The following is a 288,358-nucleotide window of genomic DNA, read 5'->3' as shown; positions in this document are numbered from 1 at the left end:
GAGAGAGTCATCATTGGGCTTCAGTATGGAGTGGTCCTGTGCAGCCACGTTGGGAATAGTCGATATGAAAAATTTGCTAGAAGGTATAATTAAGAGTTGGAAGTGTTGCCTTATTTTTGAGGAGACAAGTGAGTAATTCAGTTATTTTGGGGAAAGGCATGCAGTGTTAGTCATGAGATTTATGATTGAAATAGTAGCATGTTTGTGAACCAGTAACATTCCTGGAGAGACATATTGATAGTAGGAAGTAAATGAAAAGGCTTGCATGATAAGTGATTACCTGTTTAATTAATGTGAAAACACAGTATATCAGTGGTTACATCAGTATGAATGTGGAACAAGCTTAACTGTTAACACAAGGTGATGGAATGGCTACTACGTGAAGCTTCTGGTCATCTAACTGGCACAATAATTATAATGGTAGAGCAGGCATGATGAAGATTCCCACAAAGTGCAACAACAAAGAAGAAAGGGGAGTCAAGAGGAAATGCAAGTGAAAGAAACAAGAGAAGATGCAATTATAATCACGAAGATGCACAAGATAATTATAGCCACAAACTTACGGACAGAAACTTAGAAGGAAGTAGGATGAGAGAGGTGCAAACAACCCAGGTCAACCATACGTGTGCAAACTTGAATGAAGCAGACGAAGCAGAGCTGAAGAAGTGTATCACCATTTGAACATTTACCAGGATATAAATATTAAACTGTGGAAGAGGAGACAAAATAAGAAGGAGAAGAGATAAGCAACGATGACATTGAGCTGTATTTGTAAATTACAGAAGTGTCAAATTATTCTGAACAGTGATTTATTTAGTATTTCCTATTGTGTGTGTTAATAGAATGTATATATGTTATGCTAGCAACAATGTAGACTATAACATTGTGTAACTTCCCTTCTTGTGGCATTTCATAATTGCAACATTTGAAAATGTAGGACTGTTGTGCACTGCACATGTTTTGATTTCTTGTTGGGACTATGGGTGCTGAGCCACTTTTTTATGTATCTGTGGAGTTTCTTAGATGGCAGTGGGAGGGAATCATGACATAATGCAGTTCGCCCTTCTAACCTAACCCCCTGCAGCCTGATGGTAGTGACACACAGAGCTATGGCTGTGCTCCAGTGCACCATCCCATTCTGCTGTCATAGCAATACTTGCACAAAAGGCCTGCATACATGTTGCCAATCTTTGCCACGCTGCTGGCTACTATGCAACATTCAGTACCTGCTGTGCTCACCTAGCATCCTCAGCAGAAATAGAAATGTCAAAATCAGCTGCTACGACCATGTGTTAGTGAGTGTGTGTGTTGCCTATAGTCTGTTTGTAAACTCATGAGCAAGTGAGTCTCTGCTCTGCCTACCATTTAAGTCGCAATTTGCTTCTACAGGCTGCTTCAGAAAGTTGTACTGGCCCTGCTGTGGTGAGCATTTTAAATCTGTGGAGATGCAGTGTGCAGATATGTGTAGGTAGCGTTTGTTTTTAGATAAATCTGTTAACACCGTACAGAATAGAAAAGACGATTGCCTTCTTCTGAAATACAACATTTCTTGATAAATTACGTTAATGTAGGAATGGAAGTCAAGATCCATAAATCTGCTACAAATATAGGACCGTTCATCTGAATTCATGTTCATCTAATATCGACTCCTAAAATGAAGGACTTTTTTGGATAGAACTTTGAACACCATATAGTGCAGTCATTCTGTAGATTTTAAGGCTCATTCTTACTTTGCATTTCTACTAAGAGGTAGAAGTTTTCTTTGAACAGCTCCATTGAAATGCAGAAATTCTTGCTACTTGAGGAGTATTTTAAAAATAATAAGGAATTTATAGTTTCACATTGTGAGGGTAAGGTACCATCAAATAGTAAGATATTTGACATCAGTTATTATTTCAAATGGCAAAGTTGATCCGTGACACCATAGGGTGTGTTACAGCTACCTCTGGTTTAGCCGAGGTCAGAGGTACAAAATAATATGTGATCGCAGACAAAGCTTTTCGGAGGACAGTAACTGTTGTTGCTTGACACAAGCACAAATGTTGTAATTGCAGCAGAGCAGTCTGGGAGTTGAGCTGAACCAATGCATTAGCTGGCACTGTTAGACTGTTTTGCTAATGAGTTCTTAAAATGGTTGTTTGTGCCATGGTCATTTACCATATAAGTTTCAGTGTAAATGTGAACTGTAACATATGATGGCATGTAGAATGTAGCTTAGCTGTGTGTAATTAAAAATGTTCATAAATAAAACATACAGATCATAATCTCTTAACAGCCATTGTTCTTGATAGATTCTGTCATCATCCACTTCCCTAAATGATCAGCACATACAGTCAGTTAATTATCAAATTCATGGAGAAAGGTGAACCAGAAATCATCATAATATATCAGCCCAGTTATGTTATATGTGGAGACCAGTGACAAGGACATCGAATCTTGCAACAATCTTTTAATCTGGAGACCGATGGCCAGCACCAGCATGTGGCAAGTGAAGTTGGTATTTTCAGTGGAGCCTCAATTTTTCAAGCAATGTTGGACAGAAAAAGAAATATAAACAGTGAACAGTTAAGTTGATAATAATTTGTGTGCAGTATAGATATAAATAACAACAGCTAGTCAGCCTGAGAATAGTGATGTAATTAACAGAGAGGACAGTGTTCATCATGATATGGTTGCCTTGAATCTCATTAATGAAATGGAAACAAGTTACAGAAATCAAAGTACAAGTGTAGTAGCAAAAAGTGAAAATTCAAATTTGGGTGTGAATGTTGAATCAGGTGAGGTGGTGCTGCAGGAAGGGAGGATGCATTAATGCAGTTATTACAAAAGACATTCACAGATTTAAATAAAAGATTTGATGACCAGGAGCAAAATTTAAATAAAAAGCTTGATGATCAGGAGAAAAAAATTAAAGAAAAAGCCTGATGAAACAACAAAAAGCTAGATGATACTAAGTATGGTTTAAGTGCAAAGAGTTAAAAATCGAGAGAGAATTCAGAAGGTAGTGGACGTTCATAACGATCTGCAATGCAAGTTTACTTATTTCATGAATGAATGTAGCAGGTCTTTGAATGGACAACTGTCTGATTTCACACATGAAGTCATGACGCATTGTCAGCAGATAGGAACAGAAGTAACTAAAATACAGAATCAGGTAAACTCACATCAGGACATTGTGAAACAAGCCCTTTTAAACTGAGCAGTAACAAATAACAAAGTTGTTCGATCCAAAGACGAGTGCAAGAAAAATAAAAATTCAGTTATGAAAGTTGGTTGTGCAAGAACAATGCACCAATTTGAGATAAAAAGTGCTGGACTTGGAAGAAAATCTAAAAAATGTAAAGATAGGTAAGATGTCAATTGATACGAATATAATCTGACATGAAATAGAAACACTAATGGAAGAGAATGATAGTGCAGGTTGTTGTCTAAATATTGTTGTTGACAAAGTGCTTGGTCAAGGTCAGCTTAAGGAATATTATCCACAGAAACAATTATATCTGCTGGCATTCATGAAGCAATTTAAACTAGTGTTTGAATGAACTCAAAATGAGTCAGAAAATATTAATTTTTATATATTGTACGACACTTAAGAGCAGGTGCAAGAACATGGGGAAATCATTGTCAGCCACTGTGATGTTTATGTGTGACCCTAGTCACATCGTTCTGACAGGAAACAAGGCCGCTGATACTGCTTCCAACGCTGTAGTCCTCGTACCTCAGCCCACTAGTTCTTACATTCCCTCCGATGATGTCTGTGTTGCCACACATGTTGGCAGGTGGTGTCACTTTGGCATCACCACTGGTCCTCCCTTCATGGGAACAAGCTCTTGGTTATTAAGCCTCTCCCAGCAGCTTGGACGACCTCCTCTCGGCCCTGTTGCTGCTCCCCCTCCACTTTGTGCCCATTGTGCTCAACTTTTGACTGTCCACCATTTCCTGATGGAATGCCCTTTTTTGTAACCTCTTATGTTCCCATTTGTATTTACCATCTGAGTTATTGGCCATTTTAGCGGATGACATGTGGGCTGTTGACCGTGTTTTACTTTTTATCCGCCTTAGCAATATGGCAAAAGCCATATAATTTTTACTTCTGGACCTCCATTTCTCAATGGCATATTTTATAGACCTTTATCCATGTCCCTGTTTTTAACTATTTTCTCTTTTGTCAGTTGGGATTGAAATGTAGTCATTTTTAACTCCTCTCTTTGTCTTTATGTTGTACTGTTTTGATGTGGGCACTTATAACCCTAGTTGTTTTTTTGCCCTAAAACAAAACCAACAAACAAACAGTCAGTGTCAGATGAGTACATGACTTATGCAGACTTTGCAGATGCATTAGTATTGATCAAGAGGAAAACAGGAAGGTATTAAAGAAAAATTATTTGCAATCCATAATTATGATCTCAAGGAAGAATCAATGCATAACTTTCTTCAAAAACACTGGGAGTGGAATAACTATTTGGAAGACCCCTTTAGTATGATGATTTGATTATAATATTGATAAAGCATTTACCATGGGTAGTGAAAAAGCAATTAGTGTGATGCTGATTTAATGATTTTGATAAGTTATCATGAGTTGTTGATCATTTAGAAGAAACTGCTAATGAAGGAACACCTGGTCTGTTGGAACATACCACAATCATGATTCTCAGTGACACGATGCACCATGGCAAAATAATTTTGGTTACTTGCCGTGGAATCAGTAAAGTGATGATCAATTGTGACACAACAACACAAGAAGAGATATATCCTCAGGAAATTGTGCATGTAATGATAATGGACTTTGATGTGATGACAGGAGGGAAAATATTTTGAGAGCATTCACTGCTCCAAAATATGAATGACATACACTGATATAATGAGCAATCTCTGGTTAACTAATATTAGTTTCAAAAGAGACCCATTTCCAGAATAGGCAAACAGTTTAATGGATCAGAAGTGAGAACACAAATGTGATAATCAAGCCCTAAGGCTGAACTACTGAGAGAAAATGTGCAAACTATACTTGATGTTTTAAGTCTATTGATTGGGGGGTTCGTATAAATGGTAAGAAAATTACTGTTCTAGATTCAGGAAGTGATGCTACAGCTATCTCCAAGAAGTTATATGAGCAGCTATGCAGGATATAACAGGTACCTTTTTTACCTTTTTTCCCTGTCAGTAGTGTACATGTATTTACTGCAAATGTGCACAGAAGTCATGCTGTTACTGGTCTGGCACTTATTAGGTACAAGGTTCTGGAAAGATATTTTCCTAATTATTGATTCTCTGGTGGTGTATTGGATTTTTGGTAATGACTGGCTCACTGAAAGGTGTAGAATTGATTTGTGATAAGAATGAAAAACTCGAAATTAATTTTGACTTTTGTAGAAAAAGGAGAAGTGCCTGCTGGGCCCATAGCTAGAATTATCCAAAAGAAGATGAATGATGGGATTGAAGCACCAAATATCTGAAAGATAATGCATCCACAGATGGAGAGGAAGAAAAGCAGGAAGTCATGTTGAACATAGAGAAAAAATAGAAGATTTCGGTTATTTTCTCCCATGCTTTAGGGAAGAACTGCAAGAAGTTTGACGTATGCATGCAGAGGCCTTTTCGAGTACACCTGGACTAATGAAGGGATGTAAATGTCAAATTAGTGCATCCACACAAACCGTTCAAAAAGAATTCATATTCAGTACCACTGGCTACAAGAGAAAATGTAGTTAAGAAATCAAGTGAATGATAGAAAATGACACAATTGAGAGCTCAGATAGTGAATAATGCAACCCAATACACCCAGGAATTAAGAGGGACAGGTTAGTTAGTCTTGTTTTGGATGCTCGAGTCATCACTTGCATCATTTTGCCTCAGCAGGAGCAGTCCAAAAGTATAAAAGAGATTATGCAGAAGTCGGTGGGCACTTATTACTTTAGTAGTTTGGATATAACAAGCAGCTATTGGCAGTTAGAGTTGGAGAATGGAAGTTGAAAATTCGCTGCATTTTTATGCAATGGACATTACTATGTTTCAAGAGGATGCCATTTGCTTTAAATATTTTGTCAGCAGCATTTGGGAGCGTTGGATGAAATTCTTGGGGATGAGCTTTTTCAGAGTATAATTGTGTGTAACAGTGATGTTTTGATTGTGTCTGTGTTATTGGAAGAGTAAATGGATATGATGAATCATGTTTTGGGTACATTCAAATCTATGGGAGTCACACCCACTATGAAAAAATTGGAATTTGCAGGGAAGATGAAACAATTCTTAGGACATCTTCAGCCAGGATTGAGTCAGATCTGAAAAAATTAGAGGCAATTCGAAATTTTCCAATACCAACGTGTAAAAAAGAACTTCAGTCATTCTTGGGATTCTGCAGATACTATTGCCAGTTTCTTAAAGGATACTGTTTGTCATCATCTGCATTGCTAACATTATTCAAGAAGAATTCAGCTATTGCATCCCCCATATTTTAATGAACTCTTTTATCTAGGAATGGATGCCAGTGAATTTTGGCTTGTTGTTCATTTGTACCAAATATTTAATGAAAATCGTCAAAAACAACGTCACTCAATTGTGTTCGCAGGTAACAGTTTGTCGGCTTGGGGAAAGAAGTACACCGTGACCGAGTGTCAGGCACTTGCAATTATTTGGGGGTTTGAACAGTTTCTCTATTTTCTGCTTGGAAGACACACTATTGTATGGATTGATCATAGAGCATTATCTTTCCTTCTCCACTGTAAATTATGGCATAACTGTCTTCCCAGATGTGCACTCACACTTCAAGAATTTACTTTTGAGATACTATACATTCCAGACAAAACGAAGGGGTACCTGATGCCTTGTCTCGTCTTCCGCAAGAGTTGAAAGACATTTGCACTGATACACCACGTGTAAAGGATATCAAAGTTAGCTTCATGAAGGCAGTGGAGGGAGAATCAAAAATTTGTATGTTATTACATAATATCAAAGCAGAGCAGGAGGCAGACGAAATATTAAAAATGAGACAATGTATCAAAATGAAGTAGAGGTGAAAATTTGACAGTATTACTTAATTCATAATGGTGTCCTGTACCACAGAACAGACTTAAATTCAGAAGCATGGAGGCTTTGCATACCCAAGCACATAGCAGGTGATCTTATTAAGTATATCCATAACAGCTTTGCTAATTTTTGCTATAAGAAATGTTTACAACAACTTCAGAAACAACGGATCTATGGCACCATGTCTTGGAGAGTACGATGGGTTCGTAAAGAATGTGACTTACCAACATACGTAAGTGTCTACAACAGAACATAAAGGATTAATACATAATATTGATGTGCACTCCATGTGCATACCGGGGGGAGTCATTCCAGATGTGGAAAGGGTCCTTCCGGATGCCATGAAGGGTACAAGGTGCACCCATCTGCAGGTGGTCACTCATGTCGGCACCAATGATGTGTGTCGCTATGGATCGGAGGAAATCCTCTCTGGCTTCCGGCGGCTATCTGATTTGGTGAAGACTGTCAGTCTCACTAGTGGGATGAAAGCAGAGCTCACCATTTGCAGCATCGTTGACAGGACTGACTGCGGACCTTTGGTACAGAGCCGAGTGGAGGGTCTGAATCAGAGGCTGAGACGGTTCTGCGACCATGTGGGCTGCAGATTCCTCGACTTGCACCATAGGGTGGTGGGGTTTCGGGTTCTGCTGGATGTGTCAGGAGTCCACCACACACAGCAGGTGGCTACACGGGTAGCAGGGGTTGTGTGGCGTGTACTGGACGTTTTTTTAGGTTAGATGGCCTCGGGCAAGTACAGAAAGGGCAACAGCCTCAAAAGGTGCGAGGCAAAGCCAGGACATGCGGGGACCAAGCAGCAATCGGTATTGTAATTGTAAACTGTCGAAGCTGAGTTGGTAAAGTACCGGAACTTCAAGCGCTGATAGAAAGCACCGGAGCTGAAATCATTATTGGTACAGAAAGCTGGCTGAAGCCAGATATAAATTCTGCCAAAATTTTTACAAAGGCACAGATGGTGTTTGGAAAGGATAGATTGCATGCAACCGGTGGTGGCGTGTTTGTCGCTGTTAGTAGTAGTTTATCCTGTAGTGAAGTAGAAATGGATAGTTCCTGTGAATTATTATGCATGGAAGTTATACTCAACAACCAAGCTAGGTTAATAATTGGCTCCTTTTACTGACCGACTCAGCAGCATTAGTGGCAGAACGACTGAGAGAAAATCTGGAATACATTTCACATAAATTTCCTCAGCATGTTATAATCTTAGGTGGAGATTTCAATTTACCAGATATAGACTGGGACGCTCAGATGTTTAGGACGGATGGTAGGGACGGAGCATCGACTCTGTAAGCACAGAATAGGGAATCAGTGATCATAGGCCATTGCAGCATCCCTGAATATGGAAGTAAATAGGAATATAGAAAAAGGGAGGAAGGTTTGTCTGTTTAGCAGGAGTAATAGGAGGCAGATCAAAATGAAAATTTCTGTTCCGACACTGACAATGTTGAGTGTTTATGGAAAAACTTCAAGGCAATCGTAAAATGCATTTTAGACAGGTACGTGCCGAGTAAAACTGTGAGGGACGGGAAAAACCCACCATGGTTCAACAACAAAGTTAGGAAACTACTGTGAAAGCAAAGAGAGCTTCACTGCAAATTTAAACGCAGCAAAAACCTCTCATACAAACAGAAGCTAAACAATGTCAAAGTTAGTGTAAAGAGGACTATGCGTGAAGCGTTCAGTGAATTCAAAAGTAAAATTCTATGTACTGACTTGACAGAAAATCCTAGGAAGTTCTGGTCTTACGTTAAATCAGTAACTGGATCGAAACAGTATATTCAGACACTCTTGGAGGATAATGGCATTGAAACAGAGGATGACATGCGTAAAGCTGAAATACTAAACACCTTTTTCCAAAGCTGCTTCACAGAGGAGGACCGCACTGCAGTTCCTTCTCTAAATCCTTGCACAAACGAAAAAATGGCTGACATCGAAATAAGTGCCCAAGGAATAGAAAAGCAACTGAAATAACTCAACAGAGGAAAGTCCTCTGGATCTGATGGGATACCAATTCGATTCTACACAGAGTAAGTGAAAGAACGTGCCCCCCTTCTAACAGCCGTGTACCTCAAGTCTCTAGAGGAACGGAAGGTTCCAAATGATTGGAAAAGAGCACAGGTAGTTCCAGTTTTCAAGAAGGGTCGTTGAGCAGATATACAAAACTATAGGCCTATATCTCTGACATCGATCTGTTGTAGAATTTTAGAACATGTCTTTTGCTCATGTATCATGTCATTTCTGGAAACCCAGTATCTACTCTGTAGGAATCAACATGGATTCCGGAAACAGAGATCGTGTGAGACCCAACTCGCTTTATTTATTCATGAGACCCAGAAAATATTAGATACAGGCTCTCAGGTATATACCATTTTCCTTGACTTCTGGAAGGCGTTTGATACAGTTCCACACTGTCACCTGATAAACGAAGTAAGAGCCTACAGAATATCAGACCAGCTGTGTGGCTGGATTGAAGAGTTTTTAGCAAGCAGAACACAGCATGTTGTTCTCAATGGAGAGACGTCTACAGATGTTAAAGTAACCTCTGGCATGCCACAGGGGAGTGTTATGGGACCATTGCTTTTCACAATATATATAAATGGCCTAGTAGAATGTGTCAGAAGTTCCATGCGGCTTTTCACGGATGATGCTGTAGTATACAGAGAAGTTGCAGCATTAGAAAATTGCAGTGAAATGCAGGAAGATATGCAGCGGATAGGCACTTGGTGCAGGAAGTGGCAACTGACCCTTAACATAGACAAATGTAATGTATTGCGAATACATAGAAAAAAAAAGGATCCTTTATTGTATGATAGCAGAACAAACACTGGTAGCAGTTACTTCTGTAAAATATCTGGGAGTATGCATACGAAATGATTTGAAGTGGAATGATCATATAAAATTAATTGTTGGTAAGGTGGGTGCCAGGCTGAGATTCATTGGGAGAGTCCTTAGAAAATGTAGTCCATCAACAAAGGAGGTGGCTTACAAAACCCTCGTTCGACCTATATTTGAGTATTGCTCATCAGTGTGGGATCTGTACCAGGTCAGGTTGACAAAGGAGATAGAGAAGATCCAAAGAAGAGTGACGTGTTTCGTCACAGGGTTATCTGGTAAGCGTGATAGCGTTATGGAGATGTTTAGCAAACTGAAGTGGCAGACTCTGCAAGAGAGGCACTCTGCATCGCATTGTAGCTTGCTGTCCAGGTTTCGAGAGGGTGCGTTTCTGGATGAGGTTATCGAATATATTGCTTCCCCCTACTTATACCTCCCGAGGAGATCACGAATGTAAAATTAGAGAGATTCGAGCATGCACGGAGGCTTTTCAGCTGTCGTTCTTCCTGCGAACCATACGCGACTGGAACAGGAAAGGGAGGTAATGACAGTGGCACGTAAAGTGCCCCCCCGCCACAAACCGTTGGGTGGCTTGCAGAGTATAAATGTAGATGTAGAAATATTCTCCCTCAAACTGTAGGTGAAATCATTGGTTTGGATGTTTTTGGCCTCTTCCTGAAATCTTGTGGGTATTTCACTCAAATTTTGGTAGTGTGGAACTATTTTCAAAGTTTGTTCACTTCTTTACACTGAGAAAAGCTAACAGTAAGATCATCATTAAAAATTAGAGGAAGACTGCATTCAGAATACCATTCTGCCATCTAGTATTCTGTCAGATAGTGGACCGCGGTTTCACTGTAAAATTTGGAATGCATTCATTGAAGAGGAGAAGATACTTCATATTGCTACAGCTTCAAATCTCACTGAATGTATGATACATGAATTGGGACGATTGTTCAGAGCATATTGTGGGGAGAAGCATAAGAAATGGAATCATAAGTTGTCTGACTTTGATGATGTGATAAATAGTTTGACTCATAATAGCACTGGTCTGCCACCCTGCACAATCTTATTTGCCAAAGAATCTAACAACATTTGCTATGAAATGATTAATTTTCTGTCATAAGTTGAATTAACTGTAAAAGAGAGACAGCAATTAGCATTGAAACAGATGGAGAAGATGCCAATGGCAAGGAAAGTGAGACAAGTCTGTTTAGTGAAACTTGTCATGTATAAAATTGGAGAACTTGTTCTAATTCTGTCACATTTCAAGTCTTCAATGGATAAGGATGAAATCAAGAAACTTATATATTATTACCTGCAACTATTTCAAATTTTGAAGATAGTGCATCCTAATTCTGCTGAACTAGAAAAACTTAATGATGAAAAATACTTTGGACTTCATGATGTGGAAAATATTAAATTGTACCATCAGCATGTGGAAAACAATGAAAGTGAAAGGTAAATCAATAATATTGTGCTAATGGTACGATTGTTTAGACTGCATGAGTATCTATCCTGGTGATTTAGGTTAAGGAACTGTTTGAGTGTTCTGCCTGTGATTTGTTACTGAATAATCAGTAACAGTGTTCTAGTGAAGAGGTGTCTTTAGTGTGTGAATAATGGCAATAGGTTATTGACTGAATTATGGTGCATTTCAAACTGTGTAGTGATATAGGGCTCAACTGACATTTGATTGTGACTGTTAATTTTGTGATGCAGTGGCACAATTTGTTTTGGAAAGATTCTGCCATGTGTTTTCTCTCTATGTTCAGAGGTAGCGGCCCGCAGTGTTACATCATCGTAACATCAGACAATGCAACCATGTGACTCATGGGAGGTGATCAATGTCACAGCATTTGATGTCAGCAGTTCACGAGAATTCTGAGGAGCGGCGCATTGAGACACACAGCCTATGGTGATGATCACTGCTGCATGCAGATAGCTGCACAGTCATTTCCCCTTGTCCCTGCAAGCAGCCTGGTGGGTCTTTCCTTGTCAATACTGCAATGTGTTGGAGCTGCAACATGAATCTTAGAGTCCATGTGACATGTTTACAGTGCTGGTGAGGTTTATATTCCAACACACACAAACCCATTTTGTCACAGCAATGCACCCTTAATGCCAAATGGAGTGCTCATTTCAAACTCAGTGAGTCTCTGTTTACATGGTGCTTATTTCCCATAATTCCTTCTGATTGCACACTGCACTTTTGTAACAGATAAACATCTCATATATTCCAACACACACAAACCCTTTTCTTGCTTTGTTGCTATTTTGTCACAGCAGTGCACTCTTCATGCCAAATTGCCAAATGGAGTGCACATTTCAAACTCAGTGGATTTCTGTTTCTGTCCATGCATCAGTCATATTTGTACATGTAATACTTTGGAAAATATAGAACTCTGAAAATGAGTGAATCATTTATAGGAGCCCTATATAGTGGAAATTTTTTGACCCTGTATAGTGGAAACTTTTGTATGAAGTACAAAAATTAATCATAACCTTTCACAGATGGTCCTTCATTGCTCCTTATGGTCTTCTGTTATGTGGCAAGGAACTCTGCAGGCACACACTTTTGAGTACCCCAACTGGTCGATGAGTGTGTCAGCACTACCAACAGAGATGTCCAGTTGAGCAGTGAGGTATTTGTTTGTGATCCATTGATCACCTCAAATGAGAGTGTCTGCATGTTCCAACATTGCAGGAGTCAGAGCAGCATGTGGCTGATTGGTACGTGGGTGATCTAAGAGGTTTGCACATTGCAGTGATGACCGACACCTCACCCTACAACTCACCATGCATTTGTTCACGTCCTGATCTCCAGAGACATTCTGCAAACCACTATGAATATATTCAGTTCTCTGGTTTTCTACCAAAAGAATCTTGGTGACAGCTCTGTGCTTCAAACACACCCTTTTTGGAAGTGTATGTACAGTGCCGCCATGTGTTGGAACTTTATGAAACTGTAGGGGCTGAAATGGAAATATTCCATTATGTCCCACAAAAAATTTCACATGTTTTCAACTGAAGTTGGCAGAGAAAAAAAAAAGTGTTGTGTTAATAATTGAATTCCCTTGCATATTACTAGGTTCCCCACTTAACACTGGTTTCTGAAATTTGTAGGTAGTTTTTTGTGGAACAACTGATGTCTGTCTTCAAATCTGCCAGTTCAAGTATCCCCGATTTCCATAAAACTCTCTGTTCTGTCAAATAAACCTGTGGCCACTGATTCTAACCTCCTTTTATACATTCACCATGTTAGATATATTTGGCATCAGTCCCACACACTTGAGCTGTATTCTAGGATGAGTTACATGAGTGTTTTGTAAGGGAATTACATTTGTATACTAATTTAATTTTCCTAGTATTCTATCAGTGACTGAAATCTGCCATCCTTTAGTAGAGCCTATGTGATTACTGCACTTCATATTCTCACAAATTGTTACACCCAGGCATTTCTGTATGCTTACTAATTCCAGTTGTGACTCGTTGATATTGTAGTAATAAGATTGTATGTTTTCACATTTTGTAAAGTACACAATTTTACATTTCTGAAAACTTAAACCAATTTGCCAGTCTTTGTACCACTTTGAAATCTTATAAAGATCTGACAGAATATTTGTGCAGATATTTTCAGATAGTACTTTTTATAGGTAACTGTATTATTTGGAATGAGTCTGAGGCTACTTTTAATGAGGGTGGCTTGTTTTGAGGAGTGGTGGACCTCAGTCTTTGTGCTACCTTTGTCCTGCTCAGTGTTCTGCCTCTGCTGTGTTTGGAGCAGCTTCAGTGTCAGATTTCATCTTGGCTATCTTATTTGATCAGGTTCTTTTGCAGCTGGATGTCAATGTCCCAGTATTCATAGTCCTAAAAGAAGGATGTGTTACTAAAACCAAGCAGGGTAGTGCAATGGTTGGCACACTAGACTCACATTCAGCAGGAGGATCCTGATTTAGGTTTTCTGTGTTTTCTAAGGCAAATGCCAGGATGGTTCCTTTGAAAGAATATAACCACTTGCCTTCACCTTCCTTCCGTCCTTCCTTTATCTGAGCTTTTGCACCGTCTCTAATGACCTCATTGTCAATGGGACCACCGATGACCTCGCTGTCTGGTCTCCTTCCCGGAAACAACCAACCAACCAATGGGACCTTAAACACTAATCTTCTCCTCATCCTCCATGTTTTTCAACTGTGTTTTCATAGCACAATTTGTAGTTTGTGTGTAGGGAGTGTTCAGCAGCTGCTGATTTTGTTGGCTGCCAAAGGTCAGTCTGCCATTCATGTTCAGTGCACCTTTCTTCAATCATGCATATAGATTGTCTGATGTATGCTTTTACACATTTGCATGGTATGTGGTAAATGCCAGGTTTATTTGAATCCCAGATTATCTTTTACCGATCCTAATAGGGATTCAGTCCTGGTTGGTGAGTGGTATGAGCATTTGATCTTGTGTCAGTATCCTACTATATTGCCAGCATGTAGGCTGTGGCTGTGGGCTTATCCTCCTTGTGTATTGGTTTGTGGTGTGGCCTTTGGCCTGAAAGTTTTTCGAATTTGGCAGTGATTATTGCCAACTTTCTGGAACATGACATTGGTGTTGGTTAGTCCTGATATTGAACTTTGTTTGTCAGATATCACACAAGCTCAGTTGGGTAGAGTGTTTAGCAGTCCTTACCTTTGTGAAGGGTGATGACAACTGGATGCATTAAAATATTGGTATGTTGAGTTTCCTTCTGGTAGACACTCTGTAGCAGCCATCCATCTGGTCTTCTCTGTAGCAGAACATACAAGAATCGTAGCTGGCTGATTTACCCGACCTCCATTGTGAACTGTATTTGTTTGTGACTGTAGTGTAGTTGTTCCAAGAAAACTTGTAGCTCTTCTCTCCCATGTGACCTTATGATATCATCAACATATCTCTAGAGATCTGCCGGTTTTAATGGTGCCAATTCTAGCACCTTAATCTTGAAATCTTCAGCATACCCATTAGCTACCACAGGTGACTGGAACCTAGCACTGAATCTGCTCCAGATTCACAGAGGCAGAACACCAAGTAGGATTAGTGTGGAGCACAGGCTAAGGGCCACCACTTGCCTCCTGAGTGTGAATCGTCCACACCAATGTACCTAGCATGTTTCCTGATCGATGTATGGGCCAGATGTGAAGGAAGAGAGTTGGCAGGTATGTATCACACTACCTGGGTCAGGACACCAGTCAGCAGGAGTAACTGATGATGATGATGCCAAATTAGGCCATAGAAAATTCATTCTACAGAGATCAATCAACGTGGGCACATGCTTGAGAAACTTTCAAACAACATATTTGTTGGGGAAACATACAAACACACCATATTAACATTGTCACTTTACATAGAATGTATAGCATGGAGGGTTGATGCCATCATTAACTACTATATTAGGTACATATCTATACAGAGCATGGTCAACCATTTTTCTTAACCCTTGAGCCTCTGTCCAGTATATGCTCAGGCCCAAAGCTGGAGGTTTAGAGTTTGTAGCAGCCTGATGTTTCCATGTAAACAGAGTTGCAGGGCAGATGCAACATTACTATTGATCAGTGGGGTGTCACAGCTTGGACGGTGGTGCTCCTCATGTGCACATTCTGATGGTATCATGCCAGACTCTGGCTTTTAAGCTTGCCTAGGGCCAGCCTAAGCTAGGGCTTATGCAAACAGTGGAATGGACATCCTGAGTGTTATCATGTTGTCAGTGGTATTATGCTAGTGGACTGCATTTATAATAGAAGGAGCTCTGATAATGCTTGCATTGTACTTTTCTTGGAAAAAACTAGTCAAGATAGCTTATACTGTTCTTAGTTGCATGTTATATATGCATCTCTTATTGTGAATAAACTGTGTTACAGTGAAACCTCTTTATAACATTCCTCCATATAATGTTTTCCTCTATGTTATGTCCGTTTTTTTTTGTCCCGACTAAAAGCCCATTTAAACAATGTTAAATTTTCCTTTTTACTGCGTTTCCTCTATATTACAGTTTCCTCCATGTAATGCTCATATTTTTGGAACCCTGGTCAATTATTTACCTCTTTATAACATTTAAGTGACTGGATGTAGATGCATCGTTTTCCATTCTGTGGATTCACCGTTTGCACCGGCTCAGAAAGCCCATGCTCATCGTGTTTCGTATGTCAGCGGCAGAACCTGGTCACGTAACATGTGACACACACTGCTTGCGATCTTTTTGGCGCCATTTTGGTTGATGCTTTGTATTCGTAGCGTGTTATGTGAGCTGAGCAGCAAACAGTTTGTGTGCCTAATAAGTGTGTGTCTTCGATATAACGTTTTTTTAAAGCTTTCATCAGTGGACATGAGTGAAAAGTGGAAGAACACTTCACTGGAAGAGAAGGTTTCTATTATTAAAAAAGTGGAGGCATCTCCTGGTGTGAGTCGCGTGGAGCTAGCGAAGCAATTGGAATTGCCCCCTTCAACACTCAACACTATTATGAAAAACAGACAGTTGATAATGGAAGGGTTTGAGAATTGTGTAAATTCTAAATGTATGCGTTTGAAACCATCGACTTACGATGAAATGAAGAAAGTTTTATTAACTTGGTTTCAGCAAGCACGTGCTGTGACCATTCCTATAAATGGAACTATTTTGGAGGAGATGGCACTTCAAATATCACTGCAGTTAGGAATGGAAAATTTTAAGGTGTCCAATGGATGAATTGATAAATTTCGACAGCGTCATGGTGTTGTATACAAATTGGAATGTGGAGAAAGTAAAAGTGGGGATGACCCAACTGTAGCTCAGTGGATGCAGACTCTCCCTAATCTGATACATGGCTACAAACTGTGTGACAGTTATAACGCTGATGAAACCGCCATGTTTTTCGATTTAATGCCGGAAAAGGCATTTACTTTTCGTGGGGAAAATTGCCATGGCGGCAAGAAGAGCAAGGAACGTCTTACCATTTTGTCGTGTACAAACGCCGATGGCAGTGGAAAAACTGAAACCTTTGGTTATTGGGAAGCCAAGAAATCCGAGGTGCTTGAAAAACATTTCCACGTTTCTGTGCAAATATACAAACAATGCCAAGGCATGGATGACGAGTGATACGTTTTTATGTTTTCTCAGAGAATTTGACGCCAAAATGGGGAGTGCTGCAAGAAAAGTGCTGCTGTTTGTGGATAGATGTGTGGCACATCCACCAGATGTACCCTTTCTGAGAAATGTGAAAGTAATTTTCCTGCCACCCAACTGCACCAGCCATCTGCAACCTTTGGACTTGGGCATAATACATGCCTTTAAGGTTAAATATAGGACAGCCCTTGTAAAAAAGGCCTTGAATTTGATGGACTAAAGAAAACCGGGAAGCCAGCAAAGCTCACAACTGAAGCTGAATGTTTTACAGGCAATGAATTTAATTATGTACTCGTGGAGGGAAGTAAGTGCTGAAACTATTAAAAACTGTTTCACAAAAGCGGGATTCTGTGAGAATGAGGTGGCAGCTCCAGTAGAAGAAGTTGCAAGTGATTTGCAAGAGTTTCATGAATTAATACACAGTGATCCTGTCACTTTTTAGGACTTTGTGGCTGAGGATGACAACATGGCAACCACAGGAGTACAAAGTATTGAGGAGCTGACTGCAGAGAGAAGCTTGGAGAATAATAGTGGTAGTGAAAGTGACAGTGACAAGGAAGATGACTCTGTGCCCTCATATACTAAGGCAGCTGAAGCCTTTGAAACATTCAGGAGATATATGATGGCCCATAGCCTTGAGGACAGAACATTAGTTCAACTTGCTCATTTGGAGCAAGAAATTATTGCCATAGAGTCTAGGAGAAACAGAAAACAAGCATGCTTGCTTGAATATTTAAAAAAATCATAGGTATGTTATTTTCAGATTGCATAGGTTCCTAGAGTTTTGTGCAAATTTAAGTTCCGTTACATAATGTAATTATTAGTGTAATTTTTTTTGTAACAACTGATTCTTTTTTAATCTGTACCATTTACTGTGTTTTTATGTAATATGTTCAGTGTATCATAAACAAAATTTGGTTCATATTCTATAATTGGGTCAACTGAAGAACGGGATACCACCTGTCAGCTTTGGACAATGATTTCAATCTTAATAATCTGTTATAAATTTTTACAGTACAAACTGATCCATTTACTTTCACCCATCCACCTACCAAGCCCCATGTTTTGATTAAAAAAACTAATTGGTTGATATATTGATCATTTGCAATGAATATCATATGTTGTGAAAATTTAAAATGTCATCTATGGCACCATTTGTCAAAGCTGATTAGCGGTATCCCGATCTTCAGTAATGCCCTATAATTATTATTTGGAAGCCTTCCTCTTTATAGTGTTTTCCTCTATACAGTGTTCAGAATTCGTGGTCCCTTGAAAAACGTTATATAGAGGTTTCACTGTAATAAGATGCGTAGGTCACCTTTTACAAAAGTCACAACAACTCTGGAGCTGCGACATGTGCAAAATGGAGTTTGGACAATTTTGTAATTAAGCAAGAATACAGATTTTCAAACATGGGACATTTACAACAACTTGAGATGCAAACCATGCATCGTTGTCAAGAGGCAACAACAGCTATATTACAGGTGGTGAAAGGTAGCAGGAACACCTGTCACATCAATTGTGTGGCCTCTCAACCATTTAACAAACAGCATGAAGAGTGGACTACTTACACAGATGATTGTAGTTCTATTTTTTGGCTTGTCAAATTTCCAATGTGGAAAGACAAAATGCCATGTTCTCATCAGGAAATCCCAAACTGTATCAGCTGATACAAAACCAAGAGCCAGTAATGAATCTGGCAGAGTTTGAGTTGCCTACAACATTTTCTTTATTGCAATGAAGAAACATATTATTGCAGCCACATTAGAATTTTGGCTGCAAAATGCAAACTCAGCTGACAGCCTACAGGGATTAAGTAGGAATTACAGTTTTAAATGTTCATGTAAGTAGGACTATGAGGACTCTGACTCATCAGTTCACACCCAACTTAGAAGTGAGGAACCATGTTATTGGTGAAAGTTTGAGTTCAAGCCCATCAAAGTGCCCACATAGCCCTAGCTTTGTTTCTAAAGGGAAAAGATATGGTAGCTGTCAGCTCTCTGGCACTTGTTATGCAGGACACCAATCCACCTTTGGTGGGGCCCCCATGTGTTTCACGACCGGGAGGACTTCGCAAATGACAACACCAATGGTGGTGGACTATGTCAGCAGTAGTGCTGTTGCAACTCCAGGTAGGAATATCAATGAAGCAAGAAAAGACAGATTGGTTCTTACAATAAAGAAGACACATTAAGTTGCAGACAGGCACAATTAAAGGACACTTACATAAAGCATTCAGCCACAGACTTCATCAGTAAAAGGGAGACATGCATCATTCGTACCCACAAGCAAGCACATCTCATATACACATGACTGGCAACTCCAGCATCTCAGGCCAAAATGCCAAGTACTTCTGTGCTGTGTTCTAAGAAGCTTACATGTCTGTAGATTTCTCACTCACTGGGATCACTTCCATAGGCATTTGGCCCAAGATGCCGGAGTTAGCAGTCATGTGTGCATGAGATATGCATTCTTGAGCATATGACTGGTGTGTGTGTGTGTGTGTGGGATGTGAACCAGGCAAGTGAGCAATCTCCAAGTGTCAACTTCTCAGAACATAGTGCAGAAAGTATACTTGGCCATGTTGATTTACAAATGCTCTGTGAGTTTACTTTTGGACACTGGTGCTTGTATAACTCGTAAACCAATGTATTTACTGAAGTTTAGGGTCATTGCCATTGCAAGTAGCTGAGACAAATCATTGGACCTCTGAACATCATCATATGCCTTTGCTAGGAAAGTTTCCAGTTTTCTTTAGTTATAATCATGCCATTTTTCCAGTAAATTTCCAGTGGTAGCTGACACCAAAGTGGACAGTGTTTTCCACACTTCTGATTTTACATTTCATAGAACAGTACACACATGCAGTCTGAAGGTATATGTGTTATGACTTAAAGTCAGCACTGGCACACCAGTCAAGAATGAAAGAGCAGAGACGCTGTGAGAAGAGGTCAGCGGATTGCACGCTGACTGACCTCCTTCCAGGATTACAATGCAACAGCAGTGGGCCCTAGGAGAAAAGGACGTAAGTGCCGTGCCTGATTGGTTGCACCCATTTTGATAGCAGCCTCAATGTTAGCCACTTCATTAGCGACACATTGTAGCCTCTGTCATTAGTACTCTCTACGTAGTACAGACGTGTGTTTGTGTATTCTGAAGAAGATTGATCATTTTGTATGTTGCCCTTTGCTTGCAACACATCTATCAGAGTTAAGTATTGTAATTGTCTTGCTTTAATAAAACTCATTAATATGAGTTATTTGTCTAGTGAAACGCATATGCAGGATTCCTAGATGCAACAATATGCATCACTCTAAAGACTCGCAGTGATAAATATGCCCAAATTTTCTCACCTGGAGTAGGGAAGTGAACTCATTTCAAAGCTGATATCCCTCGTAAAGTAATGGTAGCCCCACATTTTTCAAAGCCTTTCTGGTGCCCTCAGTTTTTAAGGATGCCCACAAAATGGAACTGGATAGGCTCATTCAGGAAGATGTGTTAAGCCTATTCCCCATAGTCAATGGCTGCTCCCTTGAACAATACACAAAACCAATGGCACCTTGAATTTTGTGACAATATCAAAGTAGGCTAACAGTCAATGTGCAAACTGAAATGTACAGTTATCCTCTCCTACCCTGGATGAACACATTATTCAGTAAAATTGACCTTGCAGACTCATATTTTCAAATGCCCTTAGATGCAGCATCGCAAACTTACCTAGTACTAAAGATATCATACGGCCTATACTGTTATAAATAGTTACCATTTGGAATCTCTTCAGCCCCTGTCATATTTCAGTGTCTTATGGAACAGCTATTACGTGGCATCCCCAACTGTACTGCACACCTTGACAATATTTTGGTCACAGGTGCAACTCCACAATGTCGAGCTTGTGTTCCAGAGAGTGGTAACAAGAGGACTTAAATGCAAAATGAGCAAGTGTTCTTTTATGCAACCGTTCTTGACATATTTAGGGTTTAAACTCTTAGCAAATGAATTGGAACCAACAAATGATTATGTTTTGGTGATCAATAAAATGTAGTCCCCCATGAATGTCAAACTTAAAAAAAAGTATTTCTGGGTAAGGCCAACTATTCTGGTCAATTCATTGCCAAATTAGCAAAACTCTCTTACCATTGAACCAACATCATGAAGGCACACATTTTGAATCATCATCTTGCTGTCAACAAGCTTTCCAGGCTATAAAAGATTGTCTTAAGTGGGCACTGCGTTTAGTGACATACACCGTACACTCCTAATCAGCATCTGGTAGCTGTGAGAGAGACTTCCCCTCGCAATATCAGCACAGTCCTAGTCCATTCATAGCCTGAAGGCACTAAGTGTGCTATTGCATATGCTTCTAAGATCTTATCTACTTCTCAGCTATGTTATTTTCAAATAGAATTGGAGGCCTTCATCATTACACGTGAAGTCCAGAAATTTAAATAATTACTTTATGGTCAAAAATTTCATTTTGGCCTGTTGCTTACCATCTTTGGCCCCAAGCATCACTTACCAAACTGGACTGCTCATCACCTCCAACACTGGGTACCATACTTGTCTAATTTTCATTATTCTATCCACTATCGAGCAGCAGTGTTACACACAATTGTTAACATACTGTCCCAATTTTCCATGGGCCTTGACGCAGCCATCAACCAACATGAATTGGTGTGTTTCCAGCTCCATTCAGATCCAGATTCAGCTGTTTCCACCTTTACCTTAATTTTGCATGATGATGTGGTCTCTACACATGACAAATCAACATTACACCACCTTATTCACTTTGTGCAACACAGCTGGCTGGCCGCATCTCCCCGACCCGAATTTCATCCCTAATGGACACAGTGGTATTGACTGCACCTCTGCCAATGATTTCTGTTGCAAGCCTCAAATGATGACCTCTGCTTCATTCTGACCTCTCCTTCTATTCTGCCCCAAGTGCTGCACACTGCATGTCTTGGATGAAAAGTTTGGTACGACAACATGTACTCTGGTCAAGTATTCACCCCAGCATCATGGACCTAGTCCGCCACGATTTCAACTGCTAGGCCTGTCAAGTTGTACTTTCCTAGAGGGTCTCAGCCTTGTCAGCCTTGCCCTATGCTGCAGAATTGTGTAATTTAGAATTTGCTGGTATCGCTTTGGGCTTCATGTGTTTGCTCATGATAAGATTCCTTCTCTCACTTTCCTTTTGTGTTCTGTATTTCTCAGGTCACTACTGCAGCTAATATCACATCCTTGGAAAATGCCTTTGCCCTTGAAGGCATCCCACAAACCATGATTTCTGATAATGGAATGGAGTTTACCCACAGTCACTTAACAGTTTTGCATCTGTGAAGGGATTCAACACTTTCACACTGCACCTTTTGCCTCGCCTCCAATAATAATGCAGTATGCTTTATCTACACACCTTTAAAACACAGGTCCACAAGGAAATGATGTCTACACTATACCTAATGCTCTCTGTAGCTTTTACATGGCCACCCCTATTGGGGGCCCCGATCGAGTGGCTTCACGGTCACTCTCACCACGCTATTTTGGATATGCAGGTCATCGCCGAGGCCTCTCCCTTCTAGGTGTGCAGGGGTGTGAGGGCCCAGCAGTTTGGATGCCACACAGTATGGATCCACGGGACAATTTCCACTCGCCATGGACTCGAGTTCTATACTGTGGCCTCTGCCCACAGGATTCTGCTGTGCCATCTTCCTCTTTGCCATTCTAGTCAGCAGCCACTTGCTTCTCCAACCTTGGCAGACCCTCTCATCCTGTGGTGACTCCAATATCTAAGATCAAGCCTCATTCAACATCAATCTTCTGCAGTGATGACCATGGACATGGACCCATTGCCTCCCCCAGTGGCGATTCATCCAGACCACGCACCACTTACATATTCTGCCTGGTGGTTACTGCTTGTGGAGCAAAGTACCGTATTTACTCGAATCTAAGCCGCACTTTTTTTCCAGTTTTCGTAATCCAAAAAACCGCCTGCGGCTTAGAATCGAGTGCAAAGCAAGCGGAAGTTATGAAAAATGTTGGTACGTGCCGGCACAACTAACTTGTGCCGTCGAATATATGTAGCGCTATGTAGGCATGCTTTGTAGGCACAAAGATAAATACTGGCGCCAAAACCTCTGCGTCAGTAAATAAATTAAAAAAAAAAGTGCAAGACGAGCTTTTTTTCTCCGCCGCGAGTTTCGACCACTGCATTTTCATACATTATCCAACGAAGTAAATACAAATTCCGTATTGTTCATTTTCGAATGTAGCACAATTTCAGTGTATTACGAAAATCTGACTGGCAAGACTGTTTGGGATGTTTGTCAATATGGCCAACTCTACGTTCTGAATTTTTTTCTATCTGTGAGAAGAGATGGTTGCTAATAGGAACCTGATGAATCACATACAGTATTCTCTTCACCATAAGAATAATACGAATATAAACATTTTGCCATGTATTCTTTCGTGTTTGCTGCTATCTCATTTAAATCCTGTCTGCCTAATAAACTACGAAACTAGAGTGAGACAACAGCAAACGCGGAAGAATATACGTATCGTGTCATGTTTATATTCGTATTATTCTTACAGTCAGAAATGAAGCACGGCAAGTGACTAGATTTTTAAATCTAAGATGACTCTAATTTCTGTGCAGAATTTGATGTAATAAAGAAGCGGCCGCAAAGATTTTCAAACGGAGAAAAATTTTCGCCTAACTCTCGTTCAGAACATGTTCTATCATACGCAGTCTATTATTTGATTCTTGTTGATCATTATCAAAGAAAGCAGCAGTGTAAGTAACAACAAATAGCAGTCTCTTGCCATTGTTTCGCTAATGAGACGATTCCTCTCTCTTTTTTTTAATTGTACGCGGCGGTAGCGTGCACAAAAGCAAGCCATGCCGCGAGCCGCGACAGGCCGTAAACACGCACTATCAGAATGCGACAAACAATGGATGACACAGTGCAGTAATGCATTTTCAGCTTAAGAGTGACGCAAACACCTATAACAAAGAAAACGGCATTTATCAGATCAAAGCAAAATAAGCAATCGATTCAAACCAGACGAAGCACGTGAAAAAGGAAGAGTACCCGTATAAATACGGACGGAGCACCTAACACATAGCAATGGCTACGTGGTAAAGCTTAACTGCTAAGCTTATGATGCGAACCAAACTACTGTAGCTCTATCGTCATTCATTCGACCTAAATTGTGTCTCATATTACAATGGACCAACTTCGTTTCGATTTGGAGGTGCGGCCTAAAACTTTTCTCTCCCCTTGAATTTCGAGTCTCAAATTTCATGTGCGGCTTAGATTCGGGAATTTTTTTTTTCCTTTATTTCGAGTCTCATTTTTCAGGTGCGGCTTAGATTCGAGTAAATACGGTAATATAGTGGCACCACCGACATTACCGTTACCATTATTACTGACTCCTATGGCATCACTACTCAGATTGCGCTGATCCTCAGACATGCCTTCTGGCAGAATCATGCCAGACTGTGACGCTTAAGCCAGCCTACAGTTGGTCTCAGCCAGTGTCGATGCGAGCAGTGGGTTGCATGTCACAGGTGTCACCATAGTGCCTACAGTGTTATTCTCATGAGGTCTAATTGAGCCAGAACTGTCTCTCTCTCTCTCTCTCTCTCTCTCTCTCTCTCTCTCTCTCTCTCTGTGTGTGTGTGTGTGTGTGTGTGTGTGTGTGTGTGTAACCTTTTTTTTTTCTGTGAATAAAGTATGTTAGTAGCGTGCATAGTTGGCTTTCACTCTTTTGGTAGTCATTGTTGCTACAACTGCTTCGTGTTTACTGACATCACGTTTGGATGTAGAAATCCTCAAAGAGAGATCTAATATATTGCCATCGCACTTGGTCTTGTGATGTAACTGCTCTAAGCAGTTTTGAGAGAAAGCATGTTCCCTGCTCACACACCATGTTTTATAATTACTGAAACACATGCAGTTCATTTCTGTACAATAATTTCACAAGAGTATAGTTGATATAAGAATCGTGTATAGTAGTTTAACTGTATATTTTTTCTTCTTAAACATCAGTAAACTGCTGAATGAAAAATGTACATACCTACAGATATGACGAAGGAATACAATATTTGAAATGGTAAAGGGCAGTAAAGACAAGGAAACAAAATGCCATGCTGGACAGAGCAAGAACCACATTCTGAGTATGAAAACACAGAAAACAGAGCAAGTTCGTACGACTTGCTGAAAAACTGGCCCATTGTTTCAATAATTGTTCTGTACTGGTAACTTCAGTAGGCAAATAAGGATAGCAATGAGGCTCAATTCATGTAATTACCTGAATTTCAGTAAGGCCAACACAATGGACATTTGATAGATCTGGACTGTTGTTGGTGCTAGCGGTCAGAAGAAAGTGCATGTGCTTATCATTCTAGTTCCAGATAACATAAATTTCAAAACATACGGATTATGTGCACCACCAGACACCAATGCACATTCAGCAAGAAGAGAACTGTAAGCTGGAACGATAGTCGAGCTTCTTAGTAATCTACAATATACCAATTGTTTTGGATGGGGATTTCATATGTTTACTACATTGAGATAATAAGGAGCCAATTAAGAATGTTAGCAAATAAATACCAACCATAAAAACTGAACATTGGCTCCAAGATATTTGGAAACTTCGCCAATATTACATTATAGCATTTCCATACAACCTGGTGTCCAAAAGCAAGACTGACAGAATATCAGCCCACTGTTCCCTATTAGCCTAGAATAATAGCAAATTACCATTTCGATAACTCTGCTTTCTACTTAGTGCTGAAACATACCTCAAGAAGTGCACGTGGGGGCGAGAAATTGTAGAAATCCAAGTGTAATATATTATAAGAGCAATCTTTGGAGTGGGAGATTACTGGTTCGCTGCAACAGGTGATAATTTCATAAAGTTGGTACAACAAGCAAATGAAATAATGAACGTTTAGGGCGAAACTACGTACAGTCAGATACATGAAGGCCTATGCGAAGAGACAGGTGCAATGGTGGCATCATACACCAGAATTCTACTTCGGGGCTTTAAGACAATTATACTACGCGACTGCACAGTTAAGTGCAAAAATCATGACCATTAAACGAATCATACCCAAAATGATTTTTAACAGATCTCGAGCAGAAGGCCTCAAAATTATGTCCCAATATTGCACATGTTAATGACCGCAGCCCATCATTGTCTGTTACATAGTGTAGGAGTTACGTACCCTCTCCATACCTCATAGACTACTTACAGGACAGCAGTGGCATCATAAATACAACACAGACTCGAACTGGGAAGGCTCTCAAGAGCTATGTCAGTACTTTTTAAGCCGGTAGATACGAAGCAGTCGTAACCCACAAAGAATGGCACACACAGTCAGCCACATCTAGTTTCATCACTGAACAACAAAACACAGAATGTTAGCCCCGGTCACTGCTGAGAAGTTGTACACTATTATTAAATGCCTGCTGTGCAACAAGTCTGTGGGGCCAGATGGCCTATCAATAGAGTTTTGTGATAAACATTGGCATCATATTGGAGAGTAGCCCACTAATATCTATAACAAACTGTACAAGGCATTACATTGATAGAATGAATAAGAGTCTTAGTCCCTAAGAGGAATAGAACCATACCAGTCTGAAACCTAAGACAACCAACTTTACTCAAAGTGGACATCACGATTTTAACTCTCTCCATCAACACATGCTTCAAATCAGTTTTGTCAAGTATACCTGGTCCTTGTCAAAGACCGGAAGTAGAGGTCTCAGTATGACATATTAGTTTACTATCGAGAGTTCATATATCTCGCTTGGAGTGTTCTAAGATTCCTTAGTCATAGCTGTAGCCACACTTCAAATTAGCAGCAATTACTGATTTGATGGCACTGTTGCACCAAGAGTTTGTACTGCAAGCATCAGAAATCATGTACTACAAACTGTGATACCAAACAGGTTTGTACTCTTCTGATGTTGTATCAGAGAGTACAATGTTAGCGCTGAATGGCACAAATTTGTGTTCAGTGATGAGAGCTGATTTTGCCTTGTCGTTATGGATGGTATTTTGCAAGTGCTGCATCAGTAACAAGAGGAGTGACTACCAGATTGTTTCCTAGAGAGCACCATGTTAGACCTACTCCTCATATTGTAGTGTGGGGACTTACAGCCTACAATGGCTGCATACATCTTGTGTTTGTTGAGGGAACACTGAAAATTACAGAATATCATTCAGTTTAGTCTGACATCATCTCTGCAACTTTCATATGTGATCATCTAGCAAGACATTGTCCATACACCCATTTATCACATTACTCAGTGCACTCTCCAGCGTGTTGGTGAACTCTCCCCACTAACATGATTAACAGATATTTTACCCATTGAAGATGTGGGGCTATGATAATATGCCGTCTGCTCCAGCATACTATGTAGTAAGCATCCCTTGATTAAATGGAACAATAATTTAAAGAACCATGGGATGTCAATTGTCAAAATTATACCTAACATATATATCTAAAAACAAAGATAATGTAACTTACCAAACGAAAGCGTTGGTATGTTGATGGCTTAACATACATTAAAAAAACGCACTTGAAAATGGGAATTATTTCTCGAAACGCATTGTGCGAATAGTAAAATAAAGAAAAATCGTGACTGGTAGGCAGAAGATTTATTTATTTATAAACAAACCACATCCTTTCGTCTTTCCCTCTCCTTCCCTCTTTCCTGATGAAGCAACCGTGGGTTGCAAAAGCTTGAATTTTGTGTGTGTGTTTGTGTTTGTTAGTGTCTCTATCAACATACCAACACTTTCGTTTGGTAAGTTACATCATCTTTGTTTTTAGATATATTTTTCCCACATGGAATGTTTCCCTCTATTATATTATATCTAACATGGCTACACTAATCCCTACATTCAAGTGCAGGGCTGTACCGTAGAAGAGGAGGATATATAAACTACTGAAATTCTCGTCCAAAACAGTCAATCCATATGTCTGCTTATAAGTATATGCAATGTAAAATGTGTCCGTCAACAATGGAGAGTCATTCATCTGCAGAGACACAGGAAAATACGATGATCAGACTGCAGTAAAATCTTATAGTTATGACTAGCCTCTCCTACAGCTCCAGTATTTTGTTGAGAAATGGAACAAGAACTTCACCTGGGTGTGATTCTGGGCAGTTTAATGAAGGTAATATGTCAAGAAACATGGTTTGAGTGAGGTTTAGCTTTCTTATTAGTACAGCATTAGTGTATTAGCAGATTAATGTAAAGGAAAAAAAGGTATCATGATACTTAAGAAGTAGCTTTACTGCAAAGCCTGAGTACAGGAAATCAAAATATTAAATAACTTGTGTGAAATTAGTTTGTATGGAAAAAGGCAATGAATGTGGAAAACAGAACATTAAGTCATTCAAAGATCTCCAATATAATTTAAATTCTAACATAAGAAGATGTTTTAATTGGTACTTTTCTGTCCTAATAATTATATACCAAAGTAAAAAATACAATGCAATAATTAAAAAATGTTTTTTTCAGTTTCACACTTTTTGCTGCTATCAATTACTAAGCACAGTTTTGATACAAAAATACAGCATTTTGTTCACAATTAGTTTGATAATCATACACAGTAGCTTGTCACATGACATCACTTAATTCACAGAAATATATCTCAAAGTGGCATAAAAAGTTGACACAAATACAGTTGAAGACAACTATTAGGATGTTTAATGTTTTCATGGGTATGCTGCCAGATTGTTGTGTCTTATTGACAATATTTCAACAGTGTACATTGTTGTTGTCATCATGAGAGCTTATGACTATTACGAGTCTGCAGTCATCAGTTATACATGCAAAGACACTTGAAAGATTCAAATTATATTAAATATGCAGGGGCTTCAGAAAGTAAGTTACACATGTTGTCCCACACTAATACCAATTCGCAACAAGAGTGATGCGTTGTTAGAAGAGAGCACACATTTCAGGATTGCTCCAGACACAGTTTTTAAGAAATTCTGACAGTATATGAATGAAATGCTGTGTTGTGTACAGCCATAGTGAAATGGTGCCAACAATTTGACCAAGGCTGCATAGAAGTTGGAGACGGTGGTCGGCAGGTACAGGTCTTGCACCATGCAGTTACCATCTTTCTGGCAAGCTGAAAGATTATCTGGGGAAACAGCACTTCTCAAATGGATCCATGACCAAGAAGTGGATTTCTATAATTGAGGAAATGAATGATTGATAAAACATTCTGACCATTGTTTACAGAAACTTGGTGACTATGTTGAAAAATGGTGTCACAAATCTCTGTCCCTTTGAAGTTTAGTGAGGCATTCAATAAATGTTACATTGCATTCCTTAATAATATTTAACTTACTTTCTTAAGTCCCCATGCACATAAGAAAAATGTATGTCAATAAATTAACTGACTTAAATAACAAACAAAAACTTGCTGCTATAACATTCTTGAGGTGGCAAAATGTAGAAGCTGCTAACTATATGTTTTTATACTTTAAATTACGCCAAATTTCCTCCATCAGCTTTCTTCACATCTTTAATTTTGCAGTAAACTGTTGTGTTTTATGCTAATAGATAATGATCAACAAGTGCTGCAGAGCGAAGTTCCACCATGTGTCAAGTCATAGATAAAGAGAATTAAAGATGATGGAAGAGGACAGATGTCAGAAATCAGTCGGAGACTCTAAATGGCATTCACCAAATTGTTTCAAGCCCATATCAGAGAGCAACTGTATAGAATGTTTATAGACAGTAGTCTATTCAAACAGTAAGTATACCAGAAAGAGCATAAGTTTCATTTTTCCCAAATTAATTTTTTGATTCAAATGTGTGTGTATAATAACTGGATTCAGCTACAACAGCATCACATTATTTCAAACATAATTTTTAGAATGAGAAAGTGACACTGAAAACACAATCTCCTTATCTTAAAAAACATTAACATGAGTGAAATTTATTGTCAATCTGGAGCCCCAGTTGTTTGTGGATTATGGGCAAAAATAAGAATAAACAGTGTGAAGAAGGATGGAAAACATTGTAAGTGGGAGAAATTTACTCAAAAGGTCAGGTCTTGAGAGACATAGCAACACTTTTTCCCTCTTTTTGCATCTTATAATGGTTATCCATGATGACAAAACTTTCTTATGAAAAATCAAGTTTTCGTATTAACAAACACAATCTGTGAATTTTGTATCAGCTACTATTTTATGCATTTTCATGATAGTCTTTTTTGTTTGTCAAACAGAACATTGTTTATGGAGCACCAAATGAAAATATGGCTTATGAGTGCCGATTTGAAATAACATTCTTGTATAATTGGAGAATGTCGTCTTTGCAACTTATCACTTCTTATGTTTATAATGCAAAAGTCACCTAAGTTCAAATATAAAATTGTCACATATAAGCTCAATCCTGATCATAAATACAGAACATTAGTAAAATGACTTATTGACTGGAAAATTAAATAGTTTTCTGGATAATTGTTTCCTGGTGTTCCTGGGTATACCACTATAAAATACATTTTTGTCATCTGCACAATTCAACAAAATTTTTTTAACTCAAAAATTTCAATAACAGTATTTCATTTTAATTTTAAAATTATAGCAACTATTTGTGTTTAATTAAGAAAATTTATATACATACATTGTTTTTGGATTCTGTTGTTCACCATATTACACAAGTTCTATATTTCTGATGTAGCAATATAATTTTGTCAAAGCTGAAGGTAAAGCACTTATCATTTTGCGACAGTTTGTGGCCATTTGTAAATTCATAAAAATATATCTGAATTTTAGAGTTTGAGTAGTGAGATAAAATATTATATCTTCATCTTGTTACTGTATTTAAAGGGCAAAAAAATTAATTATTGATAAGAAATAAATATCTTTCATATTTAAAATTCGACAGCTAAATTTCTAATTTCTCTGAATGAAGCAATGTCTGCTTTAAATGGGCCCATTGCAACACCATTGCCGTTGTTATTGTTATTGTTATTGTTATTGTTATAGGTAACTGGAGGGTGGTCCTCTTCACTGACTTCATCTTCTGTTGCAATCCTGCTGTTGATACCTGCTATGGTACATGCCTGAATAACTCTCCACAAAACAGTACTGAAGTAATTTCATGACATTCCTATTTTTGCATTAATAATTTAAATTGTTATCTCTCCAGAAAGAAATGTTGTTTCTGTTATCAATACCGAAAATCTAAACTTTCTGCTTTTGAGATGGATTTGAGTAACGTAATTAAAACTTTATTAAACATTAGGTCTGTTTGTTATGTAAAAAATAAAAGCAGTATAACAATAATGCACTGTTGTTACTGAGTCTGTTGATATGATGCTCATCTTCATGTGTTTCACCCATTATGAGACATAAAATTAGTTGAATCATGAATGTAGTAAAAACTCTCAATCAATAATTATTTGTAAACTATACAGTAACCCCAGTAAACTGTATGTGTAAGGTGCCCATATAAATGAAGTTTTACATTTGGGCAAGAAAGAATTTGCAGTTATTTCAGCAATACAGTGAGTTCAAATCACTTCATAAGTGTACTGATAAATAATATACTGAAACAAACTGCTAACAATAATGGCTTTAACTTCCATTCACAATTACATTAAAGAAGGTTCATTTAATAAGATGATAAAAATGCCACATTCTGTATAAAAGTGAGTTTGATATATTCAACATTACATACAAAAGAGTTGTAGAATAAATGAATTATTAATAATACATGAAAGAGATTTGTTTTTGTTGAACTGTTTGTAAATGATACACTATAACTGCTTTGGCTATTGTCTCACAGTGACATGTAATTTCTAGCTTTTCACTACAGCAGGAAGGCACTAAATGATTTCTGTAGCATGTTTCACAAATATTTTACAAAGTGTAACTTTAAACTAATTGAGCAGAATCTTTCTTAAACAACAGGAATGTACTGATATCATAGAAAAAGCAACCCGTAATTGCTCTGTATGTTCTATCATCCACCAGATCACACACTATGTGAACTGTTTTTACATGATATCTTCTTTTGAAAATATAGTAAGATAAAATTAATGCAAATAATTTTAGGCACTGGGCAATGTAATAAAGTAGATCCTACATCAGTTATAAACATTTTAGCAAGGTATCTCAACATTTTAAAATAATACATAAAGCTTATAAAATGTTAACAGTAGCACTGTTAATGTTCATTGTTATTCCAAAATAAGTACTGTTAAGTTGTCAAAAGCAGATCAAGATGTACTCTGATGGATCCAATTATGCAGTAATAAGAGATTTGCAGTATGTGGCAAGTCTAGGACAATCCTGCTCCATTAATAACCAGCTAAGTCTGCAAATGTCTGATCCATTTCATCGGCTATAGCTTTATACTTATCTCTTTCATTTCTTAACTCATCTGTAAGAAAAATGATAGTTTTTTTGTTAATGCAAGATCATGCTGTTAGAATAAAACAGCTCATGTTAGTGTTAGAGTTAAATCTCAATATTATGTAATAAACACAAGCAGAACTAACAAACACCTCATAGCATGGGACTTTTCTGCATCTGAAGAAAAGGTAGAAATATTAGTGGTTATTTAATATTTTAAAGAATGTTTGAAATAAAATTGCTGCAAATTATAATGTTATCTTAGTGTAACATTTTAAAAAATTCTCATACACTGAATCCCTAGAGACTTGAGGAATTCACATGCATTCAGAATATGGTATTAAAGTATGGTTAGCATGCTTTACATGAAACTGAGGTAATTCATAACTACATTCTCTTGCTTACAATACTTGCTATCGTGCTAATGGTACTGCCAAAGCAATCAATTAAATTACACTAAAGGTGGTTGTAATAGGTCTAACACACTTTTGCTCACAATAATTTCAAGTTGCTTCTTATTTAACAATGCATATGACTTTTACTAGCAAATAAAATATCATACACTCGAGTCAAAAGATTCGGCATTATTGAGGGGAAAAAAAAAAGAAAGATAAAAGGTGAATAATCACTGAAAATGACTGTAAATATTTCTGCATAAATTGGCATCTCAAATCTTTGGCAGCAGTTAAAAATAAGAAATGTTTGTCATATACAAGGGCATGGTCAGCTAACGGTATTCATTTCATCACAGGAATGATATCCAAAGGTAACTGGTCAGTATGCTAGGGTCCCAAGCAGTGGGTACTCACAGTGATGGAGAGAGGTCTGTTTGTTGTGGAGTCAGAAATGCCAAGATTGGAAAGATATCAGTGGAGTCATCTTATTTATTCTGTATTAGTTTGTAGAATGATTCTCGTCAGACATGTGAAAGCTGTAGCTTATATAACACAGGGATATCACATAAACAGCACTGGTAGTGATCAGGTCTGGTGAGAGGATACATTATGATGGCGTACATAGGTGGTCCAGGGAATATGCCCAGAGATACATTCCCTTAGATGAGGTACTGCCACGATATCCATGACTTTTCAGAAACATATGGTCTAGACTTACCCTTCACAGATAATAATGCTGATCTTCATTGAGTTGGTTCTATGGATGGATTTCTTGTGGGTGAAGACATCCACTACATTGATTCACCAGTGGGGTTTTAAAATCTAAATAGTAAAGAGAATGCCTGGAATACATTGGGGAGCAAATACATCTCCATCAGCTGTGACCACGAAGGACTCTTCCAGACTTCTGCACAGCTGTTTTTCAGGAAGGGGGTTGCTCACCAATAGAGCCCTTTTTTGATTCAGTTCATAAATGCTTGTCACATCCTGGCAAAGTACATGTGCCAGGTAGGAGTAACCATCCGCATATTAATTATGTTATTGTGGGAGATATGTCCAGCCTTGTTACTTTTTAGTGTTTACCTTCAGTTTCAGAATTTTTTGATTATGTGGCCTTATTATTAAACCCTAACTTGTTTTGTGATCCTCTCAGTGTCCATTTAGGAAATATATCACCCCCCCCCCCCCCCCGCCCCCCTCCCCCTTTGCTACCCTGATGCTCAGTCACATCATCTATTGTAGTAACTGTCACATTAAATAATGGACTACAGTTGTGATTGCTGGAAATCATTTCCACTTGAGAAGAACAAATGTACAGATAGTTTAGTTGTAGCCTTTATGTATCTTAAGTTTCACCTTCAGATGTTCTGAAGAAACACAAAAAACCTATGGCCAGACCATATGTAATGTGAGCTAGAAACAGCAATGGCACATTTTGTACCTACCGAAGAGCCTCATTCTTATTCTTTTGTGTGCCTTTTCTCAGGAGGAGGATATGCACATTGGAAGTTTATTCACAGTGATTCTTGTAATTCTGCCAAATGTATCAATGGATTGTACTGAGCATATTATTTGCCCTTGAAGACAGAAAGTGCTTGAGATCTGAGTACAATGACACCCACGTACTGATACTGATTGGTATTAAGTTCTGCTTTGTTGATGTGTGTTACCATTCAGCCAAGTAACTGATTACAGCCTCTCCTACTACTGGTTTCCACCATAATAATTCGAAAGATAAGCAATGCTTAGAAACTCAACCTGCACACTGCGCTAACAGTAAACTATCACCATACTGCTTAATATTTTAAACTGACAAGGTTCGTTGACCTAATAGCAAGTAACAATCTTCTTTTTGTTAAAGCTATCTTTTTCTTCCTCCTTTCCCTCTCTTCTGATATAGAGATTTAAAAAAATGTGTAATTATAGATTTTTTATTTCATTCTCCACTATTACTTCCATGTTTTCTTATGACAATAGCTTTGCACATAACCTTACTACTTCGCAAATCCACTATTTTCATAGTACCCAAAGAAGTATTTAACCTGATGTTTGTTCTTTAATTCTGTCATGCAACCTTAATCCCAGTTATTGTTCTAGCAACCAATGCTACGAGGTGCATTCAAGTTCTAAGGCCTCCGATTTTTTTCTAATTAACTACTCACCCGAAATCGATGAAACTGGCGTTACTTCTCGACGTAATCGCCCTGCAGACGTACACATTTTTCACAACGCTGACGCCATGATTCCATGGCAGCGGCGAAGGCTTCTTTAGGAGTCTGTTTTGACCACTGGAAAATTGCTGAGGCAATAGCAGCACGGCTGGTGAATGTGCGGCCACGGAGAGTGTCTTTCATTGTTGGAAAAGGCCAAAAGTCACTAGGAGCCAGGTCAGGTGAGTAGGGAGCATGAGGAATCACTTCAAAGTTGTTATCACGAAGAAACTGTTGCGTAACGTTAGCTCGATGTGCGGGTGCGTTGTCTTGGTGAAACAGCACACGTGCAGCCCTTCCCGGACGTTTTTGTTGCAGTGCAGGAAGGAATTTGTTCTTCAAAACATTTTCGTAGGATGCACCTGTTACCGGTTGGAACGTAATGGGTAAGGATTACGCCCTCGCTGTCCCAGAACATGGACACCATCATTTTTTCAGCACTGGCGGTTACTCGAAATTTTTTTGGTGGCGGTGAATCTGTGTGCTTCCATTGAGCTGACTGGCACTTTGTTTCTGGATTGTAAAATGGCATCCACGTCTCATCCATTGTCACAACCGACGAAAAGAAAGTCCCATTCATGCTGTCATTGCGCGTCAACATTGCTTGGCAACATGCCACACGGGCAGCCATGTGGTTGTCCGTCAGCATTCGTGGCACCCACCTGGATTACACTTTTCGCATTTTCAGGTCGTCATGCAGGATTGTGTGCACAGAACCCACAGAAATGCCAACTCTGGAGGCAATCTGTTCAACAGTCATTCGGCGATCCCCCAAAACAATTCTCTCCACTTTCTCGATCATGTCGTCAGACCGGCTTGTGCGAGCCCGAGGTTGTTTTGGTTTGTTGTCACACGATGTTCTGCCTCCATTAAACTGTAGCACCCACGAACGCACTTTCGACACATCCATAACTCCATCACCACATGTCTCCTTCAACTGTCGATGAATTTCAATTGGTTTCACACCACGCAAATTCAGAAAACGAATGATTGCACGCTGTTCAAGTAAGGAAAACGTCGCAATTTTAAGTATTTAAAACAGTTCTCATTCTCGCCGCTGGCGGTAAAATTCCATCTGCCGTACGGTGCTGCCATCTCTGGGACGTATTGACAATGAACGCGGCCTCATTTTAAAACAATGTGCATGTTTCTATCTCTTTACAGTCCAGAGAAAAAAAAAAACAGAGGCCTTAGAACTTGAATGCACCTCGTAGACTTGCAAGTACTCAGAACCTGCCTCGTTCAAATAGTTGTAGCTTGTCACAAATTTCTAGTTTTCTTATACTCGTGGTAGTTCTTAATCATCACATACTTTATTGTCTACATTACACTGGTAGGTGCTACTCTCACAGACATCCTCTGGAGTGCAATCTGCTGTTATAGAATTATTCCTCAGCATCTATAATGATTTCACACCTATATTCTGAAATGACTGTGACATGTACGACGCAGTGTATTTGTCATAGTATCATATACATATATTTAAATAATCTTTCAAATGTGGGAAACATATGTGGATTGTGATTGTATAAATCATATTTTTATGATTCTCATAGAGGAATTATGCAAGTAACTGTCATGTATTTAGAGACACATCTCTGAATACCATTTCATAAAACTTTGCAATTATATTCCGATGAGTTGGTTGATATCATTCTTTCTCTGACACTATAGTTTTTTCATCATTTCTGCAAGTTGCACAAACTTCTGACAGTCTCTGTACGTATCCATTCAAGTTATTATAGCCTCATATCAATCCAAATTTTGAGTAATGTTCCAAGATAGATCACAAAAGTATCTTGTGGACATAAACAAACTCCGGTATTGTACCAATGGAATTGTTTGCCACTTCAAAATAAAATCAAGTCATATGGCATGACTGGCTGGGAGGCCTTGAAGGGCAGGTTCAGCAGCCAAATTGGAAAGGTTCTTCCTATCCTCCATGCACTTTCCCTTTGCGAAGTTTGAGAGCTGAGTATGTAAGGCATTTGATAAATGTGGATGACTGTAATGATGTGAGTATAGTGTCACGTCTGTGCTAGAGATGATCAGAGAAGGGTGAGGGTGAAACCCAGAGCTGTCACATAGTCTGCTTTTCTCGAAGAGGCTGCTGAGCTTAATGTCCCCATCTGACAGATGGATCACCATCAACAATGTTGCATGTCAGGGATTTTACGCCATCACCCCATCTGTCCCCTCTGCCGACAACAAAAGGAAAATTGTAAACAACATGCAGCATACCCTGATGGTCACCCATCCAAGTACTGACCAGTGATCTGACGGGAACTGGTGTATCCATCTTGGCACCACCACTGACTGTCTAGTACTGTACTTGTGTGATTATTCCATTTAATATGAATTTTCATTTTAACATCCAGATATTTTATGGCTTAAATGACTACTGATGTTGTGAAAGGTTACTGCATTCTTGTGTAAAGCAAAGTGTGATAATTCACATTTCTCTGTATTCAGAACCAGGTGCTAGTGCTACGCACAGCTGAAATTTTGTTGAAGTCTAAATGGACCTACATAAAGAGAATGATTTCTCTTAATCTCTGCAGAGTATATGCTGCAAGAGTTATATTTTACAAGTTAAAACTGTGAGCTGGACCAGGAGTCACATCTGGATCCCTGCATTTCTTGGTCACTGCATTGTCTATTACATCATTCAAACATGCCTCACAGAGGACAAAAATTTTTTTTTTTTTTTTTTTTTTTTTATTTATGAAGAGACCTCTGCTCTTGAAAGCCAGTATTTTTGTACCCTGTTCATTGGATGTTTGCTCCATACTGGTAATATAAGATTTCTTCTAGCTCAATTTCCACCTGTAATACAAATTAACAAGGCAACTCCCTTGGCCTTCCATATCATCCAACTTTTCTTGATGTGGAGAGAAAAGTCTGTACATGAAACTTCCTGGCAGATTAAAACTGTGTGCCGGACCGAGACTTGAACTTGGGACCTTTGCCTTTCACGGGCAAGTGCTTTACCATCTGAGCTACCCAAGCACGACTCACGACCCGACGGCTTCAGTTCTGCCAGTACCTCGTCTCCTAACTTCCAAGACAAAGTCTCAGTCCGGCACTCAGTTTTAATCTGTCAGGAAGTTTCATATCGGCGCACACTCCTCTGCAGAGTGAAAATCTTATACTGGAATTCTGTACATATTGGGTCAACCCAACACCTTGTGCCATACAGGTCAGCTATCCACATGCCACCACACAAGCTGCAGCAATGGTTAGCAAACAGGACTCACAGCTTTGGGAAAGAGTGATATACAAGTCCACACCCAGCCATACAAATTAAGGTTTTCAGTGGTTTCCCTAAATCACTTGAGGCAGATGCCAAGATGATTCTGTTGAAAATTCCACGGCCAATTTCTGTATCCAGCCATATCATACACTGTGTGTCTAACCATATTATCTACTGTGTGTCTACTCTCATCATCACCAACAGGACAAGTAACTGTAATCTTCCTTAAACATTTGACATTATAAGATACCAGTAAAAACCTAAATCCAAAATGGTGTGTGTTACATAAACTGAACACATGCAAACAATGACGAAATGTCAAATGGGGGACAAATAAAATCTCAGAGCAGTTCAATTACCTTCCTTCACTCTGTTCTGTGACTTCTTGAAATAATTCCTAGTAAATAGTGAGGTAATACCTTCAGAAACATTCTATCAACTGAAAGTTAATATCATTGTAAAATATATTACGGATGCTATTACATTCTGCTTTGTGATTTAATTGTTATGGCATAATGAGGAAAGTAATGTACATGAAACATCATATAAAACCAATCATGCAGTTGTTAACGCACCTTCTGATTTTAAGTAGATGAAGTCTTACACAGCCTAAACTCATGTCCTTATGTGTGTTCTCTTTTGTGCATAAATTGATACACCCTAGCCATATGAAGAGTCATTTATTCTTTTATGTGCAATATTCCCTAAAGCAAATAGTAGATTTTTACAGTAATTGAGAAAGAGAGCTCCTTGAATACACCAACATTTGTGAAAATTGTGATATCTGGGCAGGATGGCCCACATTAATTTAAACTTGGAGGCTCTTAGCATGGTGTACTAGTAATCATTGAATGAGTAAGACTGTACAGAGATGAAGTATATACAAACCAGTGGTGTCCTATTACATTGTTAAAATGAATAGTGTTACAAGATCTTTTACAGCATGTCAAATGCACTGCAGGCATGAGTGGATAATGGACTGCATAATGTACTAATAGCAGAAGAAGGCCACTGTCTTACCTGTATTGTCATAAAAGACCATATAGCTTTGTCAACAGTAGACCACTGTACCTGTCTGTGATGACGGTCTGGTGTTGTCTGCTGTGGCTTGGATTTGTAGCAAATTACCATTATTTTGATTTATATGGTGCAGAAATCACAAATCCTTCAGCGTGTAAAGGGGCCACATGCGTAACATCACTTGCATGCTGAGGCATTCTTTTTTCTGATGAGACATGCTTCAGTGTCTCCAATAGCAACAATGGCCAATGGCACACATTTTACACTGTCCAGTCAAGTTAATATGCCCACCTGCATGTAGGAATGGAAATAATGCCTAAGGATACATGCGTACTTGTGCTGATCCACTTTGCCTTCCAGAATGACAAAAAAATTCCTCAGATTAATGCTCATCCTCCAGCCTGGACCCTTCCAGCGATTGTTGCAGGGTGTTTGCTTTCAGACCTTCCATGTAGCACACACACCAAGGGCTATCTCTGATGGATCATAAAACGTGTTTCGTGTCACCACTAAATAGACATCCAACTGTGGTATTTGTGTGCAAATTCCAGCCTTCATCATTGATGAACAGCAGTCAGCATGGCTGCATGAACAAGGCACCTGCTACAGAGACCCATATGCACCAATGCTTGCTGTATGGTCATCAACGAAATGCTGTTGGTGGCCTTTTGGTTTATCTGTGTGGTTAATTGCTGAACAGTTGAATGTCAGTTCACCTGTTTAAATAACTGCAGCCATTGTTCACCCCTTTTACCTATAGCCCGTGGTTGACCACCGCACCAGTTTCGGATAGTACCATTTTGTCATGTTCGGTATACTTTAACCACAATGGCACATGAACTGTTTACAAACTCAGCCATTTTAGAAATGCTTCCACCCTTGGCCCGAAAGCCAATCATCATGCCTTTCTGGATGTCAGATAAATTGCTCCATTTCTGTATTAAAGTGATGATTACATTGTTTCCTGCATCCCCTCAACACTTTATACAGCCTCCATTGCTAGTGCTGCCATCTGACATCTGTGGGTGATTATTGCTCATTGAAGTCGAACGTAAGCAGTGGGCACATAAATGTGACTGAATCATATAGATGTCACTGTAGTGACTCTAGTCTGATAGCTTGTACTCCTGAGTGGCTTAGCAGACAAATTTTGCGATAGACTGGGGCACCATTGGATACAGCATGTAATATCAATTCCTACATATTGACAGCAACATTGTACAGCCCCTTCTTCAGACAATTACACACAGTATACAACAGCAGGACACTGTCTGGCAGCATGTGAAAAAAATGTTAAAACCTTTATTGAATAATAATGGGAACCATGATTACCTGGTAAATATTTTTGTCTGATATCTTACCCATCAAACACGAATGAAATGTGGTCAGTTCCCAACTTGATCCTAATGGTTGTCCATCAACTACTGTTGATGCTTTGTTGGCAACCATACAAACATCGTATCTTGGTACCCTCTGCTTTCATGCCATAGCCCTTAGAAGCTCTGATTGCCATCGTATGAGTCAGCTCATAAGTACTCATTTTTTAAGTCTGCAGAATATGGTTGAAGTGTGCATGCAGTTTTATAGCAGGTACTTTAAAATTTTGATACAAATTACCTTTTATCCCAGTGTACTAAATCCTGAAAGTAAAGCTCAAAGATACCCATATTCGAGGGTAAATCAATTATTATCCACAAAGTAGTTATAAAGTTGTATTGTAATCAAATAGGAAACTTAAGAGAACACCATTTTTCGACAGTCTCCTCGTGTGTCAACGCGCTTGGTCCATCATTGTACAAGCTTCGTGATGCCCTCATAAGAGAAGGTTCTCAGTGAAGCTGTGAGCCAGGAATGCACCGCTTCTTTCACTACTTCATCCGAGGCAAATCAATGGCCCCTTAATGACTGTCTGAGCAGACCAAACAAGTGATAGTCGGAAGGGGGCAAGATCAGGAGGATGATTCAGTACCTCAAATTTGAGTTTCTGGAGCGTTTCAGCAGTGTGGGAAGCAGTGCGTGGACGGGCATTGTCGTGCAACAACACAACACCTTTTGACAGCAATCCTCGGCGTTTGCTTCGAATTGCAGGCTTTAGCCTGGCACCAAGCATCTCACTGTACGTACATTGTTTATTGTTGTGCCCCTTTCCCCATAATGTACCAGTACTGGACCTTGTGCATGTCTCAAAAAACTGTAAGCATGTTTTCTTGCTGACGGTGGGGTCTTGAACTTCTTTTTGCATGGCGAATTCAGATGTTTCCATTCCATTCCCTGCCACTTACTCTCCAGCTTGTAATGATGGGTCCACATATCGTCACCAGTAATAATCCTGTCTAAGAAGTTGTCCCCTTCGTTACCATAGTGATCCAAATGTTTTTTGCAGAAGTCCAAGCATGTTTATTTATCCAACTGTGTGAGTTGTTTTGGGATCCCTCTTGCACAAATTTTATGAAACCCAAGTCTGTTGTGGATGGTTTTGTAGGCAGAACCATGACTAATTTACAGACGATATGCCACTTTGTCAGTAGTTAATCATCTGTCTAAGAGAATCATTTCACGTGAACGCTCAATGGTTTCTTCATTGTGGGGGTAAACGGTCGTTCGGCTCCTACATTGTGCGTAACAGTTGTGTGACCATTTCGGAATTTTTCAATCCATTCGTAGATGCTCTGTTGTGGCAAAACACTGTTCCCATACTGTACGAAAACTTAGCCATTTTGATAAATTTCGGCCCCTAATACACCTTCCAGCCACAAAAACGGATCACTGAGCGTTGCTCTTCTTTGGCGCAAATAGACAGCAGAGCAGCCATGATTAACAGTACGGCAGCAATAATGAAACTAACCCAGCAGCTTGAAAATTGCAAAGATATAACCACAAATAAACAAAGCATGTGTCATCAATGTAAAATGACAGTACTATCAAAATAAACAAAAATATAACTAAATTTCAATTTGATATAATATTACCTAAATAATTAGGTGTGTATATTCATTCTTACAATAAATATTGTTGAGAATCTTACGAAAAGGATAGACTGCTACTCACCATAAAGATGACACCCTGAGTTGCAGACAGGTGCCATGAAAAGACTATTGCAGATTATGCTTTCTTCCAAAGTCTTCTTCTAAAAACATACACACAAGCAAGCACACCTCATGCAAACACAAATAAACTTTGTTGCAAACTTTTGATCAAGAATGAACACTCGACTTCAGCAAAGTCTTTATGTGTAATTGCTTTTTGAAGAATTCTGTAGAAGTTCTCGGCCAAACACAAAGATAGCAAGAATGTGTCCAAAATAAGATGATCTTTGAAAAGTATGACTCTGTAGATCATGCACTTTTCTGACATACACATTTAGATATATGATGTGGCACTTGCGTAAATAACTAATGTTAAAATTTTTGTGAAAAATGAATGAAATGGAATTATGATATATGCAAAAGTAGTTCATTTTAAAAGGTTTAACATCAAGGATGTACTGCAAGTACCTTTACTTGGGAAAAGCAGCTGTTGAGAGAATCAAGTGCCGTGAGCATTCCTCTGACTGTCTCAGTTTGTACCAGTAGATAGACAAAGCACAGTGCAGCATATCACTCACTGATGGACAAAAACAACAACAACAACAATAACAGCAACTGATCATGGGCTGATACAGGGTGGTACGCATATGTCTACCAACTTAAGTAATTACAGGAATGTGGTGAATGCTAGTAGTAATTTAATAGAGTTATGAAAAACAAGGACATACTGTAAATCGGCAGCTACTACGAGGGACATTCGATAATTAATGCCCCACATTTTGTTTAAAAGCCTTTAACATACGTAGACAAACGTCATTGGTGCTTCACATTAGATGTTTGTTCTGTGCACTGGTGAAGTTTCGAACTGTTCTGGCAGATGGCAGAGCCATAGTACTGCGTCCAAATGGCGTCTACATATGACTCACATTACAAGCAGAGTGCTGTTACTGAATTCTTGTGTGCAGAGAAAGAAACCATGGTGAACATACATAAACGTTTTTGTGCAGTTGATAGGGGCACAGTTGGGCAATGGATAAAGAAAGTTACAGCCTCAGCAAGTGCAGAAACAGAGCTCCATGATCAGCCATCCTCGGGACATCATGTCGCAGCCACTGCTCCAGACATGCTGAATTGTGCAGATACAATTATTCATGCCGAGCAGCGCATCACAACTCAACAATTGGCTCTACAGTTGTCGGTCAGCATTGAAAATGCTTCTGCAATGATTGAGACTCTCAGATGTTCAAAGAGGTGCTCACAGTGGCCCATAAGATTAAAAGAAAGGTCATTTCATCTGAATTGTTGCAGCATTTTGAGAGCAACAGAGAGGCGTTTCTGTCAGAGATCATTGTAGGGAATGAAAGCTGGGTGCACCACTTTGTGCCGGAAACAAAAAAGCAGTCCATGGGGTGGCATCACCCTCATTCGGCACAAAAGAAGAAATTCAAGACAACCCCCTCCTCTGGAAAAGTCACGGTGACAGTCTTCTGGGATTGCGATGGTGTTGTTCTCGTGGATGTGATGCCAAGAGGATCAACCATCGATTCAGAGGCATACGTGAAGAATCTGAATAAACTCAAGAACCATTTATGATGTGTTCAATCATACAGATTCCAGTAGAAATCTTGCTCCAACATGATAATGCATGCCCACACAGTAGTCTGAGAACATGGGAACACACAGCTAAATTGGGTTGGACACCATTGCCTTATCCAACCTACAGACCAGACCCGGCACCCTCGGACTTCCGCCTCTTTGGGCCACTTAAAGATTCTCTTGGGGAACGCACTCTGAAGATGACGAGTGTGTCAGTCATGCTGTGACAAGAGCTTTTACCAGCAAGGAATAGTGCTCTTTCGCAACATTGGCATATGGCCATAGAACGTGATGGAGGCTACATAGAAAAATAGGATATGGAAAAGACATGTTGATGTACATTGTCACCAAATTCTGACTCTTAACAATAAATATGTCATGAGAGAAAAAAAAAAAAAATGTGGAGCATTACTTATTGAATGACACTCGTACAATATGCAACATTTATCAGCAGACCTCATTACACCACACCTTCAAAATAGCTTCCTCCACATATCTCATTTGCCTTGATGCACTGATGACGGCATCACTGGAAGGATTTTATATCACAACATAATAAATCCTGTAGACATGTGCTTATTTCACAGCAAATGGAGTCTGAAGTTAAGGAACTATCTGCAAACAATTGGCAAAAGTATTTTCCTCCACATAATCCCAGAGTAAGAAGTCCAGTGGAGTAAGAAATCCAGTGCTGTTAAATCTGGGGAACGGAATAGTCACGTTACTACACCAAAGTGGGATACAACATGCTCTAAATATGTTTGACGATTACATACTTCGTTTAACGTAAAATCCAGGATGGAATGTGACAATATTGCGAAAAGGAAAGTTGCTACTCAGCATGTAGAGGAAATGCTGAGTCACAAATAGGCACAACAAAAAGGCTGTCATAAATATAGCCTTTGGCCAGTAAGGCCTTCTTCAAAATTAGGTGACAACCACACAAAAACATACACACTCACGCAAATGCAACTCACACACATGACTGCAGTCTCAGGCAACTGCGTCCACAGAAAATGGTATAAAGGGACGTACCCTTTGCCATGCATCTCACAATGGTTTATGTGGGAAACTCCTCAATAGCATTTATGTGGTTTTCATGATTCTGTTCTGGCTCTAATTCTTTCTTAATCTGCAAAATGAATCAGAACCCTTCATGGGCACCAGCAGAAATTGGTCCAGAGGAAAGGGGGCAGAGTTGTTGTTGTTGCGGTCTTCAGTCCTGAGACCGGTTTGATGCAGCTCTCCATGCTACCCTATCCTGTGCAAGTTTCTTCATCTCCCAATACTTACTGCAACCTACATCCTTCTGGGGGGGGGGGGGGTAAGACTCTAAAATTGTCATTTTTGGTATATACGAGTTTGTCAGTTTTGAGACATATTGTCACCAGAACTAAATTTTATAGGTGACATAAAAAACATATTGCTTCCCAAAGAATAGATTGTTATCCACTTGTTTCTGGAAGTGTATCAGAATTTTGTAATTATACTGAATGAAAACTCTGTATTCCAGATTTGTGGAGAGCGGGGTGGGTGTTAAGGGGGACTGACTGACTGAAGAAATTGACCTGTTGCAGATGCCTATGGAACCATTGCAGCAGATTAAGATAAATGAACGAAGGAGCCTACCAAGTTTACCTTCATCAAAACACCAGCACGTCCTAACTAGTTGTTTTGTAGCAATGCACCATTTTGTGAGATGTGTCACGGAGGGCAGGTGTATTAATCATCTCCACACACCTACGCAACTTCAGTTTGTTTGCTTATATTTATTTTCCAATGTCTGACCAAGGCTCTTGTATTACATAACATTTGTGTGGTGGGGGGAGGGGGGGTGCAATCATTTAATAATCTGTATACAAGCACTGGGTAAAAAAGTAAATAAAAAAACATAAATTCTTCATAACTATAACAGTGAATGTCACACCCTTTTGACCACTAGAGAATAATTTTGAATTTGTGCAAGCAGCAAATTCTCTTATGTCTATTATGGTTTCACATACAATTTTCACACGTTCCACAGAGATAACAGTAACATAAATGCTCACGAATAAATGCCTAGGACTTATGATCAGGTTATACAGCTCTCACGACACCTACCAAAAGTACATTAAAAAATTATGACTACATATCAGAAGTAGTGCATTACTTTAACAAAACATGTCAGTTTACTAATTGACACATGCATCCTATTTCAGAGCATTCATCTCATTTTATATATATTCTCTGTGGCACAGTAAGCCATTGTCCACTACTACTCAATTCCCAGTGGTGCTGTTTCCACTTAATCCACAAGTGAACCTCATGGTGATGGTCGGAAATCATGGAGGTGTGCTCCGATGGGTTAGGCAATTGCATGCAGTGTGCAGAAGACATGAATTTCAGTTCGAGTTGGCATAAATTCTCAACTGTCACTATATATTCATTACACGCACATCAAAAAGAGTTTTGCATCACCCCGGTTCCCAGAATTCCTCAAGATAGACACTGACTGTGGATATCCTATCACAGACATAGTCCCTTTGGCTGTTCAGAGACGTAAACAATCATGCATGAGCAGCACGTATTAGATGGAGGGGGTCCAACAGCAGATCAGTTCCAGTCATTCCACCAGGAAGGACATACACAGTTTGCATTGTCTGTAGTTCCACCATGCCTAGATGGTCAATTCTATGATTCGATCACGTCCGCATTGTTACTTTGTGCCAGGAAGGACTCTCAACAAGGGAAGCGTCCAGGTGTCTTGGAATGAACCAAAGTGGTGATGTTTGGACATGGAGGAGATACAGAGAGACAGGAACTGTTGATATGCCTCGCTCAGGCTGCAGGGGATGAGCGCTACCTACGGATTATGTCTCCAAGGAACCCTGACAGCAACCGCACCATGTTGAATAATGCTTTTCATGCAGCCACAGAACGTTGTGTTATGACTCAAACTGTGCGCAAAAAGCTGCATGATGCGCAACTACTTTCCAGATGTCCATCTTTGCAACCATAACACCATGCAGTGTGGTACAGATCGGCACAACAACATGCCGAATGGACTGCTCAGGATTCGCATCACATTCTCTTCACCGATGAGTGTCGCATGTGCTTTCAAACAGACAATCGTTGGAGACGTGTTTGAATGCAACTCAGCCAGCCTTAGAGAGACTGTCCAGCGAGTGCAGCAAGGTAAAATTTCCCTGCTGTTTTGGGGTGGCATTACGTGGGAACATCGTACGCCACTGGTGGTCATGGAAGGCGCCGTAACAGCTATACAATACGTGGATGCCATCCTCCAACTGATAGTGCAACCACATCGGCAGCATATTGGAGAGGCATTCGTCTTCATGTGCGACAATTCGCGCCCTCATCGTGCAAATCTTTTGACCGACATCCTTCACGGTAACGACATCACTTGACTAGAGTGGCCAGCATGTTCTCCAGGCATGCACCCTATCAAACATGCATGGGATAGATTGAAAAGGGCTGTTTATGGACGACATGACCCACCAACCAGTCTGAGGGATCTATGCCGAATCGCTGTTGAGTAGTGCACCAATTTGGACCAACAGTGCCTTGATGAATTTGTGGATAGTATGCCAAGAGGAATATAGGCATGCATCAATGCAAGGGGACGTCGTACTGGGTATTAGAGGTTCCTGTATGTACAGCAATCTGGACCACCATCTGTGACGGTCTCATTGTATGGCGGTACAACATGCAATGTGTGGTTTTCGTGAGCAATAAAAAGGGTGGAAATGATGTTTATGTTTATCTCTACCAATTTTCTGTACAGGTTCCCGAACTCTCGGAACCGAGGTGGTGCAAAACTTTTTTTGATGTGTTTATTTCCTTTTTCTTTAAAAATAAATGAATAAAAAACAATAAAAATGCACGCACGCACGCACACTACTACAAAGTACAACTCTATGTACGCAAATATGCTGATGTAAGTAAAGTGCTGGAATTTCCTGAGAAGCAAAGGAAGAAAGTAAAGTCTCGATTATAGCATAATTAGAGGCAGACCTTAAGTCTGTATTGAACAAAGATCAGTCAGGCAATCAGCCTTTTCCCGTTCAGAGAAAGCACCACTAGCAAAGACTCACAAGTTTAAAGTATTTTCGCCTAACACAAAATACGAAAACTGTGTCACTTGTAAAAATCGTTATAGGTCCTTAAACAAGATTTTCAGTGTTTGTGATGCCAACAGTCATTCCAAATTCATGGTAATTTATGGAATAATTCAATATTTATATTCAACTTTTTTAATGAAACTGAATGTAGCAAACATAATAATTGTACTTTATCCTTATAAGGCTAAGACAGAATGCTTTTTCCGGCTTGTTGACATTACAGGTGTGTGACAACTATCATTTTCATGAGGATTCCCCTTCTCATTCTTCCTGGAAGGATTGTATGTAGCACTTGCTTGGAGTATTTCATGGGCCTCCAGTCTGTCAGTGTGATGTCTTTTGCTGCATCTATACTTCGAGACCTCATTTATGAAAAATAAATGACCACTAAATGTCTGTTGTTGTGCCTCGAGAATTTCGGTGTAAATTCCAGAGACACTCAGCCTTATCTCCAACACCCGATACTTTAAGTACGAGTGTGGACGAGGGGAAGCGTATCTACTGCGCCACACGTTTCTGTGTGCAGGTCGGAAGTCTGTTATGAGAAGACAGTAAGCATGGCTGTTCAATGACGCCGACAACTGTTTGCCACCAGTGATACAGATGATGTGATGAAAAGCACAAAGCATAATTGATTAGTATTCTTTGATGTGTTAATGAAAGTGATTACTGTAGAAAATGAGAAATGAACAACTGACTATAGACTTATCTTTCTTCATGTCTTAGCTCTGAACACGCAAGACGCATGTGACATCTATAAATTATTTGGTTGTTAAAACCAGGCAATTGTGATTATATTTAGTTGTATCTAATGGTTATCGGCATAGTTGACTTGCAATAGTTTGTATGCTTATGTGAAACTTGTGGAAATGAAAATATACCCGATCTGAAAAAGTATGAGGGTACAGAGTTATTTCTAGTGATAGAGTATTTTTTTAGTTCCTCTAACCAGCATCATTTCTTCGGAGAAGAAGTTGTGGAGATAGATGCAGCCGCATATCCAGAGAAGAGGATCGGCTGAACGTTTCAAGTCAGTCAACTGAAATGAGAGAGGTGCGAAGTTCACAATCTAGTTTTGAACAGCTTCTCTCATCACCAAAACCGTTAGACTGTTTCTAACATGATCCTAATCTGGACACCCAACAGGTACTTCTAAAGATATCTCATACCTGAATACTTTATTGGTCTTTCGCAGTATTCAGTTGCCACTTCTATACACCAGGGCAAGATCTGCCAATGCCCTGTTAAGTATATACACAGTTTATAATTTTTTGAGACATCCCATTTTACTACAGACAACTCAGCCATTTTTTGGATTAAAGGATCTGGGAACATGGCTACAATTAAATTATTCTCTCACCTATATGACAAAATTCTCTTGTGAAGTAATGCTACCTGAAATTTTGTTTAGTGATGGAATGTCGTTAAAAATGATCATTAGAACAGATTTAAAAACAAGTGGGGTTGGGGTTTGGCTGTGCCCTTGCTGAGGTAACAGTTGTATTGAAATGAAATGAATCAAGGAAATGCACAAGTAATCAAACACTTGGCAACCTTAACATTACTGCATGACAACACTTGTTATTTCCTGCGCTGTGCTGTGTCAACGAGGCACACATCAATCATCTGCAGATGACTGGTTACTTTTCCAAATGTATCTCCCGTCTTCCTCCTGAAACTTCCACATTGTATTGTAACATTATTAAAACACAACTTCGCTCAAAAACTGACGACTCTTCTTAACACACCGTCAATTTACTCAAGTATTTAACATATACTTTATCTCTGAACACACAGTTACTAACTGCTTTTTCTACACACAATATAACACAGATGGGAAGTACATTATCACAATAATTAGCTCACTATATCAGAGAGGTGTAATAGAGGTGTAATTATGACTGTATAACGGAAGCCGTGTAAACTAAAAATTACTAATAAGTTGAAAACTAGCACTAGTTGTACTATGACTTTGAAGGCAAAGATATACTCAGAAATGTGAAAATAAGTAGAAGGAAATTCAGGCAGAAAACAGTAATGTATACAAGGCAGGTATGTGCATCCCAACAGTCCATGCCAGTGACTTTCCCAACAGCAACAGGATAGCTACTAAAAGTATAATATAGCATTAACTGCTTTGAAATATCAGTCTGACAAAGCAAGAAGAAAACGTGCAACCAAGCAATATTTACATTCATGATATCTGTACTTAAATGCTGTACCTACATTTTTCATATTCTATCATTAATAATGTGCTGATTTTCTCCACTCTATCGTCCTTTCATTGCATGGCTACACAGTACTTTGCCTATCTGATGTGAGTGGTTTTCATAAACATTTCTTCTTTCATTATATAAAAAATTCTAGTCTCTGATAATATTAAGGTACAGTAAGTGATGAGAATATCATGCAGTGTAGTGTGTTAACTAGTAGGAATAATAATACTAATAATAATCTTCTCGATGTTTATTCAAAATTTCCTGTAAAGGCATTCATTAAAACACTTTTTAACAACTCTTCAGACTCTCGTCTAACAGTGCAAAAATAAAAAGGCAGCAGCATAATATGATCCACACACAGTGAGAATGCTTTGTGGCATTTCCCACACTCCATGTTCCAGTCATTCCCACCCTGGTTATTGCCAACACTGGAGTGAACACTACACTGGGCCACTGTTTTTCTTCTATCTACTAGAATTTCTATCTGAGAAAACAATCATTCTCTTCTTAACATAAATGTTATGTTTGATTCATGCCACTCATAATTAACACTATAGTAACTACATTACCTCATCATCCATAAACCGACATGAAAATCAACATTTAATCTTCTATGTGCATGCTGCAGGTAGACACAGCAGATATGCTACTGGCTGGAGTGACACACACACACACACACACACACACACACACACACACACACAGAGTTTCTTCCTAGTGTATGTCACATCACCACCAGCCTTCATGTGCACACCAGTCAAGTGTCAGAGCAACACCAAAATGTTAAGTACAATATCTAGCATTTTTCAGAGGGGAATCCCACAAGCCGAAGATGCATATAAATTGGCAATTCTTTGTAAAGATGTCTCCCACAGAAATCTCTCTGTTGTGTGGATTACTTCCTCTATTAGTAATGTAGCACTTGTTCTGTTTTACAGTTTAAAATGGCACCTGCATTTCACCTCATTTTTCACATGTAAGGCCATGGTACAGTTTTATATTTCATTACTTGGGAAAGAAAGTTATAACTCAAAAACTTTTTTTCCCAAACCAAAATTTGTACAAGAAACAGCCTATCAAACTATTTTTCTACATAGTTTTCACCATTCCATTGCACAGACATTTCTCATAGCAAGAAAACAACTTTTCTATGCCCTCTTCACAGAATGATGCCACTAGTAGAGACAGTCACTGCTGAACACCGCGTTTTGTGTCATTACCACCGTCAAAGCACCTTCCTTTAAAATCAAGCTTCATGGTCAACAACAAGTGGTAGTCACAAGGCGCAAGATCGGGACTGTACAGTTGATCATCATACTGTTCCCAACCAAATCGTTGAATAATGTTTTGAGAGACACCAACAGAATGAGGACAACATAATACCATGACTGAGCATCCACACTGTACAAGTCTGATATCACACTTTCTGACAACCACCTCTTCTTGAACTTTTAAGTATGATTTTGGAGGAATGTGCTTTGACAGTGATGATGATGGCACAAAAACCGTTCAGCAGTGGCTGTCTTCACTGGCGGCATCTTTCTACGAAGAGAGCACAGAAGAGTTGGTTTCTTGCCATGAAGAATGTCTGAACCATGGTGGCAACTATGTAGAAAAAAGATTAAGACAAGCTGGTTCTTGTAATAAATTTTGGTTTGAAAAATTTCTTCCGAAATGTACTAACTTTCTGGGAATGTCCCATACTTTGATTTTACTGGTCACTGCACATATAGGTTAAACCAAAATTAGCACAGATGCTAAAGTGTTATTCCTTGCACACTAACAGAACAAAAATATCTCACGAAATTTCATCCCATGTATATTTCCAGTAGAAAACTGAACTCAAACAAAGGCAATTTGGCAATACTGTGACCACAGGTTCAAGTACCTTTAATCAATGTTCTGTAATGTGCACTGCCAACTTTGTGCAGTGGGTAGTTTTGTGTCACAAAGACCAAATTTTCTTCTGGTTCTAGGCATTTTATTTTCATCATTTTCTCTGCATGATATATTGGGCTTCTTAACTGTTATATTAACAATTACAGCAGGTCTTTTAGTATACATGTACAACTGTCCAGCATTAACATAATTTGGTGTACAATCATTTATATTATTCCACATTCGACTGTGGATTTTGCCTTTAAACTTTTACTCTGTTCCCCTCCATGCAATCTGTTTCCATTATATCCCCGCTGTCAGTGCACTCAATTAGTACCAACCATCAGGCTTACCACTGTCATGCTTGAAACATTTCTCTAAGACATTACATTACCAGTAGGTTTAGCAACCCCTTCACAGGTTACATTACAGTACTCCAGCAACATATGTCCAAGAACTGGCAGTGCACTTGTATGCTCCTTGTGACTGTTGATGCAGCTAGTAACTAAATGTTTGTTAATGCAGGGAGGTCGCGTCAAGCATCTGCTCTGAAGAGTATACAGGGTAGCCAGAACCAGTCTGAAAAGCTTTCAGGGTAGTTTGGGCTCAGAAATAATTGTTAAGAAAAAGAAATTCAATACATTGCACATCTCCGTGTTCATCAATACTGAAGTTGGCCAAATTGTTTGGTTTCCTAAAACCAAACAAGAGAGTGATACAAAAATTGGACATAGGATTGTAAGGATGGAACCTGAGCTAAAGGCCGAGCAGCCTCGTACACCATTATCTACACTATGACAACAAATGACACTAATTAGACGTCAGGCTACTTTAATTGGTGCATGCAATGGCTCGATTAACTTCACCGCTAATTAACTCAGAAATTGTGCACTGCATTGAATTTTTATCTCTCAGCACAACCTACCCAGCAACATCCTTACAAGCTTTTCACACTGTGACTACACATTATGTGACAGACATTCATCGAGTATTCAAAATATCGGTATTACAACATACCGATGCTATGGAACATAGTATGTTTAACATATTCACATTGGCATATTTTGTAGTCATTCCTGACTCAGCAAATTTATTTTTAAGCCGATTATTACTCTTCATGATTATTTTAGACTAATGACTTATGTTCAATTCAAACAAAAGTCTAATTTTATATTTAAAAAGAAAGATGATGAGACTTACCCAACAAAAGCGCTGGCAGGTCGATAGACACACAAATAAACACAAACATACACACAAAACTCTAGCTTTCGCAACCAACGGTTGCCTCGTCAGGAAAGAGGGAAGGAGAAGGAAAGACAAAAGGATATGGGTTTTAAGGGAGAGGGTAAGGAGTCATTCCAATCCCGGGAGCGGAAAGACTTACCCTAGGGGGAAAAAAGGACAGGTATACACTCGCACACACACACATATAATGTCTGCTTGTGTCTTGTATGTATGGATGGATATGTGTGTGTGTGTGTGTGTGTGCGAGTGTATACCTGTCCTTTTTTCCCCCCTAGGGTAAGTCTTTCCGCTCCCGGGATTGGAATGACTCCTTACCCTCTCCCTTAAAACCCATATCCTTTTGTCTTTCCTTCTCCTTCCCTCTTTCCTGACGAGGCAACCGTTGGTTGCGAAAGCTAGAGTTTTGTGTGTATGTTTGTGTTTATTTGTGTGTCTATCGACCTGCCAGCGCTTTTGTTGGGTAAGTCTCATCATCTTTCTTTTTAAATATATTTTTCCCACGTGGAATGTTTCCCTCTATTATATTCATATCATTAATAAAAGTCTAATTTTACAATACATATACTTTAAGCAAGCGTGTGTGTGACAACACTATTGGCAAGATTTGAGTATTCTACTGGGAAACACTACCCAGTGCACTAACTGAGCACACAGGTATGCATTATTGACTTAAGGAACCCTTTTTTATTACAATATTTCCAAATTGCCTTTCTATCAAGTCCATTTTTTACGAAAGATATGCATTTTGTTATAAAGTTTTATACTGTTAATATGCAAGGAATCTAACAGTGACTCCCAAGTGCTCTCTTTGTTCATCCTCAATTGTTGTTGTTGTCGTCTTCAGTCCTGAGACTGGTTTGATGCAGCTCTCTCAATATGCAAAACTATATCATTTTTTACTGAATTTGTTTCCTGTTGATGTCTGTCTGATACACAACAGTGATAACTGATGAAGTAGTCATGGAAGCAAAAGAGATCTTTCAGCAGTTATCAAATTATTATCCTTGTTTTGAAAACTTTTCCCTTTTTCTTAAATAAGTCCCAGTGGATTTTTCACATTGCAGCAAGTACCATGTGACTAGCTATGTTAATATATTGTGATCATTTTCACAACATTTGGCTTGATAAGACTGTGAATTGAAAGTCGTTCCACAAAGTCTAAAGCTGGATAGTAAATTTCTATCTTATTAACATATGCAACATTTGGAAATACAGAAAAGAAAAGTTACGGTGCAGAACACAAAAGTGTGATGGATGAGTAGAACTAAGCTAATCAGGCACATATTTAAAACTCACAAATACTGCATCTACATAGTTACATGATAATTGTGAAAGTGTGCTCACATGGAATTAACATATATTGTTGCATCAATTTACAGTGAACTGTATCCCTGGAACTGAATGAATTAACAAATTTGGTATAAATTAAACAAAAAGAAAAAACTACCCTGATATTAATTTGCTCCAGAAAAGGTGAAGGGAAATTTAACAACTTGCATAAGTTTATTCTACATATGTGGTACAGAAATAAAACAAGCAAATAAACTTTAAATAGTAATATTTTTATTTCATCCTTGTACAGACTGCAACTTGACCTGAAGGATGGGTCCACACATTGTTTAAAAGATTAAAAACAGCCATTAGTATAGAAATCTGGATAAATGTGACATCCCTGTGGCAGTAAAGAAGTAAGCAGTAATATCAGAGACTGGTTTCCCCATACTAATGACTGACAGGCTGCCTTCCAGCTCAATAAAGAAAGATTTTAATGATGAGTAAAAATTACAACACAATTTGGTTTTGCTGACAATGGCCTGACGTGAAAAGTTCTTCACCTACAAAGATGTTTTCTGGCACACTTTAAGACCTTTGTTTCCTGGCACACTTAAAACTTTACACAACCTAGTTCTGTAGTCAAGTTCTGGACAGGAAAATTTACTGAAAGCTGTGAACCCATCTCAGCCAACATATCTTGAAAAACAGTATTTAAACAGTTTCCTAGTGGCCAATAAGTTCGGTGAATGTCATGTCAAGGTCATCACATATGTACTTGTACTTCTCCTTCTCGTGTACCAACTCATCTGCAAAGAAATTGACAACAGAATAGATATCAAAGAAATAAGAGAAAATATTCCTTTAGCAATGAACATTGCATTTGCCAATGGATTCTAATATGGCACAGCAAAATTTGTCATTTTTCCTTTATCAGTACTGACTACAAAGCAGTGCTTCATTACAAAACAAAGCTTGCAAAAGCACTACATAGGAAAAGCAATTGGAACTACTAGCAGGCTGATACTGGTAACCAGTTAACCAAGAAGCCATTTCATTTTACATGTCCTCTACCAAACTAGTCCTAATTTCAAAACAGGACAAAAATGGGGAAAAAATGCTAGTTCAATGATTGACTAACAGATGATGCAAGCATTGAAATTTACAAATGTACATTATACAGGCATTCAATATACAGTTCTCCAATTTGTGACAATAGTCCATGTTGTCCCTACCTTTTTAAACTCTCGAGACACACAAAGTTATGAAACAATAATGCATAAAAAATGTTACAACTGAAGTTACAATACAAGAATAGTTTCAAAAATAAAAAGTTTAAAAGGAATCCAAAAACTTCTAGATTACAAAAATAATAAGCATCTTGTTTGATAGAGGCTTTACTTCTAATTCTGTTCGTAGGAACACTAGTACATAAAACTGTGTCGTTCACTGTTCTAGGATAATGGGTTAGAATGATTCTTAAATACAAAGCAATTTCTGGATGCAGGCAGCCATAGAATGTGTGATGTAAATGGTGATTTTGTGAAGTAGCAGTAGCAGTACAGTATTGATGGCACACACCGAAACCGCCCAACACTGCCTGTCATTAATTGTTCATAAGATTAATTCTACGAAGGCAGAATCCAAATCGTCACCAATTATCTTGTATTTCTCCTTCTCTATCACCAGCTCATCTGCAAAGTGGAACAAATATAAATTAAGATATACAATGATGCAATGTAATAAAAAATGGAGACCACCTGAAGTACTTTATACACTTTAATAATTCTTATTACCCCCAAGTTTGATAGTAACTGTGGGAATTTAGGAAGGACAAATGGATAATTGATTTAGGAGAAGGTGAATAAACATACACAAAAGAGAAAAATTAAAAACATGCTGTTTTAATGCACTGACACTCTACAACAACTCAAATTAATTGCACAAACAGAAGCTGCTTTTGTGCAGCTGTTTGCTTCTATTGAGAAATTAGGACGTGACTGGAATAAGCTAAAATCAACAGTGCAAAATTTATAAAATAACCATGCTAATATTAAACATTTTTATTACCCAACACTGTTAGATATACAACATAACTATGATAAAATTTACAAATTAATACTAATTTAACACAATAAATAAGCATATGAAGATGAGGCAGTATAACAGTTTCATTTCACATATCATCCAGTTTTCTTTATTTAAAAAATGCAAATAATGATACATTCAGCAACAAAAATATAAAACTCTTCATACTGTGTTATAGTTTTAGTGTCATCTACAAAAATTAAATATTACTTAAAAGTACTAGGGAGCAAAATAATAATAATAAAAACATCCATGCAATTTAGGCATTCATGCAAAACAGGAATTTTGCTCTGGATATGAAGTGTAACACCATAGAAGTACCAGTATTGTACTTTGTCTTTTGAAGAATAGGAAGGCACTACAGATTCATTGTTTCTTTAACAATACTGTGCTTTCAATTACAAAAATGTTGGCAGTGAACTGTTTTTATCACTGTCAACACATTGCAGGAAAAAATGAAAGCTTGTTTTTTAGTAAGGTACTGTACTATTATTTGCACAACTATTACATAGAAAACTGTAATAAATATTTATCTTCCCCAGCAGTTGCTTATGCTTATTTACAGTTTCATACTCCTACAGTAATCAATCAATATGGCTACTGCAGAAGCACACTTAACACACCAAACTAGATTTATTGATTATTAACTATCATTTCATTTCAATGATGTCACACTGTGCTGTTTGAAACACTCATCAATAAATTTATTTAAGCAAACCATTTGGGCAACACTATATCTGACTAACCACAAAGAACGATAGAAAAATCTGTAGCACCAATAATGTTGACTTGAACACAATATAAATGCTTACATAAAGTACTTTGAGAATTGTGTCCAATTCCAGTTCACAATGCGCTAGTAGCATCTCACTACATCTCTCAATACCTCAATTTTCATATTAATACCAACAAACCACTACTGCATTCTGGAATGTAATGGAGAATGAATATTTGTGCCACAGGCCCTACTTCAAACTAGCTGAACAGAACAAAAAAGAAATAAAAAGTAACACACTGGAAGTAGTTCAGTTTTGAAGTGATGAATGTTTCAATTTGTGGGCTTGGGGAAAGTAGGGACTTTTTCATCAAACCTGGGGATTTCTGAGCACGCAACACGATTAAGTCATCTTAATGCCACAGTAGGGCGCAGGATTACATATTCTGAATATCATGCAAGGTTGCCTCCATCTCTTCCTGCAGCAGTTTATTCTTCTCTTTCTCAGCCAATAGGTCATCTGTAAACAGTGGGTTTGATGTTCACTCACACACATGTACACAAACACAAATTATTAATAAGTCAGTGTCAAACACAGTTAGAACATATTTAGTTTCATGAATTAAATTACATTTAACAGGATGATAAGGTAGTGAAGGACGTCAGTTACTCATATGTTAACATTTTCCTTGTCTTAATAAAAATGTTGTCTAGTTTCTTACTTGCAAGAAATTTTCCAATTAAGAGAAAGCAAATTGTCTAGAATCTCATTTTTTTCTTAAGACTTTATAGACTGTAGCACTGGCTGAGGACCTGGAACTCTGTTTTAGCCCTTTTGAAACCATTAGCAAAGTATCACACTGCAAAAAACAGTCTAAAGCTTTTATTTCACAAACTGCATTGATCTATTTAGCAATTGCAGAATCTATGAATATAAATTCAACACTGCTATTAGTTATTTTGTCCCTCACAATGACAAATAGTTAATCATGAACAATTTCTGGCATTTGTTAAATTTGTTCTCTACTGAAATTAACACACGAACTGAAATGAAAATATGAAGCAATGAAGAAACAACTTTATTCGGTTGCCTATCGATATTATTAAAAACACAGTTGTGTGTGATGTGGGAATTTTACATTCGACAATGTACTTGATGGGGCTGTAAAAATTACACACAGGAAAAGGAATTAAAGTTGTATGGAGATATGAACATGGAAACTTACGATGAACAAAGTTTAGACATGCCAAAAATAGTACCACACATTAGAACACAGATCTGAAAATAAACAACAAATTTCAGTGGTGACAGTTGGATTCCAACTTCCTTCATTCTCCTGTTTTAACCATCTTCAGCTAACTTAAATAAAAATTTTAAATTTACAAAGTTAATTTTGAACTTCAACACAGAAAATGATTCTAAGCTTCAAACACACACACACACACACACACACACACACACACACACACACACACACACACACACAGCAAGAACAAAATTATGTTCCGATAACAGTTGATAAGATACAAATTTCAATAATTTAACATTTTACCTTTGTATGGAAGAACTTTCTTTTAGTAACTTGTTTCACAAGTAATTCATAAGTAATTTTTGTTAATAGCAGATTCATCTTTCGCATGGCCTAGGTGTTGCCGAAGCTTCTAAAACCCTATTTTTTCCTATGGTACTGAGAGCTAGCAATAAAATATTGATTACAGCAAGGTATTAAATTTCTGCCTTACGCAAGCACATCTATGTATAATGAGCACCATCAATAAATAGCATTGTCTTGTACCAATCCAGCTTTGTTTTACAATTGTGAGCCTGTACCTATTCATTCATTATTGCTTCAGCTAGCACAGTGTAAAGTTGTGCTGTCATACATCAAGTGAGCAGGAGTGATATACGATAAACAGTGGGCCAAATTTACGATCTGTGCAAGAAAATTACCCAGATTGTAAGCAAGCGGCACTATCCCACAATGAGGCAGTTGTCTACGAAATAATTAACAATCTAATAAGGGGTTGGCTGGAATCTGATGCAACTACACCGTTTAATGCTTTGAGTGGGTCATTACTGTGTGATAACACTTACATGCGGCAACACACTGATATGAGAGTATGTTATTATTGTTAAATTAAACAGTAATTTAACTCTTAATACATGTGTTTTATCATTGTTTAATTAAACTAGTATTAAACTGACTTCGTTCATATATGTATGCCTTGGCAACATAAAGACAGGTATTCTTCACACGTGAAGAAAATACAGCATACACCACCTAGCGTTATAAAAAAATGGCAGGCCCACTCGAGGGTTAACACTAATAATAATTCTGTATATCTCAATGGCTGGGCATAAGTCTTAATTGGATACCATTTTGGTGGCTCTCAGGTCGACAGCACCCAGTGCACAGAGGCACTCACCTATCCAAATACGAACTGGGTCCAATGATGCTAACTTTGGTGAATGGTCAAGAATCTGTGAATCCAACACGATATGGCCACTGGCTTTAAATGTATTTAATAAATGTTGTTTTCTCACAATAGTGTATTACCCAAAACTGAGCTAACACATTGGGGTAATCGTGTTCCTATAAGGAGAAGTGCTGAAACAGCAATAATGCAATCTCATAAAACCAACTTGTACACTACTCTTACGGGAAGGCTTTTGTTCTTGCACCTCCTTTCTCATATATTTGTGCTTCTCTATCATCTGCCAGAAACAGTATAACAGTAGAAACCCAACCAACGCCACACTGCAGCAAGACACCCAAGATTCTCTCACAGATTACTTCTAAAGAGTATTTGTGGTCTGTCGGATATACGGTATTTCCTCTTGCCGCCCCCCCCCCCCCCCCCCCCCCGATGAAAATGGATGCACGTACAAATTCTATCTTTAGTCAGATAATAACTCTTAATTACCCACTATGGCACTTCAGATGTCTATCATGTTTAAGGTGTTACTTCCTTACAAAATCTTCATTGGTGTGTTCAATAGAATTGCTTGTACAGACATATAAATGCAAATGTTGTAATGTAACCTCACAACATTTAACAACACTTTATACATGTTTCAGTGTTTTCAGAACTAATTTACATTGCTCACTGATTTAAATAACTGTATACAAACTGTATCATTTGAAATCCTAGTCTAATTTGTATCTTTTAATCAACTGCACCAGGAATTAATGTCACCATTAATTGCACATCAGCATGCTTGTTAGAAACCATGATGCAGAATATTATAAGACTGTGGAATTCTAGAACAAATACATTTCAGGAAACTACTGCCTATGCATTATGTGCTCAGAATTCTAAACAAAAATACTTTGCAATTGCTCAAAAAATATAGAAAAATTTACTATTGCAATTCAACAGAAGCGAAATAATTACTTACAATAGTGCAGCAAAATTTCTGTGCCTTAATAAAACTCAAAACAACATTATATTTAAATCAAATACAGAAATTTTTGAAAAGTGAACTAAACTACTTTTGAGTATCTCTGAAATGGACTATCACCTGAAATTCCTGACATTTACAGTAACACTATTCCAAATATCCTATTTTTCTGCCAGAATTGTCAAGGAAAACTTTTAGACGCAAACTTTTCATTACTGAACTTTTGCTGAAGAATTGTTCTCTTTCTGAAATATATATATAGCAGAACATCTAAAACCACATCAAGAAAGCTCTAACATATAAGTAATCCTTTTAACATTCGAAAGAAAACCAGAAAGGAAGAAAGAAAATGGAAATTGTGTTTATGTTTCTTTAGAATGTTATTTTTTCTGAGCTACAATGTTATGTGAAAATAACACACTGTTGACTTTCAACAAAGGAAGGAAGAATATCAGATTTTCTGTGACAGTATTTTAGGAGATTTTCTTTCTGCAAGGAAATTAAAACTATTAAGGGCTATTTACTTCATAATTAACCAGAAACTGTTTAGCAGTAGAAGTCGAGCTGAAACTACTAAACGAGTAAAATCCTTTTAAGTGGCACTGTTTTTCCAACATACATGGTGGTCCATATGGGGACACCTACTTTTAAAGGTATTTTCTTTCTTTCTCTCCTTGTCTTGAGAAAACTCTGGCAGACATGAAGATTATATCTGTATTTAAAAATAAATTCCAAACATGTGAACGAGTACTTACCCTCAAGCCTGTCGACCTCCTTCTGCAACTTCTGCACTGACCTTTCAGCAAACTCAGCTCTGGCTTCAGCCTGAGAATTTAAACAATGGAAATTTCACACAATTAGAAATAAATTTTAAGAGCAAGAATGAACAAGTAACATTCAATGAAACATTCCCAAATTTATTTAGAATTAAACTTCCAGAACTGTTGAGTATATAAGAGATAAAAAGTCTGAATGGGAAAGGTTCCGCATGTTTGTAGATAAACATATACCAAATAGCAGTTCAGTTTGTAGTGAAGTTTTCCTACATATGATGCCATTTTTCATTGATTCAGCCATTAAGAATCAAATAAGGAGAATTTACAATTTCAAAGAATCTTAACTACTACAGTGAGAAACTGCTAACCACAAATGCAATTGTGTTCTTTCCATTATTGTGCTTGACCTTTATTTAAATTACTTTACAAACGTTAAATTTAATTTTAACAGAACTGTTATTAAGTATGACGAGAATTCCCAAATAAATGTGTTTTACCTGCGACTTTTTTTTTTAACACTAAAACTGATGTTTTTTGTTTGGTACTAATCACAGATTTAATTCTTGTATGTTAATTCATTGAAATCCATTTTTTCAGTAGACATCACATACTAATAATAATGCCAGAAAAACAAGGTGTTTATGCTATGTTGTTGATCTTGCTGCACTCCATTTTTTAATTTTACTTTAAACTATACTCAGTGACATCCAATTTTCTGAACTTAATAAGCTATGCTGTTTAATTTCCAGTATGCAATGAAATTTCTTACATATTTTAGTGCTGTTTGATTATATTTAACATCCCTCTCAATAAGACCAGTGCTTCTGCAATTTACTGTAACAGCACCGATTTGCACTACAGAACTATCTTTCTCTGAAACTAAGTCTCCTCTCCCTACAAAATATTTTTGATTCTCCCCACTAAATATTTTTTACTATTTGTTGTTACATCAACAACAAAATCTACTTCATACAGGCTACTTTAAGCCCTGTTCAAAGCCTTATTTTTACAATTTCTCCACAAACAGCTTGTTGTACAACCAGTATCACAGTTAGTACAACTTAATATTTTCAAGGCTGCCACAATGTGTAAAGAAAATTAAGGTGACAAAACTTGTATGACATATCCTTTTAACTGATTTCAATTTGCAATTAGCACATACAATTTTAACACACAAAACATTTACTACGGACTGCTTATTTGGAAATTCCAAATATGGGAAACACTACACAAACTGGAGTGATGTTCATATTTCATGCACTTAAGTACAGAACAGCTAGGGAATTTTGCAAACTAATTTTTTTTCAAACATGTTTGCCGATACACAATCAGCACTTGGCTCTTACAGTAATAAAATGACAGTGTCTCTTAAATGAGTAGTTTGCATACATATTTTGAATATGGTCTGACTGAAAACATGAAGCTTAATTAAACCACACCTGAAAAAAAGAAAAATTAATAATGGAGTAGATTTGCAACATGTGTTGTTTGGAAAGGGCCACTCAAAAGTACTGATCATACTTAAACACCATTGTTTTTGCTCAATACAAAGATTGTTCTAAGCTCCACAGCCATTTAGTCTAACTAATGAGGTATTCAATTTCCTTCCACTGACTTACCCAGTTAGTTACAGAGGTAAGAGGAGGGTACACAGTTTAATTTATATTCAGATCACATTGTACACTAGGTTACAATGTTACATGAGGGAAAGGTGGGCGAGGAATCCTACGATCAAATGAACTCTGCCTTTAGACCACACATTTCATTCTAAGAATATTAAGTCACAGCAGCCAGAGACTGCAGTCGTGTGTACATTGCGTTTCCACGGTTGTGTGTAATCTATTTCTGATGAAGGCCTTGCTAGTTGATAGCTCACTTTCTGACAGACTTTATGTTGTGCCTCTCCGCATGTTAGCAGCTCCGCTATATGGTCAGTATCAACTATCCTTTTCATAATATTGTTACATTCCAAGTCTTTAATACAGTTTACCTTTTAAAATTATATAGCTGTAAATAGCTGGCTGCAACGTATGTACACACATTTACAAAGAACTACATTATGTTGAAGTAGTGTAAATATATATATATATATAACTGTATCTTCAATAATGCATCTAATTAAAAGTAGTATGAGATATCAATGTGTGTTTCCATGTCTTGTCAGCAAAAAACGTACAAGTCCCCCCCCCCCCCCCCCCCCACACACACACAAAACACACAGTAAGTTATTAATTGTTGCACTTACAGACTACAATAATTAGTCCAACAATAAAAATATTTTCAGTGATATTAGGGCAGAACTTATCTGATCATGCATAATTTTATGTGAACAAGTAAAGGAAGTAAAGTGTCTGCATGCTAAGATTAGTTAAAAGTAGTCACCCACACAATTTAGACACCTTTGAGGACACACACACACACACACACACACACACACACACACACACACACACACACACACACACACAGAGAGAGAGAGAGAGAGAGAGAGAGAGAGAGAGAGAGAGAGAGAGAGAGAGAGGTCACCAACCTTACCAGATGAAGCTGTGAAGCTGTAGCAAGGAGAAATGCTCCCAAATTAGGTGCTACCAAGAAAAAGACAATTTTTAAATTTGATATTTCTAAGCAATATCTGCAAGTACACTATGCACGATTCATCCTCAGTGCATGGCTATTTATTCAATCTAGAGTGCTGATAAATTTAATGTCAACTGGGTTACACAGTACTGTATTGATTCGAAGGGGATGGGTCAACTGTGCTAACAGCAACACAAATTTAAGCAAATACTAAGGGGCCCTTTACAACTCACCACTACTCAAATTGGAGTGAAAACAATTTGTTCTGTTTGTATGAGGATCACAATTCAGTCAGTCCCTCCTCTTAACAATACTAATATCACAGCAAAAATTAATTTTTTTTGTTTTTAAGGTCAGACTTACTACATACTTTTAATCAATTTGTTTAAATGGTACTTGCAGATAAACCTAGAGAAACTAAAAACCCAAATAAAAATATTTACAGTGCCTCCCTGAGTTAATTCTAAAATGAGCCTATTATTCCCAGTCGCAATTATTAACTCCAACACTGATGTTTTAAAAAAGGCTAGAAAATAGCGAAGTGAGTTAAGTTGCCCACCACCAACTGTAATTGAAAATATTCCGTAGAAGCTTGTCTCCAGTTTGACAGGATAAAAATGTACTGTTTCCATAAAGTTACCTCTTTCAAAGATCCAGAAAGGGCTTTCACCTGCTCCTCAAACGTCTCTTCACGCTGTGTCGCCTAAGAAATGTGACAGAGGAAGCAAAGGCATCAGGCAAAAGCTAAACACTCTGCATTAAAAAGACGTTCACATGTTAAAATAAATACACACAAAAAACAAAAGATCACAGGCACACTGCAAACTACAGTTATGACAACCATGCTTGGATCTAGCTCGACACAAATAACCGTCGTGCTATACCTCCTTTAGCCTGGTGGTCAGGTTCTTAATCTGTTGCTTATACTCCTCCTCACGCTGGTTTGCCTATTGTTATCAATGGAAACAAAAGTCATATCATTCATAAGTCTCAAAATTAAATTGTTTACTATCATTTATTGGACAAAGAAAATCAACAAGAACACACTTTTAAGCTTTCTCCGAGGCTCCATACTATCCAGATGCTGTTTTACTACACATTACATCTATAATGAAAATTATTCTTATGTAGCAGGTACGAATGCTTGGACTGGTGTGCAGATAATTTTTCATGGCAAGTTCTTCAAATAAAAGAAACACTGATGGAACTGGATATTTATGAAAGGTTCTGTTTCAGTATGAACTTACAATCAGTCCTAAAAATTTTCTCCTCTAAGAACATCTGAATCTAAGCGTATGAAGCCTCTAACTGCACTCACTAAATTATATAAATATTTACAAACTTGATTCATGTAACAGTCTTAAAATACTTTTAAAAATCAGCCACATCACATCTTACAATCTGGTCTGTTCTATAGAAAATGTATGAGACATTTTTTATCTGTTGATGGAAGACAAACTCCGAGAATCCATATGTATTTGAATTTTCACAAGTGGAGGCAAGTTACATATTTTACTCTCAACAAACTCATTATTTAACAGATTGCAATTATTTAAACCATACCACAAAATTTCTTTAGCCCCTTGACTAAAAACATTACATGATGGTTCCTGTATGCACAATGGAATCTACAAGCCAACCTTACCCCCCATGCATTTGTTTTCCTTAGTAAAGCGATCCATGACAGGATGCATATAAAATCTACATTGCTTTTCATTGTTACCGTGAAAGCCTATACATTATTATGGAGATTGTCCACATAAAATGGTTCTGGAGATGGAAAGGTAAACCAACGATTGAAGATCATCTAGAAATTTAAGTCCTGTGAATTATAACAAAAGTTTTCAGCTTATGACTTACTATGAATAGTGAAAGGAAATGGCAAGCTATAGAAAATTTTTCCTGCAGCGAAATAAAGAGACGTGGCTGCAAAACGACTAACATGGTGATCGAAGTTTTTCACAGAGGCTGAGGGAAATGTTGAGAAACTACCTAAAATCAGAATACAACGAAGCTATAACACTTAACCATTATTTAATATCTTACAGACAACTACGTGGAAATCAAAACCCCACTTAACACAAATCTGCTACTTGCCAACAATGGCTGCAGTATATTAACACTATACTACCATTTAATATTAACCCCATTTTTTAACTCCCTTATGTGGAAAGGTGAATAAAATTTAAGTGTACAAGGAAACATGCATGTTGCTGCCCCCCCCCCCCCCCCCTCCCAAAGCAAGGAAAAAACTGAAGGAAAATTTTTATTTCTGGTCCAAAATACTAATGAATGATATCACTAGAAGAAATAAATTACCTGAAGCTGACCAGTCACATCATTAACAGCCTAGGGTCCACAGCTATTACACTGCACAAACTTACTAGTATCACCACCACCACCACAAAAACTTTCATTTAAGGGAATTCAAGAACTTTTATTCTGCACCGCATATTTTGTTCAAAGCAAAATTTTTGTTCCTATCATAAAATTTCAATTTACATATTTCCTCACAGTTTGCAGATGTTTGTCAAAAATCTTGCCATACCACTGTCAGCTGATACGAAAAATCTTCGTATTTGCTACCTGTTCCTATTGTCACTCATCATCAGGCACAAGGAGTTTGACAGCAGTATCATACATATCCATACATGACATCCATTACACACTATAGAATGTACACACTAACTGGATAACCAAACTCAATGCATAGAACTGGAGCATTGTTTGGACGATACAGTGCATCAATAATAATACTGTAATAATAATGATAATGATAATAATAATAATAATAATAATACAATTTCAATTATACATATTGTGTTGTATTGTCCAAATCGAAAATGTGATATGTACAGTCAGATGGAACACTGACTGTGTATCTACAGTGTCAGTGTAATCTAAAAACCTCTTGAGTCACATTATTATTGCCAAGAGAAGCTTAGCATCAACAAAGATTTTTATAGCAGCTGACTGGGTAACACGAGTTTTGACTAATTTTAAAATAATATATTTTTTTCATTTGTGTGAAGACCACATGTAACTAGAACAATTATTGAAAATGAAGACTATTGTTAAGTACTGTTTCCTAAAATTATTTTTTGAACAATACTCAATTGTCTGACATTATAACTAAATCACACTCACTCATACTGTTTTGCTTACCTTCTCTTCTGAAACCTCAAGGGATTTCAGGTTATTGCCAACAACACGGAGCTCCTCTTCCAGTTCCACAATTTTGCTGCAAATTTTTAAAAACCATTATTATCTGCACAACAATTTTTTTTACATCTTATGAGGAAATCATCCAAAGTAATTTTTTTATTACAGCTGATTTTTTTTCACAATAAGTTTCTTTTAACTGCATGGACTGCTCTGAGTAACTTTATCTCTGAATTAGCTGTTGCCAATTATCATTAAGTTTAAGATAAATATAAATGTAAATGCCTATAATTTAATAACAGTAACTAGGTTAGTACACAAAACCAAAAATAAAGTTAACTGGGTGGATAAGCATTTTCATATTACAAAGTTTTTGTGTTTTCTACTTACTGTGTTACGGTGACACTTGCAATACCCAATCCGAGCAATGAAAATCACTGTGGATAACAAAGGATGATTAAACTCATTGTACTACTGCTTGACGCGAGTTCTCTCCTGAATTTTAAGAATTGTTTATTGAAAGAGGACATCAACTAAAATGCTCTCTTACTAATATAATTTTTAAATATGGTGGGAAAATTAGCAATCTCCAAGAAATTCAAGTTTTGGGGCATTAAATATCTTTAGTAAATTATTTGGAATATTGTTTTCTACTGAGCGGTTCTTCTCTTCTTTGACATCAGCCTATTTAGCCGCCCCCCCCCCCCCCCCCCCCGGCCCAAATAACCATAGGACCAGCAAGTGTGGTCATTTCAGTTTTTAGAATTCAGTGATTTAAGACTAACCTGTCACTCTGCTCAGCACGTTCTTCTGCTCGCTCCAAATCCTGTTCCATCATCACGAGTTTTCGGGCAACCTACACCACAACACGGTGCGAAAGAAATATGCACATGCAGTGAGTTTGAGAATAAAACACCTACAACATACTTTATATCACATGTTGCACTTAAAGAGAATGTTTCACTACACCATAAAAGTAATTTGTGACCTTTCAGGAATTTTACTCAAAATTTACTCAAAAAATTAGACTCATCTGAGGAATATTATTAGCTGAAAGCATCTTACAAGTGGTAACATGTGATAAAAAGTTCATAGCATTTATGTAGTGCAGTGAATATCAACAAACAGTTAGCAATAGCCATGCAATAAAAGGAACAATGTTTAATTAATGCCGTCAATCCCAATGTGAGCATCACTGGTGCAAAGAAGTAGTGAGAGAATAATTCATGGATCATGCTTTAGCATAACATTGTTCCTCTTGTGCTTTTGCAGATCAGAACAACTCAAGATAAAGCATTTCTCCAGATGACATGGCTGCTCCTGAAAGCTGAGATGTTCTACAGCAAAAGCAAAAATAAAAACATGGGCCATACATCACAAACAATTAAAAATGAATCAACACATGAAGATAAGTACTACAGACCAGGACATGTTAAGCTGATAACTACAAACACCTGAAAGTTCAAAAGGATTGTATGTTTTGAGACACAGCAAACTGATGAAAGCATGCCAAATTTTTATGTTAACATATGACACATACGATTCCCCAGCTTCTGCACGCTCTTCTGCTCTTTCCAAGTCAGCTTCCACCATGGCCAACTTACGAGCAACCTGAAAGATAACCCACAACCTTCACCCAACAGATATTTTGCACAACTTACTGAGCCAGCTGATGCAATGCACACCACAATGAATAAATGTTCAAATGATTGGATGTATTTAGCGTCTAATGTTTCTTTATTCTTTATTAAAGTGCAAAATGTTCAAAGCTGGTAACTTTCTTTAATTTTATGAAGGAATAATATTGTTCCACTCAATGGCAATCTTTAAAGTAGGCAGTCTCCCCACAATACAGACAGTAAAAAAATTGAGTTTATAGAGTCAACTCTCCCCCCCCCCTCCCAAAAAAAGTACAAACACACACAAAAGAAAAACAGCTAAAGTGCACCAGCATTCAATAGGCACATTTCATGGCATGCACAAATTAAATTAAATTATACATTCTATACACACAGATGACTATCACAGCTTTAACATATAAAAGGATCTTATTTGCCTCTATCAGGTACACATGCATAATCAGTTAAGTACTAGGGGGAACTGCTCTATCATCAAAGATCAAATAAAAAATTTCAGTAGAGACAGAATGCTTATTCTCATCACATTGTCTTTAGGTGAAATTCAATGAGGTTACAGTCAAAACTGAATGCTATGTGTTAATTTTTTTTCTACTGGTGCTTATTATTGGAACTATCTACAAGCCAACATTATCAAAAGTGGCAGCTAGAAGTCTTATTAGATGGTATTTGAAAACTAACAAATTTATCATTGGGGGTCAGCAATGTAACTAAAATAATTAATTTACACACAGTTCATGCAAAACTCCAGTGCTCTGTGTGAAATGAGATTTTCCGCCTACGAAGGCACAGCTCAGTTGCCGTAACTTCAAAACCAATAAGTGAAGTTATTGCATCCTATAGTGGCATAATGAACAAGGGGAAAACTACGCTGTCATGGAATAAGTCCACCTCTATTATCAAAAGTGTATTTTAAGTGCCACTCTTTGTGAAAAAGTTATCTTGGGATGCATACTGTAATGACCAAGTATAAAAGATTTTCTGTGGGTGTGAGGGGATGTAGGCAATACAAAAACCTTTTTTAATCAGAGGCACAATATGCACCTCAGCTAACACACTATGAGAAGTGATACAAACAACACTAAGATGTCTGAATCCTTTAACATGAACAAATTACTGCATTACATAACACTTACTAAACACTGTTTATCTAAAATTTCCGGTGGCACTATCAAAATTTTTATATGGTAGACCTAGCCATTCAGTAATAAAAACTTCAATATTAATAGGCCTCTGAAGAAAGGACAACTAGTTACAGTGGAAAAATAGGTTGAGTACTACCTTTCAGTCTCCTTTTGTATAAATTATTTTAAATCACCTCACTTGATTCATGTGGAATCAAGTAGCATTATTCTTTGGCACTTATGAATACTGAAGTCTCAAAATAATTGACTGAAATTGATAACCAATTATTTATTGCACTCACTGACTAAAGAATACAGACTATTGTATAAACAGAACTTGAAATTTCCATATCCAGAAATGTTAAGGGAACACTAGTGCCTGATTGTAAATCAAATCACAGGGTAAAAAACCTATGCAGAGGTTCCAGGACAATGCTTGTGCCTTTTAAAACCCTTCTAATTAATGTTGCAATATATATAGCTTAGTCTCAACCTTAGAAAAGTGAATGCTATAATAGGTGCAAGGTTTTATCATTGCTAAAACTGTGTAAAAACACAGATAAAGTCATGAAAGAGTGTGTTACATTTATCATAGATTGAATGCTTTCACCAGCAGCTGTCTTAAATTACGTTTGACAGTTAGATGATTAAGCTTGACTGTGGGAGCCTCATGTAACTGATGTGGCTTCATAAATACGGTCAACCTGCCATCACCAAATTAACACTCCATAAGCTACCTGGGTGCAAATAATTTTAAAACATGAATAAATTAAAAATATTCCATTCATGTGAGCCAACTGTGACTATAAAGTTGTCTTTTCCAGGACAATATTTTAATCACTGTTCAGTAAAAATTTTGTATTAAAGCACTTGTGTAACTAACCATAATTACAAAAGAACCTGACACTGCTAATTTTTCTATTTTTACAAAATAATGGATAAACAAAGGAAAAAAAAACGAACATTTCACATGTGACTCAAACAACGTTCAGCAAACAGTAATTGTATGTATCCGTGAGATGTATAACAGAATTGTCATGACAATGACAAACAGGGTGCATAAAGATACAGAACAAAAGGTCAAGCACACAATTTTCTGATACTTAAGTCTGAACTGGTAGAAAGAAATCTAACATTCTTGTGGAATTGCAATCAAACTCTTCCCTAACACTGGAGATACTTCACATGAATTGTCAAAATAATTTGCATCAACACATAGGCCCTGACAATCTTAACCTGTCCAAAGGGTGCAATGGACATTAAACTATATGCACAATATCACTAACTACAGTTTAAAGTACTTTATCAGTTACTAAACATTTACAGTAATGTAGTACCAAGTAATTGGTCACATGCTGCATATTTTAAATGGTTTATAACAAGATGACAGACTGGCTGACCAGTATTTTTCTTAAGGTGGTGTAATTTTATTACTGCCAATAAACACATTAACAGTAGATGAAATTTTATTTTATCTTTCAGAACTAAATTCAAAAGAATTTTATTTCTTTAAGTAACTAGTTGTCCACCACTCTGTCTAATGTAATTTTAGTTTGTATGACAGTTTCTCTTATTTGGTGAGAATATCACAATTAACAACTGTATGATGAACATACAAGATGTGGATTCTGAAGGGAAATCAGAAAGTATTTAGGTTCTCAATGTATCTCCCTGTATCAAATATATATCCTCTACTCTGACAATAACTGTGCAGTCATTTTCTATCACCAACTGTGACAGTTTCATGCAGCATACTGATATTCTAAAATCTGTTCTACTGCAATGTGTTTCTCTCTCTCTCTCTCTCTCTCTCTCTCTCTCTCTCTCTCTCTCTGTGTCTGTGTGTGTGTGTGTGTGTGTGTGTGTGTGTGTGTGTGTGTGTGTGTGTGTGTGTAAACTGAATACAAAAAGGTACTTCAACTATGAATTTTTTAAAATGTCAGGTCTTATTCACTACCTTGTCTCTGTAAATATACTAAGGACACACATGGAAGGAGGGGGTGGGGAGGGGGTTGGGGAAACTGTCCCTTAGGGTGGGCTATCTGCCATTTACTCCTACACTATCACCTCAAATTATTCTGTTCTGTTGAGGTTTGGTTTGATTTGATTTGTTACACACTCATTTGAACCAAATCCATGATTTTTTGGTGTAAACAACCTATGCCAAAAACTGCTTGCTCTCTCTTCTGTACACAGCATTTAATTAGCTGAGAAATATTTCTGGCCCCTAGGCAAACAAACACCCCCTGCCCCCATTTGTCAAAAAAGTTTTATTTTAACTCTGTATACAAAGTCTCTTTAGATAGTTTCTTCTTATATTGTTCAATGTCCAACAGTTATAAAAATTCATTTTAGTACATTTTGTTTATTAATAGTACAAGTCACATCTCAACCACATACCAAGCAGGATCCAAGTTGCATGTACTGTTATACAATAACTGAACTTATCTGCAAAAGCTACACTATTACTATACCTTTAGCTCTTCCAGGGACAGGAGGGGGTAAAATGATTATATAATGAAGGACAGAGTTCCTGTAATACCAGTCACCACTGTATTTTAAACTAAGGGTACTAAGTTCAGGAAAATGGTCTCAGTTCCTTTTTTTCTTCTTGTTTCGACAGCTTTTGCTGTCTATAAACACAGTGTGTGCAACATTTTTCATGATTTTCCTTCCACTAAATTTGCACTCTAGAACCCACCTTACAGTGTATGATAAATGGTACACCATCCTAAATCCCCTTCTCTCACACACCAAACCCTATTCTACTTCATTTGGCAATACTGCGTATGTAGAAAAACAGCTCATAAGTAGAGGTATAAGGTCTACTTACTTATTTTACAGTTATGACCACTTCACAAGATGTATGTGGGAGGAAGTATGTGCTCAACTATACAGGATGATTCAAAAAGAATACCACAACTTTAGGAATTTAAAACTCTGCAACGACAAAAGGCAGAGCTAAGCACTATCTGTCGGCGAGTTAAGGGAGCTATAAAGTTTCATTTAGTTGTACATTTGTTCGCTTGAGGCGCTGTTGACTAGGCGTCAGCGTCAGTTGATGCTAAGATGGCGACCGCTCAAACAGAAAGCTTTTTGTGTTATTGAGTACGGCAGAAGTGAATCGACAACAGTTGTTCAGTGTGCATTTCGAACAAAGTATGGTGTTAAACCTCCTGATAGGTGGTGTATTAAACGTTGGTATAAACAGTTTACACAGAATGGGTGTTTGTGCAAAGGGAAAAGTTCTGGACGGCCCAGAACGAGTGATGAAAATGTAGCACGCATCCAGCAAGCATTTGTTCGCAGCCCAGGAAAATCGACTCGCAGAGCTAGCAGAGAGCTGCAAATTCCACAATCAACTGTATGGAGAGTCCTACGAAAAAGGTTAGTTATGAAACCTGAACATCAACTACCCGAGGGATGGATCGGCCGCCAGGCAGCCCCTGACAGAGCACTTCATCACTGGCCTCCAAGAAGCCCTGATCTTACCCCCTGCGATTTTTTCTTATGGGGGTATGTTAAGGATATGGTGTTTCGGCCACCTCTCCCAGCCACCATTGATGATTTGAAACGAGAAATAACAGCAGCTATCCAAACTGTTAAGCCTGATATGCTACAGAGAGTGTGGAACGAGTTGGAGTATCGGGTTGATATTGCTCAAGTGTCTGGAGGGGGCCATATTGAACATCTCTGAACTTGTTTTTGAGTGAAAAAAAAAAAACCTTTTTAAATACTCTTTGTAATGATGTATAACAGAAGGTTATATTATGTTTCTTTCATTAAATACATATTTTTAAAGTAGTGGTATTCTTTTTGAATCACCCTGTATTTTGAAAGTGCCCTTTGAATCTGAATAGTAAGCCTCTTTCATATTCCCAATTCTTTTTTAGTATGTAGTAATGGATTTGCAAGAGTGTGTGACAAATTCATAAATCTAAGTCCCTGGATGCAGCAGTTCATAAAACAAGTGAAATGCAACCACTCACCCACAGTGGATCAACACATGGAGCACAAGAACACACAAACAGCAGCATCCACACTAGTGTTCTTCCTAGAAAAGTACACATTCTCTCACACAACCACATAGACACTCAAAACACACACCCTGTGACCACAGGTGTAGGGTGTGTGTGTGTGTGTGTGTGTGTGTGTGTGTGTGTGTGTGTGTTAGTGGCATGAGGTTGTGTATGAATATACACTTTTCTAAAAAGAAACATAGTGCTCAAAAGTTAGTGTGAATACTGTTTTCTGTGCTTCATGCTTCAATTCACTCTCCTGAGTAAGTGGCTGCCTTTCTGGTATTTCACATATAAATTCATAAATCTTGTCCGAGTCCCCCCCCCCCCCCCCTATTAATCTCACCTGGTCCAGTTCCCCTACTGAACAGTAATATTCAAGAGTCAGTTTGCAAGTTTTCTTTTTTTTGTGTTTGCCTATCATCAATTCAACATTTCTAATCTTCAGTGAGGGATCTTTAATTCGAAAGAATTTACATGCTATGTTACCTTTCCTACAACATTTAAATTCACTCTTGGTTGTTCCAGACACGTAACCTGTTTATTTTTTGGCTATTGTTGTTTCCAGTGATTTAATGCCAGGGGTGCAATTAACAATAATGGGTCATTGCACTTATTTGTTCACAAAACCATATATTCATTTACATTTAGTTTTTACTGACAGCCTCTGTATCAAATATCAATCAATTCTTCATCATCTTACATTTTGTTAGCATCTCTACACCTTCTTCACTATTTACTGAGAACTTGTTACCATAGCACACCATGTGACCAGCAATGGCAGTGTAACGGTGCTATAACCACCTCTTCTACATTCAATCACGCAAAACTCACGTTATCCAGTAAATTCTATACGTAACAGTCTTTTAGCACTTCTGTGGAGCATGCTGTTAACTAATTTCACATCTTATAATTTCTCCCTGCTGATGACAGAAACTGAGTTTTGTTTGCTCTAATTGCCACAAACCACAAAAAGTTGGATTTTAACCACAAAAAGAAATAAGCTGACTTTAGAAGCAGAAATAGCACAATCTGGTACTCAGATTTCATGTATCAAATTACAAAATGAAGCAGTGTGTGTAAAATATTACTGACTGGGAATCAGATTCTGAGAAAGCTTTTGACAGCTACACAAATATCCTGAGTAACAACCTTGAGAAGCAAATAGTTGAGTCAACCTGCGTTAATATACAAAAGAATATAAATGCCAATGCTCCTGCTTCCACTAGACTTCTTCAGAATTATTGTAAAATCTGAACTGAAATGATCATACTAGGAGACTGCTTCTTGCCAAAGGTTCTGAGCAGCTCCTCCAGAAGTTATATATTTTAACTGAAAAAATGAAATGTATGTTAAAAGAACATCTGATCTATCTGTATTTTGATGATATTGTACTGTTTGTTTCTAGTGCATGTAGGCTTCAATATGGAAACAACAATCTGAACAGAGCAAGTTTCAAAGTATACTTGAAAATCAAATGCTCCCACAATGAAGTTCAGATTAACAGTGGAGTTACAGAATGAGTTTAATGGGAAGTTTTTATTCAGTTCACTTTATGACTACATGGACATAAAGGAAATAACACTAAAAATAGCCTAGACTGATTATGGTGACTCAAAAGGGAACAAATGCAACAAAAAAACATGGCAGTGGAAGGCAAATTTCACTAATTAAAAAGAGGTGAGCAAGACATGAAATGAAGTAAATGCATGTTAAATAACAAAAAGTGGACATTCCAATGGATTAGAGAGAGAGAGAGAGAGAGAGAGAGAGAGAGAGAGAGAGAGAGAGAGAGAGAGAGAGATTAACAGATTACAACCTAAGGGAAGGTGGGTAGATGACAAAATATATAGGCACTACGTGGATGCTTATACTGGAGATTATACTACACAGAGAAGTCTCAAGGGATCCTTTATGCAGCAATGAATGTCACAAGGCTGCTGGTTTGCTATAAGTCTTGAGTCAAGCTACACAGCTAGTCCAGTGTTCCATGAAAACTCAACTTCTCCAGTAGGTAATATTGGCGAATTCTAGTGAATGCCAGGCAGAAGTCAAGAATCATTGACTTGCCTTGTGTACTACTATATAATGCCATATGAATTTTATGAGCAGAGTGAGCCCAGTGTTACATGTTTACTGCTTGTAGAATCAAAGTCTATTCCTGCACAGAAAATTTCAGTGTCAAAAAAGATCCAAATAATCCACCATAAAATGTATTTTATTATTCTACGATATACTGATGCCAGTGATACAGCCCTAGTTATGTATGAGGATCATCGCAAAAGTGAAGAACGTTTTTATACCACACCCAGTGCCAATATCCACCACCACCACAAATATGCCAGTTAGCTCCTTCCCCCACTCCATGTGAACCAAGTTTTGTTGCCAAGCAGTCTCTCCTCTATTGTGTAACCTTTTGAAATAGTTGTGTCCATTGAAAATACTGCCAAATGTGAAGTGCATAGTGTTATTCATTTAATGGATACAAAAAATTTTGCCAATCAAATAATGTTTATGGTGATAGTGCAGTGACCAAGTCTTCAATGACGTGGAATGTTGTTGGGAAAGGTGTTTTTGATTCGTGAAAATGCTTGGCTTCATGCAACAGCTTTAACCCAGCAATAATTTCAGCAGCGTTACGTGGGAGTTTTTTTTTAAATCCTCCTTACAGCCCTGACTCAGCACCAAGTGATCTTCACTCACTCAAAACTAAAGGAATTTCTTGGGTGAAAATAGTCCACAAACTAAGACCTCAAACAAGCAATGCCATCCTGCCTCAGATTTTTGTCAGTAGATGGGGTACCACATGGGAATTTTAAAACTTATCCAATGTTGCAACATACGCCTTGACAGTTATGCTGACTACATTGGAAAATACAGTAAGATACTACAACTTTGTGAAAGTTGTGTGTTTATTTTTTAGTTTTATTTATTTACATTAAAACATTCCTTACTTTATGGATGCCCTCCTTACATCTGTCCAAAAATCATGTCGTGAAAACAACAATGATGTCAGAAACTGTTGCAAGAAAAAAGCCAATTCTTTGTACCAGAGAATCAAGTACATATATCACTAGTACAGTGGCCTTTCCTCTGGTTAGCTATGTCATTTGGTTTTCAAGTCCACTTCCACTAATTACACTGACATTTCAGCATTTTGTGCTTTATTCAAAAGCAGCGAACTTTTTGACCGAAATATCTGATGACAATTCATATTTTGGATTTTACTTTGTTATTACTGGTTGTGAGAGTGACCCCCATCCATTTACTTACATTACATAAGCCCTAAATTACTTTGTAGTTTGTCAGTTTGGTAACTGAGATAAAAAATAAGTGATACACCATTTTCTTCAAATTTGCTGAACACTTTACACTTGGTTAAACTTACTTTCGTTTTTGTTTTCAAGGCGGCTTGGTTTTCGTTTAAATCTGAGATGGGGCACCATCTGTCCTTTCTTCGGACAACTTACTCCCAGAACATCGCATCCCATGGGGGAACCAGTAATAACAAGAATTATTTCATGCAGGTGGAGGATGATAGTTACATGAGCTCCTACAAAGTTCCTTTATAATACACAGCTTTAAATCAGTTGACCAACAGTCACTCATGAAGACCTGTGTCAATTAAGAGCACATTTTGTCAAGGTGTTGCATGTGCTGCAGTTGTGGACCCAGTAGAATGTGGCAACAACAAGTATTTTTGAAGAATCATTTTAAGTAAATCAGACTTTATGTAATGACAAGAAAGTCAAACAGCTTAGAACAAATACAGCAACAATTTTCTTGTTATGTAAGTGTTACTCCAAGGGATTGTTACCAGACAAAACAGTTAACCAACATTATTACTTTCAAGTGTAAAAATGATTGCTCAAGGTAGTGCAAAGAAGGGGGCTCTTATTGTCTTACAGCTATCAATTTTTGGCTGCTAAACTTTGCAGCCCTGTGATTTTTTTGTTCAAGAATGTGTGAATGTATGAGGAAAATTTAGGTTCAGTGTCCTGTTTAGAAGAGTATAATTCAAGAACGAGCCCAGGTTTCAGTTTTACAAGGATGAGAAATAAGTGTGTCTTTTGATTGAATATTCTGGAATTTGCCTTAATTTAATGAAACTGTGAGATATATAAATCTCAAACATCCAACAGGGATTTGAATATCACTTTTCCAAATGTGAGTTCACTGTCTTAATCATACCCCTTCTCTGATCACTGAATGACAACTGACCTAATAAGAAACATTTTCACGTAAAATGAGAAAATCATTGAAGGCACTAAACGGTACAACTTCCACAAGTTTTAAAAAACTTGTTCCAATGAATAGGTTTAACAATGGAACAAGTACATCATATCTTATAGATTTTCTGCAAAATACAGAGCTGTAATCCAATTATTCTCTCTACATTTTAGCCACCCTCATTGTTCCCCCAGTTACGTATGAACGTTTGACAAAGTTTCGAACTTCTCCACACTATCTCTCTTCAATTTTTTTTTTTTTTTGGTAGCATAAGTACAATAGAAGAATGTCTGTTATTGACCACAATCCAACTACAACATTCCGTCACTAAAATGACAGCACAGTAAAACTATTTCCAAATCAGATGACCAAATCTACGTAAACTGCTTTATGCACGTCAAGGAAATCAACTTTTGACGAGTTGGTACTAAGCAAGCACTGGCCGAAACAGGTTCTTTTCCTGATGTACCTCAAATGTATTTAAAGTTTCAACTTTCAAACACAGCATTAAAAGGTGCAACAATTCACGTGCTACTTAACTAGGTCCTCAAGACATTTTAGTCTCAATTTTACAGCAACAAACTCTACACTTATTGTGAAAAGTGACCTTAATATTAGATAAAAGCATATATATAAGTAACCGAAAAAACCAATAAACAATTATCTAAACAAATTAGAAAGCCTGAATACCCTTCTTGCCACTTCTCTAACAGCCAGCATTTTACATTATACTTAAAGGGTTTATACTGTCCAATATTAAAAATGAAGCCAAATGATGATGTTGAAGACAGAACATGTTAATAATTCACATCTAAGATCTCTTGTAATATCTTACTTTAAGATTATCTGAATTCTTAAAAGCAGTAAAAGTTTTTGTAAGTTGCAGTTTCAAAGGAACTTAGCAATAGTATTATGTCATGTGTACAGACTTCCCAATACAGTGTCTACATAATATGTTGAATCACAAGCATATTTCATGAGAAAAAATAGGTCGTTCAATATTTCTGAATCTATTAGAATTTATGGTAACAACCGACAACAATCATTAACTAGTTCAAGATAACCCTATAACAATTACTTCTGTTCAGACGCTGTTAAAAAGGAGTAACAGCAATTAAAATGGAAATGAAGCAACTAAGAGTTTTCACTTTCACCGGAGTCTTGTCACATTATATCAAAATCATGGCTTTAATGTATTTGACAGGTTTGTCATTATTCAATGTTGTGATACTGCAACTGTTGTTGACTGTATGTCATCTCTTTAAGGTAAGTCACAGTAATTGATTCTACTGAATTTTATAAAAACTGTGCACACAGTCACTAAATTTTAAGTAGATTACATTAAAATTTTATTTATAAAATACTTTTTGTAGTTTTTATAAGTCAACACAAATGAGTAACACAGGTATTCTTCAAATGTGCCATCATCATGGTTACTCTCAGAAGAAAATCTAATTTCTATCAGTCACCTTAAGCAACCAAATCCCTATTCAAATTAAGCTGGCATTAAATATTTAAATATGTAGTGTTTTTAACAGTTAAAACACTAATGTAAATTCTTTTGTGCTCACAGCACTTATCACAACTAAATGCTACAAACCCTCCCCGGATATTACAACACAAAAACAAAGATGTATACCACTTGCAATCAAAAACTTTTCATGTGTACAATGATGTCAGTCACAAACTGTGCAAAATACTGCTCCAATGGTCATAAGAAATTTGGCAGGACTAGAAATGAACAATAGAGCATATGAGAACACTTTCTGCTTTTCTTGTTATCCTATTGCTTCTATGAACCTTCTCTCAAAGTATTTACTGAACTTTATACCATGACACAACAGCCCTCTTCTTAAAAGAGGAATTAAAAAGGTATTGACGGAATTCCATCCTCACATTCTCACCACTCTTAGTATTTTGTTATTTGGGCAGCTTGGGCCGTGTCAGATTCCAATTAGCTAATCCAAATAGAAGTGAGATCTGAAAATATTGCCAATATATTTTTAGGTAGTTATTTCTTGCACAGTCAAAAGGCTGCTCTAATTTTGGCTCAGTCTCAAGCTTTTATGTTTTGCTCTCAATATTTTTCCTTGCAAACACTATTAGTTTTTAATCGTTGGTTCACTTTTATGGCGACAACTGACATTTTACTTCGCATTTTGACCCTTGCTCACTTTTCATCCTATAGCTTTACGCACTATTTTTCTTCTTCTATATAGTAGCATTTCCATCATAGCACGAACAATGATAGTAGCTTGTCACTTGCTGAAGACAGATGTGAAGACTACAAGATAGGCAAAATAGGAAAGTTACTTGATACAGAGTTTTACCTTTTAAATGACTACAACATTTTTTTTAATTTCTAAAATTCTGGAAAGTGCCCCAATTTTTGCAAAATTTAGTGATCTTTACCGTTCTCTCTACAATATCATTTATATAAAACACCCAACACTATTTCTTGAACATATCGAGTCCCAATGTCACATGCCTGTCGAGTAAACAACTACACCCTTTGTTTTGCAACCTATATGATTTGAGAGAGGCAATTTTTGAAGTTGATATTACACCGCATATCAGACACACACTCATCACTGCATTTTGTTCATAGCCTGCATGTATCTTGCAGCTGGCTGTGTCTTACAAATTTTGTTGTTTTTCTTATTGTCTGCCTCATTTTTCATTTCTTTGTTTATGTAGATGTAAAATGTGCGATTTGTTTCTGGTGGCACTTGAAAATTATGTATTCTCTCTATATGAGCATTACAGTCAACAGTTTTCATTATTTTCAGTGACCTTTCCCTTTGCTGTATTAATAGGTACCCTTCAATATAAAATGTAAAACAGGTCATGTACATTATTTACAGCATTAAGAATAAACTAAACACTTACAAATCAACAACATCCACAAGAACAGAACAAAATGAGGTGAACACATTACCATAATGATTAATCAACTAGTGCCTCTCAAAAAATCCTCACTCACAAAAGGCTCATTTGGCATTATCCAATTCCTCAGCTAGCTTATTTCTAGTTTTCTATGGAATTTTCTTTACAATCCCAGGAAGATTATTTTTCATTCTATGGGTCAGAAGCTTTTCCCTCGATGTATCTGAAAGTACTTAGGTTGTTCAGTATCTATACTTAATATATTTTCTGTAGCAGCTGAGTATTTGCAACATTATCTGCAGCTGGTTCACTTCAACTGGTCCTCCATGATATATATTCACATCTTAACTACTTCATAATTTAATAAAACCTGGCAGGTATTAAAAATGATGTTCAAAATTAAGGACTGTTACAAACAGATGTGCCTTATTCACATATGTTACAGACGACACAGTCCTGATAAAATAAGCATCTAAGAAGCCTCCACAATGAGATATTAATCAATACCGGAACTTTGAAGGGAAGGACAGTTCTCTCATAATTATAATTTATCTTATATTTCTATTATGGTACATTTACAGCAACACAGCATTCTAACATTTATGAGAATAAGCATTCTGTTTTGATAAAAAGCTAGATCCACTGATGTCACAATTTTTTTAATTGTTAACTGAGATTCAACTATAAACAGCACCACAAAAGTAATGAGACTTTACATTCCACAACTTCACTCAGTGCAAGAAAAAAGAAAATATTTGAATGGAAGGTACAACACATGATCAAACAGCATGTTTCAGTTTGTCAATATGAGCAATAAAAATTTAGGAAACACAATTGGTTATCCACAAAACAGAAAAAAATATTGTAGAAAAACTTAAAATTGAGTTCAGTGTTTTCACTTGTTTCTCTCAGGTTCAATTTTCAAGACAGATGAAAATTTGAATGACTGGTTCAATAGTTTTTTCAACATTTTTCTTACACAACTTTATCAACGTACAAGAAGAAAATTTATGCAATGTATTTTCAAATGCTAGTAAATACACTTGAACCAGTCCTGCTAAGTCTTAACATTTATTCTGTTACAAGCAGATGGTGACTTTCCACATCTACATCACATTTTATGGGAAATTAGTGCACCATCTGCTCAATTTACCTTGTGAGCCATCTCTCGTCCCATAAAACATGACTGATGGCACTGTAAATCTGTCATGTTAAGCAAACATTATTAATCTATGTCCTCAGATGGAGCTATAATGATTTTTTCTTGTTTAATAAAAGTTTTACTATTTGGAAAACTTTACTTTTGTGATGCTGTGGTGAATGATAAATCTACTGCACACTTATGTGTCTAAAGGAATTTATATTTCTGACAAAATCCATGAATACATAACAAGCAAAATATTAAAAAATTAAATCTAATCCAAGTCATGCCATGATAAGAAAAACACACAAATGTGAAACTGCTCTTGCTATGAGGTTACTGGAACCTGTTACAGGAATTGAACAATGCTACTGTTACAAAGCACAATTTGAGACATTCCAGGGATGAGATATTATGAGTTAGTGAAATCTAAAAAATCTAGCAGACATATACCTGTAAAAAACAAACATTTTAGTACATATTATGGAAAACACTTCATGCCAGATGTTTGGGCACCATGGAACTTACAACCGTCGAATGAATGCAAACTCAGTACAAAGTATTTTACGTACGGAGGATTGCTGACCGGCACACACCAGGCTTGCTTGAGCAACACTACCGAAAACACTGTGTCCATGTCATTTCAATGAAAAGTCACACCAGGCATTTTCACTTTCAAGAAAGAAAAGAAAAATTGTCAACTGTTCACATGTACAAGGAAAGAACACTCCAGAGAATAATGCAGTCTGACAGCTATTTCTCAAATGAATCCTATTCCACTAGCACTCCGGATTAGTAAGGCACCAAAATAAGCAAAACTAACAAGCCACTAAAGACGTAAAATATAATTTCTTATCTTCCCCAACTGTTTTAGTTTTTCCAGCATTGCAATGTTCCATGGTGTTTATGTAAGAACCACAGAATATAAAAACAAAACTAAACGCGACACACAACTTCTTTCTTTTGTTAAACGAAACCAAAACAGCTTTTATCTGTTTTGTTCTAAGTTCCATCATGCGAGGAGGGCGCCTTCACCTCATCATACTTCTTGTCGGCTTCTTCTGCCAGGAACCTGGCCTCCTTCAGTTGGTTTTCTAGAGCGTCCATGCGCTCCTCATCAGCCAAGCTGCGATTCTCAAGAATCTTACGAGCTCTGCACCAAACCAAAAAAGAAAACAAATGTGTGTTATTAAAACTGGACTCCCACATTCCCAGCCAGGAGAGGGTATATGTGATGCTGTGTCTTGTCAGAGTACACTGTAGCAAAACGTCTGGTTCTAAATAGGAAACTTTAAAGTTTCTTCTCAATTGTATATATCATTGTTTTAAAGAAAGTTTCTGTCTTCCAAACTGAAATTTGACAGGACTATTTTGCTGTGTAAGCTTTTGAAGACCCTATTTCTAAATAGGAAACATATCAATGCTAACTGGACTCTGAAAAGACACAGCCACTGTAGATCAGCAGCAGCTCTGGTGACTCGTTCATTCGCAGGTATCTGAAAAACAAAGCCATTACGCCAATTATTAGATCCCTGACTCTTACCTCTTCATATTTTTTATCTGCTTCTTCTGCTATGAGCTTAGCTTGTGCCAACTGTGCTTCTAGTATAGCCACACGATCATCTTCCATATTTGTACGATTCTCCAAAGCCTTGCGTATCCTACAAAAACAACACATAATGGAGAGAGTTAGGGCAGAACGTTAGGGTTCACTCACAGGAGTATAGGAAATACTGGTTTAGTTAGCCTGTGATTAGAAAAGCAACTAATATGCTTCCGAGGTGGTTGCAGAAATAGCTGTGTTGGGAGCTAATGGAAGTATGCAGGCAGATGAGTAACTATAAATGGAAACTGGGAAATTCAAAGTATTTTTACAAATGAAATTATAAATGAACACAGTTTTAATTAAAAGGTGTGACTATTATCTGCTGTAACATTAATAGAGTGGATGGGAGGTGGTGGTTAATATTCTCAAGAATAAAATTTCACCTCAAAACTGATACAAAGTGCACAGTACATTGTAAAACTGACTTATGATGCATGAAAATTGAATTTTCAGGTCGCTCTGAATTTCTCATGAACACCAGGATCATCAAGTAGAATGTTCTACGAGTCTCAATCTACAGGGTGATTGAAACATCAGTATAAATTTGAAAACTTAATAAACCACGGAATAATGTAGATGAGAAGGAAAAATTGACACACATGCTTGGAATGACATGGGGTTTTATTAGAAAACAAACACACACACACACACACACACACACACACACACACACACACACACACACACACACACACACAAGAACACCAAAGTTCACAAATGTCCGACAGATGGCGCGAGCAAGATATCTTGCGCGCGTCATTTGGTGATGATCGTGTGCTCAGCTGCCACTTTCGTCATGCTTGGCCTCCCAGGTCCCCAGACCTCAGTGCGTGGGCTTATTGGCTTTGGGGTTACCTGAGGTCACAAGTGTATCGTGATCGGCTGACATCTCTAGGGATGCTGAAAGATAACATCCAATGCCAATGCCTCACCATAACTCCGGACATGCTTTACAGTCCTGTTCACAACATTATTACTCGACTACAGCTACTGTTGAGTAATGATGGTGGACATATTGAGCATTTCCTGTAAAGATCATCATCTTTGCTTTGTCTTTGTTAATTATTGCTATTCTGATCAGATGAAGCGCCATCTGTCAGACATTTTTTGAACTTTTGTTTTTTTGGTTCTCATAAAACCCCATGTCAATCCAAGCATGTGTGTCAATTTGTACCTCTCTATCTACATTATTATGTGATTTATTCAGTTTCCTAATTTATACGGACTTTTGGATCACCCAGTACATATCTCAATGGCAGCATGTACAGCCCCCCCCCTCCCCCCACTCATCTAAATTACAAGCCTCCTATGCCAATGTACATGTTAAGTTATGTACTAATTGCATAGTCTTTCAGTTCTTAGTACCTTACAACCCTTTTGAGAACTAGCCGAACTAAGCAAAAACTTTCTGATCTAACCTTTATCAAATAGACTGTTAAACCATGGAGATATCTTTCGGCCCATTACATATTTTGTAACACACAAAATGTGGATCCTTGGTAGCAAATTACATGCCCAAATCAATTTAAACAGTGTTCTAACATAACGACTACTTTCATTTGGTAGAGCTATCAGTGCTTCTTAGCCATCTGTAGTGTATTGAAATTATCAGACTTAAATGACAAGTTCAGTTGCAGACCTAGTGCTCTATTTTTCAGATTATTAAACATAATAGAAGCCACAGGACTGGTTATGAGAAAGTTAGAAAAATATGACTAAGTGCACACAAGCAGTACTACTGAGGTAATTCAAAGCCCAACAAACTGACTTAACTCCAACACGTCCAGTTTTTACCCCTTGTCCTCAGCTTGTACCTATTGCACAGAATTTAACATTGGCCTTAATCGTGGGGAAAACTGTACAAAGAGCAACAAAATTACATGTAGATAAAATGGACTCCATTTGTCAGATGCATGAAGACAAATTGCTGTATTATATTCTACAGGTAAGGGCTTTATTAGTGTCAGACATTGCACTGTTATGTAGTTGCAAATTCAGCATCTTACATTACCTGTATTACAGCGGAGAGGGTTCTGAAAATTTAGGTACAAAAATTTTGTCACAGAAATTTTGCAATAAAACATGGTTATACTGCCATTTACAAACTAAATAACTTTTCAAAGTAAGATCTACTTCAGCAACTTAACCATTTATTGCTGCAACTGTAACTGTTGCCACAAACAGAAGTGATTGGTTTCCCCTCACATCAAAATAAAATTCTCCCTTTTTTTAATTTCTGGTAGTGAGTGAGCTAAAAATTTACTCATCAATGACTATTCTTTACATCACATGGCTGAACTTCATATACATTTGAATGATTAGTATTTACAACAGCTAAAACATTTCAGATTTCATAAGGTTGTGTATTACATGGTACACTATTTTTCACTGTTAGCTAAAAATTGTATAGAAATATATGTATTGGCCTGTAAGCCCAATAATTTTTTCTGTGAAAATACTAATTCCTACTTCAAAATATGTATGAGAGACTAGTACTAGCCCTAACATTACGAAATATGACACTAAGTGGTCATCAGAATGAAGCACTTACTGTCAGTTTAGTAAGGATTAATCAGATTAATTATGCTCTTGTGGATTAATTTTTCTGCTGATTTCTTCATTTTTCTTTTTCAAACAATCATTAAAATCCATACCCTAGCTCCCAAAATTAAAATATTTTTTGGTTTCATTTGACACTTGATAAGTGAACTACAGGTTCAGTTTAAATAATGATTCCAATCATCAGACTTATCACTCAGTTAACAGTTTGCAACCCACCGTTCAGATTCATCAGCAGCTTGCGAGGCTTCTGCTAGTTTCGCTGTAGCAGTGGCCAGGCGCTCTTCTGAGCGCTCCAGGTCCTCCTCCAGCAGTTGGATTCGGCGGTTTAGGGCAGCAACCTCACTTTCTGCCTGCAATGAACAAATAGATTCAAGAATTAATTTCACGACAGATGACCCAATAAACTGTCTGCAAGTTGTATTTAGATATTTGGGAATTTAATAACAATAAATATGATGACGTGTAAGAGAGCTTGCACTTCCAACTCTGCAAGATCACAGTCAACAGTATGTAAGTAATATTGTATTTCTACTAACACATTCTTTGACAAATAAAACTTCTTTCCCCACAATTGGTGAGTTATTTGACTAATTCCATGTGGCCCTTTTTTCAATGCTGAAACTACAAGTGCAATGATAGTTATTATAATGAAGATATTGGCCAATGATGTAATTGAATTGAAAGAGCGTGTAGAAGAAAATACGTAAGGAAGGAAGCAATTGTTGACAGTATAGCACTATAGTTCGCAATTTTGAAAAAAATGAAAACAGGTAGGTGGTGTACTGAAAAAAAAAAAAAAAAAAAAAAGGCAAATTAGAAACAGTGAATGAGCCAAGAACAAGAAATTCAATAAAGAGCAGCCTGAAATAGCAATGGCATCGTGGGTGAGTGGTCATGGTGTTGGACTGCCAAGTGGCCGAGCCATGTTCAAACGTTATGAACTGTCCATCTTGTCATTGAAATGGGCACTTTTTCTGTAGTCTCAGAAGTTGTCATAATATATATTAGTTATAGAATATGAGTCATGTGTAAGAATATGTTACCATCACAAGTAAATGTGATGAGTAGTGAGAGCATGCGAGATATACAGATATCACTATGAAATGTTAACAACAAACAGGTGTGAACTATCCAGAATGAAATTTTCACTCTGCAGCAGAGTGTGCGCTGAATTTAAACTTCCTGGAAGATTAAAACTGGGTGTCAGACTGAGACTCAAACTTGTGACTTTTGCTGCAGAGTGAAAATTTCATTCTACAAACATCCCCCAGGCTGTGGCTAAGCCATGTCTCCACAATATCCTTTCTTCCAGGAGTGCTAGTTCTGCAAGGTATGCAGGAGAGCTTCTGCGAAGTTTGGAAGGTAGGAGACGAGTACTGGCGGAATTAAGGCTTTGAAGACAGGTCACGAGTTGTGCTTGGGTAGCTCAGTTGGTGGAGCACTTGCCCACGAAGGCAAAGGTCCCGAGTTATGAGTCTTGGTCCGGCACACAGTTTTAATCTGCCAGGAAGTTTCAGGTGTGAACTATGTTGCAACAAAGGAATTCTAGAGTCAAAACTTTCAAAACGGAATGCAATTTCAAAAGTATTAAAAGTGTATGTTTTGACCGAGCACAAAGAAACTGTGTGATTGTGAAACTTGCATTCATTTGCTGCAGCTTATGTAACAAACTATTGTGTTATTTCCTTGGGAGTGATCACATCCACACGAACACCCATGTTGGGCAAGGAGGCTTACTCACTCAGTCACCCACCAGTTGTCCAAATTAGTTATTTCAATAGGAGATTCCTATAACATGACATGTACTATCACTAATGCCGCGTATGACACACCACGCATGTATTCCATTCGAGGATTCGGTTGACCTGTCATCAAGCATTTGCTGTTCCCATTCAAAAGCCACTTCCTTTCGGCTGCTAACAGTAGTTTTGCAGAATCAACTGTCATTATAGATCCCAATCTTACACTTCGCTGTTGCTAACTGACATCACACCACGACAGAGACAAATTTGAATAAAACGAACAGCAAAGGGGGGCAGATCAATTTGGCATGAGGGAGGATCTGAATCATCAACAGATCATGATTAAAAGTGAAAGAAGCAGTGACAGAAAAAATTCTGACCTTTGCAGTTACACACTGAACAAAATTAGAAATCTTTTAGAAAGAAGTTCAGGGATACCACAGTAGTATTATGGTGCTGACCTGTAACTTGCAAGCATAGGGGAAAAATACAGTTTTTATATACAATAGATGGCACGATGAATTTAAGAAAGCGAATAAAGAGCAGGGTAGTGTGGTGAAGTAGAGAAGCTACATATCTTTATAGACATTACTCAAAATATACGTAACAGTGGAGAAACAAACACATACAATCAACAACTGACTGTTTTATCAAAAATACAATACCCGATAAACAATTTTACGCCCATCAAAGAAATTTCGTATTTATGCTAAACCCGCCGGATGTAGTCTAGTTTTATTTCATCATTTTCTTCTGTGGTGGTTGACAATACTCTAATGATACGATTCGTTAGAGCCGTTTGGATATAGGATAAGAAATGGGCAACAAGCGTGCGGCACTGCACGGCAGACGCGATGCGACCCGACACGACAATCCTGTTTGTGGTACCGGTCCCCCTTCCCCCTCCCCCGGCGCGCAGGGCGCCAGACAGTCGCCTATCGACATGGGAACAGCTCACGCAGCCCCGGTGCGAGCCTTGTCGATAGACGCCGGCGAGCAGGAAACGCTCGGAGACACTACTGAAACTAGTTGCCACTTGACAGCGAGCTGGTGGTCTGCTCCCGTCAGGAATGGTTGCTGGCATTATCGGCTCCCGCAGTGTGGTCACTTTTGCTTTGCAGAACCGTGCACCTGCCAGTTCCCAAATAGGAAAATAACAGGACACACGAAAATTTCGCCACTTTCAAGAAAAAGGCAACTCCGGACCAATTAAAACTAAGAAGCGATTTTTGTCAAACTTACTAACGCTACAGGCATTATACCATAGGTTAATTTTAGAAGTTTCATGTGATTTTTTGTACATTGAGACTTCATAGTTTTTACACGTAGGAAATTGTCAAAATTTAATGTTTTTCGAAGCTTATTCACACTAAATCCAATGCGATAAAAAACTTCTGAAATCTCCGTTTCCGAGCAAGGTACTTTCAGTCCTATTTCAAGGAGTTCAGTACTTGACATACGACTTGATAAAGTAAGTCACATAAAAAATAACGTACTAAATGTCCTGTTTTACACCTTACTCGCACCACCAGATTGGCGAGTCGCTAACAGGTACCAGCTGCAATCATAAATTTTACGAGGGTTTAGTAATATAGGCTTAAAGCATCGCTGTGATGGTTGCCTGCAGACAGCTCTTGGTGCACCAAGGTAGCAATTCCAAAACAAACGTCAAAATGCCAATGAATTTAAATTAGACTACAGCCGCTAGTAGCTTCCGCGTGGTCCACATCAGCCGTACACGATTCGTTCCGTATCGTCTTCAAGGAAAATGTGATCTCACGTTAAATGTTTATCACAAAGTTGGATACATATTCCGAAGAAAATGTAATACGTATGTCCGTCCGTCCAAACTGATTGAAGTCTATGTGATTTTCCAAAATTGTTTCAGATCTGTCCAAAATGCACACGCACTTCCACTTCACATTGACTGTCAATACTCGAGTTCAGGTGCCGTACCCACGATCCCTTTTATGGTTTTCCTTCTGTGGAATTATCCGGTTCTCTCCATTTCATCCAAGTTAAATATGATCCATTTAGGCGCAGCATCACTGCCTTAAATACTGTCTCATTCAGCGGATCACCGATGGCTCAAATGAAGTAACTGACTGACAGATTGCAACGGCACGAGACAATGTTGCCGACGTGCAACAAGCAACACTTGACAAGGCTGTATGTATATACCTACAAAACAGCTAACATAGCGAGCACGTGGCGTTTGCGAGATGATGAATGGCTGACGGCTAGCCTGTATCACCGAACTTCACGGAACATCACAAAATTTTAATCTAAGCATAGGCACCTTACAGTTTAAAGATGCATTATTGCAAACACAAAGTTTGTTGATGGGTTAATTACTCAACATTTCAAACGACTCCGACAAATCGATGTTTTAACATCCCTATTTGACCAACTTAACTGAGCCACCAATAACACTAATAGAAACTGTATCCGGATAGCAGACTAACGTTCCATGTCATTAAGACAGGCCGCAGCTGAATTTGAAGTCATTCTAGCGGAAATCAGTCGCGAAACCTGTCGTTCACAGGGTGAAACGATTATTCCGTCTTTCACTTAACTATTCAGCAAGAACAGGTTTATTTCAAAACACTCGCTGTAACATCCTATGAGTAAAATTGAAGTCGTTTCGCCTTCATCTGATACGCTACAGATACTACAAACACGACGTCAAAAGAGCTTTAAGTGTCCATTGCCGCAGATAGTACTGAAATCCTAGCATTTTATTTACAGCTGGCAAAGATCGCGTAAGCAGATGCTGTGGATCGCTCTGCCCAAACAAAATTCCATATCGAGCGCGCGTGCACACATCTCAACTCGCTCCAATGACCGATCCCGGCAGGCCGCAAAGGCGAATTAAGGGCAAGCGGCAGTTGGGAGCATGGTCGTGCAATAAAGGAAGAGCAGTAAGTTTGCGTGGGCCGCGGTACAAGCTCTACACTTTTGGTGTCTGACACTACTCGCTCTGCCAGAAGGAGGTAGGATCAGTCATCCCAATGATGAGATTATAGTCAGTAATTTCACCCAACATTTATTCACAAAAGAGAAGGAAAACTACATCAAGGAAACACTATGGTTTTGTGGGAGCAACTTTCAAAATTTAGCCTACAAAATTATTCAAACTAACTTTGTCGGAGCACAGTTTACACTGCGATGGACATAAGGATTCCAACTCCCACAAGAAGATGGTTGCTGGTTGGGGACATGGAGCTGTACTTTTCTTCTGTGCCACCACTTTCGTATGCAGATTTGCTGTTAAATTAATGCGACAGGCGTTTTGAAATAATGTGACAGCTTGTATATTGCTTCAGAGTATCGGGCAGTGGTCACATCTTAAGTGGTGTTCTGTAACGGTGATAGTCCGCGGCCCAATTGCCATTCATCACTGCAACTATTTGTGCTACAACCTTCAAATTTTTCACGGTAACTAGAAATAATGTACGGGAGGAACGGAGGAAGAAAGCTTAGTCCTATCGACGAGCTAACACAATCTATGACTAATATGGAGAAGGAAACCGACTGTGCCTTTTCAAAGGTAAATATCCTTGCAACCACTTTAGACGAGACGGACAGACGGAAAACCGATGTCTGGAACTGGATTTGAGCCGCTCTGCTCAGGAATAAGAGTGCCACACCACCTGGTAAAAATTTAAGGAGAACAAAAGCCAACGATCCTCTGACTGCATGTAAGAATGACAAAACACCCGTTGAAAGTAAGGCGTGCTAGGTCAACGATACAGACCGAAGAAGGTAACAGGTAGAAGAAAGAATAACAATCTGCCTATCAAGATTGGGAACGATACCTTGGAGGAGGGGGAGGGAGATACAGGGTGTTTCAAAAATGACCGGTATATTTGAAACGGCAATAAAAACTAAACGAGCAGCGATAGAAATACACCGTTTGTTGCAATATGCTTGGGACAACAGTACATTTTCAGGCGGACAAACTTTCGAAATTACAGTAGTTACAATTTTGTACAACAGATGGCGCTGCAAGTGATGTGAAAGATGTAGAAGACAACGCAGCCTGTGGGTGCGCCATTCTGTACGTCGTCTTTCTGCTGTAAGCGTGTGCTGTTCACAACGTACAAGTGTGCTGTAGACAACATGGTTTATTCCTTAGAACAGAGGAGTTTTCTGGTGTTGGAATTCCACCGCCTAGAACACAGTGTTGTTGCAACAAGACGAAGTTTTCAACGGAGGTTTAATGTAACCAAAGGACCGAAAAGCGATACAATAAAGGATCTGTTTGAAAAATTTTAACGGACTGGGAACGTGACGGATGAACGTGCTGGAAAGGTAGGGCGACCGCGTACAGCAACCACAGAGGGCAACGCGCAGCTAGTGCAGCAGGTGATCCAACAGCGACCTCGGGTTTCCGTTCGCCGTGTTGCAGCTGCGGTCCAAATGACGCCAACGTCCACGTATCGTCTCATGCGCCAGAGTTTACACCTCTATCCGTACAAAATTCAAACGCGGCAACCCCTCAGCGCCGCTACCATTGCTGCACGAGACACATTCACTAACGATATAGTGCACAGGATTGATGACGGCGATATGCATGTGGGCAGCATTTGGTTTACTGACGAAGCTTATTTTTACCTGGACGGCTTCGTCAATAAACAGAACTGGCGCATATGGGGAACCGAAAAGCCCCATGTTGCAGTCCCATCGTCCCTGCATCCTCAAAAAGTACTGGTCTGGGCCGCCATTTCTTCCAAAGGAATCATTGGCCCATTTTTCAGATCCGAAACGATTACTGCATCACGCTATCTGGACATTCTTCGTGAATTTGTGGCGGTACAAACTGCCTTAGACGACACTGCGAACACCTCGTGGTTTATGCAAGATGGTGCCCGCCCACATAGACATAAACCCCTGTGACTTCTTTCTGTGGGGACACTTGAAAGACCAGGTGTACCGCCAGAATCCAGAAACAATTGAACAACTGAAGCAGTACATCTCATCTGCATGTGAAGCCATTCCGCCAGACACGTTGTCAAAGGTTTCGGGTAATTTCATTCAGAGACTACGCCATATTATTGCTACGCATGGTGGATATGTGGAAAATATCGTACTATAGAGTTTCCCAGACCGCAGCGCTATCTGTTGTTGAAAATTGTAACTACTGTAATTTCGAAAGTTTGTCTGCCTGAAAATGTACTGTTGTCCCAAGCATATTGCAACAAACGGTGTATTTCTATCGCTGCTCGTTTAGTTTTTATTGCCGTTTCAAAAATACCGGTCATTTTTGGAACACCCTGTATCAAGAACTAGATTAAAGCTCTCTTCAATAGACAAGCTCAACATATATCAGATATTGTTATGGAAACGAGGAAGAAGTTTCTAAAAGTGGAAATCTAGAACACAAAAAGCTGTGAACAGATACGTTCAATACTCATCAAGATTAAAAGCTATTTCACAGCAGTAAAGAAAGGCATTCCGTAGCGCAGCAGTTCCTAGCCGGGAGTAATTACCCCCTCAGGGGTAAAATTAAATTTTGTGGGAAATAAAAACAGAGGGGTTCGATTGTGATTATCACGGAACTACATTTATTTTCCAAAGATCTTTACTAGTATCACTATTTCATAATACTGCAATACTGATTACGAATAATTACATTTTTCTCAAATACCAGCATTAATGCGCGACACAATGTGGTGTTTCAAGCTTCTGAAATGAATGTATGAACACCCACTACACATATACTTCGTACTTTCTACCATGCATATGTGGCAGTAAAACTTAAACATGTATGTCTCATATGCGTAAGTATTACACGAAATGCCTTCTCTGAGCTGTAGGTAGTTCCTGAAATTAAACAGAAATTGCTTCATTACTCATTTCGTATCAGACACGCGAACTAATTGACAGGACAACACAGCGCTAACTATGCTACGACTACTACACTGCTGTAGAGCATACACACTATTACTGTAATTATTAGCGGCAGGGATCACACACACAGCATTAGCAGCCTGAAGTCTTCCACTTGAGTAAGAAGTCGCACGTTTAACAAATGTTTTCCCTCAGTGTGGATAGTCACCTTTGTTTTCTGAGTAGTTTGTGTAGTTCTTGGTTTATCTTTCGCCATTAATTGGCCGCTGTGGTTGTGGTCGGATAGGAGAGCCGGGGCGGGGATTTACTAGCTGCCTGCTACTTGCACTCAGTGGTAATGGCTTCATAAAGGTCGGGAACCACTGCAGTAGAGTAATCTCAGACGTCTGGAATGTAAGCGTATCACTAAGTCGATGGAGGTGAAACACCTCCCTGTTCGAGTTCCTGAAACTTCAATGAAGCAGTCGCAATGATTAGAACGAGACACTGTCTTGGGGAGAGCTTAAAATCATTGTCCGACCATTCGGGTTTATGGTCGCTTTACGTGTTGTCCGCTGCCAGATACGCAGCCAACGACGGAGAAAAGTCACACACGGAGAAAAGAGTCACACACGGAGAAAAGAGTCACACACGGAGAAAAGAGTCACATAAAAGAAGGTTGTATACATGGAAGAAGCCTGGAGATACTGACAGGTTTCAGATAGATTATATAATGGTAAGACAGAGATTTAGGAACCAGGTTTTAAATTGTAAGACATTTCCAGGGGCAGATGTGGACTCTGACCACATTCTATTGGTTATGACCTGTAGATTAAAACTGAAGAAACTGCAAAAAGGTGGGAATTTAAGGAGATGGGACCTGGATAAACTGACTAAACCAGAGGTTGTACAGAGTTTCAAGGAGAGCATAAGGGAACGATTGAGAGGAATGGGGGAAAGAAATACAGTAGAAGAAGAATGGGTAGGTTTGAGGGATGAAGAAGTGAAGGCAGCAGAGGATCAAATAGGTAAAAATACGAGGGCTAGTAGAAATCCTCGGGTAACAGAAGAAATATTGAATTTAAATGTAAGGGTGTAAAGGCTTATCTCACAAGGGGTAAGATAGATACTGCCTACAGGAAAATTAAACAGACCTTTGGAGAAAAGAGAACCACTTGTACGAATATCAAGAGCTCAGATGGAAACCCAGTTCTAAGATACAAGGGCGATGTACATGAGGACAATATTATGGAAATGGAAGAGGATGTAGATGAAGATGAAATGGGAGACACGATACTGCGTGAAGAGTTTGACAGAGCACTGAAAGACCTGAGTTTAAACAAGGACCCGGGAGTAGATAACATTCCACTGGAACTACTGACGGCCTTGGGAGAGCCAGTCCTGACAAAACTCTACCACCTGGCGAGCAAGATGTATGAGACAGGCGAAATACCATCAGACTTCAAGAAGAATATAATTCCAATCCCAAAGAAAGCAGGTGTTGACAGATGTGAAAATTACCGAACTATCAGTTTAATTAGTCACAGCTGCAAAATACTAACACGAATTCTTTACAGACGAATGGAAAAACTAGTAGAAGCCGACCTTGGGGAAGATCAGTTTGGACTCCGTAGAAATATTGGAACACTTGAGGCAATACTGACCCTACGGCTTATCTTAGAAGCTAGATTAAAGAAAGGCAAACCTACGTTTGTTTCTAGCATTTGTAGACTTAGAGAAAGTTTTTGACAATGTTGACTGGAATACTCTCTTTCAAATTCTGAAGGTGTCAGGGGTAAAATATTGGGAGCGAAAGGCTATTTACAATTTGTATAGAAACCAAATGGCAGTTATAAGTGTTGAGGGGCATGAAAGGGAAGCAGTGGTTGGGAAGGGAGTGAGACAGGGTTGTAGCCTCTCCCCGATGTTATTCAATCTGTATATTGAGCAAGCAGTAAAGGAAACAAAAGAAAAATTCGGGGTAGGTATTAAAATCCACGGAGGAGAAATAAAAACTTTGAGATTCGCCGATGACATTGTAATTCTGTCAGAGACAGCAAAGGACTTGGAAGAGCAGTTGAACGGAATGGATAGTGTCTTGAAGGCAGGATATAAGGTGAACAACAAAAGCAAAACGAGGATAATGGAATGTAGTCGAATTAAGTTGGGTGATGCTGAGGGAATTCGATTAGGAAATGAGACAAAGTAGTAAAGGAGTTTTGCTATTTGGGGAGCAAAATAACTGATGGTCCAAGTAGAGAGGATATAAAATTTAGACTGGCAATGGGAAGGAAAGCGTTTCTGAAGAAGAGAAATTTGTTAACATCGAGTATAGATTTAAGTGCTAGGAAGTCGTTTCTGAAAGTATTTGTATGGAGTGTAGCCATGTATGGAAGTGAAACATGGACGATAACTTGTTTGGACAAGAAGAGAATAGAAGCTTTCGAAATGTGGTGCTACAGAAGAATGCTGAGATTAGGTGGGTAGATCACATAACTAATGAGGTGTGGAATAGGATTGGGGAGAAGAGAAGTTTGTGGCACAACTTGACTAGAAGAAGGGATCGGTTGGTAGGACATGTTCTGAGGCATCAAGGGATCACCAATTTAGTATTGGGAGGGCAGCGTGGAGGGTAAAAATCGTAGAGGGAGACCAAGAGATGAATACACCAAGCAGATTCAGGAGGATGTAGGTTGCAGCAGGTACTGGGAGATGATGAAGCTTGCGGAGGACAGAGTAGCATGGAGAGCTGCATCAAACCAGTCTCAGGACTGAAGACCACAACAACAACACGGAGGAAAGAGTGTCGTCGCAAATTTTTGTACAGTAGCAGGAAGAGTGCCAAAACATACTAAATAAATATCCCAACCAGTGGAGTCTGAGCGCGTTGCGTGAGCACGGGATCGTTCAAAGGTCATTTTTTAAAATGTTTTTCTTGAATAACTGAGATCGGGGCTTCTGACGAAAGTTTTTCCCAATACAAAATTTAATTACATTAAATTTTCTGTTAAAAAATTCCTATTTTTGCTCTCTAATAGTTTCCACGTTGTGGGGATGGAAAATCGCAATTATTAAAAATGTTTCAATGGTCTAGAATTGTTTGTTGTTAAATGGACACTCTTTAGAACAAATATTAAATGTTTCACGTGTAAGTGTACTAGAGCCGTATTAAGAGAGAAATTGTGTCCTCGAGGTGTAAAAGCATGCTGTGGGAGCGGGTGGAGGATAGAAGAGCGAGAGCACTGTATGTCGCCGGATTGTGGTCATTCGCTCGCCTCTCCATAGGTCTGCAAACTCAGGAGCGAGCAAGTGATTCCCCACTGTCTATCGCATTATGTCACGAGAAACAACTACCGGGTATGTTACAAAGTTATACGGACCCTCCATGACATGCCTTATTTATCACTTGTGACGCAGTGTGCAGACATGCCAGGGGACTATTTTCCACAAAGTGCAGGAACACTACCCGGGATACAGATATGAGTTACTAATAATATAGCGCAAGAAAGGAATATGGAGAGGACTAAGTAAATCTCTGAACACTGCCCTACGCCCCTAGAGGGAAAGTATATTCCCTTATATAGTGGAGTTACTTTCAGTTTAGTAAGTGAGTACTTACTTGCAGTTGTTAAGCGAGCTATTATGCGAAAAGCTGAACAGTGGGAGGTGTCAACTGGCTACCTCACAGAAGAGCTTCTCCCTAGAGCAACAAGCTGTCAATATGTATTCGACAATGTGCTGTCAAAGACAAGACAGTAACATGTACCAATCCTTTTCCTTTCCCACTTGACACCACCATCCGAACACTTCTGAGTCATTGTTTACAGGAACGTATTTCAATGAAAGGTCACTTAACTGCAAATTCGTATTGATTTAATTAACCGAAAATAACTAATATAAGAGAGCGTGTAGAGAAGTTATTTTGTCGTAACAACTGGATAGGAAATACTACAGAGGTATAGTCAGTCCGTAAACCAAAAAGCTGGCAGATGACATTGTGGAGAAGATGCCTTTCAACAGCATTACAGCTGTCGTGGATGATGACATCCAATTTACATTCTAGCAATGTAGAATAGTGTGCTGAAATTAACGTAGATTCTACCGCCCATATGCGTGTCTTGCGTTAGTATTATTAGTAAACTCATATCTGTATCTCATCCAGTGTAAACGTAATTCGTGGCGAACAGAACCCCTCTCCCAAGAACGTCTGCACACGGTGTCGCCACTGATTCGTAAAGCGTGCTGGGGAGGTTCGGTGTAAATTTGTGCAAAACCCTGTCATTGCTTCTTCTGACTTAGTAGCGTAGATAGTGGGGAATGACCTGCTCGATCTTCAGTTCGCAGACCTATGAAGTGCGGCGACCTATCTTCCCTTGCACTTCTACTCTCCACCCTATTACACCTCCGGAGCAAAATGTATCCCTTAATATAGCTCTACAGCACTTTAATGAGGTACACACAATATTAGTACTTAACCACTTCAATTAACGGTAAACATTATTAAATAAATATGTAAACATGAATTTTATGCAATTAAAACAATTGCAATTTTTCCATCTCCTCCAACATGGAACCTATTAGTCCTACAAAACGAAACAAAAAATGATTATGACCTTTTTGGAGGAAATTTAATGTGATTTAATTTTGTACTGCGAAGGATTTTTGTTTGAACCGCGATTTTCGAAACTTTCATGAAAAACAAATAACGACCTGGAAGTGCCCCCTGACCCCCAGGCTCACACCTCTGGAGTCGGGATTTTTAATACTTTTTTTTAATTATTAAGTCACCATTCTTCTCATTGGCTTGATGCTGCCCACCATGAATTCCTCTCCTCCGCTAACCTTTTCAACTCAGATTAGCACTTGCAACCTAAGTTCTCAATTATTTGTTTGATCTGTTCCAATCTCTGCCTTCCCCTGCAGTTTTTACCCGCTTCAGCTCCTCATAGTATAATTGAAATTATTCCCCGAGGACTTAATCCATTCCTATTATCATGTCCCTTCTTGTCAATGCTTTCGGTATGTTCTTCGTCGATTCTGCGGAGAAGCGCCTCATTCCTTATCAGTCCTCCCATTTCCAACGTTCTTCCGCAGCACCCCGTCTCAAATGCTTCATCTTTTCTGTTCCGACTTTACCACAGCCCGTGAGTAAATACAATACAATGCTCGCTCAAAACTCACATTCTCAAACTTCTTCCTCATATTAAGGCCATGTTTTATACTAATTTCTTCTTTTGGCCAGAAACGTCCTCCCTCCTAACAATGTACAAAAATTTGCGACTACACAATTTTTCCCCTAACTTTTCCTTCGTTGACAGGACTATAAGGGGCGTATCAAGAGGAAAGTGCACTGTGCGCTTTCAAAACAGCAGCTAAGTCCTAGCGAAAAATATCAGCCGTCTAACTGTACGCGTTGCAAGTGGGCAATTCTTGGCGGTTCATGCTACAGCAGCGAAGTCAGCTGACAACATACACCGACAAGCTTTTGAGTCTTCTGGCGCGCCAAAAAATTACTGTCTTGATAAATCACCTAAGCGAGAACGGGAGGGACAACTTAACTTGTATGTGCGTACTACCTCTCATTATCTACCATTTTCTATGTGAAAACAGTTCACGCAAAAAGTAACAAGTTTTCGCTGGAACTGCGCCTATTGTTCAACAACCACAGCGCAATATGTTACGAATCCTTACATAAAAATCTTTCTGTACTACTTGGACCACGACTGCATACTGAAAGCCTGACAGTTAACTGGACTCCTGTTAACATATGAATCAAATGCAAAATGCGAAGATAAGGGATTTGTCTGACGTGTCTGCAGGAAACTGTTCAACCGCAGGCGGATGTTCGTTCTTCCTGTCCGGCATCGAGCGAGGAGAATGGAGAGCGTATATAAGGAGGTCCCGCTTAAAATCGAATATAACGGGAACAGGCAACATACACTACAGCACAAACGTGTTATTGCCATATTTCACTAAAATGTTGGAAGGTTTAGCTCGCCTTTCTGTTAGGTGGTGGTCTGTCAGAAAAAGCACTGTTTAGTTTCAAAAAGACTGCGGTAGAGTTTTCTGGACAAGGAGATTTAAAGTTTTCACTTATATTCGGATTTTTCGGCAAAATGAGAGAAAATGTCTGGTAAGAATTTGTATCTCCGGCCGCAGTCTAACAAATAGAAGACAAGAGGGGTCGTTTAAGCCTACATTTTAAAATCAGCAAGGGAAACTTTCATAATTCCGAAACCTAGCAGAGAATTATCGAGGCGTTATGACGATACTCTCCCAAACCAGGAGGAATACAATTTGGCTGTAGCGAAACTCTTTCACGCACTTGAGAAATAGGGTGATGAATCATGGAATTAGTTCACTCACGTTAAGCTCAAAGTAACTTGCTCATTTAAGTCTCTTAATGACATTTGTTATAGACACCTGAAGACAAATGGATATACTAACTGAATTCTGCATGCTGTGAACCGGAATATTAATATGCGTAAGTACTTTTCTCGGCGTCATAAAAGCCACTACGTGACTACGAAACGAAGCACCTATGTATGAAACTGATCGATTATGAAGTTCCACCTGACCATGGAAATTAAGATTCCCTGTTTCTTCAGTGAGGAAAATTCGCAGCGGTACATATGACATTTGTTGCTATAGTCCGTTTAAAACTATTTTATAGTTGACGCTTGTCACTTGCCGCAATATTGTTGCCACATCGCCCGCTGGCTACCGCTCGCTTATAGGTATAGACCGATCCACGAACGATGACGGATCGCGCAGCTCGGGATACGAACGGGATACTTTGTTGCCGGTTCCCATGGACGGTTGCGGTAAGCGCGTACACGTGCTCTGTGCTTGAAGAAAGCATGTATGCTGCAAATTACGTCTCATTTGCTTGTGCAGACTTTGTTGGTAACCACCACCATCTGCCGTGACAACGCACGTTGGCTACAACATTCACAGCAGAACTCTGAGAACATTAATGAACACTCACGCGCTGTCGGAGAATGCGTGACGTAGATGCGCACAATAGGCGTAAATTTGACCGCCATCGTTCATGACCAAGTATAACACACGAATACGGGGAGTCACATCACATACTGGTAATATCTAACGCAGAGCAGTATCGGAAGTGGCCACCGCGAGCTGTCAAATGCGAGATGCTCTATCGGCAGCTGATTTTACATGACCAGTGACCGAACTGCGGCACGAGATGCGTTTTGTATCCCTGAATTTAGAGTTATGTCCTAAACTAGCCACAACCTCGTAATGTGCTATGTACCCGAGAAATCAGTCTTCGAAAACCTGCGGGAGAACTAAAATCAAGATAGCTCTGATCATGGCTATTAAAGCTAACCTCTACGAGGAAACTAAAGATAGAAAAAGTTTCAGCGCTAGAAGCGTACTAATTTCTCGCTGTCACTGGTTATCAGAAACTTACTCTCACTGGCTACCATCCGACGAGCAGTCCTCGTTGGTACTTTGTTGCAGATTATAGGCGACAAGCAGATTCCAAACGAAAAAAGAATGGCAGTAAGAATAAGACCAATAAAAAAGAATACGATGATGAAAATGACGCAGTGAAGTACTAGAAATAAATTACATTTAAACCTATTAACTGAATAAAAATAACGAAATTCTTGCTTACATTCAAAAATTCTGCTGTATTTGACGAGATGCGATCCTACGACCCTCTACACCGCAAGTTATTACGCAAACCATTCGGCTACGCCACTATGTTAGACGATTATATTTATAATTCTGGTGACCCACTCTCAACGAATTAGAGCCTTCAGAAATTCGGATTCACGCAATGTCGTGAGAAGCTTATTTAAGCCGATCTAAATAAAAAGGCAAAACCAGTTTTTCGGGATACGAACAGATCAAGAAAGCCGCACATGGAACTGGAAGTGACCTAATCAACTGTTGCAGTCCAGTTCGGCAACGGCGAACGGTTATGGATGACGTTGAGCGCTGTGATTGGAGGAAACCAGATCCGAAGCATGAAGAGTCGACTATCTAGTAATTTTAATGGGACAATAGAAACCTCGTTGTAGAACGGTCAATCCAGGCAATTTTATGGAATGAGATGCGATATGTTTCGCCACCCTCGCATTGTAGCTTATTGAACGTGTTTTATCTCGTCCATAGCAATGGGTACTATAGACCACCACCAGTTTAAAAAAGTGGCTGCTTTCTGTTATCACTTGCTAAGCGATGATTGTGAAATGCGTGTGAGGTGCGCCAAAATCAAGTACTGAGCCGAAAAGTAGTAGTGAATTTGGAACTACTTTTTTTTTGTAATTGTCTTCAACTGGGTCACGTTTAACAGTTGTACGTCAGCAAATTATTCACAAACTGATCTGTATGTGATATTCGTGAAGACTCGTAACCAGTGTTGTTAAAAAAATGTATGTTGCAACTCGTGCGCTATCTTTCGAAGAAGTACGTAAGCAAAGCCCTTCGTGAACTATCGTCTTCAGCAGCAGAATGGCTACCGAGGGTAGAGCGGCGAGGCTGCCCCTAAACGGCAATGGTGCGGTAAATTACAGCAGCCGGAAGCCCCCGGAAATAATTAAGGGAGCCGAGGCGTCGCTCGCATCCGCCGGTGTCGCGATCGAATGGACTGGACACAATGCGCATTCGCCGGCTGCGACGCTCCGCTCTGCACACAACGCTGGAGATGCAGCAGTAGACAGGTTTCGCGGCTCAATTCTCTTGAGCAGTCTGAATATCGACCACGTTTAGGAAGCGCAGCAGCCGGTCGCAATTTGTCTCTAAATATTTATTTTTCAATGATTTAAAATGTAAGTCATCCTTGTAGGGCGATTTCCAGATGATGGTATTCACAGTTTTTTAATAACTTAGTAAAGATCTGGGAGAGACTGAAGTGGTTTGAAATTAACTTATGAGAAGAAAAATCATCAGGGACGGAGCATAATCTCAGTTGACGAAGGAACTCACCCACGTCCTTTTCCAAATGAACCATCTCGGCAAATTGCCGTTAGCTATTTATGGAAACTGGAGGATCTAAATCTCGATAGCCGAACGGGAATTTGAATCGCCCCTTTCTCGAATGCCAGTCCAGTGCCTTACCATTGCGCCAACTCTCTCAGTGACCGCTATATGTGCAGCATCCACCCAAACATTCCTCAGGATATAAAAGACAAACCCACATTACAAGAGATGACAAATTTCGCTTATGTTAAAAGAGCAGAAAAACTACACTAAGAATCCGTGAAGAAGCTGCCAGTAAACCCTCTCCTATTATTCAAAATTCCACAGGACTTGGCATTATTGTGGCCCTCGGACTGCCTAGACTTTGATGACCTAGCACAACTTTAATAAAGCTTCGATTCGGCAACAGCCTTTAAGTAGGTTCCAAACTCCACAAAGCTTCTCTCGCAGTAACTTCTCTCCGCTGACTCTAAACCATCAAATTACAGCCAAGCATTTATTTCTGTGTGTGCATTTACCATGAGAGCTACTGGCAGATTACAGCTGCAATTCTGCTGGAGAGCCACGCAGAGATGCCTACTTACGGTAATTTCTCTAATATAAATTTGGAACATGTTCTTTGAAAAAACTAAGTGCTCATTTGTATTTGAAAGTTGTCCGTTTTACTGTACCACAACGGTTGTACAGTCCACAGACCATTTTTGATATACTTATCAATGTAGGGCGCAAATATTCTGTGCTTATGTACATAAAACCAGTCTGAGAAGTTCACAGCAGTGGTGGTTTCATGTACAATGTCTAATGTGTTCCAATACTTTTCAGTATGAGGATGTTACTTGTACGAGATGTCGCATAACTAATGTGAGACCCGCACTCACTCTCGACCTTAAGTTTTGTTCCACAAAGGTTTTTTATGTTCTTGCCTCTTTAGTAGGCATGTTTACGATGGGCGGTAAGCTCCAAGCACGAAATTTCAATCCTTCTGCATTAAAGCATACTACCTACATTCTCAGGACGAATTCTCTTTTACGTCAAGAATTTTCTAAAAGTTCAGGGATAATACCCTTAACAGTTATGGCATCTAATGAAGGGGGTACCCTATATGAAACAGGAAATGATCACATTGCTACTATCCCTTCCTACTGTTAACAGAATTAATAGTAATGAAATGGCTCTGAGCACTATGGGACTTAACTTCTAAGGTCATCAGTCCCCTAGAACTTAGAACTACTTAAACCTAACTAACCTAAGGACATCACACACATCCAATCCTGAGGCAGGATTCGAACCTGCGACCGTAGCGGCCACGCGGTTCCAGACTGTAGCGCCTTTAACCGCTTGGCCACAGAATTAATAGTGTTGCGCCTTTAAAAACTGCTCGTATGGAATTGATGGCTTATAACCTCAGACTGAGATGCTGCACCCTACCTAGACATTTGCATGAAGACATTCTGCGAAATTCATAACTGAGAAAAAATGAGTCTTACCCGGTAAGATTGAATAGCATCTACCGCGTCACGGTAACGGGTCGCCTGTTAGAGTAGTACAAATACTCTATAGGAAGGTACACCAAAGTTTTCCTGTAAATTTTGTGTAAGATAGGAAGCCGCGAGTGTTTGACAATATTGCGTACTAGAGCTACTTATGTAACAGAAAGAAAGTCCTAGGCGACTACGTGCGCAAACGCTTTCACTTGTCAAACGTGGGTTATCTTCATTCGTCCGTGTCTGGAATCTGACACCACAGGTTCCGCGAACCTACGGAAATAAGCCGTCACTTGTTATCAGAAGATAAGACCTCGCTTATAGCTGAACACCCCTCCCTATTTCCAGATCATAACGGAAGGAGTACCGAAATCCACTTCGTCACTTTTTCCGCGTACCCCACATGAAGCACATGTTACATGCTTGATAACAACTGACCAATGCTTCAGTATCCTGCTACAGCTAACGCATAAGATCTACCGAGCAACCGGTCCAAAAATGTTGTCAGTAAAAAACACAGCGGTTTAATGCATAGCAAATGATCTCTACACCTGTCACTATATCTCACCTTCCCTCCAAAACTAGTCATTCTAATACCACAAGAATAATAGTGATGATATAGCGGAGAAATTCCTTTGTCACTGCATTTTTAGTGTAGATTTATGTGCAATTCTAAGTCTTGTCCTAACCAGGTCTCTAATTTGGACGCCTGCCTTACGCTATCTCTTCGTGATCTGAATAGCAATCATTTCGAGACGTGTCGAAATACTCAAAGTTTCGCAACGAATTACACTGTCTAATGGAGAATTTAATCACCATCAACGTTCTGAGAATACGTTTGCAATACAGCGAGACACGTATGGTATTATCTGCCGTTGGATTCAGTATTTTATGACATACCTTCTCTAACAATTGATTTGGTCAACTGTTTTTCCGAACTGAACTTTCTGTACTTCAGTTCTGTGAGGACAGCGAAAGACTGCTCCTAACACCACCTACGCTACAAAGTTAATGACTTCAGGCACAACATAGGAAGTACAATTGGAATTCTGTCTCTTACGAGTTACAACATATATCACAACGAACTCCTTAATCAAGGGGGCAGTCTCAATTCCTCGTGAAACTGATATGTTATCTGTTTACCAATAGAAGGCGACACTTGATAAGAGACTGGTGCTCATTTTTTTAACCTGTCATAAATTACAGTACTAAAGCAACAAGGCTCATCGACCGCCCCGTCAACGCTTAGAGCCTACATTTCAACACTTTGCTGAAAGCGATTTATCACGAATCTCACGGCCACACGCTACTTCAGTACAAGAGGATATGTAAGTGAAGTGTGACGTAAGTAGAATGCGGTACCTCCTTTTATCCTTGCAAAACGGGGGACTCTGTAGATGTGCAGAACACATGGACACCGTGTTTGGAAACTTGTCTTCCCACAAACAATCCCTGGTCTTAAGCATTTTTCTGCGGTATTAAGCCCCTCTTACATTGCCGAATCTCTATCAGGAGACAGAGGAAGCATTCTCTGAACGAGGGGTAAAACCAGCCATGCCTTAAAAGAGTCAGAGATATCGGTGTCTAACTTCAACATTTCAGCAACATACCAGGAAAATTCGCAGTAAATTTTTCTAGGAAATTAGTGTTACGCTTCTAATACGACGACGGTATTCCTGGATATCGAGATCGCTGATTTTTTCCGGCCAGTTAATTGTATTTAGACGCGAAGGAAGTTCATTAGTCATTAGTCGCTTGAAAATTAACTTATAAAATCATTACGATGAAAGTGTGCAGACACTAAGAAGTACCTGTTTGAAGGGGACGGCGAAAGTAAAAATTTTACGTCAAGGATGGATTTTTTTTTTGGGGGGGGGGGGGGGAGCGGGGGGGGGGGGAGGGGAGAGTGGTAATGAGGGGAGATTCAACGTCACAACGCATACGTGATTAATAAATTCGTACGAAATTCATTTGGACAAGAGTAGCTAAAAGCATCTTTTTCATTCAACATTCGGCTAATTTTACTATATGATAATACACGCGACAACTCGTTTGGACAAATTTTAGAAGCAATGGAGGCACCTTAGTACTCGCAAAAGGCGAGTTAGTAAGACGTGGGGGCACAAGTATTTAGTGTGAGAGGCTCTTGTTATACTATACAAGACCCTGAGCAGCTCGATTCTACTAACAGCATGTACGGTAATTATCTCCGCGCCTCCCGTACTTTCACTATGGAGAACACAAAGTACGTCAAATTTTATTATTTACATCCTGAAGCTGTTTTGAACACGTAACACCCCAATCTTATGTAACCAAGATAGCCTTGTCGAATGAATTCATCCAATACTTGGCTCCACAAGTAAGCTTCCAACCTCGGCCTCACGGTACTCTGGCCTCTTAGGAGCTCTCAAGTGCAGCCAATGACCGCCTCGCTTCCTCTTCGAGCACCACTTGACAGCACCCGCAGCTGCCTACTATAGGGGCGTACAGTGTTTCCTGCTTAATGAGAACGCAATCCCACTTCAAAAAGCAATCATTTCTTTTTGTAATACGCAAAGTTACACATTCTACGGAAAATGCAAAAATCAACCTTTTCTTCTCCACCCCCCTCCCCCGCTATTTCGAAGGCCGAACTTACGTATTTTTGTTGGTCGTATATGCTTCCCCGCCAAAAACAGAGGGCCCTGGATATGCTGACTGCTGGTGCAGGATACAAACTTTCGTTACAGTTACACAATTCCCACCGCCCACCTTCAGATATGGCGTGCACCTATTAAACCAGCATCTTTTCATTTGAATTTTACATTATTGTGACGGACGATAAACCATTTTCGTAAGAATGATTACGGACATCTCCAAGACAATTGTTTCAAATAACCGTCAGATACGTACAGGCGTTCTCAAAGTAGCAAGCAGTATTTTTACGACTGCGTTGTCTTCTGCTTGTCCGTCACCTGCATATTTTTAAAAGTTACACTCAGATGCTTCTGAGAATAGTGACAGTAATACGAGTGTTGGGCATAGTTTGACATAATGCAGATTTTGTTGAGAAACCAAATATGTTCTGACTTGCGTTGCCGTGATAACAAACTCGGCCTTTAACGGCCTCGCTGCAGACTGGTCATCAAACTCTGGTCTGCATGAAGCAAGCCGAGTGAATGCAGCGGCAACGTAGTACGAACACACCCGGACGACCACACGGAAGCCAAGCAAGAGGGGTAGCGGCTGGCGTGGTGGGGGGGGAGAGAATCCGGGAGCCGGCTCAGACGGCGAGGAGGGGGAGAAAGCGAGCAGCCCCGACAAATGCGCTTATTTACTGCCGGAGTCGCATTACTGCCACATGCGGCTAACGAAGCGCTCTGTGACTCATCTGCCCTCTTTCGCGCCCGGTTCCGCCCCCAGTCCGCTCTCATTCGCCCCCAAGATTTGATGAGCACTAACGTACTTAACACAATCAGCCGTGACGGCGGACAAATTTTATGTAGTCGCTTCGCAGTCTGCCACAGCTTCACTGCTGTGTCTGGAAATTGTTTCGCTATTACTCCGCAGAGGATGGGCAGACAAATACAATTGCTGTGTCTTGCGAATCGCTAATGGGACCGTAGGATACGAGCTACCCATTACAGATTCCAACTGGAAAATACAAAAAATACATAGCGAAATAAACAATTTCGAAATAATTAAAAGTTACAGTATTACAGTACAAATTTTGAACGGTGTTGACAAGTAATTATATTCAGACCCTTCGCGCTATGCTCAAAGTTAATAATTCAGCTGCCTGAAGGCGTATTTATAAGTATCGACTGCTTTGGCTTTTGAAATTTAGTTTGTCGTCCCACCGTGGAAACACGATACAAAATTAGCGCCTGAAGAATCTCACTGGATTTCGTAAAAACGCGGGACTCAGTTTTACTGTAACATTAATTTCGCGTATACTCTTACCACTAAAAGAGTATTCAGTCTTTCGTGGATTATTTGTGTCAATCCTTGTATGCCTGTTACAGTCCCTGCAACACTGGGATTACTCCTGCAATTGTACCGCTCGACGGATGCTTCCACAGGCCAATTAAGTTCCAGGCGATTTAACACAAAGTATCTCATCTGACAGACAAAACTTTCATTGTGACGACTGATTGTTATCACCTTCACCCCTGTGTGTTTGAAACTTTATTTAGCGTGACTGTTTCGGTGCTACATTGCACCGTCATCAGACGCTCAACTGGCAATAACTGGTTCAAAATCAACTATCCAGTCGGCCATTACAAGGTAAAAAAATTAGACCGGCGTGCGCAGACCATGCATGAAGGGCTTGCAACGCACATCTAACGACTGGTCTGAATCACGTTCCCAAGTCATGACTTAGCGAAAGGTCTCAGGGAACGCGTTTTCTTCACAACGCGATTACCGTTTACCATTCGCCTGCATCCCCCTCGCGCGCAATTCTGATTTATTCCCAGCGCTGCTTCTGAACTCCAGCACGCACGAAGCCTTAGTCACTAACGCAAGCAAGCACATCCGACGGTGATGAATCATACGGTTGACGTGGCAAAGATCCACAGAAAACAGAGTTCCTCCAACATTTCTTCCAGTAATAATGTTGTTCTCTTAAGGTCACATCTTAACCCCAAGCCACTCAAGATGTTTTCAGAACCCTAAATAGCAGCAACCACATAGAACGAAACTACTCAAAACCTGAACCGAAATGACAGTCTACAATGGAGATAAATTAGAATCTCAAGGACTTGGTTATACAGAGATACAAATCTTGAATTCTCAAAGCCCACCTTTGCCGTAGCTCTTCTGCAAGCAAACATCCTTCCGAAAAAGTGAAACCTGTTGTGTGGAAAAAAAAGCAAGCTTGTGGTTGTTGCATATACAATGACCGTCCTCATACTTCTCAGAAAATGGGTGGCATGGTCGAAAATTTAGGTTGGGAGGCGTTGGCACACCCAACGTCCCGACTATGTGCCGATCGATTTTCAACTGTTTGGTATTCTAAACGAGTGTTTACGCGTTCCAAGGTCGAAAGACAACTTAGCCAAACAAGCTGTACACGAGTGACTCAGACATTAAGGTCCAGAATTCTTCACTTCTAGCATGAGACATTCAGTCATTGGAGGAGTTACGAAATACTGGTGGGGACTACACTGAATAGTGACACTTCATTGTCCGTCAATGGTTTTTCCACTGTAATTTGACTTACTTTGTATTTTAAAACATTCTGTAAATTAAGGTTGAACGTCTTATCACTTTAGATCTTCGATTTAAAAACAGGTTATAATCGTTAGAGAAACTATAACACCACACGAAAGATTGACCGGCAACATAGTTGTTTCTCGGGACCTGTTAGGGCTTTGAAGACCTAAAACATATTCACGAGCCTGCAATAGGCGAGTGCTGACGCACTACCTGTCTCCCAAACTCGTATTAATAAATACCGTAAATTTTCATCTTTCCTCCAGTAACTGATTGTGGAACAGTTTATATTTTGATACAGGCATGCTTCTCGTGATTGTGTCAATAATTCATTTCTATTGTTTGGATGTATACGACAGCCCTCTTCGTCTTACAGAGATTCTTTTGATTAATACGCCTGAAACAAGACTGGCTGCCGTCTTGGCCAATAAAGCTTTCCAACAACTTTGTCTGCTTCATATCGCCAGACAGTGTCGTTACGAAAATTTCCACGCAACTGACATTCGCTTGTACAATCTGGTACATTGTCGGCACCCACAATCATGTCCACAAGCTTGTATGATTGAAAATGGATGACGCTTTGGTGCAATTTAAACACTGCCTCAAGCACTCTAAATCGAACCGTGAGGAACCCCATGTGGTTCGACACGCCGCAAAGCGGCAGTATTTCATGCACACAGAACAAGCTATCATAGCAGTGAGTGCTGAAAGGCCGGCCGATGTGGCCGAGCGGTTCTAAGCTCTACAGTCTGGAAAGGCGCGACCGCTACGGTCACAGGTTCGAATCCTGCCTCGGGCATGGATTTGTGTGATGTCCTTAGGTTAGTTAGGTTTAAGCAGTTCTAAGTTCTAGGGGACTGATGACCTCGAAAGTTGAGTCCCATAGTACTCAGAGCCATTTGAACCATTTTTGAGTTCTGAAAGGGTAGCAGCAGTTCGTACTTCGTCTGCGACCACCGTCTTTAAATGCTATGACATTCTGCACACGAGTATTGCTTTATCTAGCAACCATATGTCCACAATACCTTACTTTTGGTACCTAAGTATTCTCATTGCCAACACCTCTTTGGAAGGATCTTTCTGGACACTACTGTACACACAAAGTTTTCATTTCTCCAACTTTCTTACGGAGTACACTCTTTACAGCATATTTCCGTTAATGCGGTATTATATATACTCCTGTTGTGATAATCTTTACGTCCGATGTCAGAAAGGCATTTTAGTTCATATCGGCCAATTGGAGCGCGTTGCAATATTCACCACCTCTTCGAAATCATTTTGTTCTCGCGGCGAGGAAGCTGTAAACTGGACAGGTCTGGACTGTCTTCCCTGTTTGAAGGAACTAGCGTGAATGAGCGCCTTCGATTCTATCGGCAGCAGTCGTATCATTAGATGCCCTGTCACGCATGGACGAGACTTGCCTTTGCCTATGTTCACCCTGCAGAAGCAGGGAGCAATGGGTTGCAATTTGCGGCAGTATGTGTTAACGTGTAATCCATCGTCAGGTATCAGAACGGTTTTCTGCCGTGTAACGAGGCGTCGAAGCAGCCTCAATAGTCCACATGCTCGCGCAAAGTTACGTTGTCAATGCTGAGGTTTGAGAGACATGCTTGTCAAGTCTGCAATTAAAGTGTGTAGGCAACTTTTTACCCAGGCGCCACTAGGTTTGGGAGCTACCAGCTGGGCAACATCTATGACCGATTAGTGTAGCCGAACGCCGAAAGCAACAGATGTGCGGGGGCCGCCTCCGAGTTCTCGCGCCGGCGGCAGACAGACGGGCGCAGAGAAAGTGTGTCATATCGATTCGGCGCGCCGGGCAGCCTTCACTGTCTGCGCCGCAGTGGCCATCCGGCGCCGCTTGGCGGTCTGGAGTCTGGAGCTCCGGCCACTGACACAGTCCACCAGCCAGTACAAACTCCCTCGACTAGTGCTTCAGACGTGGAGAAGAGACCAGTTTACGTACTCGTGCAGCCTGTGCTCGGCTAATACAGTCTACGATACAAGCGTAGACCAAGTCTACCGATGCTACGTGGATGCGCGGTATCTCCTCCCTGCACGCATCCGTGCGTTCTGCTTTTTACGACAGAACATTGGGGCAGATCGTATCAAACGAAACAGTCGAGTTTAGCAATCACATTACGTCACCAAAGGGTTGGCACCATTAACAACAATTCTGATGTATGTCATATACAACACTGACTTGCACAGTTTCATAGCAAGATAAACCAATGAAATATAGCATTCTGTTTTGAAGACATGGGCACTAGATTTGTAACTTTCTACATCCGTCAGGGCGGCACAATACCATCACAATACCGCCTGTTACTTGCGGGTAATAATTACGTTGCCGCCCATCTCGCTCATGCCACTATTCTGTATCCTGAGATTCTTCCAGGCGCCACAAAGATTTTAAACCATACCCGTTTAGATAGTAATAACATGGCGGAAGGCACATACGTCAAGGAAAATTCTTACAGGCTCAAATACATATGGCAATCTGCACCCTGAAGGCTTTTGCCTTCTGTGACACACCCAAAATATACATGGTCATTCAAACTGTCAAGGTTGGTAGATAAGGGTAAATGTATATTTGAGGTAAAGGAACTTGGCTCTTAAACGACGAAGTTGAAAGTTTTACGCGAAAATCATTCTGATACCCGACAATGTAATATATATTACCAGTACCGTTGTTGCTACGACTGTAGAGTAGGTAACTTTCTGAGATGGTAGTATGGATCGAAACAAAAGTATAGTAAACGAGGGCTCCAAAATGCATACCGTAAGAGCTATTAGCACTTGTCCTCTTCGATACTTTGAAACATTACTAATGATGAAGCACCGATCGCTCTTAGGTTTGCATTTTAGAGCCAGTATGTATTGGACATTTATTTCTTTTGGTATATACCACTTCCTCCAAAAAATATGGAAACCAAAGAGCCTGCAGTAGAAGAGGTGTTTCACAGTGTCTAAGACCAACAAGGGCTTTTGGCTGTTAAATCATGTATTTAAGAGCCAATGGTTACCAACTAGGCATTTTTTTCTTTTTTGTTCCATACCTCTGAAGGTTACCTACCCCACAACCTTAGCAACAACAGTATCAGTAGATTCATTCCACTAACAGAGGTATCAACGATTTTCGCTTATAACTTTCGACTCTGTCGTTCCCGCATCAGGTTCCCTTACCTCAAATTGTATACTTTTACCCTTCCTCATCACACCAGAAGTTGATAACCATCAAGGAGTAACACTGTATACTATGTTCTCCGTAGTCTTGAAAAAATTTTATGCTTCACGCATGTATGCTTGACAAACTGAATCTACTACGAAATATTATGGAAAATTAGAACACTGTGCAGGAGAGGCAGTGGTCTACCGACTGAGGTATTCAGGCACAGCTCGTGACCAGTCCTCACAGCTAATTGTCGCACCTGGCTATCTCAGTAGGTAGAGCATGTCAGCTAATGGCAACATCCCGGGTTCGAGCCCGGTTCCGGCAACCAGTTTTAATCTTGCAGAAAGTTTCATAACAGTGCATACTGTGCTGCAGAGTGTAAATTTATTCCGGTATACCCCACGTTCAACATAAGTTTTATCCATGAAACCCTGGTAAAAAAATTCACCCACTGTGTCCTCTGGGGAGCAATCAAACGACATACCGTCGAATACCGTCTCACCACAGAAGTAACTATTTGTGTGTATCCACCAAGGAAGAGGTGCGAGCATTATAACACAATGGCAATTCCAACCCGCGGTAAGAGCAATTGTAAATGGATTAGATTTGAGTGACAGATTTCTTGAGAAGAACCTTCTAAAGCCACGAGAAACAAATGCTCGTAAGCTGGCTCTGTCTTTGCCACCGCGAAACGTACGGAGGTAACGGCGACGACCACTACTGCCCGAACAGCCAGCGAAGAGTTAATTGCCGCTGTAATCAGCCGGTGGAGATAAGGTTCTCCACCGCTGCCATGCAAGACGGCGTGACGTCATCTTATAGATATCACACACAACTTGCCGCAGACTCGATAAATGAACGAAAAGAGTGTCCTTACACCGTAGCCTCGGCGCCAGACGCAGTTTGTGTTTACACAATGCGCATTTGCGTACGTAATATGTATGCTGTCTTTCCTCGTAGATCCCGCAGTCTTGACTATCATCATTACAGGCCAGCGTTCAGAATTAAACACGTGGAAAGTCTACGAAAGCTCTAGCTCTTACATAAAACCAGAAACTGGATGACAGGAAGGACAAATAACTTTCCGAATCCTATAAAACCTAAATATCCAACTTGACACGTCCGAAAGTTATCTACTAAAATTATAGTGCACTGGCTTGCACATCCCAGTACTCAAACTAGGGTATTCAAAGCATCAGATTTACACAGACGATTCTCCATTGATTGTTGAATAAATACAGTGATAATTTAAAAGTTGCGGAGCGCCAAAAGCTTTGGTTAGTTAATGCTGGATTCCGAACTCGACATGAAAAGGGAAATACCTATCTACTCCATCATAGCGATTTTTGGGAATAAGGAAACAAAAATTAGCTGTAAATTCGAAAACTGGACAATTAAGTGCTATTAGAATCATCTCATTTCTAAGCTATCACGAGATAATTCCAACATCTGTCCTGGATACAGTAGAAAGATTATGTTAATTTCCGAAACGCCGTCGTTATAGAAAAGCCAATTAACCAATCTGTCAAGTTAACGCAATCAGCCTGGATAATTCACTTCAGTCCCGTAAAAAAAAACTGTAAATAGAATTTTGGACTTGTCTTTGAAGAAAACGAGCCTTCGTTGAAATTATTCAATCGGTATTTGTGGTTCGGAGGAGGCTGTTTCATATTCCTTTCTTTTCTAGCTCACGTTTGAAAAATCTTATTTCTTTTAGCTAGTATACCAGTAAGAAACGCAATCTGAATGCACTTCGTCATTTTTCTATGAACAGATGTATCGCGTATGAGTCCTCGCTAGATAATCAATAACCTGCAAATAAAACTGTCTTTACGTGAAAACCATCCTAGGAACGAGTAATTCCTTAGTGCACGGTAACTGCCATTCCAAAGTAAAATACTGGCATGTACGGCGAGCAACAAAAACAATCACCCGCAACAACATTGGCTGCAAATAGCGGCTCAGTTTAGAGATATTGCTAGCATGTGGATGAACCAGTCAATCTTTTCTCTGTAACTAAGGAAAGCAGATCACCAGATGACTGATAAAATACTGAATCATCCATTTCATGTTACACGCCTTAGTCACGCCGCTGCACACCCCCCTTTTCGAACAGCAAATGCGTCAGATTACATATTATTCCGCTTTTCTTAGTTAAAGTTTTCCTACAACTCTTGTAATACCTATGACTATTTCGAGTCACTGTAACTGTTCCACGAGATGAGTGTTTTAATATATAGTATCCTTTCTAATTATTGAAAAAACAACGTTCAATTCCTTTAGTGACTAGAGATTTCTTGATTAAAATCTACACCGTACAGTTTACACGGTCCCCTTGTGCCATTTATGACTCAACAGAGGTCTGCAGCAAATTACGGTAGTATGTCAATTTTTCACAGGCTCCCTTTACGGCAAGGGTCAGAATAAACGGCGCTGCGTGACAGCCAGACTATGTACGACGACAATTAGCATTTTAGTCGCGCTCCTTTCCTTGTAGGGCGCATCTGTGACCGGTAAGTCAGGAGTCAGTAGCGAGCAACCATCTTTACATACTCGTTTAACATTCAACTTGCTTGGCTTGCCAGCCACCTACGCAAGACGATAACGCAAACATCCCATGACTAACATCGACCAGCGCAGGAAGGCAAGCTGTTATCAATTATCTGCCTTCGTGGAAAGGGCAGCGTCATCGTCTGTCTCCGAGGCTAAGTATATTTTTCCTTAAATAGCCGTATCAGAAGCGACTAAGAAGTTGCTTCCATCCCCCATACACGCTTTTAATTCTCGCTCATGTGGAGAAGTGACTACTGCGTATCTAGGACACATCCTCAATACTAAAATCTCAATTTTCCCCCTCCCTCCCTAAATAATAATAATAATAATAATAATAATAATAATAATAATAACCCGCATTACGAAGTACACAGACCGAGAGAATTCCTAACAGTACAAAACTGGTTCCAGTGATTACCATCAATGAACGACACTATTAATTCCTACCGGGGTTTCATTCGTACGACTCTCCCGTTTAACATCGCTCTAAAAGTGTATTGCTGGTCATTTGTTCGTCGGACAAGTGCCAGTGCAATATTGTTACCTACACAAATCCGTCTATCCCTCCCAGTGTACCATTGACGGTCACCATAGACCCAAGTTAGTATCCGAAGAATATCGAAGTTTAAGGACAAACAACAGAAATAAAGCAGGAAACACGAAGAGCCTCCAAATTAAGGTTTTGAATGACTTAGCAACAAAGAAATCTGGGTACATTCATCAAAAAATGGACGCACTGGGGAGAAACTTCAGCTTCAAGGTTGTAACAGGGATGATTTACGTATTACTGTGGAGTGCAGACTGTGTTTTTCACTTGGAAAAATGCAGAACAACCAGTGCAAGACTTAGGACTGAGTCGGCCCATGAGACCTAGACTAGATCAGAGTATTTTTCTCTAGGCTGTGTTTACAGTGCGGTACGCTCGAGACGCGACAACTGCCCATTACTGTCACGTAAGCGGTGAGAGATACCAAAAATTTCATTGGCTTTCCACTCGTCCAGCGAATACCATTGGGTTAGTTTCAGGATAGTGCTAGTTATCCGCCTCGCCTTTTTCTTTCTGCATTCGCCTGAATTTAGGGAAAAGAACTAGTCCAATGGTGATCCAATGATAAATCTGGGCAGATTAAGTTTCTAATTTCGAGCACTTATACGTTCCTAGAAGAAACGTGCAACGCATTACTTTCTCCCACATACCTCTTGTGAAATAATTATGGCTAGAAAATTTATGTTTGATGTCGCGTGACGCTTTACCGACAATCATTTCTCCCAGGTGCCATTCGTGAATGGAACAAGAAAGGGGGAAAATATAGTCTCAGAAATGCCCTCCGCTACATACCGCAATATGCAGACTTCTAAGAAGAAGCAACACACTCGACGTGGAAGTCCTTAGAGATCGCAGACAATTTTCTCTAAAGAATACTGCAGACATTCTAGTTGGGCGAATTAGACATGGTACACGCTCTTCCAACTACAGTGTCAAGTAGTCTCAAAGTTGTGAGGAACATTTCCTCCCTAAGCAAATACCCCTCGTCGAGTTCATGGATAATCTGAAAGGACATTCTCTCTCTCTCTCTTCCCGCCCCCTCCTCCCCCCCCCCCCCCGTGCGCACTCGCACGCACGCAAAATCTAAAACGCACACATTTTTCCCTTGTTCACGTCCATAATAAGCGAGCAACTTATTCATAGACAATCTGGAACCATTCGTAATGCTGTTTTCTGCATAAATTTAGTATGCCCCGTTAGTCTTATCTCGTGCGACCCGCCCTAGAATATTCCTCGAGTGATTTATAAAAAATCTTTGTAGATCGTCTGCATTTCCCTAGTATTCTATCAATAAACCAAAATCTATCACCTGATTCACCTATGACTGATCCTCCGTTATCGTTTCATTTGGCTACGAAGTGTTACATCCTAGTATTTGATTTTACCTATGCCAATTCTTGACTCTCTGGTACTGTAGTATTAAGATACTGCTTTTTCGTTTTGTGAAGTGTACCAAACGGAAAAACTTAATATCCTATGACTAAACTTTTCACATAAAATCGGCACATGTGTAAGTAATGAGTGGCAAAGACCTTGGAACTAACGGGAAATCTAACCAGAGAAGTTAGATTCGCTAGTCTGGTAATCGCGATCATGTGGCAGCAAACAGCTGGGCATTTATTAGATGTTTATCCACTGCAAAATATTCATGTGAGATGACTGTGCTAGCCAGCTGGCGGGGATGTTCAACTTTGTGTGATCACACGACACAGCAACGGCGAGAGCTGCGTGCGTTAGAGACGCATGTTGGTTTGGCAGTGCGCGGTTTATCTCTGGAGACAAAGACTGGTCGCTTCCGGCAGTTGACGAAAGCGCGTCGGCAGGACCGGACCGTTGTAAGAGGCTGGGCATATGTGCGTGGGCGCTTCCGGCCTGCGTTTGTGCGTGCGCGCCCCGCTGTGGCCGGCCGAGCATTGTGCGAGCACAAAGCGCGGGGGCGGAGGTCGCTGACGGTTTTGTGCCGCAGGGCGGGGTCGCCCGTGGGAACCGAACGGAACGGACCGACTGAAGCGGCCGCTGCCACCTGCCCAGTGACTCCCAGCGCCGGCGCTTCCGCAGGCCGCTAGCCGAGGGCCGGCACGAACAGGTGCCACGAAGCGCGGGAACGACGCGAACCGCAAGGCGCGCGCATACGAACAGGAAACCGCGTTCGTCTGGGAGCACACGTCTCCTCACAATCGGCGGAACTCCATAGAAATATTTAACCTTGCACAGGTGTCTGTAGAGCACCAACACACTGCAGTACCGACTGAGAACGAACCCCTAATAGAACAAATTTATCCATGCTAATGGTAGTCTAGCTCTGTAGCTGCTATATTCTGATGTTGAAAATTAGGTGGACTGATAAGGTAAGGAATTAGGTGGTTCTCCGCAGATTCGGCGAGGAGACAAGAAGGGACATCTATTAATACACCCGGGAATAATTTCTGTGGTACTAGAGGGAGCTGTAGAGGGTAAAAACAGTACAGGAAGACGGAGGTTGGAATATATATCCAACGAATAATTGAGGGCGTAGGTTGCAATTGCTACCCAGAGATGAAAATGGTGGCACAGGAGAGGAATTCGTGGAGGACGCATCAAACTAATCAGAAGACTGATGGAAGGGGGAGGGGGGAGGGAGAGTGCCGCTATGTGGGTGGGTAATAAATTACCTTCAGAACTACAGCAACTAGCCACTTTGGATACAGCTTTATTTACACCAAAGCACGTTTCGCGATTTCAGCCATCTTCAATTTGCGTAATACATTTTTCTCTTCAATATAACCTTTTGTCGTCTGCATTTGTAGCCCCCCCCCCCCCCCCACCTGCCCCGCGGTGCAGAGAGTGCTTTACTTCTCCCCAGGTGCTTTTCCAGATTTTAAGTTACGTTTGTACTACTGTTGGTTAAGGTTATTTTCTGTAACTTGCACTTCTTTCTTTGGCATTTACATACATAACCTCCCATGAACCATGGACCTTGCCATCGGTGTGGAGGCTTGCGTGCCTCAGCGCTACAGATAGCCGTATCGTAGGTGTAACCACAATGGAAGACTATCTGTTCGGAGGCCAGACAAATATGTGGTTCCTGAAGAGGGGCAGCAGCCTTTTCAGTAGTTTTAGAGGATAACATTCTGGATGACTCACTGATCTGGCCTTGGAACACCAACCAAAACGGCCTTCTTGTGCTGGCACTGCGAACGGATGAAAGCAAATGGAAACTACAGCCGTAATTTTTCCCAAGGGCATGCAGCTTTAATGTATCCCTCAATGATTATGGCATCCTCTTGCGTAAAATATTCCGGAGGTAAAACTCTCGCCAATCGGACCTCCGAGCGAGGACTACTCAGGAGGATGTCGTCGTCACGAGAAACAAGACTGGTATTCTATGGATCAGAGCGTTGAATGTCAGATCGCTTAAACGGGCAGGTACGTCAGAAAATTTGAAAAACGAAATATCTAGGTTAAAGTTAGATATAGTGGGAATTAGTGAAGCTCAGTGGCATGAGGAACAAGACTTTTCGTCAGGGGACACAGGGTTATAAATACAAAATCAAATAGTGGCAATGCAGGAGTACGTTTAATAATGAATAAAAAAATAGAGGAGTGCAGGTAAGCTACTACGAACAGCATAGTGAACTCATTATTGTAGCCAAGATAGACACGAAGCCCACACCTACCACAGTGGTACAAGGTTATATCCCAACTAGCTCTGCAGATGAGGAGATTGAAGAAATGTATGATGAAATAAAAGATATTATTCAGATAGTGAAGGGAGACGAAAATTTAATAGTCGTGGGGTCTGGAATTCGATAGTAGGAAAACCAAGAGATGGAAAAGTAGTAGGTGAATATGGAATGGGGTAAGGAATGAAAGAGGAAGCCACCTAGTAGAATTTTGCACAGAGCATTACTTAACCATAGCTAACACTTTGTTTAAGAATCATGACAGAAGATTATATACGTGGAAGAGGCCTGGAGACACTGGAAGCCTTCACATAATATGTAATGTTAAACAGATTTAGGAACCAGGTTTTAAATTTTAAGGCATTTCCTGGGGCAGATGTGGACTAACCATAATCTCCTGGTTATGAACAGTAAATTAAAACTGAAGAAACTGCAAAAAGGTGGGAATTTAAGAAAGTTTCAAAGAGCATTAGGGAAAGATTGACAAGAACAGGGGAAAAAATACAGTAGTAGTAGTAGTAGTAGTAGTAGTAGTAGTAGTAGAAGAAGAAGAAGAATGGGTAGTGTTGAGACATGAGATAGTGAGGGCAGCAGAGGAACAAGTAGATAAAAAGATGAGGGCTAGTAGAAATCCTTGGGTAACAGAAGGCATAATAAATTGATGCAGTAAATGAAGCAGGCAAAAAGGAATACAAATGTCTCAAAAATGAGATCGCAGGAAGTGCAAAATGACTTAGCAGGGATGGCTAGAGGCATATATCACTAGGGGTATAGAAAGATACTGCTGCAGAGGAATTAAAGGGACTTTTGGAGAAAAAAGAACCACCTGTATGAATATCAAGAGCTCTGATGGAAAACCAGTTCTAAGCAAAGAAGGGAAAGCAGAGAGGTGGAAGGAATACACAAAAGGTCTATACAAGGGTGATGTACTTGAGGGCAATATTATGGAAATGGGAGAGGACGTAGATGATGAAATAGGAGATATGACAATGCGTGAAGAATCTGATTCCATTGCAACTATGGATAGCCTTGGCAGAGCAAGCCACAACAAAACTCTAGATCTGGTGAGCCAGACGTATGAGACAGACGAAATACCCTCAGACTTCAAGAAAATTACCAAACTATCAGTTTAGCAAGTCACAGCTGCAAAATATTAATAGACTCCATAGAAATGTTAGAATACATAAGACAATACTGACCCTAAAACTTCTCTTAGATGATAGATTAAGGAAAGGCAGACCTAAGTTTATAACTTTTTTGACTTACAGAAAGCTTTTGGCAATGTTGACTGGAATACTCTTTCAAATTCGGAAGGTGGCATGGGTAAAATACAGAGCGATAGGCTATTTATAATTTGTACAGAAGCCATACAGCAGTTATAAGAGTCGGGGGGCACAAAAAGGAAGCTGTGGTTGAAAAGGTTTTGAGAGAGGGTTGCAACCTATCCCCAATGTTATTCAATCTGTACATTCTACAAACATAAAGGAAACTAAAGAAATTTGGAGTAGGAATTAAAATCCATGGAGAAGGAAAAAAACTGAGGTTCGCCGATGACTTAATTCTGTCAGAGGCAGTGAAGGACATGGAAGAGCAGTTGAATGGAATGGATTGTGTCTTGAGAGGAGGATGTAAGATAAACATCAACAAAAGCAAAACAGGGCTAATAGAATGCCGTCGAATTAAATCAGGTGATGCTGAGGGAATTAGATTAGGAAATGAGGCAAAGTAGTAGACGTGTTTTGCCAATTGGGGAGCAAAATAACCGATTGTCGAAACAGAGAGGATATGAAATGTAGACTGACAATGGCAAAGAAAGCATTTCTGAAGGAGCCGGCCGGAGTGGCCGTGCGGTACCAGGCGCTACAGTGTGGAACCGAGCGACTGCTACAGTCGCAGGTTTGAATCTTGCCTCGGGCATGGATGTGTGTGATGTACTTAGGTTAGTTAGGTTTAATTAGTTCTAAGGTCTAGGCAACTGATGACCTCAGAAGTTAAGTCACATAGTGCTCAGAGCCATTTCTGAAGAAGAGAAACTTAATAACATCAAGTATATATTTAAGTGCCAGGAAATTTTTTTCTGAAAGTATTTGTATGAAGTGTAGTCACATTTGGAAGTGAACATGGACTATAAATAGTTTAGACAAGAAGAGAATAGAAGCTTTCAGAATGTGGTGGGATAGAAGAATGCTGAAGATTAGATGGGTAGATCATGTAACTACCGAGGAGCTACTGAATACAATTGGTGAGAAGAGAAATTTGTGGCACAACTTTACTAGAAGAAGGGGTCAGTTGGTAGGACATGTTCTGAGGCATCAAGAGATAACCAATTTAGAATTGGAGGGAAGAGTGTGAGTGTGAGTGTGTGTGTGTGTGTGTGTGTGTGTGTGTGTGTGTGTGTGTGTGTGTGTGTGTGTGTGTGGGGGGGGGGGGGGGATCTTCGAGGGACACCAAGAGATGAATACACTAAGCAGATTCAGAAGAATGTAGGTTGCAGTAGTTACTCGGAGATGATGAAGCTTGCACAGGATGGAGTAGTATGGAGAGCTGCATCAGACCAGTCTCTGAACTCAACAACAACTAGAGGTATGTGTGTGATGTGTACAAATGGGGAAAAAAGCTTTTACAATTTACTTGATAAAAAGCAGCTGCAGCAATCAAAATGCACTCGACTAAAGTGGAGCGGTCTAGGCCAAGTTATTCGAACATATGCATTCACTGTTTTCAGAACACTTCCCATCTCATCACAATGTTCTGCAAAGTTTCTTAAAGAAAACAAAGTAATTTCTTCTAATAGACCTGCTTTTTAATGCATGCAACTGGCATTGTAGTAAGGAGAGGAGGGGGGGGGGAGAGAGAGGAAAGAGGACGAGAGCTTGCAATTTTCATTACAAACTGTTTACTGCTGATCTTTGCTTTCGTTCTTGAAAATTTAACTGCACACGGAAACAACAGGAAATGTCTCTGTGAAAAGAATCCTCTCTCTTATAGGTCTTTACTGCTATTTCGCCTACAAACGCGTAATAAAACCACGTACAACGCAATAATCTAAGTACGTGTACAACGGAATGTAATGTTAAGTTTCTCAAGCACTAGCTATTAAAACCGCAAGGAGTCCCAAATGGTCTCTCAGAGGGATTCAATCACGTCAGTGCCACACGTTGCAATGGATAGTTGAATAGTTTAACACCACGACCACTAACCCAGCAGGTTTTAAGGTACTGTAGACTGATCATAGAGGATCGTTCAGGGTGCTTTACATAGGCAAACATACTTCCACACTGACAACTCGTTTCCAATATCTGACATAATATCCCTCCCCCCCCCCTCCTCTCCCCACATTACATACAGTGGCGGCCGGATATGCGCTGAAGTACTACAGCATACGTTAAATACCGCATTAAAATTATGCCTCTCTTCGAATGCGAGCCGAAATGGCTCTAAAATTACGCCTTTTCGAAAACGTTCTAGCATCAAAATAAAAGACCTTCGACTTTGGATGCTCCGATGTGACGTCATCCCTTCCAATACTACGAGTACACGAGTGCTACGTTGCTCACACCACCAGGTCAATTATTAGTCTTTGAAACGGAGTGTAACGTAGTATAGCGTATGATGGGTTCTGAGGAGCAATTAATGAAACTATTCCGTGCGTGAGTGGTTCGCTGCACTGACTAGTAATTAGTTGGCGCGGCTTCGAATCCTGCTGCCCCCAACATTTACGCAAAATAAGACAATTAATTATAAATTATATTTGAACAGTTCATTTTATAAATATAAAATGAATGTATTCAATTTGGTTATTATTACTGTTTTTGTAACTCAAAAGGATATAGACCACCACATTGTAGCATATTGGCAAAATTTCGCGTAAGTCGCCATTGACATATGTAGTGAAAATTGGTACAAATGAGACTTGCAATCTGGAAAAAAATGCGTGGGGAGGAGAACCAGAAGTGGGGTGAGTACCGATGGGAGTAATTGTTACAATAATCAGAAACGACCGATATTTGTGTCGTATCTATGGTTTTGTCATGCTATGTTATGTGATGTGATATGAGTTCTGATGCCAAATCGCCTGTAGGGGTTGAGATAGTGAAGGGGAGGCGACAAAACTAGATGGAAACGTCGAATATTAGCACCGAATCCATAGCATTCGAGATTGACAGACAATGGTAAGAGTTCTGAAACAAATTATATATAGGGGTGGTTTTGGTGAAGAAGGTATGAACTTGTGGAACAATTTCACACTGGTATACAACAGCATTTGTAAAAAAACACACACCCACAGGCGGAAGACTTGCCTAGATACCTAGGAACAGGATGGAGGGTGGAGAAATCACCGGAAGGCTTCCATGGTCGTTTGCTGGACAAGTGATAGTTCCTGTGATGTTGCACCCCACTGCGGAGCAGGGCTTAACTGTAAGCCGGCAACGGTGTTGTGCCATAACCTAATCTCAGAGAAATAGCAGTTTCCCCGTAAGCTGGAAATAAACCATTAAGATTAAATAATATTGTCGCGAGATATTACAACAGTAAGTGAAACTGAATCACTAATCACGTTGGCCACCAACACAAAGTTCTGAAGATACCATGCACTGAGAACGACCATCGAATGTGTTCCTTACGCGCTTCCCAGCTAAGCTCTGAGCAAATAAGCGAGCAGTGCTGGGCGGGTCTGTGACGCAACCGCAGGCCACGAGAAGAGGCGTTGCTAACGCCGGCGAACGGTACACCACTCCGTAGGGCTGGCAGCTTACAGCTGGCTCACTTCTTGGAGCCACCTTTGCTCCGCACGTTTCCCAGAACTGGCGAAAGAGCTACTCTGGAGAATGCAGGGCACATCGAAACCATGAAACAGTACTCTAACCCCCCAGAAGAGCATACGAAAACTTTGTCAAACGGAGAACAAAGATTTAGGCTGACGCATAGTATGCCATTTAAATCAAATGTTTCGTGCACCCACCAATCACTGCGTTTTACGAATGGCACACACCACATCTCATATGTAAAGTGTCATACATGAATACAAAATTTCATCAAGTTCCAAACATTTAGCATATACCAGGCGTCGTGTGTACTGGTCATTCTTCCGTAACTGACGCAGGAAGACGTGCTTCAAATATCGGTAGGTGTTGAGTAAATCTGAAGAGGTGACAATGATTTACGTCAGGTGAGCGTGGAGAGCAAGAAATTTGTGCTCTTTTACTTGCTCAGTGACCTGGTAAGGTTCGTTACGGCACTCTACACATTGAAATTTTTAAGTTCTGCTGTACATAATGAACTCTCTCTCCCCTTCCAACGGTCTGTTATGTAGTGGTGGTCGAACATTGCCGACTTAAAAACACTGCCTCGAAACTAACTACACATATGCAAATATGTTGACAAACTTATACGCCAGGCACTATTCCCAAAAATTTTCCACTTCAATACACATTGTATCAAGGCTAATTTAGCTACTCCTGTTACCAAAAGTTAATCTCACAGTTTCTGAAATCTCCACACAGTAATGACAAGGTATGAATGAAAAATTCAGCTGTCTGCAACCAATCGCATTTGGTGGCGCTAGAACTAGTGTCAAAGCACCCGCGTCACCAGCTGTAATAAACGGTCCCCATGTTTAAAGAAGATATAGAAAGATTACAAGCGTCGGAAATCAACAATTTTAATTCTTATTTCAACTAGCTTTTATTAACAACTAATTGTGGTTTACTACCAAAGGTGAAGATGGAATTACGTCTTGACTACAGAATATGATTACACTCAATCGGTAAATACTCGTTACCTACATTTCGCGCCTTAAGTTTAAACAGGAAGTAGAAGGGAAATTTCTGGTCTATGCTGATACCACTAAAAACTGGGCAAACTGGCTCGTCATGTTTGGAATAAAAATAGGCAGCGGTTTATTGAACAGGAACCACTCCTGCATTTACTACAGTGATTTAGGGAATTCCTGGAGCGCGCGCGTGTGCGTGAGAGAGAGAGAGAGAGAGAGAGAATGGTTGAGCAGGGTACGCAGCCCTATGCTCAGTGTCTCAACCACTATGATCCATCTACATCGCCCGATAAGATAGATCTACGCTGTTAACTTGTTCTCAATGGCAACACATGGTATCTCTAGTAACAAGAGAACTGTAAAAATTTCCACACACTGGTAACCGTCGTTCCCTGTTCCTATAATCTTATGAAAGCCCAGCAATCAAAATTGGGATAAAACATAGTAATATCTTCCTCAAAATGATAACCCCGAAATATTTCGCTGCTGTCGTATATGAATGGGACAACAGTTCTGTTAAGAAAATTTTGCTGGCAGCAACTGTTAACTGATCACTCCCACACTCCAATGCCAGACCTTCAGGGAGCTCCAAAAGTACAAGAATGAATATACGGTCCCTGGATCTGATATGTCCACTTCAAATTGTCTGTATAGAGTTGAAAAGCCTGTAAGTTAGACTCTCACTTGTGACACGAGCTTTCTTCATTAACAGAAACCATCTCTAAAGACTGTCAGCCCCGTGAGCAAATGTGCTGATAGCTGCGGTACAGTTTTCGAAACGACACAGCATTCCGCAACATCGTCTCCTTCCGTTTCCTTTTATGACATACGACCCAATTCCTGTGTGTCAAGCTAAGAACCAAGAGTCCACGACAATGCGCAACATGGAAATTACTGTACTGTTGCTGATATAAAACTGGCGTGAATTTGCTAACCATCACGGGCTTAACTTCACATATTTGCTCTTTTAACATCACAGAGCGCAATCAAACTGAGGGTTGGGGGGAGGGACATAACTTCATAAATTTTACAGTGCTCTCAAGTACGACTGCAAATCGGTAGCCATCTACATCCTATATAAAAAAAAATAAGCCTATGTTCCACGTGTGTATTCGTTGTTTTAATAACTGAAGCACCGGACACATTTTGCATACTGATCTGGCCGCCTAGAAAGCGTACATACAAGTGTAGCGTATTTTCCGATGCACTGAGAAAGCAAAATTTCATCACGTCGTATGCACATCCCACAACAAAATTATGCGCGACAAATCGCATGCGGCCAAATAAGCCCAGTTAAGACCAGGCAACATAAGTTTAAGCTCTTGAGTACTCATTTCAAAGTTTATATGCTATTGTCATTGCGCAGACGGGTTGTATATTAATATTTACGACTGGAATTTTGCATGGCATTATGTAAATAATTACTACTACACAGTGTGCCACATGACTGCTCACTGTCGCCAACCTGCATTCACATAATCGTTATATATTACCATTCTTATCTGAACTAAGAATAAAATATTACAGCCGTCAAATTTCTTACTCGTGATAATGGTTTGTATCGCCTATGAGCAATTGTCCAAATCGATTGTTAGACATTCGAATTTTTGCTTTCGTATTTTCTGTGCATCATAAGAGACTGAACTGTTAGCAATTGTTTATACTAAGACTGCGCTGACAATTTCGTAGCGCCTTCGTTGGATATCACTCACGAACCAGGTTTAAACAAGTTACTTTGCCCAGAACATGTGAACAAAATTTTGTTCTTTAACGTACGATTGAAATAAACCTGCGCTGCACCACAAAAAAACGAAGAAACAGGACGCAATCACATTAACTTTACAGGATACAGTCGTCTCATCATGAATCCTGATCGTGTAGAACTAGAATCTTAAGCAGTGGCACGCTTTGCATTGAGTGGTAGCGACCGCGCCCATGTGGTGCGGCTCTTCCTCGATCGAGTCTGTCCAGTAAGACTATTCAAATCTTAAGTATCGACCATCGTCCCACTAAAACGCAAATATAAGGAGTGTTTTGAGACTGTAGCAGTAACCGCCAGAAATTCAACTTCACTAATTTTAAGTGAGGACGAGGTGGTTCAGTACGCCCAGGCGCTTATCAGTAGCGGGAAATGAGGTCATAGCAGACGGTCAAAAAATAACTAATGCGGCCGATCAAAAGTATGATTGAGAGGTCTTACAATTGCTCTCTGGGTGTCTCACTTATGACTTTCCGCTTTGCAGTGATTTCTTGCTACGTACTTAAACGGAAATACGTTCTATTTGTGTTCCTTATAACAGGTATCTACTCAAAGTAATGTACATTCCAACAAGGAATACAGTTTCAACGAGAAGCATGAAGATAAAAAGATTGTTCTCAATATTCTTAATTAAAAAAATTTTCATCCACATTAAAAAGTTATGCATTTGTACCACTACATCCAGCACGGTTAGCCCTACACAATTCTTCAAATGTGGCCAGCAACTGTCAAATCTACAACCCTGAAACCTTGCCCTCTGCGTTATACCTCACTTTACAGCCTTTGCCTCAAGAATCGATAAAAGGTGAATAGCCTTCGTCGAAGACAGGTCAAGTTATGTCCCCTTAGCGAGTAGCAGTTTTCGCAACGAACGGCCACACGAGCTAGCTCAGTGTCTCTAAAGCGCAACAGAAAATGAGAACAAGTCAGAATGACAGCATTCCTTAAGCAAAATTCCAAAATACACTTCTCAATGGGCACAGTAATACAACTGATATTAGAGTTTTGATTACTCACTTCTTCACGGCGGCGGATTTCGACTTGCAGTCTTTTATGGTACTCCTCACATTCATCTTTGTATTTCTCCATCTCCTCTTTCGTCTGCCGCATCTTTTTCTTGAGCACATCTAACAGCGTGCCCTGTTGAACGTTAGTCGTCATATTGCCGAAAGAAAATTCGCGCCCGAAAGTCGAAGATCAAAGAAAACGAGATCGTCGATTCACACGACGGAAATTCTCTCTACCTTTCACTATCTACACTCGAGTGAGTTACCGGTTCCCACTTGCAGTTACGAGATTACACACACTGTATGAACGCAAGATGGTGGCTACGACTGCAACTGCTGTGGTCGACAAGCAAACGTTCCACGGTACGCGAACAGCGCTCCACCAAGCGGTCTGTTGTCGAAGCAGTGGCAACAGCACAGCGCGCGCAAGGTGGTTTCTCCTACGCCCGTAAAACTAGTCCCTCCTCTTACTGTTCCGAAAAAGGATCAGTTCATTGTTCGTGTGAATCTAAAACGAAACCTTTAGGCGCTGGTTACAGATAACATTTCAAAACCACTCAAATGAAACGAATAATTGCAAGTAACGTATGAAATTAGAATTTGAACACATACATTAAGGAAAGCTCATCATTGTATCAATCCGCGGCAGGGTGCCGTCAAAGGCAATAGGGAGGGGCAGCGAACAAATGACGAACGAGTCGCGCAGACTGAATATGCCGGAAAATTTAAATGCATGTGAGTCATCCAGTTGCAAATGTGAAAACCAGTGAGAACCTTCAGTGAAAAATCAGATGAAATACCTGACGTATATAACACTGCTCTGCAACATTTTCGGCTTTACATAGAAGATTGCATCAATATGTGAGTAATGTCTAGTATGTAATGCACGAGAAGACATTTCTATATTAAGTGCATATCTACGTATGAACTGTTAAATCAGTGTTACTTACGGTACATAGTATACATTGTAACAATTATTTATATGCTTAATGTATCTAACCACTCACTCGTATACCTAAGTTATTTGCCCCTTATCAATGCGTGTCGGCTTTAAGCGTGGAACTTATTTTGCTACTCTTTAAAATATTCTCAATTGATTGGCGAGACAGTTTTAAGACGGTGCAGTAATCTGTTATAATAATTTTACAGGTGAATTAACACACACACACACACACACACACACACGTGATGAACAGGGGGAAGGGGAGGGGGGGGGGGAGAGAGAGAGAGAGAGAGAGAGAGAGAGAGAGAGAGAGAGAGAGCGCACGCTTTAGGTTAAGTGACCATACTGTTGATACGAAAAACCAAATGTTACAAAAATCCGAAACATTTCCCGTCTTAAATTTCGCAAAAGTCGAAGAATGTTTGCTTCTAGATATATTGTAAGGTTATAGGTTTCCAAATTTGGCATTTTTATCATTTTACTGTCCCTGACTGAACTGCACAGTGTTCATCATAACCTATTTTATGAAGGACACAATGAGGTGAATGTCAAGTAATCTATTCAGATTTCCCTTGAGTACCCGTCGTGTTACGAAACACATGAGTAACATATGTACGTGCTTTACTTCCCGGAGGTTACTCTACTAGTCCTGTGTCAGCGTACCCCCACCCACGTAGTCGCGAATGCTATTGGCTCTCGCGCTTTATCACGTGACAATCGTTATGACACGCTTTACTTGTGTTTGTAAGTATATATCAGCTGACGTACGACAACCAGCTAATGTTTGCAGATACGGCACGTGCTCGGACAGCTGTCACTCTGAATAAACACTACCATCCTCCTCACGTACACGGCACATTCAATTTCACTTTTAACACAAATTCATACTAACCCTTTTTAGCTGTGAGTTTTTAATGTTCTGAAGTTCATTTCTTATGATGTTGAACTTCATCATAGTATCGGAACCAAATATAGACGATCCGAAAGCGAAACCAGGATAATCGGCGCATCTCCTCTGTCGAATTATTTCTCTTTCGGCGATGACTTCTGTTCTCTCGCTTGTGCAACGCAGGCGTGAGAGTTCTTCGGTCTCGGGGTCGTGCGCTTCTTCAGGGTCACTTTGGCTGCTACCTTCAGCAGCTGGTCTCTCTATGTTTCGTATGTCTACGTTTGGATCATCTTCACTTGGCGGCGGCGTCAGAAGTGGGGCAGAAGTTGAATGCTGGTGTAGCGGCTGCGTTCTGGTGCTGTCATCTCTGCTGCCAATGTTGCCATGGAGCCGATTCGTAACACTTTCCTCTGCGACGGAGACGTTAGTTGTGCTTGCAGAATTAGCGGTCGCTAAGGCCTCTGAAATTCTTCGACGAGCGCGATTGCGCTCGACCAAGGGGCTTCTGGCTGCCGGATGCCGACTTAATCCCCTGCCCCTGGGGGGTGTCAAGCTGTCGTTTCCAGACGGTAATTGTGGAGACCTTAAACTTCCTCTTCCAGGACTGTCAGCCATAGCCGTCAGCACCCCACGGCTGCCATCTTGGACTGCTGACGCTCCCACGGCGCTGTCTTGCGCTCCGCGCGCTGCGCCGCGGCCGCGCCGCCAACCACCGCGGCCACCGCCTCTCCGGTGCTGCCGCCAGCGGCGGTTGTGGTAACCCTGTTGAGGTTGGTGTTCCCGTGCGGGTGGCGCACCGCCGCGGCGTCCACCCGAACTACCCGACGCGTCTGCCATTTGTCGACGGCGCGAAGTTACCGCGAGCGGGGTTCGAACCGCGACATTCCCGTTGCGGCGCGGCATTGCCGGCCGACCGGCGACGGAGCACTGGCCTCATCCCTTGGCATTAGCGACGACGTAAACCGCGTGACTAAGGGGGCCATAGATGATGACTCGTGCGGTAAATCTGAACACACTACCCCACCCCTCCCATGTCCCGACCACCCCTAAAACCGCCACTTCCAGCTGATGGGTTTTCCGCCTGGAACGCAGCTGTCGTTCCTGCTATAGTGCAGACGGCCGACTGGTAGTCGTGGAGGGGACTCGCGCCCACTGGCCAGCCGCCATATTTGGCTCGTGACGATGCCCCCCACTGAGGCACACGAGCTATTTTCTGCCCCGAAAGACGCCCCTCGACAAAATTAGAACAGATCCTGCTCGAGTTACATGCGCGTGCGCCTGCGCCGAATACTGGAGTGACCGCACCACCCGAACGGACCACACCGATTGCAGCACACACTCCGCACAACCAAGGGAACTGTCGTGAGGATCCTGACATGAACTTAATCCCCAAGTGCTTTGAGAGGGATTAGCTGCAGTAAAGAACAAGCAACGGGTCATGTGTGAGAAGATAAACAGCGAACTCCACATGCGCAAGTGAAAATTTTATCCTAGCCACGGCGCATACTACTGTAATACATTCATTGCTCCCTGCCACTACATATTAAAAATAAAGCATATCGAAAGAGATTTTTCATTTCAGGTTTTCCTTCGTGTAAATAGGCCCATAAATTAACCATTTTGTTTTCCACTCAACCAATGTTGAGAGTAAAATCCTCTTTCATTTCTATTAAACGCTCATTGTGGGAAATTCTGGAGCAATTTTACGGAGGACAACGGAATGTATTTTTGTTGGATTGCATTTGTCTGGTCAGGAAGGACGTGAAATTTTACAATGACGCCTCCCCCCTCCCTCCTCCTCCTCCCCCTCTATATCTATATCTCTCTCTCTCTCTCTCTCTCTCTCTCTCTCTCTCTCTCTCTCTCTCTCTCTCTCATGTAATGCGTACTATCATACTGCTAAGTTGCTAGCTTCTTAAATCTTCAGTGCTTTGCAATACGAAGAAAAAAAAACAGCGATATATAAAGTAGTAAAGTTTTCTTTCGTGCTCTAAAATCGTGTTCACCTCCTAGAGCATACAAGCCAGCTGAGGAACAGGTTGAACGGATCAGGGAAACATTCAGCAGAAGCCCTCAACGTCTTGTGCCAGCGCGAGCTAGGATTTCCACGACCAACTCTCTAGCACGTGCCGAGAGAATACAGGTGGAACCACATCGGATTCATGTTCACCAAGCCATTCCACAAAGCGATGAAACGCTTACGAAAACCGTTTTGCATAACCTGCAGCGATTGACGGAAGACGATTTCTCCAGCAAGTTTATTTTCAGCTATGAGACCACTTTTTAGCTGAACGGTGCAGTAAAGCGGCACAGTGTGCGAATAAGAGGAGAAACGAATCCCCACATTGCTTTCTAATGTCAAGGTGTTTTCTCAAGATTTGCAGAGGGAAACATCGTAAGATATTCTTTCTGGGACATGCTTCAGCGAGGCTCATTCTGTGATTACGAGAGGACAGTGATAATTTCATTTTTCAACAGGATTGTGCTCCTCTGGGCTTCCACAACGATGTTTGTGAGTTCTTGGGTACTATAACAATGGATCGATCGTGCATTACCTGACAATCTGCGGTTGCTGGCATGCCTTCCCACGTTCACCCAACCGAGTGATTTTTAACTGTTGGGTTACATCAAAAACTGTTTTCACATCTCTGCATCCCCTCAACATCGCTGACTTACGAAGACTTATTAGCGCAGATGTGTGACGTCGATGTGGACACAATGGAGCAAGTGAAAGCTGTATTGTACTATGGACTGGTCGCGTGCCGTGTGACTAATGGTTCACACATTGACATTTGCAAACGATGACAGTCAAAACAATTTCATCGAGTTATTTCCATGCATGCAATTATATATCAGTACACAAATATTTTGTACAATCACTTTAAAGCTTTTAGATCCTTTTTAAAAACATTGTAAAGCCTTTTAAGTCTCATTTTGCAGGTGGAAATATAGCAGTTTCCTTGGTACGATCCCGTAGCTGATGGTCGCTAGGGCAACCACGGAAACTCATTAGGATGACAGATTTTAACCAAGTCTTCCTGGTATGAACCAATTTTTAACCTGAGCACCATCTCGCTCAGTTTATTACAACGACTGGACAATATACCCTTGTGACTGTAATAGAAGCCCCTGTGTATGATCACGAGGTTTGTTCAGAAAAAACGTAACTATTTTTTTAAACATTATTAATTTTACAGGTCGTCGGTCATTCCCTTCAAAGTAATCCCCTATACACACTTTTCCTAGCGGTGTTCCCATTCCGCGAAGCAGCCCTGGATAGCTTCATTTGACACGGCGTTTATGATATCTGATTAATTTGATTCGATATCCTCAATACTTTGAAAACTGTTTTAAATTTGGAAATAAGAATTCTCAGGAAGCCAGCTCTAGCTAGTAAGGAGGCTGCGAGAGGAAAGTCATCTGATTTTTGGCACAACTGATGAACTGAGAAATGATTGTGAGGGTGTGCTGTCATGGTGCAACAACTGTGGTCTCTTTTTTGCGGATATTTTCACGTAACTGTTGCAAAATGCCTTTTGACAGCACATGCGGTTCACTGGTTCACCTTGCTCAATTCCAATGAAGTCGGAAAAAGCAACGATCACCGCTGACATTGGATCGGTATTGACGTGCTGTCTTGGGGATCTTTGCCAGTCATTGTAAGGACTGAACTATTTTCACAATGTCGTAGCCGTAAACCTGGATTTCGTGACCGTTCTAAGCCTTTGCTTGACCGTTATGATCCTTTGCTTGAATTTTGCATTGTCATTGGCCAATGGCTTGCTCGTGGTGTTCCCAAAGAACGTCCATTACTTTCTTTCTCTTGTGTCAAACGAGGCACATTTTTTCTGCAACTCTACGCTTGTTCAATTTTTCCGTCAAAATATCATGGAATGACCCACTTCGGATGGTAAGGACCTCTGCAATGTCTCAGACAATCTGCGATTTGCACGCACCAGAGATAGTTGATTTTCTAAACATGAAAGTCACAAGTTGAAGTGGAAAGCCTTCCCAATCGAGGATCATCTTCAGCTGACAGACGATCACTTTTAAATCGTGAAAACCATTGTAACATCGCGTTCGATCCAGAGCACCATATCCGTAAGCTTGTTGCTAAAGTTGAAATGTTTCTGAAAAAAAAAAATTCCGAGTTACCCGTGAAATTTTACGTTGCATCGTTGCTTCAGAAAAACGCCAGTAACAAACACGTTGTACTCAATACCACGAAAACTAACAAGACAACACTCAAAAAACACATGCTTACAAAGCAGGTAATGCTCAGGTTAGTACTGCCAACCGCATATCACTAAGATCTCCATTGCGCCCAATTCAGAACGTTAGATTATTTTCTGAATAGACCTCGTATGATATGGCTGAATGACGTACACGACACCTTCCTTTACACACGACAACTGAGGGAACACGAAGATGTAATTTTGGAAAACAATTTTGGCTGTCGTATTTTTACATGTTAGTCCAGAATCGATTTTGCTAATCCGATCAAATATCGTTTTTTACTATCAGTTTTATAAGAGTTGTGTCCGTCAATTAACTGCTCCAATTTCATCAGCGCAGTTAACTGAGGTAGTTCTCTCAATCTTAGTAGTATGTTCGGTTTCCTTATAGACGTCCGTGACGTCTTGAGGAGGTGGCATATTTTACACCAAGAAGAGATATCTCATCAAGTATTGTAACCCAGTTAATGCGTACGTATTAAATCTTCTGAGGTCACACGCCTCGTGAAACTGAAGTGCAAAGTGGTCACTGGTAGAACATCGTTGAACTAACATTTGGAAAACTTGGAAAGCGTAGGAAACTTTCAAATGAGTAAAAGTAAAGATGTAGTGCGAGAGAGAGAGAGAGAGAGAGAGAGAGAGAGAGAGAGAGAGAGAGAGAGAGAGAGAGACTGACAGGGGAGGGGGGGGGGACATCGCGGCAGACCTTTAGACCTTTCCATGAACACAGCCTCGGAGCCTTAACGCATAACGCCTGCTAAGATGTTCTCGGAAGCGTTGTTTGCAGAAGCCACAATCCTCTGGCACGCTGAGGCTGAGGAATTTCTCGGCGCCTGGATTCCGACCCCTCGTTTCCGGCGTCTCTACAGGGCGCGGTAAATTTAGATAACGGATCCGCCCCTGATTCATGAAGCGTGACTCACGAGAGGATGTGTGTCCATAAGTTGCCTTTCTTGCGGCTTAGGAATACAAGGGGGTTCCTATCCCAAATGGAAGCACGCCCCCATTTGGTATAAGCGGCTGTTTGATAGAAACAAAATCTGAGTAATGGCTCTAAGCTGTTTTACAAAATTAATTATTTTGACTAAGAGGAGCTTGCGCAGTTTCTGGCAGCTCTTAAATCGCCACACGAACGTTGAAGAAATGTTTGCGGAATTGCGGAGATAGGCAAGGGAATTATTGTGCTTTCAGTCAAGACGGGTGAATTCCGAATATCTGAGTTGGAAACAGCCAGTACAGTGTCTCGTCAAGAGCATATCACACTGTACTCTTATTCGTTCTTCGAGAGGGCTACAGAGATCAAGTCAGGATACGTGTCAAGAGCACACTGGACGGGAAACAGTGAACGATCGACAAGAATGTACAAATACGCGCCGCATATTGAATTTTTAAGTAAATCAGTGGAGCACATTTACACGTACTACAAAGCAAAGCAACGGTTTGAAACATTGATTTCGAATTTGATTTTCATCTCTCAGACTCATATTCGGATTTACTTCTGCTACTTCATTCTGGAGGCATGATTTGCTCGAACAACTTTCCATGAACAGTATCTTACAATAAATTTGACCTAAGTGTTGCAACATTTATACAACAAACTTTTCAACAACTATGCCTAGTATTTTCCGCCCGGACATTCACCCATCCAACACAATATTCGTGCCTGCAGCGATATTTAGTGACGGAACACTGACACTAAAGAAGTACACTGAGGTGACAAAAGTCGTGGGATAACCATATGCACATTTGCAGATGGCAATGCCATCGCGTACACAATGTATGTAAGGTCAATGCACTGACGGAGCTGACATTTGTACTCAGGTGATTCATGTGAAATGATTTCCGACGTGATTATGGACGCACGACAGGAATTAACAGACTTTGAACGCGGAATGGTAGTTGGAACTAGACGCAGGGAACGTTCTATTTCGGAAATAGTTAGGTAAATGAATATTCCGAGGTTCAAAGTGTCTAGAGTGTCCCGAGAATACCGAATTTCATGACGGCCTTCGCTATACGACCGTTGTCAGTGTTAACATGGCGTGGAACAACTGCAGCAGTCCGTGTGGGACATATGGCGAAATTTGGCGTTAATGGGCTATGACAACAGAAGACCGACGCGAGTGCCTTTGCTGCAGCGCTCTCCTGGGCTCGTGACAGTAATTGTTGGACCCTAGACGACTGGAAAACTGTGCCCTAGTTAGATGAGTCCCGATTTCAAGTGGTAAGAGCTGATGGTAGCGGTCGAGTTTGCGCAGACCTCGCGAAGTCGTGGACTCAAGTTGTTAACAAGGCACTGGGAAAGCTGGTGGGAACTCCATAACGGCGTAGGCTGCGTTTACATGGAATGGACTGGGTCCTCCGGTTCAACTTAACCGATCTTGGACTGGAGATGGTTATGTTCCGCTACTTTGAGACCATCTGCAGCCATTCATGGACTTTTTGTTCCCAAACAACGATGAAATTTTTATTGTTGACAACACGCTATGTCACCTGGTCACAATTGCTCGGATTGGTTTGCAGAACAAAGAATTCGAGTGAACGATCTGGCAACCCAGATCGCCCGACATGAATCCCAGAGAATATTATGCGACACAATCGAGAGGTCATTTCGTGCACAAAAGCTTGCAACGCCAACACTTGCGCAATTATGGACAGCTATGGAGACAGCATGGCTCAATATTTCTGCAGGGGACTTCCAAGGACTTCATGCTACGTCGAGTTGCTGCTCCATGCCGGTTGAAAGGAGATCCGACACGATATTAGAAGGTATCCCACGACATTTGTCGCCTCGGCGTGTATCTCCCGGTGGTACTTCCTAAATACGTAGTTAGACACTTGGAGGAAAGGGCGGCGGCGGCGAGTACGTAACCAGTTGACAGATGGTAGAGATATTTCCGATAACAATTTAGCGCAAAAAGATACCTGCTTTTGACGAAAAACGCGCCTTAGAATAGACATTTTTGCCAGACCTTAAACCGTGAGAACGAAAGTTTCTTTGCTTCTAAACAGTTCATCTGTATAGCCAATTTTAATGCCTCACGCAGCTGGTGGACTACTGTACTTGGGCGCAAGACGAGCAAAAAGTAAAATGCCTAATTTACTTGTGGTGGTTCCTGTGTCTTTTCGTATCACTTACGAAATGGGTAAGGCTTTTTTTTAAATATATTCTAAATGTTGGATGACAGTATAACACACAATAAGACGTGCCGCCAGTGTTACCATCAGACATGGTGGCATAGGAGGAGGGTGAGGTGGGTGTGACGACCTCCTAGCTGGCCCACGGCCAGCGGCGGACACGCCCTTCGCGACCAGGAAACGAAACCAACACTTCACAGCGCGACTTCCAAGCACCACTTTCTCAGCGCAAACTCTGGCAGAATATTTACAGTTTCCCAGCGCATTTTCGGCTATCTTTAGAGTGTTTCCGAATGAAGAAAATCGTCAGTAACTCGTCACCTATTTTCTTCTGTGATAACGGCGACGAGAGTTCGCCCGTATTCAAATTCGTCTACTATAAATTTATAAACACATTGCAGAGTAGTCCATTTCGTGTAACTATTGGCGATTTTCTTCTTTAATGGGAAACTTTATGTGGAGGGATTTTTAAAAATTCAGAAAAATTACGTTAAATGATTCCAGTTGCTTTTACGTTCGCCCTTTGGTCGAGTAGATTAGTAAGAACAAACATGTAATGTTCGGATACACTATTCGTGTTCTGCTTGGCACAGTCAAGTCATTTAAGTATCTCGGCGTAATGATGCAAAGCTATATGAAATGGGCCGAACATGTGAACTGTAGTAGGCAATGCGAATGGTCGATTTCGGTTTATTGCGAGAACTTAGGAAAGTTTTGTTCACCTGTAAAGGTGACGGCACACGAGACACTGGTGGGACTTATTCTTCAGTATTACCGGAGTGTTTGGGATCCGTACCATGTCGGATTGAAGGAAGACATCGAAGCAATTTAGAGAGTGGGTGCTCGATGTCTTATCGGGAGTTTCTAAAAACATGCATGTGTTACGGAGGTGCTTCGGGAACTCAAATGGGAATCCCTGGAGGGAAGGTGACTTTTTTCCGAGAAATGCTACTGAGAAAATTTAGAGAATCGGCATTTGAAGCTGACTTCCCAAGGGTTCTACTGGCACCAACATACACTGCGCGTAAGGGCCACGAAGAAAAGATACGAGAAATTAGGGCTCATACAGAGGCATATAGACAGTCGTTTTTCCCTTGCGTGTGGATCAGGAAAGGAACTGACAAGTAGTGGTACAGGGTACCCTCCGCCACGCACCGTACGGTGGCTGGCGGAGCATCTGTGTAGATGTAGATGAAGCAAAGTGTCATAGTCCTCAATGCAAAAGAAAAACGAAATTGCGCCTAAGTTATTTTACCACTTGCAGTTCCAGCGCTCTCACAATTGATTTGGCCGCAACAATTAAACTACGTGAAAGGTAGTAATTAGTAGAAAAAAATTAGGAACAGTTTGTCTTTCCTTTATTGGGGACCTCATAATTTAGTTTTTAAATGGTAGAACAATCGCCATTTGACTTCTTTATTGTTACTAATATCGGAATTTCGACTTTTGAGCCATTGTCAAGCGCAAGTGGGACATCTGAAACAAAGGTACAAATGGTAAAACGTTCGGCATAACTTAATCACATGTGACAAACACGAGTGCATGGACAGTTACCTACTACGATATCAGTGTACACCAAAATATTACAGTTCATAACTGTATGTATAAACTAGACGTCTCGTTCCGAAATATAATAACAAGTACTAAAACAGAGACAAAACGCTTTGTGTTTGACTTGTGTGGGTAGCTATCCTTCGCTAGCGCCACATTAAGGATGAGGAACAGGTAGTTCATTAGACCTGGAGCGCAATATACAGGGTTTCTCTCTTAAGACCCGTCAGACGCATTTTCTCTCGTCATTTGTGCAATGTGTAGATGGGAGCACGCTCAGGCAAACACCGCTCACCACGCCCTTCATGTGACGCCCGGTGCCAACGGCAAACGTCGGTTGGTTTCCCATTACAAACAAAGCTATTTTTAAAGCGCAGTTTTACGTACTTATTTCGATACAGTGGTTCCAGATTAATCTAGTTCAAATCAAATGTTCAAATGTGTGTGAAATCTTATGGGACGTAACTGCTAAGGTCATCAGTCCCTAAGCTTACACACTACTTAACCTAAATTATCCTAAGGACAAACACACACACACACACACACACACACACACACACACACACACACACACACACACACACACACGTCCGAGGGAGGACTCTAACCTCCGCCGGGACGAGTCGCACAATCCATGACTGCAGCGCCCCAGACCGCTTGGCTAATCCCGCGCGGCATTAATCTAGTGCGATATTCGTTTTATCGGCGTGTATTAACAGCGACAAAACTGGAAGAGCAACCAGTACACTAGCGACTGAGTGGTGCTGCTGCTGCATGGCGGTAGCAGGCAGCATGGAGCAGGGCGGCATTCGAATCGCTTCTCAATTATTGGTTATTCTTCCTGTTTTAGTAGCCGTGTTGACACACATCGATAAAACGAATATTGCCGACCGTTCTATTGAATGGGGACCTTTAACACCGCTTTAAAAATAATTTCGTTTCTAAAGGGAAACAAACCGACACTTTCCATTGACCCCAGGAGTCACATGAGAGACTATGAGCAGTATTTGTGTGGGCTGACTAGGTTTGTGTTGGGGCTTATGGGCGCTCAACGTCGAGGTCATCAGCGCCCTGACACATTAAAAGGAACGAATGTGGACAGACCTAATAAAACTGAAGCACACACGCAAAGAAAGCAGGAAAAGAAGGAAAATGCTACATAAGTAAAACGGGAGGAAAGGGAAAAGGTAGCAACAAGAATGCCACAGGAAATTGTCATTGGCTGGCCACTTACATAAAATATGGGCGAGCTTGTCACACAGTGAGCAAATTAACATCCTCTCCCTAAATCTTTGTAAAAACGTTTGACATGGCACAGAACTTTAAAACTATAACCACATTCGTCCGAGTGTTGCCTAAAAAAGATGGCAGGTCCGCTAGCAAGTCAGCCGCAGCCCGCTGGTCAGTAAATAAAACGCAATCCAATAAAACGCCGCAAGCACCACACATTGGAGGGTCCTCTCGCCGGAGCAGGAAGCCATGCGTCTTAGGGCTGTGGCCTATCCGAAGCCGAGTGAGGAGAACCTCGTCCCGTCGACGGGGCTGAAAGGAAGTACAACACACACGCGTTGTGGGCTTGACTATACGGAGCTTATTGTCAGTCGCTTCCAGCCACTCATCCTCCCACCGACGCATGACTTGTGAGCTCAACAGCGAGGTGGCTGACTAGGTGTATATTGCAAAAACTAAATTGCAAGCATCCGCCAAATTACCAGAGAAAATGCGCCTGACGACTCCTAGGAGAAAGACGCGGCATACCTGTAGAAGATAGTTCATAGAAGTGAGATACACATGCGTCCCTGATCTTAAAATTTCATTGCATATATGCATGCTGTTTCAAGATTGAGATTAATTTATTTCATGAAGTTATGTCTTACTTTGTCATTTATGCTTGCTATTTTTTCAGTTTCTCAGATGCAAGTGATAATCGCTCAAAAGCTGAAACCGCTATAGTGAATATGACGAGAAACATACAGACGAATTGCGGCATTGTGTTGTAAAACTTTAACAGTGGGATATCATCCACTAGAGCAAATTTAACAATTCCAGGTAGAGATGGTGGTCCACCTAGTTATCACTGCCTCCTAATCCATTATGTGCATCTGTATTTAGAGAAAATATACCACGAAGAGAGAGCATTGTTCAATACATTTGTGGTACGGTACCAACAGCCTTAGTTTTCACCTTCCAGAATATAAAGGCACGAAACAAATTGGAACGATGCTGAACCTCGTCCACACGATGACGGAAGCTGTTAATCCTCTCCATGTTGCAGTGCAATGGAATGCACCTCCCCACGTTGAGATGCTGCTTGTCTTCCAGTGCTGGTCCCGCGGACAGAGCTCCGGGGCTCGTCTCCTGTGGATATGTGCAGACAGCCGCGAAGCTACTTGTGCATGACGGGTCCTTCCCAACGACTGTCACGTCATGCAGAAGTAGTTTTGCAACTGTGTACATCGAAATATTCCCGTCACCACAGGCGCCTCCACCAGGACTAGTCAGCATGCTGGCCACCACCAAGAAGAAACAGCAGCCAAGTGTTCAGACAGAGAAGCGACATGCAATATTGCGACGACAGTGTACTAACACACAAACTCCCTGATGCGGGTATGACATTTGTTCGCAAGTACCTCCTGGGTTGGCGGCACATTATAACGAAAGGTCGTTGGTTAGCTCCATCTCTTACTCGCATGTATCTCCAATGAAGTATTACAGAACCTTCAAATGCAGAAGATTTCTCTATTAGGAAAGCAACATTATCCTTACTTTTATTGGTATTATTTCGTAACTTCGACAGCAGAGCATTTACTATTTCGTGACGCCTAATGGCTTTACTTGCTGAGAGGAAGGGCTGAATTTTAGTCACAGTCTCTTGCTCTTACAGCCTACATGAACCCATTTACACTGAGGTGACCAAAGCCATGGAATAGCGATATGCACATATACATATGATGCTAGCATCGCCTACACAGAGTATAAAAGGGAAGTACATTGCTGAAGCTGTCATATGTACTAAGGCGAATCGCGTGAAAAGGTTTCAGACATGCTTATGGACGCACGACTGGAATTAACAGAATTTGAACTCTGAATAGAAGTATGGAACATTCCATTTCGAAAATCGTTAGAGAATTCAATATTCCGAGATCCACATTGTCAAGAGTGTGTCGAGAACAGCAGATTTCGGGCATTACCTCTCACCATGGCCTTCACTTAACAGAGAGCAGCGTCGTTCGCGCAGAGTTGTCAGAGCTAACAGACAACACTACGTGAAATAACTGCAGAAATCAGTGTGGGACGTATGACGGACGTAGCCGTTACAACAGTGCGGCGAAATTTGACGTTAATGGACTATGGCAGCAGACGACCTACGCGAGTGCCTTTGCTGATAGCAGCGTCTGTGCTTGGCTTGTGACCTTACCATTTGGGCCTTAGACGACTGGAAAATCGTGGCCTGGTCAGGCGAGTCCAGATTTCGGTTGGTGAAAGTCGATGGAAGTGTTCGAGTGCCTCGAAGCCCCCATGAAGCCATGTTCTCAAGTTGTCAACAAGGTACTGTGCAAGATTGTGGTGGCTCCACAATGGTGTGTTTACATGGGATGGTGTGGGTCTTCTGGTCCAACTGAACCGATCATTGACCGCAAATGATTTTGTTCGGCTACTTTGAGACCATTTGCAGCCATTTATGTACTTCATGTTCCCATGACATTGCGCCATGTCACTAGGCCACAATTGTTCGCTATTTGTTTGGAGAACATTCTGAACAATTTAAGCAGATGATTGGCCACCCAGATCGCCCGACATGACTCCTATTTATTATTTATGGGACAATCGAGAGGTCAATTCGTACACAAAATTAAGCACCGCCAACACTTTCGCAATTATGGACAGCTGTAGTGCCAGAATGGCTCAGTATTTCACCAGGGAACTTCCAACGACTTGTTGAGTCTTTGGTACGTCGAGTTGCTGCACTACACCGGGCTAACGACACTATATTAGGAGATATCCCATGACTTGTTACCTCAGTGTATAACAGTGCTGATCGTCAGTCAAAACCTAGAACTGCCGGGTAAAATTTACAGAATTCATAACCCCTCAAAAAGTCAACAGTAAGTCCACTCCTCCCGACTTTACCACGGAACTACGGAGTGTCAGTAGAAAACAGTGGAATTATGGCGATGTGTCCAGATAAATGTCTACATGGTAGATAGAGGCTACATTGCTTTACCGCTGAATAGAAGACAGCATACATGTACTAAGGGACACTGATATGCAACCTATTTTCTGGAATACTATTAAATTCTAATATAATTACTACGCCTGTCTTAGTCGTAGCTTTTTTGGAACCGTGCGTGTGAGGTATGGCTGAAGATGTAGGTTAATACTTGGGCGGCAGAAGTGCCGCTCCTGCTGCAATGTGCTGTAGTCGTATGCATGAGGTTGGGGAGAGAAGCGGTGATGGTACTCACGTTCTGCAGAGCCTTCTCCTTCTCCTCAAGTTTGGCCATCACCTGACCGAGCTGCTCCTGTGTCTGGTCCAAGTCGTTCTCAATGGTCTGGATCTTCTTCTGCAGGGCACGGGCTTCTTCCTCGGCCTACAGCAGAGAGAAACATGCTTAGAGTCTATAACTTCTTGTGTCTCCGAGTTGATGAGCGTGAAAAAAGGTTAGTCTTGAACAGAGACAATAGAAGTAATCGTGATGATTCATCGGATATGGTCGCCTGTGACGTAGGACCATGTCTACTGCGTAGCGACTCTAGTTACCGCCTCCAGGAAGCCGCCGTTTCAGCTAGATTTTTCCGTGCGATTGTAAGTTTTCACCGGGACGCCATATAGTGTCACAATTCCAGTTACAAGCCTGTGGTGACAATACTGATATATCACGATGCATGTACTGATTATAAAGAAAGTATGACGACACACTGGTCTTGTCTCGCTCAGACTGCTTTGAGGGAGCAGGTTACTAAAGTTAAACGTGCCAGTCTTCTGCAAGCAACTTACTGGTCTAAACGTAATTAATGTTGTTGTAATCTTCAGTCTGAAGACTGGTTTGAAGCAACTCTACATGCTATTCTATCCTGTGGTAGCCTCTATCTCCAAGTAACTACTGCAGTCTATAGCCTCCTGAATCTGCTTCATTTCTTCGTCTCTCTCTACGACTTTTAACCCCCTCCTCCTCCTCCTCCTCCTCCTCCTCCTCCAGACTGCCCTCCAGTACCAAATTGGTGATGCTTTATGTCTCAGAATGTCGTACCAACCGATACCTTCTAGTGAGGTTGTGCCACAGATTTCTTTTCTCCCCAGTTCTATATTCAGTACTTCCCCCTTCGTTACGTGATCTATCCCTCTAATCTTCTGCATTCTTCTCTAGCATGTAACACCACATTTAAAAAGCTTCTATTCTCTTTTTCTTTATACAGTTTATCGTTCTTGTTTCACTTCCATAAAAAGCTACACTCCATACAATTACTTTCAAAAAAGATTTCCTGACAAATCTATATGTTCAATTTTTCTTCTTCAGAAACGCTTTTCTTGCCATTGCCGGTCAACATTTTGTATCCTTTCTACTTCTGCCATCATCAGTTATTTTGCTGCCCAAGTAGCAAAACTCATCAACTACTTTAAGTGTCAGTTCCTGATCTAATTCTTCCAGCATCCCTGCTTTTGTTGATGTTCATCTTATATCCTCCCTTCAGGACACTGTCCATCCCAGTCAACTGCTGCTCCAAGTTCTTTGCTGTCTCTGATAGAATTATGTCATCGGCAACCCTCAAAGTTTTTATTTTTTCTTCCTGGACTTCAATCCCTACTCCAAAGTTTTCTTTTGTTTCCTTTACTGCTTGCTCAGTGTACAGATTGAATAATGTCGGGAATAGGCGACAACCCTGCGTCACTCCTTTCTCAACCACTGCTTCTCTTTCACTCTTATAGCTGCCATCTCGTTTCTGTACAAGTTGTAAATAACCTTTTGCTCCCTGTATTTGACCACTGCCACCTTCAAAATTTGAAAAACAGTATTCCAGTCAACATTGTCAAAAGCTATCTCTAAATCTACAAATACTAGAAACATAGGTTTGCCTTTCCTTTATCTTCTAAGATAAGTCTTAAGGTCAGTATTGCCTCACGTGTTCCATCATTTCTACGGAATCAGAACTCATTTTCCCCAACGTCGGATTCTACCAGTTTTTCCATTCGTCTGGTAAAGAATTCGTGTTAGTATTTTTAGCCGTGACTTATTAAACTGATAGTTCTGTAATTTTCACATCTGTCAACACCTGCTTCCTTTGGGATTGGAATCATTCTTGAAGTCTGAGGGTATTTCTCACCAGATGGTAGAGTTATGTCAGGGCTGGCTCTCCCAAGGCTATCAGTAGTTCTAATGGAATGTTGTCTGCTCCCAGGGCCTTGTTTCAACTTAGGTTTTTCAGTGCTCTGTCAAATTCTTCACGCAGTGTCTTATCTCCCAGCTCGTCTTCATCTAAGTCCTCTTCCATTTCCATAATATTGTCCTCAAGTGCATCGCCCTTGTATGGACCCTCTATATACTACTTCCACCTTTCTGATTTCCCTTCTTTGCTTTGATTTTCCATCTGAGGTCTTGAGATTCATACAGATGGTTATCTTTTCTTCAAAGGTGTCTCATTTTCCTATAGGCGTTATCTACCTCTCCCCTAGTGATATTTGATTCTAAATCCTTACATTTGTCCTCTGGCCATTCCTGCTTAGCCGTTTTGCACTTCCCGTCTGTCTTATTTGAGAAGTTTGTATTCGCTTTCACCTGCTCCATTTACTACATTTTTATATTTTCTCCTTTCATCAGTTAAATTTAATATCCCTTGGGTTACTCACGTACCTATGCTAATCATCTTTTTACCTACTTGATCCTCTGCTGCCTTCACTGTTTCCTCCCTCAGAGCTACCCGTTGTTCTGCTTTATCCTTTCCCCTATTTTTGTCAATCTTTCCCAATGCTCTCTCTGAAACATTCTACAAACCTCTAGTTCTTTCACTTTATCCAGGTCCCATCTCCTTAAATTCCTACCTTTTTGAAGTTTCTTCAATTTTAACCTATAGTTCATAAACAATAACTTGTGGTCGGAGCCCGCATGTGCCCACGAAATGTTTTACAATTTAAAATCTGGTTCCTAAATCTCTGTTTTACAATTATATAACAAATCTGAATCTGCCCGGTGTCTCCAGGTCTCTTCCTGGCATACAAACTTCTTTCATGATTCTTAAACCAAATGTTGGCGATGATTAAATTTATGCGAAGTTCTACCAGATTGCTTCCTCTTTCATTGCTTTCCCTCAGTCCGTATTCACCTATTATTTTTCCTTCTCTTCCTTTGCCTACTATCGATTTCCAGTCCCTTATGACTACTAAATTTTCGTGTCCTTTTAACTGTCTTAATAGCTTCTTTTCTCTCATCATATATTTCTTCGATCTCTTCATCGTCTGGTGCTAGTTGGCATATGAACTTTTACTATTGTGATGGGTATGGGCTTCATGCATGTCTTGGCTACAATAATGGGTTCACTATGCTGTTCATAGTAGCTTACCCGTGTTCCTGTTTTCTTATTATCAAACTTACACCTGCATTACTCATGTTTAAGTTTGTGCTTATAACCCTGTATTTACCTGACCAGAAGGCTGTTATTGCTGCAACCTAACTTCACTAACTCCAACATATCGAACTTTAACCTACGCTCTTCCCTTTTTAAATTTTCTAACCTACCTGCCCGATTAAGGGATCCGACTTTCCACCCTCCGATCCGTAGAACGGCAGTTTCGTTTCTGGTGATAACGAGGTCGTCCTGAGTAGTCCTCGCTCGGAGGTCCGAATGGGAACCTTTTTACCTCCGGTATATTTTACCCAGGAGGATCCCATCATCATTGAGGCATACAGTAGAGTTGCATGCCCTCAGGAAAAATTACGGCTGTAGTTTCCCCTTGCTTTCGGCCGTTCGCAGTACCAGCACAAGAAGGCCGTTTTGGTTGATGTTACAAGGCTAAATCAGTCAATCATCCAGACTGTTTTCAGAATGAGAATTTAACTCTGCAGCGGAGTGTGCGCTGATATGAAACTTTCCTGGCAGATTAAAACTGTGTGCCGGACAGAGAATCGAACCTCGGAACCTTTGCCTTACGCGGGCAAGTGCTCTACCATCTGAGCTATTCAAACACGACTCACGCCCCGTCCTCACAGCTTTGATTCCGCCAGTACTGAGTTCGAGTCTCGGTCCGGCACATAGTATTGATCTGCCAGGAAAGTTTCAATCAGACTGTTGCTCGTGAAACTACTGAAAAGAGTGCTGCCCTTCTTCAGGAACCACAAGTTTTTCTGGCATCTCAACAGAAACCTCTCCGTTGCGGTCGCACCTACGGTGCAAGCCTCTCCACCAACGGCAAATTCCATGGTTCATGAGGGGCTAAACGGCATATGGTACTTCATTTTGCGAAATATGTTTGTTTATTGTTCAAACTGTTTCTATCAGATTTAATCTGTTTTCCGAGGTCACAAATATGGCCGAAGTGTGGCGCCAAGGGGACAGTTTTTATGTATTTAGCACAGGTACCTGTAGCTGCAGGAGTAACTTATTATCATAGCAGCTTGCTAAGGCAAAAGAGAGGAAGAAAACTTACGTACATGAATGACATAAATATAAACCATATATATGTATCTCTTTAATTTATGCAGACTCCATTGTAAACCCCCATGGTGTTTGTAACAAAGCGTGTGTATGTGGGGTTGTCTCCGCTGTGCAGTTCTCACCCCCCTACAAATGATTAAAATGACCCTGCCGTTAACAACCTACACCTCGGGATTTTCACACAATGAAGTATCGTGTTGTTTGTATTTAAGTTTAGCAAATCAAACAATTATTCCTATCAGGACGCTACCAGAGTGTATTATAATTGGATACTGTGTGATTTACCGTCTAAAAGCATGTAGAGTGCAAAAAATTGTATAAATATGAAGTACACGATGTCAGATTCTAACCTAAACGTAATTTCGAGATTGGCAGAGCACCGCCTTTTATCAGATGGACACAAAGCTAGCTGATACCGATTAGCGGTGAGCAACAGAATATAACAAGGTCAGTGGATAGGCAAATGGAACTCAACATAATCACTGAGATTCTTCCTATCCACCAAACCAACGTGCACCTACCAGCTATTTAAGAATAGACAGCAGTTATACTGCACCAATGATCTGCTCGTTAAGGGTTGGCCACTACGCTAGTAACGTACGTGGCATACATGTAATTCTCTGGCTACACACTGGATGCAATGCACCGTCCACAAACTCCTAGGGCTGAAATTACCTCGGTACAAGACAGAACATCAGCCAAGATTACTGTCTGCTCACTAGCCAGGAACAGAAATTCAGCTTAAGTATTGTTCTGTGAAAAAGCACTTCACTGTGTGTCAGACACTGAAGAGGGCTGAAGAAATGTTACCCGCGTGGAAATAACTGTTCACAAAGGAACGACTTCATGCGCTGCTTGTGGCGAAATCAACACTTCTCAAAATCTAACCCCCTAGATTCTCCACTGTGGTCGTCGCCAGCGAAGTCTTAAGTCGATCCTGGAAGGAAGTGTGTCTCCACGCTATACCTCCGCTCCCTCCTGCACACGCAGTGTCTACGTTTGTGCTCGGACGACGAATCCCAGCGAGCGCTACAGTCTCTCCCTATATGGGTCAGGGATCTGCCAGCCAACCACTGAAGCTCATATTCCTTTTAGAAGATTTTTCTAGAAATTTCCATTTCATCTTCTACATTCGTGGCGACTTGCGGCGAATGTCGCCAGCGGTGCCGTTGTATACTGAAGTGTCTCCAGATAGTGCCTAGAACTCACCCTCTGTCTTCGCAAACATTATGTAAAAAAGTTCTCGGAACAGAAAGTGTTGAGTTAAAATACGACAAGGAACAAGAAGAGGAACTGACGAAAGAAATTTAACACCTTAGCAGCAGTAACACACAATGCAGATTTCACTAAGAGGCACCTCTGAAGTACGAGAGAGGCGTCAACCAAGCGAGTGTTCTGCGAGCACTGCGTTCCGTCGCATTTCATCCTCTTCACATTTCGCTGCACCTACGGCTTCATGGCAATGGCTTACAAAATTGGTTATAATTTTCTGAATATTATTTACGTAAACTGCAAAGTGATGCGATGCATCTATGCAAAATTTTGTTTAAGGAAGGATAATAGTTTCCAAACCATGGACAAGTCAATACGCACTAAATGTCAGTTGAAAATCCACGGTAACTTGAAGAGGATAAAAATAACGCTAGTTGTCTATCAACGTTTGGTACTTGTTTTTCCAAGACCTGCGTCGTTGGTACCTGTTTTGTTGATGAGACTCTAAAGACACTAGTGTCTCTAGTTCCTACCTAAGATATGCTGCTGCCGCAGTTATTTAAAGACATCTCATCTCACTGGACATACGGCAGTTATTCTGGCACCAACATGATTAATGTCCCTTCTATTGCGCACATGTGATGACAGACCTCCTTACGAGAAGATGTGGAGTGCATTATAACGATCGTTTAGAAACGCAAAATGGTCTGCACGCTCACCAAACTTAACATTTCTGTACTTTTATCTGTGGTGAGAACAAACAAGAGGTCTTAGGAAAAATGCCTCACAACAAGGACCTATGCCACTGGTTACCTCCAGATGAAATTCAACGTGCAGAATCAGTTTACAGCGTGTGGCAATGCTCAGTGTCAACATTTTTAGCACTTGGTATGACAGCTGTGATGATAAATGCACGAATTGTAACTGAGCTACAGTCTTGCTTACATTTGTTATAGGGCAGACATTTGTGGAACCAACTCTGACGCCGAGGCAGCAGTTTGTGGCGCTATCCTGTTATCTTTATACTACTTGATGAAATCCCTCACATGTGATGTCGTTTAAGTTCTCTTCGTAACATCTTTCAAATGACGCAAAAAGAAGTGTATAGTTCCACCAGAGAAAAAAAACGAAGTCGGTATTGTAATTCGGGGACTATAAACGATAACAGTTACTTCCAACGTCAGGAAAATTCGCCATATTGTCCGCTCTAACTTTGCAAAAACGGCACCTCTATATATTTATTCATTCTGTGTATTTGAGATCCCCGTCTTAGATGCCGCACCCACCCTATATACTCATTAGTTAATTTCTTGCATGTTTCTTGTGCTGCCTGATCCCACATTAAGGATATCTAACAATATGACATAGAAATAATTGTTTCAGTTCCACTTTCTGCACCCTCCCACGGACTACCTGCTCACATTCTTGTCGAAGCTTATCTATTTGAAGCATCTGAAGGAAACGGTCATTAAACTTTCCACCACGAGGGAATAACCACACCATGATTTGCTTCTTATTAGCACAAATTCCGAGAGAAGTTCTGCAACACTTACCTTTTCGGCTCGCAGGTTGGCATCCCTGGCCTGCTGCTCGCAGAGAAGGGCGCGATCGAGCGCGTTGTCCTTCTCGAGCTTCATCGCCTGCATCTTCTTCTTGATCGCGTCCATGTTGCTGGTTGTTTCTGCTTACTTCTGCAACATGCAGAGAAGACGTACACTCACTACAGATCCAGGCTAAGTCGTAAACAATATCATTGTGTTGCGCGCGCGCGAGCGAGAGAGAGAGAGAGAGAGAGAGAGAGAGAGAGAGAAATTCCATTAACCGCTGAATCATACTTGGTCAACATGAAGTAGTTAAATTAGCAGAAACCTTAGGACAATACCTAAGTTCACAATGTGTCAAAAGAAATTTAAGCCAGAACAACACAAAGTCGCAATGGATGCTGAACATTGTTTGGCGTGTCCAGCAACTGTGTCCAAGTCTGTCGTATCAGCTCATTGAAGGACATATCGCACAGATATCTATTACCGAAGGGATACACCGACTCTGGAATGTTTTATAATTTCTACCAAACAAACCCCCTTATGGCTCTGCTAAAATGGTGCATATAATGTTAGTCAAAGTTCGTGCCGCGATAAGAATTGTTTCTGCACTGAAATCTTCGTTTTTCCTTGAGTTCTGATCGTTAAATGAACGTCCTAAAAATAAATTGTGTTAGCGGAAGCGCTGAGAAAAGCTTAGTTATAGAAGTATAAAGCTTAATCATATTACTACAAATGAAAATTTTGTGGACGTGTGTGTACTTGCAGTTTATTCATTCATTTATTAGATTTCGTACATTATTTCAACAAGGTGCTTCTTCAGGTATATAGAACAAGTCCTTAAAACATTACCAAAGGAGGTAGCTATCGAAAAAGTGTACACTGCTTAAAACCATTTGTTATTATGCCAGCTATATGTAAACTGTTTAAATTAACAGGAAAGCAACTACTCAAATTATCTCCTCAATGTAAACCAAGATGCAGTGGAAGGGACATTAACTGTAACGCAGTGCTAAGAAATGGATACAATACGCCTTCACCTTTTCAGTGTTGGTAATTGCGTGGATCTCGTCAAAATACGTTGATTTAACGAGAAATACAAGGGAGTATTAGAACGTTGAATTTTATAGCTCTGAGGGTAAGTGGATAGGTGAGAACTGCAAATGCGAAGGTACGGTGCTAGATCCTTAGCTGATCCTACGATTTTTTTGTCATTTCTTTCCTCTGTGGCAATGATTTACTGATGTGAGAAAACTGAATTTCATTATGGTACGCAGCTCACGTTAACTGTAGGTCACTGCATAATTGGCTGGTTGAATGGAATTTCCTTTTTTCGTTGGGCATTTTCGAATAATTTTACCTGTGCAAAAGCTTAGACTTTTACTTATAAGTTTAATTATGTTTAAGCAATAACAGTAATTCAAAATATGTACGTTATTGGAACCTATCTGTACAGCAGCCGCGTAGCCACTGTTTACTAATATGTACTTTTCTCTAACGTTTTAAATTAGGTAATAATTACAGTGCTGTACCAGTCTGCGTCAAAGTTTGTCAGCACGAAATGTTCACTATATAAAGTTTTGTCACATTTTGGGACAAACTGAAAGAACATATAGAATGGAAATTTGTCACATTGCGTTACTAGGGGAAAAAAAAAAAAAAAAAAAAAAAAACCGGCAGAACTGAGTTGCTCTTCCTGGAGGTAAATATATTCTTAAAAATTTATATAGTTGTGCGTTACCATTCGGTGTTTCTGACTCTCGATGATGTGTAAGGGGAGGGGGGGGGGGGGCGAACAAATATTCTGTCCTTAAAAAGATAAAAAGAAATCTTGCCCTGCTCTGGCCAATAGCTTTAGTTTCACAAATGCCGTAAATGTTTCTAGCTGCCTCGGCTGCTATCACCTGTCTACTTAAGTCAAACAGCAGAATGTGTGTGAAATGTTCAGATTTTCTTCCTCTCGGCACTTTTCTAGCGTCCACAGCTCCACTATGTCCAACAGCGAATTACAGAATAAAAATGACAGTCGATAAATACGAGTAAATCCGTATCAAACGGAATGCTAACATGCAAAACCAAAACGCTATTACGAACTTTTGCACCAACCTAATATTTCAGAGTGGCTTAATGGGGGGGACTACATGTCGGTGCGACTCCGGCAGTGTTCAAAATCGAGGCGAGTGACGGACGTAAGCGGTCGAGGCGTGACTGATAGGTTTCCGGAGATTACGGGAGAGCGGCGAGCACCGGCGGCGCTCCTGCGCGTCGCATCACGTCGCCCACGCGCCGCGCCGTGCTGCGCTGGAGGAGAGGTATGCGGTGCGGGACGAGAGGCAGGTGAAAGTCCTGGGGTCATCCGCGCTGCTGGGACCGCAGCCAGCCAGCCGCAGGCCCTGCCAGCGGGCGGGCGCGCTCCGCAGAACGCCAGTCTCCTCCCGTCACCTCGGGATCCTTTCCCACGACTGTCTCCAGCGCGGAAAACGCTTTTTCCACGTCACCATTACTATTTGCGTGCCCCAAGCACGAGGGCGAGGTACGAGGGTCGCTCTGAAGCTAACGACTGCCATTCTCGTGGGACCTACGACAGATACGCATACACCAACCTCAGGTGTATGGTGGAGAATACTTTGTATCACTGCCACTTCCCCTCTTTCCTATTCCACTCGCGAATGGTACGTGCGAAGAACAATTGTTGGTGAGCCTCCGTGAGAGCTATCTTGCCTTCGTGGTCTTCTCGCTAATTATACGTGGGGAGCCATTTATTGGTTGACTGTTCAAGGAGCTAACTCCCTGTATTTTGAGGGAAAACCATATCGTAATGCAAGACGTCTCTTGTAGCGTCTGCCATTCAGTTGTTTGAGCATCTCCGTAACGCCAACTCGTTTGCTAAACGAAACTGTCACGAAAGGTGCAGCTCCTCTTTATACCTAACGAATCCGGCCATGCTTTGCGATTGCTTAATGTGTTTGGGAAATGGATATATGTCCTCATCTCTCCCCCGCCCTCCCCCCTTCTCCGTCCATCACCTCCTGCTGCCCCTCCCCCTCTCTATCCATCACCTCCTCCCCTTTCTGTATGTCTATTACCTCCCCCTCCCTCCCCCGCTCATCTCTAAAAATATTATTTATTGTTATTCAGAACAAACCTTTCATTGCGAATTTAAGTCGCTTTAAATGAATGGGTAAGTTGGTTAGGATCCTTTGCATACGTGCTATGAAAAAGGCCTCTAGCTGCTGGATCTGTCAGGATAGTAACTTCATTGGTAATATCTCTAATACTTTTAATCTGTGGATGGACGATTCAGATTCGGCTGTAGTATTCCAATCATAAAATGATGAGCCACAAACAACCGCCGGCGAAGAAACGAAACAGCACAAAGTTGTGAGTACTATTTTTCTTTAAAACTGTAAGGAGAAACAATATAAATAGCATAAAATATGTCGAATGGTTTAAATGCCCTGGTATCTACCATAGCTAAAACTGACTGCGGGAAAGAAAACGAAACCGTACATTTTCACACCACAACATTTTCTTTTTCGCCTTGTGCTTTAACATAAACCTGTGCTTTACTGTTCAAAAAACTATGCATCCTATGCCCGTCTGAATGTTTATTAGAGTATCGTGTAAAAACTGAGTAAATCAGTGACGAACTTTCCGAGATTTTTGTTAGCAAGGTTAAATGGCGACCTGCCTTTATATAGCAGTGTAGATTTCCTCTATTAACCTAACCTGCTAAATGCTTTCAGACTAACGAGCAGTATTCGAATATCGATCAAATGAGGCTTTTATAATCCATCCCCTTCGTAGGAAGAAACTTCCCGAGGATTCTTCATGTGAATCCATCTGGCAGGATCGACTGATGGTGGCAGTTAGCACAGCCTCACGTTACTGATATCTACTTATCCTCTCCATGCACCTTTATGCATCTCTGGATTTCAACGGGCGCACTTTGTTCAGCATTGAGGAATTCAATGACACCCACTATTTTATACGAATCTCCGTGTCAGACACCATTTTCTAACGCTCGCTTTTTGCGTTATCTGTCTTAAAGAAACCAGCAGAACACTAGTGAAAAGAACGACGTAAATTTTACCCATCCCATGGATATGTTTGATATGAACAAAAAAATTCGATCACACTGTACGTCGTTACAACTATTTATTTAATTTTGGTTACAAACCTCATGTCATTAAGTTAAACAGATCAGGAGCTATTTGATCAGCACAGGACTGCAATACTTCACTGGAAGACTGTCAGAAAACAAAATAACTTCACATAACCTATAAATCTTAAAATCTTTCGTGGTTTTGTTCTTCCAAATGCTAAAAGGAAGCTTTTAGCACCACATAACCAGCTAAGTAGGAGCGTGATTAGTAACCATTCATTATAAACTTATTTGTTTTGATCGCAATTTAAAGAAACAGTTACAGGTTTCAGTTTTTGAACAGCAATTTTCACATCATAGTTGCTAATAGAATTGTTTTCATGAAGCCCATTATGAGACGTATCAAATACTGATTCATTGCCAACAGCAAAATGTCAAGAGGCTCAAAATTTGTTCAGTGTGCTACCTGTCTGATAACGGCTACAAGAGTAACGCTGCATTGTGCCAGTTGCATTAAGACCTGAAGATGACAATTCGACAACTGAAACCAGCTATTTAACTGCTTGATATTTCGATCAAGAATATTTTATAGCGTACCATAAACGTTATTTTGTGCGTTGTATTATTTGGGACAATATTCTCGAAATTTATTATATCACTTTATAAGTATCTGCGAAAATACATCACATGCAGTTCCCAGAAGTGCAGATTATCTTCCTACGTATTAATCACTTCAGATATAGAGTATAAGAAAATATATTTCGCTTTACATTGAGGGGTAGATGCTCTTTTACATGTTAGAATCAGTTTTTGCTTAAGGAGCCCATGTGTAGCTCATTTGAAATGATCGAGATTGGCATCTTTGAACAAACTATGCCAACTTCGTTAAAACATATGCACTGTTTAGACACTATTTTGCGAATAATAGGGTATCTAATTCACTTATCTTTATTGCATCCTAGAAGGCAATTTTGCCTTTAAGACTAAATCGATAGGGAATAAAGCACACACAACCTTGTGATCGCCCGGATCACGTAGTCTTTGAATGATACACCACATTAGAGAAAGTTGATTTCGTTGTTCTCCAAAAATCCTGAACATCCTATGTTAATAGCCTCACGTGTGTGCATAATCGGAAAGCATTTTTTTTTCTCTCATTCAGGAGACACTTCCCTGGCAGGTACATAGTCAGGCAAAAAGCAAAATACGAGACACTGGGCTGCGCATTGACAGCTGTAGTGCGACATGCTGTTAGCGCAGAGATCACTTACGTGCCAGTTTTGTCTATGTAATACCTTAATTTTCTGTCTCGTAGAGAGGGCGCTGGGTCTGCAGCATGCAAAAATCTTGAAAATGCAGAATTTAGTTTCCTTGTGACAGCTACTTTTATTTACTTTTTAAATAGCACCATGTATTTCCAAATGTGAATCAAGATCACAGTATGACGATTTGCCATGCGTTCATAACGTCCAAGCTGTAAAACACTGTCAAACCAGAGGCTCTGGCATATTTGCACAAGTTGTTATACGCGAGTACCATTTGAGGAACAATACGAAAGCCTCCCATTTAACATGTAAGTAGCCGTATAAGACTGTTGCTTCTACTGTCTATCTCAAGAATCAGAATGTCTACTTGGCAGTATTTGGCTTCGAATTTGTATTTACTTAGCATGTAACGACGGTTTGCAGTGGGAAACATATGTCGAAAGGAATACATAGCTGCACGAAGTAATGGCACCATCTCACATAGCAAGTACATCTTATCAGCATGGTACGAGCGATCATTCTAAATGAAAAAAATTAACTATTACTTTTACGGAAGGAATTTCATGTCGGGATAAAGGTAAGCTAGATGCGGTTCAGTGGAGTTCATATCTAGGAAATGAAATGTAGGTCAGGACTAACTCAGTTACATCTTGCCTACCATTATTGTGTAGGCAGCTAGTTTTACCCAACTACAGTGCGGGCAACATAACCGTCAGGCAATAAGCGATTCGCGGGGTCCAGTACTTTTCTTCCGTACAATACAATAGAACTTCGATAAGCAGATAATGGGTAAGTGACAAACTAATTCAGCATCTCCCATTTTCTCACTCAAACATAAATTAGGAGGTTAAGACCTTTACAAATAAGTATTTTTTCACACCCACGCCTCCCTGAGAGAGACAACCTTACCAATAACGAAAAAATTACACATTTAGACAAACGTCAGGATTAGTGCATTAGCAAAACCGCACGATGCTGGCGTTCATACTTAAGTTGTTCTGCGTTGTCGTGGAGCACTTGCCCGCGAAAAGCAAAGGTCCTTTAAATATTTGAACCTAAACATGCCAAGAAATTTATCTGTTTTTCAAATAACTGCCATTTTTCGATATATTTCTCAAAATCCCATAGTGAGGCCCCTCAAATTCATTGCAATTTGATAATTTTATAGGTTCCAGAAATAGCTACTAGGATGCGCAGCGAAACTCGTAACCTTTGTCTTTTTTCTGCCAACGCAAGTTTCAAACGATTCAGCTATTAAGCATATAGGGTTCAATTATGTTTTGCTTTTTTTGACGTAATCTATGAGTGGCTATCATTTTAACAGCTGACGTATTGTTCTTTGCTATCATCGGTGCCCTTTCACCAGTCTTTGCCAATTGCTTTGACTAACCTGTTGACTGTTTTATACTGATGGATTCAGGATTCACCAAAAGTCACAAATCGGCACAAAAAGTCTTACAGATTGCGATGAAACATTGACAGACATTGTGTTGAAATAATGTGCGTGGTGCGCTTTTGGTCAACCCACCTCGCACACAGCTGCTTCATGGCCAATTCTCCGAGCAGGATATTATGCCTCCTCTCAGCTGAGATGCCTACAGCCTCAGAAACCTGAAGACTTTTCATTAGGCGGTCTTGCATTAGCATATCATAGATTTTGTCACTGGTTTCCTTTGTGGTGACCTCAGCTTAACGGTTGGTGCGCACTTCGTCTTTGGAACTCGTCCGACCATGTTTAAATGCATTACTCCAAAAGTAAATGGTCTACAATGATGGACCAGAGACCTCGTGAACATCCAGTTCTGTTTTGATTTGTGTGGTAGTCCAGCGCTTCAAATGTAAATGTTTAATAACACGAAGCTCGATTTTCTCCATTTTCAATCTCAGTCGACACACTGACCAATTCAGACAGCTGTCAACAATTCATTGTTCGCTGTGCATAGTTGAAATGCTTTATATGATGGTTCGCATAATCAAACTTACCCACCATGAAGGCACAAAAAAATTTCATTCTTTCATTTAAATTTACCATAGTTATCGAACCATACTTGTAGCTGCAGCTGTTTCTAAATTCTCGCAGCTCTGTCTCGCTTAGAAGCTCACATCTAGGTCATTCGTAGGCAGTTACTAGGCAGGGGAACTTGCGCTGTGCGGGTACGTCGTTTTCCCCACATACTGACTGAAAGGGAGCTAACGAGGCCTTTGCAGCTCCATCCCGCTCTTTCACCAAGTATGGTAGGAAACCCTCCTACAACACGCTGTTACCACACTCATCCTCTGGTGTTGTCCTGTTAGCCGCTCCGCCTGGCTAGGCGCACTTGACACTTGGGGAACGGCGGCCCGGGACTCCAGGTGCGTCATGCGGCGCGCGCGTCCGTGATCCACTGGCGCCAGGGCCCCGTCTCTTCGCCCGCAGGCTGCCCCGTGACGCAACGCCGCGCCGCGCCAGGCCACGCAGCCGGCGCTGGCGCTGTTTGTGGCCCAGTTGCGGAGGCCGAGCACAATCAATTCCGCTGCCCCCTATGCGCTTATAAGGAGAAATCGCCACACACTACCCGACACGGCACGGCACAAGCCAGCTGTTGCGCCATCTTCGCAGCAATCTGCATCCTGTGGTCACGCGCAGAGCATTTACTTCCAACTTCGCTCACATGTGGTATCTCGAAGTCTTTCACCTGCCATCGCGCACTGAATGAAATGTAGTAAACCCCCACTGCTGTCCCGGTCAAGGCCCTAGTGAAAGTCAGGCACTGGCAGTGGGAAAGGAAGACAAAAGCAGACAGTGTAATTGGGAGGAGACGGTGGGGTATACTACACTGAAGAGCCAACGAAACTGGTACATCTGCCTAATATTGTGCAGGGCCGCCGCGAGCGCACAGAAGTGCCGCAACACGACGTGGCAGGGACTCGACTAATTTATGAAGTAGTGCTAGAGGGAACTGACACCACAAATCCTGCAGGACAGTCCGTTAATCCGTATCTGGGCATCCCAGATATTCTCAATAATGTTGTCTGGGGAGTTTGGTGGCCAGCGGGAGTGTTTAAACTCAGAAGAGTGTTCCTGGAGCCACCCTGTAGCAGTTTTGGACTTTTAGGGTGTCGCATTGCTCTGCTGGAATTGCCTAAGTCCGTCGGAATACACACTGGACGTGAATGGATGCAGGTGATCAGACAAGATGCTTACGTACGTGTCACCTGTCAGTTGTATCTAGATGTATTAAGGGTCCCACATCAACTGCATACGCCCCACACCATTACAGAGCCTCCACCAGCTCGAACAGTCCCTTGCTGACATGCAGGTCCATGGATTCATAAGGTTGTCTCTATATCCGTACACGTCTATCCGCTCGATACAATTTAGAGCAAGACTCGTCCGACCAGGCAACATGTTTTCAGTCATCAACAGTCCAGTGTCGGTGTTGGCGGGCCCAGGCGAGGCGTAATGCTTTGCTACGTGCAGTCATCAAGGGTACACGAGTGAGACTTCGGCTCCGAAAGCCCATATCGATGATGTTTAGTTGAATGGTTAGCACGCTGATACTTGATGGCCCATCGTTGAAATGCGCACCAATTTTCGGAAGAGTTTGCACTTCCGTCACGTTGAACGATTGAGCGATTCTCTTCAGTAGTCGTTGGTCCCGTTCTTGGAGGATCTTTTCCCGGTCGCACCGATGTAGGAGATTTGATGTTTTACCGGATTCCTGATATTCACGGTACACTCGTGAAATGGTCGTACGGGGAAATCCCCACTTCATCGCTCCCTCTGAGACGCTGTGTCCCATCGCTCGTTCGCCGACTATAACACCACGTTCAAACTTACTTAAATCGTGATAACCTGCCATTGTAGCAGGCTTAACCGATGAAACAACTACGCCAGACACTTGTTATCTTATATGGGCGTTGCCGACCGCAGTGCCGTCTTCTGCCTGTTTACATGTGTCTGTATTTGAATACGCGTGCCTGTACTAAGTTTCTTTGGCGCTTCAGTGTATAAGGCGATGGGAGAAGGAGAGAATGGGAGGCAGTATGTTCGAAAATTCCCGTTACAAACTTCTAGGACTTTTATTTTGAAAAGGAACCCATGTCCGGTAACGCGTCCACTTCTGCTGAGGAAAAGAGAAAAGTTTCAGAGTTGCTTGTCCTGGTATGTTACAGGGTAGATAGGATGTCACGTACTATGTCAGACGACCACCTGGTGCTCCTTGGGGAGGGGGGGGGGGGGGAGAGATCGTATGCGAAGTTTAATTTACAAGAATCTTAGGGACAGAGGAAGATTCACTGACACGATTACTTCCAGCTGCACTGGAAACTGAAGAGGTACCAGGTGGGATGGAGTTTAACATGCTTCGTAGTTACCATGTCTTTAACAAAGTTGGTGGTCGCCACATGGAGCCGCTATTTTAATGCATCATCACTGTTCTGTACGTACACTATACTGGGTCCTTTTTGTTTTGGAATAATATAAACAAGTAATGTTTAAGTATTAATAGAAACAAATGTGCATAAGTGATAAATGGATGTTCATTGTGTTTCCTCTACAATTGTCACGTAATAATTTTACTGCGTTACGCCTAATTCAGTTCCTCAAGCAGAAGTGGATGAGTGAAACATCTGTACTGAAACAGTCATACAACGAAACGTGGTGTCGTATTCAAAATATTATATACTCGTTATTCTGTACAAGTCCTAGAAGTTTGTAACGGGGATTTCCTAACGCCCTGTATGAAAACAGTGACAGTGAGAAGGTGATACAGAGTACAAAGGCTTAAGTAGGCAGACCTGGTAAAAGCATTTAGAATGTTTGGTGCTAAGAGCGCACCAGTATGTTTGCATGACAAAATTTTTGACGAGGAAGGAGGAATGAGGACTGAAGCTGCTGGTCTCCCACTTTGCTACCATCGTTTTTTTTTTTTTTTTTTTTACAGAGGAACAAATTTGCCTTTTTGTGCTCCAGCAGGAGGATTTTCCCGCTGATTTTAAGAACTTCCTCAGAAAGGTTGCACAAATATTCATTCCGATCTTGGTAAGATTTCAAAGCCGTCGAGAGATCGCTATCTTGCTTTAGATCTTGAGAAATTTAAAAGTTACAAAACGCAAAAATTACAGAGGTTGGACAAAAATAGGGAAACACTGTAAGAAATTTATGCTTGAACGTTAATGCAGATGCGGACGACGTCTGCGAGTTGCGCTGTTGTATTTGACCGCAGACAACACGTGCCTAATGTCCTAAATACGTTGCAAGAGTCATTAGTTGTCAGAACAGTGTTGTATGTAGTTGTGTGTGCATTACATTGGATCTCAGTGTATTCGAAAGCAGATAAATTGTTGGTGCCCGTATGGATAGTGCTTTTGCAGCCGAAGCAGTCGAAGTTTTCTGTGTTTCAGGAGGCACCCATCGAAGATTTATACCTCATACAGGGAAAGCGTAGACGAAAGCGTTTGTTGATTGATGGGGACGGACGGACATTGAAGAGGATTGTGATTAAAATAAAAAAAGGAAGACGGCAGCAAAAGTCACGGCACAGGGGGGGCGGGGGCGGGAGGCGCTCAGATTGCAAAGCCACTCATGTAAAAGCCCGTATCGGGAAACCTGGTGCCGAAACCATAAATCCTGGACTATGGAGCAATGGAATAAAGTCGTTTGGTCGGGTGTGTCTTGTTTCAAACTTCTGACCGAGTTTACGTCTCAAGAGGGAAAACATGGAAGGGATTCGGTGATTATTTGGGCAGTCAAGTCGTGGTAAGGGCCCCACGGTTATTTTGGAAGGTATCATTGGTGCCAAGCGATTATTGTGCGACTATTTTTGCTGACCAGATCCGTTCCCTGCCACAATGATTGTACCCCAGTGGTGTTGCTATCTTCCAAGGCGAAAGGTATCCACCTCCATCACCGTTACCTGAACTTGCCAGAATGTTGCAGGAAGAATGGTATAAGATTCCATAGAGAACCATACACGAAATGCATTTATTCATTCCGAATCAACTGGACGCTCTTCTGAATACCAACAATTTTTCAACGCCATATTAGACATGGTAATGTGGTGATGTGGTGTTTCCGTTTTATTATCCACCACAGGCATATGCCACGAAGGGGACAAAATCAGTCCGATGGACGACGAAGTCCCATGTCCTGACTAAAGTGCAGAGAACGTTCTGTCCGTGCGGAAATGTTATTAAAATGTACTTCATTTTGTTTTCGAGACAATCATAATTAAACGTTTCGGTCCTCTTCAATAAGCAGTAGAGAAACTAAATTAAAATCAAATTGAGGTTGGGAGTAAATTCTCCCCCGACTGCGGAGGTTATCTACAGCTTTTTATTGTGTCGTGTTTTTCCTAGGATAATATGTGCTGTCATCGCAGTCCAGAAGTGGCGTGCAGTGCAAAACACGTTGACACAGCACTAATCTGGAAGTGAACCACTAAGGGCTGATAGCGTCGGCGATGACAGCAAGCAAGCCGTGATCCTCATCTAATAGAAGTACACCAGGTGCATCCGAGAGTGATGCTGGCTACCCAGAAATCTTATCACCACGCAATAAAAAGAAACTGAGAATAATTATTTGCTGTCAGGCAAATTTTTTCTCACTCTCGACTTAGGGGGTTGCATTCCATCGTACAATCATATAGGAAGCCTTTAAAATCTCAAATATTTTAAGATAATTATACCAGTTCTGCATACTGGAAACAGGTGGTTCATATGTACTTTTACTTTAGGTCACCTGTAAATAAAACTGTTTTATTTTTCTAAATATTGCCAGATTTTTTCCCTCGCTGTAGTTTCTGTAGATGGCCGACTGGATTGGATTGGTGGGTTTAAGGGATCGAACTACTTGGTCACCAGTCCATTTCGGGAGGATCGAACCAATAAAATTCTTCTAGATGCAGTGTCAGGTCGCCCCTCAATACGTGAGTTTGGTAATTTCAGAAGGGAAGAATAAAAATCAGCTATAATGAAAAAGTGAAGTAAAGTACCATTGCAAGGGGGGTAAATACGCCCGCTGAAAACAGCACTTGGGGTGAAGGGGGTTTTTTGGGGGGGGGGGGGGGAGGCGTTCACGGCCTGCTATGCCGCCAACGTGCGTCTGACAAGGTGCCGTCCCTCCTTGGAATTTTAAGAAACCAGTTAGAAGAGCCAGTAAATGGCAGGATGTAGTAGGTTAACACTCTTGAATTAAAACGATGAGGAATGTGGACGCATAAAAGGAAGCACTTAAGTCCAAGCTACCAACCATGGACAGCAGGAAACTCTCGGCGGGAGGTGACAAGCCATACAGGAGCTGCACTGTGGTTAAAAATTTGTGACTATACTTGTTACTTGTACGTCATAGGCTGAAAATTTCAGGTGGTGGTGATAGCTTATTAGCTGAAACTGGCCACACTAAAGAGTGCTTTGGCGGCTAAAAGACTTTAGAACAGCTTTATAAGAGAGACTGGAGGGGTGAGAGAGGGAGGGAGAGAGAGAGAGAGTGTTCACTGCATTGCAAAAGCTATCATCAGTAGACCTAGTAGAAACACGGGACCCCCTTCTGCGAATTATATTGCATTCTACTGCTATGGAAGCCCAAATATTACGAACGTAACTGTCTTCACTAGTACGATTACTTTTAAGTAATAGGTAGAAGCGTGTACTTTCTCTCTACATTTCGCTGGCACCAGTGGTGAGCTTTAAGTCTAATGACGTACTGTAGAGGATAGCTTCCGTTAACGAACTAAAACTGTTGGTCCGGATGCAGCGTGTCCAGGGGCAGTCTGAAGGATTTGAGACACACAATCATTGTTAATTTTTTATTCGTTCGTATTAAAACTGACGTTTTAATGATCTTAGAAGCCTCAAATTAGACCCCTTGTGTTGTTGAACCGATGACACCACCCCCACAATGGCTGAGGTGAATCTTTCGGAAGCATGTACGTACTGTAGAGTTTTTCGATTCCTAGCCAAATCGAATACGATATCAGACATTTTAGATACAACATTCGCGCCTGAACGGAATACCTGACCGTCTTTACGATTCTAGTGAATGCTGTCTAGCAGACAATTCTGCTAGGCTTCGACAGAAAGAAACAGTCACCGCTGAAAATAGTTTCAGGCACACAAGAGTCCTTTACAGAACAGTCTGTGGTCACGATATATCTAAATGACCTGATGGATAATATCAAAATCACCATGGCCCTGTTCGTGGATGATCCTGTTTCAAAGATTTTAGTACCAAAGGTAGAAAATTTAATCGAAATATAGGAAGAGCTTCAGGTGCTTGTTGCAGAAACTGACAGTTGACTCAGACAATATATTGAGCGTATACATGTGGAGGAAAGAGTAGTTATTCGATGATATGTGCCATGAATCACTGGAAAGCAGAAGCAGCGAAATGTCTAGGAATTGACGCGTCTGAAGAGATTAAGTGATACCACCACAAGACTTATGGGAAACGTAAATACCGGAAAGATTAATCGTAAAAATCTAAAGAAATGTTATTTACATAAAAAAGGAAGCAAATTAGAAGTCATTGATTTTTTGTATTTCCCCATCAGCCTGTACTAACAGAAGAGAGGAAATTCAAGGTACAGCGGTATGTATATGACTGCTTATCCTAATACAGTGGCAAAATCTGTGAGACGTTCTGCATCAGATATTTGCTCTTTAAATTCCGTGAGCGTGTGTTCCAAGATGTCAGGTCGAAAAATGACTGTCTCAAGACACATCCGTCATCTTGCGGAAGCTTCTTGGCAGCATTCTTCCTGTACATCATTCGACAATGGAACAGGAAAGAGGGAAGTGATACGTGAAGCACCTTCATTGTAAGGTGTTTTTGCGGCGTACAGATGCAGACTGCAAGAACTAAGTTGTACGGAAGTTTGAACAGGGAACTAACGGAAGTAGATTTCGCAGCGGTGGGACAAGCCGAGGCAAGGTGGTGTGGCAACACAGATTTCATAGTTTTACGAGCGCCGCTTACGACGACCCGCGCAAGAAGAACGGTAGTATTCCGGTGCAGCTGTGCTGAGTCAGGCGTTCCCGCAAGGTGTTTTATTACGGACAGCCTCCGGTTTTTTTCAGGGAAGTAGTGACAGCAGAACCGGCGGAAGACATTGTTACCGTTCTTTGCAGGGCGGAGGCTAAGCGCCCTAGCGGAGACGCCGTTAGCACAGGGCTGTGCGCGGTCACCAACATACCGTGACGCACTTTGCCACTTAGTGCCAGCCCGGGTACAGCATAAGGGGGGAACGCCGTGGTATCCCAGTGGCAACTAATCTTCCACTTTGTCATCAGAGGTTGAAACGGCAATATACTGCGAAGAAAAATTGGAAATGCTTCAGAAACAAAGCTAAACAACCAAAGGACAACCTGAATACTATCGTCACAGAAGCTTCATCGGTTACTGTAAGTTACTTCTGTGTAGCAGCTAGATAACTGATCGAAGAATGAGGGATCATAATGTACCAGACAGGGTTCATGGATATTTCCATATGTTTTGATATGAAAACGGCTCTGATGTTGCGATTTTGTAGACAATCTGAGCAGCCCTCAGACTGTTTACAGACGATGCTGTCGTTTACAGTCTAGTGAGGTCACCAGAAGATCAAAACCAATGCAAAGTGGTTTAGATAAGTTAACCGCAATGAGCGAAAAGAGGCGAGTATTTGTCCGAAATAAGAAAATTCAATCTTCCACATGAGGAGGAAGGGATTGCAATTACTAGCAACTTAAACTGGAACGATCTCGTAGGAAACTTTGTGGGGAAGGGGAACCGTAGACTGCATTTTATTGGCAGAATGCTCAGAAGATCGAACAGGTCTACTAAAGATACTGCCGACGCTACACTTACGCGTCGTCCTCTGGAGTACATGCTGCGCGGTAAGGGGTTCTTACTAGGATTGACTTAGGGTTTCGACAAAGTCCGAAGAGGGGCTGTCGTTTTGTATTGTCGCGAAATAGGACGGATAAGATACGTGAACTGAGGTAGCAGTCAAAGCAATGGCGTTTTTGGTGAGGTAGTAACTTCTCATAAAATGTCAATCACAAACTTTCTCCTCAGTGTGTGATAATATTTTGTTTGGACCCACCTACATAGGGAGCATTGGTCATCATAGTAAGAGTAATCAGAGCTCGCACGGAGAGATTTAAGTTTTCGTTTTTTCCGCGCGCTGTTCGAGAGCGGAAAGCTAGAGAAATAGTTTGAAGATATATCTATGAACCCGCTGCCTGCCATTTAAATGTGAATTGCAGAGTAGTTATGTAGATGTTTATATCTGAAGAACATTCAACTACTCACACTCCGACTTGCTCGCGAATGGCACATGAACCAGAACATTCTTGCTAGCGAGGACATAGTATGTCGACACACGAACCCAAAACAGTGCCGTCCCCACTGAGCCTGAGCGCCAAATTTCTTGCTCACAGGAAAGACCCACTTGTGGCTCGCGCCGAACGATTCACGAGTCGCTCCTCACTAACTTGCAAGCTTGAAGGCAACGTCTTTGCGAGTGGCTCGTGAAATTACAAAACAAATTGCGTTATCCAATGCACCCAGTATCACACGTACACTTTTGTTATAGGACGATATAGTTTAATATCTTATTCAGTGTATCCGTCGCCATTATCGTGAGTGCGTCCCCCATATCCTAGCACCCTTACCTCGGCAGCGTCATGTATTTCAACAGCCAGACCCCAGAAGAATGTCGACAGTAGTAACGTGAAGCAGATGGGATTGTGGATCCGTCCGGCGTCCTATACAGTATCCAAAGTTAATGACGGATCAGAACTGCGATGATGTGCCTGTCTGTATCTGCCTTGTACGAAGGTCACTCCAAAATAAATGCACACTATTTCTGTAAAAACACAGTTTTCATTCTGCTTGTGTGAAAGTTTTATGTGTGTAGATACATCCTTCCCGCTTGTTTTCAAACTTAGTTCAACCTGTTCCCGTGAGTGGCGCCGTCTCAGCATGTCTTCAAGATGGCTGCTACACTTGACGTTCGTTAGAAGCAACGTGCTGTCTTAGAATTCCTGTACTGTGAAAACGAGACTGTGGGAAACATCCACAAGAGGTTGAAAATGATGTCTGGAGATGCTGCTGTCGATCGCAGTACAGTTAGTCGGGGGCAAGCAGGTTACGTGATGAAAGCGGGCACGGCAATATCGAGGATTGTCCTCGCAGCGGCAGGCCTCTTACTGCACACACTCCAGACAATGTGCAGAGAGTTAATGAACTGGTAACTGCTGACAGACGCATCAGAGTGAAGGAATTGTCACGCCACGTTGGGATAGGGGAAGGAAGTGTTTGCAGAATACTGAAAGTGTTGGCGTTAAAAAAGGTTTGTACCAGGTGGGTTCCCAGGATGTTGACAGTGGCTCACAAAGAAACAAACGGTATGCAGCGAACTTTTGGAACAGTACGAGAATGGTGGATATGAATTTCTTGGAAGAATTGTGACAGGTGATGAAACGTGACTCCATTTTTCACCAGAGACAAAGAGGCAATCAATGGAGTGCCATCATGCAAATTCACCCAAGAAAAAAATTCAAAACCACACTTTCTGCTGGAAAAGTTATGGCTACGGTGTTTTTCAATTCCGGAGGACTCTTGCTTGTGGACATTATGCGAAGTGGAACCACCATAAATTCTGATGCATGTGTGACGACACTGAAGAAACTTCAAGGTCGACTGAGTCGTGTTCAGTCACATCGCCAAAAGCAGGATGTTTTGCTGTTGCACAATGCACGGCCACATGTCAGTCAAAAATCCATGGAAGCGATCACAACACTCAGATGGACAACACAAACACCTGCCTTCCAGTCCTGACCTGGCTCCATGTGACTCATCTCTTTGGGAAACAAAGACTCTTCGTGGAACAAGGTTTGAAGATGACTCCCTTGTGCACGCTGCCAAACAGTGGCTCCAACAGGTTGTTCCAGAATGTTACCGTGCGGGTATACAGGCGCTGGTCTCAAGATGGCGTAAGGCAGCTCAGAGGGATTGAAATTATGTGGAGAAATGAAATATTGTTCCTATAGGATGTATCTACACATAAAACTTTTAAACATGTAGAATAAAAGATGGATTAAAAAAATGGTGTGCATTTCTTTTGGAGTGACCCTCGTATATCAGGATGGTGGACAATATCAAGTGCAAAACGAGTCGGTGCGAGGGTTGGTTGGTTGGTTGGTTTGGGGGATGAAAGGGACCAGACTGCTACGGTCATCGGTCCCTTTTTCCAAAGACAAAGAACATCCACAGAGAATAAAAACGAGGAACAGAATAGACACAGACGATACAGAACAAAAGAAACGGAGACAAGGACAAGACAAAACGAACTAAAACCACACAGAGTGTGACAGTGGTTGGCCGACCATAGAAATAAAAAAGGAAAAGCCAACCACTTAGAAACACATTAAAAGATCAGTGTAAAATCATAGGCCAAAGGCCAGAATCAAAAGAAAAAATAAAATAAAACAGAAACACTCAGAGGAAAGAATAAAAACTCCCTGCCCGAATAAAACGTAAAACTAAGGCAGCCATAACAGGGTCATCGGATAAAACGGCAGGGAGCGTATCAGGCAGCGCAAATGTCTGCCTGACCACAGCTAAAAGGGGGCAGGCCAACAGAATGTGGGCCACCGTCAAAGCCGCCCCGCAGCGACATACAGGAGGGTCCTCCTGGCGCAGTAAATAACTGTGTGTTAGCCGGGAGTGGCCAATGCGGAGCCGACAAAGGACGACTGAGTCCCTGCGGTTGGCTCGCATGGAGGACCGCCACACAGTCGTCGTCTCCTTAATGGCACGGAGTTTATTGGGTGTAATCCGATCGCGCCATTCAGCGTCCCAAAGCGCAAAAACTTTTCGGCGGAGGACTGCCCGCAAATCAGCCTCTGGGAGGCCAACATCCAGAGATGGTTTATTCGTGGCCTCTTTCGCCAGGCGGTCAACATGTTCATTGCCTGGGATACCGACATGACCGGGGGTCCACACAAAGACCACAGAGCGGCCGCAACGCGCAAGAGTATGCAGGGACTCATGGATAGCCATCACCAGACGAGAACGAGGAAAACACTGGTCGAGAGCTCGTAAACCGCTCAGGGAATCGCTACAGATAACGAAGGACTCACCTGAGCAGGAGCGGATATACTCTAGGGCTCTAAAGATGGCGACTAGCTCAGCAGTGTAAACGCTGCAGCCAGCCGCCAAGGACCGTTGTTCGGAATGGTCCCCTAGAGTTAGCGCATACCCGACACGACCAGCAACCATCGAACCGTCGGTGTAAACAATTGCAGAGCCCTGATACGTGGCCAGGATGGAATAAAAGCGGCGGCGGAAGGCCTCTGGAGGGACCGAGTCCTTCGAGCCCTGTGCCAAGTCGAGCCGAAGGCAAGGGCGAGGAACACACCACGGGGGTGTACGCAGAGGCGCCCGGAAAGGAGGTGGAGCAGGGAAAAACCCAAGCCCACAGAGAAGCTCCTTGACGCGTACGGCGATCGGACAACCCGACCGGGGCCGACGGTCTGGCAGATGGACGACTGACTGCGGGAACAGGACACGATAATTTGGATGCCCGGGCAAGCTTAGAACATGGGCAGCATAAGCGGCCAGCAAACGTTGGCGCCGGAACCGCAGTGGGGGTACACCTGCCTCCACTAGCACACTGTCCACAGGGCTGGTGCGGAAAGCACCAGTGGCAAGGCGTATCCCGCTGTGGAGAATTGGGTCCAGCACCCGTAACGCAGATGGGGATGCTGAGCCATAAGCCAGGCTCCCATAATCCAGACGGGACTGGATTAACGCCTGGTAGAGCCGCAACAGGGTAGAGCGGTCGGCGCCCCAGCGGGTGTGGCTCAAGCATCTCACAGCGTTGAGATGCCGCCAACACGTCTGTTTAAGCTGCCGGATATGAGGCAGCCAAGTCAACCGGGCATCGAAAACCACTCCCAAAAACCTGTGGGTCTCCACCACAGCAAGGAGTTCGTCAGCAAGATAAAGCCGCGGCTCAGGATGGACTGTTCGGCGCCGGCAGAAATGCATAACGCGGGTCTTGGCTGCCGAAAACTGAAACCCATGCGCTACAGCCCAAGACTGCGCCGTACGGATAGCGCCCTGTAGCTGACGTTCAACAGCTGCAATGCCAGTAGAGCTGTAATAAAGGCAGAAGTCGTCAGCATACAGGGAAGCAGAGACAGAATTTCCCACGGCCGCAGCGAGCCCGTTAATGGCTATTAAAAACAGACAGACACTTAAAACAGAACCCTGTGGCACACCGTTCTCCTGGACGTGGGTGGAACTATAGGAGGCTGCGACTTGCACGCGGAAGGTACGATACGACAGGAAATTGCGGATAAAGATCGGCAGAGGGCCCCGAAGACCCCATCCATGAAGCGTAGAAAGGATGTGATGACGCCATGTCGTATCGTACGCCTTCCGCATGTCGAAAAAGACAGCGACCAGGTGCTGACGGCGGGCAAAGGCAGTACGGATGGCCGACTCCAGGCTCACCAGATTGTCGGCGGCGGAGCGGCCTTTCCGGAACCCACCCTGAGACGGAGCCAGAAGGCCCCGAGACTCCAGTACCCAATTTAAGCGCCGGCTCACCATCCGTTCGAGAAGCTTACAAAGAACGTTGGTGAGGCTAATGGGGCGGTAGCTGTCCACCTCCAGAGGGTTCTTTCCAGGTTTCAAAATGGGGATGACAATACTTTCCCGCCATTGCGATGGAAACTCACCCTCGACCCAGAGACGGTTGTAAAGGTCGAGGAGGCGTCGCTTGCAGTCCACTGAAAGGTGTTTCAGCATCTGACAGTGGATGCGATCTGGCCCGGGAGCGGTATCAGGGCAAGCGGCAAGGGCACTCCGAAATTCCCACTCACTGAATGGAGCGTTGTAGGGTTCAGAAGCGTTGGTGCGAAAAGAAAGGCTCCGACGTTCCATCCGCTCTTTAATGGAGCGGAAGGCCTGGGGGTAATTCGCAGAAGCGGAACTCATAGCAAAATGCTCTGCTAAGCGGTTTGCAATGACGTCGGAGTCAGTACAAACTGCTCCATTCAGTGAGAGCGCAGGGACGCTGGCAGGGGTCCGATAGCCGAAGACCCGTCGAATCTTGGCCCAGACCTGCGATGGAGTGACATGGAGTCCAATGGTGGACACATACCGCTCCCAGCACTCCTTCTTGCCTTGGCGGATAAGGAGGCGGGCCCGCGCACGCAGCCGTTTAAAGGCGATAAGGTGGTCCATGGAGGGATGTCGCTTGTGACGCTGGAGTGCCCGCCGGCGATCCTTAATCGCTTCAGCGATCTCAGGCGACCACCAAGGCGCAGCCCTCCGCCGAGGGGACCCAGAAGAACGGGGAATGGCAGACTCGGCGGCAGTGACGATGCCGGCGGTGACCGATGTAACCACCACATCAATGGCATCAGTTGAGAGAGGCTCAATAGCGGCAGTGGAGGAGAACAAGTCCCAGTCAGCCTTATTCATAGCCCATCTGCTAGGGCGCCCAGAAGAGTGACGCTGTGGTAGTGACAGAAAAATCGGAAAGTGGTCACTACCACACAGGTCGTCATGCACACTCCAGTGGACAGATGGTAAGAGGCTAGGGCTACAGATTGAAAGGTCAATGGCGGAGTAGGTGCCATGCGCCACACTGAAGTGTGTGGAGGCACCATCATTCAAAATCGAGAGATCGAGCTGCGACAATAAATGCTCAACGGTGGCGCCTCGACCTGTTGCCACTGACCCACCCCACAGAGGGTTATGGGCGTTAAAGTCGCCCAGTAATAAAAAAGGTGGCGGCAATTGGGCTATCAGCGCAGCCAGGACATGCTGCGCGACATCACCATCCGGTGGAAGGTAAAGACTGCAGACGGTAACAGCCTGTGGCGTCCACACCCGAACAGCGACAGCCTCTAAAGCTGTTTGGAGAGGGACAGACTCGCTGTGAAGTGAGTTAAGGACATAGATGCAGACGCCACCAGACACCCTTTCATAAGCTGCTCGGTTCTTATAATAACCCCGATAGCCACGGAGGGCGGGGGTGCGCATTGCTGGAAACCAAGTTTCCTGCAGAGCAATGCAGAGGAAAGGGTGAAGGCTGATAAGTTGGCGGAGCTCAGCTAGATGGTGGAAGAAACCGCTGCAGTTCCACTGGAGGATGGTTTTGTCCATGGCTGAGAAAGGCGTGCCGGGACTGGGACGGCAGATTACGCCGCTGGGTCACCTGCTGCCTCCGATTGAGCACCCGTGCTAGTGCTATTGCTATTCACGGCGTCTGAGGGACCGGCGAGATCGAGGTCCTCAGCGGACGCCAGAATCTCCACCGCGTCCTCAGACGCAGAGCTAGAAGGTTGCGATGGGGTGGCTACCACCGCGCGTTCCTTGGGCTTAGAGCTGCTCTTCTTTGATTTCTCACGCTGCTCCTTGGGTTTAACTGGCTGGGAGGGCTTCACCGATTCAGTCTCCGGGACTGAGGAGGATCGGGAAGCCCTTCGACCTGCAGATTGTGGGCACTTACGCCACTGTCTATCGTCAGCCTTCCCGCCGGTGGAAACCTGGGAAGGGAGGGACCCAAGGGACCCCTTGCGAGCGTGAGAAGCCGAAGAAGTTGGACACTTCTCCGGCGTAGAAGCGGGGACCGACGTCCCCGATGGGGGGGATGGTGTTGCTCCTGAGGTAGGTGGCACAGGAGCAATCGGGTGGGTAGAGCCCCCCACTGGCAAGGGGGCAGGAGGAGTTGTACCACTCGTCGATCCGGCCGAAAGGCGCGAAACTGATGGGGCTAGCACAGGTGTTGTAACAGCGGCGTAGGAAGTTGTCATTCTCACTGGATGTAATCGGTCGTATTTCCGTTTGCCCTCAGTATAAGTCAGTCGGTCCAGGGTCTTATATTCCATGATTTTGCGCTCTTTCTGGAATATTCTGCAGTCTGGCGAGCAAGGTGAATGGTGCTCCCCGCAGTTGACGCAGATGGGAGGCGGGGCACATGGAGTATCGGGATGAGATGGGCGTCCGCAATCTCGACATGTGAGGCTGGAAGTGCAGCGGGAAGACATATGGCCGAACTTCCAGCACTTGAAGCACCGCATCGGGGGAGGGATATAGGGCTTGACGTCACATCGGTAGACCATCACCTTGACCTTTTCCGGTAACGTATCACCCTCGAAGGCCAAGATGAAGGCACCGGTAGCAACCTGATTGTCCCTCGGACCCCGATGAACGCGCCGGACGAAATGAACACCTCTACGTTCTAAGTTGGCGCGCAGCTCGTCATCAGACTGCAAAAGGAGGTCCCTATGGAAAATAACACCCTGGACCATATTTAAACTCTTATGTGGAGTAATAGTAACGTTAACATCCCCCAACTTGTCACAAGCAAGTAACCTGCGTGACTGGGCGGAGGATGCCGTTTGTATCAGTACTGAGCCAGAGCGCATTTTAGACAAGCCCTCCACCTCCCCAAACTTGTCCTCTAAATGCTCGACGAAGAACTGAGGCTTTGTGGAGAGAAAAGACTCCCCATCAGCTCTCGTGCAAACTAAGAATCGGGGCGAATAACTGTTACCTCCATCCTGGGACTTATGCTCTTCCCACGGCGTGGCCAGGGAGGGGAACGTTTTCGGATCGTACTTCTGAGCATTAAATTGAGCCCGAGAACGCTTAGAGACTGCTGGCGGCTGGCCGCCAGCGAGAGATGATGTACCACGCTTCATTGCGGGTCATCCGCCCTGATGCCACCTACTCCGACCAAGGGCCCTCCCCACGGGCGCCACCCAGCCACAGCAAAGGCCACCTGGCAGGATGGCCGTTGCCGGGAGTCCTGATACCCCAGGAGGATAGGCATCTACTCCTTGGCATACGTGGGGAGTTAACGGCGCAGGCATCAGTAGAGCGATCCCTGTGTTGTCAGGGGGCTACAACCAAGAGGGTACATGGCGGCCCCACCACAACGGACTGGCTACCGTGCTGGATCTTAGGTGCAAAACTGTCCAAGGTCGTCGCCGCAGTTAAAAGAAACACTGCAGAGGGCAGCGTGGTAATCGCACCCAGGGACGTATCCCCGCCCTAAAGATCGAAAACGAGCGGGACACCATGGCAACGACGTGAAAGCCGGCTAAAGGTCTAATTGCACGACGGATACAATGCACCACGTAAGGCGCCCTTCCCCAATTGGCTCGCTCTTCGGAATAATTTAGAAAGATGGAGGTCAAACCCGAGAGGGGACCATCACATAAGGCCAAAACATGTGAGACTCCTTTTAGTCGCCTCTTACGACAGGCAGGAATACCGCGGGCCTATTCTAACCCCCGAACCCGCAGGGGGGTCGGTGCGAGGGGAAAAGTTACCTAACTCCGTATTTCATGTTCTTGTATCAGTAGGCGATCAACGCCAAATGTGCTAGGGAGTAGTTTTACTGGCGCGTGACAGTGCCGCAGCTATGGAGAGTCTTCTCGAATGGGCGCTGGGAGCAGCTTTATTGTCCGTGACTCGACCCGCCGCGCGTCTCGCCATAGCGGTGCTCGAGGCGTGACTGGTCGTGCTGACGAGTCTAGCGTTCGCTGCCTCACAACCGCCACCTGTAAAAGGCTAGCCCCGCCGCTGCCTTACGCGTCTCGCCACACACCGCAAGAAAGCGAAATCTGGGTCAGTCGGCGCAGTGACTGCTAGCGGGTGAGTGTCGAGCACTGCTCTGTATGTCCCAGTCGTGAACCGTACGCAAAATAAAACTGTACTGTTCTATCCAGACGTACAGGTGTCACTGTCCACTCTTAATGGAGTAGACGGCCATAGCTTCTACACCAGTGGTTTCGAACCTGAGAGGTAAAATGAAAATTTCTGATCTGAGGGATAAAAACAGAAGCGTTCAACTGAGTTTCGGTCACGAAACTAAACAATCTTTGAAACCCACTTCTGTTATTGCTTCTGAAAGTGGTACACGTCTTTTTTCACTGCTCTAATGTAGCACCTGACTACACCCGAAGCGAAGGAGTCTTAAGGTTCATCCCATACCCTGCACTAAGTCTAAAACAGTGGTTCGCATCCTTTCTGGTTACATAAGTTACCAAAAAACATTTTTTTTAAATACTAGCGTTAACGTTTGGCATATGGTGATTCCATCGCGTGAAGCGACTTTATTAACAAAATTTTCCTCACACTGCCTGGCCACTACAAATGCATACTTCTTACTGTGCATCTCCGACAGAAAAATAGACTTGTACATCGCATATACTTAAATATTTCATTAAAATACGTTTTTCTGAGTTGCAGATAGTTCCCGTTACAGACCAGAAATTGCTTCATGATTCATTTCGTGACAATAAATGAACTAATTGACAGTGCAACACAAAAGTAACAACGTAATGGCTACTCCACTCCCGTAGGGCCTGCATTTTATTATTATTATTATTATTATTATTATTATTATTATTATTATTATTATTATTACAACCGGCAGTCTATGGAGACAAAGCACTCACAGTCTGAAGTTGTCCAATTTCTGCCAATTCAGAAGTAAGGAGTCTAGCAATCAAGTGATCTTCAAGTAACAAGTTTAGTGAATGTATTTTAATTCGGCTGATTTTAAATGAGCGTGCAGGGTGTGAGTGAGGCAAGTGTCGCCAGGGAGACAAATAGTGCTCAGAAAGCATATTTTATAACGAGAGTTACCCTCAATGTGGCTAGTCAGTTTTCTTTTCCGAGATAGCGTCGTAGATAGCAATCGCGATGCACCGAAAATTGTTTCATTGTTCTATAAAAGCCGTTGTTAGATGTAAGAAGTACCAATTGTCTCATTGACTCATTAGTTCATGGTTTAATGAAACAGCTACAACACTAAATATCATTTATCTGTCGTAATTTAGAAATGGAACTGTTCAAAGGAAGATTAGCTTGACCCTTGTGTTGATGGCTGGTGGTGGTTGTGGTTGGTGGGGAGGGAGAGAGGGGGGGTTACTAGCTAATATCTGATTGCACTATGGGATAATGGTCTTAGAAAGGTTGGAGACCACTGTTTTAGCCTGTCTTAGTGCAGAGTATGGTAAGAAACTTGTGACTCCTCCACTTTGAGTGTAACGAGAGGATACATTAGAGCAGTAAAGAAAGACACGTACCTTTTTCAGAAGCTTAGCTCTGAGTAGCTCTAGTTTAAGGAAAGTTTATCAAATTTCTTTTCGAAGATTATCTTTTAGCTCTTATCCTTTATTCCCGGGTCGCCATGTTAATCTGGATTGGTGATGTTAGTGGTGTAGGGGGGGGGGGCGCAGATGCCCTTGCTGTCGCCATTACTCACCGCCCCTCCCCTTTCTCCCCACCCCTGAGACGGAATTCGTGTTCCCATCTATCTAAGTCTAGTGTGATCACACATGAAAGGGAGACATCGTTTTCCAATTGTGTGCCAATCGTATACCTGAGGTGGGACGTGGGTACCAGGCCGGTATTTACCGAGTGGCTTGTGGGGAAACTGCCTGAAAATCGCATCCAGGCTGGCCAGCACACAGATTCTCGTTTTTAATCCTCCAGGCGGATTCGGTCTGGTGGCGGCGCGCCTTCCAAATCTCGGAAGCGGCGTGCTAAAGCGCGCGGCTATCCGGGCGGATGTTTTCGAAGTAATTCTGAAACAATATTCTTTCGTGCTAATGAAAAGCTATCTTGTTTCCAACCTGTTAGCACAAACAACATTTCGTGATTTCGACCAGTGTCGTACTAATCCTCTGCAGGAATCCCATGCTCGTCGAAACTTCGAGAAATATGTCCGCCACCCGTACGGAAATCCTAGAGTATCTCATTAACAAGATACCCTGTGAAAGTCTAATCTCACAAATATTCATGTCTGTCGCCAGTCATTTGCCTTAGTGTAAAGACCATCGTTGGTTTATTACTGTAATTTTGATAAAAAAATTTTGTTACAGTACTTACAAATTCTTATTGATGAAACTATTTCGTATACAGTACCGCTCTGTTCATCGTAGCTGCAACATTCATGCGTAAGATGAAAAGTGGAGGTAATGATGTATTGCCTGCCTGTTAGCTTCTGTCTCGGGCTCTTCGGCTGGCATTTGTCGAAGTTCCAGCCTTTCCGCCAGCACGAATGGATGGTGTTGACAGCAGTGGAGTGTGACTGACGGTGACAGACACTCGTTCTGGCGAAATGTCAGGAAATTCGCCGAACAAACGTCTGCCGAAGAGCTCGAACCAGACGTCAAAAGGCAATACGACCACAAGTGCCAAAAGCTTCAACAAAATGGAAATAGTGTTTACGTCTGATACTGACTCACGTTTACAAATCCGACAGGTAGCTACATTGATCTCTTAAACCGATTAGATGGTCGTAGAGGCCTTTGCATTTGGAATGTTGAAATAACTTAATTCTTCTGGACTTAATACTGTGAAATAAGAGGCCACGTTCCGATCGGATTTAAATGGTACTCTTATGTTTGTCGAAAATGAAGGCAATTCCGTAATAAAACAAGACATCTGCAGCCATCGTTTTGATGTTTTATTGTTATGCAACCAGGTTCGGTAACTCAATGGACTGTCTTCAGGCCTCAACTGACACAGAGCGGGATGAAGTCCAGTCGTATACACAATATCATCAGCGCTCAACATTATTAACTAGCTTCCGTAAAGTATTGTAATAGCGATGTTGTGTCTGCAACCGTATTCTACGGAAACCAGCTGAAGGGATCGTGTATACGATCGGAATTCACCCCTTCTGCGTCATTTAAGGTTTGACAATGGTGTACTTAGAGAACCTCGTTGCAATGTAATAAAATATCAAAACTAGGCCTGCAGGTGCCATTTTATTACGTAAGTGAATGACTTAAGTCCTGCAGACCATCAGTCACAAAGACTAGACGTACAAAAACATGAAGAAAATTGTCTTACCTAGTATGTAACGATGAACTCTACAACCGAAGCCGAAAACTGTAAGAAACGAGAAGACGGTGAGCATCGCAACCGATCTGTAGTAATAATTCCCCTCTTCATCTTCCTACATAGCCACTGAAGGTCCATGTATAGTCAGGTTGAGAAATCTGTCTAGGTATGCGTGACAGACTATTTTTGTACTAATCATGTTTAAGCACCGGAGAACAGACATTTAACGTTAATACTTAACTATTTACAATATCAGAGCGTGATTACTCAAGTGCTAGCAACTGTCACAAGACATACAGCCTGCCTACGATCATCTTCCGATCTTTTATCAGTTTACAGAACAGCTATTCTACACCTGTATTCCGTGCAAAACATTGGAACCAATATGCGACAGAAGAAACTGTTACCAAATAGCAGATAAGTACACTTCGAACGATCCTAACAAGGTATAGTTGTGAAACTAGGAACTGAGTATGAAAATATCCTTGCGTGTCTCTTCAGACAATATTAAACATGGTTTTTGTGTGTACATGTTTGTTGTACACTGTGATATCTGTATCTTTTTAAGGCTTTTTAAACCTTCATGGGTGTTTCCACTGGCTATTCTACGTCCAGTGGCTCTTTTCTGCCGTATAGTGGATAAACTTTCTCGCTGTGCTATCTCTTTCCTCGATCGGGAAGAATGTATTACACGCAGCATGCAGCCGCGGCAAGTACTAAGGCCATTAGCTGCTCACGTATGGAAATACTATCTCCATACACTGCATTTAAAACTACTTATCTTCACAGTCAGTACTAACAGCATGCCATGGAGAAATAACGGTAATAAAACAGCTTCATGAGTTGCATGTTAAACGTCGAGTGGAGATCTCCAGCCGAGCAGAGTTATCTACAGGGAAAGATGTGTGATGAATGCAGCAGAAGTCTGATTTTATAAACATGTGCAGATTCGATTTAAATGTCGAGCTTTATTTCTGGAAAGAGAGGGAAGTAGCTCCTAATCGCTGCTTCTGATGTTGCCTTCAATGAGCGCAAGTATTCTTTACAGAACAATGTATACAGAGTTGAGAGCCTGGAAAGCTCAACACACTCGTAGTATACCCAGCGCCAGTTTTGACCAGTATAGTATTCTGTTTCAGCTTTTCCTTATTCATTATGATTTTTGATTCTAAGTTTGAGTTTAGTTTATAGTTCTGTACTAAAACTACACATTTAGAGCCACCGATATCAACAGAAGCAGTGCACTTTGAAACTGTTTTATGAATCAAGAACTATAGAGGGGTCTTTCAGGATTACTGCGAAAGTCAGCAAAACTGTCCTAACTGTGATGAAATGGTATTATTCATAGACGAAGCATTCCTGTTGCCCACCCGTAGTCGGGTGAGGCGGAATTTTAACGGGGCACCAACAGAGTTCGTTCATCTTCAACAACGAACAAGTTGGGCGGTTGTTCACATTTGGTATTTAATTTTCAGTAATTTGACAACACTTTTATTCCAGATGTAAGAGTCTCCTGATCGACAAAACAGTACGTACGTAATTCTCCAGCTCCACTAATCGTCGCACAAAAACAGTCTCAGTGCGATTTAATATTACTGTGTGTTTTTGTTCCAATGCTACCTCTAAGCTCATAGAATCAGCATAACTTATTGAAAACACTTCCACGTTAGCATTTATTTTATTTGCGTGCTGTACACAAGCTCTAACCAAATATTCTATTTCGTTACATTTCATGTCTTCTTCTGTGTTGCTTAATCAGTTCTGTCTTGGTTCCTTGAACTTAATGTTTTAGCAGTCCCATCTGAGCTATTTACTTTTTCCGCCTGAATATTTCTGTAGGTCAAATCGGGCGATACCTCTCCTCAGTAATATTAACCTGTAACTCATTCTATGTTTAGTACCTGCCCAGAAACTACCAACAGTTATAATGTTATCATTGTAGTATCAAACCGTCTTATTTCTCCTATGACCATTATTTTTCTGTGTAAGTATCTAGTCGATCCAAGGTAAATTTTATTGTTCTGCGTTTGCCAATAATTCAGTTAATACGAATAGTGTTTTCTGAGCAGCTTTTTGTGTTAGCTATTCTGTCCATATTAGTGTACAGTGCATTTATACACTTACATTATATTACATCAATCTTTCATGGATTTTCAAGTATCTACTCCGTATTTACGTTGTCCTATGTGGTTCCTTGGGAATGAAAACTGGCCGTGGCGTTTGAAGCAAAGATCCTGGCCTTCACTCACAAGTCACAGGGAACAAGGTCAGTGTGGCTAAATGGAGATTTTATCAGTTTCACCCCAGATAAGAGTATTTTCTCAACCGATAATACCATGCTCTGTCTACTTTGTCCGGACGACATCGTTGCTTTTCATCTACGAGGGTAAGTTGGGTGGAATCGTCGGGAATATACAATGGTGGCTTGAACATTTTTGAAACAGACTTAAGAGCAGCTAGACGTCTGGTGTGGGGCGGTGCTATGGTGCGCAGAACAGGTAGCAACAGAGTGGGGGTTTTCCTGATGGTTCCCATGACTAATCACATTGCTTGATAATTGAGTTGGACATCAACAAGATGTGTGTGGTGGCTGTTGAGCCAAACAGGGCACGACATCCAGCAGCAACATAAACCAAAGAGGTGTTGCTGTTATCAAGCTGTCAACATAATTCCCCAAGACGTATCTGATACTTTTTGGGTTAGGTTTACTCTGATTTTTACTTCAGCAGACATTTTCCAAATGATGCTCGTACGACAAAGTTGGATCGAGCGTTACTCCTAGATATTTTGGGTACAGGTTGCGTCTTAATATGGTTCGTTCGAAGTATTTCTCAGTTGAACGTGAGCCTGTCATTTTGATGGAGGCTGGGCTTTATTTTATATAGAATGAAGACTGAAAAAAATTCCACAATGCTAACAGTGACACAGCTTCGGAACTTTATTACAGATAGTATTGACGATCAAAATAGAGAAAAGAATTCAGAAACAAACCTTATAAAAAGAATCGACAAAGTCATCGGCTTCAACCAGAGTAGAGGAGTGTGGTGCAACCTCAACAGAATCTGCATTGGCAGGGAATATGCAGTAAATCACTGTTCCATTGGGGAAAGGTCGAAAATCCATGTGGAAGGTGTGCAGCCAAAGAACAACCTGTCACATAGCCTTAGATGGCCAGATATCTTCTTTGAAGGGTCGCTGCGAGAAATCCACGACCTTACACCTGCAGCTCTGCATTTGCCGAAACACACGTGACATTTTTATCCGGTTTTTAAATTTCTTTTTATCGAAGTTTTACCATAATTGTAGAATTGCTGTTCGTCTATATGCTGTGTATTATAAAAGCAATGTGTAGCGTTCATATAAAAAATGTAGGAGAGGTAGTGGAAGTTTTAACTAGGACATCAAAAAAGTTTGTAGGTTCACTTCTGCACTCCTGATAGACAATGAAATCGTCTCGCTTTTATCAGTGGTCAGCGTAATTTTGTTTTGCCGCCCAGCGGTGTGCCATGGTACTGTGGAGCATGGATTTCAGTGTGTACCAAGACTCTCAAAATGTACAGGCAAACATACAAAGAATAGCTATTTTTACGAAGTGAAAACTTTATAGATACCGAGTAATGAATAAAATGATAAAATACCCAATGTCCCAGCATTCTACCACATTTCCAAGATCTATCATTTATGTTTTGTTTTGTAACAAGTAGTCCCATCTTATCCACCGGTCGCAGCTCGTGGTCTAGAGGCTAGCTTGCTGCCTCTGGATCACGGGGTCCCGCGTTCGATTGCCGGACGGGTTGAGGATTTTCCTCAGCCCGGGGACTGGGTGTTTTGTCATCGTCATTAGTGAAAGTGGCTGGATTGGACTGTAAAGACTGGGACTGATGAGCGCGCAGTTGAGCGCCCCACAAACCGATCACCATCATCATATCCACCGGTGTGGCAAGTGTTAGGTTTGAAGGACATGTCAGTTACGGTGCATTCCACGTACGGGCAAGCCACTGAAGTACCGGGGATTAGCTACCACTGTTTGAAATTTAGTATGGTGGTGATTCCATCCTAGCTGTTGCTTAAAAAAAATGTCTGCAGGATTTCGTTGGCAGTCACCGAAGGTAAAATTGAGATATCAGACCACGTCTTATTCCTCTTTGAACTCCTCCAAAACTACATTTCGACACAGTGGTGAGACTGCCTTCAGGGGTCTCATCGTGTCTCCAAGCGCACATGCCTGTTTAAGATAATGGCATCAGAGGGTTGAAACGCATTTGGAGATGTTTGGTAACGACGCGTAACCCATTCACACAAAAGATTTTTTAGCTACAAAAACTTCAGAGTTGATACCTTCGTTTCCAGCGAGATCTGGCTGCTGGACAACCCTTTAACTCCTTTGAGACGCGCCTGGACGCCTCAGTTTAAAGGCTCCAAATCACGCTCGGAGGTGACCCTGTGGCGACGTAAAAACTGGGCTGTCCTGTCCGAGTGATCTGTGCTATGTGGCTGCCGAGGCCTCGGCCCGCGCGTGACGCAACGGGCTGGTCGCGGGAGTCGCCGCTTGCCCTTATATGGCCAACGGCTGCGCCGCAAGACGCTCACACTGGCGAGCCCATACATTCGCAAGTAGTCTTTCTCGAGGACGTCAGACGCCGACGACCAGCGCACGGCTCAGTACAAGCGTGCAATAGCTATGGACTGTTGGAAGAGGAACGGTTTATCAGATAGTGAACAATCTTACAGATCTTTTGAACCTAACTATGTTGTTCTGCTTCGCAATAAAGAATCGCCATTGGACGACCTTGGGTGCATAGATCCGGAGAAATCAGTAGCCAGAACAACCACCTCTGGCCGTAATAACGTCATTGATACGCCTGGGCATTGAGTCAAACAGAGCTTGGATGGCCTGTACAGGTACAGCTGCCCATGCAGCTTCAACACGATACCACAGTTTATCAAGAGTTGTGACTGGCGTATTGTGACGAGCCAGTTGCTCGCCCACCATTGAGCAGAAGTTTTCAGTTGGTGAGAGATCTGGAGAATGTGCTGACCAGGGCAGCAGTCGAACATTTTCTGTATCAGAAAGGCCCGTACGCGACCTGCAACGTGCGGTCGTGCATTAACCTACTGAAATGTAGGGTTTCGCAGGGATCGAATGAAGGGTAGGGCCACGCGTCGTAATACATCTGAAATGTATCGTCCACTGCTCAAAGTCCCGTCAATGCGACCAAGAAGTGACAGACGTGTAACCAATGGCACCCCATACCATCACGCCGGCTGATACGCCAGTATAGCGATGACGAATAAACGCTTCCAATTTGCGTTCACCGCGATGTCGCCAAACACGGATGTGACCATCATGATGCTGTAAACAAAACCTAGATTCATCCGAAAAAATGACGTTTTGCCATTCGTGCACCCAGGTTTGTCGTTGAGTACACCATCGCAGGCGCTTCTGTCTGATGCAGCGTCAAGGGTCCCCGCAGCCATGGTCTCCGAGCTGATAGTCCATGCTGCTGCAAACGTCGTCGAACTGTTCGTGCAGATGGTTGTCGTCTTGCAAACGTCCCCATCTCTTGGCACAGGGATCGAGACGTGGCTGCACGATCCATTACAGCCATGCGGATAAGATGCCTGTCATCTCGACTGCTAGTGATACGAGGCCGTTGGGATCCAGCACGGCATTCCGTATAACCCTCCTGAACCCACCGACTCCAAATTCTGCTAGAAGTCATTGGAACTGTACCAACGCGAGAAGCAATTTCGCGATACGATGAACCGCAATCGCGATAGGCTACAATCCGATCTTTATCAAAGTCGGAAACGTGATGGTACGCATTTCTCCTCCTTACACGAGGCATCACAACGTTTCACCAGGCGACGCCTGTCAACTGCTGTTTGTGTATGAGAAATCGGTTGGAAACTTTCCTCATGTGAGCACGTTGTAGGTGTCGCCATCGGCGCCAACTTTGTGTGAATGCTCTGAAAAGCTAATCATTTGCATATCACAGCATCATCTTCCTGTCGGGTAAATTTCGCATCTGTAGCACGTCATCTTTTTGGTGTAGCTATTTTAATGGTCAGTAGTGTATTAACACGCGTACATATATTGGGGTAGACAAAAATATGGAAACATCACGAACACATTACCATCATGCTTAACAGGGGGTAGGGAAACCGTCGCCAGTCTAAACAGCTTCCACTCGTCTCGGAATTGATAAATACAAGTCGTGTATGGTTTTCAAGCGAAGCTTATACCGTTCTCCTGCGAAACAGTGGCAAGTTCAGGAAACGATGATGGAGGCGGATAGCGACCACCCACCCTCCCTTCCGTAGTACACCACGAGGCTTTAGTAATAATATCTGGTGACTGGCTGCCAGGGGCGATGCGACAGTTCACGTCGTGATCCCGAAACCAGTTCTGGACGATTCGACCTGTTTGACCAAGGCCCCTTTCATCTTGCAGCAGCATCAACATTGGAGAACAAAAATTGTACCAAGGCACAGACCTTAGCCAAAATGATCACATGTGCCTTGTCAGTAATGCTAGATTGCAGAGTAAACATGGGGACATCGAACAGCACGATATGGCTGCCAAAATCTTCACTCGGATGAGGGGGGGGGGGGGGGCGGCGGCGGCGGTAAACACGACCGGAAGTTGGATACAGTGTGCGAAAAGTCTCACCCGACCAAATGACTATTCCTTTGCTCCATCCTCCAGGTCTTATGGCTTTGGCGCCACTTTTTCCTGTAACAGGCATTTGCGTCACTGATGAGTCGTTTTAGAATTCCATTTCGCCCAGCAATTCCCAGCCTGTCGAGTTCGCTTGTGCTGTTTTGGTGCTGACGTGGTTTGCGAGAGCGACATTCAGATCTGCAGTGACTTCTCCAACTGTCTTCTTCTCGGTTTTCGTTACAATCCTTTTCAACGGCCGTCTGTCAGAATCACTCAACTCACACTTTCGTCCGCTTTGTGAAGTAGCGGGTGATTTTCCATTTTCCTTATAAACGGTATAAATTCTCGATGTGGAGCCTCTTGAAACTCCAATGGCATGGTAGTGACATCACCCACGTTCGAATTCACTTATTTCCGCTCAAACTACGGAGTACTGTTCTGGCCAAGAGCGACACTTTGAACGAGATGCCAGGCGCCGTTCGTGGTCAAACACAACAGCGCAACATCCAGGCTTGACTATCATCTGCATTTACGTTCAAGCATGCGTGTCTCGCAGTGTTTTCATATTTTTGTCCAAATATATATGTATAACAGTCATCTTTACCTCGTTCTGTGCGAATGGAGTAGGAAAAAAAAGTAGTCCCCGCTATGCACCAAAAGTGGGTTGCGGAGTTATTGGTAAGGGTGGTAAGTACTTATGCCTCGGTACGTCTTACGTACGTGTAAGATTTGAATGAATTCGATCAGAAAACGAAATCAAGGTATGGTGCAAGAGTGGGGCTGTCCGGTTTTGTCAGTACCATTGGGTTGACAACTGCTCGCAGGATTTAATTCAGGAACCTGGATGGTTTACTTCTGTAGTGCCGCATGAAAAGCTATTCATGTTTCCCTTGCATCATCCGCGAAGAACAGAAAATGGGCTATTAGTAGTGACTGTGAGATTGCATAATGGGTGGGTAAACACTAAGGATCCAACTACCGTCCGCCTTGGTGACACCGCCGCGCTATGACGTATCCGGGCAAGACGAGGCGCGGCGAGCGGCCCGCCATGTGCTTATCGCTACAGTCAGCTTCCGGACACACTACGCTGGCAAGACACGTCGTGTCACGTCTGATCCCTCTGCTATCGCTGACGTCAGCCCACAGTAGAACTGCCGAATGAATGCACTCTGTTCAACACGGCTTCGACCTAGTAAGAAATCGGACGTCATGGTACATTAATCACTTTTTCCTGTGCAAACTAGAGCTGCGCTCAACTTTGACGTCGGTAGACTTCCTCCCATTTCTTGGATATCACTGTATTGGCTCACACAGAGGAGTAATAAGGAAAGTTACTCGTTGACTGTGTTACAAATCGAGCGTAGGCAGCTGTCTCTGTAGCAGCGATTTTTTCAAACCTCTTTGCACTGTTACCGACGGGCTGCTTGGTCAAGGTCACTGAAGTCCGTGTATCGACCTAACCTCATAGGTGAGAAAAAACTGGTGACGACATTCAGCGACTGTTCATAAAGATGAGTGCGTATCTCGTCCGTTAAAATCTGAAACAACTCGCAACGTCTTAAAGTTTACAAAACCGTCGACTGGAGTTTCAGCATTATGGGCCCCTTAACGAGATAGAGGAAGTAGAAAGATGCGAAGAAGAGCAGGGCATTTCGTCACAGGTTCGTTTAGTGAGCGCGAAAGCGCCACGCTGATGCTCATCCAACTCTCGTAGCAGACGCTACAAGAGAGGCGTCGTGCATCACAGCGTCGTTACCTAGAGGGTACGCTCCTAGGAGTGTCTATATTTTCTTCTTCTTGTGTATTTTTCGGAGAAAGGTCATGAAAATATAAGTAGAGATTCTATCGATCACGAAGACATACCAGTAATCTTTCTTTTCGCACACCATATGTGACTGCACCATAAAAGGGGGAGAGCAGGGAGACTGTCGTGACTAGGCTACTTTATGCAATGTTCAGCTCGAGAGCCATCTTATTAGCTATAGAAATGGCCTAGGTTCCGAGAGTAAAATCAGTTCTCTCAGTCTTCACAAATACTATGGTTCTCACAGACTGATCACGATTTCACAGACGTCTTTATTTCAGGGCCACAAATGGAAACAAGAAACTATAGGGTCGCTTTACAATATCTGACGCAGTTTAAGGAATAGTATAGGCCGACCTCGTGAAATGTCCACAAAAACTGAGAAATAAAATGTGGAATTTCAATTAACGAAGCCCGAAGTTAAGGAAAATTAAAATTGCGCCACTACTGAAAGTGTAGATTGACTATGAAATTTATATCTATTGTAAACATCGAATAAAACGTCTGCCGCTGAGATGGTTGAAGTCCTTTATTGAAAGGTTACGACCGGTTCGTATTCTTGAAATACATGGTCAAGTGTTTCAAGAATGCGGAACCAACCGCGACATTTCAATAAAGGTCTTTTTACAGCCTGGGCAGAAGGTACTAAGCGACATGCAGAGTTCTGGCTGTGGTTGCCCTCATTCTTAAATAGGTGTTCAAGTACTGAATACGAATTCTAAATCGAAAAAGGAAACGAGATGCCAGTATATATAGACATCTCTGTTGTTGTCCAGTGGTGATGGAGACCAGCATGTGGCAAGTACAGGACAATAGCACTAAATCTCCAAGTGAGTGACGTGGTGGGTGACGAACTTTAAACGATCGGTAAATATTTCTCTGTTCGTGTTACTAACCGCTACCTGTCCACCACAAAACATCTTCGCTATCACAGTGCTGAGCATGCTATTGTAACTGAATGATGGAATCAGGGGAAGAGAGAGAAGCCGAGGAGGCAAATTTTCTTTGCTAGTGCACAGGAGTTGCAGCCGAGCAGACTGGAGAAGTCTGGCTGCTCTGGAGGCTCCAGCCGCCCCCGCCGCCTCCTGGAACCAGTTCCCACCGGAAAGATAGCTGCCGCCGCCGCCGCCACCCGCCCCCCCCCCTCCTCGTCCACCACCCTCAGCCGCTTCACTCAGGATTTAATAAGCTGCTGCTCCTTACCGCCGTGTCGCCCGGTAACAACTCCCACCAGATGCTGTGGTTCACCAGAGGTCAACGCCACCGATGCTGCTTACGAGCTAGGAATACGCTGCTCGAGACCCGTCCACGGAGACAGTTACTAATAAAGTCTTGTTTTCTTTGTGAGAGAAATTTGTCACTTCTGCATCGGCCGACAGATGCTGGAGCACTAGCATGCATTTGCATGAGCTCGTAAATCGGATTTACGCTATTTAGATCTGAAGGTTGCTGGATGGAACCTCTTTGACAGCAGTGAAAGAAACTGTTCCGCATCACGTTTGACTCTCTCTCTCTCTCTCTCTCTCTCTCTCTCTCTCTCTCTCTCTCTCTTCCTTCCCCCTCTATCTGACTTTGAGCCTTGTTTACTGTAACCGCGAACGAAATCTGAAGCATTGCTCTAGGGAGTATGGGGGAGATGTCCCCAGCTGTAAGATCTGTGACGATAGCAGCTTCAATAGCAGCATGGATGTATAGATTTAATCTGCGAACGGGAAGAATTACAAAGTTTCATACGATTGATCTTTCGTAGCATTATGATCACAAGCCGATAATCCATGAATACAACCTACCTGTTTTATGTGAAAACCGTCTGCAAGAAAGAAAACAAAACAGCACATTACTGTTTGCACAATTTTTGTTTAGATTTACATCTGGAAGTGTTTTGGGGTATCGTGCAAAAATATGAAGTAAATCTATCAAGAACTTTTCGTGATATGTGCAAAATGTAGCCTATGTGCGCCCGAATGTACCCGTATGACTGCTGTCGGTTCTAATGAGGCACAAGTGACGCAGGTCATGTGTTAACCAGTTTTGCAGTACGTTGACGGCTTAAAGCCTTAGTTTTGATGTTTTTTGTTCCAGGTAGCACAAAATCGATCAACAATCGATTATGTTTTGTTACGTAATGGACGTGTAGTAAGCACGAACAATAGTTCAGTTCTCAAAACAGTTGCATTGAGTTCTGAAGATTTTTGTTAGCTGTGCAACCTTAGCAGTGGCCGCACCAAAAATACTTGTGGCTTGAAATCTTCCGACAATTACCAACTTCTTAAGATTCACAGTTAGGGGCCAAAGATGATGAAGTACAAGAAATATTAATTACAAGTTAGAAGAAAAGATGAGGTGCAGGACAACATAAAAAGGTATATGATCACTTCGCTTCGCCAGTCTGCTTGTAGGTTGTTTTTTCACACCCCTGAGTAGAAGTCACAATCCTGTCATGACATTCGAGCGAGTTGGCGAACTGTGTTCAAATGGCTCTGAGCACTATGCGACTTAACTTCTGAGGTCATCAGTCGCCTATAACTTAGAACTACTTAAACCTAATGAACCTAAGGACATCACACACATCCATGCCCGAGGCAGGATTCGAACCTGCGACCGGAGCGGTCGCTCCGTTCCAGACTGTAGCGTCTAGAACAGCACGGCCACTCCGGCCGGCTGGCGAACTGGAGGCGATTATTTAATCTGAAGGAGACGGCTCCCTAACTACCATCGATATATCCTGGTTTAGGTTGTCTCTTGTTTCTGTTTCATCACTGGACGTCCGTCAGAATGATCTCGTGGTAGGTTTCCCATCACGCACCTTGTCGCACTTAGCCTGTGCTTCATCGCTGTCTCTGGACGACAGGTTGCGCACTGATGGCAGTACTTTACTAGGTAACGTCCTACTAGAGGTGGAATATATTTTGTTTTCTCTGACCTTTGAAATGACTTACCAATTACAGAGCGATCTACAATTTTACGTCGACTCCAAGGTTTAACTTGACATTCTTCACATAAACTAGTCATTAACAGAGGTGAAAGAAGTGCGACATAAAATCCAAGGATAGATTAAGGATTGTATCTTCGATTTTACTGTTTGTTTTTGAAAGTATGCAGCCCGTAGGTCATGGTCTAGTGGTAAGCTCGGCTGCCGCTAGATCTGGGGTCCGGGTTTGATTTCCGTCCGGTTCGGAGGTTTCTTCTCTCGGGGAATGTATTCGTATAGTCTTATTATTTCGTCTTATTTTCCTCAAAAAAGACGTCCAAGTCGTTAATGTGGCGTCACACAGACTTGTAAAAGGCTGCCGAACGACCGCAAACGGAATCTCTCTGCAAATAATGTCATACGGTGACTATTTTTTCACGAGTCTGCAGGCTTTGTTGCCATTGTCACTGATGATAAAATCTCTTGTGTCGTTAGGCCGCGTCATATTCCTCTTCAAACTACTTCACTAAACTACGTTTCGATCCCTCTGCTGGGATCTTGTCTGACAACCATTTAGCCACCACTGTCAGCAGCTACCATTTGAATGTGACGGTCCGGCCGGAAGTAGTCCGTCTCTTTGCGGCGCGGACGATGCCCTGGCGATCGCCGGACAGTAGTACCCACTTGACCCCAATATGGAGGCCCTCCCGAGTTGGTTGTCAGCGCACGTGTGTCAGCGGTGGCGTGGTCGCCGGCACGCGCTTCGAACTCAACGCTTCCGGTGTGGCCCGGAATCTGCGTCACTTCTCGAGAAGCCCAGTCACCTGCCGCAGCGCTGAGTTATCGGAACTGCGGCGCACGCCAACCCAGAATCTGTCTCCTACTAGCGGAGAACTGAACGTTATCGCCTGCTTCCTTTCTGGCTCGGTACCTGCCGAGAGCAACCGAGTTTCAGCTATTGCTGACAGCAGGAAAATGTCGATAATAGGAAACGGTTGCGAAGGAGGACAAAATATCGAAAATGACAAGTTCCTTTCTATCAGGCTATGGAAAAGAAACGTCATCAAATACCTGTTTACCGCATCTCTGTAGCAGAGGGCATTTAGTATCGTTAGTATCCCATTTCATGTCCCATAAATGAAGTGTTATACGGCATGAGCTACCGTACGCCTTCATGTGCGACGTCACCTATTATTTCGCGAGATATACGCTGGAGGCGTAGAATTTATAGTCTCTAGAACTGCCAGACAGCTTTCCCGCTAACGTTTGGTGACCTCTCTTATAGCAAAGGTTCAAGAAATATTCAGTTGCTGTGGGGTTTGTCATCAGTCACGTCAATGCATACAAAAATCTGTTTTAGGCAGGACAAGTATCAGAGTTTCTGCATAAATACATACTGGCTGAAACAGTCGGCCATAAATACAGGAACACTCCTCTCGCCTCCTACTGTTACTTCTTTTAATGTGATATATATAAGTCGCGGCAAAAGTTCTGTGGGCCTTGCGCTTTGTAGATGCCTACACTTTCACAGAGCTCTCCCAGTACGTCTTAGTCGTCTGTTTGTCCTGCCTAAAACCGATTTTGTATGCAGTGACGTATGACTAACTCCACAGCAACTGAATATTTATTGAACTTTTAGGAACGGCTGATGATTTTCCATATTTCGCCAAGTCACGAACATTCGCAGCAGACTAGCCACTTCAGAAAGAGTACGTTTCGAAATACGTTGTGCACAGGAGAAGGCTAAGGGAGAGAATGTAGTGACCAGTCAGTATTTCGTGTAGAGATTCATCAAGAAACATCCAACATGAAAATTTACGACATGATAAAATAGCTCATTTCAACTACCGCAACGCAAATCAGTTAAGTCGCCCTGAAGAGGACTGCTGTAAAGGCTGCCGAAACATCACTGATAGTTTTAATGTTCCAAAATGACACGGCCTAAGAGACAGAAGAATTTTCATAAATCAACTGTTTGATTTCCCGTAGTTTCATTTTTAGACAATCTACTTCTATATTGTATTTCCAAAACTTTTAACGTGAATAAATGTATCAGAGAATCTGTACTCAACGTTAATGTCGCGTTGCTTGTTTGCCAGCGCAGAACAGCGACCTATTATGTGGTGGGTGATGAGCGCTGAAATGATTGACCATCGGGGGCACCTTCCGGCTTTTAGATTAAGAGGATTATGTTACTAATGGCTTCCTCCTCATAGCTCTTTCCTGTGACGCGACAGGAAGAGCGGAGGTAAAGCTGTTGATGCGATTAGAAAAAATGTATTCCTTAGAAAATGAGCGCTATGGAGGTGATATTAGAGAATAGAGAATGACGAGTGGAACAATTTCCTTCGGGTCTTGTTTGAATATGTACAACCAACGGTTGATTCTGCGGAGTAGTATTTTTGTAATGTGATGGGCAGGAGGCAGAAGCTCGAGAGGGAAGTGAACAAAATTTATCATAGATAATAGATACGTTTATAAAAAAGGAGATATATATATATTTATATATTTATTTACAAGAGGATAGTTTACCCATCGAATTCATCTTGCACTCGCATGTTCGCCCATCGGATGATTCATTAGTGAAGCCCTGTGGCTACACACGCCGCCATTACGATGTTATTTATCGCCGGTTCAGTGAACTGTCGTAAACACTCAGATACATGAAAGGACGCATCGGTCATCCGGTAGTTATCTTAGGAAGCAGTGTGACTAAGGAATCATTCTATGGGCTCAGACTGGGATGAAATGGGTATATGCGAGAGGCAGGGCTAGAAGGAGCCTGTCATTGCTAACTAAGTAAGTCACGTAATAGTGACTCCCAGAAAACAGACTATTAACGTCTATCAACTCCTCTAGCCCATATCGCAGCCTCCACTCTGCTGAAGGTACTCGAGGATTATATCTTGTATCCAACAGCGTTACCAAATTGTGTTGACTGATTCGTTTCACCTACAGTTTCGAATATCTACGTCTACATACATGCTGCGCAAGGTGCCTTACGGTGCTTGGCGGATGATACCCTGTATCACTAATAGTCACTTTCTTTTCTATTCCACTCGCAAACACAGATAGCGAAAAACTGCTGTATATATGCCCTCTTACGAGCCCCAGTCTCGTGTCTTCGTAGTCCTTACGCGAAATGTACTTTGGCGGCAGTACAATCGTTCTGAAGTCAGTTTCAAATGCCGGTTCTCTAAATTTAATCAGTGATGTCTCTCGAAAATAGCGTCGCCTTTTCTCCATGGATTCGCGTTTGAGTTCCCGAAGCATGTCTTACTTCGGTGCTGTGCGAACCTACCGGCAAGAAACGTAGCAGCACGCACTTAATTACTTCGATGTCTTCCTTTAATCCGACCCCGGGCGTATCCCAGACACTAACAATACTCAATAATGGATCGTACTACTGTCCTATATGAGATCTCCTTTGCAGATGATCAACATTTCCCTAATATTCTTCCAATAAACCAAAGCTGACTGTACGCCTTACCTACTAAAATCCTTACTTACTCGTCCCATTTCACACATCGCTTTGCAACGTTATGCATGGATATCTAATCGATGTGACTGTGTAAAGCAGACCGCTGCTAATGCTGTTTTTGAATCTTACTGGTTTGTTTTTCTTACTCATCTGCATTAACTCATTTTTCTACATTTAGAGCTAGCTGCCATTCATCGCACCAACTATAAACTCCCAATAAACTATAAAATAAACTAAATTCATTGAATATACCACACCATGCCTGAAGATGACTTAGTATATCGTCGAAACTGGTAGCCTAAAAATAAAACCTAAATAACGGCGGTTGTTAGTGTTTTATTGGATATTGACCAGCCGTAGTCCCATACTCCAGACAAATTTGTCTAAGCCATCTGGTATCCTCTAACAGTCGCTCAACGACACCACATTCCTGAATACCACAGTTTTATCAACAAACAGCCACAGAATGCTGCTCATCCTGTCCACCAGATCATTTACGTATATATAAAGCAGCAGCGTTCTGAGCACACTTTCCTGGGGCACACTTGACGAGATCCTTACCTTTTATGAACATCCGGCGTTGACGACAACGTACATGGTTCTGTGGCTGAAGAAGTCTTCGAGCGACTCACGTATCTGGGAACCTAATTCTTACGTTCGTACATTCGTTAACAGTCTGCTACGGGGCCACGTGCCAAATGCTTTTCGGAAATCTAGAAATATAGTGTCTAGCCTGTTGCCTTTCATCCATAACGAGAAAAGGGAAGCTGAGTTTCGTACGAGCGACGCTTTCTAAAACTGTTGCTGATTCGTGGACAGAAGCTTTTCCACTCATTTTCTATGTGGATTGGTTGAAATAATTAGGAGGCCAGTCGAAATGCGATCGGGTGCTTAAATGTTCGTCAAACCAGGACCATATGAACGCAGACCTGTGAAGACGACTTATCTAGGGAGACGAGAATGTTTGATCATACTACTCGTGAAGGTGTAGCAGGTTCAACACTTTATCTACAATACTAATGAAAAACATCGTGGTTCGTGGTTACGACAGCCTGAATGAGTGGGTCCAATTCATGCTAACAGAAACACTCCAAAGCGTATATAATCACTTCCAACTTAACTACACACTCAACATACTGCGGATAGACGCTTCATTGGGCAGTCAATCGTCCTTTGGAAAGGAAGACCAATTTTTGTTGTGTGGACTATTGATGATTTGCAGCTGTGAACAATGGCCTTTTGCGATCTGTCCGACTTAACGCCCATTACATGCCGTTCTCTTGTCAACTTTCGATGGGCAACTGATTGATATGGACAAGCATTCAGAGACAGGCGCAATTCCTGTCGGATTTGAAACCAATTGTCTCTAATAAGGTGTGACACGTATACGGTGGCTGTTGGTTAGTGTTACCTGTTGGTTAGTGGTATACCATTCTCTGTAGACACGTTTTGCAGCCAGTGTTGACGCACCAACAAATTTGCCATTTCTGCCATTCTACCACGGTTCCATGTCGTCCCAATCTTACTCTGTTAATTCCATACAACAGAGTGACACTACAGTACAGAAAATACGCAGTAAATGGCAGGGTTACCGGTAGTATTGGTAGTTGTGGTAGGTAAAGAAGAAAGAGAGAAACTGGTAGTCGACAGCTAATTGTTTCGTACTTAATTAAAATCTGAGCTCATTCAGTGTTAGTTCATCGTGCATTTTACAACATTAAAGAACAAACGGAATACTATAAGTAATAAAGTTTGTTGATCGCATAACTATCCGCTTTTATACAGCCAAAGAAATTACATTTGATGCAAGTACAGTTTACATGCACAAACATAAAAAAGCTATTGTTCTTCAGATTTTCCCGGCGATATGTTGAATAATCGGTATTCTATAGGTTGTTCGCATCATTCTCGCACGATATTTCGACGGCGTGACTCGCTTGTATGCAGGCATTAATACTGGACCCGATGCACCTACAGACCAATCACAGGGAGCACATGAAGACAGCTACTCCCGCCGTCGAAATATCGTGCGAGAACGACGCGAACAACCGACAGAATACCGAGTATTTAACATATTAGACTCAATAGGGCGTTCATCATCATGATCAAAGGCAAGAGTTTCCTTTTACTGTTGGTAAATGAAGTTTTTTATGAATAACAGAAATTATCTAATTTGGACGAAATATTGAAGCGATGTTTGATGTATTCCCGTTGTGTGTTTTTCTTTTAATTTTACCTTTTCGTAAGGAAATTGCGTTTTCTAGCGCAATGTGATAAATCTGTTTTTATTTTTACTGAAACGTCCCTCTGTTTTACGTTACAGATCAACAATATTCGAATAAACCATCGAAAATTTCTTTAAATACCGTTTATTTTTAAGTAAGACATAAGGATAACTATGTAGAATAAAAATGTTCCGTAGATTACGCGGCCCATTCTATATCCTCACTCAGTTTCTAGATGGTGCGTATTTCAGATTTCTCGGGGACTCTAGTGAGACACTGATCGGATACGTAAACAAAGCGGTCGAAATGTTATGGCCAATAGGTATGCAACACACCTAGGGTACAGGTGTTGGCTTGTTGTTCTTGTCCTTCCAGTACTCCTTCATTCTCTTGGAGAGGGCCTCTTTTCTCTCCTCAGACCATTCTTGTTTGGTCCGCTGTTTTAGCGCTTCTGACTACTTCCCAATTTTCTATGTGTTTTCGGAAGGTGCTTCTGTCTGTGGTGTTTGTGGTGCCAATTGCTTGTAGGTCTTTTCGGACTCCTTCCATCCAGGGTGTCGAGACTAAGTGTCTTGATGTGTTCTAGAATTTTCTTGGTGAGTCTTGTTTCAGGGAGTCTATCTAAATGTCCGTAGAATTTAAGGCGCCTTTTTCTCATATCGTTCTCGATGTTCGAATATGCTTCTACTGTTGAGTTCTTCTGTAGTCTGTAGCCATCTGGTGTGGGTCTTCCTCCTAAAATTTTCCTCATGATTTTGCGTTCTTTTTTGATTTCTTCAATTTTGATTTTCCTGTTGAGTGCTAGTGTTTCGCTGGCATACAGTACGGCGGGTTTGGTCACTGTGTTATAGTGTCTGATCTTGGTGTTTCTGGAAATGCATTGTTTGTTGTAGACGTTTCGTACCATGCCTAGTGATTTCCGTGTCTTCTGTTGTCTGTCTTCGTAAGCCAGTTTCTCTGTTCCGGTCGATTCGATGATTTCGCCTAGGTATCTGCAGTGTGTGACCCCTTTAATTTTGCCGTACTTGGTTGTGATGTCGTCGCCTTCTCTTGTTAGGACTTGCGTTTTTTCAAAAGAGATTTGTGTATATATATATATATATATATATATAGTTTTGACACACACATACCACCTCGCTGCCTGGACTTCGTCAGCTATGGAGGGACACGTGACTGGCAGCAGTTCAGCTCTCCAAAGGTACCACAATTTTCTATTAAGCAGAAGGGCTCCTACGAACTTAGAAAAGTTATTGTTTATCGCATATTCGACGCTGAGGTCATAGTAACGAAGACAAACTCAGGTGGACAAGGAGCGGGATGTTAAATTGATTGTACCCTATTCGGGTCAATTACCCCAGACTTCGCCTGACGACACTTGGGAAAATCACGGAAAATGTAAAAAAAATCGGGATGCCTGGATGTCATTAGTGCCCTAACTCAAGCGTGGAAGATGATCTTGTTGCCGAGCGACTAGGAGCAGCACAGCGAGCGTACATCGCCTCGGTTTCTGCAGGCGAAGCCTTCAGTTCACGGTCAGTCAACCGGGCCGGGCGGCTGTGCCGACGTCATCCTTGAGTACCCAAGAATGCGCTCCCGTTTGCATCTTGCAGCGGAAGCCAGCGAGCGCGGTGAGGCGGGCGCGCCCGCGTCAGGGCTCTTCAGAAAGCTCTGCACTCATTCACCTGCATCGTTGTGTTTTCACTAAGGGCAGATGAAAGGCCATTGCTGGGAATGGGACACACTCATAATGACCTTCCCCTTATTAAACACGCTTTACATTTTGCGCTGTATAAAACATTCATTGAACGTATAGGAAGTATTAAAATTATATTTTCAGGGTTCCGTGGCTTTTTCTGTGAAAACGAAACCTTTATAGGATCATTGTCGTCCGCCTGTCTGGCTGCCGGTACGTCTATTAAGACTCCTTTCTCTCAGCAACTGGTAGAAGTATCAAGTTGAAATTTATATCAAATACTAAGGTCTACAGTCCCTTGGCGGTGTAAACAATTTAAGCGTCTAAGTCAATGCAATCAGAAGAAAAAAAGCCAAGTGTGTAAAATATTTTGATATTCGAAAACTCAGGTATCAAAATCTATAGAATAACTATCTACAGACATGAAACTTCCTGGCAAATTAAACTGTGTGCCGGACCGAGACTCGAACTCGGGACCTTTGCCATTCGCGGGCAAGTGCTAGTTCTGCAAGGTTCGCAGGAGAGCTTCTGTAAAGTTTGGAAGGTAGGAGATGAGGTACTGGCAGAAGTAAAGCTGTGAGGACGGGGCGTGAGTCGTGCTTGGGTAGCTCAGTTGGTAGAGCACTTGCCCGCGAAAGGCAAAGGTCCTGAGTTCGAGTCTCGGTCCGGCACAGTTTTAATCTGCCAGGAAATTTCGTATCAGCGCACACTCCGCTGCAGAGTGAAAATCTCATTCTATCTACATACATGGCGGGCCTGGAAGTCTAGCGATAAATCACACGCCCGAAAATCGAGAGACAATCTCATTCGGACCACGGATTTTTCAGTCTTCGCTTTAACCTTGCCTTTACCTGTCAACGAAGTGAAGTCTCACCAGGAACAACACGTGATTCGGATTCTAAGTTAAACTGTAGGTCCGCATCCCCCTGTTGGATAATTGACGTATGTTAGGGACACGCAAGTCACCGAAGTATTGTACAATAGAAAGACTTGCATCAGGCGACTGAGCCAACACGAAATATAATAATAATAATAATAATAATAATAATAATAATAATAATAATAATCACAATTAAGTGTGGTCGACACCCTTTAAACTAAGGACGTCAGACAAATGCGAAATCTTAAAGCGTAACTTACGGGCTACTTTTGCAATCCAGTGGACTCTATGGTCGTCAGTTTCTGTACTTTATGTTTCCATGCTGAGTGAACGCCACCTTAATTACTCAAATACCTCTCTCAATCACTTGCAGGCACCTGTTCAGGGATCGATAGCCATATTATGATATATTACACTAAATATCAATGTCGAGGAAAAAGCATGATAGACAATGTCGCTGAGATAGTCTTTGCCTCGGAAGACGTAGCTCGTGGTCTAGCGGATAGCGTTGCTGCCTCTTGATCACTGGGTCCCGGGTTCGATTCCCGGCCGGGTTGGGGATTTACTCCGCCCGGGGACTGGGTGTTTGTGTTATTTATGAAAGTGGCGAGACTAGACTGAGTAAAGATTGGGAATTCGTACTGGCGCTGATAACCACGCAGTTGAGCGCCCCACAAACCAACCACCACAACCACCATCTGATCCACAAGCAGTCAGCGCTTGAACGCTAAGCCAAGCACCCGGCAAAAACAGCGTGGGAAATCTTGTGTACACGTCCTATGAGTCGTGTGTTTCTGTACAGTGTGTGACCAGTGACAATGGAAAATGATATTTTCCACATTATGGTAAAGTAAGATGCAATTTTCTTTGAATTTACTGACGAAGCTCCATTTCCTATTTTCATTACTTGTGTCAGAGAAAATTAACAGTATTCTTCCATAGCTTACAATAAAAATATTTTTCTTAACATTAGCAGATAATATTCGTCTCGTCTTTTTCGTTCCTGCCGCATTTAGGAAAATGGGGAGACATGCCCTTTCTTCCACACAAGCTGCCGGGTTTTCTTTTTTACAAGAAGCTACGCAGAGTCTGGGCAGAGTGTATGTTGATGTAATGTTTCAACATTCTCGTCGTCTTGACGTTAACAGAGTATAGTGCAACGAAATTCAGTGATTTTTCTTGATGGCAATGCTAGCAATTAGTAAAACCCTGCTAGAAATACTTTCCCAAATTGCTCATCTAAAAATTGTACAATATGATTGGTATCCTCAGCAACAGACGCCAATAGTGTTGTTGAAAGGTAACTATTAAAAATTATCAGAGATCCGCTTATGTTTTTTTATGCACACTGAATATGTACGGCTGTTTAAGAACCAGTGGTCTCAATGGATACGACCTTGTATAGCCCACAGCAAGCGGTTCAGCGACGCTTAATGTCAAGGTAGTTCTGGTCATGCCGCGGACATTTAGTTCCCCGACCTCGCAATACGCAACCAAATAAGCTGCTGCGATTATCTCCGATCTAGCGGACGCCTTTTCTGAACAGTGTTAGAATGAGAGCAACAGTAAAGCACTGCGGTCCCTTATTTCGATTTACATTTAAATATTTTCCAACCGAGGTTCTCTGGTTGTCCTTAAATGTGAACGTGCAGTTAAATTTAAATGGCAGCTGCAATGATTATAGGGCTAATTTTGATTATGGCCTCTGTATGATAATGTTTTTCGTAATAATTGTCTTCACCAGCAAGACTGCCTAGTTAAAACGATGCGTTGACTTCTATATGCTAGGAAGCCCTGAATCCAATCAGAACTGGTCCAACGGTTTGTAAACTCATCTTTCACTCACTAATCGACAGTGCGGAACAGTGTGTTGTTCATTAAGGACATCAAGCAAGACTATCAAATTGGGCGCCATTATATACAGCCTTCGGTGGTATATTTTTTTGAATTTTTCATTCTTGTCTACAAGTATGAGAGTGGGCAGTTTGGCGTACTGGGACCCGGTTATTTCCAGCCACTATCAGTGAAGGATGGAACTGGGGCATTAGGTATACCAAATGGAAATATTTAGGAGGTAACGCAGTTCCAGCATACGTGGGAGAAAGAATGAAACCTTGGTCGCAGTGGCAGATTAGAACTAATTCATTTCTGGTACGTTGTTATCCATTGTCCCAGACAAAAATCAGAATTTGATGTGTATAAGAGATTGTATGCATGTACACTATCTGACCAGAAGTATCCGGACATCAACGGACAATGGTGTGTGTCCACTCTTCGCCTTAATGACGTCTTGACTGCTGGGATCACTTTGAAATGCCAGAATGTCTATGGATGAACGGCAGGATGTAGAACGCTGGCACCTGGAGCGAAGTCGACATCCTAAGCCATCCAAAAAGTGTTCCATTAGATTCAGATCGGGATTCCTGGCAGGCCAGTCCATAAGTAATTGTCTCACATAAGCTGCTTTATGAAAGGGCGCACTGCCTTGTTGATACACTAAATCAAACTGTTTCTCTAAGCGGTACAAAATGCTGTAAAATGTGTTCATATCCTTCCGCATTTACTGTTTTCTTAAACACAAAAAGATGATCACACCCTAATCATGAGAAACATTCCCTTACTGTAACAGCACTTCCCCATACTTCACTGTTGGCACGACACCTAATCGCAGGTAACATACTCCAGCAACTGCTAAACGCAAACCATTGCTCTCACACCGTACTCCATTCCTTTTATCTCCACCACACAGTCATTGTACTAGCTGGATTGCTGGTAGCATTCTGGGTCACAGGATCAGCTCCGAGTGTGATTTGGAGCCTTTAAACGGAGGCGTCCAAGCGCGTCTCAAAGGAGTTAACGGGTTGCCCAGCAACTCGCTGCAAATAAAGACAAACTCTGAGGTTTTTCTTGGTAAAAATCCTTTGTATGAACAGGTTACGCGTCATACCAAACTTCTCTAAACATGGTTCAACGCCTCTGGTGCGATTATCTTAGAGGCTTATGGCCACGGAGGCACGAGAAGACTCCCGAAGACAGCCACAGGGTGTCGAAATGTAGTTTTGGAGGAGTTCGAAGAGGGATAAGACGCGGTCTTATCTCAGAATTTTACCTACTTTCTTCCGGCTGATTTCGTGCGATTTTTTACAACAAATCGCTGCAGTGCTCTACGGTCTCGTCCGTCAGTACATGAGATCAGCCTGATCTCACTTTAAAACTGTGGTTGCTTCTTCGCGTTTCCAGGGCTTTAGAAGCACTGAGATGTCTTATGAACTTGATAATCGGGTGACATCCAGTGATTACACGTTCGAAGTGGTTGAGCTCTAACTACTCATACCGTTATTAATGCCCCTCTGTTGCCAGCGTAATAATTCTCGCCTCCTTCTATACTGAAGGGTCCGCTTGTCTCGACATCTAGTGGTCAGTTCTGCATTACGTAGGAGTATCCAGATACTTTTGATCAGATTATGTACACATGTCTATATATAATGTAATGAAAACGTGTGGTGTGTCCCTGCCTTACAGCCTTTTTCTGCTTTTCATTCGCTACTCAAACCAGAGGAGCTGGCTCTTTTAGACCCGACCATTACAGTGGCGAAAATGCATTGGGACAAGGGCGGGGGGGGGGGGGGGGGGGGCTAAGTTATATTGATTGAGTGGTATTCATTACTTGTAAAGAACGTTTCTGCTGTCTTTTTGAACGGATGTATTTTAATAATCTTTCACCATCTTTGATAATTCTAAAATTTAATTTCCTGGTGCTGTTTTTAGTTTTTTTAATAAATGGGAGGGGCTTACCAGTTCAGGCGTTTACCTGACAACGAAGGAAAACCTCCTGGAAACCTTGGTCGGAGCTATGGGATAGGAATTATTTCATTTCTAGGGCACGTCATTGATTGTCCTAGACAAAAATTAAAAGTCTGAGTGGGTGTTTCGTGTGGTTTTTTGTGTACGGGCGTGTTTGTTACTGCACGGAGTGATGTGCTATCGCCAAGCTTTCAGGATGTCACGAGCATGTAGTAAACAGTCGTTTGAAGCGCGGACCCCCTATAAGATGTCTTCCAGCAACAGACGGAAGGACACAGCTGTAGGAAAGCTGCCATAAACGTGTGTACGGACCGCGGGCTATCTCGGCAGCCGCAGGCACGCAGAGACGCGTGTGATAACGGCCCACGGCGGACGCTATCTCCTCCATTAGGGAGGAGGTGGGAGGGCCGCGTTCCTGGAGACACGGCACGCCAGCCGCCGCTGGAGGAGCGCTCGTTCCAGGCGAACGGACACGCCGGCCTTGGGTGGGCGCGACCTAGATCATCTGGTAACGGGGGACCGCCCCGCAGCCGCTGCTGCGGCGTGCCGCTGCTCAGACAAGTAGGCGAGGGCAGAGCTCAACGTTGTCATTAGAGGCAGTTAACTTAGGTTGAGTCAACGGGAATAGCAAATCTGCACGGGTCTTAAAATTACCATCCTAGCGCTCGGGTGTATGTTCAACCTTGTTACTACGCAAAACGAGGCATCGGTAGCTGGTTGGTATTCCGATTTCACTTTAAAACATGTTCTAAGACAAAAAAAGGAAGACGCACCTCAAAGAAATTACCCGAATGGGACGGAATCTGTAGACGACGGGCGACAGTGAGGTTGGTTTTCTACCACAGTCCGGGGTTTCTCCAGACACGTCTTCGCTGGTCATCGGAACTCAAATAGAAGCGGCACTCGTCATTGAAGACAGCTCTATTTGAGTCAATGAGATTCCAGGCCGAAGACTTGTCTGGAGACGACCCCGATAGCGGTGGGATGCCGACCTGACCGTCGCCCGCCGTGCGGCTGACAACCAAGAGTGCCATTTCTTTTTCGTACCAGAACTCCATTGATTGTCATCCACAGCACTCTTAGGGCACAGCGGTACGTCGGCGACATTCTACAAGTACGTTCCGTTTTATTGCCCTCCATGGCAAGCTTACATTTCAGCAGGATAACGTCTGCCCGCACACGGCTAGAGTTTCTATTCTTGTCTTGTCAGACCCTATTTTGGCCAGCAAGGTCGCGGGATGTCTCCCCAGTTGAGAACGTTTGGAGCATTATGGGCAGGACTCTCCAACCATCTCGCAATTTTGACGATCCAACGCGCCAATTGGACAGAATTTGGCACTATATCTCTCAGCTGAGCATCAATGCCAAGCCGAATAACTGCTTGCGTAAGGACCCGATGTGGACCAACGCGTAGGGACTTGCACACTTTTGGATAAATCATCGAATTTTTCTTAAACTGTAATTTGTTTGTACACGTACATAACATCTACGGACTTCCCATTAGGATCATTCTTTCGTGGTGCGCCTTTGGTTTTAGAGTGTATTTCAACTTTCACCGTGACCGAAGGTGATGAAATAAGAGTATTGTTCAAGACAGGGGCGAGGGGGGGGGGGGGGGAGGATAAGAATGGTTAAACTACGCCGTGTACATTAAATATGACCAGCTTACACTGTTTACGTCGACGTAATTATGGAAAGTGGCTTTTACTCATTGAAAATGAATGTCTATGTGGCACAACCAAATACAGAGGATGCTCAATCCTACACTACCTTATAAAGTCATATCAACATCCAGGAAGAACATTGGCAGATCAAACAGAAAACTATCCAACGACTTGCAGAACGGAAATCACAATGGGTGGGGAAACGGGGGGGAGGTGGTTTCAAAAATCAGTCTATCGATCAACTGTTCGCTCATCCAGAGATAGTGACGTCCACCAAGAATATGATCGGATGAGGAAAAGAAGTAGGACTGGTAAAGCGAGACACTGAGGACTACTGATGCCAGAGGTGGAACACAATTTAAGGAGAACTGAAAGCGTGTGGGTCGGATCGGTACTTAGCTTGGAACAAGCGAGCTGTTTCCCCAGGGCTCGCCCATGGAGAGAAATCCCAACTCCTTCCGATTCCCCATCAACCCTATTGAGGGCGACGACAGAGTGTAAGAATACCTTCTAGTCGAGAGAGCGATAACAGTAGACGGGGAAAGATTAAGAATGCCGTCAATAATAAAAGAGGTCGAGAGAAATAGTTAATGTGTGTGTCCCAAGGGCTCTGTGGAGGGGGCAGGTCCTTCCACAGCCCATCAGAGGCAAAGCTTTAGAGGGGTCCGGGGAGCACTCGCTATTCAACAGATGATTCAAGGAAAAATCGAATGTTGAAAGATGTGCTGTGGACAAAAAGGTTTTACTAACTTTTTAACTGTGAGTTGGATATAAGCAGGGAAAGATATGCAATGGTCGTTTTGCGAGAACTGTACCGGATAGGGTCAAAGAAACCAACAACTATCGGGTGGTTACAATTAAAGTACAGCTACTCACAGAGGTCCAGTGTGGGCGTAATTATCGTATGGCAGCGGAACTTGGTAGATATGCTTCATAAGGAAGCGAGGAGGAGCGATTTACACTGGAAAAAAATGAGTTCCAGTTTTAGCCACCAGGTGCAAGTATTTCGCTATACAGCATCTCGGCGACGTCTCCAGTGCTCATATTTAAAAAAAATGTGTAAGCAGTTGGTTAATAATAAAATAAAAATTTTGCGTTTTCACTTGTGTGGTCATTTCTGCCCATGACCAGTGTCCGATCCCTTTACATATGGGAACATTTCTACACATTGACATTCACAGCGCTAGCTTTGCACCTGATAGCCAGAATTGGAACTAATTTTTCCCCTATAAATCGGTTCCACGTTAACGTCCTTGAATATCTACAAAGTTTCGTTGCCATATGACCCCTCTTAGTAGCAGCACTGTGGTCATAACCACTTGGTACTTCTATATGTATATTCTGCAAACTACAGAATTATGTGGAAGAGCGCGGTTAGCAAGCTACGACGTGTTAGGGTATCTTCCCGTTCCAATCGTGTGTGGAGTGCAGGAAGAATGCTGAAACGCCTTTGCGTGTGCTGTAATTAGTGTAACGTTGTCTACAAGATCCATACGGAAGCTATACTTAGGCGGTTGAAGAATATCTCTAGGTTCTTCAGTTAATACTGATTCCTGAAGTTTTGTAAGTAGGCTTTCACGGAATAAGTCGCGTCATCTTCAAACTTCTGTCAGTTGGGGTTTTTCCAACATTCCTGTGACGCTCTTCTGTGAGTCAAACCTGGGAGCAGATGTGTCTTATTTGTACACGTTCAGTATCCCCCATTAGTCATGTTGCTATGGGTCCCTCACATTTGAGCAATGTTCTATGATGGAATGCACAAGTGTTTTGTAGGTATTTGTAAATTGACTGCTTATTCGCAATACCCTGCCAATGAACCGAAGCATGCCACCTGCCCAGGCGAAGCATTAAACCCCATTTCCTCCGGTCTGTAACTGTAACCACTATGCTATCGTGAGCGCTCAAACAGTTCTTAATGCTCATGAAAAAATGGAAGTTATCAAGTGTCTAATGAAACGAGCAACTGAAGCCCACACATTACAGAGTTCCCACAAGAATTTTCCCGCTTCGAATACGCACACTAAACTACAAACATTAAGTGCAAATCCGTTAGGAAAATAATCAGAAGGTCTGCTCACGACAAACTGGCGTGCATTTTTTTTTAACCTATGGCTTACGACAGTACAGTTGGAGTAGGACGCTTCGTGCCTGGAGGACGCGCAGAGATGAAATACGTCAGAAGATTTCCGTTTCCTCATTTCTTTGTTTCCTTGCAGTCGGCACCTGGGCCCGCGGCTTTCGAGGGTTAATCACGGCGCTGGTAGGTCATCCGAGGCACAAAAGACGGGCGTCGGCGGAATGCAGGCCGTTACCCACCTGCCATGACGTCAGCTCTCACGGCGCGCGCGCATTCGAACCGCCGGTCCAAGAGCGAGCCATGAACGGCGCTGACGTAACACTACAAACACTTCCAGCGAGCCATTTGGCGGGAAAACTGACGCTGCAGCGTAAGCCAAGGTTACAGGGATACTGGTTGCTTCAATAATCCAATGGCAATTTCAGGTTTTACTTGAGGCTATCGAGAAGAGTCGAGAATGAAACAAAAATGGTCAGTTTCCTAAGCATATCCAATTTATCCATTGTAGACATTGTTGCGTTAGTTAAATCATGCTCGTATACTGCTGTTTGAAGAGTGGCGGAGGCCGGAAATAGCTCATGGAATAAATACCGAATATAGATATTTGAATAGAGGTTACTGGCCTGATTGTCAATCTGCCGCTGAAATAGTTGTGGCTATTGATAGCGAAGATAAAAAATTTTGTAAAAGATTTCAGCCTCATATTTTACATTAAGTTAATCGATGGCTCAGTACTTCGAATTTACACTCTCGTACGCGAAGCGCACTCACCACGAGTAGTCGATTTTGACCTGAAATTAGCTCGCGTAAAACAAGTTTTCCTAAAACTGCGAAAACCTTTAAGGAGGTAGACCAAATTGCAATCTGCACACCTCTCGTCCTTAGTGAGTACCTCGTTCATAAAGGAAGGAATCATGAGGGGTGGAAGTGTTTATAAATACAAATAAAAGTTTATTACGTCAGTCACTTGTTTATTTTGTCACTATCTTCAGATGGAAAATTGTGTATTTACATTGTTTGTGTTAGTGCAAAGCACAGACGCCTTTTCATAGAGGCAAAACAAGTGCAAGGCAGGTTATGTTTGTCTTTCACTGGTGATAAAACTGGTTTTCAGTAAAGGCACTGTTAAGATACATGAATAAACGTGAACTTATAGAATGTGTAGGGTAGAAAAGGTGCTGCATACTACTAGCAATTGCATATGCTCTTCAAACGCTATGCTGACATTTCAAAGATGTTACACATGTCGTATCTGACATGTTTTTAGGGTTCTGAACCTCAGCCGAGAAAAACTAAACTCTTATACAGGGGCACTTTGTTGTCCGCCTGTCTGTCCCACAGATAAGAGACCTTTTTTTCAGGAACAGGTAGAGGCATGAAGCTGACATTTGTGTGACATACTAAGGTCTTCGATCCCTTTAGCGTTGTAAAAAGAACTTTAGCTTCTAAGTCAAAGCAGTCAAAACCTACGATCATTTATATCACATATTTTGACACTCGCAAACTCAATCAAAACCTACAGGTGAATGATATATATACGAGTATGTCAGAACTGGTGGTGTATCGATAAAGCGCGTTATCGGAATACGAATGTTAGCGGGATCGAATATCGGTCGGACCACAAATTTCTCTGGCTTTGTTTTAAACTAGCCTTCACATCAACGATGTGAAGAGACGCGAGAAATAACAAGCGATTCGGATTCCACGTTAAACTGTACGTCCACTTTCCTCGGTTGGATAACAGAGGTAGGTTAAGAACACGCAAGTCGCCGAAGTGGCGTCCTGTAGAAAGACTTGCACCAGACCATTGAACCACACGAAATAATAATAGTCATCAGTAATAAAGACAATTAAGTTTGTACGGAACCCTCACAGGGCGAATGCCACTCACGCTTCTCCAGTTTATTAACCGTGCCTCTCAGCAACATATGAAACCTAACGTGCCTTGCACTTGGTCTGCTGCTGTGAATCGACGTCTATGGTCTTCACTAACACAAGAAATGGAACTGCACAATTCCTCTACATGAAGATGATGGTGCAAACCACCGAAACGCGTAGTGGCAAAATACGTGACTGATGCAGTGAACTGTTGTTTATAGCTATCCTCCAGTACACATTTTTGCTAAATGTGACTCCTGGGTGCAATTCACCGAATTTCATGACAGGCGTAGCCTAATTCGTACTAGTATCAGCTGTTACCTACCCAAAATTGAGCTAACTATTGCTGCAAAGACTATAGATGTAGAGGAAGAACTAATGCATGAAATTGGAAACAGGCGCAAAAAAACCACTAAAAATACAAGATCATACAAAATAATGAAACATCCATTTCTGAAGATGGTACATGGCAGCACGAAATGGCAGTTGATAGTGAGGCCTGTGAGTAGTCTCGAAGGAACACCCCCAGGAAGTAGTTTTGGAAACTTTCTAGTTCACTGGAATGAAACGAGGAAAAAGTGGACATGTCCGCACACGCCTGAATCTCAGTGTGTACAATTGCGTCCTTACGGAGTTGGATCAGGGAAAGCAAGCGCGTCCGACCTGTGAACGACACAGTTTAAGCGTAATTGTGGCAGGTGGCCTCAGCGGTGTCACCGAAAACGGGGCCATGGGAGCGGTGGTCTGGTACGTGACATGGCAGAGACATGCGTGGCCAACGCGAGTGCGGCAGGAATGTCACGCACCACGCACCGCTCTGCGGGGGCTGGGGGCTTCCATCCAAGCCAAGGCCCCTCCGGCATTGAGCTAAGCACTCGGGACAAGGTGAAAGAGACGCGAATGCAGGCTAAACCGCCCACTTTGCCGGATTGCCGTCCCATCTGAAGTTGGGTCTGCATTTATTACTTGACTTCGCATAAATTACAGAACATGAAAGTGGCAAACCCTGAGGAAATACTTTTGACGTTCCTTTTACGTTTACGAAGTTTTATATTGTTGGAAATTAAAGCAGATTGTAAGAAGTAAAGTGCACAGAGGAGAAGACAAACGGAAAACCGATATCCTGAAATGATTTTAGGGGGGTGGGAGGGGAGGTGGAAGAGGGAGTAGTGGTGTGTCCATTGTGGTAGGAAGCAAGAGAGCCAGTAAGAGGAGAGCAAGAAACAGGTGTACGCATAAGGAACACCAGGAGCTAAGTCATAGCGGAAACTGTCATCCCTCTGTTACCGTGGTAAGTGGGTAACGTTAGTAGTTCAGGCTGTTGCATCGACGCCAGCTGATATGCCTACAAGCACTATCATGATTGTCATCCCAATTCAAAGCCATTATACATGGAACTTAAAATCTATGTGTTTTGTTCATACTTCACATTTATTGCAAAAAACTTACTCTCAAATAACCTCTTCATTTCAGGGGAGCATACACGCTACCTTCCCCAACAAAATACTTCAAACATGACAGTATGGTACTAACGATTCGATTCGAAACAATGTTGACTTAGAGTAGTACAAAATATATTCCCCGGATTTTCGTTGTAACGAATAATTTCCTCGATCAAAGTACTCTTACGTGCACCAGGGTTACCATATAAATAAAATGCTTTACCAAAACCGTTTTTATTACCATCATTCGACCAATGATAACGTCCGCGCCCCAACTCACATAGCGATCACAGAAGTTATGCAGATGTGGGACAGGAACATTACGTTCCCAATATTGTGCATGGTAACCTTGAATAAAACTAGCTATATTAGTATGTTGAACAAGAAACTAATCTGTCTTACGACACGCGTAATGGATTTTAAAAACTATCAAAAAATTTAGTTTCGGAACAGCAGTGTTAAACAATTAACACCTTCCTTGGATGCATACTGCATTGATGGTATTAAAAACCGTTTTCGTAAAGAATTATATTTAATGGTAGCGCTGGTGTAGGTAAGAGTACTTTGATCGAAGAAATTATCCGTTACAACGAAAATTCGCAGAATATATTTTGTGCTACTCCATGTCGAATTGTTTTGAATCTGTCGTGAGTACCATACTGTTACGCTGTTTGAAGAATTTTGTTGGGAAAGGTGGCGTGTAAACTCTCCCGAACTAAAGAGTATGTTTGAAGGGAAGTCTTTCGCAATTAATGTGAAGTATGTTGTTGTTGTTGTGGTCTTCAGTCCTGAGACTGGTTTGATGCAGCTCTCCATGCTACTCTATCCTGTGCAAGCCTCTTCATCTCCCAGTACCTACCGCAACCTACATCCTTCTGAATCTGCTTAGTGTATTGATCTCTTGGTCTCCCTCTACGATTTTTACCCTCCACGCTGCCGTCCAATGCTAAATTTGTGATCCCTTGATGCCTCAAAACATGTCCTACCAACCGATCCCTTCTTCTAGTCAAGTTGTGCCACAAACTTCTCTTCTCCCCAATCCTATTCAATACCTCCTCATTAGTTACGTGATCTACCCACCTTATCTTCAGCATTCTTCTGTAGCACCACATTTCGAAAGCTTCTATTCTCTTCTTGTCCAAACTGGTTACCGTCCATGTTTCACTTCCATACATGGCTACACTCCATACTTCGATAAACGTTTAGTGCGCGCGCATATATATATATATATATATATATATATATATATATATATATATGTGTGTGTGTGTGTGTGTGTGTGTGTGTGTGTGTGTGTGTGTGTGTGTGTAGTTCTACTACTGGCCAGAGATTCAGTCTCCAAAAATCGAGATTTACAGTAGGGTACACGGACATCGGCAGAAATTTTCCCAGGACGAGGGGGACGGGATGAAACTGTCATTTTCGATACAAATGCGTTTCGAGATGTGTCATGCCAAAATTGCTAAACTTTATAAGTGATGAACTTATTATATTCAACAGAATTGGTCTTTATCTGTGGTGTATGAGAATTCTGTAATGAATAACAATGGTAGTCCAGTTGCCAGGGCGGTGGGCTGTAAGTACTCCCTCTTGCCGCGCAAGAAGAGGGTATGACGCCAACTTGGGCGTCAGCTCATTTGGTTTCCACGTAACTTTTTGAAGGAGAGCCGTTACGACACTGCAGTCTGTGTATGACGCTGTGTAGCACCAGTGGCACTTCTGTAGCTGTCTGGCTGCATCCGGAATCTCCGGCCCTGTCATCTGCCACAGAGGCTACAAGAAGTCGCTTTCCCCAGCCGCCGTCAGGCGCGTAGGAGGGAAGGACCACGTGCTGTCCCCGCCACGGTTGAAACCAGACACCGTGCGGTGACGCAAGATTAACCGCTGCCTGGCTCCGACTAGGCGGCGTATCGGCCGAGCCGGTATTGCATCGGCGAACAGGTTTAGAGGATTTGTTTCCAACTTAACACTGTGCTCATCTCACCGTGTGCTGCTAAAAACCAGCCCAAATGCATACAAGGTAGTCAATAACTACATAGTCTCGTTGCTCGAATCGTTCCACAGGCCGGTTTTACACTATCAAATTTCTTTGACAATGAAATTGACCGAATATTCATCACATTGACAAAAAACTGTCAAATATTTAGTCATTGTTGCCTCAGAATGGCCGATGAAGACTTATTACTATCCTCTGCAGTTGGGTGTACTACAACTGCACTGCTTTTATATTTGGAAGAGGGGAGGGGGGGGGGGGGGGGGGGGAAGAGGAAAGGAAACGTACTTTTATGAAGCCGTGGGCTTCACAGCTAGATAATAAAGCCATTTAACAAATTTTATTATGCGAGCTGCAAGTCGAGGACCTGAAGTCGTAAAAAAATTACTTACGAATGGATGAGTGCACATTTCAGTGAGTATTCAGGTTAGTGCCTCTCGTATTACGGAGCAGAACACTAACCTCAGAAATGCTGTATCAGCAATACACGTTAGATTTTTCCTTGCAGTAAACAGAAGACAATCCTATTTCTTTGATCAAATGAGGATGAGCCACTACGTTTGATCAAATATATTTGACGAAAGGCAGCGCTAATAAAAGTTTCCTATTACGCTACACCAAATGTACTTTACAAACCAATTTTGTCAATGAAATTTGCTAGTGTAACACCCCTCTAACAACTTTCTGTCGACAGAACTACACCTTTTCTATGCTTAAAAAAAGAAGAGGGACGTTCATCATTAGCGTCCTTAAACCACTCCGACATTCGTCTACAGGAATTTCGCGTCCTCTGCAAGGATATCTGAGTAGACGTCAGTTTCTCTGCTCAGAACTCTGAATGTCAAACATTCCACTTCTGACGAGGCAAACCTTTTCACCCAAATCCTCTTCGTGGCGGGGAGTCCAGCACAGTAAGCAGCTGCGCGAGTGTACCTAATTTAGAATACAAATAGGAAATTCTGGAATTGAAATAACTCATCTCTGGGTGGCCCGTAATTTTTTTTTAATTCTTCGATATTACTCGACTCAGTTGAAAAAATTGAATTATATAAAACATACTAGGTTGCCAGAGTTTCTTCCCTTAAACATCACGATCAAAGTCTAGAGTTGAGTGAAATTTATGTTTAAAGTAACTCCATTGAAGCTACAGCATAGTAATGTAATCAGTTCAGTGCAGTACATCCATTAGGGATTTACTGCTTGTGTTACAATGCTGCATTTACACAGCTTTCTTTCAGTTAAGGGATATTCCTCATTATACACTACCGAAATTAATACAGTACTGTAAGGTTCGTTAAATGCTGCAGGTTCACATATCCAACAGTGATTCATTGTGTCAGCTATTGCAGTTGATTTGTTGTCTCTGTGCTGTATATTGTAAGGAAGATTCAGCACACGTCTGTTATTCTGAAGGGAAGAGTAACGGCGGCGGAAAAAAATTTTCAATAGCCGCTGTTCGTTATTGCTTGACACGTTAAAACAACCTGAGTTTGACAAACAGAACGCGCATCCTCATATCAGTAGAAAATGTGCTAAGCAATGTTGGACAAACTGTTGGAAAACAATGAAGGACATGTATTTTACTTCAGCAAAACTCGTCAATGTCGTATTAGAAGTAGAAAGGGAAATGAAACTATGCGGCACAAACATTGCTTAATGTAGCTAAACATCCCCTTATTATCTTAGTGCGCACACTATATACCCAGATGACTGGCATAATGACCTTTAGAATGGACAAATATTTCAGCTTCCCACCATCCTGAACTATTTGATTTACAAATGAATTTGTGAGGTCAGCAGTAGCCCTGTATTTACATTTAGGTTCAGGTTTATTTTCCTGTGATAGCTTGATCAAAAAAAAAATTACGTTCTTTTTCGCCGCCTGTAGAAACAATTGTTTTGTATTCTGCCAGGGGTACCCCTCTTAGTTATATTGTGACATCAGAGACAAGGTCGACTTCGATAATAACGAATGAAATTCATCAGTTAGCCATCGTTACGGTTAAGAACGATCGATAACATCGCCACGAATACTGTCCGACAGTTTAAGTTTTCCTATAAAAGCCTACGCATTGCTAGTATTCGCGCCTAGGCCTCTGCTGTGTTGGTAGGCTAGTTCAAGGTTGCGCAGTTAGACACACACAGATACCGCAGCAAGCAACTTGTCCAGTCAAAAAGATTGTGGTAAACTTCCTTGCGGACGCTCAAGCATGATTATCAAACTTGCAGTTGCGTGTGTCCATCTTTACCAACAACTGCGTTTTGGAAAGAATTACACTACCCACTTGCTAAATCAGTCGTCAATCTTCAGTCCGAACACTTGCTCGATCCTATCCAAGCCACTTCACCTCTGAATAATTCCTGCAATCTACATCCACATCAACCAGGTTAGTGTAGTCAAGCCTTTGTGTACAATTTTTATCTCTCCCCCCACTACTATCCATTCACTGATGCCTCAGGATATGTCATATCAAGCGATTCCTTCAGTCAGACTGTGCCATCAATATCCTCGATTCAGTACCCCATTCGTTATCCTGATTTCTCACCTAAACCTGTTTTCTTTAGCACTATTCAGTAGCTGTTATTTTCTATACTGCTTATCGACGAAGACATGAGACAGGCAAAATACCCTCTGACACAAAGAAAAATGCAACCATCAGTTTAATTAGTCATGGTTGCAAAACACTGACCCAATTTTTTTACAGAAGAATGGAAAAACTGGTAGCAGTTGATCACGAAGATCAGTTTGGGGGTCCGGAGAGACGTAGGAACGGTCGAGATAATACTGATTGTACGTGTTAGGTTAAGCAGAGGCAAACCCACGTTTAAAGCATATGTAGATTTATAGAAAGACTGATAATGTCGACTGGAATATACTTCGAAATTCTGAAAGTGGCAGCGATATAATACAGGGAGCGAAAATTTATCTACAAACTGTGCACGTACCAAACTGCATTTATTAGAGTCAAAGAACATTAAATGGAAGCGGTAATTGTGATGAAAGTGAGGTAGGGTTGTAGCCTATCCTAGATATTTTACAGTGTTTACTTTGGGCAATTTGTGAATGAAACAACGAAGAAATTTGCAGAAGGAATTACAGTTCAGGAAGAAATCAGGAAATGTAATAGGACCATTACTATTTACGATATATATAAATGATGTAGCAGAAAGTGTCAGGTGCTCTCCAAGGTTGTTCGCAGATGCAGTTCTCTATAACAAAGTAGCAACGCCATAAGATAGTACCGATTTGCAGAATGACCTCCAGAGAATTGATGAATAGTGCAGTCTTTGACAGTTGACGCTGAGTGTAAATAAATTTAAGAATTGCGCACACGTGGGAAAAGAAATCCACTACTGTATAGCTACACTATTCATGACGAACCTCTGGAAACAGTATCTGCCGTAAAATATCCAGGAGTAACTATCCGGAGGGACCTTAAGTGGAATGACCATAAGAAACAAATAGGGGGAAAAGCAGATGCCAGAATCAGATTCATAGGATGAATCTTAAGGAAATGTAACTCATCCGCGAAAGGAGTGGCTTATAAGGCGCTTGTTCGACCCATTCTTGACTATGGTTCATCTACCTGGGATCCTTACCAGATAGAACTAATAGAGATCGAGAAGATCCAATGAAGAGGGGCATGTTCCTTCACGGGCGTTACACAGATGCTCAGACTCCATTGGCAGGCGTTACAAGAGAGGTGTTGTGCATCACGGAGATATTTATTACTGAAATTTGGTGAGAGCACTCTCCGGGAAGAGTGACAACATATTAGTCCCCCCACCCCCATGTCTCGCGTAATGACCATGAGAAGAAAATTCGTGAAATTTGAGCCAATGTAGAGGCTTACCAACAATCATTCTTCCCAAGCGCTACTCGCGATTGAAACAGGGTTGGAGGACCGAATGGTACAAAAAGTACCCTCCGCCACACACCATTAGGTGGCTTGCGGAGAATGATGTAGATTAAGGACTTTGAGGTTTGACAGTGACGTAATTCTATCAGATGGCGAAGAGCTTTGAAGAACGAACACACACACACACACACACACACACACACACACACACACACACACGAATTTATATTTAAGACATTAGCTATCAGTGGGCACTCATATCAATGTGGCAAGCTGAAAATTTGTGATAGACTGGGATTCGAATCTGAGTCTCCTGCTTATCAGACAGATGCACTGGCCGCTGCGTCATCCGGACTGCTATAGTACGCCTCCAGTTAGACCCAAATTCTCCACTTATACCACACACTACGGCCTCATTACTCGTGGCGTCTCGCCGATTCCCGTAAGAGTTTGAGCTAGGCATGCATCTGCACTGGAAGGATCATTCATTGGCCGTCATCGCCTTAGTAGTAGAGGCTTGAGGCATGGTCGTAAGACGCTATAGAGAGGACAATGATTTTAGTTTTCCCAGCAGCGAAGTTTTAGACCCCAGGCTGCTGCCCGTTGCTATCGGACGTCTCGGGTCCACGGCATGCCGTTGCGGTGGCCGCTGGGGAACCGGACTGTGTCGTCGCCTAGTAACCGCAGATGCCCGCGGGCGCGGGGGGCGCCTGCGCGCCACCCACGCAGAGGGGAACGCCAATCGCTTTCCACGGCGGCGGCGCTCGGCTTAAATTTAGTCTGCCAGTTTATTCTGGCGGCCGCGTATTTCCGTGCCCGCCCCTGGGGTTCGGCCTAGGCTAGCTTAGAGTCTCTCTGCTGCTCGCCCGCAAAGCCGGTTCTAGACTCTCCGTCCCACACGAGAAGCTGTCGCGACTGATTTACATGTTACATCCCCAACTGGCATTCAACAAGTGTTTTCTGTCCTGGTAGATCTTTTATCGTTTCGAAACTTCTAGTTACGAGCGCAACTACTATACTTACAACGTGCTGACGACTGACTGGGAGCAATAGGTCTCTAATTTCCTTCGGGCAGTCATTTAGAGATTCGCTACGGGGTCAAATTAAAATTTGACTCTGCAAAAATCTTTGAGCCGTTCTTTACTATGTATGTGCACTTGAGTAAAAGGGGGGGGGGGGGGGGGGAAGCAGGAGATACCCAAACCGAAGTTCTAAGTTACATTTCGATGTAGATGCCTTCGTTGCCAAGAGCGTTGCCCCCGACAGTTCCCACTGCGTCAATGGTAAGAAGTATATGTCCGAATTGAAGTTCCCGTAAATTATTCTCCCCACCCATAAGGATGATTCCTTCCGCAGGGAATATGCCAGTTTTCACTCTCGTCAAGCATTGCTATCAGGCTGGCTGTGAAGTTCTCACTGTTGATGGTACTATGACTTCCTCACGAACTACCTTTAATTAGGAGTGTGATGGTTCGCCACGCGAAATCTTTGTAGAGGTGACAGGTTGAACTATACTGTAGCTTTAGATTTGGGTTAGGCTGGAAAGTATGTTTGCAAGTTGGCGAAACCAGCGAAGATGAATATGTAACGAACCCCGAGGATCTATACATATAAACTGCGTTGTGTGTATTACACAAGGCAAACCTCCGATTAATTTTTGTGCTTTTTATGTATGCGTATCTCACATAAGCTATGGAAAAAGCAAGGAGGTGGATCATTGCGTAAATTCTACTTTGACATTGGAAACTAACAGCCATCGATATTTGATTGGAAGATTGGGGGAAAAAAATGAGTGAACGAAATTTAACGCCGAATGACACGAGGTACTAGCGAAAGTAAAGCTGTTAAGAGCTGCTCATGAGTCATGCTTGCATAGCTCATACATAGCTAGAGAATTTGCCTGTGAAAGGAAAGGGGTCCCCGGTTCGAGACCCACACCAGTATAGTTTTAATCTGCCAGGAAGTTTCGAAACTTTATCTCTACAATCAGATCAAGAGGGTAATACAGGTAGACTACGGAATGAGGAAAGAATTAACTTTTATTGTAACGTGATTAGCACTGCGCGCGCGCACACACAAAAATAGCCAGCACCTTATCACAATTCTGGTGGCGGCTTCACTTCTGGCCGATAGCAGACTGAGAACGTGCCGTATCTCTGCTGCTAATGAATCTAGCAGCACAGTAGCTCCATTTCACAAAGAACGTTTCAGGAAATCCCTTGACCCTCGACAGATTACGCAGAACTATCAGTGTATCACACTCGACACTAACAGCTCTTCAACTTTGATGTGTGTACAGATTAAATGTATGAATCAATTTGGAGGGGGGGTCGTTTACTTTGGTTTACGGTCTCTCAGTGCAAGCAACGGGAACGCTGCTCGCGACGCACGATCGACATGGGAAGGATGGTGTTTGCCTGATGTGTCAGCGAGGGGCCGGCGCAGACAATGCCGTACGTGCCGACGCAGCGGTCTAAACACACAATGGGACAATATAGCTGGCGGCTCCGTGTCTTTTGTTCCCTAACCTGTGACAAGCACTTGACAGCTAATATTGCTGATGCCTGAATTTGTTTCCATCTGATATCAACCCCACTGTGGCCTGGATGCAAGCTCAATAAAGCATCCAGTTTCTCCTTAGGAATGCCACCGCCAGCTGTAGGAGAAATACACAAACAAAACTTAATGTCAGACGGACGTGGAATTTTGTGAATGGGACTAACCCAGATACATTCCTAACCACATGTCAAGAACCGACTTAAAACTTTCACATGCCTTCGATTCCCGCCTGTTCTCGTGAAATGCAGATCTATTCGAGCTTGGACACGCCACACTACAGTCAACATTAACGAAGCATACACTCCTTGATGTAGAACTAGCTCATTTAATCATATTACTACCTTGTTACGACCGACACTCCCTCCCTACTCTGCAAGTCTATCTGAACATCGCATCCACCGCCGTCATAACTTACAGTAGTGACGAGCATTAGCACTTCGGTGCTTTTTACATAATTCGTACTTAGTGTAACCCATCAGGTAAGTATGCAGTCGGCGATTGTTTATAAAGGTAATGATCAAGCAGCTTATTCTCCACAGCTGTATTGTTTGTTTTGCTCAGTTCGTAATACCGCTAGTGGCATATGAGTATATTTAGTTACCTGCTAGAAATGTTCGAGGCAGTCAATTCCCGCTTAATATTGTCTTTCGGCTGTCAAGCCATTTACTGGGAATGAACTCAGTTTGGAAAAAAAAACTTTTGTTGGTTTAGTACACTTCCTTACAAGACACGATGATCGTTTTTATTCTGTTCAGATGAAGCTGATTGCACAGACATAAAAGGAACGCTGCTACATTAACAATTTTTTTTTACACTCATTTCGAAAAGTCAACGGAACTAGTGAGATCCTGTCATATGAGATACGTTAAGACGCGCATTTTGTTTACCCTCTTGCCTATATTGACTTGTTGCTATTTCTGTATGTTCTGTTATATTCGTGCAAACAGACAGAGTACGCAATGAAAATGAAAACAGAGTATCGTGTTATTGCTTTTAGTTTTGGTCAATGACAGTCCCAAAAGTTTACGTTACTACGACGACTGGAAATCTTAACTGAAGTATACAGTGATATGGGATGAATGAGACTCCCTTAAATGTTGTTAGAGCATGTATTTTGTTTGTTACAGCCGCGTTTCTGTCAGTGACGGTCCGTTTACCGTCAACAACCGTTCAATAATTTTGACAAATATCTGAATTTTGCGGGCAAGCTTAGTGAAATATAAACAAATGTCAATATTCTATGGGGGAAAAAAATTTCTAACGGTGCGATTCATCCATACAGTCACTTGCGCACGCTTTGAAGCGCACTGCTGCTCTCAGTTTTCTGTGGACAACAGGTAACAACGAGGGTTCGCCAGTACTCTGACAGTGGGGGTAGGGCGCCGGCGAGGCGATCACTTACCTCGTATAACGAAAGTGCCCACCGCAGGCGTCTAGTTGGTCCTCGAGTCTGCACGCGACTGGCTGCTCCGCCAACGGCCGGCTCCAGGTCGGCTCGCCTTTCGCCTCGCCTTACCAGGCGCGCCGCGGCCGAGGCCGCCTGCCCCCACCCCGCGCCCGCTGCCCCCTCCACCTGGCCCGCGACGCCGGCCGGGCCGCTTTTTTGGCGCGAGTTTTAAGTTCGCTCCGCGCGCCAACGGCGGGGTCTCGTTTCAAAACTGTTCTTTCCCCACCCCCCACTCTCGTGCGAAAACGCTGTGCAGGCACCCCTACCACCGGTGATTTCTGGAGAGGGAGATCACCTCACACCCCTCCACAGTCCTCGCAATTATTTTTGGGTAGCGGTGCGGTAGGAGGAATGTGCTAAAGAGGGGTGTATCAGTGACGTCATGTTACAGAAAGATCGGGGGCACCGCCCAGAAATCTGGCAGCTATAGCTATGATTCTGGTCCATAACTCTCTTCTAAACTTGCAATCTCGCCATTCACCAAAATTTTTCCTAATCGACATTTTCAGAAATAACAGCGCAGCGTATTCACAAGTAAGAGTTAGAAGAGGGATTCACAGTAATTTTGCGGAAGAGGGGAAGGCACAGGGTAAGAAGAAGAACTACTGAAAAATGATAGTGTCGGAAGTTCCATGCGGCTTTTCGCGGATGATGCTGTAGTATACAGAGAAGTTGCAGCATTAGAAAATTGCAGCGAAATGCAGGAAGATCTGCAGCGGATAGGCACTTGGTGCAGGGAGTGGCAACTGATCCTTAACATAGACAAATGTAATGTATTGCGAATACATACAAAGAAGGATCCTTTATTGTATGATTATATGATAGCGGAACAAACATTGGTTGCAGTTACTTCTGTAAAATATCTGGGAGTATGCGTACGGAACGATTTGAAGTGGAATGATCATATAAAATTAATTGTTGGTAAGGCGGGTACCAGGTTGAGATTCATTGGGAGAGTCCTTAGAAAATGTAGTCCATCAACAAAGGAGGTGGCTTACAAAACACTCGTTCGACCTATACTTGAATATTGCTCATCAGTGTGGGATCCGTACCAGGTCGGGTTGACGGAGGAGATAGAGAAGATCCAAAGAAGAGCGGCGCGTTTCGTCACAGGGTTATTTGGTGAGCGTGATAGCGTTACGGAGATGTTTAGCAAACTCAAGCGGTAGACTCTCCAAGAGAGGCGCTCTGCTTCGCGGTGTAGCTTGCTGTCCAGATTTCGAGAGGGTGCGTTTCTGGACGAGGTATCGAATATATTGCTTCCCCCCTACTTATACCACCCGAGGAGATCACGAATGTAAAATTATAGAGATTCGAGCGCGCATGGAGGCTTTCCGGCAGTCGTTCTCCCCGCGAACCATACGCGACTGTAACAGGAAAGGGAGCTAATGACTGTTTCACGTAAAGTGCCCTCCACCACACACCGTTGGGTGGCTTGCGGAGTAATGTAGATGTAGATCTCTTTAATTTATCTGTTATTTACGTTCCGTCACTAGATCGGAGGAGGAGGGAGCTGGCAGCTTATGATTAAATCAATTGAAGACAAGGTAAAGCCGGCCGTGGTGGCCAAGCGGTTAAAGGCGCTACAGTCTGGAACCGCGCGGCCGCTACGGTCGCAGGTTCGAATCCTGCCTCGGGCATGGATGTGTGTGATGTCCTTAGGTTAGTTAGGTTTAAGTAGTTCTAAGTTCTAGGGAACTGATGACCTTAGAAGTTAAGTCCCATAGTGCTCAGAGCCATTTGAACCATTTTGATTTGACAAGGTAAAGTTGTCATCAACTCAAAGTTTGAACAACACAATGCCCTACTAGAGGATGTATGTCGTTGCATTCCTCTGGCCTTTAAACTGATTTACGCAGTCAGTTATAGGAAGACCTACAATCTTTTGGACTCAGAACTACACTGCAATTTGGAATTTTTCACTTTAATAAACCAGAGATGAAAGAAGTAATAAGTATCAATTTTTAGAGTTGACCCGGAATCAAAACTGGCGTCTTTCCATCCGCTGCCTTGCAATTTATCAGTGAGCTGCCAAGTCACACAATATAATTAAAATACATAGTTACACTGAAGTTGCCGGCCGGTGTGGCCGAGCAGTTCTAGGCGCTTCAGTCTGGAACCGCGCGACAGCTACGGTCGTTGGTTCGAATCCTGCCTCGGGCATGAATGTGTGTGATGTCCTTATGTTAGTTAGGTTTAAGTAGTTCTAAGTTCTAGGGGACTGATGACCTCAGCTGTTAAGTCCCACAGCGCTCAGAGGCATTTGAACAATTTCACACTGAAGTTAAAATCTGTTGGGTTGTTAGGCCACGTTATATTTCTGGAAACAATCGACGTTTCGACCCCTCTGCTGGAATCTTCTTCAGGATCTTCTGGTGTCTACTGACCGGAAATGCGTTCCAAGAGAGATACACCCAATTGAAAGTGGAGGTCTTCTCTCTGTACCTGGCCGGCCGGGGTGGCCGAGCGGTTGTAGGCGCTACAGTCTGGAACCGCGCGACCGCTACAGTCGCAGGTTCGAATCCTGCCTCGGGCATGGATGTGTGTGATGTCCTTAGGTTAGTTAGGTTTAAGTAGTTCCAAGTTCTAGGGGACTGATGACCTCAGAAGTTGAGTCCCATAGTGCTCAGAGCCATTTCTTTGTACCTGGTGTCTACTGTAGACACCAGAAGATCCTGAAGAAGATTCCAGCAGAGCGGTGGAAACGTTGATTTTTTGAAGAAACATGATGCGGTCGAACAACCCAAAAGATAGTAACTTTAATGACAACAGCCACGAAAGCCTACAGACTTACATAATGTCACTGCCAGGGAAAAATGCAACACTCTCGAGGGCTGTGTTCAGTTGCACCAGCCTGTAATACGTACATACTGACATACTGAGGCGTCGTAGTGTTAGCGATTCATTTGTAACGGTTATCGGTGATCAAGTAGTGCTGATGAGGCCTATGTGTGCATCCTCTGTTTTGACTCCGCAGGCAGCAACTCTGCTGAGAATAGAACTGAACAATGTTTGCAACATTCATTCTAGGGCATAATCATGCCCCACCGACGAGTTGAACAGCTTCAGCCATATGAATGGGATCACATTGTGGGTCTGCGGGAAGCTGTACGCACGTATCGACGGATTATTGCACATGTAGGGCACAATGTATAGGTGGTGTCTCGCTGCTTTCTACAGTTGCCTGCGGAACATTACCGCACCTGTAGACCAGGTTCTGGACGTCCGCATAGTACAGAGGCACATCAAGATCGCCACTTTGTGCAAGCAGCGGTTGCGTACCGAACATTATCCAGGGACGAAATACGAGCACATGGCGCACCTGCTGTATGATCAGGGATTACTTGGAACCGCCTGCCTGCAGCAGGATTAATATCACACGTGCCTCTGGTGAGGCTGCTACTCACCCCATGGCACGGCCAAGCATAGTTACTCAGGCATCGTGAAAGGGTTGATTGGAGAGTGAAATGACGCTCTGTTTTCTTCAGTAACGAGAATAGGTTCTGTCTACATGGGATATATGGACGTACACCTGTATGGCGTGGACCTGGTGAGCTACCTGTTCCAGAGGGGATTCGCCAGCGACACACGGGTCCCATCGCAGGCTTCATGGTATCGGAGCAAATGCCGGACATTTGCCACGCCGGACATTTGCCACACTTGCCCCTTCGCCAGGTAGCGATCCCTCAGGTAAGGAACGCCCTTCCTCGTACTACTTCCGTCCACTTTCAGACCACCGCTCCACATCTTACTCGATACAACCAGTACGTAAGGGACCTTATTCTTCGACATCTTGGCCAAATACAGAGCTTCTTTTCCGAAATCGAAATATTTATAACTTTTGCGAAAAGAAAGCAATACCGATGATTATTTCAGTATGTAATTAGTTCTGCCAAGTATAAGTACAGATTGCTCTGTCTGTACGGTAGCTTCCTTTCACGCTTACTGATTTCGATAGAAAGAGTCCATCGCCATGGGAGCAACAAGAAAAGAACGATGTAAAGAGAATGCGAATGTACGCTACTCATTTCTTTTTGACCACTGCATATGTGCCTACTTTAATTACTACAACTTCATGCCCAAAAGACAACAAGGAAAGGAGAAATGAGTATGTGAATGTTTGAAAAGAAGAACGACATACTCCGTATTAATTTACTCTCTAAAATGCGATATCCCTTGCGGCGAAAACATTAGTTAATAAAGTGTAACGGGACAATGTTCAAAACATGACTGAAAATACGTTCACTAAATAGAGATAAGAACATCTATGATTGACATGTCATCTAAAGTCGACGTACAATTTTAAAATGTTAGGAATAAGGGAATGAAGTAATACAGAATGCTATGCTTGTAACGTACGTTGTTGTTCTACATTGTATACCTCTGGTATTTACAGGGTTACAGAGGAAGCATTCTAGGTTTTGGAGGGAAAAGCCGTAATTGTAATGATCTGCACTACAACAGAAACAAGAAGCACAACTTAAGGAAAAATAATGTCATGTGTGTTCCAGCTCACAAGCGACATTGAAGCAGATAGTTCCTGTGACTTAGTATTTGCAGAGGAGTAACCGATGGGGAGGGGAAGAGGAGAAGGGGGGGGGGAGACGAGGGACCCAACCCTTCGGAGCAGGTAAAATCGTGGCAAATATCGGACGTGGCAAATGTCCTCACACCGGAGCAACATCAGTTAAAACTCGCGGACACATGTGGAGTTCTTGCTGGGTAAAGTAATCAGTGATCGCTACATTGCGCAGGAGCTACCCCCGTGCTTCTGCCATTTCTTCGACAGGAAGGTGATGTCCTTTTCCAGCAGGGCAACCCACGTCCACATAACGGCTGATGCGACGCCACGTGCTACTCGTGGTGTACAACGGCACTGGCCAGCAAGATCACCAACAGAACACCTGTGTATCTTCGTCGCACTCCAGTGCCTACAAGAAACAGTGCTGAATTTCAACAAAATGCGCAAGATGCTTGTGATAATCTATCGCAGGGTGCCATTTGGCACCTTTATGATCGTTTGCATGTGAGAATACACGCCGGCGTTTTCACCAGTGGGCAGTATAATTTGTGTTGATGCGATCGTTTGAACTACCTTTACTGTGACTTGTGTGTTTCATTTGGTTTGAGTTTGTTATCATATACTCCTACAATCATCAACTATCATATCAGTTGTCAATAAAATGACCTTATCCTCGAGGGTGTTGCATTTTTTAGTTGGTTGGTTGGTTGATTTGGGGGTCGGGACCAAACAGCGAGGTCATCGGTGCTATCGGATTAGGGGAGGATGAGGAATGGAGTTGGCAGCGCGGCATTTTCCAGAAACGATTTAGGGAAAACATGGGAAACCTAAATCAGGATGTCGGGACGGGTTGAACCGTCGTCCTCCCGATTGTGAGCCCGGTGTACTAACCACTTCGCCACCTCGCTCAGTACTTTTCTTCCGGAAGTGTATAAGCAGAGGGCGATTTTGCTTCAGAAGACAATTACTTTGAGAATAAGGGAAAAAAAACGTCATATGGACATATGGCCGGAAATGCGTCCCAAGGGAGGTACACCCTCTTGAAGGTGGAGCTGAAACGTCTTTGATAGCGTAAGTTTCAGCTATTGAAAGTACGTAATGAGAACACACCAGACAAGTGAGAATTACGTATCTGTACTGCTGTTAAAGTTCCACACTCAAGAAGGCAGTGAGCTGGAGCACTGTTAGGTAGTAACCACATTACACGTCGTACAACCAAAGCCATGTCTTCTATCAGGGGAGCCAGCGTCACCCGCAGGAAGTGCAGATATGCCTCGCATACGAGGCGTTGCGGAAGGATGTCTAGTCCTATGAGGTGGTCCCAAGAATCCCTGCCCACAAATTAAGGCTGAACTGGTGCTGATGGTTCGCTGCCCCTGTCATACGGTGGGGATTCTCTGTAGCCTACAGGTGGATGTTGTGATGGTTCACGATGGCGCCTCCCGAAAACGTAGCCTCATGTGTGAATGGGATGGATGACAGGAACCACGGCACCGTGGTGGCCCGTGCGACCAACAAGTGACAAAACAGTTTTCATGTAGTCAAGTTGATAAGTAATAAGGTCTGTTCGCTTTGTAATGATACGGATAGTGGCAGTTGTCCTGGAGAACGTTCGAGACGGTCGTAGGACCGGCCTCATACTGGCGGGCCAGCTGCGTAGCTCTTACACCGCGATCACTGTCAAAGATCTTATGTCTCCATCTGGAAGTGGCTGTACCTTCCTGAAAAGCATTTCCTGTCATGTGACTGTACGACCATTTTTCTCCTTATCCTCTCAGGGACCGTTTTCTGCAGTTTCTCGTTATTTAACATCACACTAACAAGAAAAACAATTATGTCAGCTTCGTGTAGTGATTTGCGTGATCTTCAAAATCTGTAAGGATGAAGGTGCTGTTGGTTCCTAGTAACACATTTACTTTGTGAGGAATTTCGATGTGGGTAAATGTAAACTAATTGTTAGAGCAACGTGAAAGAATCCGATAATGTTTGATTAAAAGATTAAGGTTGAACATCTGGAGCACGTTACAGCGCATAAATATTTATAGGTAAAAGTAAAAAAAAACTATAGGAGATGAAATCAGTAGTAGGGAAGCAAATGGATTACTTAGATTTGTTGCACGAATTCTGGGAAAATACAATGTATTTGAAAAAAATCGCATACATTTTTAGAGTGTTATTCCAGTGTTTGAAGTCCCTACCAAGGAGGCTTGTAACATTTATCGAACAAATTCAAGAACGCTCAGCTAGGATCGTAACAGATTGAGATACATCCTGTACGAAAGTGTTACAGAACTACTCGGCGAACTGAGTTGGTGATAATCGTCTTGAGGTTGAAGTTCTTCTGTCTGTAGTTGCCTGCAAATGATTTTTTTGGGGGGGGGGGGGATTTGAGCAAAAAAAAATTTTTTTTTCTTTTTCTTTTTTTTAACCAGACATGCTTCGCTGAAGTTTCAGCATCATCAGTGGGCTTTTACTTTCTTACTTTTAAACAAGAAAAATACTCGTTTATTAGTTGTACACATATAAAATTGGGGTTTTAAGAGAGTATTTACAAATTAGAAAAAAGGCGAGCTTCTGTATGTTTTTTATGTTGTGCGTTATACTTGATTTCCTTTCACAGTTCGTCATCCGCAGCCACATAGATCTTAATGTAGAAAAATTATTTAGTTCGAAATTTTATGGCTGTTTCCTTTAAGCCTATTATGAATTAATTCTGTGTGGGACATTGTGTGTTTGTGTATATGTATCTGCTTATGTCTCTATTTGGAATATTTTTCACTTAATTTTTTCACTGGACTCGCATTCGGGAGGACGATGGTTCAATCCCGCGTCCGGCCATCCTGATTTAGGTTTTCCGTGCTTTCCCTAAATCGATCCAGGCAAATGCCGGGATAGTACCTTTGAAAGGGCACGACCGACATCCTTCCCTAATCCGATGAGACCGATGACCTCGCTGTTTGGTCTCTTCCCCCCAAACAAACAACAACAACAACAACAACTTAATTTTTCTGGTTTCCTCATTATCTTCACTGTGATAAACTGCACTGTCTAGCATGGTAGACTGGTATGCAGTTGTAGGGGAAGGAGTAAATGAAAAGTTTGCAGGAGAATATTGGCTTGGGACAAGGAACGAGAGAGGAGAAAGACTAATTGAGTTCTGTGACAAGTTTCAGATAGTAATAGCGAATACTCTGTTGAAGAATCACAAGAGGTGGTGGTATACTTGGAAAAGACCGGGTGATATTAGAATATTTCAGTTACATTACATCATGGTCAGACAGAATTCAGAAATCAGATACTGGATTCTAAGGCGTGCACAGGAGCAGATATAGACTCAGATCATAATATAGTAGTGATGTAGAGTAGGCTGAAGTTTAAGACATTAGTCAGAAATATCAATACGCAAAGAAGTGGGATACGGAAGTGCTAAGGAATGACGAGAAACGCTTGAAGTTTTCTAAGTCTATAGATACAGCAATAAGGAATAGCTCAGTAGGCAGCACAGTTGAAGAGGAATGGACGTCTCTAAAAAGGGCCATTACAGAAGCTGGACAGAAAAACATAGGTACAAAGAATGTAACTGCGAAGAAACCGTGGGTAACAGAAGAAATACTTCATTTGATAGATGAAAGGAGGAAGTACAAAAATGTTCCAGGAAATTCAGGAATACAAAAATACAGGTCGCTGAGGAATAAAATAAATAGGAAGTGCAGGGAAGCTAAGATGAAATGGCTGCATGAAAAATGTGAAGAAATCGAAAAAGAAATGATTGTCGGAAGGACAGACTCAGCATACAGGAAAGTCGAAACAACCTTCGGTGACATTAAAAGCAAGTGTGGTAACATTAAGAGTGCAACGGGAATTCCACTGATAAATGCAGAGGAGAGAGCGGATAGGTAGAAAGAACACACTCAAGGCCTCTACGAGGGGAAGATTTGTCTGATGTGATAGAAGAAGAAACAGGAGTCGATTTAGAAGAGATAGGGAACCCAGTATTATAATCAAAATTTAAAAGAGCTTTGGAGTACTTAAGATCAAATAACGCAGAAGGGAGAGATAACATTCCTTCAGGATCATTGGAGAAAGCGGCAACTAAACGACTATTCACGTTGATGTGTAAAGTCTGGCGAAATACCATATGACTTTCGGAAAAATATCGTCCACACAGTTCGGAAGACTACAAGAGCTGACAAGTGCGAGAATTATCGCACTATCAGCTTAACAGCTCATGCCTCCAAGTCGCTGACAAGAATGATATACAGAAAAATGGAAAAGAAAATTGAGGATGTGCTAGATGACGATCAGTTTGGCTTTAGAAAAGGTAAAGGCACGAGACAGGCAATTCTGACGTTGCGGTTAATAATGGAAGCAAGACAAGAAAAATCAAGACACGTTCATAGGATTTGTAGATCTGGAAAAAGCATTCGACAATGTAAAATGGCGCAAGATGTTCGATATTCTGAGAAAAATAGGGGTAAGCTATTGGGAGAGACGGGTAATATACTATATGTGCCACAGCCACGAAGGAATAATAAGAGTAGACGACCAAGAACGAGGTACTCGGATTAAAAAGGGTGTAAGACGGGGATGTAGTCTTTGCCCCCTACTGTTCAATCGGCACATCGAAGAAGCAATGATGGAAATAAAAGAGAGGTTCTCGATGGAATTAAAACTCAAGGTGAAAGGATATGACATTGATATCCTGAGTGAAAGTGTGGAAGAATTAGATGATCTTCAAAATTTAGTGAATAGTCTGATGAGTACAGAATATAGAATGAGAGTAAATCGAAGAAAGACGAAAGTAAGGAAAAGTATCAGAAATGAGAACAGCGAGAAGCTTAACATCGGGATTGATGGTCACGAAGTAGATGCTACCTAGGCAGTAAAATAACCCATAATGGATGGACAAGGAGGAAATCAAAAGCAGACTAGCAATGGAAAAAGGGCATTCCTGGCCAAGAGAAGTCTACTACTATCAAACATAGGCCTTAATTTGAGAAAGAAATTTCTGAGAATGTACATCTGGAGGACAGCATTGTATGGTAGTGAAACGTGGACTGTGGGAAAACCGGAATAGAAGAAAATCGAAGCATTTGAGATGTGGTGCTACAGTTGAATGTTGAAAATTAGGTGGGCTGATAAGGTAAGGGATGAGGAGGTTCTGCGCAGAATCGGAGAGAAAAGGAATATGTGGGAAACACTGATAAGGAGAAGGGACAGGATGATAGGACATCTGTTGAGAAATGAGGGAATGACTTCCATGATACTAGAAGGAACTGTAGAGTGCAAAAGTGTAGAGGAAGACAGAGATTGGAATACATCCAGCAAATAATTGAGGACGTGGGTTGCAAGTGCTGCTCAGAGATGAAGAGGTTGGCACAGGAGGTGAATTCTTTGGCGGGCTGCATCAAAATAGTCAGAAGACTGATGACCCAGAAAAAAATTGTAGCTTTCAATGCCACAATTTACAAACTACGAAAACAAGATGGCGGAACAGCTGAATATGGTCTGGTCGAGAGTTTTCAGTTTTTGTCATGTGTATCTGCCATTTGCTGAGTGTATGTGTTTGTGTATGTGTAGGTGAAAGTATGAGGGTTTTATTTATAAAATTATTTATTTAGTTTTAGGATTGTGTGTGTGTGTGTGTGTGTGTGTGTGTGTGTGTGTGTGTGCTTGTGTGTGCAAGTAGTTGAAGGTTTCTTAGCTTTGTTTAATTGTTTAGTTTTGTGTGTGTGTATGGGGTGGGGGATGGTTGGAGGGGCCGTTTATGGGTTGGTGTTGACTGATAAGTTCTTCGAGGGCAGAGACCATAATTCCGTTGCAGAGAGCTGTGTACTCATTTATTGTTTGTATTTGCTGGTTTTCTTCAATTATTACTTTTTGTGGAGGGCTGTTGCTACATTTGAGGATTTCCAAGTCGGTGTTGATGTCTGTTGGGCTGTGTTTCGTATCCATAAGGTGTTCAGTATATGTAGCATGGCAGCTCTTCTGTGTTCTGTGTCTGGTACTAAAGTTTCTGGTTGTCTGTTCTATATAAACTGATTTTCAGTCCTGGCATGTCAGTTGGTAAGTGCCAGATGTTTTGCATTTGTCTGTGTTTGCATTGGTTGCTCTTAATTTTCTCTGTAGTTAGTTACCCGTTCTGCAGGCAACTTTTAGCCCTTGTACATATAATCAAACAAATAGCTGTGGAGAATGGAAATGACACAAATATTATAGAGAAACTGAATCACAATTTTAAAACAAAAATAAAGGGGGTACCTAGCACAGAAAAACAAGCAGCTCATCACCAACATACAAAACAGTCATACAGAACATACACATACAGAACACATACACACAGAACACACAGACAAGCACCCATGAACAAGAAACGCCCATAACAACAAGCAATTGGACACTCTCACTGACTACATCAAAGCAAAGCAGATAAATTAGCCTCTGCCCTCTCGTCTTAATACCAGACAGATTGTGGTAGCCGGCCGGTGTGGCCTTGCGGTTCCAGCGCTTCAGTTTGGAACCGCGTGACCGCTACGGTGAGAGGCAAAATTTGATAACTCAGAGCAGCAGTGTGCATGACTGTCCTGTGCGGAATGAGCTGCCATGCTGTTGTGGAGAAGCATCCCCTCGGACAGCCTTCCGTTACGCTTCGTTGTGACAGCCTCCCACAAACTGGTCAGGAGATTTTGATAGTATGTAAAAAAAAGCGCCGTCATTACGATGTTATTTGTTATATGGCTACCAGTTTCGGTGCTTCAGTGCACCACTTTTTGTATCGTTGTTTACACTGTAGAGTCTTATACCATGGGAAACAAGGAGAGGATGCTGTTTGGTGGCTGGTATCCTCTTTCAACAACAGAGTTCTTTATTTATCAAAACAGAAAACTACTTATCTTTAATCTAGTTGTTGCGGTACGAGCTCTTCCGTAATAGTCCACGTTAGCATCACTGCTGGTGAAGTACAAGTCCGCCGGCCAGGGTGGCCGTGCGGTTCTAGGCGCTGCAGTCTGGAACCGAGCGACCGCTACGGTCGCAGGTTCGAATCCTGCCTCGGGCATGGATGTGTGTGATGTCCTTAGGTTAGTCAGGTTTAATTAGTTCTAAGTTCTAGGCGACTGATGACCTCAGCAGTTAAGTCGCATAGTGCTCAGAGCCAGATTGTGATAAAATGTCATGTACACCTCTAGAAAGACAAGATGAGAGTCCTTTCAACAGAGGAGGAAGCCATACGTTATCAGACTGTGCGCTATCCACGAACAAGTGAGAAATATCTAATCTCGCTTGAAAGTCTCGTAGAAGATACGCCATGCTCTAGTACAAAGTAACAAAGATTGGAACTGAACGTACCATCGTCGACGACATTATTAGGAAGCCAACACAAGCAGAGACTGGAAAGGAATGGCAACAGTGTCCTTTTCAAATGAACCACGCTCACATTAACTTAAGCGATTAGGAAAACCATGAAACATCTATATTTGGATGAACTGACGGGAATTCTAACCGTCACCTTCCCGAATATGGGTGCAGAATAGTAACCGCTAAGCTGTCTCCCTCAGATCATGCTCTTACACACTCAGGTGGCAAAAGTCATGGTATGTCGATAGGCGCATATACAGATGGCGGTAGTATAGCGTACACAAGCTATGACCGGGCAGTTCATTGCCAGAACTGTCATTTGTACTCAGGTGATTCATGTGAAAAAGTATCAATGTAATTAAGGCTGCACCACGGGAATTAACAGAGTTTGAACGCGGAATGGTGATTGGAGCTAGGCGCGTGGGACATTCCATTTCAGAAGTCGATAGGGGATTCAATATTCCGAGACCCACAGCGTCAGGATTGTTAAGAAAATCAAATTTCAGTCTTTACCTTTCACCATGGTCAATCCACTGGCCGACGGCCTTCACTTAGCGACCGAGAGCAGCGGTGTTTACGTAGAGTTGTCAGTGCTAACAGACAAGTATCACTGCGTGATATACCCGCAGAAATCAACGTGAGACTAAGACGAATGTATCCGTTAGGCAGTGAGGCGAAATTTGGCTTAATGGGCTATGGCAGCAGACGACCGTCGCGAGTACTTCTGCTAACAGCACAACATGCCTGCAGTGCCCCTCCTGGGCTCATGACGTACTGGTTGGACCCTAGACGTGATCTGGTCAGATGAGACGCCATTTCAGTTGGCAAAAGCTAACGGTAGGGTTCGAGTGTGGCGCAGGTCTCACAAAGCAATGGACCCAAGTTGTCCAGCACTGGCGCTGTGACTGCTGGTGGTGGCTCCACAAAGGTATGGGCCGTGTTTACATGGACTGTACTGGGTCCTCTGGTCCGAATGAACAGATCATGATTATGTCGGCTACCTGGAGACCATTTGAAACCATTCACGGACATCATGTTATGGATTCCAATGCTCCTTGTCACCAGGCTAAATTTGTTCGCGGCTGAAGACCCTTCTGAACAATTCGAGTGAAAGATTTCGCCACCCAGATCGCTTATCATGAATCTCGTCGAACATTTGCGGGACGTAATCGAGAGGCCAGTTCGTGCCCAAAATGCTGCACCGGCAACACTTCCGCTATTATGGATGGCTAGAGAGGCAACATAGCTCAATATTTATGCAGGAGACTTTCAAAGACTTACTTGTATTGAGTCCACGCCACGTCGAGTTGCTGCCCTATGGCGGGAAGAAGAAGATACGACACGAATTAAGATGTATCCCATGACTTTTGTCACCTCATTGTAGTCTAACTATAATAGCTGTAAGTTACTGACCGCCCCATCCAGTTATACTTCTTTCCATCGGCTCGTGACTCTGTAAGTTAAAGGAAAGTGACAGCTTGTAAGATGACGATTCACTGAAGCATGGGATGTCCAGTGCTTCAATACGTACCGTTACCTCTCTGACTGCGACTTCTCCTAATACGTTTCTCTGCATTCCCATGTGCTACCATACTGAGCAAAATGCCGTGTCCTTACCCAGAGTTTGTAAGCAAAGAAGGTTGCCCATGGACTTCTGATTTTGTTTACCTGCAGAATCAATTCACTGCATAAATTGACGGGCACATTAGGAGTCGGGTCAGATGAGGAATAAACCGAGATGTCTCACCTTCTCCAGTAACCTCAAAAAGATCTGAACTCTGCATCATTTATGGTAAATTTGTTAGGTAAGTAAACCTTAGAACAACGTTCAGGAAAAATCACAGAGCAGTAGGAGAATACCTCCACTTAGACCCATCGATGAATAGTGTCATTTAGTTGTGGTGTTCATTTGTAATTTCATGTAAGCTTGAGTCAGTTGGAAGCCCTGGATATTTTTTAAATGTATGCGTAGGTACCAATTCTCCTCTGCCTAAATAAATTGAACACTATGGGTCTCTTCAGTAAGTACGATGTCATTCAGCTTCAACACTCTTTATCTCCAGAAAACTTACAACTGTTTTTCACAGTCTGTTCCCCCAACTTACTTACTGTTTTTTTAAATTGCAGATTGGAGAAGAAACAAGAAAGAGTCATATTTTACGAAGGCAGGTAATAATATAATTTTACTTTCACCCAGGTGAACGGTAAAATAGACATAAAGATGTCAACTGCGGTTTATCAAATAGAACCACAGTAATATTTTCTGCTAGTATTGTAGATTTCGAAGAGAGGAATGTCAGCCCTGTTTCACTCTTCGAAATCCGATTAGTTGTTTCGAATAAATTACAGTACTTAGAACGTGCAATGTATCTACAGGGTGACAATTATTGAACTATATGAAAAAAAAACGTAAATTGCTTACAAACTACGGCGTGCTCAAACTTCATTCAACATGTAAGCGTCACTACAGATATTCAGATTTAGGTTATGACATGTTCGATGTGCCTGCCGTCATTGGCAACGATGTGGCGCGAACGAATCGCGAAATTCTCCATGACCCCCTGAAGGGTCGGGATATCGACGCTGTCGATGATTTCCTGAATGGCTGTTTTCAGCTGGGCAATGGTTTTGGGGTTATTACTGTACACCTTGTCCTTAGTATAACCCCACAAAAAGGAGCCGCATGTGTTCAGATTCGGAGAATATGGCGGCTAATCGAGGCCCGCGCTAGTGGCCTTTGGGTACCCCACAGCCAGAATGCGGTCCTTAAAGTGCTCCTCCAGGACATCACTCTCCTGCTTCGACGGGGTCGAGCTCCGTCTTGCATGAACCATATGTTGTCGAAATTAGGTTCGCTTTCGATAAGGGTATGAAATCACTATCCAAAACCTTCACGTACCGTTCGGCAATCACCATGCCATGAAGGAATATCGCACCGACTATTCCGTGACTGGACACCACACAGTCACCCTTTGAGGTTGAGGAGACTTCTCGATCGCAAAATGCGGTTTCTCAGTCCACCAAATGTGCCAATTTTGCCTACTGACGAACCCATCCAAATGTAAGTGGGCTTCGTCGCTGTATCAAACCATACAGCGCACACTAATTCCCACAAAGCCCCGCGAGCAACAGCGCAACCGTGCAGTTAGAACGTCCTAACGCAAACCGTTCAGAAATTATGACGATTTTATTACATATAGTTCAGTAATTTGTCACACTGTATGTAAACATCGAACTGATTGCCATTTTATGATCAATTTCGTGCTTTCATGTCCGAATAAGGAAGTACATCACATCCAATGCAGAATAAACATAATCTCACCTCAGCAAATCACAATTTGGATTTAGAAAAGTTGCTCTACTGAGGATGCAATTTACATGTTCACTCACCAAGTTTTGCATGCTTTAAATAATTAAATAGGGCCAGTTGGTATTTTCTGAGACCTATGTAAGACGTCTGACCGTGCAAATCATAGTATTCTCCTAGATTGTTTTATGGGCTTGATGGCCCAGCCAACCTAGGGACAATCTCATATTTAATCAAAAGAATGCAGAAAGTTGTACTTATTAATTTAGCCAATATAGAGCGGGGACATTATTCTGACTGGCGAGAAATCAAGGTTCAAATTTGTGTTCTCTGTTGTTCCCCTTGTATGTAAACGATCTTCTGCCTGATATACAACTACCAGAAATAGTTCTTTGTGCAGATGACTGTAGTATTGTAATCAAACCAGGAATACACATAGGAAAAAAGTAAACATTGTTCTTCAAAGTATCATTGGCTTTCTGCGGATGTTTTCATATTCATTTTGAAAAGGACACAACATATTCAGTTCTGCATATGTAGGAGTACTTCATGAGTGATTTGTAACATATGGTGAGGAAATACTCGTATTAAATAGAGCAGAAACTTCAGAATACTTTGGTGTCCATAGTGATGAGAATTTGATCTGGAAAAAATACTTCTTGGGACTGCTCTAACGTCTTAGTTTAGCCACATTTGCACTCAGAATCATTGCAAATCTTGAAATCTTGGGGAGAGACAAATAACTAAGCTGACACATTTGAATGTTGTTATGCCCCAGGATAGTATTCCCGCAGACGCTGAAAATTCGTCCATGTTCTACCTTGGCAACTCCCGGAAGGCGAACCGCCCGTGACAATGAACAGTAGACTCCAGCTAGGCGGAAATTCTGACCGAGTTGGTGCAAACACGGAAGCTATCGGAGCATGGGGAAACGAACGAGCGTCCAGCTCTGCAAACGAAGCATAATGACATCATGGAAGCAGAGAAATACTGTCGTACTGTTGACAAAGCAGAGTGTCGTAAGGAAGACTAGTTATAACGCAACAATAAGTATTCAGGTGCCAAGACAGCAGAAAAGAGCCTATGAAAGGTGAAGCCGTGAAAGTATGAAGTCACTAGGAGAACTGACAGAGGGTGAAGACCAGAACACATGATGTCATTGCCGCCTCCATCGCCGTAGAGCACACAGGAAGCACCAATATAAATAACTCGCAATTCTCAACAAATGTCATTTGCTGATGACTCCGCCTTCCTCGTCCTTTAGCCAGCCGGAGTGACCATGCGGTTCTAGGCGCTACAGTCTGGAGCCGAGCGACCGCTACGGTCGCAGGTTCGAATCCTGCCTCGGGCATGGATGTGTGTGATGTCCTTACGTTAGTTCGGTTTAATTAGTTCTAAGTTCTAGGCGACTGATGACCTCCGAAGTTAAGTCGCATAGTGCTCAGAGCCATTTTAACCATTTTTTAACCTCGCCCTTTATCCTACCCTTCAACAGTCCCAACGTACCCTCCAAACCCACCTTGACCAGTTCACCACTTGGTGCAACCAGTGGTTCCTCCGTATCAACCACTCCAAGACCCAGGCGATTGTCATAGGCCGCTCCACCTGCTCCTTCCATCTCCATGATTTCTACCTCACCATTTATGGCTGTCCTATCCACATCACTCCTACTCTCAAATACCTTGGCCTCACCCTCGACCGCCACCTCACCTGGACTCTCCATGTCCTTACCATCCAACATGAAACTCACAACAGACTCTGGCTCCTGAAACTCCTGTCTGGCCGGACATGGGGACTGCATCCTTCCACCATCCTTCACACCTACAAATCCTTGATCCACCCCATCTTTTGTTATGCCAGCGTTGTTTGGATTTCCGCCCCTCCCAGGTTCTATAATGCCCTCCAAATCCTCGAATGCCATGCACTGCACCTCACCTTCATCATCTGCCTCCTGTCCCCCACGTGCTTCCTTTACGACCTCATACCCTTTCTCCACCTTCTCCTTTTCCTTGAACACATCCGCATCCTGTATATTGCCCGCCGACTCGATCCCCCTTTACCATTGTGTCCCCCACCCTCTTTCCATCTCCACACCCTACACCTCCTTTTCAAATGCAACTTCCAGCATCTACCCCTCCCAGATGATGAGCTTCGCCCTGACATCTACCCTTCCTTCCAACTCTAACCTCACCTTCCTCCTGCTTCCTCCTCTGGGCTCCCTCTCCTCCCCCTCCCTTGTCCTGAGTGGCTTTCCCCCTCCTATGCCCCCTCCTGCTCCTGTGCTCCCCTTCAGTGTCTCTGCACTCCCTCCTGCCTTGTCCTCTATCTTCATCTCCCGCCCTGCCCATCTCCTGTCTTTTGGTGCGCCTCTTGTCCCCCCCCCTTTTCCTCTTCCTCCCGCCCCCCATCCCCCTCCCCTCTTTCTTCCTCCTCTCCGACCTCCAGTCCTTCGGCAGGTCCCTACCAGCAGTTTTTATTCCTTGTGAGTGTTCCGTCGTTTCCAGTGGTTTTATTTTTTAAGTGTCTCACTCTGTGTGATTTTTATACTGTGGCCGACTTTTAACTTGTGTTTCACTCCAGTGATTTTAAGCACACAACGAATTGCCAGCTGTGTTCTTTTAACTTTATGTCGACTTTTTAATTGTCACCCAATGTCCCCAAATTAGAGTATATTTTAACTCCCATCATCTCCATTTACTGTACTTTATGTCCCGCTTTTTACCCCCGTTTTTTGTGTAAGAGATCCCCTTGTATTTCTGTTAAAGCCATTTGGCTGAAGAGCGGTGGACTGTACCGCTGCCAGGGGAATGAAATTACAATAAAGGAAAAAAATCAACAAATGTCTGATTACTGAGTACTGATTGCTGACTACCGAGTGCGTAGCCTCAGTCAGCCCTTGTGTCAGTTGCAGCTATCCGTTGAGAGGGAGACTATGGAACTGCGAGTCTGGCTGGAAGGACGCTGCTGCTGCCAGCTACGATGCTAACTTCCGAGGCAACACTAATGGGGCGCGGAGGCCGCCATCAGCCTGCAGGCCTGCTGGATGCTTGACCTGCGTGACCTGGACGCCATTCATCATCCGCCTTCGAGAGAGCTGCGGGGGGCACTGCACCTGCTCATTTCGTTTCTGTAGCAGACACCGATGGTGCTGGCTTCTGTCTCCTAAACAGGGACTGAGATCCGACGCCTGTGAACCAGGGAGTAGAGTACTTGAGGTGGAAGTGGGGGGTAACTGCTGAGTGCGAATGTTCGATGCCAATGAGTGCACTTTGGAGATCGATACATAGAGCTGGAGGCCACCAGAGTCCGCGTGTTGACTGCCGGCCCATGACTTAATAGCCGCCACCAGACGTTTCGTTGGCCTGGCAGTACTGCAAGATGAACGCATGCAACCTGCTGACGAGGCACTGCTCCAACAGCTCGGCTGTGGTTTGTAGGTTGGTTGATTCGTGGGGAGGGGAGCAAACTGCGATGTCATCAGTCCCATCGGATTAGGGAAGAAACCATCCCAGCATTTGCCTGAAGCGATTTAGGGAAATCACGGAAAACCTAAATCAGGATGGCCAGACGCGAGTGTGAACCGTCGTCCTCCCAAATGCGAATCTGCTAACCACTGCGCCACCTCGCACTGTGCTTTGGAAGACAATCTTGTATTACTGCCTAATAAACGTGTTATTGTCAATGATGTGTTCTCGGCGCTATTGAGCGCAACTTGTCCCTCACTACCGCATCCTACACGGCTGCTTCCTGATGACTGCTGTTGTCAGGGACTGGACTTCTATAATATCTTCATTTAATAATAATACCATATGAAATAATATTCTGGGGTAAATCATCTTTAAGGAAGATAGTTTTGTGGTGCTCACCCATGATCATCTTGTAGACATCTGTTTAAGTTTTTGGACATTTTGATTGCTGCTTTACAGTATATTTATTCCCTCACGAAGGTGTAAATAAACCACTGCAGTTCAAAATGACCAGTGATGTCCATCATTACAGTACCAGAAGGAAAAATGACTCATTATTCCACATTACGGTCGTCTTTAGCACAAAATGGGGTGCACAATTCTGCAACTAAAATTTTGGAAACTTACCCAGTATTACACACACATAAAAATTTTTTGCATCACCTCAGTTCCGAGAATTCCGGAACTTGTACAGAAAATTGGAACAGAGATCAACATCAATGTCATTTTTGCCCTTTTTGTTGCACATTGCATGTTGTACCACCATACAATGAGACCTTCAGAGATGGTGGTCCAGATTGCTGTACCCACCGGTACCTCTACTACCCAGTAGCGCATCCTCTTGCATTGATGCATGCCTGTGTTCGTCGTGGCATACTATTCACAAGTTCAGCAAGGCACTATTGGTCCCACTCCTCAACGGCTATTCGGCGTAGATCTCTCAGAGTGGTTGGTGAGTCACGTCGTCCATAAACAGCCCTTTTCAATGTATCCCAGGCATGTTCGATAGGGTTCGTGTCTGGAGAACATGCTGGCCGCTCTAGTCGAGCGATGTCGTTATCCTGAAGGACGTCAGTCACAGGATGTGCACGATGGGGGCGCGAATTGTCGTCCATGAAAACGAATGCCTCGCGAATATGCTGCCGAAATGGTTGCGCTATCGGTCGGATGATGGCATTCACGTATCTTACAACCGTTACGGCGCCTTCCATGATCACCAGCGGCGTATTCGGCCCCACATAATGTCACTCCAAAACAGCAGGGAACCTCCACCTTGCTGCACTCGCTGGATAGTGTGTCTGAGGCGTTCAGCCTGACCGGGTTGCCTCCAAACACGTCTCCGGCGATTGTCTGGTTGAAGGCAAATGTGACATTCATCGGCGAAGAGAACGTGATGCCAATCCCGAGCGGTCCATTCGGCACGTTGTTTTGCCCATCTGTAACGCGCTGCATGGTGTCGTGGTTGCAAAGATGGACTTCACCATGGACGTCGGGAGTGAAGTTGAGCATCATGCAGCCTATTGAGCACAGTTTGAGTCGTATAATACGATGTCCTGTGGCTGCACGAAAAGCATTATTCAACATGGTGGCGTTGCTGTCAGGATTCCTCCGAGCCATAATCCGTAGGTAGCAGTCATCCATTGCAGTAGTAGCCCTTGGGCGGGGTATGTCATCGACCGTTCCTGTCTCTCTTTATTTCCTCCATGTGCGGACAACATCGCTTTGGTTCACTCCGAAAAGTCCTGGACACTTCCCTTGTTGAGAGCCCTTCCGGCCACAAAGTAACAATGTGGACGCGGTCGAACCGCGTCGACCGTCTGTGCCTGGTTGAACTACAGACAACACTAGCCGTGTACCTCCTTCGTGGTGGAATGACTGGAACTGATCGGCTGTCGGTCCCACTCAGTCTAATAGGCGCTTCTCATGCATGGTTGTTTACGTCTTTGGGCGGGTTTAGTGACATCTCTGAACAGTCAAAGGGACTGTGTCTGTGGTACAATATCCACAGTCAACGTCTATCTTCAGGAGTTCTGGGAACCGGGGTGATGCAAAACTTTTTTTTATGTGTGTATAATGTCTGACAGACAACAAGGTAAAATTAGAAAACAAATTGTAAAAGTTTCTCCTAGACAACTCCTTTTACTCCTCAGAAGAATCATGTTACTGTAATGTGAAATATGGTGGGTAGGAATTACTAACTCGAAAAAAAAAATACATAAATGTTCAGCATGCAGCAATATTTACTAATTAATTCACGATGCGAATATAAAATGACGCCGGCCGCAGTGGCCGAGCGGTTCTAGGCGCTTCAGTCCGGAACCGCGCGACTGTTATGGTCGCAAGTTCGAATCCTGTCTAGGGCTTGGATGTGTCTGATGTCCTTAGGTTAGTTGAGTTTAAGTAGTTCTAAGATCTAGGGGACTGATAACCTCAGATGTTAAGTCCCATAGTGCTCAGAGCCATTTGAACCGTTTATAAAATGACATCATTACGGCTTATTATGCAAATGATCCATGAAACTACACTCATGTTAAGAAAAAACATAAGCATTGAACGACTATAGATAGAACGTTCACATTTAAAGGACATGTACATTAGTATGTCCTGTAGAAATGATTGGTATTTCAGTCACCTCGGTTCAGCATGTGTCCTGTTGCCTACTGGGCACAAGATCCGCTGATAACTTGTTCGATGCGTGATGGAATCGACTCATATAAGGTGCAAATGGTGTCCTTTGGTATAGCCATCCATGCTACATTTACCTGGCTCCAAAGTTCATCTGTGGTGGTTGGCACTGGGTCACAGCGCTGCACCCGTCGTTGCACCATATCCCACACATTTTCCATTGGTGACGAGTCTTGATCTGGTGGGCCTGAAGGCTGACACCTTGTGACACCAAGAAAGCGCGTGTTCACGAAACAACATGTGGCCGCTCATTGTCTTGCTGAGAAACTTTGTCTGGGGTTTTGTGCAGAAAGGGTATGGCTGCGGCTCGCAGGATATCATTCGCGTAGCTCACAGTGCCCTGACACGAACCAACTGTGATTTGTGGTTGTACCCAATAGCACCCAACACGATTATGGTCTTGAGTTGGCGCTGTATGTCTTGTGCGAAAACAGTCACTGTGATGCCGCTCCCCTGTCTGCGGCGAACCAAAATGCAGCCATCATGTTCAAACACACAGAATCTGGATTCGTTCGAAAACACTATCTGATGCCATTTCCTGTCCCCAGCGACGTCGTTCCATATACCATTGCCGTCTAGCATGCTTCTGCACATTCGTCAAAGGCAGGCGAAGTGGACAACGCACACGTAAACGGATTGTCATCCATGATAGTCATACATATCGCAAATGAGCATCATTTCATGTTTCGCAAAGCAAACATGTCACGATGTAATGCCGAGTTAGAATCAATGTGACTGTACAACTAACCAAATAGAGATCCTGGGACACCACTTAGCCGGCCGGTGTGGCCATGCGGTTAAAGGCGCTACAGTCTGGAACCGCACGACCGCTACGGTCGCAGATTCGAATCCTGCCTCGGGCATGGATGTGTGTGATGTCCTTAGGTTAGTTAGGTTTAAGTAGTTCTAAGTTCTAGGGGACTTATGACCACAGCAGTTGAGTCCCATAGTGCTCAGAGCCATTTGATTTTTTTGACACCACTTAACTTTTTTTTGGCACTGTGATCTCACCAGCGGCACGGGACACAGTTATGATCATTTGAGCCAGAAGTAGAAGAGCAAAAGAGCCGAAGTGGTATTTAGCAAGGTTGATGGTTTTATGTTGTAGCTAGGCGAAACATGTACTGTTGTCACACTTCCAACAAATAAACGTGGAACACCAAATAAACGTGGAATCCCTCGTGTCTCCCAAACTACAGATTCCTGCGTTTAGTACGTTTCGATCGTGGTGTCAGCCTGAGTGCCTCATATTTTGATCTCCAGAGACTATGGAGCGGTTATGAGGGTCTTCTCCAGAAAATTTATTATCAACCAATGCTTTCGTCACAGATTAAATCCGCAGCGTATTGGTTTTTGATATTAGTTAGAATGCCTGCCTTCTTGATAAATGTTTTTCGCAGACGATTGTGCGGTGGCTCTCGAGTTTTATGTCAAACTGATGCTTTACTAAGAACGGTTTTTGTGGAAGTGGTATGCTGTCGCCATCCTCTGACTTTTGAACTAACTCTACCAGGCGGTTCTAAGGGGTTCTAGATGTAAATGTGGATTCCAGACCATGATGCCACATGGCATTTTTCACAAATGTATATCATTTCAAGATGCGAAAGAAATGGTAAGTGATAAGCGACAAATAAGACATAGGACCGTCTGAATACTGAGTACCGTCTGAAGGTTGAACCCCGGACCTTTAGATTTATAAACCGACACTACGCATGGAGCTCATCTCTTCGAATCCTTGTAAAGGGCGAAGTTTAATCGACAGTATTTGATCCGAATGTGGAGGATGAGAGGTAGTGTGCAGTTTCTGAGCACCAGAATTTGTGCCAATGCCGTGGGTTAGATTACAAACCTTTCCGTAGTGATTCATAAAGTGAAGGCATGTGACTCTGTTGATGGCGTCCCTTCGATCGGTCTGTTGGATGGGACGTTAAGCCTGGCACGAGACCCTTTGTGGCAACCGAGAGAAGTAGGCTCTCTGTCAGTACCGTGTTTCGCTCTCCATCTTCTCCCTGAGCGTCATCAAAAACAAAAACGTGGTATTCAGAGTGCATAAACTCCTCACTGTCACTCACACGGCTCCAGCGTCTGTGGGGCGGCACGAATTTAAAGATAAAGAACTGGTAGAACAATTTTTTGTAACTTGTCGCTAGAACTTGACCTTCAGTAGTCTAGCAAATGCTCAAACATTATACATTATGTCGATAAAAGCTAGACGATAGCATATGTGCTGTGTATAGCGAGGATATCAAACAACAGTGTTGAAGATAGATGCTTTGTGCAAGGATAAGTGCTGGCATACCATGAAGTTACGATGGTAAAGTGCAGCATGTCCAATAAACGACGTATACAAGCCGCCATTGTACCTATAGTGAAATTTATGCTTTCTATCGCGTAATGAAACTGAGTCATTTAATGCTCTATATGACAGTATCGCGAAAGAGCGATAAGAATGTATTTTGATAATTTATTTTATATTAATCGCGTAGAACATTTCATGAATGTGAACTTTACATAAGCAATCGCAGACGGCCAAGCTCCTGGATTCATTTAATTACAAAACACAGAAGAAACAAATTCTCTGTCGCTACTTGCTGAAATAACATTGTGTTTAACAATGTCAAAATGCAAGGAGTTTCAAATTTGTTCCACAGCATGCAGAATAGATACACCTTCATCATCGTCATCAGGACCCCCTGCTGAATAGACTGCTACTCCAGGACTTTTTGTTGATTATAAACTGATCCGTAATACACCTAGTCGAGAGGGTAGTAGACGTTGATTCACGGAGCTGTCTGCAATGCGGTTTGATTAACAGGCCGTCCATATGCAGTGATGAGCCAAACATTATGACCACTGCCCACCGTTAGTTTGAATATCGCCTGGTGTCTTTGCGAACATTTCAGGCGGTAAGGAAAGTATAAAAGCGGAGCAGAGACGAATTGGAAATCATTCTAGCGACAATATGGGCCGCAGATGGGGAAAACCACTCGCATAAACGAGTTTGACAAGAGAGCAGATTGTTATGGCCTGGCCCTAGCAACGAGAGTCTCGGAAACGGCGAAGTTTGTTGCCTGTCCGCGAGCTACTGTAGTGAGTGTCTATGGAAAGTTGATGAAGCGCGGTGAAACCAGTAGCAGGTGACAAGGTTTTGGACGTCCACACCTCGCCACAGAATCTGATCGGAGGCTTGACCGCTTTGTAAAGCAGGACAGGTAGCTATCTGTGCCACATCTGATAACTGGTTCAAATGGCTCTGAGCACTATGGGACTTAACTTCTGAGGTCATCAGTCCCCTAGAACTTAGAACTACTTAAACCTAACGAACCTATGGACATCACACACATCCATGCCCGAGGCAGGATTCCAACCTGCGACCGTAGCGGTCGCGCAGTTCCAGACTGTAGCGCCTAGAACCGCTCGGCCACTCCGGCCGGCCATCTGATAACTAAGTATAGTTATGGTGCAGCCGCAAGCGTTTCTTAGTACAGCCTTCAGCGCACGTTGTTGAACATAGCCCTCCGTATCAGACGACAACCAAGTGTTACTATATTGACCCAACGACACCGTCAATTACGAATGCAATGGACACGGGCCCATCGAGACTGGACGAATCATTGTAACCGTGTGGCCTGGTCGGATGATCACTTTTCTTGTAACAATGGGTAGATCATAGTCTCCGGATAAGCCGTCATCTGGGCCAACGGAATTTCGAAACATGCACTGCCACTCGGACGCAGAGCAGTGGGGGCGGTACGTGTTGTGTGAGGCATTCACCTTTGCTTTCATGGGACCTGTGGTAGTAATCAAAGGCACGACGACATCTGTGGACTACATGAACGTTATAGCCGTCCACCTGCATTCCTTCGTGGTTGATGTCTTCACCAAAGGCGATGGCGTTTTCCGGCAGGACAAATGTCTGTCTCACAAGGCCAGAATTGTGCTACGCTACAGTAGTTTGAGGAGCGTGATAGTGAACTCACGTTCATATCTTGGCCACCAAATTGGGTTGATATGAGCCCAATAGAACACATCCGGGACGCTATCGGGCGCCAGCTCTGCACCCACAAACCACTGGCCATTAATTTACGGGAATTAAACTGGGCGTAGCTATTTAGTGCCCTATGCCTTCAGGTACCTACCAAGGACTTTTCGAATCCATGACACGCAGAGATACGTGAATGTGCAGCTTAATCTACACTGTGTCCAAAATTAAAGCAACAAATGGAAACTTTGCAGTGTTGCGTTTATTTTGCCACAAAACGGAATAAACAGGTGGTAGTAACTAAAACCTATATAAAAAATACAAAACGTAAAGAACTGTAATATTCACAAGGGAAGACAAAAATGTTCTACGCTTTTTTTTTTTTTTTTTTTTTTTTTACATCTTATCGGATTTGCACACAACTGGTTAATGTGCTCCGTGTGGGGTTTGACCACCTGTGGCAGCAATATACACCTAATGACAGGGCATGCGTGAATGACCTCATTACTCTCATATTGAGGAAAAACGCCTTTCTTCCCGCACAGCTGCTCGCAAGTCTTGGAGAGTGGCTGGTGACGTAGTGCAACCCGTCTTCCAAGTGCACCCCAGATGCGCTCTGAGATTCAAATTGGGAGAGTGAGCAGGTCACGCCATGCGTGCAGTATCTTTCGTTCCCAAGAAAACACAAACCACCTGTGTTTTATGAGGTCGAGCATTATCGTCCATTAATACGAAGTCTGGGCGCACAGCACCTCGCAGTAACCACACATGAGGTACCAAGATCTCGTCACGGTACCTGACAGCAATTAAACCTCGCCGATTCGCCCGCACAATTTCATGATGATGTGTTCGAGTGGTCAACACAATCCCTTCTCACACCATTAGCGATCTTCCTCGATATCGGCCTCTTTACACGTTTCCAGGTTCCCTCCAGGGAGAATCACTCTCCAGATCAAATCGTGACTCATCTGTGAAGAGAACATTGGCCCACTGTTTGACCGTCCAGGTGGCATGTGAACGACTCAACTGTAGACGTTCCCTTCAGTAAAGATGTGTCAGAGCTATACATACAGCACGTCTCCGACAGTAAAGGCCACTCTGCCAAAGCCTTCTGTACACCATTTACCTCGATACAACGCGTCCAGTGGATACTGGGAGGTTAGGTGCCAGCTGCCGTGCAGTACTAAGACGGTACCGCCGCGTCCTTAAAGCCAAATAACGGTCCTCTCTTTCTGAGGTCATAGGTGGTTGGCCCTGCCCTGGTCTTCGGAATAAAGTTTTGAATTCTATAAACTGTCGCCACATCTGAGAAACAACAGAACAATTCAAATTAAGCTATCGAGCCACATCAATTTGCGACTGTGCCATACTGCACCGTCTGTGACTGTGTACACAGCGACTGTGGATGTGGGACACCCCTTTCGATAGGTGCCCTGACTTCATCGTTGGTGTGGTTGTCCGTTTGCCGGAATGCCATCATCCGCGCAGAATGCGATCGTGTGGACGTCTGTTGACAGTCTGTATGATATATCGTGAATTAGACACAGGACGGGGAAATAGCGGTTTGTTGCTTTAATTGGGGACACCAGTGTACTTCATATAACTGTACAGCAAGGCGGAGCTGGGTTACAATTTCCACGTTCGTTGGTGTTGGTATCACGATCCTTGTCTTCCTGACCTCCACAATACTTCCTTGTCTGAAAATCTACGTAGCTGATTGACAGATATCAATTATAAGGAGATTTACATCTGGATGCTCTTATAGGATAATCTTAATATGACAGTTGAGTTTTACTTGATCATTGGTCCTGACTTTCTTTTGTCGCTACATTGTTATTCTCGAACCACACAAGCAACACAACACATAAATACCTATTTTTACGTACAGTGTTACACGAGCTCATTCAATGCAATCAGATACACGGCTGTAGTAAATGTAAATATTATGATTTTTCTTCTGGCACAATATGCAGGGTGGTCCAAAAGTCCGGAAACACCCTGATAAAATCCAAATGGAGTAGCAAACACGGAAACAGAGTCCCTACACACGAGGAACGGGAAGGCGGAAACTTTATAGGCTATGCCACCAACATGGCGGCCATCTTGAAATCCGCCACTTGGATTCAACTCCAAAATTTCAAATGGGAATGTCGTCATGTGACATATCAAACAGATAGAGAATTTCACCAGAAAAACAATGCCGTTGTTATTTTAAACATAGATTTCATCATTCTCGGGTTATAGCCAATTACTTGCGGCAGCAGTGGGACGCTCGGCAGCATGAGTATTACGCACTGAGAAGTCATAAAATGGAGTGTGAAACGGTGCAAAGTGATTATCCCATGTCTGATATGTTACATGTGTTTAACTGTTAGGTATCATTTACTCATGCTAACGTTTTAATCATTGTTTCCTTATTTACAAGTTACAAAATGTCTTTAACACATGAAGAACGCATTGACATCATCTTGATATAACGAGAAAGAAGCACAGTCGCCACCCAACCATACAGTCCATCACTCGCAGCGCATTTGCCAAGGTTTTGGCCATATTCCGAGCAACAGGTTCTGTCGCAGATTAACCTAAGGCTGGAAGTCCAAAATCCGCCACCGATGAAGAAACAACAGTGAGCGTGTTGGCATTATTTACCAAGAGTCCGAGTACTCGTCGCCTGTCACCTCCATACTTCGAATTTTATCGCAGCACAAATGTCACCCGTACAAAATTCAGCTGCTCCAACACCTGAACGAGGATGACCCAGACCGTCGGGTACAGTTCGCAGAATGGGTGACACAGCAGCTGCAGATAAACCCACGTTTCCCCTATCAGGTGCTGTTCAGTGATGAAGCCAATTTATTTATCAATGGTGAAGTGAACAAGCAGAATCACAGATACTGGTCCGACACATATTCGCACTGAATTGATGCTTCCAAAACGGCCGACTCACAAAAAGTGATGGTCTGGTGTGGTGTGGTGTGTGGGGTACCAAAGTCGTTGGACCTTTTATTATTGATGGTACGTTAACAGCCAACGGTTATCTGAGGTTATTGGATGAAGAAGTGTTTTCCCCGTTGTTAACGGAGGACGGAACATTTCCGGAATTCTTCCAACATGATGGAGCCCACCACATTATGGGCACAATGTGCGAGATAACCTGGATGTGCAGCTCCCTCAAAAGTGGATTCGTCGTAGAGGTACTGTGGAGTGGCCACCACGTTCACCAGATTTGACTCCTTTGCATTTTTATCTTTGGGGTCATGTCAAAGCACTGGTTTATTCTGTGAAAATACGGGATTTGCATCATCTAAAGCAGCGCATTGTTGATGGGTGTGGTCAAATTCAGCCAGATGTGTTGGTCAAGGTTCATCAGGACTGGGTTTGAACGATAGCATTAACAATCCAACATAATGGAAACATATCGAGCCATTCCTATGACTGTTGGTGGTCTCTCGGAACTGTGTAACATCGGCGGAATGTCTCTTCGGCACATAACACACATGCTGCCGAGCGTCCCACCGCTGCCCCATGTAACTGGCTATAACCCGAGAATGAATAAAGCTATGTTTAAAATAACAACGGCATTGTTTTTCTGGTGAAATTCTCTATCTGTTTGATATGTCACATGACGACATTCCCATTTGAAATTTTGGAGTTGAATCCAAGTGGTGGCTTTCAAGATGGCCGCCATGTTGGTGGCATAGTCTATAAAGTTTCCCCCTTCCCGTTCCTCGTGTGTAGGGACTCTGTGTCCTTGTTTGCTACTCCATTTGAATTTTATGAGGGTGTTTCCGGACTTTTGGACCACCCTGTAGAAGTAATGACTATATAGAGTGCAGTACTTCCTAACTCAGTGAAGTATGAGCCAATTAGGAAGGGCCATGCTACTCAGAACCGGTGTCTCTTATGTACAACTACAAGAATACTGTGCAAGCCACATTGTGGTGTTAAAGGCGCTACAGTCTGGAACCGCGCGGCCGCTACGGTCGCAGGTTCGAATCCTGCCTCGGGCATGGATGTGTGTGATGTCCTTAGGTTAGTTAGGTTTAAGTAGTTCTAAGTTCTAGGGGACTGATGACCTTAGAAGTTAAGTCCCATAGTGCTCAGAGCCATTTGAACCATTTGAACCACATTATGGTATGTGGCAGAGGGTCTTTGTATTCTCTCTTCCCCGTTCCAGTAGCGAATTATTCACGAGAAGAACTATTTTTCAGGAACCTCCATATGAGCTCGAATCTCTCCGATTTAACACTCAAGGTCTTCTAGAGGGAAAATATGTGCGGAAATAAACAATGACTCATCTAGAAACGTATGACCTTGAATATTAAACGTAAACAACAAAGTGATACAAAAAGCCCGTCTTGCTGCATCTTCTCCTGGAGTTGGATGAGGACCTTTACCACTTATTAAACTAACCTGCGACGAATCGTGCTGTTCTTCTCTGGGTCCTCTCAAGTTTTAGGCCACGTTCTTCGTGAGTGGACTAAACTTGCTGTGGATTCTTCTAATGATTCTTAATCTGGCATCAGCTTTTCCTACGATTTGTTTTATGTGATCGTTCCACATTAAATGGATCCATAAACATACTACCAGATATTTAATGGATGTGACTCCTTCCACTGATTGTTCAACGATGGCTTACTCAAGCAATAACGGGTATTTAGTCTATTTATGTGGAACGAGTTACATTTATTTATTTTGAGGGTCAAGCTCTAATTCTTACATCAAGTGTCGATTGATTTAGGTATTCCAGTATTTCGCTACGATTTTATAGCGTTGCGACTTCCTGTGTACAACAGCTTCCACCGCGAACAGCTTCTCTTGATAAGACTGTGTCTGTCACACTCCATTACTTCCTCGGTGAGACCGGGAACAGCAGTATTGTTAAAATCCCCTCAACGAGCTTGTTCAAACAACTGTCTCTGCGTTGCCTAGAGCTGTAAATAATTGTACGTAGCTTTTACTGAGTAGCGCGAATTGCACGACATTCGAAAAACCGGTTAAATGCTCCTTCATACTTTAAAGATATGTTTTACGCCCCATACTAATTTCTGACTTACTCGGAGCCGAATGGGTAGTTCTCATATTCCATTTCGTTACTCTCAAACAGTCTGAGTCGGCAATGACGTGGGATGTTGCCATACTCCAGCGTGCAGTTCGTGCCAAGTCTGTAGTTTTCATATGCCAGTTGATTTCTCTCAACAGTGTAAGTCGGTAGTGGTCAGAGATACTGAATGTATTTCTTTCTGGTATGTTTCTCTCCGCGCCACAAATTTCGACCAGACTCGACATCCGTACTCTTTCTGCAAGTAGCAGTGAAATCTGCTAATAGGCTCAGAGCACGCAACACGTACACACGGTGTAAGTATCAGTGAAACTGAACTGTGAGTGGTGCAACCAATGAAGCAATCAGTGAAGTGCTGTTTGCAGCAATGTTGGAAGAGGAGGAGGAGGAGGAGATTAGTGTTTAACGTCCCGTCGACAACGAGGTCATTAGAGACGGAGCGCAAGCTCGGGTGAGGGAAGGATGTGGAAGGAAATCGGCCGTGCCCTTTCAAAGGAACCATCCCGGCATTTGTCTGAAGCGATTGAGGGAAATCACGGAAAACCTAAATCAGGATGGCCGGAGACGGGATTGAACCGTCGTCCTCCCGAATGCGAGTCCAGTGTGGCAATGTTGGAAGACATCGCTGTACAGTGACGAAGGCGCCTGGGATGATGCTGTGTCTCTTGGCTTCCGGAAGGCATTCGATACAGTTGCACGCTCTCTTTTAGTGAGCAAAATGAGAGCTTAGCGAGTATCGGACCGGATCTGTGACTGGATTTGCCGGCTGAGGTAGCCGAGCGGCTCTAGGCGCTACAGCCTGGAACCGCGCGACCGCTACGGTCGCAGGTTGGAATCCTGCCTCGGGCATGGATGTGTGTGATGTCCTTAGGTTAGTTAGGTTTAAGTAGTTCTAAGTTCTAGGGGACTGATGACCTCAGAAGTTAAGTCCCATAGTGCTCAGAGCCATTTGAACCATTTGTGACTGGATTCAGGACATCAGAGGAGACAGAACGTATTGTGTTATTTTTAACGGGACGAAACTGAAAAATATAAAGGTAAATCGTGGAGTATTACACGCCCATTACTGTCAACAAATTACAGTGCGTTTACGGATGATTCTTTGGGTTCTGGATAACTATACCTCACAAAATATTACATACAACTAGTGTCTGATACTTTGTATGAAAAAGGAGGTTTCAAGTTTCTTGCAACTTACCTCGTATTACTTGATAAACATCTACGCGGAAGTAAAGTTCAACCTATACATGTTCGAGCAGGTCCCTGTCAATGTTATCCACCGCAGCAGTGATGCGAGCCTGGAGTTCAGTCAAGGTTGTCGGCAAAGGTGGTAGGTAAACATTGTCTTTCACGTATCCCCAAAGACAAAAAAAAAACGACAAACTGCAAGGTCAGGAGGCCTTGGGGTTCAACAGCAAAGCGCCAAATCACCCAGTCCACCGGTTTGGAAGTTTTTCATTCAGATGGCGGCGCACTACTCTCTGTCAATGAGGCGGAGCTCCGTCTCGTTTGAATTTGGAGTTTGGAGTATCGGCTATCAGTTTAGGAAGCAATCAGTCTTACAACACTTGTAGGTACATTGTACCCGTTACAGTTTTTCCAGGGAAGAAATAGGCCCCATACACTTTGTTTCGTGAAACAGCACAGAAGACATTTATTTACCTTTGGAGACTCTCTTTTTCAGTCTCCACTGCAACATCGGCATTTGCCGTGCCCCATGTGCAGACTCTGTAACGGTTCACTTGACCGTTTATGTGGAACGTCGCCCCATCACTGAACACGAGTCGGGGTGTAAATTCGTCATCTTCCATCGCTTCCTGGAAAAGTTCACAAAATTCGCGGCTGATGATGAGGTCACAAGGACGTTAATGTTGCAGCTTCTGTATGCGCTTTTGTTTCTGGTGTAATCGATTGCGCAGGTTCTTCCCCACAGTTGACTGTGGAATGGGCAGTTCGCAACTTACGCGACGGATGGGTTTATTTGGGCTACATCATACCGATGTATGGAACTTGGGCTACTGTGTGTTGACATTCGTCGTCACAGGAAGCAGATGGCGCTGCAGATGCGGTCTCACGGGCCCTACACCATCTGTAGGGAAATTCCGGTTTCATACTTCTACACCTGGTACAGTGGAGCAGCGTATGTTCGTTGTGGAAAGTTACGTGACAACGAAGTCATGGGAACGGTGTGATCAGTTGCTTTCTGAGAAGTTCAGTGGTGTTAAAGAGCCAGCAAAGAATGCCATGCAATGCTCAGTCCAAAATTGGCGTCAGATAGGATCTGGTTTGAACAAGTCAAAAAACATTCCGAAATGTGCTCGCACACCAGAAAATGCTTCAGAATAGTACCAAATCAACCTGATGCTTGCCGCAACTGACCGACATATCTCGTGGACCTGCACATGCATTCCTACCGACTGTCTGTTGTTCATGAATTAAAACCAGTAGATCCTCCTCAGCGTCTCCAGTTCTGTGAGTGGCTGTTCACTGAGATAAAAATGAGTGGCTTCGACATGGATCTCTTATTTATGTCCATGAATCCTGGTTTCACCCGAGTGGTTACGTTAACTCACACGATTACAGGTTCGGGACAGCGGAGAATCCGCATAACTTCCACGAAACACCATTACATGATGAGAAGGTTGGGGTTTGGTGTGCAGTGTCTGCACGTCGCTTTATTGGTCCCATCTTCTTGCAACTGACGCTGACTTTGGCGAGTTATATTGCCAACATGTTGAAATTATTTGTGGCAGCGTTAATAGGGGAGGAAAAGACCAACAGGTACTTCCAACAGGATGGAGCAACTGCCCACATAGCCAGCGGCTGAACCTTGGAGCACATTTACTCAATTTTCACGCCTGACAGAATTGTTAGCAGAGGCAGTTTGCTCGTGGCCCCTAGCTGGCCACCTGATTTGTCAGTGTGATACTTGGTGTGGGAGCCCTCAAGTCTAATGAGTGTCACAGCAACCCTCATTGGTTTCAAGAACTGCACCACAGCATTTTGGATGAGACTGCGGCAATTCCAACAGTCCAACTTCGATCCGTCTACAGTAACTTGCTGGCCAGTGCCCAGTAGTGCCAAGAGATGAATGGTGGTCACTTTTAACTTCTGCTGTAGTCAAATTATTACTGTATTTCCATTCCTCTGCTGTGTTTCTTTGTACTCTGGAACTCTGTTCTCCAGGTCAGTTTTATTTACCACGCTCTATTATAGAGCCCAAAATGACTGGAAATTTTTTCCTTGTTTTGGTCCATACTATCCCCTCCAAAAGTATGGAAACCAAAGAGCCTACAGTAGAAGAGATGTCTTTCACGGTAGCGAAGATGAACAAGTGCTCGTAGCTCTTAATGTATGCATTTTAGAGCCCGTCTTAACTGCATACTACCAAGTTGCCTACCATACAATTTTACCTACAACAGTACCGGTGCATGTATTCCACTGTCAGAAGTATCAAAACGATTTTCGTGTATAACCTTCGACTCGATCGTTTCCGAACCAGGGTGCCTTACCCCAAACTGATACATTTACCCTTGTCCATCATGTGTAAAAGTTTGCATCGTCATGATTGAATTGCCATGTATATTTGAAGATATAAGACGTCAATGAATCATTTGAGAACATCCTGTACATAAATGGTCTAGTGAAAATACGTCGCAGCTTTATGAGGATTTTTTCAGGCGATGATATGCGTATAGGAAGGCTGTACCGCCAAAAGATTAGCGAAATGCAGGAAGACCTTAGAAGAATCGATGACTGATGCAGAGACAAACAGTTGACCCTGAATGTAAATAAATGTAACATATTGCGCGTAAATAAGCGAGGAACTCGATTACATTTTGGTTACGCTATTGACGAAACTCGCTTGAAACAGTAACAACAGTAAAATACCTTTAAGTAACTGTCCAGAGCGACCTAGAGTGATATGAACAGATAAAACACGCCTTAGGAAAAGCTGATGCCAGGCCGAGACTCAATGGAAGAATGTTAAGGAAATATCATTTACCCACGAAAGATGTCCCTCACCAAACACCTGTTCGACCGGTTCTTGAGCATTGTTAATCATACTGGACCCTCAACAAATAGGACTAAGAAAACAGAGAAGATCCAACGAAGAGCGACAGGATTCCTCACGGGATCGTTTACTAAGTGCTAAAGCGTTACGGGTATGCTGAACTAACTCAGTGACAGCCATTGCAGGAGAGCGTGGTGTATCAAAGAGAAGAATACTCTTGAAATTGAGAGAGCTTACGTTCGAGGAACGGGCCGCCTCCACAACTGGATGGTCAATGCGGCTGACTTCCATGCAGAAGACCCGGCTTCGATTCCCGGTACTACTACGGATGTTTCCTTCGTGGGAGGTTTGGAACGGGATACACTCAGTCTCGTCAACCAGAGAAGCTACTTGACCGGGCAATAGCGGTTCCGTGTCACGAAAACTGACAAGGCTGCGAGAGCGGTGTGATGACCTTCCCAAACCTCCATGCCGTATTCATCGACGCCATTGGCAGAGAATATAACGAACAGAAATGACACTTTTGTCCAAAGACAATATTTACACTGAAGTCACCGCAAATCACGTGGCCCCCTGGATATTAAGAGGGTCACTCCAAAAGAAATGCACACTATTTTTGTAAAAATACAGTTTTCATTCTGCATGTGTGAAAGTTTTACAGTGTGTAGATACATCCTTCCCGCTTGTTTTCAAACTTAGTTCAACCTGTTCCCGTGAGTGGCGCCGTCACAGCATGTCTTCAGGATGGCTGCTACACTTGACGTTCGTCAGAAGCAACGTGCTGTCATAGAATTCCTGTGCTGTGAAAACGAGACAGTGGGAAACACCCACAAGAGGTTGAAAAAGGTGTATGGAGATGCCACTGTCGATCGCAGTACAGTTAGTCGGTGGGCAAGCAGGTTACGTGATGAAAGCGGGCACGGCAATATTGAGGATTGTCCTACTGATAGACGCATCACATTGAACGAATTGTCACGCTACGCTGGGGTAGGGGAAGGAAGTGTTTGCAGAATACTGAAAGTGTTGGCGTTAAAAAAGGTTTGTGCCATGTGGGTTTCCAGGATGTTGACAGTGGCTCTCAAAGAAACAAGAAAAACGGTATGCAGCGAACTTTTGGAACAGTACGAGAATGGCGGAGATGAATTTCTTGGAAGAATTGTGACAAGTGATGAAACATGGCTCCATCATTTTTCACCAGAGACGAAGAGGCAATCAATGGAGTGGCATCATGCAAATTCACCCAAGAAAAAAATTTCAAAACCACACCTTCTGCTGGAAAAGTTATGGCTACGGTGTTTTTCGATTCTGAAGGACTCTTGCTTGTGGACATCATGCCAAGTGGAACCGCCATAAATTGTGATGCGTATGTGACGACACTGAAGAAACTTCAAGCTCGACTGAGTCGTGTTCTACCACATCGGCAAAAGCAGGATGTTTTGCTGTTGCACGACAATGCACGGCCTCATGTCAGTCAAGAAACCATGGAAGAGATCACAAAACTCGGGTGGACAATACTGAAACACCTGCCTTACAGTCCTGGCCTGGCTTCATGTGACTATCGTCTCTTTGGAAAACTGAAAGACTCTCTTCGTGGAACAAGGTTTGAAGATGATGACTCCTTCGTGCCCGCTGCCAAACAGCGGCTCCAACAGGTTGGTCCAAAATTTTACCGTGCGGGTATAGAGACGCTGGTTCCAAGGTGGCGTAAGGCAGTTGATAAGGATGGAAATTATGTGGAGAAATGAAAATATTGTTCCTAAAGGATGTATCTACACACTGTAAAACTTTCAAATATGTAGAATAAAAGATGGATTAAAAAAAAAGTGTGCATCTCTTTTGGAGTGACCCTCGTACAAAAGGCAGGACGTGGTTCCTAATAGGGTGTGTGCTTGCCATGGATTGCAAAGCATGCTCTGCAGCGTACTCGCTTGCAGGCCTTAGGGTTGGCAAAGAGTTCTTGTGGTAAGGCGTTCCCCTCACCATAACACCTGGACGACGTTCGACAATGTCCCTGGGTGGATAGTGTGTACCCACATCTCGCCATATGGGGTTACGTCCAGCGCTGTGGAACATGGTCGGTTTGGTGGTGTAGGTTTTATGGTGTGGACAGGCGTAATGATGCAGGGGCCCGCGTACCTCCAAATCGTTGAACACTGTACACTTACCAGTCACGTTATTGCAACACTGTATTCTTTCCACATGTGCGTCTTTTCAAGGGTGAATTTTTATGGGTGGCAATGCGTGACCGCGTCAAATAGCGCAGGCAGAGGAGCTATTGGAACGAAAGCACATGCAGCGAATGGACTGGCCTGCCCGTCTCCCGACTTAAATCGCATCGAGTACTGGTGTAATGCATTAGGGAGACGTCCACATGCACTAACGGCCCTCCAGCAGTCGTCGACCGCGCTGCTGGACGTATAGAATGCCCTACCACAAGAATTTATTAGCAGTCTTGTGGCCAACGTGGGAGCACGTAGCAGAGCATGCATTGCTGCCTTTGTTGATTGCACACCTTAATAAGAACCATGTCCAACCTTTTGTAATATCAAGGGGATCATCATGAATCGCAGTGATTTCTGGGTAATTATTGTCTTTCAATAAAAGTGTGCTTTCTTCACGCCTCATTGCTTATTTTATTTCAGTTACCTTCCATGGAGAAGAAATAAAAACTTTAAGGTTCGCCGATGACATTGTAATTCTGTCACAGACAGCAAAGGACCTGGAAGAGCAGCTGAACGGAATGGACAGTGCCTCGAGAGGAGGATATAAGATGAACATCAACAAAAGCAAAACGAGGGTAATGGAATGCAGTCGAACTAAATCGGGTGCTGTGGGAATTAGATTAGGAAATGAGACGCTTAAAGTAGTAAATGAGTTTTGCTATTTGGGGAGCAAAATAACTGATGATGGTCGAAGTAGAGAGGATATAAAATGTAGACTGGCAATGGCAAGGAAAGCGTTTCTGAAGAAGAGAAATTTCTTAACATCGAGTATAGACTTAAGTGTCAGGAAGTCGTTTCTGAAAGTATTTGTATGGAGTGTAGCCATGTATGGAAGTGAAACGTGGACGATAAATAAATTAAATAAATGTCGTGTGACTAGGGTGCTGCCGTCGGGTAGACCGTTCGCCGGATGCAAGTCTTTCGATTTGACGCCACTTCGGCGACTTGCGCGTCGATGTGGATGAAATGATGATGATTAGGACAACACAACACCCAGTCCCTGAGCGGAGAAAATCTCCGACCCAGCCGGGAATCGAACCCGGGCCCTTTAGATTGACATTCTGTCGTGCTGACCTCTCAGCTACCGGGGGGCGGACGACGATAAATAGTTAAGACAAGAAGACACTAGAAGCTTTCGAAATGTGGTGCTACAGAAGAATGCTGAAGATTAGATGGGTAGATCACATAATTAATGAGGGGGTATTGAATAGAATTGGAGAGAAGAGAAATTTGTGTCACAACTTGACTAGAAGAAGGGATCGGTTGGTAGGGCATATTCTGAGGCATCAAGGGATCACCAATTTAGTATTGGAGGGCAGCGTGGAGGGTACAAATCGTAGAGGGAGACCAAGAGATGAAGACACTAAACAGATTCAGAAGTAGGTTGGAGTAGGTACTGGTAGATGAAGAAGCTTGCACAGGATAGAGTAGCATGGGGAGCTGCATCAGACCAGTGTCTGGACTAAAGACCACAACAACAAACCTTCTGCATTTTACTGTAGCACTTCTTTCTATGTATGAACCAAGTTTCATCGAGCTATATCAGTTGGCTGTGACACATCATGCGAAAGTTACTTTTGTTCAAAAAAATGGTTCAAATGGCTCTGAGCACTATGTGACTCAACTGCTGTGGTCATAAGTCCCCTAGAACTTAGAACTATTTAAACCTAACTAACCTAAGGACAGCACACAACACCCAGCCATCACGAGGCAGAGAAAATCCCTGACCCCGCCGGGAATCGAACCCGGGAACCCGGGCGTGGGAAGCGAGAACGCTACTGCACGACCACGAGATGCGGGCAGTTACTTTTGTCCTTAACTTATGCCCACCAGCGTGTTAGGTGTTTCGTGGTTTCCACGACAACTAAGTGTGGACTGCTCTTTCGAACATGTGGCACTCACTTCCTTTTTTCCCATCTCCATATCGCTAACGCACGGCTGCTCGGTGTCGCTTGACTCAGAGATAAGCCGGTTAGAATCCTGGGGATAGGAACTTATTACTTCCAATATCTGGCCGGCAAGTGAAGGAAAGGAGGCGACGTAAAGTTCCTTAACACCAGCTTTGTGCCAATTCCCTGCACTAACTCCCAAACATGTCTGCACTGTGTCATGAAGTGACGGCATGTGACACTCTTTATGGTAATCCGTCAGTCGGATGGGTATTTTCAGCTCTGCTATTCGAGAGGATTAGGCTATGTGCTGGCACCGGGTTTCATCGAATGAATGTGTGATTAGGGCCTCCCGTCGGGTAGACCGCTCGCCTGGTGCAAGTCTTTCGATTTGACGCCACTTCGGCGACTTGCGCGTCGATGGGGATGAAATGATGATGATTAGGACAACGCAACACCCAGTCCCTGAGCGGAGAAAATCTCCGACCCAGCCGGGAATCGAACTCGGGCCCTTAGGATTGACATTCCATCGCGCTGACCACTCAGCTACCGGGGGCGGACACCGGGTTTCATCATCTCCCTTTCCTTCATGTATAACTGCACAGAGAAATCACTACGTTGTACAAGCATTCAAAATAGTCGTCCAGACGTCATAGATATACACATCACACTTCGTAAAAGCTCGGAGGTAGACAACGGTAAACCACCTCCACTAGGACATTGACTTGAACGGCAACGCAGGATTCCTGAGTCTGCTGCGCTGCGCTCGCTCCCCGAGTATGACTCTGGCCTGACTTCAGCTGTTTACTGCACAGCCCGTTGAGTGCGCTGGCAGCTGGACAGTGCCCACCTTGTTATAGAAGCCCCCTGATGGCCGCAGTCGGGTCCAGCTGCACCTGTGTTATTATTTTGGCTTTGCTGGCCCGGTGAGCTTGTGTGTGGGTTGCGCTGACGCTACGTGACGGGATGTTCGTCGGTTGCGTAGCCTCCAGCCGTGTTTATCCTTGGGGCACAAATATACACCAGGCGCCGGCGGTTCCGTTTTAGCTTTCAGCTTTCCAGAAGTCTCTTCTCTCTCTACGACACTAACTGCAGATAACCCCAGCGGTACGGGGATAGTTCTCTGATGTGGAAAAGCAAAGGTTTGAAATTTTCCTATAGTGCATAGTCCTTCGACTGCCTTAATGTTGTTCCAGTTTCTCTCCACCTCTGGATATCTTCTCTCACATGTTCGATAAACTGTTGTCTCGAACTGCATCTACATGCACAGAATGTATATAAACCTGTATCAGAAACTTTATAGATTTCTTCTTGACATCAAAACATCATAGTAAGTTCAGATGAACGTGGATCCGGAAATCCTTCAGCGAGATATGAAAGGGTTCATTACTCGTGACACAAAAAAGATACATTTTTCAACCACAGTTACATGTATAAAAGGATTTATTATTCATGACACAAAAATTGCACATTTATCAAACACATTTACATTTACAAAAATTACTTGAAGTGCCGGCCGCGGTGGTCTATCGGTTCTAGGCACTCAGTCCGGAACCGCGCGACTGCTACGATCGCAGGTTCGAATCCTGCCTCGGGCGTGGATGTGTCTGATGTCCTTAGGTTAGTTAGGTTTAAGTAGCTCTAATTTCTAGGGGACTGATGACAACAGATGTTAAGTCCCATAGTGCTCAGAGCCATTTGAACCATTTTTTACTTGAAGTGGCCATCTTTTGCTTCTATGCATCGCTGTGTCTGCATTCCGTACTTTACGTTGAGGGAAACTCCTGTTGTGTTTCGCAGTTGGTCAAATCCATGGAGACTCTCCATCAGAACATCGAAATTGCATACGGGAGTTCAATAAAACCTGGATCTTAAATGTCCCAAAAAGAAAAAAATCCATTGGATTCAAATTTGGCGATCAGGCAGGCATTGCAATGTATCCGCCTCTACCAGGCCATAGAGATACTGGCGATATAACCATGTAAATTAAGTGGAGTTGGTCAAATCCATGGAGACTCTCCATCAGAACATCGAAATTGCATACGGGAGTTCAATAAAACCTGGATCTTAAATGTCCCAAAAAGAAAAAAAATCCATTGGATTCAAATTTGGCGATTAGGCAGGCATTGCAATGTATCCGCCTCTACCAGGCCATAGAGATACTGGCGATATAACCATGTAAATTAAGTGGAGCCCACTGTCTATAATCCACATTCCTTGGATAACGTCTAGAGGTACATCTTCGAGTTAATTAAAAGAACCCATGTCTGAGAACTGTAGACGCATTTTTCCAGTAAGGCTATGTGGAAAGATGTAGGGGTCAATGAGATGATCTCACCCCCACACATTGGAGCACCTCTGTTGATGTCTGTGTAACACTTCATGAGGGTTTTCATAAACCCAGAGTGATTTTTGTGATAATTGAAGATTCTATCACGTGAAAACTCAGCTTATTTGGCGAAAAAGGTACTTGCTAAGAACCAAAGAAACACAGCGCACTGCTCTAACAGGCGTTAACAGAAAATTATTCTTGGCTGAAAGTCTGCCTGGTCTACTCCTGCACCCGTCGAAGGTGATACGGGTGTAGAAGATTTTTCATGCAGAATGTTCCAGATCGTCAAGTAATTAACACACCTTCCCTTCTCGCAGTTCTCCTTCTATTAGTTCATGGAGTTTGATCCCCTGTACGGATCCATTCATCATGTCAGGCATTCGTACATGATGTGGTTTCCCACCAGCTGCAACTCTCCTTAATAGGACTGTCTTCTGCAAATGTTGGTGGAGTCGTACAAACGTTCTTGCACAAGGTAACTGCCTCCCAGCATAACGTTCAGCATTAAGCTGACGTACTGAGTCCACGTTCCCATCTGCTAGGCCGAACGTGTAGTGCATATCCGTCATTTCAGACACTGAATACATCATCGTAATGTGTTTTGATTTAAGCTACTGTGAAAGGGTAAAAAAATCACATTTGAGGTAAATTGTACAACCAGGAGTCACTACATGCAATCCCTTTCGTACATCTCCAACGAAGGATTTTCGGACCGAATTTCGTATGAACTTATGCAATGTTTTGACATCAAGTATAAATCCCTAAAGTTTCTGATGTTTCTATAGACCTCGTAAACTCAGCAAGCCATTGCACAGTACATGGCGGAGAATACTTCGTTTCAGTATTTCGGTTTTTTTGGTCCTATTCCAATCGCGAATTAAACAAGGGAAAGATTCTTTATGTGTCAATATGCGTCTCAGTCCCTCTTATATTATTATCAGATACCTACGTGACATACAGTGATGGCTGCAGAAGTGGTACACATTTCTTGAATATCAGTTTTCTGATTTCCGTTTAAGTTCCCTAAATGAATGAGCTATTGCGATATGCTGCCTACCAAGCATCGCGTATTTAAATTCGCTCGCTGCCTATTGTCATGTCTATTCGACGACTCAAACTCTGGAACAATACGCTAGGAGGAGGGAGGGAAAGAGATTAGCGTTCAACGTTCCGTCGATGACTAGGTCATTAGAGACGGAAAGTAAGTTCGGGTTTGATAAGAATAAGGAAGGCAGTTGGCTATGCATTAAACATTAGACGGATACAGGGGTTATCGATCACAAGATTGTACAGAGAATGAATACCATAACATTCAAACACACTAAAAATAAACGCAAAACTTAACTATTTAATAAAACAGATAAATATTCGCTGTACACCTTTCAAAGAGACAGCCTCCATTCCTTCCGAACCAGTAAGCTTAGAGAAGATGTAGTTTAATTCAAACAAAGAGTATCGACAACAATGGAGAGATTTATACCAAATAAATTAATAAGAGACGGAACTGACCGGACCCCCTCTCTCTCGGTACACAAAACAGATCAGAACACTGTTGCAGGAGCAAGGAAAAAAGCATGTCAAATTTAAGAGAATGTAAAATCCTCAAGATAGACGAAGTCTTACGGAAGCTCGACATTTGTCACGAACTTCAATGCAAGATGCTTTTAATAGTTTCCACAACCAGTCTGTTTCGAAATCTGGCAGAAAATCCAAAGAGATTCTGGTCATATGTACACCAGCGGCAAGACGCTATCAATAGCTTCACTGCGCGATAGCTAAGGCAGTGGCACTATAGTGGTTTTTCTAAATATGGTTTTCCGAAATTTCTTCGCCAATGAAGACGAAGAAAATATTCGAGAATTCAAATCCAGAACTGCTGCCAACACCAGTAAGTTAGAAGTAGATATCCCTGGTGTAGCAAATCAGCTTAAATCACTTTTTTGTCCTATTTTGTTCGATATTGTTCATTGCATTTGTTCCGGGCGGACGTCCCATGACACCCGTTCAAGTTCATGGCTGATACATTCACTCAGTTTTTTATTACAGAGGGCAGCTAACCTACCGTGCCAGCAACTTAGGAAAGGCAAGTTCACGAGTCCAGATAGTATACAAATTAGAGTCCTCTCATAGTATACGATATAATAGCTCCGTACTTAACAATCAAATAGAATCACTTACTAGACGGAAGATCCGTACCTAAAGAGTGGAAAATTGGACAGGTCACACCAATACTCAAGACAGGAAAGAGGGGTAATCCGCTGTATTACCGACTGATATCACTGACGCCGATTTGCAGTAGGATTTTGGAAGATATTCTACGTTCGAACATTACGAATTATCCCAAGGAAAACGATCTATTGATACACACTCAGACGATGTATTGACATACACTCAGCACGAATTCAGAAAATATTGTTCTTGTGAAACACAATTAGCTCTTTATTCTCATGAAATAATAAGTGGTGTCGACAGGTGATCCAAACTCGTTCTACACGTCTATATTTACAAAAGATTTTTGATACCGTCCCTCACAAGCGGCTTCTAATCAGATTGGGCGCCAATAGAACATCGACTCAGTTGTGCGACTGGATTCGTGATTTCGTCTCAGAAAGGTCACAGTTTGTAGTAACTGACGGAAATCCACTGAGTAAAACAGAAATAATACCTGCCGTTCCACAAGGAAGTTTTATAGGTCCTCTGCTGTTTCTAATCTACTATAATTAAATGATTCAGTAGACAATCTGAACAGCCTTCTCAGATTGTTTGCAGATGATGCTGTCATTTACCGTTTAGAAAAGTCGTCAGAATATCAAAATCAATTGCAAAATGATTTGGGCAAGATATCCGTATGGTGCGAAAGACCTGCCAGGGTAGCCAAGAGCGCTAATGCGCTGCTTTCTGGACTCGGGTAGGCGCGCCTGCGCCGGATCGAATCCGCCCGGCGGATTAACGACGAGGGCCGGTGCGCCGGCCAGCCTGGATGTGGTTTTTAGGCGGTTTTCCACATCCCGCTAGGTGAATACCGGGCTGGTCCCCACGTTCCGCCTCAGTTACACGACTCACAGACATTCGAAAACGTTCGCACTATTTCATGACTTAAACTAAACACAGACAGCTGAGGTACACTATTTCAGTCCCTGGGGGTTCGGGATGGCGTCAGGAAGGGAATCCGGCCGCCCTCTGCCATTAACACTGCCAGATCCGTACTAACAAAGCCGACACCGTGTTGGAGCGGGACAAAGGCCCCGAGAAAGAAAGAAAGATCTGTATGGTGCGAAATACGAAAAGTGTGAGGCCGTCCAAATGAGCACTAAGAGGAATCCGTTAAATTTCGATTAGATAATAAATAACAAATATCTAAAGGGTGTCAGTTGAACTAAATACCTAGGAATAAAAGCTACGAAGAACTTAAACAGGAACGATCAAGTAGATAACGTCGTGGGGAAGGCGAACAGGAGGATTAACTTTATTGGCAGAACACTTAGAAGATACAACATGACTGCTAAAAACACTGCGTACACTATGCTTGTCTGTCATCTGCTGGAATGTTGCTGTACAGTATGGGATCGTTACCAGATAGGATTGACAGAGGCCATCGATTGTTAAAGAAGGGCATCCCGTTTTTATCATTGCGAAATAGGGGAGAGTGAGTCAGGCGAGTGAGTCAGGCATATGATGCGCGAATTTTGGCAATTGTTAAAACAAAGGCGTTTTCGATGCGGCGAGATCTTTTCACGATATTTCAATCTCCAACTTTCTCCTCCGAATGCGAAAATGCATTGTGGGCACCAACCTACATAGGAAGAAATGATAATTGAAAGAAAATACGAAAAAATCAGATCTGTCACGGGTCGATTTAAGGGTTCTTTTTCCTCGTATGTTGTTAGAGCGTGGAACAGTGGAAAAAAAAAGAGTGGAAGTTGTTTGGTGAACCCTTTGCCAGGCACTTAAGTGCGAACTGCAGAGTAGTCATTTAGATGTAGATACATATTTTCAAACGAACCATCCCAGTAACTGCCTTAAGCGATACAGGCGAATCACGGTAAAACCTCAATCTCGATGGCAGGGCGGGGATATGAACCGCCGCTCTCCCGCTTAGTGCCTTACAACTACGCTACCTCGTTCGGGAACAGTACGTTACAATTAGTCTCACTAGCGTCATGCGATTTTCTTTGCATATGCACTGCGCTTTAGCATAACCTTTCCAACAAATCTATCATTCGCCTCACCTACTATTGATTTTATGTTTTCGCCCCATTACTAATGCTTATTAGTACTACGTCTAAATGTTTAAACTACACTGACAGAAATGAACACCTTGATCAAACGCGCCCATTTGAAACTCCAGTATTTTTACGCGCGCAAGAAGTATTCCGTACAGAATAAAGCCGTTCCTGCAGATGAAGGTTATTGTGAGAACGTAATGGCTGTTGGGCGTGTCTTTAGCCGCTGGTACGTTCCAGGTGGAGATTGTGACACAGTATACACAGAGGAAGGGCATGTATACAGCTTGTCGCCGTCTTTTGGACGTTGAAAACGGTCGAATCATTGGCTTGTATGCAATGGAAGCACAATCTCAACAGATCGCTCAGATAGTTGCCTGTAGTGCGATGACTGCAGAGTGGCGACGATCTCAGAACAACATTGTGGCAGTAAGAGTAGGCACAGACAGGAGTACACCACAAGGAGACAGTAGGACTGTTCGATTTGCTCTGACGAATAAACGGATGACAACAGCAGAAATCCGGGCAGGAGTTTCAGGCAGATGGTCACCACGAACAGTCTGGAGCAGAGTACTGGAAGCTGAGTTCAGTTCTCGATTGCCATGACTCGTTTACCGCTGACACCATACCACAACAACAGGGACTTCTGTGGTGTACAGAAAGAATCAGATGGGACATTGAATGGCATTTTGCGGAGCTCAACGGTAAGTCTCATTACTGACTGTGGCAGTCAGGTCGATGTCAGCGTGTCCGCAGACGATATGGTGAAAAGTGTATAGGATGCAGAAATTCTCCACTCCAGTATTCCTCCAGAGGAGTACGGGAGGTATTGGATACGACAACAGGAAATATTTGGTAATTATTGAGGATGGGCATATTCCAACAGGATAATGCGAGACCTCCCACTGTAGTTCACACCACAGATGCCTTCAGGAGTGTACGGATCCTTGACTGGCCCGTCCTGTCCAATGATATATCAAAAATAAAGAGTGTCTGGGATGCGATGGGAAGACGTGTACAATCATGCCAGCTTCCAGTTACCAGCCTTCATGAACTGACGCAGCATAAAACGTAGCAAGAAATTCATGAAGATGTCATTCGTGCCGCAACCGCCCTATAAGAAGGTACTGTTTTCAATTTTTTCCTTATCAGCGGAATTGTGTGATCCCATTCCATTGACTGTCTCTTTGTCTCAGATTTAAAAAGAATGAACCCAAGTCAGAATTTTCGCCAAAAACTCCTCTCCCTCCACAATGAAGCGCTGCAACAGATTAGATGCAATTGTTTTCTTTGCCTCTTTATTCTGATATGGTTAACATTTTCGATATTCAACGTGCACAAATTTGGAATAGCCCAGTTTTTCAATAATGACCATCACACTGACGACACAATTCAGCTGTTATTACCCAATGCTCGTCCCGGATATTTTGGTCGACACGCTTGACGTGAATTCACGCCTGTCAGTGGCTGGCCACTTCTTGTTACATCAGCCAACTGTGTGCGCTCTTTAGCTTGCTGCAGCGACGAACCCATTGTCTATAACGATGCTGATTTCGTCGTGGCAGCTCCACACACCTTTTTCAGCCTCTCAAGCAAGCGTATGAGCGTGTCATCTTCTGCAGTAAGGAATTCAACCACAGAATGCTGTCTTATGCGTACGTCATTGTCGGTCATTTTCTGAACTCATGATTGCTGCCATTGTTGATGCATGTGACAGTTTTTATTTTGGTTTAGCCGTAAAGTATATGTAATTTAATAAGTATCGGAACACTGTGCGGGGCAAAGATGCAATATAAACATCTGCTTTATGCTAAGAAAATTATTAGAAGAATATGTCAAGTGGGGTTGAAAGTAATTTTTCAAAAGAGAGAATATCTATAAAATGGAGATGATGTAGGTAACATAACAGTAGGTGGCCAACACATGACGGCATGGAAAAAAATTAAATAATTGGGCCACATCCTCTCAGAACACGCAACAAGTAATTGGTAAATACAGCAGCCAGTAGCCCATGGGAAAGCAACATTCCAGAAGCTAAACCCTCTGTTACAGTCATCTAAGATAAGATTTTAAGTATGGAAGATGCTGTATAGAAGTGTTGTAGAGACTATAACGTCCTGTTGATGCGAATGCTGGGAGCTTTCTGTAGAAAATAAAAACAAAAAATGGTTCAAATGGCTCTGAGCACTATGCGACTTAACTTTTGAGGTCATCAGTCGCCTAGAACTTAGAACTACTTAAACCTAACTAACCTAAGGACATCACACACATCCATGCTCGGGGCAGGATTCGAACCTGCGACCGTAGCGGTCGCACGGTTCCAGGCTGTAGCGCCTAGAACCGCTCGACCACCACGGCCGGCTAAAATAAAAACAAATTGGGAGTTGTAGAAATGATCTATCTTAGAAGATAGTGTAGAACATCTTGGGGAAACAACATAAAAAATACAAAGATTAGGGAAATTACCCACAGCCAAGAAAGTATTGCAGATAGGATAGAAGAACGGCAGCGCGCCTAGTATAGATATACAGCTGCCCGGTACTGCTTGGAGTGCGAACGACAGATGGCGAAGGAAAATCTTCAGGTGCCATCCTTGGAGAAGAGGAGGGCCGCAGGCTCCCTGGTTAGATGCAGTAAAAGAGGCCATGAGAAAACAGAGAAATAGAAGAAGATGAGAAAGCATGAAAAGAATAGGAACTGATGGCAACATACACTATGTGATCAAAAGTATCCGGTCACCTGTTTGAAAATGACTTCCAAGTTCGTGGCGTCCTCCATCGGTAATGCTGGAATTCAATACGGTGTTGGCCCACCCTTAGTGTTGATGACAGCTTCCACTCTCCCAGGCATGCGTTCAATCAGCTGCTGAAAGATTTCTGGGGGAATGGCAGCCCATTCTCCACGGAGTGCTGCACTGAGGAGAGGTATCAATGTCGGTCTGTGAGGCCTGGCACGAAGTCGGAGTTCGAAAATATCCCAGAGGTGTTCTATAAGATTCAGGTCATGACTCTGCACAGGCCAGTCCATTACAGGGATGTTATTGTCGTGTAATCACTCCGCCATAGGCCGTGCATTATGAACAGGTGGTCGATCGTGTTGAAAGATGTAATCACCATACCCGAATTGCTCTTCAACAGTGGGAAGCAAAAAGGCGCTGTGATAGTACCACGCAAAACATCAAGGGGTGCAAGCCCCCTCCATGAAAAACACGACCACACTATAACATCACCGCATCCGATTTTTACTGTTGGCACTACACACGATGGCAGATGACGTTCAGCGTGCATTCACCATACCCACACCCTGTCATCGAATCGCCCACGTTGTGTACCGTGATTACGCACTCCACACAACGTTTTTCCACAGTTAAATCGTATAATGTTTACGCTCCTTACACCAAGCAAGGCGTGGTTCGGCATTTACCGGCGTGATGTGTGGCTTAAGAGCAGCCGCTCGACCATTAAATCCAAGTTTTCTCACCTCCTGCATAACTGTCATAGTACTTGCAGTGGCTCCTGGTGCGTTTTGGAATTCCTCTGTGACGATCTGGATATATGTCTGCCTATTACACATTACGACCCTCTTCAAGTGTCGGCGGTCTCTGTCAGTCAACAGACGAGGTCGGCCTGTACGCTTTTGTGCTGTACGTGTCCCTTCACGTTTCCACTTCACTATCACATCGGAAACAGTGGACCTAGGGATGTTTAGGAATGTGGAAATCCCGCATACAGACGTATGACACAAATGACATCCAATCACCTGACCATGTTGAAGTCCGTGAGTTCGGCGGAGTGTCCATTCTGTTCCCTCATGATGTCTAATGACTACTGTCAAGATGTCTAATAACTACTGAGGTCGCTGATATGGAGTACCTGGCTGTAGGTGGCAGCAGAATGCACCTAATATGAAGAACGTATGTTTTTGGGGGTGTCCGGATACTTTTGATCACATGGTGTATATGGGGAATGCGGCGACAGCTGTGGGAACCCCACATTGTCAGTAATTCCTATGAGAATATGTAGGTTTGAAACGCAGCAAGCCCTTTCACTGTCCTCAATTCATGTTTACCTTTAATTATTCAACTAAGGGGAGATGAATTAGTTTAACTTGAGTCATGTTATAACAGTGATTGTATGAACTGAATTCACTTCTTCTTCTTACTCTCTTGTAGCTTAACATAGTTTTGGAAGTGAGGAGTGCTGTGAATATGAGACAATTGACGCATTGTGAGGCCCGACGGAACGAGCCATGGGGGGACGTGGACGCACTGGCGTAAACAGAGGAAGAAGAAATAGCAGGTAGCGCGACAGCCTCCTTGCAGTTGATGGAAGGCGCTTTGCTGTACGGAGAGCAAGTGGGCAGGCCATTGTCCATTAATAGGACGGTCTGGAGGTGAACAAGATAACAAGCCTCCCTTCGATAAGGGAGAACTCTGTCAGCAGGTGGTAGGCGCTAGGAGCTTTTTAAGTGATGTATTTGTACAGAAAACATCTCCTGGTTTTCCTAAAAACTTGACAAAACAGCACTCACCTTCTTACTTGGATGCTGGAACGGGAGTCGGCTACTAGCATTCCAACAAGCAAATAATGGTTGAAATTGCTCTGGGCACTATGGGACTTCACTGCTGAGGTCATCAGTCCCCTAGAACTTAGAACTAGTTAAACCTAACTAACCTAAGGACATCACACACATCCATGCCCGAGGCAGGATTCGAACCTGCGACCGTAGCGGTCTCGTGGTTCCAGACTGCAGCGCCAGAACCGCGCGGCCACTTCGGCCGGCTTGTTAGAGACGTCATTAGGAAATAACACTCGGCGGGAACCTTTTTAGAAAAGAGGAGAAGATATGTGATTGATTGGCTTGTCGACATTTTGCCGTAGCAGGAACAGTTGTGCCATAGGTGGGCTGTAGAAACTTTTAAAAGGACTGATGGTTGGGTTCTACTGGCGGGAAGACAGGAGCGAGGAGTTTTGAAAAATAAAGATGCATATAGTCGGTCACAGAGGGTGAAGAGATGTGGAAGTTGGAGGAGCTTCGGGGTGGAAGACACGGACAAGTAATGGAGGCAAAGCTGTGGTTGTGCTGTGCCCCCATTCTGCTTCAGTATATTGAAGATTATTTTAAGCATCACTTACAGCTTCAGCATATTAGGGCAGGCGGGAGTATTGTAGTTCAATCAAAAGATAGCTATCACTGGCTCATATTCGTCAATCCTTCCCCAGATCTTTAGGATTTTTGGATGTTGGTTCCAGGAAAAGTGTCACTGTGATCGTCGTATTCAGGTTACTGTACCAATAACGTAAGCGTTAGTGATTCCGCTGCGTACTAAATTCAGCGTGTGCCCCGTGCATGCGTTTAATTTCTTGTGAGTCCCGCTGATTTGGAATACCTCTGGCCGCAGGAGCACATGGAGTGTTAGTGTCGCCGGAACATGGCAGGTCGGAGGAGAAGGTAGTTAAGGGTTGCGGCGACCTGGAGAAATGGAGAGTGTGACATGGGTGGCGGAGAGCGCAAGTGTGGCGGCGTGTTGCGGTCAAGCGTTTGCCGTGGTCCGTTGGCAAGAGTGGTGCCTTTGCTGACTGCGGGTTTGGCGGGGCGGACTGTTGGTCGCAGCCGTGAAAATCGCTCGTTAAAAGCTACTATGGTAGGATGCACAGTATTCGGTGTCCTCTGCTATTCAAGTTGGAAGCAATTTGTGTCCATTGTGATGCCGGGTTGGAATCCGGTCTAGCCTTCGCAAGTACTGGGCGCAGTGGCGGCCGCTGGATGATACCCGTGGGTTTACGACTACCAGCAATCTTCGTTACATCCTTCTCTCAAGCGTTTGTCAATGGGCGCTGAATTTTACGAGAAGTCACGGCGAGCGTCCGATTAGTGTGCACGTCACTTGGTGGTTATTTTGACTCTGTATCCTGGTACTCCGTTTATGTATAAATAAATGTATTATTTATGAATGTTTTGCCTGGTACTACTTGAGTTCAGTTCTGTCAGTGTGTGTGGGCTTGTGGCTGTCACTATTCCAAACTGATTTTAGTATCTAAAGGTATAGAATCCAGATGTAATTCTTCTGACTTACGAATTGTAGTTTATAGTCAGTGAAAATTGTTGAATCTAGCTACCTTATCTCTGAGGTATGTATATAGTTACCTGTTGGCTAGTATCACGAGCTCGAGCTGTTTGCTAAATTGTTTGCATCTACAAAAAAAAAAATAAATAAATAAATAAATAAAAAATAAAAAAAATAAAAACTAAAGGAAAATTTTATACCTCAGTAGTCTAGTCAAAGTTTCCTGCGTAACGTTCGTACTTTTCTGTATGTCTAATTTTTACTAAATAATTAACGAGTTGTCTCTGTGGTACACGATAGGTGATTGTATTTCTTGTTAACTATGGTGTACCATCACTGAAATTTTTAACGAAGGTTTCTAGTACTGTGGTTGCGGCAACCGCCGTCCTACGTTAGTAGAGAAGGAGGAATTATTGCTACCGGAGTTTCCTCCGCCACTGCCTCTTATCATCACAAGTTCGAACCACATTTGTCAGTAATTTTGGCTACTGTGAAGGCAATGGCGTTTCGATAATTAGTGGCAATTGCTGATGATTGATATTTGTGACATATTCATTTGATCATACGTTTTGCTGTTTATAATGTAAATGTACTTTACTTCATTTAATATTCTTTACTAAAAGGAAGTGATTTTATACTGTTGCCATTTTGAGGTGTTGCGATCAGTTGTGTTATTAACATTTAGTCTTTTCAGTTCTGGAGGCAATTTGTTATTCTTGGTTTTTTGGTTTTTAAAAATAAATTCATTAGTGTTTTTAGAAACGTTAATAAATTCATTATGGCTTAGTACCTTTCCACTCAACACCAGCTCCCTACCGCATTTCGCAGCGCTGGATCTCAGCAGTGTCCCTGATTCTTGATTAATAAGATTCAGTTCGATTTCAGCTTCTCACAAGCGGGATTTTGCAGGGTAGCCATAAAAAAACAAAGCAGCGACTGTGAAACTTGAATGCAACAAATCCTTCCTAACGATGGATGACTTGCCAGACACTTTGGTTGTAGAAGCCTGGATTTTGGCTGTTCTGGAAACGTTAAACCTCGGAATCACTGGAAACGCCTGCCACGCAATGGTTTCTTCATCTGAGGAAAGAGGAAGAATTTACTGGAAGCCACGTCAGGAGAATACGAGTGAGAGGCAAAATTTGATAACTCAGAGCAGCAGTGTGCATGACTGTCCTGTGCGGAATGAGCTGCCATGTTGTTGTGGAGAAGCATCCCCTCGGACAGCCTTCCGTTACGCTTCGTTGTGACAGCCTCCCACAAACTGGCCAAGAGATTTTGATAGTATGTAAAAAAAGCGCCGTCATTACGATGTTATTTGTTATATGGCTACCAGTTTCGGTGCTTCAGTGCACCACTTTTTGTGTCGTCGTTTACACTGTGGAGTCTTATACCATGGGAAACAAGGAGAGGATGTTGTTTGGTGGCTGGTATCCTCTTTCAACAACAGAGTTCTTTATTTATCACAACAGAAAACTACTTATCTTTAATCTAGTTGTTGCGGTACGAGCTCTTCCGTAATAGTCCACGTTAGCATCACTGCTGGTGAAGTACAAGTCCGCCGGCCTGAGTGGCCGTGCGGTCCTAGGCGCTGCATTCTGGAACCGAGCGACCGCTACGGTCGCAGGTTCGAATCCTGCCTCGGGCATGGATGTGTGTGATGTCCTTAGGTTAGTTAGGTTTAATTAGTTCTAGGCGACTGATGACCTCAGAAGTTAAGTCGCATAGTGCTCAGAGCCATTTGAACCTTTTGAAGTACAAGTCCTGCTATAAACACCGCACTCTCTTAGCCTGTGACGTGAACTGACAGACGCCAACTAGAATAGTAACTCAGCTAGTAACTGAGCTGACTGTGACTGCGACTGACTCTGTCTGCAACAGGGGTGACTGTCTGTGACTGCGACTGGACCCTCCGGGCCGTGGCGGCCATCTAAATACTGGCGGTCGAGAGAGTGTTGGCAGCATGTTTTATGCGAGTCTGTTCTTTGGCCTCTCTCCTGATAATGCGCGCTCGATTCAGCGCCTACTATTGATCTTCTTGCAACCTCTTTGCCTACCAGTGTGCTGGCTGCAGCTTACGACAGCACATCCTTTAGTTCTTAACTGACGGTGAAGGGGTTAACTCCAATGGTATACGCAATTCATGAGTGGACAAGTCTATGAAATGGTTTTTCGCAGACTACCTGTACCAACGATGTTGTGTTGCCAACCATCAATGGAGGCATCGTTGTTACAGGGGCAGGGATTGGACAACAGATGGCACTGGGGGAGGGAGAGGGCGGGGATACTAGCTAATGGCGCACTGTGCCCTGTGATGCAGCATTGTTGCCGCACAGTGCCGCCAACTCAGTAATGCACTGTTGCAATGTCGTTCTTCTTCAAACACAGAAAACGATTCACAACACCATACTCCACAGTATCAGAATAGGAGGAATTCGAGTATCAATATATTGTTCGTGTTGCTGTTGCTGTTGTAGGACATATTGAACACCTGTAACCTAAAGTTGAGAGACTCGTAAATATGTGTCTCAAATTTCATAGTCGTATGTCCTACAGTTTACTAAACATAAGCGCTCGAAATATGTATATTATCTTAGAAACCTTGTGTATTTAGCCGGCTCTCAGGGATTTATCAATGGTTTATCATTGATGAGCATGTAATTGCAATCGTGTTACAAGGTGAGAATTAAAACTGTATGACTGTTTCTCGCAACGGAATGACGATGGCCATCGCAGGCAGCTGGCTCAGACTGATCAGTACAAGGATAGCTCTTTAGACATATACCGACTGCCCTGTTAGAGCGACTGCAGTAGCAATTCGGTGACCGCCTACTGCCAAGTATGGAGGGGATCTGAACGCTGATCATATAAGCTGCACCACGTGACGCAATGCCGGTCAGGACGTCGTGTGCGGAGCTTTGAGGTCAGAATTTTCTCACCGCCGTGGCTGACCGCAATAACGGGGCGACTGCCGATGACGGAAGGTTTCGCAGCCGATGCACCTGTTGCACCAACAACTTCTCTCTCTCTCTCTTTCCTAGCTGATGGAGCGGTGTCTGAACGTGACTGGCTTCAGCGTAACTGGTGCATGTTTTACGATCAACTAGATGAAGCACGCGGTATCGGCACGAATCGGCTCAAACTAGAGTAGAAGTGAAAGCATTGTAAGCGGATTTATTCGCAGACAGGTTCTCGTTTTTGTGGTAGAAACGGGCATATTGCGACTTGTGTATTTGTGCCAAGTCTGCATATTCATTTTCGGCGCCTACTGTCTTTTGCCCATTCTGCAAGCATTCTGTTACACACCGGGGCACATTTACGCGGATTACTTTTCGGAATTTCTTAAATTCTTTTTAGTTAATTTATCGTGTTCAAAATTGTTCAGCTGTATAACATGGTTATTAACATATAGCTTGGCATATACACTTCTAATTCAACAATACATTTAAGGACGTAAAATAATTTTATGTAGGCTCAAGTCGAGTCCGTAAACGTGCCCTGGGTATGGTGCAAGTTCAAGCACCTATGGGGCACGTTTAAACGTATCATAGAACACGATAATTAGTAGAAAAAACACATTACTAAAATCTTCAAAATATGCTTTATTGCCAATAAACAAAAATACAGGCTTACTTACACTAATTAACATGGTACAATACAAAAATTGTATTGACAGTAAACATATTTTTTCGCAAATTTCCATCTCTTAGCATAATATAACCTACAATAAAAGTCTGAATATTAATTAAAGGACTACTTATCATCATTGTTAGAACTACAATTTATGTACACGAAAATGTGTTTCCTATGGCACAATCGTTCTGAGCCTACCTTTTACATCTAAGGCACCAGACTTACTCCTGTTTGCTGTTTGACTGGTTGTATCGTTTCAAACAGTACATACAAAGACAATTTTCATCCTCTGCGTCAGAGTGCTACAGGCTATAAGAGAAAGAAAGAACAACTGGCTTGGACATTCGTTGAGATGGGAGTGCTTGCTAACAGACGCTTTGGAAGGACTAGTCTGAGAGAGGAGGTTGAGAGAAAGGATGAGGTACAGGATGACAGACAGTATAGAAGGAAGCGTGGACCTCAAGAGGATGGCAGAACACAGGAGGGCAAGGAGAGTTACCACGTGAAAATCTGCCTTTGGACAGAAATCTAATGTCAGTAGTAGGCCTACCCACAATTTTCCTTGTTCTTCCTTTTCGCAATTTCTTGTCTTATCAGTCCTTTCTCTCATAGAATTAATTCTTTCTGCTTGAAATTCATTGGGTTCAAATGGCTTCTTTAACAGTTACTACCTTTTATTCTTCTGTGTCTACACTTTTTTTGATTACATTTCCAATTGCCGTTGGCTTAATGTTTTCTTGACTGCGATATCAGTTAGGATGGCAGTGCAAAATAGTGGATAAACGTTCCCAGGCAGAATTGCGTGAATATTTGACTCAGTTTCGAAACTACAGTAGTGACTTTCAGGCTTTCATGTTATACAAATATATCATGTAAAGCAGTGTAATCGCCTGTAAACGAACATATACAGGGTGAATCACGTTAAACTTCCACCACAAATATTGCGGAAACCGAAAGTGCTATTGATGTCCGGTTTCCACAGAATCGATTGCTAGTCAGGAGCTAAAAGTAGGGTAAATTAGAGTGCCAGTGGTGTTCGTTGCAGAATTCTAGTGCGAGTCGTTTACGCGGTATCGTATTTTGAAAAGTTCCCACACTGACTCTTGTACAATACCTGTGGTAGCTCACACTAAAGAACAACACAAGTGCACACACTAATTATGTGGATTCTAACCAGTAACGAGACAACTGACTATCACAGGTTGTGTTCAGAAGTACCACCGGCAGTGGCAATACAGACTTCCAGCCTGGTATGGAACGACTGCTGCACACGTGCTAGCATTTCAGAGGAGATGTCCGAGAAGGCTGCAGTAATACGACGTTGCATATCATCTGTTGTAGTTGGTATGTCCTTGTAGACAAATCTTTCAGCTTTCCCCAAAGAAAAAAGTCTACAGACGTCAAATCTGGGGAATGGGCTGGCCAAGGTACAGGTCCTCTGCGTGCAATCTAACAATTTGAAAGCAATTCGTGAAGACATGCTGTTGTACTTCGTGCGCTATGGGCTGGATAGCCAAGATGTAGGCACCACAGGTTCCTCCTAGTCTGGAGAGGAAAGTCTTTTAACATCCGCGGTAGATGGGCAGTTAGGAGCCTACAGTACTTGTAAGCATTCAGTGTTCCTTCTATGAAAAACATCCCTGTCTCATATCACTCGTGTACACTCCATGGACGCTGACGTTCAACCTGACGAAGCAAACGGCGATTGTCAACATGCCAGTAGTGCAGTTTCGGTGGTTTACCTGGCCATGATTGGTAAATGTGGCCTAATCACTAAACAAGATACTGATACATCTGGAGTGTCCTGTCATGATGCCCATGTACAGAAGTTAACACGATTCTCATAACCGTTCCCATGCAGCTCTTGACCGATAGAGATGTGACAGGGTTGGGGTTTCACACATTGACTGACAAGTCGCAGTGCACTCAAGGAACAGCCAAGCACAGTGTAAGCAATCATAACAACATCGTACCGAGCAACTACGCAGCCTGAATGGCACTAACACGTGTCGGCGTGGAAACATTGCACAATACGATATATCGTTAACGACTCCCACTACACTCTTGCAACAGACACCATTGACATCTAATTTACACTACTTTTAGTTTGTTAATGTCAACAGGGAATGTTCCAGTTAAAAAAGTGAATGTTCCCATAAAAAATACACTTTCTTAGTATTATTACAATCTGTTTATTGGCTAAGGATACGAGTCCCTGACTACCAATCCATTCTGTGATCACCGCACATCAATAGCAATTTCCATTTCCGTAATATTTGCTGTGCAAGTTTTAGATGAGTCACGCTGTATTTATTTGTTAACAATTATTCTAAAAGTTACCGTTGTCAGTGTACTGAGAGTGTTATAATCAGTAGTTTGATAGCAGTTGGATAGTGTTTGTGTTGTTTACAAAAATTTTTGACGAAGATCTTATACGAGGTATGTAAAAAACCTATTTTTTCTAAAAATAGTATTTTAATTGAACTTATACAATTGAATATGAATACAGAAAATTTTGAGCAGTAGTTTCTAAACTTTTTAGTCAACTCCATTAACTTCTCTTCGACCCTTTTCATATGAAGCGTCCAGTTTACATATATTTATGTTATAAGGCCGTGCTGGCTACTGGCGGTTTCTCCTCTGTGACAAGAAGATAGGAAACGCTATAACAGATCAAATGGTTCACATGCCTCTAAGCACTATGGGACTTAACATCTGACGTCTTCAGTCCCCTAGACTTAGAACTACTTAAACGTAACTAACCTGACATCACACACATCCATGCCAGAGGCAGGATTCGAACCTACGACCGTAGCAGCCGCATGGTTCCGGACTGAAGCGCCTAGAACCGCTCGGCCACAACGGCCGGCTGTAATAGATCGTCTTGTGTGTTTGTAATGCGGCGTGATGTGTTGTAAAACGCATTTCTTTCCTTAGTGCGGTAGTATGGGCGGTATTTTTGTTGATATCCACCTACAGCTCCTCACTGCCTACTTGCTACAGAGTTAAGCAGTATTCATTGTCAACATCTGAGTGTCATCCGAAATCACCCAGTATCCAGCGTGTGCTGTGCAGTTCATATATACTACAAAGATACAACATTTTTCGTTTGGAAAGACCTTTTTGGTTTTTGTGTACATAGTATTATCGCCGTGTGGACAAATGCACTTATCTAGACTGGTGTCATGAACAGACAGATTCAGTTTTTTGCAGCTTTTATGCTTATGTGTACATAAGTATTAAATTTACTGGACAGCTTCTACATAAAGAACTACTTTAGCATTTTCAGGACAATTTCTGCATTAAGATCACAGATTTCTATGTATATCATCACGCTTAAAAAAATTTTAACTATAGGAGTCTTAAAGGCACCCAACTAAATATCGTCAGAATTAGCCTTTAATAGGTTACTAGCTGGTGGCAGATATATAATTACAGTTAAAAAGAAATGAGTATGGGACATAAAGTGACAGAATGATTAGCTGTAGCAAATCTTGTAAGTTTTGTACGAAAAACTTGTTTGCCAGTTCATTCTGTTCGTTGAGGAGGCAGTCTTGAGCTATATGTCTATTGATAAAAATTTCAGTTTGTTTTATGCTGCTGTTAGCATTCAGTCGACACGCACCTCTGGTTAGTTTCCCAATTTAAGGATCTGGAAACATCATCTAACACTGCTGAGAATTGTTTTGGTAGCACCAAAGGCTCAGACGATTCTGCGACGATGACGAACGCGAATTCCTGGACCTCCGCCACTGAGTGGGAACTGTGGGGGAATTGTAGGCCTCTTTACAAAAGATCAGGCGAGCACTGCATGCAGGAAGCGGGTACTAGGGTATCGGCGTACGTGTGACATGCACATGACGGTTTTTTGGGTTAGAGGAACCCCCTTGCTCTTGGGATCAGCGATTTATTGCCTATCAGAATCGAAGACAGGCCAGCCACACCATTCTCACAGAATGTTTGTCGTCGCAGATCGGAAATAGGAAAGGTTAATATGAGATTAGTATTCTTCAGGAGCAGGTCCCAGAATTAGTATAGCTTATTCAAGGTAATGATACCCAGATAGCGTTAGGAATAGAAAGTTGGTCAAAACTAGAAGACATCATCATCATAAACTAAAAGCTATGCCTTGTCTATTTAGCCACGTCCCTCTCTCCATTGTCATCCTCTTCAATTCTTCATACGATTTTATCCCCATATCTTCTTTGATGTTATTAAAATACGTTGCTCTTGGCCTGCCTCTTGGTTTTATCCCTAAAACTTTTCCTTCAACTACATTCTTTAGGAACTGGTTGTGTCTCATTATGTGCCCTATAATTTTTGATTTTCTTCTTCCTATATAATTTAGCAGCGTTCTGTCCTCATTCACTTCTCTTAAGACCTGTTCATTACTTTTTCTGTCTACCCAGCTTGTTTTCGTCATTCTTCTCCATATCCACATTTCCATTGCTTCCAGTCTCTTTTTCTCTGCCTTTCCCGGAATCCACGCTTCACATCTGTATGTTAAGACACTCCAGACAAAAGTTTTGGCAAACTTTTTCCTGTTTTCTAGGCTTATGTGATTGTCTGTTAGTAAATTCCTTTTATTTTGAAAAGCTTGCTTTGCCAAGGCTATTCTTCTCTTTACATCTGTGATACATTTATTGTCGTCAGTGATTGTGCTCCCCAAATAACAGAAGTTCTCAACCTGCTCTAGAACATCATCTTCCAGTTTGATATAAACTTTACCATTTTCTTTTGTCTTCCCTACTACCATTGTTTTTGTTTTCTTCTTATTTATTTTTAGATTAAATTCTCTTAGGATTTTGGCAAATTTTAGCAACATAAACTCCATTTCCTTTACTGAGTCAGCAAGTAGTACTACATCATCTGCAAAACGGATACAGTGTATTCGTTCCCGGTTAATTTTAATTTTTTTTTCTTAATCTTATGGGACTTAACTGCTAAGGTCATCAGTCCCTAAGCTTACACACTACTTAACCTAATTTATCCTAAGGACAAACACACACACCCATACCCGAGGGAGGACTCGAACCTCCGCCGGGATCAGCCGCACAGTCCATGGCTGCAGCGCCCTAGACCGTTCGGCTAATCCCGCGCGGCTAATTTTAATTCCTTTGCTTATTCTTTTCAATTTTTCAGTGTTTTTTTTCAATAAATAAGTTGAACAAATATGGTGATAATGGGCATCCTTGCTTTACTCCCCTCCTTATTTTTGCTTTCTTCTTCACACCATTCACTTCTATCTCTGCTTCCTGCCTTTTATACTGGTTCCAGATTAATCTTCTGTCCCTCCAATCAAGATTTATTTCCTTCATTGTTAGGAATAACAATTTGTAATTAACCATGTCAAATGCTTTTTGTAAATCTATAAATGACAAGTAGGTTTTCCTATTAACTCCAATTCGTCTTCCTAATACCATCCTCAGAGTAGTATTGCCTATCTAGTTCCTTTTCCGGATCTGAAATCAAATTGGCCTTCTCCTGGGTTTGCCTCAATTTTCTTTTTTATTTGATTTTTTATTATGTTTAACATTATTTTGGAAGTGTGGGATAATAAGGAGATAGTTCTATAGTTCTCACAGGCCAGAGCATTTCCTTTTTTGTGATTATTACTGTTTTGCTGTTAAGCAAATCTGTAGGTGGTTCTTTTCCATCTCCATAGTACTCTTTAATAAGTTTAGATAAGTACTCTTTTGTTGATTCTCCAATTTCCTTCAGTATTTCTGCTGGTAAGTTATCTCTGAAGTATGCCCGCATCTCGGGGTCGTGCGGTAGCGTTCTCGCTTCCCACGCCCGTGTTCCCGGGTTCGATTCCCGGCGGGGTCAGGGATTTTCTCTGCCTCGTGATGGCTGGGTGTTGTGTGCTGTCCTTAGGTTAGTTAGGTTTCAGTAGTTCTAAGTTCTAGGGGACTTATGACCACAGCAGTTGAGTCCCATAGTGCTCAGAGCCATTTGAACCAATTTATCTCTGAAGTAAACAGCAATTAAATGCTAACCATAGATTGAAACGGACACTATCTGGTCAAAAGTATCCGCACACACCTATGAAATGCAGAATTCATCACTGGATGTCACGAGAGACGAACCGCAAGTATAAAAGGTGGGGGGGGGGGGGTATTATGTTGTCAGCAGGGAAACAGTGAGAGCAGATTTGGTCGGTCAGGAGAGCACAGCGACTTCGAATGTGGACAAGTCAATCCTTCTAAAGCTACCCAAGTCGACTGTTGGTGATATGACTGTCAAGTGAAGGCGCGAAGGAAGAAACACAGATACAACAAGACCAAGAAGACCTCTTGTACTGACGGACAGGTATTGTCGAGCATTGAGAAGGGTGGCTGTAATAAATTGCATGAAATCAGCGGAAGCAACCACTTGTGGATTCAAAAATGCCGCCAACAGTCCAGCTCGCACAAAGACTGTGCGTAGGGATTTAGAGAGGGTGACGAACAATGATCGTCCAGTTCCTCCTAAGCCACACATTTCTGTAGCCAGTGCTGAGCGACAGTTGAGGTAAAAAGCGACACCATTGGACAGTGGATGTCTCGAAACGAGTGATGTGGGTTGATGAATCACACTGTACCCTGTGCAATACGATAGACTTGGGTTTGGTGATGGTTGGAGAACGTTACCTACCATCATGTGCAGTGGCATCAGTGAAGTACGGAGAAAGGGGTGTTTTTCATGGTTAGGGTGTGGTCCCATTAGTACGTTTGAGAAAACGCTCAATGAAGAAGCATGTGAACTCATTTTATGGCATTGTGTACTGCGTACAGTGGAGGAAAAGTTCGAAGATAATGACTGTGGTCAGTATGACAATGTATCCAGTTATAAGGCAGCGTCTGTGAGGCAGTGGTTTGTGGACAATAACGTATCTGAAATGTATTGGTCTGTTCAGAGTCTCGACTTGAATCCAATTGAACACTTTTAGGATGAGGTAGAACGTCGACTTGGCGCCAAACCCCAGCGTCCACCATCACTAGCTCCTCTGGTTTCAGCTCTTGAGGAAGAATGGGCTGTCATTTTCCCACAGACATTCAGAAATGTCTTTGAAAAAGTGTCTAGCAGAGCTGTAACCGTCATAAAGGTAAAGGGTAGGCCCCCGTATTAATGTCCAATAATAGGTGTCCGAATACCTTTGATCAGTGTATTTGATAAAGATAGGTTAGATGCCATTGGTGGTGATGTATTTATTGCAGTAAGGAATTCGAATGTGAAATAATCTGAGTGAAGTTAAACATCAAAGATGGGTAAAAAATGGTAATACGATGCTTTCATTGACCACCCGCCTTAGCTGCAGTGGTGGAAAAGCCTTCAGAGAGAATTTGCAGATTATCGTGAATATTTCCTGTTCATGCTATTGTAACAGGGGTAGACATCAGTTTGTCAATTATTAAATTGGAGAGTCATGTGGTCAAAATTGATTCCATAGACAGGGACACGTCGGACATTATTCTGCATGTCTTATCCGAAAATAATTTCGAGCAGGTAGAGAACCAACTAGAAAGGAGATAGATCAATTTTATTTTAATTTTTAAAAATTGAAAAAAAATTGCTGATGTAACATTCTTCCAAACGTTAACTGCTCGGATGTCAGGATAAGTCATAGTGATCATCGGAGGAATTAAATGTGAAGAGTATAATTGGGAAGAGTAATAACGATGTATTTTAACTTCTACTGCGGATAGTCAGTCAGAATTAACTTGGTTATCGGCTTTGCTAGTTGTCAGGCTCCGAATCGTTGTTGGCGAGCGCATCAGTTTGGTGACGGCTGACAGTGTTTGCATTTAACACAATGCAACGAATAATTTGGACTACATTGAATGACATAATCGGACTGTGTATGATAAGTTTAAATTGTAAAGGTTCGACTTTTCTGTAGTGTTCAGATCTGCACGTAATGGTGCAATGTGGCGCTCAGATCGACACGTCAGCAAAGAGCTCTCCTTCCAACTTCAGCACATCGTTAGTGATGAAAGGTAACAACAGTAATCTCCAAATGAGACATGGACGAAAGTAGTAATTACGATTATTATTACCGAACTTTTTAGGTGTAATTACGAGGATGCTTACATACTAAGCTGCTGCAAGAGAGAGAACCAGTAGAGAGGCGACGAAAGGTAGAAAGCGAATCGCACCTCTCTTATTTACAAATGAATGTCATAATCACATCAGCGACTGCAGTGTTAACTTGGTTTGCAACATCTTACGTTCACTTCGATATCGAAAAGTTTACTTACCGAGGGCAACGTATTTTACCTCAAAAAAGACCTACAGTTTTCGAATCAGTTATCACAGAATAAGGCACCAGTGATAATAAGGCTGTGATAGCATCAATGCCTACTGGCGTGAGAAATAATGTTAAGCAAGGTAGGAAGATGTTTTTGCTTAGCATGAGTGACGGGATACAAACTGGAGAGTATTTGAGTACTCAATATCAAATGTTCATTTACGAGGACGAAGATATGGAGCAGAAATGGATAAAATTCAAAACCGTCGTTTGATACACCTTAGAGACTTAGAGCAAGGTTTTAAGGAATGGGAGACCCACCGTGATGTAATAGCCGTGTTAAAAGTTAGCATGGGAGCAAAGAGAGCTTCATCTCAGATTTAAGTCTAAACCTACTTGACAAAAAAAAAAACAAAAAAAATCTTAACGAAGCGAAAATGAAGACAAGGAGAGCAATGAGAGAACAATCATAAATTTAAAAGTAAAATTTTTCCAACCGATCTGACTAATACCAGTAAGAAATTTTGGTCTTATGTAAAATAGCTAAGTGGATAGAAATCGTCTATTCCGCGATCATACTGGCACCGAAACGGAAGATAACAGAGAGAAGGCCGAAATACTGAATTCGGTCTTCCGAAATTATTTCATCGTGGAAGATCGTAACACGGTCCCTCCTTTCAGACGTCGTACGAACGCCGGAATGGCAGATATTGAGATAACCAAGTGTGGAACAGAAAAGCAACTACAGCCGCTTGTTAGTGGGAAGGCATCAGGACTAGATGAGGTACCTATAACATTCTACAAAGATTACGCTCAAGAACTTGCTCTCCTTCTAGCACCAGTTTATCGCAGATCGCTGGAAGAACGAAGGTACCTAGTGACTGGAAAAAAGCGCATATCAATTTATTTTCAAAAAGTCCCATAGGAAAGGCGCACATAACTGAAGTCCTATATTGTTGACACCAGAATTGTGGAACATGTTTTCAGTTCACGTATTCTGATGCTTTTGGAGAATGAAAAACTCCTCTATAAAAATCGACAAGAATTCTGCAAGCAGAGATCTTGCGAAACTTAGCTCGCTCTATTCCTCCATGAGATCCACACACGTCAAGAAGGCGTTTAGCGCAAAAAAAAGAAAGAAAAATACGAGCTTAGAGTACCGGACCAGATATGCGACTAGATTCAAGACTTCCTTGCCGATATAGCTCAAAACGTCGCTCTTAACCAAACAAAATAGGTAGACGCAAAGGTAATGTGTGGAGTATCACAAGATGGTGCGTTAGAACCGTTACTGTTTATAATATACACTGAAGCGCCGAAGAAACTGGTGTAGCCATGCGTATTCAAATACAGAGATATATGTAAACAGGCAGAATACGGCGCTGCGGTCGGCAACGCCTATATAAGACAACAAGTGTCTGGCGCAGTTATTAGATCGGTTACTGCTTATACAATGTCAGGTTATTAAGATTTAAGTGAGTTTCAACGTGGTGTTACAGTTGGCGCACGAGCGATGGGACACAGCATCTCCGAGGTAGCGATGAAGTGGGAATTTTCCCGTACGACCATTTCACGAGTGTACTGTGAATACCAGGAATCCGGTAAAACATCAAATCTTCGACATCACTGCGGCCGAAAAAGATTCTGCAAGATTGGGACCAACGACGACTGAAGAGAATCGTTCAATGCGACAGAAGTGCAACCCTTCCGAAGATAGCTGCAGATTTCAATGCTGTGCCATCAACAAGTGTCAGCGTGCGAACCATTCAACGGGTCGTCTTCGATATGGGCTTTCAGATCTAAAGGCGCACTCTTGTACACTTGATGACTGCACGACGCTAAGCTTTACGTCTCTCCTGGGCCCGTCAACACCGACATTGGATTGTTGATGACTGGAAACATGTTGTGTGGCCGGACGAGTCTCGTTTCTAATTGGATCGAGCGGATGGACGTGTAGGGGAATGGAGACAACCTGATGAAGCCAATGACCCTGCGTGTCACCAGGAGATTGTTAAAGCTGGTGGAGGTTCCGTAATGGTGTAGGGCGCGTGCAGTTGGAGTGATATGGGACCCCTGATATGTCTAGATACGACTCTGATAGGTGACACGTACGTAAGCATCCTGTCTGATCACCTGCATCCATTCATGTCCAATGTGCGTTCTGACGGGCTTGGGCAATTCCAGCAGGACAATGCGACACCGCACACGTCCAGCATTGCTACAGAGTGGTTCCAGGAATACTCTTCTGAGTTTAAACACTCCCGCTGACCACCAAACTCCGCAGAAATTAACACTATTGAGCATATCTGGGATGCCTTGAAACGTGCGGTTCACAAGAGATCCCGACCCCCTCGCACTCTTACGGATTTATGAATAGCCCTGCACGATTCATGGTGTCAGTTCCCTACAGCACCGCTTCAGACATTAGGCGAGTCCCTGCTACGTCGTGTTGCGGCACTTCTACGTCCTCACGGGGCCCTACACGATATTACTCGTCATTCCTTATAGCTTACTCCTACACTATTGGCCATTAAAATTGCTACACCAAGAAAAATGCAGATGATAAACGGGTACTCATTGGATAAATATATTATATTAGAACTGACATGTGATTACATTTTCACTTAATTTCGGTGCCTGAGAAATCAGAACCCAGAACAACCACCTCTGGACGTAATAACGGCCTTGATACGTCTGGGCATTGGGCCAAACAGAGCTTGGATGGCGTGTACAGGTACAGCTGCCCATGCAGCTTCAACACGATACCACACTTCATCAAGAGTAGTGACTGGCGTATTGTGACGAGCCAGTTGCTCGGCCACCATTGACCAGATGTTTTCAATTGTTGAGAGATCTGGAGAATGTGCTAGCCAGGGCAGCAGTTGAACATTTTCTGTATCCAGAAAGGCACGTACAGGACCTGCAACATACGTCGTGCATTATCCTGCTGAAATGTAGGGTTTCGCAGGGTTCGAATGAAGGGTAGAGCCACTGGTAACGTCCACTGTTCAAAGTGCCCTCAATGCGAAGAAGAGGTGACCGAGACGTGTAACCAATGGCACCCCATACCATCACGCCGGGTGATACGCCAGTATGGCGATGACGAATACATGCATCCATAGTGCATTCAACGCGATGTCATCAAACACGGATGCGACCATCATGATGCTGTAAACAGACCCTGGATTCATCCGAAAAAATGACGTTTTGCCATTCGTGCACCCAGGTGCGTCGCTGAGTACACCACCGCAGGCGCTCCTGTCTGTGATGCAGCGTCAAGGGTAACCGCAGCCATGGTCTCCGAGCTGATAGTCCATGCTGGTGCAAACGTCGCCGAACTATTCGTGTAGTTGGTTGTTGTCTTGCAAACGTCCCCATCTGTTGACTCTGGGATCGAGACGTGGCTGCACGATCCGTTACAGCCATGCGGATAAGATGCCTGTCATCTCGAGTGCTAGTGATACCAGGCCGTTGGGACCCAGCACGGCATTCCGTATTACCCTCCTGAAGCCACCGATTCCATATTCTGCTAACAGTCATTGGATCTCGACCAACGCGAGCAGCAATGTCGCGATACGACAAAACGCAATCGCTATAGGCTACAATCCGACCTTTATCCAAGTCGGAAACGTGATGGTACGCATTTCTCCTCCTTACACGAGGCATCACAACAACGTTTCACCAGGCAATGCCGGTCAACTGCTGTTTGTGTATGAGAAATCGGTTGAAAACTTTCCTCATGTCAGCATGTTGTAAGTGTCGCCACCGGCGCCAACCTTACGTGAATGCTCTGAAAAGCTAATCATTTACATATCACAGCATCTTCTTCCTGTCGGTTAAATTTCGCGTCTGTTAGCACGTCATCTTCGTGGTACAGCAATTTTAATGGCAAGTAGTGTATTTTTCTCAGAATTTTGAACGACCTGGACCATTTGACATTGTCGAAAGCTGTTCTTCGTGATCGGCAAATCCTTCTTCGATCTTGCATACTTTATCTACCGCAACGTCAGAACTGTATCTCTGGTGCGTTTAGCCTTCCCGAAGCCAGACATCATCATGCATTTTATCGGGGTCAACGGGAGCGTCCGATTCCACCCGTCTGCTTTGACGCATGACGGAAGGGTGTTGTCGTGTGTGACGTCATTACGATGCGGAGTTTATGAGTTGGTTGTGTTTGTACATGTCGTCTTGTTGTCTTTTTTGTGTATTTATAGTGTATTGAATGTGTTTTAATTTACGTAGGCATGTTTGGCTTTTGAATTTTTGAGGTGTTGTGATTTTGGTTTTGTTTTTCATAGTTGTAGGTGGTAATTTTTTCGTATCAATAGTTATGGTTGACCTATATAAATCAAGGGAAGTGTCTGATTCCTGTAGAATTTGTAATTTTTTTTTGTTCGTCATTTTTGTGTTTTGGGATGGTGGTATCTTTTTTATAGTTATATTTAGCTTGTCCCCTCCCTAAAACCCCCCATTTTCCGCGGCTGCGCCGTTACTTTGATTGAAGTTTTGGAGGGAGATGTTATTGTCTTATTTGTACGTATTTTCGTGTTTGTTGCAGTATGTATGTAGTGACATCATAGGCGCCATATTCTAGACGCTTAGAATAGCCATTTCCGCCATATTGATGACATCATGGGTCAAAGCAGACGGGTGGAATCGGACACATTGATAATCCCCATTATCACAATGGGCGTATATCGAGTGGCTGTGATGCGCGCAGAGGGCCGGCGCCGAGCGGCACTGGGCAGCGAGCGCGGGCGGCCAGACAGACACAAAGGGAAGAGCAGGGCCGCCGCCGGCTGCGTGGCTGGCGGCCGGGTGCCGGTCTCGCCTGGCCTGGCCTGGCCTGGGCAACTTTTTGCCGGCGACGAGGCGACGCGCGCCGCGCTCGGCAAAATCCTTCCTCTGCCTATGGTCTGGCCAGGCCGCACAACGCAGCTACCAGCCTAGTTAGCGCACTCGTCGTGTTACCAGGCGCGGACCCAAAAGGGAGAGGACGCGGTGTCATGGAGTTTCTGTCACCTACTCCCCATTCATTTACACTGCTGGCTATTAAATCCGCAGCACCAGATAATTTGTCAACTGACGGAATTTTACTTACTGTGCGTACACCGTATAGTAGCAGGAACGCATCATTAAATTTGTAGATGCTTCGGAGGTAAACAGGGTGTGAAACATAGGAAACGACTACAACTAGAGCAGCAACAAGAGTGGCTCTAACCCGGCAGGACATCGAGTCAAAATAAGCTTCGATGATAGATGCGGCTCAGTCATTCCTTGCTACTTCAGCTCTGTGACAGAGTTCACCAACCAGTGTCGTTTGAGACGGTCCGCAGTTGGCATCAGAGTGTCTTGCTTTCCGTCTGCGATGTATCGCTCGCCGCGAGGTAGGGAGTCTGTAGCGCCGAAGCTAGAGAGCCTGTATACAGGCTCTCTAGCCGAAGCCAGGGAAAACACAGACCGGGGAGCGACGGTTGTGGCATGGGCAGGTGAATGGCGCGACTTACACACCCAGCGGCTTATCGTACTTCACTCGACTTTAAGGCACGCACAGCAGTGGTGGAAATTAGTTTAAAGGCATGTGGTTGTTTGTGGAAAAAACATGTTCATTTACGTATTTTATACTGCATACGACTGTATCCGTAGACCTTCAATGTTAAAAATTGTAAGAAATTTCGGGCTCCATACAAAATTAATCAAATTGATAGAACTCGCCTTAACCAACACTGTTCAGGGGGAACTCTCTCTGCTATTCATCATAAAAACAGGTTTCAGACAAGGAGATTGTTTGCCACCCCTGCTGTCCAACTGTGCTTTAGAATACATAATGAGGGAATGGTACAATACTAACCCAAAGAACATCCAAATTGGAAGACCCAAAGACAACATAAGTTTGAATTGTCTAGGATTTGCTGATGACCTTGCTCCCTTGTCCAAGAGTATTCAGGAAACCAAACAACAAGTTATCTCACTACCGGAAATAGCACAGAAAATTGGTCTTGGAATATCCTTTCAAAAAACAGTCATCATCTTAACTGACCCACTACTCATAAACAAAGATGCCATAGGAAACCAAGAAATCAAAATTGTACATAAATTTAAATATCAGGGAGAAATCATAACATATAACCTCAATGAAAAGCCAACATGGCATAACAGAATAAACAAATTGACTAGAGCACAATATATCACCGAGAACGCCTACAGCAAAAAGAGCCTGTCAATAGCAACAAAATTAAAACACTACAAAACAACCACTCAACCAGAAGTAACATACGAAAGTGAAACCATCTTCAAAACATTTAACACTGCACAAATAGACAAAATACTCAAAATAGAAAGAAGAATCATCAGAACGTGCATCAACAAATCGTACCAGAAAGGGGGACACTGGAGAGTAGCTACAAATGAAACAGTCTACAAGGAAATAGAACCGGTAATGAGTACAATCAGGAAGAATCGCATTTCATTTTTAGAACATCTGCCGGCCGAAGTGGCCGTGCGGTTAAAGGCGCTGCAGTCTGGAACCGCAAGACCTCTACGGTCTTGGATGTTTGTGATGCCCTTAGGTTAGTTAGGTTTGACTAGTTCTAAGTTCTAGGGGACTAATGACCTCAGAAGTTGAGTCCCATTGTGCTCAGAGCCATTTGAACCATTTTTTTAGAACATCTAATCAGAACACCAGAGAACACAATCATCAGGAGAATAATAGAAAAATTGTCGAATAATAAGTGCAACATTAAGTGAATTACAGAAATCAAGGAAGATATGGATGAGCTACAGATTACTCTGGAAGACCTAAGAAATAGAACTGACAAAATCAGGAAACTCACAGGCAAACAAACCAAACTGCAAACGAGAATCAACAAACAGACAATAGGAAGGGTGATTTCTGATGAAGAAAGAACGATGATATCTGAGAGAATGAAGAAGTACTGGGCTGAAAGGAAACTGAAAAATTCTTTGTATAAAGTTGGCTAGAATGGTCCAATGAAGGCCATAAAATGGAAATAATAATAATTTTATTCTGCACAGATTTTTCCTTATAGTTTAGAAGAAAGCACAACAAAATACATTCTCATTTCACCATTAGAGTTAGGCCGAGTATAGAAACTGAAAAAAGGGCAGTCTTTTGGGGAGGAGGGGCCAAAATCTGGTATAAAGGCAGGTCCGTTAGATGACGCGCACATTCGTGAATGTCAACAGTTCGCTACAGTTACAGTTTGGATGTGTGTGTGTGCTGAAGTCGTACAGCAGTTATTGCGATAATGCTGCGTGGATAGCCTCTATCGGGTGATAAGGGAGCAAGTAGCGAAGCCTGTCTAATAGACAAATTGCTTTTCAGTCGTGTTATTCATAATTTTGTCAG

At 42.3% G+C, this 288,358-nt stretch overlaps 1 protein-coding gene across 17 annotated transcripts; it reads right to left on the bottom strand.

The window, feature by feature from the left end:
* Nucleotides 1–54,901: 54,901 nt before the first annotated feature.
* LOC126095755 (tropomyosin) lies at nt 54,902–218,090 on the bottom strand. 17 transcript variants are annotated; one of them, XM_049910546.1, is made up of 10 exons: nt 217,953–218,090; nt 150,408–150,545; nt 143,460–143,585; nt 86,775–86,908; nt 83,934–84,051; nt 68,139–68,209; nt 67,357–67,432; nt 65,076–65,138; nt 61,594–61,663; nt 54,902–56,326 (listed from the first exon to the last, which is right to left on the bottom strand). In XM_049910546.1, exons 2-10 carry the CDS (start codon nt 150,519–150,521, stop codon nt 56,247–56,249), a joined length of 852 nt encoding a protein of 283 aa, XP_049766503.1. In that variant the 5' UTR covers nt 150,522–150,545; nt 217,953–218,090; the 3' UTR covers nt 54,902–56,246. The 17 variants fall into 17 exon arrangements, with proteins under 17 accessions (XP_049766503.1, XP_049766502.1, XP_049766498.1 ...); XM_049910545.1 differs by lacking the exons at nt 68,139–68,209; nt 83,934–84,051 and adding exons at nt 68,894–68,964; nt 83,426–83,543; XM_049910541.1 differs by lacking the exons at nt 68,139–68,209; nt 83,934–84,051 and adding exons at nt 68,894–68,964; nt 83,426–83,543 and having other exon boundaries at nt 54,902–55,441.
* Between the last annotated feature and the right edge of the window lie 70,268 nt (nt 218,091–288,358).

Source organism: Schistocerca cancellata, chromosome 8 (genome assembly GCF_023864275.1).
Source record: "Schistocerca cancellata isolate TAMUIC-IGC-003103 chromosome 8, iqSchCanc2.1, whole genome shotgun sequence".
Lineage (NCBI taxonomy): Eukaryota > Metazoa > Arthropoda > Insecta > Orthoptera > Acrididae > Schistocerca > Schistocerca cancellata.
This window is presented reverse-complemented; position numbering and strand designations above follow the sequence as displayed.

Bases quoted from the DNA above. Each gene is read 5' to 3' on its own strand.
- LOC126095755 (XM_049910538.1), bottom strand. From the start codon at position 130,972: ATGCCGCGCCGCAACGGGAATGTCGCGGTTCGAACCCCGCTCGCGGTA. The intron at 68,210-83,933 runs GTAAGAGTCAGG...GTTGTGGTGTAG, and splicing joins CAGATAAAAAATATGAAGAG to GTTGCCCGAAAACTCGTGAT. The intron at 61,664-64,831 runs GTAACTTTATGG...TTAAATTCTCAG, and splicing joins TTTCTGGATCTTTGAAAGAG to GCTGAAGCCAGAGCTGAGTT.